Consider the following 227069-nt stretch of genomic DNA (forward strand, 5'->3'; position numbering starts at 1 on the left):
CAGCAAATACGTAGAGCCGGGTCACTCTCTTTCACAGCATGTATAACCCGTGTTATACATGGATTACAGTGTGTTCTTCCTAATGATCACGGGGGTGTATTCTAACCGCTCTGTACACTGGTGCACGAGACCAAAAATGTTTCCTACTCGCTCGGTGTGAATGCCTGTTAGTTGACCCCGAAGGCATCGTTAGTTTGACGAGGAAGACACGTTTCTGTTTGAGAATGTGTGGACCTAAGGGCGGTTGATCAATGTGGCCTATGTTTTGTTAGATCCCCCCTCCCATAATTATTTCCTATTCGTATTTTCTCAGAATGAATACATTGGCATTGAGGCAGGTGGATGATTGTTTTCACAGGTTGTCTGTGTTCAATTTGCAAATCTTGACAATTCCTTGAATGTCCGATTTCAAATTACAGGTAACTGCCAAAATAAAGGAACCATCAAGTGTCTTAATAGTGAGTTTGAGCCAGCACGGGTCACCAGAACCGCTTCAATGCTTAACGTAGCCAGGTGGGGGGGGGGGGGAAGCCTGAAACTAAATCCCCTGAAAACCAGAGGCTAGCATAGATTCTACAAGTATCTGGAACTCTATTGAGGGGATGCGACACTATTCTTCCACGAGAAATTCCATAATTGTGTGTTTTATTGATGATGGGGAAAACTGTCTCAGGTGCCGCCCCGGAATCTCCCATAAGTGTTGAATTGGGTTGAGATCTGGGGACTGACACACTTTAAACCCCCTATGTTCCTTTGAGACCCCTCTTCCTAAGTCACAAATGTTTATTGTAGTCATGGTAACCAAAATAATGGGCAACTGAATTTTAATCTGAATTTTGTGCAAAAAAAAAATTGTCAGGCACATTTGTTTTTAAAACACACTATTTCAAGTATGTATTTACAAAAGATACATTTGAGTAAAACATCTCTCTGACAGACCTCTTAATAAATTAAGTAGAAAGTGACAAACCCCAGCTGCTGTGAGACCATCAATATCTGGGTTGTGGAGACATCTGTAGCATTGGATGCATTCGTTTTAGCTCGCCCAGTGCCCCAGGTGGGTGGACATTTTCACTTTAGGAAGGAATAGTTTAAAATGTGTAAATTCAACTCACCTGGTGTCCTGGACTAGCTTAAATGAATGTACCCATTTGTGACCCGTTGTGCGCACAGGGCAATTCATCTTCAACAGCTTAGTATTTAGTGATGCAAAACATTCTGAACATTTCAGATAGAAATGGAATAAATACAGCTGACATAATTCACTATCTGACAATCATATCTGTTCTACACAATATCTGAATGTTCTGTAAAGCTACATCCTCCTGAACAGTACCCAGGTGTAACACAACTCTAAACAGCCATACAAAAATTCCAGAAACTCTTCATCAAGGTAACCAAAACACTTCTCTGACTGTACAGACAACATTCTAGAAGAAAGACTGCTGTAACAGATTCAAGACTTCTCCTCCATAGCGATGTCCAATCCCGTGGTTGGTTCAGTCACGTCAATCATCATAATCAGTCGATCAAGAACGGGTAGTGACACAAAAAGGGCCCAATTCATCCATTGGGCCTTGAAATAAAGTAGTCCCTTAGTAACAATTGTCCATTGATGGCAACCAGGTTATGAGACCATTTCCGTCAAAGGAAACTTCACGATACCAGTTGTATTCATATGCCTGCCCAAAGAAACATTGTTTTCCTTTGAACAGAAAGAGGTTTCTGATTCACAGCTTTGACCTTTAACAAGGGGGTGGTCTTGGCTAGGAGTTGACCAGTAGAGAAAAGTCACCAATATAAACTATTATAAATAGAGTAAAGCCATTTCATATCCTCCAATCCAAAGATGTTCACTGTTATACCATATTGTTGCTCTCGCCGACTTTGTCCACAAACTGAAAAAAAGATACAAATGTATTATCAGAAAACCACAATCTTTGTCATTTAAGGGTGGTTCGCCGGACACAGATTAAGCCTAGTCCTGGACTAAAAAGCAAGCTCAATTAATACTCTTAATTGAAAGTGTTTTTTGTTGTTGTTCAGGACTAGGCTTAATTTGTGTGTAGAAAACTTGCCCCTGGAGACAAATGGCAATGGTGCAAGGCGCAAAGAGATGGAAACAGCTGACTTTGGCAATTCTATGAACTTTATCACATTACACATGGTATTACACATGGAACTTGAGATACTTACTCCACTAATCCCTGGGAGGTTCAGTATGGACCCGAGGACAGGCAACCTCCTGATGAAGCCTACTGCCACTGGGAAGAAGCCCCTGGGAAAGAGAAGAATGACATTTGGGGTGAATCTCAAAAGTATTTATTGATTTTTCAAATCCTGTTCCCTCACCTACTTCACAAAATGTTAGAGGGAAGCAGGAGAGCATTGGAGAAGATCTGAGGTTCCTTCTCCTCCAATGTTCTCCTTGCTTCTCTGAGGTTTTGAGAGAGGAAACAGGGAATCAAGAAAAAAACATGGCCAAAAAACAAGTTGGTTCAAATGTTTGGCTAACTGTCCATTTCAGACCCAACTGACCTGAATAAGAGGAAGAATCCATAGATCTCCAGAACCACTCCAATGATAGGCCAGCCAATCAGAACCACCAGCACCCCTCCCAGGAAGAAACTTGTGGCTTTAAATTTGTGTCTCTGGAAGAAGAATTTGAAGGTACGCTCCAAACCGATGACAAAGGACAGGCCTGCTACAAACAATATCTGACACACAAACACAGGGGTGAGAAATAAAGGTTAGAGGATTTTTAGAATCCCATGACAGTATGCTGCACTACTAGCCTGGCGGCATCCAAATTGATTTAGCTTCATCTCACTGCCGTTTTACTTCAACGGTGAAACGTAGTAGTGAAAGCATTTTGGATGCAAGGCTAGTGCAGTACAGTATGTCATTTCACTTAATTTAGCTATGTAAACGACTGGAGGACACGTACCATCTAGTCAAGTCCTAAAACAGGGGTCTGTTCAGAGACACTGATAGTACTAGTACTGTAGCTTAGTAGGCAGTGCAATACAACAGATAATCATCAAAGCCCTCCACAACCAGGGCCTAAAATTAACAGATTTTGTCATTGGCAGGTAGAAAATCTAATTCACCAGCCACATTGGCAGGTGGTCACACTAAGGGATCTATAGTGTGAGCATTTCATAAGAATATTCAAAAGTCAAATATGAGCACATGCGAGTTGTGATTTATACTGTAGAAAAATAAATGCTGCAGTAGCTGTTTTCAAAGTATTTTTGCCATTTTGTTTTATTATATTGTATTTGCACAAAGAACTATGAATCGTAACGTTATATCTCACCTCGCACAGCAACAATGCCTGGCTGAGGGGCCGTGCGCACTGTGAGTGAAGTGCTGAAAGATTTGTTTTTAGAAGAAATGCGCACAGGCATAAAATGGGTCTAATTTACTCAAAAGCTTACTAAAGTGAGACTTTGTCCTCTTGTTTCTTGGCTCTTTACATTTTCTTTACATACTAGTTTTTTTAAATGTTTGAGTTTGCTTCTAGTGCTAGCGAAGAAGAAACGTCCTCGGCTACTAGTCAGATTCTCGGGAAACGCTCATTTCACGCCACTTTTTCATAGTAGATTAGGAGAATTTATGTAGCAGATTAGGAGACTGAGGTTAAGGTTAGGGAAAATGCTCTCCTAACTGGCTATGAAAATCCCTTTGAAATCAAAGTGGCGTGAAAAGAGTGTGGGCTCATTTGAGTGGTAAGGCGAAAGCAAACCCACTGTAGACGAAAGTCAAGGAGTGAAGTCAGGAAAGGTGCATCTGCCACAGCCGAAAGTCGGACAATGTAGTGGTTTTCCAACAGCTAGGCTCAGATCAACATGGCAATGTCAACACAGCTGCTATTGTTTATCAATGTCTGTCTGTATAAATGTCAAAATAAACTTTTCTATACCCTGGAAATATACTGGAATCATAGCGTGTGTATAATTCATTGGTTAGACTAGAAAGGTCTCAAATATCACTTTTCATTTGTATCACCTGTAGCTTTAAGATATGACAAAGTTGGTTCCTGTTTTAGTCATGTATTTTGCCACACTCACGTGAGTCAAACAAAAGCACCATAATGACTGGTTGGCACATTGTGCTCCACACAATGAGAAGCAACTTCATGACCTTTGATCACATGATTTTTGTAAAGTTTTGGAGTCGCAAGCCGGACAGTTTTTATAACCATAATGCAACACACTTTGAAAGGTGGTGACCAACGATGGTCAATTACTTGACCAAAGTGATCCACTTTAACTTGCCCCGTCCCTCAGATTCTCACAGGCACTACACGTGATGACTGGAATGGCCCCGTTACCACAGTAACCTTAAAGGGGCAGCTAAAAATGTCTCATCTGTGATATTTTGGTTAAAAGACTCGTGACAAAATATTTAAATTACATTGCGCAACATTCCAAATGTCTTACAAGTAATACAGTTCTTGTTTTACAAACATTACTATAAATGCACATCAGTTTTTCCCATCTGTGTGTAAATAGGGCTGTGACGATACCATCGCAATATTCTTTCCATGGCAAAAATTAAAAAACACAAAGCAGAGCAATCTCTTGCTGTACGTACAATATCGTGTGCTATAACTTGGAAAATAAATACATGTAACTTGGGATGACAACATAATGATGTTTGTTTCCAACAAGATCTGTTTCGTGTTTCCTTTTAGTTTACCTTTTATTTAACTAGGCAAGTCAGTTGAGATCACATTCTTATTTTCAATGACGGCCTAGTGGATTAACTGCCTGTTCAGGGGCAGAATGACAGGTTTGTACCTTGTCAGCTCGGGGATATGAACTTGCAACCTTTCGGTTTCAAGTCCAACGATCTAACCACTAGGATACCCTGCTGCCCCTTGTCCCGTGTATATATCGTATTCTTTGTATATAATTTGTACATGAACATACTCTCCTGCAACCCGCCTCACCCAATGTGGTATGGATCTGCTATTTTTCATACTTTTGAACCATAACCCACTTCAGAAGCTAGCCAGCTAACTAGCTACTAGCTAGTAGTCAGTTAACCACTGCTAGCGGTCATCACCGTTAACTCGGACATCAGCCAGCCTCAGCCTGGCCAATTCCTACCAGTCTGCACAGCGCGATATCAACCCAGAGCATATCGGACTGCTATCCCTAATGTCAATATGCCTTGTCTATTGCTGTTTTGGTTAGTGATTTTTGTCTTATTTCACTGTAGAGCCTCTAGCCCTGCTGAATATGCCTTAGCTGGCCATTTTGTTCCACCCCCCACACATGCGGTTACCTCACCTGGCTTAAATGGTCCCTCTAGAGACAAAACCTCTCTCATCGCAACTCAATGCCTAGGTTTACCTCCACTGTACTCACATCCTACCATACCCTTGTCTGTACATTATGCCTTGAATCTATTCTTCCGTGCCAAGAAATCTGCTCCTTTTACTCTCTGTTCCGAACGCACTAGACGACCAGTTCTTTTAGCCTTCAGCTGTACTCTTATCCTACTCCTCCTTTGTTCCTCTGGTGATATAGAGGTTAGCCCAGGCCCTGCAGCTCCCAGGATCACTCCCATTCCCCAGGCGCTCTTATTTGCTGACTTCTGTAACCGTAAAAGCCTTTGGTTTCATGCATGTTAACATTAGAAGCCTCCTCACTAAGTTAGCTTTATTCACTGCTTTAGCACACTCTGCCAACCCGGATGTCCTAGCCATGTCTGAATCCTAGCTTAGGAAGGCCACCAAAAATCCAGAAATGTCCATCCCTAACTATAACATTTTCCGTCAAGATAGAACCGCCAAAAGGGGGGGAGTTGCAATCTACTGCAGAGATAGCATGCTGTGTTCTGTCATACTATCCAGGTCTGTGCACAAACAATTCAAACTTCTACTTTTAAAAATCCACCTTTCCATGAACAAGTCTCTCACCGTTGCCGCTTGTTATAGACCCCCTTCAGCCCCCAGCTGTGCCCGGGACACCAAATGTGAATTGATCGCCCCCTATCTATCTTAAGAGTTCGTACTGTTAGGTGACCTAAACTGGAACATGCTTAACACCCCGGCCGTCCTACAATCTAAGCTAGTTGCCCTCAATCTCACACAAATTATCAAGGAACCTACCAGGTACAACCCTACATCCGTAACCATGGGCACCCTCTTAGATATCATCCTGACCAACATGCCCTCTAAATACACCTCTGCTGTCTTCAACCAGGATCTCAGCGATCACTGCCTCATTGCCTGAATGCGTAATGGGTCTACGGTCAAACGACCACCCCTCATCACTGTCAAACGCTCCCTTAAACACTTCAGCGAGCAGGCCTTTATAATCGACCTGACCCGGGTATCCTGGAAGGATATTGACCTCATCGCGTCAGTCGAGGATGCCTGGTCGTTCTTTAAAAGTAATTTCCTCACCATCTTAAATAAGCATGCCCCTTTCAAAAAATGTAGAACTAAGAACAGATATAGCCCTTGGTTCACCCCAGACTTGACTGCCCTTGACCAGCACAAACACATCCTGTGACATTCTGCATTAGCATCGAAAAGCACCCTTGATATACAACTTTATGCAACAAAGTCAGGAACCAATATAATCAGTCAGTTAGGAAAGCTAAGCTAAGGCTAGCTTTTTCAAACATAAAATTGCTTCCTGTAGCACTAATTCCAAAAAGTTTTGGGACACTGTAAAGTCCATGGAGAATAAGAGCACCTCCTCCCAGCTGCCCACTGCATTGAGGATAGGAAACACTGTCACCACCGATAAATCTACGATAATCGCTAATTTCAATAAGAATTTTTCTACGGCTGGCCATGCTTTCCACCTGGTTACCCCTACTCCAGCCAACATCTCAGCACCCCCTGTAGCAAGTTGCAGCACCCCCCACCCCACTTCTCCTTCACCCAAAAAGCTGATGTTCTGAAAGAGCTGCAAAATCTGGATCCCTACAAATCAGCTGGGCTAGACAATCTGGACCCTCTCTTTCTAAAATGATCGCTATCCCTATTACTAGCCTATTCAACCTCTCTTTCATATTGTCTGAGATACCCCTCTTCAAAGGGGGAGACACTCTAGACCCAAACTGTTATAAACCTATATCCATCCTGCCCTGCCTTTCTAAAATCTTCGAAAGCCAAGTTAACAAACATATCACCAACCATTTCGAATCCCACCATACCTTCTCTGCTATGCAATCTGGTTTCCGAGCTGGTCATGGGTGCACCTCAGCCACGCTCAAGGTCCCTAATGATATCATCGATAAAAGACAGTACTGTGCAGCCGTTTTCATCGACCTGGCCGAGGCTTTCGACTCTGTCAATCATTGCATTCTTACCGGCAGACTCAATAGCATTGGCTTCTCAAATGACTGCCTCGCCTGGTTCACCAACTACTTCTCAGATAGAGTTCAGTGTGTCAAATCGGAGGGCCTGTTGTCCGGACCTCTGGCAGTCTCTATGGGGCTGCCACAGGGTTCAATTCTCAGGCCGACTATTTTCTCTGTATATATCAATGATGTTGCTCTTGCTGCAGGTGAGTCTCTGATCCACCTCTACGCAGACGACACCATTCTGCATACATCTGGCCCTTCTTTGGACACTGCTAACAAACCTCCAAACAAGCTTCAACGCCATACAACACTCCTTCCGTGGCCTCCAACTGATTTGAATTGCTAGTAAAACTAAGTGCATGCTCTTCAACCGATTGCTGCCTGCACCCTCCCGCCTGACTAGCATCACTACTCTGGACGGTTCTGACCGAGAACATGTGGACAACTACAAATACCTAGGTGTCTGGTTAGACTGTAAACTCTCCTTCCAGACTTACATTAAGCATCTCCAATCCAAAATTAAATCTAGAATAGGCTTCTTCCTATTTCGCAACAAAGCCTCCTTCACTCATGCTGCCAAACATACCCTTGTAAAACTGACTGTCCTACCAATCCTTGACTTCGGCGATGTCATTTACAAAATAGCCCCCAACACTCTACTCAGCAAATTGGATGTAGTCTATCACAGTGCCATACGTTTTGTCACCAAAGCCCCATATACTACCCACCACTGCGACCTGTATGCTCTTGTTGGCCGACCCACACTACATATTCATTGCCAAACTCACTGGCTCCAGGTCATCTATAAGTCATTGTTAGGTAAAGCCCCACCTTATCTCAGCTCCCTGGTCACCATAGCAAAACCACCCGTACCACACGCTCCAGCAGGTATATTTCACTGGTCACCCCCAAAGCCAACACTTACTTTGGCCGCTTTTCCTTCCAGTTCTCTGCTGCCAATGACTGGAACGAATGGCAAAAATCACTGAAGCTGGAGTCTTAAATCTCCCTCTCTAACTTTAAGCATCAATTGTCAGAGCAACTTACTGATCACTGTACCTGTACACAGTCAATCTGTAAATAGCACACCCAACTACCTCATCCCCATATTATTACTTACCCTTTTACTCTTTTGTACCCCAGTATCTCTACTTGCACATCATCATCTGCACATATATCACTCCAGTACTAATGCTAAATTGAAATTATTTAGTCTCTATGGCCTATTTATTTCCTACCTCCCTACTCTTCTACATTTACACACGCTGTGTCTCCTAGGTGGCACAGTGGTCTAGGGCTGTGCCACCAGAGATTCTGGGTTCGCGCCCAGGTTCTGTCGTAACCGGCCGCGACCGGGAGGTCCGTGGGGCGACACACAATTGGCCTAGCGTCATCCGGGTTAGGGAGGGCTTGGCCGGTATGGATATGTTTGTCTCATCACGCGCCCGGCCCTCCTGTGACGGGCCGGGCGCAGTGCGCGCTAACTAAGGTTGCCAGGTGCAAGGTGTTTTCTCCGACACATTGGTGCGGCTGGCTTCCGGGTTGGATGCTCACTGTGTTAAGAAGCAGTGCGGCTTGGTTGGGTTGTGTATCGGAGGACGCATGACTTTTAACCTTGGTCTCTCCCGAGCCCGTACGGGAGTTGTAGCGATGAGACAAGATAGTAACTACTAAAACAATTGGATACCACGAAATTGGGGAGAAAAAGGGGGCAAAAAAAAACAAAACAACTATGCATAAGTCACTTGAATAACTCTACCTACATGTACATATTACCTCGACACCAGTGCCCCCGCTCATTGACTCTGTCCCGGTACCCCCTGTATATAGCCACGCTATTGCTATTTACTGCTGCTCTTTAATTATTTGTTATTCTTATGTCTTACAAAAAAAAAGTATTTTCTTAAAACTGCATTGTTGGTTAAGGGCATGTAAGTAAGCATTTAACTCTATTTGGCACATGTGACAAATAAAATTTGATTTGAGTGGCGCAGCACTCTAAGGCACTGCATCTCAGTGCTAGAGGCGTCACTACAGACCCTGGTTCGATTCCAGTCTATCACAACCGGACGTGATTGGTCCCATAGGGTGGCGCACAATTGGCCCAGCGTCATTAGGGTTTGGCTGCTTGTATAGTGTAAACGCCAGTCCCGTAGAGCATGGCGCTTGCAATGCCAGGGTTGTGGGTTCGATTCCCACGGAGGACCAGTATGAGGGGGGGAAAAAATATGAAAAAGTATGCAGCCACTACTGTAAATCGTTCTGGAGAAGGGCGTCTGCTAAATGAGTAAAACGTAAACAGCCGATAAGGGGTACATTTGGGATCATTCTCGTGAAAAAAGGTGCACATACATGTAGCAGGGCATCTATCGCAAACATTATGATTATGCAGTAGGCTATAACTCACATTTCCAATGGCAAGAAGAGCTTTGTCAAAAAACAGGATCATCCCAAAGAAGAGGAAGAACACGCCAAAGCCTGTCAACCCCATCCCGATTTCTGTGGAGCCAAAATTAGAAGTCAATACATTTTTATTTATTATGGATCCCCATTAGCTGCTGCCAAAGCAGCAGCTACTCTTCCTTGCGGTCCAGCTAAATTGAGGCAGTTTATACAATTTTAAAACATTACAATACATTCACAGATTTCACAACACACTGTGTGCCCTCAGGCCCCTACACCACTACCACAAATCTACAGTACTAAATCTATGTGTATGTATAGTGCGCATGTTATCGTATGTGTGTGTATGCATGTCTCTGTGCCAATGTTTGTGTTGCTTCACAGTCCCCGCTGTTCAACAAGGTGTTTTTTAAATCTAATTTTACTGCTTGTGTCAGTTACTTGATGTGGAAAAGTGTTCCACGTAGTCATGGCTCTATGTAGTACTGTGTGCCTCCCATAGTCTGTTCTGGACTTGGGGACTGTGAAGAGACCTCTTGTGGCATGTCTTGTGGGGTATGCATGGGTGTTTGAGCTGTGTGCCAGTAGTTTAGACAGACAGCTTGGTGCATTCAACAAGGCAATACCTCTCATAAATAAAAGTAGTGATGATGTCAATCTCTCCTCCACTTTCAGCCAGGAGAGATTGACATGCGTATTATTAATATTAGCTCTCTGTGTACATCCAAGGGCCAGCCGTGCTGCCCTGTTCTGAGCCAATTGCAATATTCCTAAGTCCTTTTTTGTGGCACCTGACCACACGACTGAACAGTACGTGCGACAAAACTAGGCCCTGTAGGACCTGCCTTGTTGATAGTGTTGTTAAGAAGGCAGCGCATCACTTTATTATAGACAGACTTCTCCCTATCTTAGCTACTACTGTATCAATATGTTTTGACCATGACAGATTACAATCTAGTGTTACTCCAAGCAGTTTAGTCATCTCAACGTGCTCAATTTCCACATGATTTATTACAAGATTTAGTTGAGATTTAGGGTTTAGTGAGTGTTTTGTTCCAAATACAATGCTTTTAGTTGTAGAAATATTTAGGGCTAACTTATTCCTTGCCACCCACTCTGAAACTAACTGCAGCTCTTTGTTGAGTGTTGCCATCATTTCAGTCGCAGTAGTAGCTGACGTGTATAGTGTTGAGTCATCTGCATACATAGGCACTCGGGCTTTACTCAAAGTCAGTGACATGTCATTAGTAGAAATTGAAAAAAAGCAAGGGTCCTAAACAGCTGCCCTTGGGAATTCCTGATTCTAACTGGATTATATTTGATAGGCTTCCATTAAAGAACACCCTCTGTGTTCTGTTGGACAAGTAATGTTTTATCCACATTATAGCAAGGGATGTAAAGCCACAACACATACGTTTTTCCAGCAGCAGGGTATGATCAATAGTGTCAAAAGCTGCACTGAAGTCTATAACAAGACAGCCCCCACAATCTATTTATCATACATTTCTCTCAGCCAATCATCAGTAATTTGTGTAAGTGCTGTGCTTGTTGAGTATCCTTCCCTATAAGCATGCTGAAATTCTGTTGTCAAACTATTTTTCCCAGAAGTTTACTAAATGCTGGCAACAGGCTGATTTGTCGGCTATTTGAGCAAGTAAAGGGGGCTTTACTATTCTTGGGTAGCGGAATGACTTTAGCTTCCCTCCAGGCCTGAGGGCACACGCTCTCTAGTAGGATTAAATTGAATATGTGGCAAATAGGAGCGACAATATCATCTGCTATTATCCTCAGTAATTTTCCATCTAGATTGTCAGACCCTGGTGGCTTGTCATTGTTGATAAACAACAATCATTTTTTCACCTCTTCCACACTGACTTCACGGAATTCAAAAGTACAATTCTTGTCTTTCATAATTTGGTCCGATATACTTGGATGTGTAGTGTCAGCGTTTGTTGCTGGCATGTCATCCCTAAATGTTATTATCTTGCCAATGATAAAGTCATTAAAGTAGTTTGCAATATCAGTGGGCTTTGTGATGAATGAACTATCTGATTCAATAAATGAAGGAGTCGAGTTGGCTTTTTTCCCCATAATGTAATTTAAGGTGCCCCAAAGCTTTTGCTATCATTCTTTATATCATTTATCTTTGTTTCATAGTATAGTTTATTTTTATTTAGTTTAGTCACATGATTTCTTAATATGCAGTACGTTTGCCAATCAGTTGGGCTGCCAGACTTAATTGCCATACCTTTGCCTCATCCATCTCAACCATACAATTTTTCAATTCCTCATCAATCCAAGGTGATTTAACAGTCATTTTCTTAATGGGTGCGTGCTTATTAGTATCTGGAATAAGTAGTTTCATAAATGTGTCAAGTGCAGCATCTGGTTGCTCCTCATTACACACCACAGACCAGCAAATATTCTTTACATCATCAACATATGAATCACTACAAAACTTCTTGTATGACCTCTTATACACTATATTAGGCCCAGCCTTTGAAACTTTGGTTTTCCTAGATATGGCTATTATATTGTGGTCACTACATCCTATGGATTTGGATACTGCTTTAAAGCAAATATCTGTAGCGGTAGTAAAAATGTGACCAATACATGTTGATGATTTAATTCCTGTGCTGTTTGTAACTACCCTGGTAGTTTGACTGACAACCTGATCCTGGTTGCAGGCACAGGTTACAGTTCAAAGTTTTTTCCTGTGTGGGCAGCTTGATGAAAGCCAGTCAATATTTTAATCGGACAGAAAATATACCTCTCTGTTGATATCACATACATTATCAAGCAATTCACACATATTATCCAGATACTGACTGTTAGCACTTGGTGGTCTATAGCAGCTTCCCGCCAGAATGGGCTTTAGGTGATGCAGATGAACCTGTAGCCATATTACTTCAACATTATTTAACATTAGATCATCTCTAAGCTTTACAGGAATGTGCTTCTGAATATAGACTGCAACACTGCCTCCGTTGGCATTTCTGTCTTTTCGGTAGATGTTATAACCATGTATTGCTACCACTGTATCAAAGGTATTACCTAAGTGAGTTTCAGAGATAGTCAGAATATGAATGTCATCTGCAAGTTATTGCCTTCATGGACCTTGTTTCTTAGGCTACATATGTTAATATGGGCACATTTTAGCACTTTTCTAGGTTGCTTGATTGTTTTTTATGCTTAACTGGGAAGCTTATCAGAGGTAGACTTAATCATGTTATTTACATGTTATACATTAAAGTCTAACTAGCTACATTGTTTCCATTGACATTGATTGTCACCTAAAGCATCCATCCATATACTCTTTCTTGTCTGCACATCCGTTACTTTATGAGCAGGAGTAGGTAGGTAACTAGCTATCGCCCATGATTTAACTAGCAGTGAAATAAGTTCATAATAGGTCGTTCATAAAACAGGGCGATGGGCCCAACTGATCCCATTCATTCAACCTGGCTAGCTAGAAGGACTGCTCACAAAGAGAAGATACAACAACGCTTTAAACATGTCATTTATAAATTCAAAGGTCTTACTCTGTGAATCTGTTAGAGAAATCATTTTTGTCGGGAAGGGTAGCGATTGGAAAATCACTTGTGCTCATTCAATAATCGTTAGATAGCGGTAGCTTGTTGAAGCAGAGGAAAAGCTGACGCCACGTCTTCTTCGTGATTCATGCATTCACGCACGCTCAAATGACACGTTCACGGGAAACAGTTCTGCGCGGTGCTGCGTAGAGATTTAGTTGTGATTAAAAAGTCAAGATATGGGGGGATGTGTGTGTGTGTTGCTATTTGTGAACAGAGATCTGTATATAATGACGAGATGCCCATGTCTCCGCCCTAACAATTGGAGTCGTTGTCCCAAAGATGGGAAGGCAGGCGACAAGGTCCCAGATAAGCCCATATAAACACATTAGGTTTATTTTGGACAAATCTTGTCGAGAGTGAACCCTCTCGCTTCGCCTCTTCCTCTCTGTTGTGGATATGTATTTTGCTACTATGTATCCTTAACCCCAACACAATTCTGCCTGGACTCAATATAACTGTGATTTCTTTTAACGTTACATCGCCATCTTTATGGGAAATGTGGTTCTCTGCTTGAAAAATATAGCTACTACAACATCCATGCGTAGGCAATCCGGAAGAGTGCAGCCGGTGACGTATTCAAGAAAATACTCGATTCGTTTAAAAAATATACATAATTAGAGCAGAAAACCTCCGTGTTTACACAATGTCCTCGTTAGGAATACTCGTAGGCTATTTTCTCCCAATAACTGCAAACATGAGTACCATTTTTGCAGTACTTCTTGTTTTTGTTGGGTGCTGCAGCAATGTTGTGTTTCTGGAAACGCTTGTAAGGTCAGTGATCAACTCTGAACTCCACAACAACTATTGACAACTAGGCTACTAGCTTGGTTGAATGAGGTTAGTTACATCTTTAGAAATGTTATGCATTCTGTAAAGAACAAGTTTATATAGGCCTAGCTAAGATGCTGCAATGCTTCATATCCAATAATCTAATATTTAGGCTAGCATATTTCCTAATAATTAATGATATTCATATTCACACTTTTATATATTTTTCCTACTCCCAGAGAGTTCCCAGGATGTGGCAACATTGTGACCTTCGCTCAATTTGCCTTCATTGCATTGGAGGGGTTCATCTTCGAGACGAACTTTGGAAGAAAGAAACCAGCCATCCCTATGAGGTAGGTAGCCTAATGCAGTGGTTCCCAAACTGTGGGGGACACCTAGTTAGTTCTACAACTAAATGCTTTCAACTGAAATGTGTCTTCCGCATTAATCCAACCCCTCTGAATCAGAGAGGTGTGGGGGGCTGCCTTGATCAACATCTACGTCTCCGGCGCCCGGTGAACAGTGGCTTGACTGCCTTGCTCAGGGGCAGAATGACAGATTTTTACCTTGTCAGCTCTGGGATTCGATCCAGCAACCTTTCGGTTACTGGCCCCACACTCCTACCCGCCAGGCTACCTGGGGTCAGCGGTCCCCCTCCTTTTTAAAGGAACTCAGTCCGGCATTAAATTTATTCTTGAAAGTTGTAATAGTAAAATGGACAAGGTGCAATTTCTTAATACATCATCAGTTCCTCTTGTCATGTTAGTCTTTGCATACCTTGGAGAACTTTTCTCTCGACCTGTGTGCACCTTCTTCGTAAACTTTCATTCATAAGCTAGTGTAACAGTATAGCTTCCGTCCCTCTCCTTGCCCCTACCTGGGCTCGAACCAGGGACCCTCTGCACACATAGACAACAGCCACGCTCGAAACATCGTTACCTATCGCTCCACAAAAGCCGTGGCCCTTGCAGAGCAAGGGGAACAACTACTTCAAGGTCTCAGAGCGAATGACGTCATCGATTGAAACGCTATTAGCGCGCACCCCGCTAACTAGTTAGCCATTTCACATCGGTTACACTCGTTGTAGCAAACTCATGATGGGAATAGGGAAAATTTGAGTAACATGTAGTAGCCTAAACCTATTGATGTTACGTTGAACTGGGTGAATGGAATATGAATGACAGTCATCCAACATGCTGTAATAGAAATAATGGCATGCTCATGAAAATAAAAATCGGCCTACCTCATAATAAATGGCACTGACCACCACTGTTGGAGAGCTATTTATAAATCAGAAATGTCCAAATCAACTAGCCCATGTCAGCTAATGTTTTTTTATAGAGGTTTTTTAGCCCATAGATATTGTTGTAATTTTTTAGTCACTCGAATATCACATGAATACACATTAGACATGGAAAAATGTGTAGAATTGCAAGAACATTTGCTTTAAAACTGCACAATTGTCCGTGACAAAATGTTACCCGTGACAAAATGTGTAGAATTGCAGGAAATAAGCTTAAACCTGCAAAAGAGGGGTGTGAACAGTTTGTGTCATGAACAGTGCTTGTGCCTATAGAAATAGGCGTGAGCATGGGGGTGGGGGGAGGCACAGGATATTCCCCAATGCTGAACATTTTTGGGAACACCTGGCCTAATGTATGAAAATGTAGCTACAATGATGGAATTATTGAGCTGTCTGCCTGCCTGCCTGCCTGCCTGTCTGTCTGTCTGTCTGTCTGTCTGTCTGTCTGTCTGTCTGTCTGTCCGTCTTTCTCCCTGTCCTGTCAGGGATGAGAAGCACAGTTTTCATTTCAACCTTTGTGTTTATTTCTTCTTAATAGCAACTATGTAATCATGGTGACCATGTTCTTCACAGTCAGTGTGATCAACAACTATGCTCTCAACTTCAACATCGCTATGCCTCTGCACATGATCTTCAGATCTGTAAGTATACCGTTACAAATGTTCTGATGGCTCCTAACTCAACATCTGATGCTTTTAGTACCACTTATTACCAACATCTAATAATATCCCTTCTTGATTGACAAATGCCTTGTGTTGTGCTTATATCTTCACAGGGATCGTTAATAGCTAATATGATCCTGGGTATAATAATTCTGAAGAAAAGGTATCCCCCACATAACTTCTCTTTACTTGGCTGTCTTACAAACCCTTACCATGTTAACATGTTACTGTTACTCTAGAGATGTTACTAATTTGTTAGCCAAATGAATAGGCTACCTTTGCCTTTCTGCAGCATGAGCTATAGCATCAGAGGAATGTATTGCTGCCTTTGTCACTATTTTGCATGATCATGATGGCCGCTGTTGAAATGCCTAAAATGTCTGGCCTGGTCTGGTTATAAGGAGGTTCTGAAACTATGTACAGTATCTTTTCCCTGCAGGTATTCAATGAGTAAATATCTCTCCGTAGCGATGGTGTCTCTGGGCATCTTCATATGCACCATCATGTCCGCCAAACAAGTGGTGAGCTCTTCATAATATTAACATGTTTCTATTCAACCACACACTTTGTTTCCATATGCAGCTGCAATGTCTAGTAGCTCAGTTGTTACAGCTACTACAATCTGTTATACATATACAGTAGTCAGTACATATTTGTTCATATTGTACAGGGAAATATTCAGTAAGTTTTTGTGCTGTTACATTTCCTGCTATTTAGTGACCTCTGTTTTCCACTTTTCAGAATGTAGGTACTAAGGGTTCAGATGATCAAGGTGTATATGCCTTCCTGCACTGGCTGATAGGTAAGTCTTACATTAACTTTTACATGGAGTCTTCTCAGCCAGATTTCTTTGTTCCAGAATGACTTGCATTTTTTTATAACAAGATCTTTACCTTGCCTCGACTAGTTGGGACTACCTTTATCTGACAACTGGACACGGATTGTTACTGTTGTTGACAAAAGGGTGGACAATGGATTGAAATAAGAGCACACAACTCTGACTATCACACAAACCCTGCATACATATTTATAGGAAATTACGGGACTTGCAAGTCCTTAGTGCATAATCTACCCCATTCCCATTTTAACCTGGCAATGATTAATGCAATCATTAATACAAGCTTAAGGCACGGACACACCGGTAGGATTCTAGTGTCTGCCAGCCGAGAGTACTTAGCACCTCTGAACAGAGGGCTGGCAGTCATTTTGCAAACCGATTCTACATGTAGAAATGGGTGAAAAAGACTGCAGTCAGCAAACAAACAAACGGCCCCCTACTGTACAAACCGACAACTGTCTCCCTCTCCCCGTATGGTTAAAGTATCCGTTTCTCAATCATGATATAACTGATCTTCTGGGTTTGTTGTTGTTCTTCTAGGTATCGCCATGTTGACCTTTGCACTGCTCATGTCTGCGAGAATGGGTATTTTCCAGGAGACCCTATACAAGCAGTATGGCAAACACTCCAAGGAGGCTCTCTTCTATAATGTACGTGTCAGCCCCAAAACTCCTGTATGCATTCCAAACCTGTCAGATGTTGTACACTTGAAAGGCAAAGTAACTCACAAAAGTAATTGTAATTTATCCCCTGACAATGGGGATATTTAAGCTTTGTTTTTCTCAAACGTAATGCGCCACCCTACAATTGTTGATCTATATTTGGTGCAAACCAAGTGTCTGCATTTTCAGTGTTGTGTGCATTGATAATAGGGTGTTTTATATGTATACCTTACTCTATATATGTATCTTCTCTGCAGTTGTAATGTGTGTCATTGCTCTCTTAGCACTGCTTGCCTCTGCCTGGGTTCCTGCTTCTGTCCTCAGACATCTACAACCACGGTGTCCTCTTCAGTCAAAGCAGTGAGTTAAATACAGTCTTGTATGAAAACATGTCAAAGTATCCTCCTCATTGAGTAGAGTTGCAAAGTTTCCAGGTTTTTCAGAAATCCCAGTTGAAGGATGGGAAATTACTTCACTAACCTCAATAATTTATAGTTATGTCTGTTGGTGTCTTTGCTTAACCTGGTTCCAGATCTGTTTAGGCTGTCATGTCAAGACAGGAGTTAGCAAGGAGTTAGCAAGACAGCCCAAACAGATCTGGGACCAGGTGTTAAGGTTTTCTTCCAGTGAAGGAGAGGCAGACCAAAATGCAGCGTGGTTATTTCGATACATGTTTAATAAAAGAAAAACACGAACAATACAAAACAATAAACGTAACTTGAAAACCTAAACAGCCTATTCTGGTGCAAACTAACACAGAGACAGGAACAATCACCCACGAAACACTCAAAGAATATGGCTGCCTAAATATGGTTCCCAATCAGAGACAACGATAAACACCTGCCTCTGATTGAGAACCACTCCAGGCAGCCATAGACTATTCTAGACAACCCCACTAACCACAATCCCATGACCTACAAAAAAACCCAAGACAAAACACACCACATAAATAACCCATGTCACACCCTGGCCTGACCAAAATAATAAAGAAAACACAAAATACTAAGACCAGGGCGTGACAGAACCCCCCCCCCCCACCAAGGTGCGGACTCCCGGCCGCACACCTAAACCCATAGGGGAGGGTACGGGTGGGCGTCTGTCCACGGTGGCGGCTCGCGGGACGTGGACCCCACTTCAACAAAGTCTTAGTCCGCTTTATACGCGTCCTTAGATATGCGACCCTCGCCGCCGACCTTGGCCTAGTAACCCTCACCAAGGGCCCCACTGGACTGAGGGGTAGCTCGGGACTGAGGGGTAGCTCAGGCAGGTTGATGGCCCTGGCAGATCCTGGCTGGCTGGTGGTTCTGGCAGATCCTGGCTGACTGGCGGTTCCGGCAGATCCTGGCTGACTGGCGGTTCCGGCAGATCCTGGCTGACTGGCGGATCCTGGCTGATTGGCGGATCCTGGCTGACTCTGGCGGATCCTGGCAGACTGGCGGCTCTGGCTGCTCCATGCTGACTGGCGGCTCTGGCGGCTCTTTGCAGACTAGCAGCTCTGGCAGCGCTGAACAGGCGAGAGACTCCGGCAGCGCTGAACAGGCGAGAGACTCCGGCAGCGCTGAACAGGCGAGAGACTCCGGCAGCGCTGAACAGGCGAGAGACTCCGGCAGCGCTGAACAGGCGAGAGACTCCGGCAGCGCTGAACAGGCGAGAGACTCCGGCAGCGTTGAACAGGCGAGAGACTCCGGCAGCGTTGAACAGGCGAGAGACTCCGGCAGCGCTGTAGAGGAGGAAGGCTCTGGCAGCGCTGAACAGGCTGGAGACTCCAGCAGCGCTGGAGAGGAGGAAGGCTCTGGCAGCGCTGGACAGGCGAAGCGCACTATAGGCCTGGTGCGTGGTGCTGGCACTGGTGGTACTGGGCCGAGGACACGCACAGGAAGCCTGGTGCGGGGAGGTGGTACTGGATAGACCGGACCATGCAGGCGCACTGGAGCTCTTGAGCACCGAGCCTGCCCAACCTTATCTGGTTGAATGCTCCCGGTCGCCCTGCCAGTGCGGCGAGGTGGAATAGCCCGCACTGGGCTATGCAGGCGAACCGGGGACACCGTGCGCAAGGCTAGTGCCATGTAAGCCGGCCCAAGGAGACGCACTGGAGACCAGATGCGTAGAGCCGGCTTCATGACACTTGGCTCGATGCTTACTCTAGCCCGGCCGATACAAGGAGCTTGTATGTACCGCACCGGGCTATGCACCCGCACTGGAGACACCGTGCGCTCTACAGCATAACACAGTGCCTGCCCGGTCTCTCTAGCCCCCCGGTAAGCACAGGAAGTTGGCGCAGGTCTCCTACCTGGCTTCGCCATACTCCCTGTGTGCCCCCCCCCCCGATACATTTTTTAGGCTGACTCTCGGGTTTCCATCCGCGTCGCCGTGTTCGTCTCACCAACTCCATTCTCCTATAACCTTCCTCGCACTGCTCCAGCGAATCCCAGGCGGGCTCCGGCACTCTCCCTGGGTCGACCGCCCACCTGTCTATTTCCTCCCAAGTCGTATATTCCATACTTCGCTGCTTCTGCTGCCTGTCACTACGCCGCTTGGTCCTGTTGTGGTGGGTGATTCTGTTAAGGTTTTCTTCCGGTGAAGGAGAGGCAGACCAAAATGCAGCGTGGTTATTTCAATACATGTTTTAATAAAAGATCAACACAAACAAAACAATAAACGTAAAAACCTAAACAGCCTATTTTGGTGCAAACTAACACAGAGACAGGAACAATCACCCACGAAACACTCAAAGAATATGGCTGCCTAAATATGGTTCCCAATCAGAGACGACGACAAACACCTGCCTCTGATTGAGAACCACTCCAGGCAGCCATAGACTATTCTAGACAACCCCACTAACCACAATCCCATGACCTACAAAAAAAACCAAGACAAAACACACCACATAAATAACCCATGTCACACCCTGGCCTGACAAAAATAATAAAGAAAACACAAAATACTAAGACCAGGGCGTGACACCAGGCTAGTCTTTGCTCACTGATGTTATGAATGTTATGTTGAATTCACATTGTCCAGAGTTGGGCTTGTAGCCATATTTACATTTGTCTTCCAGCTCCTGTAGAGGTTCCTGTGATTGGCCAGGCTGTGCCGGTGTTGTGGCTGTACCTACTGCTGAACGTCATTACACAGTATCCTTTACAATACTTTCACAGTGAATACTGTATTTGTGTGTAGTCACTACACACAAATAAAACATTTCAATCATGTTTTATTGTCACATACACAGGATAGATGCAGAGAAATGTGTTGTTTTACAGGGTCAGCCATAGTAGTACGGCACCCCTGGAGCAAAGTAGGGTTAATTGCCTTGCTTAAGGGCACATCGACCGATTTTTCACCTTGTAGGCTCGGGTATTCGAACCAGGGACTACCTGCCTGCCGCCACGGTAAGGATTGGAAGTTGTTTTTCTTTCAGCTCCTGTAAAATCTCACTTCAAATCAAATCAAATGTTATTTGTCACATACACATGGTTAGCAGATGTTAATGCGAGTGTAGCGAAATGCTTGTGCTTCTAGTTCCGACAATGCAGTAATAACCAACAAGTAATCTAGCTAACAATTCCAAAACTACTACCTTATAGACACGTGTAAGGGGATAAAGAATATGTACATAAAGATATATGAATGAGTGATGGTACAGAGCGGCATAGGCAAGATACAGTAGATGGTATTGAGTGCAGTATATACATATGAGATGAGTATGTAAACAAAGTGGCATAGTTAAAGTGGCTAGTGATACATGTATTACATAAGGATGCAGTAGATGATATAGAGTACAGTATATACGTATACATATGAGATGAATAATGTAGGGTATGTAAACATTATATTAGGTAGCATTGTTTAAAGTGGCTAGTGATATATTTTACATCATTTCCCATCAATTCCCATTATTAAAGTGGCTGGAGTTGAGTCAGTGTGTTGGCAGCAGCCACTCAATGTTAGTGGTGGCTGTTTAACAGTCTGATGGCCTTGAGATAGAAGCTGTTTTTCAGTCTCTCTGTCCCAGCTTTGATGCACCTGTACTGACCTCGCCTTCTGGATGATAGCGGGGTGAACAGGCAGTGGCTCGGGTGGTTGTTGTCCTTGATGATCTTTATGGCCTTCCTGTGACATCGGGTGATGTAGGTGTCCTGGAGGGCAGGTAGTTTGTCCCCGGTGATGCGTTGTGCAGACCTCACTACCCTCTGGAGAGCCTTACGGTTGTGGGCGGAACAGTTGCCGTACCAGGCGGTGATACAGCCCGACAGGATGCTCTCGATTGTGCATCTGTAGAAGTTTGTGAGTGCTTTTGGTGACAAGCCGAATTTCTTCAGCCTCCTGAGGTTGAAGAGGCGCTGCTGCGCCTTCTTCACGATGCTGTCTGTGTGGGTGGACCAATTCAGTTTGTCTGTGATGTGTACGCCGAGGAACTTAAAACTTACTACCCTCTCCACTACTGTTCCATCGATGTCGATAGGGGGGTGTTCCCTCTGCTGTTTCCTGAAGTCCACAATCATCTCCTTAGTTTTGTTGACGTTGAGTGTGAGGTTATTTTCCTGACACCACACTCCGAGGGCCCTCACCTCCTCCCTGTAGGCCGTCTCGTCGTTGTTGGTAATCAAGCCTACCACTGTTGTGTCGTTGCCACTCAGTCTTGGGTGAACAGGGAGTACAGAGGAGAGGGCTCAGAACGCACCCTTGTGGGGCCCCATTGTTGAGGATCAGCGGGGTGGAGATGTTGTTGCCTACCCTCACCAATTGGGGGCGGCCCGTCAAGAAGTCCAGTACCCAGTTGCACAGGGCGGGGTCGAGACCCAGGGTCTCGAGCTTGATGACGAGCTTGGAGGGCACTATGGTGTTAAATGCCGAGCTGTAGTCGATGAACAGCATTCTCACATAGGTATTCCTCTTGTCCAGATGGGTTAGGGCAGTGTGCAGTGTGGTTGAGATTGCATCGTCTATGGACCTATTTGGGCGGTAAGCAAATTGGAGTGGGTCTAGGGTGTCAGGTAGGGTGGAGGTGATATGGTCCTTGACTAGTCTCTCAAAGCACTTCATGATGACGGAAGTGAGTGCTACGGGGCGGTAGTCGTTTAGCTCAGTTACCTTAGCTTTCTTGGGAACATGAACAATGGTGGCCCTCTTGAAGCATGTGGGAACAACAGACTGGGATAGGGATTGATTGAATATGTCCGTAAAAACACCAGCCAGCTGGTCTGCGCATGCTCTGAGGGCGCGGCTGGGGATGCCGTCTGGGCCTGCAGCCTTGCGAGGGTTGACACGTTTAAATGTTTTCCTCACGTCGGCTGCAGTGAATGAGAGTCCGCATGTTTTAGTTGCGGGCCGTGTCAGTGGCACTGTATTGTCCTCAAAGCGGGCAATACAGTAAACACTGTATGAGTAGTCATTGAACACAAATTGGCATGCTTGGAGGGGAATTCATCCCATTGGAAACAAATTAGACTAATCCAGAGTTTTTTTTACAACGCTGCTAACAAACACACTGTTACTGACGTCTCTGTATACTAGAAGACAATGCACATTCACCTTACAAATTGCAATGCAAAACACTCTCTCTCTCACTCACATACACACACACATTTTAGACCAGTTTTTATGAAACATATACCATCATCCTCTACCAGTCCTTCACCCTCCTCAGATACGTGTGCATCCGCGGTGTCTTCATCCTGACCACAGAGTGTGCCTCTCTCACCGTAACCCTGGTGGTGACTCTGAGGAAGTTCATCAGCCTAATCATCTCCATCCTCTTCTTCAAGAATCCCTTCACCGCCTGGCACTGGGTGGGCACTGGAGTCGTCTTCCTGGGTACCCTGATCTACACGGAGGTCTGGACTAGCATCTGCACGGCGTTAAGAGGAAGTGAAAAGCTGAAGAAGAAAAAGACGTAGTAAAGAAGGCGGAGTGATACGCAGCACTTTCGTCAATTCCTTGCATCCTCTCTCTTTGCCTCAAAAATAATTGAAGAAGAGGATCCACGGGGGGGGGGGGAGACCTTCTTCTCCAATATGGTTGAGAAGGAGTAGAAGTGAGAGGATGCAGGAAATCACAGAAAGACAAATTGAGATAGAGCCAACGTCACAAGAGAGTGCCTTTGACTGCACTGTTGTGTGTGTGTATATGGGACTAGATTTGTTGTGGGTGTGATTGCACACTCTGGAGCCTGTTTCCCCCCTCGCTCTCTACTGCAGTTGCAGTAGGAGCAGGTTGGTTTTTAATAGAATCATCATAAAAAATGTATTGTTTTCATTGCTTGAACAATTACCTTTGAAAAAAAGCCTTCCCACTAGGTTTCTCACTTAACCCATTTTAAGGACATAACCTTAACAAAAACTACCTTGTTGACTGAATAAGTCAAGGCAAGATTTTTGCAAAACTGATTGTATGGAGATAACCTACTGTTTTGTTAGTTTTGTTTGTTTGGTGAGCTGTATTTCTTTAGGTGTTTTGCTAAATATGAGTTTTGCTGAGCTGTGACTCAAAAGTATGTGTCTGTCAACATGTAATTGAACACCAGAAAAATTATTATACCGGTATATGGACAAAACATATTACTGTACTCTGATTAGCATAATTTTGAAATACTAAATGACAAAAAGTGAGTTCACCACCTCAATGTTATACAAACTGATGTTAGTGAAACACAAAAGTTACAAGTATTATTTTCATGTATTCTGAATATGATACTTGCTCAGATTTTATTGTAGGAATATTTCCTCAGGAGGATTTTTGTCCTTTCAAAATAGTACTTGGCAGGTCCAGCAACTTTGTCTTGAAAAAAAACCAAAACCATGAAAATGCATTTTCCTACACTCCAGAATCACTGCACCATTAATTCTCAACCTACTGAAATAAAAAGTTCTACCCTATACCTTTGCATTGTATTGCATAATATTTCTGTATGTATATTTCCATACAATGACCCACTTACAATTAAAAGGAAAATATTGTACTTACGTAATAGTTTCAGTGAAATGCACTTAATGTACCCTGGTCAAAAGGAAAATGTGCATAGTAGACTCAGCCTGGTCTCATAAACTAGACATAGTATAGCAAATGTAAATCCGGGACACTCAAATGAGCATGATATGTTACGTTTGATGTGGTTACATAAAACAGATGGTTATTTAAGGCAAGTAGTGCAGTTGGTTGGGGTGGATGTGTGGGCGTATAAGGTGTACTTCTAGCAACCCAAAGGTTGCAAGTTTGAATCTCATTAGGGACTTTAGCAACTTTTCAACTATTTATTTGCTGCTTTCTAACTACTTAGCATGTTAGCTAACCCTTTCCCCTAATTCCTCGATCACACCGACAGCGTTATTGCATTTTGGTACACCAAACTATGTTAATTCCCCAATGGAGCGCTGTGTTTGCCTTGCAGCATTGCATTGCAAAGGCAGTTGCAGTGCGTTCTCTGTGGTGCATACATTAGATTTATTGTACACATCAAATTGTATGCGTGACTGCTTGACAGAAATGGTAGCAGAAGGTGAATGTTGAACTTTTGTTGCACACATATCCACCTGATGCTGCGTGCCATTTTGCTCAATGACGCTGTCCGTGTGATCAAGGCATAACCCTAACCTTAACCCTTTTTATAACGCAAACGTCTAGCAACCTTTGCGAGTTTGAATCTCAACACAGACCGTAGCATTTTAGCTAATGAGCAACGTTTCAACTACTTACTACTTCTTTGCTGCTTTGTAACTACTTAGTATGTTAGCTAACCCTGACCTTTAACCTAACTCCTAAATATAACCCTAACCTCTAACCTAGCTAACGTTAGCCAGCTAGCTAACATTCATCACCTAGCTAGATTTAGTAACATACATTTTGTAAATTTGTGAGATATGGTACATTTAGCATATTTGCAACATATTGCACGTTTGCTAAGTAGTTACTACTCAGTGTCAGAAACCCAAAGGTTGTGAGTTCGAATCTCATCACAAACAACTAGCATTTTATGGAATTAGCAACTTTCAACTACCTACAACATTTTTGTTGCTTTGTAACAAATTACCATATTAGCTAACCCTTCCCCGAACCTTAACCCTTTTAGCTAATCCTTCCTCTAACCTTAACCATTTTAGCTAAACCTTCCCCTAACATTAAACCTATACTTAACCCTTTAACCAAAATCCTAAACTTAACCCTAACCCCTAGGTTAGCTAACGTTAGCCACCTAACTAGACTCGTAACATATCATAGGTTTTGCAAATTTGTAACATATACTTTGGTTTGCAAACTCGTAACATATTGTACGTTTTTTAAATTAGTAACATATAATACGAATTGTAATTCATAACATAACAAATGAAATGGGTGATGGACATCAACAAATGAATGCATAGCCTACCATATGAAACGTAACATACACTACATGACCAGAAGTATGTGGACACCTGCTAGTCGAACATCTCAATCCAAAATCATAGGCATTAATATGGAGATGGTCCCTCCTTTTCTGCTATATCAGCCTCCACTCTTTTAGGAAGGCTTTCCACTAGATGAGCATTAGTGAGGTTGGGCAATTTGGCGATTAGGCCTGGCTCACAGTCAGTGTTCCAATTCATCCCAATGGGGTTGAGTTCAGGGCTCTGTGCAGGCCAGTCAAGTTCTTAGATACCGATCTCGACAAACCATTTCTGTATGGAACTTGCTTTGTGCAAGGGGGCATTGTCATACTGAAACAGGAAGGGCATTCCCCAAACTGTTGCCACAAATTTGGAAGCACAGAACCATCTATAATGTCATATTATGCTGTAGCATTAATATTTCCCTTCACTGGAACTAAGGGGCCTAGCCCTAATCATGAAAAACAGCCACAGACCAGTATTCCTCCTCCACCAAACTTTACAGTTAGCACTAGGGCAGGTAACGTTCTCCTGGCATCCGCCAAACCCAGATTCGTCAACCGGACTGCCAGATGGTAAATACCGGAGGAAAGTGGAGTGCTCGCCTTGAGCTTTGTGGGTTGTGCGTTACACCATGCCCAAACTGGACGTGCGTGCGCCACTGTGCGCAAATGGATTTAAACATTTTATTTAGAAGTTGCTTCTATTTGTGACGCCGAGCGTGATGCAAGTCCTGCCTCCCATCTCCTCATTGACTTTAAGAAGCATATACCCACTTGCCATCTCCTCATTGGTTATACCCACGTGGGTGATTGAAAGATGAACTGAGGTTGGTCGGTTGCGGTAATACACCCTATTATGAATCGCCATATAAATTCCAAAGAAGAAAAAGCTTGAAAGGAGGAGAGATAATTAGAAACGATTCGGTTGACCATTTTATGTGTGGATTAATTGTCGAGTAGAGGACCTTGTGCATTTCAGGTAAAATAACAACTCAACATTTTATATCCCAGGACAAATTTGCTAGCAACAGCAAGCTAGCTAAATAGGACAAATTAACTAGCAGCTGCAAGCTATCTAGCTAAAATGCCATAAATGTTTAATGCTTTTCAACCTGTCCCCAAAATAATATAATTGGTTCAGAGTTTGTTTTGATATTTCAACCTGCCTGTCATGATCATGTTTGCTGTGTGGAGACAAAATCCATTTGCGCACGATGGCGCACGCGCACCGCGCGACCTGCAATTTTAGTGGATCTGATTGGTCAAGACACGCAAAGCGCCTGCAGCAGCACTCTGACGTGAAGGACAGAGAAATTGTGGGCGAGTTGACAAATCATAAAAAGAATGGTATAAAAAAACAGCACTTTGCCCGTTAAATTAAGTCATAAAGCATCGCAATAACGTTTTCCGACGGCCCTGCAGTAGACTACCTATCTGTTGCATTTCTACTCTGCCACTTGGAAGGTCGCTTTAAGTTTTCAAAAAAGAAGACGCAAGTTTTCACGATGGGCACAATGACAGAAAAAATACGATAAAGCGAAGTGTCTGTCTATGCTCGCGCCTCATCCGCCTGCGGGGAGACCAGACACCTGCACCCAAGCGTCGCACTTTGCTTTCGTTCTCGTTTGAAAGGAACATTATGCAAGTTTGACTTCTCTTATTTGAACCCGATGGCGGAATCTTGGTGATGTAAGTCAAATTATTACAGTTATCCAGTTGGTTTATTATTTGATGCTGAAGTGCGGCGCATGTTTTATTATAAGCACGTTGAAAGTAGGCTAATATGTTGTATTTTATTGTAGCTTCAACATCGGTGTTCCAACGATATGTTTGTTTGTTTGTTTTATTAAATTATCTATAAGAAAATTGTTCTAGACTATAGTGTGACTCGTGGAATTGACGCTGCGCCATGTTTTTCTTGCCAAGGGAGGGTGTTTTCATCCCTTGCCACACGGCTCTGACACTTGGGCATTGCCCAACGTCCGCATTCCCCATCATGTTGCGCAGATACAATTCCAGGGCTGAAGTACTCCGAATACCCGGGTGAACGTTTTTATCTACACTATATACAAAAGTATGTGGACACCACTTCAAATTAGTGGATTCGGTTGTTGACAGGTGTATAAAATCGAGCACACCGCCATGCAATCTCCACAGAGACAAACAATGGCAGTAGAATGGCCTTACTGAAGAGCTCAGTGACTTTCAATGTGGTAACGTCAAAAGATGCCACCTCTCCAACAAGTAAGTCTGTCCAATTTCTGCCCAGCTAGAACTGCCCAGGTCAACTGTAAGTGCTGTTATTGTGAAGTTGAAACATCTGGGAGCAACCACGCTCAGCCGCGAAGTAGTAGGCCACACAAGCTCACAGAAAGGGACTGCCAATTGCTGAAGCGTGTAAAACTCTGTCTTCGGTTGCAACACTTACTACCAAGTTCCAGACGGCCTCTGGAAGCAACATAAGCGCAAGAACTGTTCGTCCGGTGCTTCATGAAATGGGTTTCCATGGCCAAGCAGCCGCACACAATCCTAAGATCACCATGCGCAATGCCAAGCGTCGGCTGGAGTGGTGTAAGGCACACCTCCATTGGACTGTGGAGCACTCAAAATGCATTCTCTGGATTGATGAATCGCACTTCACCATCTGGCAGTCCAACAAACAAATCTGGGTTTGGCAGATGCCAGGAGAACACTACTTGCCCCGATGGGTTTGAGGTCAGTGCCCTGACCTCAACCCCATCGAACATATTTGGGAAGAATTAGAACGCCGACTGCGAGCCAGGCCTAATCACCCAACATCAGTGCCCGACCTCACTAATGCTCTTGTGGCTGAATGGAAGCACGTCCCCGCAGCAATGTTCCAACATCTAGTGGAAAGCCTTCCCAGAAGAGTGGATGCTGTTATAGCAGCAAAGGGGTGACCAACTCCATATTAAAGCTCATGATTTTGGAATGCGATGTATGACGAGCAGGTGTCCACATACTTTTGATCATGTTGTGTATAAATAAAAGAAAGAGGTGTGATTTTAAAGTGTAAATAACTTTATTTCACACCATCCATTCAGTTGCGTCATATTATTCATAGGCCTACCTGTTTCATGATTTAATAATGATGCTGAACTGTTGCAATTGCTCATTGTTGTGTTGTGCCACATCGTTGTCATATCAGCTTTTTGGGATGTCTTTGTTAGCTGCGCACTTTGGAAACTTGTGCGCTGGCTGTTAACTAATTTGATTTGGCAATATGGTAATATAGCATTTGTTGTAGACATGTACAGAGGTTTCAAATTGGTTGTTAAGTGTGAGTGAGAGAGAGAGGGTGGGTGGGAGAGTTTGTTTATCTTGTGCCTTCATTGGTTTTATGACTCACTAGGCTTCTGTGTTTATATCACTAGAAAAGGGCAAGGACTGACACACATATAGACATACACACACAGTGGATGTAAGGTCAAAGCATACAGTGGGGCAAAAAAGTATTTAGTCAGCCACCAATTGTGCCAGTTCTCCCACTTAAAAAGATGAGAGAGGCCTGTAATTTTCATCATAGGTACACTTCAACTATGACAGACCAAATTAGAAGAAAAAAACCCAGAAAATCACATTGGAGGATTTTTTTATGAATTTATTAGCAAATTATGGTGGAAAATAAGTATTTGGTCAATAACAAAAGTTTATCTCAATACTTTGTTATATACCCTTTGTTGGCAATGACAGAGGTCAAACGTTTTCTGTAAGTCTTCACAATGTTTTCACACACTGTTGCTGGTATTTTGGCCTATTCCTCCATGGAGATCTCCTCTAGAGCAGTGATGTTTTGGGGCTGTTGCTGGGCAACACGGACTTTCAACTCCCTCCAAAGATTTTCTATGGGGTTGAGATCTGGAGACTGGCTAGGCCACTCCAGGGCCTTGAAATGCTTCTTACGAAGCCACTCCTTCGTTGCCCGGGCAGTGTGTTTGGGATCATTGTCATGCTGAAAGACCCAGCCACTTTCATCTTCAATGCCCTTGCTGATGGAAGGAGGTTTTCACTCAAAATCTCACGATACATGGCCTCATTCATTCTTTCCTTTACATGGATAAGTCGTCCTGGTCCCTTTGCAGAAAAACAGCCCCAAAGCATGATGTTTCCACCCCCATCGCTTCACAGTAGGTATGGTGTTCTTTGGATGCAACTCAGCATTCTTTGTCCTCCAAACACGACGAGTTGAGTTTTTACCAAAAAATTATATTTTGGTTTCATCTGACCATATGACATTCTCCCAATCTTCTTCTGGATCATCCAAAAGCTCTCTAGCAAACTTCTGACGGGCCTGGACATGTACTGGCTTAAGCAGGGGGACACGTCTGGCACTGCAGGATTTGAGTCCCTGGTGGCGTAGTGTGTTACTGATGGGTAGGCTTTGTTACTTTGGTCCCAGCTCTCTGCAGGTCATTCACTAGGTCCCCCCGTGTGGTTCTGGGATTTTTGCTCACCGTTCTTGTGATCATTTTGACACCACGGGGTGAGATCTTGCGTGGAGCCCCAGATCGAGGGAGATTATCAGTGGTCTTGTATGTCTTCCATTTCCTAATAATTGCTCCCACAGTTGATTTCTTCAAACCAAGCTGCTTACCTATTGCAGATTCAGTCTTCCCAGCCTGGTGCAGGTCTACAATTTTGTTTCTGGTGTCCTTTGACAGCTCTTTGGTCTTGGCCATAGTGGAGTTTGGAGTGTGACTGAGGTTGTGGACAGGTGTCTTTTATACTGATAACAAGTTCAAACAGGTGCCATTAATACAGGTAACGAGTGGAGGACAGAGGAGCCTCTTAAAGAAGTAGAAGAAGAGAGCCAGAAATCTTGCTTGTTTGTAGGTGACCAAATACTTATTTTCCACAATCTGCAAATAAATTCATTAAAAATCCTACAATGTGATTTTCTGGGTTTTTTCCCCTCATTTTGTCTGTCATAGTTGAAGTGTACCTATGATGAAAATTACAGGCCTCATCTTTTTAAGTGGGAGAACTTGCACAATTGGTGGCTGACTAAATACTTTTTTGCCCCACTGTATGTGGAGAGGGATAAAGAGAATATAATGTACCCTATCAGTATGCATGTATACAGGAAGTTAATTCCTTCATAGATATGATCTTTTGAGAAGTTGAAATGTTTTCTCTTGTTTTGCTTACATGAATGAAAACTGCAGTTATTATTGCATAAATGGTTTTCAAATATGAATAGGAACACCACCCTTGACTCTCCTTTATGTACAATACCGTTCAAAAGTTTGGGGTCAGTTAGACTTTTCCTTGTTTTTGAAAGAAAAGCTCATTTTTGTCCATTAAAATAACATAATATTGACCAGAAATACAGTGTAGACATTGTTAATGTTGTAAATGACAATTGTAGCTGGAAACGGCAGATTTAAAAATGAAAAATAACGAAATATCTACATAGGCGTACAGAGGCCCATTATCAGCAACCATCACTCCTGTGTTCCAATGGCACGTTGTTAGCTAATCCAAGTTGATCATTGGAAAATCCTTTTGCAATTATGTTAGCACAGCTGAAAACAGTTGTTCTGATTTAAAGAAGCAATAAAACTGGCATTCTTTAGACTAGTTGAGTATCTGGAGCATCAGCATTTGTGGGTTCGATAACAGGCTCAAAATGTCCAGAAACAAAGAACTTTGTTCTGAAACTCGTCAGTCTATTCTTGTACTGAGAAATGAAGGATATTCCATGTGACAAATTGCCAAGAAACGGAAGGTCTCGTACAACGCTGTGTTTCGTACAGCGCCCTTCACAGAACAGCGCAAGCTGGCTCTAACCAGAATAGAAAGAGGAGTGGGAGGCCCCGGTGCACAACTGAGCAAGAGGACAAGTACATTAGTGTCTAGTTTGAGAAGCAGATGCCTCAAGTCCTCAACTGGCAGCTTCATTAAATAGTACCCACAAAACACCTGTCTCAACAGTGAAGAGGTGACTACGGGATGCTGGCCTTCTAGGCAGAGTTGCAAAGAAAAAGCCATATCTCAGAATGGCCAATAAAAATAAAATATTAAGATGAGCAAAAGAACAGACACTGAACAGAGGAACTCTGCCTAGAAGGCCAGCATCCCGGGGTCGCCTCTTCGCTGTTGACGTTGAGATTGGCATTTTGCGGGTAGGTACGATTTAATGAAGCTGATAGAGTTGAGGACTTGTGAGGCGTCTGTTTCTCAAACTAGACACTGTAATGTACTTGTCCTCTTGCTCAGTTGTGCACATGGGGCCTCCCACTCCTCTTTCTATTCTGGTTAGCGCCAGTTTGAACTGTTCTGTGAAGGGAGTTTGAAGTTCACTGCTCAACTGAAGGACCTTACAATTATCTGTATGTGTGGTGCACAGAGATATGAGGAAGTCATTGAAAAATAACAAACACTATTATTACACACAGAGTGAGTCCATGCAACTTATGTGATTTCAGCTTTTCATTTTTTATTAAATTGTAAAATGTTTGTAAACCATAAATCCATTTTTGACGTTATGTGGTATTGAGTGTAGGCCAGTGACCAAAGAAATCTAAATTTAATCCATTTTAAATGCAGGGTGTAACACAACAAAATGTGGAAAAAGTCAAAGGGTTGGAATGCTTTCTGTGGCACTGTACAACTGAGCATAGTGACTTTGAAGGGCTGGTAGATGTATTCGATGTCAACCTGTTTCTAAAGAGTTTCTCAAAATGTCTTCTGATACTTAACTGCACTATGCTCTTTCACCAGTAGAGGGCACTCTTAGACCCTTTTCACAATAGTGAGCCGAACCAAGCCAAGCTGCACTGTGCTGGCCTCAGTAGCCTGGTCACATATCCACCACTAAAATACTGAGTCAGGTCGACTCATCTCTCAACCATCACTAGTTCACTTCTCCAGTTGCATTAAACTCACTTATATTGGCAATCATTGAATGAAGCTTTGCCATGCCTCCTACAGAGAGTGAGATATCAGGGCATGTCTGTCTTGTCAGTATGCTTATGGGAGAGTGTATCTGTGTATATGTATGCCATCAAGTCTGTGTCATAGGTCTACGTTTTTAAAGATCTGTGTGTTTGTGAGTTGGACTGGTGGTGGTATTCAATGCCTCATCAAAGAGGGTGTGTGTGTGTGTGTGTGTGTGTGTGATGGAAGGAAATAGACATAGAAGATGGGACAAGTGAGATGTACAGCAGCCTAGTAGAGGTAGTGAGAGCAGCACAGGAGGAAGGGGAAAGTACACTACAGATTTAGAGCAAAACACTAAACCAGAGTGTGGTCTGTAAATCTAAAACCAAACCAGACTTGACGTCAGTCTACTCCTCCTCTGAGAGGAAGCTGTGGTCAGAATTACCAGTGTTTCTCTGTTGCTTTGTTGTGTTTGTACAAAGGGATTCTGACTGGTGCATGTTTGAAGTAACTGTGTGTGTGTGTATATATAGTGTTTATGTGTGCGAGAGAGTGAACAGTACATTATCTTTGTGTGAATTGTTTATAAAGGCCAGTGGAGAACCTGCTGTTACTCAAGTTGTATGGGAGATCGGAAATCCCCTCATACATGCTGACCTGATTGCTCACTCAGATGTAAGGTTTCAGGAATGTAAGATGTATGCAGTAGCTAGATTTCAAACCTACTCCTAGAATTACATCAGTATAACAGAAACTGGGTAATGTTAAATCTTCATATAACATTTTTGGTAAAAACATTAAATTCATTATTGTCATTATCTTCTTCTGTCGTATGTGTTCACACACCAGAGCTCATTTTGAATGTATACATGAGTAGTGTCTTGGCCCTTCCCACTGGGCACAAACTGGTTGTGTCAACATTGTTTCGACGTCATCTATCAATGTATTGTGACGTGGAATCTGTACAGAAAATATAAAAAAGGAATCAACTTGTTTTGAGGCTGGAATTTAAAGCACAGGAATATGTCATCATTGTAACCAATTTTCAACATAGACAAACCTTATAAAATATGTTGAATTTGTACCTTTTGAAACGTCATATCTTCAACATTATATCCACTATCAGAAGAAAAAAAACCAATAGATTAGACAGCACCTCCTACTGGAGAGTTGATCTATCCACCGCTATTAAGTTGGTCTCCCATCCAGGGTTTTATCCAAGCCCTGCTTAGCTTTGATATGTTACTGACTACTACCAATGTGCTATTGAGAGATCTCTTGATAACTAAATACAGAGTACAAAACATTAGGAATATTGAGTTCCATTCCCTTTTGCCCTCAGAACAGCCTCAATTCGTCATGGCATGGACTCTACAAGGTGTCGTAAGCGTTCCACAGGGATGCTGGCCCATGTTGACTCCAACGCTTCCCACAGTTGTGTCAAGTTGGCTGAATGTTCTTTAGGTGGTGGACCATTCTTGATACATACAGGAAACTGTTGAGTGTGAAAAATCCAGCAGCGTTGTTGTAGTTGGCCGTTGCAGGAAAAAAAAAACTATATACTGCTATACAAATTTGACAATCACAAGATGGGACTTAGGACTCTCATGTCAAGGGAACTGTAGCCTACTGTTCAGATGAGTTAAATGGAAACTGAAACCTGGACACCGACTGTAGGTTTAACTTCTCACAGCCTAATTATTAACTCCTTCAGAATTAAGCATTTCTTTTAGTAAAATGATACACCAAATGTAAACATTTTGACTCGAGTGGAGAAAAAAATATTTAATTCAGCCTCGAGTGAATTGGAATGCTCAGATACCTTCTGTAGAGGTGCTGTCTGTATCAGCATCATAAAAGCTGATAGTATTTCAACCACATAAAATGTGCATCCATGCCGAACTGAAATCTTATAAGAAACATTTTGGGTCGTTTTCACAGCTTTCTATTTCTTTAAAACCTTTCAGACTGTTGTCATTTAGATATTTTGCATAGAAATTCTTTCCAGTTTTTTGTTATTGCATTTTCTCCCCGGTCCCTAAACGTCTTTGCTCCGCGAAAGAATAACTTTACTGTTAACACCTAGATTGAAACATTCATTCTAAGAATTTGACATTATTCTGGTGAGCAAGGGTTTACTTAATCTTCTAGGGCAACATATGTGCATGTATCAAGAGAATGTACATGTATCTAATTATAGACAAGTTGGCTGACAAATAGCCTACCAAAAATGTCAGAAATTTTAAGCAGAAACATATCTAAATCAGGCAACAAAAAAACTCTTGCACCCCCTGTCAAAAAATCATCTAGTTTATAATAGCAATAAGGCACTTCGGGGGTTTGTGATATATGGCCAATATACCACAGCTAAGGGTAGGCTGGACAATAGAATGAGTCAAAATTCACCCAAGGCTGAAAAATGGCAAAAGAATGTTGGATGAACTGGAACACTAGCACGAGGCCACAGAAAATGAATTGAATCGAACATTCGCAGAGCCTCTTCTGACTGGAGTGATGCTAAGAATTCCATTTAGCCTAAATGGCACAAAACAAATGTATCCCTTTTTATTTTACCACTACACACTGTTCTTAGGATGAAACTTTAAAAGTAAACATCCGCACCTCAATGATGCCAAATGTGCTTATGTCTGCATAACGAGGAAGTAGGAAAAAATATACACATTACAAGATATTTGGCGAAATAGACAGATATACCTATATTTCCCCCTATAGGAAACAATGGGACGGGCTCAGAGTTCAATGAGAAAGTTATTGTTGATGTTTTAACTACCAGCAATTGGTTCAACATGGGCAGGTCTCATTGCCAACAATAGCGACGCAGGCATTGTGACATAGAACAATGGGCTGGGAAAAGAACGTTAGGAAGGCGAGTTGGTGCCACGGTGAACTAATAGGAGCTGGCAGGGTGAAAAATGCCCTAAATGAAGGCCTGTTTTTTTTGTGATTACTTCAAAACTATGGCAAGTAGCTGGGACATATGGTAATATTATGAAACTGGGCTGCAATGAACTTGTTTTTATTTTAAAAAAGCATTGTCAAAAATGTCATGTGTTCAGGCAACTAAGGGCTGTCTCCAGGCACTCGGCATTGCATCCTGCATAAGCACAGCCCTTAAGCGGTGGTATATTGGCCATATACCACACCTCTGGCCTTATAAGTGATCATGCTTGAGAAGGCAGTGTTAGGAGGATATATTTGCATGGGTGTTTTTAGGCCCGATATGAAGTAAAGGGTAGGCAAACCGTGCCAATATATCCTCCAAACACCGGCTTCGAGGGCATTATCACTTTAATACAACGGGTTACCAACTTGTTCAAATAATGACTGACATTTTTTAATTAAAAACGTTTTTTTAAATGAATTCCTTCATACTATTTTATCCTTCCACAAGATATAGTCCCGAAACAAATTTATGGTTACTATCCAAGCCGGCTAGCCGTTTGTATTATTGGTTTGGTTGCCAGAGATGCAACCCAGTCGTTAAGTCTTTTTGTTCTGTATCTATGGACGCGACCCAGTCGTTCGTTCTAAATGTTCTATTGCCATACTGACTGGCAACGTTCTTGTCCCTTGCTTGCTAGTTTGCCAACTACAGCTAACTTACAGTCAAGTCAAACAGTGCAGACAGAATGACAACAGTAGCTGTATTTGTTTAAGCTGTTTTCTAGAGACATTTATTTGGATACATCCATAACAATGCGCTAATGAGGTGCGATTTCACCATAGCATAGAAAATGTGCTCTCTCGTTAGGACACTTGTTCAGAGGAGCTAGCCAACAACATAACTACACAATAACTTCAAACGGAAGCTGGAAAGACCGCAAACTAGGTGCACTTCGTTTCGTTTTACCTTTTTCCAATAGACATTTTGTTTTGTATGTATCCATAAAAATGATGCCAGCTGATTCATGATTTCATCTGGCTGTGAAACGCTGCCTGCCTCTCTGTAGTCCCGACTCCCGACCCCTACATGTTCATTACTATGGGACAGTTGGAAATCGAATTTGAATATTGAAACAATGTTGCAAATGTCTGAGAGACAGACCGCAAGGTTTATGCAAATCTCCGCTGTTGAAAACTAAATGTTAGTCTAAAAGAAGTGTGAGATGGTGTCTAGATGGAGATCAAGTTTTAAACTTGATGAGACAGTGGATTGCGCAGTCAGATGGAACAGAGTAAATTGGCATTTTAACGTCATAGACTTGTGGAATAGACACCGGCTGGAATGTGCTATTGTATGTTCAATGATATTTGAGTGATTTGGACCGATTTAATGAACATGCATTTTGAACAGATCACAAGTGGGTGTCAAGACGGACAGGGAAATGTCAATGCAATCTAAGTAACACTGTGTGCGTGTGTAATAGAGAGAGAATTGAACGTTCCCCTTCCTAGGTGCCAGATAGTGCAGCTGGTTTGTATTTTGGACAGAGGGAGGGATGGTCGGGTAACGGGTTTGGGTGGGGCATGTTTTGACTGTTTTTGGTACACCAGCCACCCAAAGCCACACACAGAGGGAGAGAGAGGAGGGGGGTGTACACAGACAATGGAACTCTCCCACTGGAGGCTGATGGGTTGTCACTGATGATTGACAGATAGATCGTGGGCTGCTAAACTTAATGAAACAATTTCTCACCTCCAGGGAACATGCTTCCGGGATAAGGCTTGATCTGTGTCCAGGAAACCAGGTCTTAAATCTGATTCTGACACTTGGTAGTGGTGTGAAGGGGATGAGGTGTGGTGCCATGATGGATGGTAGTAGTGTGTGGATGAATGAATGATGGTGATGGAGGCCAATCTGGGTGAGGGGTTATTACGGGTAGCTCTGACTCAGCCCACACATCCTTGGCTCCAGCACGGCAGAGATGGAGAGATGAAAGGAGGAGAGGAAGGGAGAGGGAAGCGACTCATCGTGTGGTCAGCTGACTCAGACCACAGGAACGGTGGGAAGCATGTACATTTGGAAGTGTGTGTGCGTGCAGTGTGGGTGTGTGTTACCATGCCTTTGGTCTGACAGCCAGGGCTGCCATTAGTTATATTTCCTGTCACATGATTGGAATGTTGGAGCAGGATTCCGGTCCTGTTAGTCTCTCCCACTCACCTGCTAACTTTCACCACATGGATCCCATTACTTCCTCTTACGTCTTCCCAGGAATTTCCCCTTCTGTGTGGTTTCAACATGATGAAAGTCACTGGGGCTGTAGTGTAAGTAGTGGTGGGTGTATATAATTCAACAAGTGTCCCTCATTGATAATTCCTATAAATATCTGAACACCTACTCGTCGAAAATCATGGGCATTAATATGGATTTGGTCCCCCATTGCTGCTATAAAAGCCTCCACTCTTCTGGGAAGGCTTTCCACTAGATGTTGCAACATTGCTGTGGGGACTTGCTTCCATTCAGCCAGAAGAGCATTACTTAGGTCGGGCACTGATGTTGGACGATTAGGCCTGGCTCACAGTCTGTGTTCTAATTCATCCCAAAGTTGTTTGATGGGGTTGAGGTCAGAGCTCTGTGCAGGCCAGTGAAGTTCTTCCACACTGATCTCGACTAACCATTTCTGTATGGACCTCGCTTTGTGCAAGGGGGCATTGTCATGCTGAAACAGGAAGGGCCTTCCCCAAACTGTTGCCACAATGTGGGAAGCACATAATCATCTAGAATGTCATTGTATGCTGTAGCGTTAAGATTTCCCTTTACTGGAACTAAGGGACCTAGCCCGAACCATGAAAAACAGCCCCAGAACATTATTCCTCTACTATCAAACTTTACATTTGCCACTATGTATTGGGGAAGGTAGAGTTCTCCTGGCATCCGCCAAACCCAGATTTGTCCGTCGGACTGCCAGATGGTGAAGCTGGATTCATTACTCCAGAGAACACGTTTCCACTGCTCCAGAGTCCAATGGCGGCAAGCTTTACACCACACCAGCCGACGCTTGCATTGCGCATGGTAATCTTAGGCTTGTGTGCAGCTGTTCGGCCATGGAAACCCATTTCATGAAGCCCCCGACGAACAGTACTTGTGATGTCGTTTCTTCCAGAGACAGTTTGGAACTCGGTGGTGAGTGTTGCAACCGAGGACAGATGATTTTTACGCGTTACATGCTACGCGCTTCAGCACTCGGCGGTCCCATTCTGTGAGCTTGTGTGGTCTACCACTTTGTGGCTGAGCTGTTGTTGCTCCTAGACTTTTCCACTTCACAATAACAGCAATTGCAGTTGACTGGGGAAGCTCTAGCAGGGCAGAAATTTGACGAACTGACTTGTTGGGAATGTGGCATCCTATGACATTGCCATGTTGAAAGTCACTGAGCTCTTCAGTGAGGCCATTCTAATGCTAATGTTTGTCTTTCAAGATTGCATGGCTGTGTATTCGATTTTCTACACCTGTCAACAACGGGTGTGGCTGAAACAGCCGAATCCACAAATTTAAGGTGTGTCCAGACTTTTGGCCAAGTAGTGTATATAAATCTCTTTCACCAAAACCATGTTTGTTTGCTCATATTTTGATTGACAACAATTCCACCATGTGATGAATTGCACTGCGTTGTGAGAGTTTCAGACTCTGTTTCAGGTGTACCGGCAGTGATTCTAAAAGTATGTGTGTGACAAAGTGAGTATGTATTTCCTTTGTTTGTTTATGAGATAGAGGATAAGATAGTGTGTGTGAAAGAGAGAGAGAGTGTGTAAGAGAGGGAGAGAGACTGATAAAAGAGAGCGAGAGAGTGGTTTGTGTGTGTGAAAGAGAGAGAGAGTGTGTAAGAGGGAGAGAGACTGATAAAAGAGAGCTAGAGAGTGTGTGTGTGTGTGTGTGTGAAAGAGAGAGTGTGTAAGAGAGGGAGAGAGACTGATAAAAGAGAGCTAGAGTGTGTGTGTGTGTGTGAAAGAGAGAGAGTGTGTAAGAGAGGGAGAGAGACTGATAAAAGAGAGCTAGAGAGTGTGTGTGTGTGAAAGAGAGAGAGTGCGTAAGAGAGGGAGAGAGACTGATAAAAGAGAGCTAGAGAGTGTGTGTGTGTGTGTGTGTGTGAAAGAGAGAGAGTGTGTAAGAGAGGGAGAGAGACTGATAAAAGAGAGCTAGAGAGTGTGTGTGTGTGTGTGAAAGAGAGAGTGCGTAAGAGAGGGAGAGAGACTGATAAAAGAGAGCGAGAGAGTGTGCGGCAAAGCCTGTTGAGTCGGTGTAAGAATGACCGCGTGAGTACTGGATGAACAGATCACACCCTCACACTTACACTGACGAGGAAAAGGCGGAGAGGAAGGCAGACCGAACGAGGAGAAAGAAGACTGGGAGAAAGGAGAGAGGAAGGCAAAGAAGAAAGATCGAGAGGAAGAGACAGGCTAGCAGTACAGTCTCTCTGGTAGCTACGGCTCAAGGCATCTATTCCCTACTCTTTCTGTGGGCTTGTATAGAGACAGACATGAGGACTCTGGGTGCTACAGTATAGTATATCTTCATGGATAGGCTGGGTGGCTGGGCTCCTCTCCTTATAACCGGACAGCACAGCAACACAGGCAGCATGGAGATGGTGCCTGAGGGACACCATATGGCTCACCGTTAAACAGGTATAGATAAATGCAACTGAAATGCACCGTCATAACAAGTATGTTAAGTTCAATTACGTTGTTATATTGTGTCATCTAAAAGTAGCTTGTGTTTTCAGTAAGATTCAGCATCTATAGTTAATCAATTTATAATAACTGTTTGTCTGTTTTTTTTATTTTTATAGACGTAGTAACTCAAATCAAATCAAAATCTAATCCAGTTTTAGTTGTGACATACACATGGTTAGCAGATGTTAATGCGAGTGTAGCGAAATGCTTGTGGTTCTAGTTCCGACAATGCAGTAATAACCAACGAGTAATCTAACCTAACAATTCCACAACAACTACCTTGTACACACAAGTGTAAAGGGATGAAGAATATGTACATAAAAATACATGAATGAGTGATGGTACAGAACGGCATAGGCAAGATGCAGTAGATGGTATAGAGTATAGTATATACATATGAGATGAGTAATGTAGGGTATGTAAACATTATATTAAGTGGCATTGTTTAAAGTGGCTAGTGATACATTTTTACATCAATTTTTCCATTATAAAAGTGGCTGTAGTTGAGTCGGTATGTTGGCAGCAGCCACTCCATGTTAGTGGTGGTTGTTTAACAGTCTGGCCTTGAGATAGAAGCTGTTTTTCAGTCTCTTGGTCCCTGCTTTGATGCACCTGTACTGGCCTCGCCTTCTGGATGATAGCGGGGTGAACAGGCAGTGGCTCGGGTGGTTGTTGTCCTTGATGATCTTTATGGCCTTCCTGTGACATCGGGTGGTGTAGGTGTCCTGGAGGGCAGGTAGTTTGCCCCCGGTGATGCGTTGTGCAGACCTCACTACCCTCTGGAGAGCCTTATGGTTGTGGGCGGAGCAGTTGCCGTACCAGGCGGTGATATAGCCCGACAGGATGCTCTCGATTGTGCATCTGTAAAAGTTTGAGTGCTTTTGGTGACAAACCAAATTTCTTCAGCCTCCTGCTCATATAATAGTGGTAGAATAAAGTGTGTTTGTGTAGTTAAGTAGATCTTTGAAACACGTAGTGCATCCAGAAGTCAAGCCACAAGACTGTAAATAAATCTCATGTTCTCTGTGCATGCTCTGACAAGCACGCTAACTAACTGGGCATCTGTCATGCACTGTACTGTAGACACCAGAGAGTGTGTGTGTGTGTGTGTGTGTGTGTGTGTGTGTAAGCAGTGTTTGTGTGTGTCTGTTTCACTTTCAGTATTTCGCTCTCACTCTCGCGCTCTGTGCGTCACTTTCAGACTCTGGTTTCACTGTGCATTGTGTGTGTGTGTGTGACGTGTGTAAGTTTCACTTTGACTCTCTGTTTCTCTGTCTCTTTCTCTTGTATCCACGTAGCTAATGGAAGTGCTAGGTGACCACACATCTGGATCTTGTACTACATTGGCTGTGCATATTTATAGCTATTTTTCTTCCTCAGAGTGGCGAGCTTCCTTCTGTCAGTTCTATCCTGTATGTGGAGTGGGTCCCTCTGTCTGTATCGTCACTGATCTGTAGTGCGGGTAACTACAAACTGGCTTTTCTCTCAGTGTGTAGCTTAACTCCGAGACAGTATAGTTATAAACGACTCCCATCCATACATTACTGTCCTCACATTTAGTGTCCGTACCTACTGTACAGCTGAGGACTCTTGGCTGGCCCATACATCAAATCCTAGGAAATGCCCTTGGGCATTTTCACCATTTATTTGATAGGTATTTTGCATGTTTTCTGCGTCTCGTAATGTCATGAATTCTATATGTAGATGATTAATATCATTACATATGGGCTTTACAATCTGCTTTACATGGTCACAGACCGGGTTTGCTCTGTCCATTGAAGTTAAAAACAGAGTGAGAATTCCATGTTGTTATATTGACTGATCCAGCCCAATGATAGCCCCGTGATTGCTTTCTCTGTCAGTAGAATGGAGTGAATTATTTCCATTACATGGTGCGGCCGCCGCTTTGACATCTCAGTTGAAGTGTTAACATTGATAGGAGAAAGCAACACGGAGCTGGTAGGTTTGCTCTAAAATGTCTGTAGATATCACAGAATGGGCCTGGATCCACCGAGACAGGCCCATTTGACAGAAAACGCACCCCCTGAAGTCTCTCTCTCTGTGAGTGTGTATTCCTGAGGGAAGCAAGGCTGGGAAATGATGCTGTACATACAGTAGTTCTGATGATTATGTTGAAATTCGATTAATGTAACAACCTGTTAGTCAGGTTAAATCAATGTATTTAAGTTGAAGTTTTACCCTAATTTCAATGTTTACAATGCTGGTTGAAATTAGATGAAATTACTTTTTTCAAATCCAATGTATTTTCCATGTTGATTCCATGTCATAATACGTTGACAAATTACTTTTAAACAACATTTGTTGGTACTTGCAAAGAGCATTTGTTGGTACTTGCAAAGAGCTCACGATTGACTCAAACAATGGCAATGATAAGATAGACAGGTACCTGAGTGGACAAGGTTGTACGTAGATCTTCAACAACCCCATACTCATCTCACATCGGAGGTAGTTGGGAACACATTATAGGAGTCACAAGGCGAATTACTAACCACCTTCATGGCAGAGATTACTGTCAAATTCAACTCGAGACCTATAGTTCCCGTTTCCACAGACCCTGACTATCCCCCCCCATTCTGACACCACCAAATCTCCTGACTCAAAAAAACGACACTACCTCCTGCACCCCTTGGTGAACTTCGTGTCAATGTTCCCATGAAACATATCTAGAACATTAATATCTTTAAGTTCTGAGAACATGGTAACCACGTTCTGGGTAGGTTTCATTTGACATTAAGGGAATGGTCTCTTGCACATCACGGGAACATTCCTATGAAAACGTTAGTTTTGAGACTCTTAAGATGTGGGAACATGTTGTTTGTTGGGATGCGAGCGCAACATGACTCAAAGTCATAGAAATATCACTTTCAGAAAGAGAAGACAGTGCCCACGCTCTCAACACAACCCTCATCCGCATGCTTGCATTAAGGCTAATAGACTCTCACTATAACACACAACTCCTCTCTTTCTTTCAAACTCACTCTCTTTTCTATTCCCTCTTACTCCTCGCAGGCGGAGACCTCCCAAACACCCCAAGAGCTTCCTGCCCTGCTTTGCTGATGCTGCAACGGTACTGTGCTGGACCTCTCTCCTCTTCAGGGAAGCTGTACTCTTGTATGGATGTATAAAATACTGCCAACTGTATTGCTAAAGTGCAAACTTTCAAAATATCTACGTACTGCTTCTCCCTCCTGTTGGAAGTCAACTGTAGCCTGTTCTTGTGTGTATGTAGGAAATACTACCCACTGTAACTGTATTGCTAGAGTGCAAGCTTGCGGAATTTCTCCAAGACCCCATCCTCCTTGTTTCCCTGTTCATGTTGTTGTTTTTTATCACTAATGATTTGGTTTCTGAATTCTATATTCGACCAGACCACAACCTCTGCTGTTAATTTTTTTGAATGTGACAGACATGCATGCACAAGTAAAATGAGATAAAGGACAGTTTCTTTCTCTCTCCAACCCGTGACCTAGGTAGTAACCTGTGACTTCCCTACATCCTACTTTCGTAACAGGCTGATCTCACGCCAGGCCATCGCATTGCTCTTCAAACCACAAATAGCCTACAACACCTATGTGCAGACAGTGACCTCTTCTGGTAGAATGAAGACAAGTTGAATGACCTCATACACACTGAACAAAACACTAAATTGCTCCCCCCAGAAGCTGGTTTCCTATGGTGGTTTAGATGTGTGTTCGCTGTTCTAGCACCATATGAAATCAGTGTTCTGGAAGGTAGAATAGCAGCTCATGGAAACGGAACAAGCCATAGTTAAGAAAGTGAGAAATTGACAGTGTGTTGTTGCATGTGTTTGTCTGTGTATACGGTAGGTACAATGACAAGTGTTCTTTGAGTGGTTTTCTAATAATGTTCTTACTGTTTGGAGATACATTCTGTATTGACTTCTAATTTGTTAGTACACCAAATATAATTATGCTTCCATCAGTATGTATGACTCCATTATTTACAGAGACTGATTAATTCAGGGGATTACCGGGGCTGAAGACCTTGGGCCTTAGAGGCAGGAAAAAAAAATCGAATAATGAAATAATAAATATATACAGTACCAGTCAAAAGTTTGGACACGCCTACTCATTTCAGGGTTTTTCTTTATTTTTACTATTTTCTACATTGTAGAATAATAGTGAGACATCGAATCTATGAAATACCACATATGGAATCAAGTAGTAACCAAAAAACTGCTACACAAATCAAAATATGTATTATATTTGAGATTCTTCAAAGTAACCACCCTTCGCCTTGATGACAGCTTTGCACAATCTTGGCATTCTATGAACCAGCTTCATGAGGTAGTCACCTGGAATGGATATCAATTAACAGCCATGCCTTGTTAATTTGTGGAATTTCTTTCCTTTTTAATGCGTTTGAGCCAATCAGATGTGCTGTGACAAGGTAGGGGTGGTATACAGAAAACAGCCCTATTTAGTAAAATACCTAGTCCATGTTATGGCAAGAACAGCTTAAATAAGTAAAGAGAAACATCAGTCCATTACTTTAAGACATGAAGGTCAGTCAATCCGGAAATGTCAAGAACCTTGAAAGTTTCTTCATGTGCAGTCGCAAAAACCATCAAGCGCTATGATGAAACTGGCTCTCATGTGGACCGCCACAGGAAAGGAAGACCCAGAGTTACTTCTTCTGTAGAGGATAAGTTCATAGGAAAAATAGTAAGTAAAAATGAAGAAAAACCCTTGAATGAGTAGGTGTGTCCAAACGTTTGACTTACTGTATGTGTTGCCACCCTAGGGACACGCAATACTCATGAAGCACATTTTTTACTTTTATTATTCAAAAACACAAAATACCATCAAAAGCCTCCATACCACCAACATTTTTTAAAATACTGTGGTACGATATTTTGTCCATATCGCCCAGCCCTCCACCGGGCTTGAGGGCACACACTTTGCTGTTGGCTTAGATTGAAGAGATGGCAAATAGAAGTGGCAATATCGTACACTATCACCCTCAGTCATCTTCCATCCAAGTTTTCAGATCCAGGTGGCTTGTAATTGTTGACAGACAACAGTACTTTTTTTTTTTTTTACCTCTTCCACACTCACTTCACGGAATTCAAAATTATATATCAGTGGGTTTTGTGATGAATGAGCCATCTGATTCAATGAAGGAGTTCGACTTTTTGCCCATAATGTCATTTAAGGTGCTCCAAAGCTTTTTGCCCATAATGTAATTTAAGGTGCTCCAAAGCTTTTTGCCCATAATGTAACTTAAGGTGCTCCAAAGCTTTTTGCCCATAATGTAATTTAAGGTGCTCCAAAGCTTTTTGCCCATAATGTAATTTAAGGTGCTCCAAAGCTTTTTGCCCATAATGTAATTTAAGGTGCTCCAAAGCTTTTTGCCCATAATGTAATTTAAGGTGCTCCAAAGCTTTTTGCCCATAATGTAATTTAAGGTGCTCCAAAGCTTTTTGCCCATAATGTAATTTAAGGTGCTCCAAAGCTTTTTGCCCATAATGTAATTTAAGGTGCTCCAAAGCTTTTTGCCCATAATGTAATTTAAGGTGCTCCAAAGCTTTTTGCCCATAATGTAATTTAAGGTGCTCCAAAGCTTTTTGCCCATAATGTAATTTAAGGTGCTCCAAAGCTTTTTGCCCATAATGTAATTTAAGGTGCTCCAAAGCTTTTTGCTAAGCTTCTTTATATTATTTATCTTTGTTTCATATCACAGTTTCATCTTTTTGTTTTGTTTAGTCACATGATTTCTCAGTTTTAAAGTACAAACAGCTGTTCAGCCAGACTTATTTGCCATTCCTTTTGCCTTGTCCCTCTCAACCATACACAATTTTTAAATTCCTCATCAATCCACAGGGATTTAACAGTTTTTACAGACATTTTCTTAATGGATGAATTCTTATTAGTAACTGGAATAAGCGGTTTCATAAATATGTCAAGTGCAGTGTCTCGTTGCTCCTCAATTCCGATCGCTGCAGCTGTACATAGTCTATTGGTAAATAGCCCACCCTTTTCACCTACCTCATCCCCGTACTGTTTTTATTTATTTACTTTTCTGCTCTTCTGCACACCAATATCTCTACCTGTACATGACCATCTGATCTTTTATCACTCCAGTGTTAATCTGCAAAATTGTAATTATTTGCCTACCTCCTCATGCCTTTTGCACACATTGTATATAGACCCCCCCTTCGTTTTCTACTGTGTTATTGACTTGTTAATTGTTTACTCCATGTGTAACTCTTTGTTGTATGCTCACACTGCTATGCTTTATCTTGGCCAGGTCGCAGTTGCAAATGAGAACTTGTTCTCAACTAGCCTACCTGGTTAAATAAAGGTGAAATAAAAATAAATAAAAAAATTCACACAACATACCAGCCAATATTAATTTATCTTCAACATATGAATCAGTACAAAACCTCTTGTATGATCTCTTATACACTATATTAGGCCCAACCTTTGGAACTTTGGTTTTCCTAGATATGGCTACCATATTAGGATCACTACATCAGATAAATGTGGATACTGCTTTAGAGCAGATTTCTGCAGCATTAGTAAAGATGTGATCAATATATTTGGATGATTTCATTCCTGTGCTGTTTGTATCGTGGTATATGATATCCCGAACCTGGTTTCAGGGACTGGTTACAGTTTGAAGCTTGAAAGCCGGTCAATATTTTGGTCACCCTGAACAAATACCTCTCTGTTGATATCACATACATTATCAAACATTTCACACATATTATCCAGATACTGACTGTTAGCACTTGTTGGTCTATAGCAATTTCCCACAATAATAGGCTTTAGGTGAGGCAGGTGAACAGCTGTGAGTCTTTCTGGATACGTCTCTAAGAGCTTTGCACACCTAGATTCTTTTCAAAATTCTTCAAGCTCTTTTTTAATTGGTCGTTGATCATTGCAAGACAATCATTTGAAGTCTTGCCATAGATTTTCAAGCAGGTTTAAGTCAAAACTGTAACTCGGCCACTCAGGAACATTCACTGTCTTCTTGGTAAGCAATTCCAGTGTAGACTTGGTCTTGTGTTTCAGGTTATTGTCCTGCTGAACGGTGAATTAATCTCCCAGTGTCTGGTGGAAACCTGAGTGAACCAGATTTTCCTCTAGGATTTGGCCTGAGCTTAGCTTCATTCCAATTATTTTTTATACTGAAAAACAGTCCTTAAAGATTATACTATAAGCATACCCATAACATGATGCAGCCACCACTATGCTTGATATGGAGAATGATACTCCGTAATATGTTGTATTGGATTTGCCGCGAACATAAAATGTTGTATACAGGACAAAAAGTGAATTTCTTTGCAACATTTTTTGCAGCATTCATTTAGTGCCTTATTGCAAACAGGATGTATGTTTTGAATATTTGTATTCTGTACAGGCTTCCTTCTTTTTACTCTGTCAATTAGGTTAGTATTGTAGAGTAACTACAATGTTGTTAAAACAATCAGTTTTCTCCCATCACAGCCATTCAACTCTGTAATTGCTTTAAAGTCACCATTGGCTTCATGGTGAAATCCGTGAGCAGTTTCCTTCTTCTCCGGCAACTGAGTTAGGAAGGACGCCTGTCTCTTTGTAGTGACTGGATGTATTGATACACCGCACAAAATGTAATTAATTACTTCACCATGCTCAAAGGGCTATTGTCAGATGTTTTCCCCCATCTACAAATAGCTGCCCTTCTTTGTGAGGCACTGGAAAACATCCCTGGTCTTTGTGGTTGAATCTGTGTTTGAAATTCACTGCTAGACTGAGGGACCTTACAGATAATTGTATGTGTGGGGTACAGAGATGAGGTAGCCATTCAAAAATCATCATTAAACACTATATTGCACACAGAATGAGACCATGCAACTTATTATGTGACTTGTTTAGTAAATGTTTACTCCTGAACTTAGGCTTGCCATAACAAAAGGGGTTTACTACTTATTCACTCAAGACATCTCAGCTTTTCATTTTTTATTATTTTGTAAATATTTTGATAAACATAATTCCAATTTAACACTATGGGTTATGGTGTGTAAGTGTTAAGGGAATTTTTAGCAATAATGACTATGTATACATTTCAATCAGGACTGACTAATCAGAATACTATTATTTTACTGTATATGTACCAATCAGAATACTATTATGTTACTGTATATGTATGCATTTTCTTTCTTAATCCTAGTACTGAATATAATGTGTGTAAATATAATCAAGGATTAGAACAATGACTGTCTGTTCCTTGGTAGAAATGAATGAACTATATCTTCAGACTGGCTAGAATGCTTATCTACACCGGAAGACCTTGGCTCAGTCATAAATTATATTAAGTTGGTAGGGAGACAATGTGGGAAGGCTTGAGATACTGCCTTTGTACCAGGGTGGGAGAAGAGACAGGACAGTTCGAATACTAATGACGTCATTTTCAGTTTATAACCTGTGGTAAACTGTTTCGTGTTCAGTACTCTCGTGATAAAGGCTGCTGTTTGACTATAAGACTGGGCTCTGTCCATTTTTATACTAATAAGGGTTATACATATCCTTATGAATTGACAGTGTTTAATTTTAATTGGGTGTTAAAACAGAGGAATTTAATTCCTGCAACAGTAAGCCAGTGACACAAAATATGAATATAATCAATTTTAAATTCAGGCTGTAACACAACAAAATGTGGGAAAAAGCCATAGGTCTGAATACTTTCTGAAGGCACTGTATGCTAATGTAACCTCAGCAAAAAAAGAACGTCCTCTCACTGTCAACTGCGTTTTATTATCAGCAAACATAACATGTGTAAATATTTTTAGAAACATTAGATTCAACAACTGAGACAACCTTGTGACAGAAATGGAATAATGTTTCCCTGAACAAAGGGGGGATGGGGTCAAAATCAAAAGTAACAGTCAGTATCTGGTGTTAAGTACTGCAGTGCATCTCCTCCTCATGGACTGCACCAGATACACCAGTTCTTGCTGTGAGATGTTACCCCACCTATATGGAGGAGGTCTGACCTCCTCCCTATAGGCTGTCTCGACGTTGTCGGTGATCAGGCACTGTTGTGTCGACACTGTGTCATCTTCAAACTTAATGATGGTGTTGGACTCGTGCCTGGCCATGCAGTTGTGGGTGTACAGGGAGTACAGGAGGGGGCTCCAGTGTTGAGAATTAGTGTGGCAGATGTGTTGCTACCTACCCTCACCACTTGGGGGTGACCCATCAGGAAGTCCAAGATCCAGTTGCAGAGGGAGGTGTTTAGTCCCAGGTTCCTTAGCTTAGTGATGAGCTTTGAGGGTACTATGGTGTTGAACGCTGAGCTGTAGTCAATGAATAGCATTCTCACATAGGTGTTCCTTTTGTCCAGGTGGGAAAGGGCAGTGTGGAGTGCAATAGAGATTGCATCATCTGTGGACCTGTTTGGGCGGTACACCTGCTCCTGATGACGATAGAGTGTGTGTGTGAGGTAGAGAGAGGTGTGGGGGCGCGGCTCTGTTGCGACCTGCAGTGTGTGTGACGTTTGGTGTGGCGTTATTTTCTATTTTTAATTTGTACACTTAGCTTACAAACTATTTGCCAACCATGGATTTACAGTGGTGGGGTGTTGGACTGATCTTGTTGATGGTGTACATACCTGCTACGAACGGACTAAGTTATGAAAACGCTGCTGGCAGCAGAATCCAATAGAGCAGGGAGTTCTTACTACAATGCAACTCAAACACAAATGCGATGGATATCCCAATGGCCTATCTAATACCTGATTGTCTGCGAGTGGATTACAAACCCAAATGCAAACATGGAAAACGCGGGGGAATCAGACAAAGACTTAAAAAATTAAGAACAAAATTCCCTTACCCACCACCTTGCTGATTAATGCCCAGTCACTGAGGGGGAAAGCAGATGAGTTGTCAGCTTATCTGCGCTTCCAACACGAATATTGGGAGGCCTGTTTGCTGGCATTTACTGAGACTTGGCTGGATGGCAGAGTCCCGGACAGAGAAGTGGAGCCAGCTGGCTTCACACTGGTCAGAGCGGACCGTGATCTGACAGTCACAGGGAAACTTCACGGCGGGGTCGTCTGCCTGCTTGTCAGGGACCAGTGGTGTAAATGGATCCTGGTAAGAGAGAGACTCTGTACCCCCGACATTGAACTGCTTTCTGTGTCACTGCGACCTTACTATCTGTCACGTGAGTTCCCCCAATTGTTTGTTACTGTTGTGTACATTCAACCTAAAGCTAATATAATAAAGTGGGGCAAAAAAGTATTTAGTCAGCCACCAATCGTGCAAGTTCTCCCACTTAAAAAGATGAGAGGCCTGTAATTTTCATAATAGGTACACTTCAACTATGACAGACAAAATGAGAGAGAAAAAATCCAGAAAATCACATTGTAGGATTTTTTATGAATTTATTTGCAAATTATGGTGGAAAATAAGTATTTGGTCACCTACAAACAAGCAAGATTTCCGGCTCTCACAGACCTGTAACTTATTATTTAAGAGGCTCCTCTGTCCTCCACTCGTTACCCGTATTAATGGCATCTGTCAAAATGATCACAAGAACGGTGAGCAAAAATCCCAGAACCACACGGGAGGACCTAGTGAATGACCTGCAGAGAGCTGGGACCAAAGTAACAAAGCCTACCATCAGTAACACACTACGCCGCCAAGGACTGAAATCCTGCAGTGCCAGACGTGTCCAGGCCCGTCTGAAGTTTGCTAGAGAGCATTTGGATGATCCAGAAGAAGATTGGGAGAAAGTCATATGGTCAGATGAAACCAAATTATCACTTTTTGGTAAAAATTCAACTCGTCGTGTTTGGAGGACAAAGAATGCTGAGTTGCATCCAAAGAACATCATACCTAGTGTGAAGCGATGGGGGTGGAAACATCATGCTTTGGGGCTGTTTTTCTGCAAAGGGACCAGGACGACTGATCCGTGTAAAGGAAAGAATGAATGGGGCCATGTATCGTGAGATTTTGAGTTAAAACCTCCTTCCATCAGCAAGGGCATTGAAGATGAAACGTGGCTGGGTCTTTCAGCATGACAATGATTCCAAACACAACGCCCGGGCAACGAAGGAGTGGCTTCGTAAGAAACATTTCAAGGTCCTGGAGTGGCCTAGCCAGTCTCCAGATCTCAACCCCATAGAAAATCTTTGGAGGGAGTTGAAAGTCTGTGTTGCCTAGCAACAGCCCCAAAACATCACTGCTCTAGAGGAGAGCTGCATGGAGGAATGGGCCAAAATACCAGCAACAGTGTGTGAAAACCTTGTGAAGACTTACAGAAAACGTTTGACCTCTGTCATTGCCAACAAAGGGTATATAACAAAGTATTGAGAAACTTTTGTTATTGACCAAATACTTATTTTCCACCATAATTTGCAAATAAATTCATAAAAAATGTGATGTGATTTTCTGGATTTTTTTTCTCATTTTGTCTGTCATAGTTAAAGTGTACCTACGATGAAAATTACAGGCCTCTCTCATCTTTTTAAGTGGGAAAACTTGCACAATTGGTGGCTGACTAAATACTTTTGCCCCACTGTAAAGGCATCAGAGATGCCTTATAATCTGTCACAGAAACTGGAATCCATTTCTCCTGTGACGCACCCACATTTATTTTAGGGGATTTTAACAACTGTACCTTGCACAAAGTCCTGCGCACATACCATCAGTATGTGAAATGTCACACCGGGAAAAATAGGACTCTTGATTTGTGCTATGGGACAATACCAAAGGCGTTCTCTGCCACCACCAGACCTCCTCTGGGGACATCAGACCACAATGTGGTCTACATCAGGCCAACCTACTGTCGGCTCCTGGAGAGGGAGAAACTCACAGTTAAAACTGTCCAGATCTGGAATGACAACTGTATCACTTGTCTCCAGGGGTGATTTGAATGTACTATGGGGAGGTATTTGGTCTCCAGGGGTGTTTTGACTACTATGTGGGAGGTATTTGGTCTCCAGGGGTGTTTTGACTGTACTATGTGGGAGGTATTTGGTCTCCAGGGGTGTTTTGACTGTACTATGTGGGAGGTATTTGGTCTCCAGGGGTGTTTTGACTGTACTATGTGGAAGGTATTTGGGCTCCAGGGGTGTTTTGACTACTATGTGGGAGGTATTTGGTCTCCAGGGGTGTTTTGACTGTACTATGTGGGAGGTATTTGGTCTCCAGGGGTGTTTTGACTGTACTATGTGAGAGGTATCTGGTCTCCAGGGGTGTTTTGACTGTACTATGTGGGAGGTATCTGGTCTCCAGGGGTGTTTTGACTGTACTATGTGGGAGGTATCTGGTCTCCAGGGGTGTTTTGACTGTACTATGTGGGAGGTATTTGAGGACAGCAGCTCTGATCTTGAAGAACTCACAGATGTTATTTCGGACTATATAAACTTCTGTGTTGAGTCAGGTTGTGCCTACTAAGCCCTGTAAAATCTTCCCTAACAACAAGCCTTGGGTATCAAAACATCTAAAATCACTACTTGATAGGAAGAAGACCAGTTTATGCTGGGGGTGATAGACAGGCTTTAAGAGATGTACAACGTGAGATAAAAATACAGATACTGGTAGACAAGGAGGCATACAAGCAAAGGGTGGAGAGGACCCTCTCCTCAGGAAACGCAAGGGTGGCCTGGCAAGGGATTAAATCCATGGCTATAGTGTCCCCCACATAGGCAGGGTAAAAACCAGTGCTGACCTTGGGGGATATGAGGGCCAGCACATGGCTAATGAACTGAATGTTTTCTTCTCAAGATTTGAATCAGACAATTTCGTGGCGGAGGTAAAACAAATGGACGCATCATTACAAATGTTTGAGTTGTTGTTAAACAATCTGATGTTTAAAAGTTGTTTAGGGGATATAAAGCATACAAAAGCCCAGGCAAAATAAGTGGACATGTGTTAAAGCACTGTGCTGAAAACCTGGCTGGCGTTTTTACAGACATTTTCCAATCCTCACTCAACCAGCAACACGTTCCAGTATTGTGGAAAAAATCAATAATTATACCAATTCCTAAAGCATCTAATCCCTCTGTGCTGAATGACTACCGCCCTGTCGCCTTGACATTCTTAGTAATGAAATGCCTTGAGAAAATTGTGAAAAGTCATATTCTCAGTGTCACCCAGAAGCTCCTCGACCCATTTCAGTTTGCCTATCAGCCTAGCAGAGGAGTTGATGATGCCATTCTTACCCTCCTTAACATGGTCTATAGACATCTAGAGGGTGCCAAATCCCATGTCAGGGTTCTGTTTGTTGACTTTTCTTCTGCCTTCAACACAATCCAGCCTTACATTCTGGCACAGAGACTCATTTGGGACTTCTCCTTAGATGGGGGGCTGGTTTTGTGGCTGTTGGACTTCCTGAGCCAACGCTCACAGCGAATCAAAATATGTCCCCACGTGTCGGATATACGCAATACCAACACAGGCTCTCCTCAGGGAGGTGTTTTATCCCCACTTCTGTACATCTTGTACACTAATAGTTGTACTAGTTCCCATACTGACAGACGCCTTTTAATGTAGACTGTACTATATTGACTCTGTTTTACAAATCTTTTATTGAGAGTATTTTAACTTTTTGTATTGTTTGTTGGTTTGGCAATGCCACTGTCAGCCAGAGAAATATGCTGAGAATGATTATTTCCACAGCAAGCAAGGTACTTGGAGTCAAACAGACAGGCCTGGATGAGATCTTTAAGGTCAGGGCCGTCAGTAAGGCTCACAAAATCATTTTAGACCCAAGCCACCCCCTGTACCTGGACTTTGAACTACTCCCCTCTGGGCGCAGGTATAAGGCACACCTCTGGAGGAAAAACAGAACGAGACAATCATTTGTGCCAGGTGTGATATCCCTCCTAAATAGCTTGGGCGAATGTTCCCATCGACTCCGTAAGGCCAGCAGCCTAGTCTTTTCTTTTTTTAAAATGTTTTATTTCTTCTTCTTCTTTTTTTTTGGTACGTAACTGTTATGAAAGTTGTATTGTCTATTTTGTTTGGTATTTAAATGCCACTTTAAATGTGTACATGACACTGCAACAACATTTCCCTATGGGGACAATAAAGTAAGTAAGTAAGTACGCAAATTGGAGTGGGTCTAGGGTTTCTGGGATAATGGTGTTGGTGTGAGCCATTACCAGCCTTTCAAAGCACTTTATGGCTACAGACGTGAGTGCTACGGGTCTGTAGTCATTTAGGCAGGTTGCCTTTGTGTTCTTGGGCACAGGGACTATGGTGGTCTGCTTGAAGCATGTTGGTATTACAGACTCAATCAGGGACATGTTGAAAATGTCAGTGAATGCACCTGCCAGTTGGTCAGCACATGCCCGGAGCACACGTCCTGGTAATCAGTCTGGCCCCGCAGCCTTGTGTATGTTGACCTGTTTAAACGACTTACTCACGTCGGCCATGGAGAGCGTGATCACACAGTCGTCCGGAAAAAGCTGATGCTCTCATCATGCATGCCTCAGTGAAGCTTGCCTCGAAGCGAGCATAGAAATTATTTAGCTCATCTGGTAGGCTCGCGTCACTGGGCAGCTCACGGCTGTGCTTCCCTTTGTAGTCTATAATAGTTTGCAAGCCCTGCCACATCCGACGAGAGTCGGAGCCGGTGTAGTATGATTCAATCTTAGCCCTGTATTGACGCTTTGCCTGTTTGATGGTTCGTCAGAGGGCATAGCGGGATTTCTTGTAAGCTTCCGGGTTAGAGTCCCGCACCTTGAAAGCGGCACCTCTACCCTTTAGCTCAGTACGAATGTTGCCTGTAATCCATGGCTTCTGGTTGGGGTATGTACGTACAGTCACTGTGGGGACGACGTCCTCAATGCACTTATTGATAAAGCCAGTGACTGATGTGGTGTATTCCTCAATGTCATCAGAAGAATCCCTGAACATGTTCCAGTCTGTGATAGCAAAACAGTCCAGTAGTTTAGCATCTGCTTCATCTGACCATTTTTTTTATAGACACTGGTGCCTCCTGCTTTAATTTTTGCTTGTAAGCCGGAATCAGGAGGATAGAGTTGTGGTCGGATTTACCAAATGGAGGGTGAGGGAGAGCTTTGTACACGTCTCTGTGTGTGGAGTACAGGTGATCTAGAATTTTTTTCCCTCTGGTTGCACATTTAACATGTTGATAGAGATTTGGTAGAACTGATTCAAGTTTCCCTGCATTAAAGTCTCCGGCCACTAGGAGCACCGCCTCTGGGTGAGTGGTTTCCTGTTTGCTTATTTCCTTATTCAGCTGACTGAGTGCAGTCTTAGTGCCCACATCTGATTGTGGTTGTAAGTAAACAGCCACAAAAGTATAGCTGAGAACTCTCTAGGCAAGTAGTGTGGCCTGCAATTTATCACAATATACTCTACTTCAGGCGAGCAAAATCTAGAGACTTCCTTAGATTTTGTGCACCAGCTGTTGTTTACAAATATGCACAGATTGCCCTCGTCTTACCGGAGTGTGCTGTTCTATCTTGCCGGTGCAGCGTATATCCCGCTAGCTGAATATCCATGTCGTCATTCAGCCACGATTCCGTGAAACATAGGATATTACAGTTTTTGATGTCCCGTTGGTAGGATATTCGTGATCGACCTCGTCTAGTTTATTGTCCAATGATTGCACATTGGCGAGTAATATTGACGGTAACGGCAGCTTTCCTACTCGCCTTCTGCGGATCCGGATGAGGCATCTGGCTCTACTTCCTCTGCGTCGCTTCCTTATGCGAATAATTGGGATGTCTGCCCTGCGGGGTGTTTGGAGAATATCGTGTGAGTCCTGTTGTTGTTGTAGTTGTTGTTGAAAAATAGTCATCTAATCCGAGGTGAGTGATCGCTGTCCTGATATCCAGAAGCTCTTTTCTGCCGTAAGATATGATTGCAGAAACATTATGTACAAAATAATTTACAAATATAAACAAAAAAAAACACATAGTTGCACAATTGGTTAGGAGACCGTAAAATGGCGACCATCTCCTCCGGAGCCATTTTTTATAATCGATCCAGCTCCAGAGCACAGGCATCGGTGTAACGCTAATTCCTTCGATGATAAATGCGAATCTGACCATCACCCCTGGTGAGACAAATCGCGTCTCGTCAGTGAAGAGCACCTTTTGCCAGTTCTGTCTGGTCCAGCGACGGTGGGTTTGTGCCCATAGGCGACGTTGTTGCCGGTGATGTCTGATGAGGACTTGCCTACAACAGGCCTTCAAGCCCTCAGTCCAGCCTCTCTCAGCCTATTGCGGACAGTCTGAGCACTGATGGAGGGATTCTGCGTTTCTGGTGTAACACGGGCAGTTGTTGTTGTTGCCATCCTGTACCTGTCCCGCTAGTGTGATGTTCGGATGTTCCGATCATGTGCAGGTGTTGTTACACGTGGTCTGCCACTGCGAGGACGACCAGCTGTCCTTCCTGTCTCCCTGTAGTGCTGTCTTAGGCGTCTCACAGTACAGACATTACAATTTATTGCCTTGGCCACATCTGCAGTCCTCATGCCTCCTTGCAGCATGCCTAAGTCACATTCACGCAGATGAGCAGGGACCTTGGGCATCTTTCTTATGGTGTTTTTCAGAGTCAGTAGAAAGGCCTCTTTAGTGTCCTAGGTTTTCATAACTGTGACCTTAATTGCCTAAGCTGTTAGCCTAAGCTGTAAGCTGTTAGTGTCTTAACGACTGTTCCACAGGTGCATGTTCATTAATTGTTTATGGTTCATTGAACAAGCATGGGAAACAGTGTTTAAACCCTTTACAATGAAGATCTGTGAAGTTATTTGGATTTTTACGAATTATCTTTGAAAGACAGGGTCCTGAAAAAGGGACGTTTCTTTTTCTGCAGAGTTTATTTTTTATTTTTTTTATTTTTACTGGGAGGCTTATCAGAGGTAGACATGGCAGTGATATTTATGTTTGAGCTGATAGTGCAGGGTGAAATGCACACAGTGTGCTTCCTACTAGAGCAAACCAACTCAGTGCTCACAGTATAACTCATGTTCATAGGCAGGCACATGATTACTGCTGAGGGTAACTGTTGGATTGACAGAGACATTCAGGTGAGTTAGAGGAACATAAATTAGGTTACTTACATTGTGATTTCCAACACCCCTGGGACAATGTACATTTGCAGCAGCACTATGACAACTCAGCGACACAATACGCTGAATAACAGAAATCCAAAACAGAATGACTGCAATTAAACTGGATAAAATGGGAAATTATAGTAGTCACAAAGCATCTGTGGATCAGTTGGGGCAGTATGCGATTTGGGGTGGGTCTAGGGTTTCCGGCATGATGGTGTTGATGTGAGCCATGACCAGCCTTTCAAAGCATTTAATGGCTTCAGACGTGAGTGCTACGGGTTGGTAATCATTTAGGCAGGTTACTTTTGCTTTCTTGTAAACAAGGACTATGGTGGTTTGTTTGAAACATGTAGGTATTACAGACTCAGTCAGGGAGAGGTTGAAAACGTCAGTGAAGACACTTGCCAGTCAGAGTACATGTTCTGGTAATCCGTCCAGACCCGCAGCTTTGTGAATGTTGACCTGTTTATTTAAGGTCTTGCTCACATCGGCTACGGAGAGCGTGATCACACAGTCGACTGGAACAGCTGGTGCTCTCATGCGTGCTTCAGTGTTGCTTGCCTCGAAGCGAGCATAAAAAGGCATTTAGCTCGTCTGGTAGGCTCGCGTCACTGGGCGTCAATGAAGCATTCAATACATTGGTCACTACAGTAGTGGCCAAAGGTTTTGAGAATGACACAAATATTAATTTCCACAAAGATTGCTGCTTCAGTGTCTTCAGATATTTTTGTCAGATGTTACTATGGAATACTGAAATATAATTACAAGCATTTCATAAGTGTCAAAGGCTTTTATTGACACTTACATGAAGTTGATGCAAAGAGTCAATAATTGCAGTGTTGACCCTTCTTTTTCCGCTCTGGCATGCTGTCAGTTAACTTCTGGGCCACATCTTGACTGATGGCAGCCCATTCTTGCATAATCAATGCTTGGAGTTTTTCAGAATTTGTGGGTTTTGTTTGTCCACCCGCCTCTTGAGGATAGACCACAAATTCTCAATGGGATTAAGGTCTGGGGGGTTTCCTGGCCATGGACCCCAAATATCAATGTTTTGTTCCCTGAGCCACTTAGTTATCACTTTTGCCTTATGGCAAGGTGCTCCATCATACTGGAAAAGGCATTGTTCATCACCAAACTGTTCCTGGATGGTTGGGAGAAGTTGATCTCGGAGGATGTGTTGGTACCGTTCTTTATTCATGGCTGTGTTCTTAGGCAAAATTGTGAGTGAGCCCACTCCCTTGGCTGAGAAGCAACCCCCTACATGAATGGTCTCAGGATGCTTTACTGTTGGCATGACACAGGACTGATGGTAGCGCTCACCTTGTCTTATCCGGACAAGCTTTTTTCCAGATACCCCAAACAATCAGAAAGGGGATTCATCAGAGAAAACGATTTTACCCCAGTCCTCAGCAGTCCAATCGCTGTACATTTTGCAGAATATCAGTCTGTCCCTGATATTTTTCCTGGAGAGAAGTGGCTTCTTTGCTGCCCTTCTTGACACCAGGCCATCCTCCAAAAGTCTTCGCCTCACTGTGCATGCAGATGCACTCACACCTGCCTGCTGCCATTCCTGAGCAAGCTCTGTACTGGTGGTGCCCCGATCCCACAGCTGAATCAACTTTTGGAGACGGTCCTGGCGCTTGCTGGACTTTTTTGGGCGCCCTGAAGCCTTCTTCACAACAATTGAACCGCTCTCCTTAAAGTTCTTGATGATCCGATAAATAGTTGATTTAGGTGCAATCTTACTGGCAGCAATATCCTTGCCTGTGAAGCCCTTTTTGTGCAAAGTAATGATGACGGCACGTGTTTCCTTGCAGGTAACCATGTTTGACAGAGGAAGAACAATGATTCCAAGCACCACCCTGCTTTTGAAGCTTCCAGTCTGTTATTCGAACTCAATCAGCATGACAGAGTGATTTCCAGCCTTGTCCTCATCAACACTCACACCTGTGTTAACGAGAGAATCACTGACATGATGTCAGCTGGTCCTTTTGTGACAGGGCTGAAATGCAGTGGAAAGTTTTTTGGGGATTCAGTTCATTTGCATGGCAAAGAGGGACTTTGCAATTAATTGCAATTCATCTGATCACTCTTCATAACATTCTGGAGAATATGCAAATTGCCATCATACAAACTGAGGCAGCAGACTTACATACAAGACAACAAAGACTCTCCTGTTTCTCCGGCCACAATGTGAGACTCTGCCAAAGCCACACTAAGAGGTCATCTAATTGCATATACTTTATCTAAGAAAAAAGCAATGGAAGCACACAGGTTAGATCTTGAGAGGGAGCTGGTACGCTGCGAAAAAGTACATAAACAATCCCCAGACAGCGCCTCCTGAAGTCAACTTAAAGCAGCCAAAGCCAAACTAAACCTGGACTATACTCGGGAGATAAAAAAAAGTTATCTTTACTAAACAGAAATACCTTGAGTATAACAGTAGGCCTAGCAGATTGCTTGTATACCAATTAAAAAAGAGCAGTCAAGAGCGTACAATCATGGCCATCCGAACAGCACATGACGAGGTCACATATGAACCAAATAAGATAAATGTAACATTTCATGATTTTTACTCCAAATTATATACTTATGAGAGAAAACATACAGATGCAGAACTCCATTCCTTACTAGAGGGAATCTTGCTACCAAAATTATCAGAGACTGACCAAGAAGATCTCAACTCCCCCTTCACTCCTGAATAGGTCCTAGAGGCAACTATCTGTATGCCACTTAACAAGTCCCCTGGCCCAAATGGATTTCCTAGAGAGTTCTACAAAGCTTTTTGGCCCCAGTTTAGCCCTATTTTTGCAAAAACTGAGCTCTCCCAGACTATGTACACAGCCCGCATTACAGTGTTTCTCAACAAAAAAAGGACCCTCTATCCTGCTTCTCCTCCTGAAGCTTGTTGTATTTCGACTATAAAATAATTACAGAATCACTCGCCAAAAGACGAAACACTCTTCTTCCCAAAATAATAAAAGTGGACAAAACCGGATGTATTAGAGATAGGTACTCTTCTGATAACATTTGCCAACTTTTTTATATTATAGATCAAGTAAACACACAAAAGACCCCTGTCCTGCTGGCTTCACTGGATGTCGAGAAGGCGTTCAACAGGATGGAGAGGTGCTTTCCGTTCTCAGTCTCAGTCAATATGGGCCCTCAGTCAATATGGGCCCATGAACTTTATTAAATGGATGAAGTCCCTATATTCTCATCCAAATTCCATGGTGACTACTAACAGTCTCAATTCTGACAGATTCCCTTTGGGACGTGGCACAAGACAAGGATGCTCGCGTCCCGCCCCCTGCTCTATTTGTTGAGGGCGGAGTCTTTGGCAGAGTTGATAAGGAGCAAGACAAGGATGCTCGCTTTACCCCCCTGCTCTACTTGTTGAGGGCGGAGTCTTTGGCAGAGTTGATAAGGAACAATCCAAGTATTATGGGTGTTTCTGCAGGCGACCTTCACCACAGGATTTCCATTTACACGGATGATGTCTTGCTCTACATATCCAAACCTGAGAAATTCCTCCCATTTTAGACACATTTGCTCAGTACGGCATGATTCCAGGATATAAGATACATTTGAACAAATCCATTGTGAGCCCTCTCAATCTTACACTCACCAGCTCTATGAAGACACTGCCCGTTCCAATGGAAGACACAGGGGTTTCAATACCTTGGGATCTTTGTAACACCAGATCTGAATGGTCCTTTTCAAGGAAAAATCTCTCCCATTCCTTGATCGAATCAAGAAAGATCTCTGAACCTGGATGTCTCTCCCAATTAGCTTAGTCAGAAGAATCAATGTTCTGTATGAACATCCTCCCTAGATTGAACTATTTATTCCAGATGCTCCCATGCAATCTCCCAGTTATTTTCTTCTAAACAACCAACCAAAGCATCACCAAATGTATATGGGCAATAAAAAACCTACGATCAAGTTCTCCACTCTATTGAAACCTGAATCTAAGGGGGGTCTTCCCTGCCTTCAATTGTACTACTGGTCTGTCCAAATCCACAACATGCTAACATGGATCACAAACAGACAAGACTCAATATGGATTTAGATAGAGGCCCAATCCTGTGGTTAATTGCCCCTAAGCTCAATTATATTCATTAATAACTTTTTTGAAGTGGGCAACATACCCAAAACCGTTGTGATTTACAGCACCCTACTAGCATGGAAGGACTGTAATAAATACCTTGGCATTTCTTCCCAGATATGCTCTCACTCGCCTATGGTATGCAATCGAGACTTGCCAAAAGCCCTGAGTAATACCTGCTTTATTCTTTGGCATACTCTAAGGATCAGGACCTTTTCAGACCTGTTTCATCAGAACACAACTACACTGAAATCCTTTCAAGACCCCTGCAGGGAATTCAATGTGCCAAGATACATTTATTTATTTTTTTATCTTGAAATTAGACACGCAATTTCCTCATTCACTTCCAAGGGGAGGTTTAGAGCACAGCTGAACGAAACAAGAGACCCTTCATGCTACAGCACAATCCATCACAGGCAAAATCTACAAAATCCTGTATTCCTTTGAAAATATTTTGGGAAAAGGATCTTTGTCTGACTATCAGTGATGAGTTATTGCCGAATGTTTGCGTCAGGGTATACTGCTCCTCTACTAATGTAAACATTTAATGTTATTATACCCCAGTGAGACTGGGGTATAATAAGTAACACTCCATAGAATGAATACATATAATGAATACATGCATTGTCAACTGTGGGACCTTATATAGACAGGTGTGTTTCTTTACAATTCATGTCCAATCAATTGAATTTACAACAATCAAGTTGTAGAAACATCTCAAGGATGATCAATGGAAACAGGATGCACCTGAGCTCAAAATTGCTACCAATGATGTCCTCAAACACTACAGCTTGAGAGGGAGGAGGGAGAAGCAGTCCTTCTAAGACCTGGTGAAATGCTGGTTAATAACCAGTAGGTTCAATACAAATCTTCACTGGGTGTAAAAAACATTTAAGAACACCTTCCTAATGTTGAGTTGTACTTAATTGTCTCAAGGTTTAAAAATCCTTCTATAACCTGTCTCCTCACCTTCATCTACACTGATTGAAGTGGATTTAAGTGGATTTAACAAGTGGGATCATAGATTTCACCTGGATTCACCTGGTCAGTCTATGTCATGGAAAGAGCAGGTGTTCATAATGTTTTGTCCAGGGTTGCAACATTTCGGTTTTCCTTAAATCCCGGTTGGAGGATTCCCAGAATCAGAAGGGAAATCTGGAATTCTCCGATCAGGATTTCTGGAAAACCAGGGAATTTATTTAACGTTTTTTGCAACCCTGTGTCTCTTTAGTACCCGTTTTTTGTAACTTTGACCACATCACAGCTATGCTAGAATCCATATAACCCACATTTGGAGTTTTAGTACCCCTTTAGGTATCAAAAGAAATATATACAAATTTGTTTTTGATCAAATATATTTTGCCCTGAACTACTAAAGTCCATAGAAACACATTGAATAACATATTCCTAAATGGCAAGAAGGACAGTCAAAATAACTAATAGAAAACAAGGTTTTGACATGTTTGTCCTAAATCTAGGCTACATTAAAAAAAACTCAGGAAACATATATTTTTAACACATATTTAAGTAGGCAAAAAACATAATTTGTTTTTTGTAACAGGTACCGGTTACCTTCAGACGAGTCCCGTGACACTTGTGGGGGTTGTAGAGCAAAACAGAACACTATCGTGTTCGTGATATACATCCTATGCAAATAAAACAGGCATCTCTAGCTTACTTAAACTGACCAATTTTTGATGGGGATTTTTTTGTTATGTAACTGGTGCATCAATCGACTCAATCGACTTATCCTGCTGGTCTAGCAAATGGTTTAACTTGTTTAAGATATAAATTAAGCAGCCAGCGAGACACCTGTCGACAACTTCCGGTGACATTGAAGGGCGCGCAATTCAAATAAATAATCATAAAATTATGGATATTAAACATTTAGGTTCATAGAAGTGTCTTATATGGGTTAAAAGCTTAAATTCTTGTTAATCTATGTGCACTGTCCAATTTACAATAGGCTTTACAGCGAAAGCATGCCATGCGATTGTTTGAGGAATGCGCCGCACATCAACATATTTTTTCACCGGCACAGGCTGCATAAAATCACAAATAGCGATTAAATATTCACTTACTTTTTGAAAATCTTCCTCTGATTTGCAATCGAAAGGGTCCCAGCTACAACATGTAGTGTCGTTTTGTTAGATAAAATCCTTCCTCATATCCCAAAAAGTCTGTTTAATTGACGCCATCGATTTGAGTAATCCACTCGTTCAACATGCAGAGAAAGGAATCCAAAAAGCTACCGCTAAACTTTGTTAAAACAAGTCAAAATACATTTCTATGTAATCCTCAGGTACCCTAAAATGTAATTAAACTATTATATTTCATACTGAAAGAAGTATGTTCAATAGGAAAATGATATTAGCAGGTGAGTGTCCTCTTCGTTGCGCGCGCACAGACTGATTTCCAAGTCTTAGTCCCAGTACTAAAACCCATAATTCTTCCTCATTTTGGAAGAAACAAGCCTGAAACCTTGAACAAGGACTGTTGACATATAGTGGAAGCCATAGGAATTGCAATCTGGAAGCTGGATTTGGATATGCCTATACTTTCCATTGCAAGAGCATGGGCTCTCAAAAATAATAATGTCCGGTTTGTATTTCTTTGGGTTTTCTCCTACCATATCCATTGTGTGATAGTCTCATACATTATTACAAACTTCAAAGTGTTTTCTATCCAATGGTACCAATTATATGCATATCCTGGCTTCTGGGCCTGAGTAACAGGCAGTTTACTTTGGGCAAGTCAGTCAGACGGGAAGAAGAGAAAAATAGACCCAAGCATGAAGGAAAGGACCAGCACTCACTTGATATGATTTGCAGTTTGTGTTTATTTTCTTAAATTCATAGTAACAAAATGTCTTAATACACTGCACAGATATATTTCAGCTTGTGCTGAAGTTTAAAAAACACCTTAGCCAAATACATTTAAGGTCAGTTTTTCACAATTCCTGACATTTAATCCTAGTTAAAAATTCCCTGTCTTAGGTCAGTTAGGTCACCACTTTATTGTAATAATGTGAAATGTCAGAATAATAGTAGAGAGAATGATTTATTTCAGTTTTATTTCTTTCATCACGTTCCCAGTGGATCAGAAGTTTACATACACTTAATTAGTATTTGGTAGCATTGCCTTTAATTGTTTAACTTAACAAACATTTCAGGTAGCCTTCCACAAGCTTCCCACCATAAGTTGGGTGAATTTGGGCCCATTCCTCCTGACAGAGCTGGTGTAACTGAGTTGGGTTTGTAGGCCTCCTTGCTCGCACATGCTTTTTCAGTTCTACCTACAAATTTTCTATAGGATTGAGGTCAGGGCTTTGTGATGGCCACTCCAATACTTTGACTTTGTTGTCCTTATGCCAATTTGCCACAACTTTGGAAGTTATCTTGGGGTCATTGTCCATTTGGAAGACCCATTTGCGACCACGCTTTAGATCTAGTTGGTCTGTCATAATATAATAGAGACTGTAGATCTAGCTGGTCGGTCATATTATAACTTCCTGACTGATGTCTTGGGATGTTGCTTCAATATTTCCACATAATTTTCCTACCTCATGATGCCATCTATTTTGTGAAGTGCACCAGTCCCTCCTGCAGCAAAGCACCCCCACAAGCTGCCACCCCCGTGCTTCACGGTTGGGATGGTGTTCTTCGTCTTGCAACATAACAATGGTCATTATGGCCAAACAGTTCAATTTTTAGTTTCATCAGACCAGAGGACATTTCTCCAAAAAGAACAATCTTTGTCCCCATGTGCAGTTGCAAACTGTAGTCTGGCTTTTTTTATGACGGTTTTGGAGCAGTGGTTTCTTCCTTGCTGAGCGGCCTTTCAGGTTCTGTCGATATGGGACTCGTTTTACTGTGGATATAGGTACTTTGTACCGGTTTCCTCCAGCATCTTCACAAGGTCCTTTGCTGTTGTTCTGGGATTGATTTGCACTTTTCGTACCAAGTACATTCATCTCTAGGAGACAGAACGCGTCTCCTTCCTGAGCGGTATGACGGCTGTGTGGTCCCATGGCGTTTATACTTGCGCACTATTGTTTGTACAGATGAACGTGGTACCTTCAGGCATTTGGAAATTGCTCCCAAGGATGAACCAGACTTGTGGAGGTCTACAATTGCTTTTCTGAGGTCTTGGCGGCTGATTTCTTTTGATTTTCCCATGATGTCAAGCAAAGAGGCACTGTGTTTGAAGGTAAGCCTTGAAATACATCCACAGGTACACCTCCAATTGACTCAAATGATGTGAATTATCCTATCAGAAGCTTCTAAAGCCATGACATCATTTTCTGGAATTTTCCAAGCTGTTTAGAGGCACAGTCAACTTATAGTGTATGTAAACTTCTGACCCACTGGAATTGTGATACAGTGAATTATAAGTGAAATAATCTGTCTGTAAACAATTGTTGGAAGAATTACTTGTGTCATGCACAAAGTAGATGTCCTAACCGACTTGCCAAAACTATAGTTTGTTAACAAGAAATTCGTGGAGTTGTTGAAAAGCGAGTTTTAATGACTCCAACATAAGTGTATGTAAACTTCCGACTTCAACTGTATCTGTATGTGAGACATTTTGTATGGTATGTATTCATTTGTGGATGATACGTAACAAATTACAATTCGTATTATATGCTCCGAATTTGCAAGACGTACATTATGTTACGAATTTGCAAAACGTATGATATGTTACAAATTCTAGTTAGGTGGCTAACGTTAGCTAGCTGGCTAATGTTTGCTAGGCTAGGGGTTAAGGTTAGGGTTAAGTTTAGGAGTTAGGTTAAAGGATTAAGGGCAGAGTTAGCTAAAAAGAGTTAAGATTAGGGGAAGGATTAGCTAAAGGGATTTGGGGAAGGGTTAGCATGTTAACTAAGTAGTTGCAAAGTAGCTAAAAAGTAGTAAGTAGATGAAAAGTTACTAAAATGCTAAAGTTGTCCATGATGAGATTCGAACTCGAAAACCATTGGTTGCTAGAAGTGTGCGTTATAGGCTCAATCAACCACCCTACAAGTAACCATCTGTCTTAAAGTAACCATACCAAACGTAACATATCACAAATACAAACGCAACATGCAACAATTTCAAAGATTTTACTGAGTTACAGATCATATGAGGAAATCAGTCAATTTAAAGAATGAGGCCCTAATCTGTCACATGACTGGGAATACAGATATGCATCTGTTGGTCACAGATACCTTTTTAAAAATGGCCCTCATGTAACAGTATAACTTTAGACCGTCCCCTCGCCCATACCCGGGTGCGAACCAGGGACCCTCTGCACACATCAACAGTCACCCTCGAAGCATCGTTACCCATCGCTCCACAAAAGCCGTGGCCCTTGCAGAGCAAGGGGAACTACTACTTCAAGGTCTCAGAGCAAGTGACGTCACCGATATAAACGCTATTTAGCGCGAACACCGCTAACTAGCTAGCCATTTCACATCCGTTACACTCACAATGGGTCTCCGGATCTTGTCACGTTATTTCTGTGCATTCAAAATGCCATCGATAAAACGCAAATGTGTTCGTTGCCTATAGCTTATGCCTGCCCATACCATAACCCCTCCGCCACCATGGGGGCACTCTGTTCACAATGTTGAAACCAGCAGTCTGCGGTTGTGAGGCCAGTTGGATGTATTACGAAATTCTCTAAAATGACATTGGAGGTGGCTTATTGTAGAGCAGTGGTTCCCAAACGTTTTATAGTTCCGTACCCCTTCAAACATTCAACCTCCAGCTGCGTACCCCCTCTAGCACCAGGGTCAGCGCACTCTCAAATGTTGTTTTTTGAGAGCGTCTCAGTCTTAAATAATTTTCCACACAGTCTGTGCCTGTATTTAATTTTCATGCTATTCAGGGCCAAGAATCCACTCTCACATAGGTACGTGGTTAACATATAATTATCTGGCAACATCTCTGGTGGACATTCCTTCAGTCAGCATACCAAATGCACACTCCTTCAAAACTTGAGACATCTGTGGCATTGAGTTGTGTGACAAAACTGCACATTTTAGAGTGGCATTTTATTGTCTCCAGCACAAGGTGCACCTGTGTAATGATCAAAGTGTTTAATCAGCTTCTTAATCCATCCACATGACAGGTGTGGCATATCATCTTGGAGACATGCTCACTAACAGGGATGTAAACAAATTTGTGCACAAACTTTGAGAGAAATAAGCTTTTTGTGCGTATTAAAAATGTCTGGAATCTTTTATTACAGCTCATGAAACGTGGGACCAACACTTTGCATGTTCCGTTTATGTTTTTGTTCCGTATACATGATTCCTGACAAAAATGAACTATGGAATTATGTAAGTTTAAAATAAATAATTTGAATACACAGAACCTGACTAGCCTTCAGACCTGTCAATTGCCTCTCTCAATTCCAACCAATCAGCCTCAGAAATTGCAGTCCAAATAAATGCTTCACAGCGGTCAAGTAACAGACACATCTCAACATCAACTGTTCAGAGGAGACTGCATGAATCACGGATTCATGGTCAAATTGCTGCAAAGAAACCACTACTAAGGACACCAATAAGAAGAAGAGACTTGCTTGGGCCAAAAAACACGAGCAATGGACATTAGACTGGTGGAAATCTGTCCTTTGGTCTGATGAGTCCAAATGTGAGATGTTTGGTTCCAACCGCTGTGTCTTTGTTAGATGCAGAGTAGGTGAACGGATGATCTCCACATGTGTGGTTCCCACCGTGAAGCATGGAGGAGGTGTGATGGTGCTTTGCTGGTGCTTTGCTGGTGACACTGTCAGTGATTTATTTCAAATTCAAGGCACACTTAACCAGCATGGCTACCACAGAATTCTGCAGTGATATGCGATCCCATCTGGTTTGCGTTATTATTGGGACTATCATTTGTTTTTCAACGGGACAATGACCCAACACACCTCCAGGCTGTGTAAGGGCTAGTTGACCAATAAGGAGAGTGATGGAGTGCTGCATCAGATGACCTGGCATGCACAATCACCCGACCTCAACCCAATTGAGATGGTTTGGGATGAGTTGGACCGCAGAGTGAAGGAAAAGCAGCCAACAAGTGCTCAGCATATGTGGGAACTCCTCTAAGACTGTTGGAAAAGCATTCCAGATGAATCTGGTTGAGAGAATGCGAAGAGTGTGCAAAGTTGTCATCAAAGCAAAGGTTGCCTACTTTGAAGAATCTAAAATGTATTTTGATGTGTTTTTTTGGTTACTACCTGATTTCATGTGTGTTATTTCAAAAAGTACTGAATATGGCACTTTTTCTTTTCCAACATATTATTTAAAATGTAACTTCAGTAAAGCAAAAAAATTGAAGGGTAAAAAGTATTAACATGATTGAATATGATAACCTGCAGATATTCATTGAAGGGGTGTACTTGCAGAGACCATGCAAAAGAAGACAATTTCACACTTATAAACTTAATAGTCTTGCATTTGGCCACATACATATACAGTATTAATGGAATTCAGCATGAAATATCTTTTATTTTTATTTTTTACACACACATTTATTTTACTATGTCAATATATTTGGGACAAAGTGGCAGTCATGGGCCTCCATCAGAGCTCCTACATCTATCATGAGCTGAACACACTCAGAGTTACCTGTAAACACACACAAAAACGCCAGTCATAGTTTAAAACACTTAAGGGGAGTAAACTACAAATCATCCCAGTGTGTGTGTCTTTATACTGTGTGTGGTGCCCAACGCAGGCATCGGGATGGGTGAGAAGATAAACAGTGGAGGGTTGACCATAGCCCCATGCTGTATGAGCAGTTTCACACACTCCAGGCTGACCGTTGCACATGCGCGATGCATGAGTATACATTTGCAGGGCAAGGGGCGAGGAACATTGACGGTAGTGCCCCTGTATGCGATATACAGGGGCACTACCGTCAATGTTCCTCGCCCCTTGCCCTGCAAATGTATACTCATGCATCGCGCATGTGCAACGGTGCGCTATACAGGGGCACTACCGTCAATGTTCCTCGCCCCTTGCCCTGCAAATGTATACTCGTCAGACGTCATCAGACGTGTTCAATACATTTGAGGGCTGAGGGGATAAGGTGTGTCTTTTAAGGGTTTGGAATGCAACCAGCCTTCCAAAGATTGAACGGAAGTTTCCACTTTCAATCATCCACTCTCCTCCCCTTATTAGCATTCGTCACGTCCGGTTCTCGTTGCATTAGCAGTTCGAGTCTTCTAATAATCACTCTATTGCGGCATTGCCTTTTCAGTTGTTCATTTAATGTTACGTTTTACAATCGAGGTGTAGACACGTATAACGCCACATAGAGGAGATATATTCAGTGAAGAAGTGGAACTTTTCTAACTAATTTTCCTATTTGTAAAATGTCGGTATAAAATGTAGGCCTTACTGTAAATGACAGTCTGCTCTAAATGCATATGTTTGCCACACCTAAAATATTTTAATGGACATAAAGTATTCCATTCATGGGCAGTTTTCAGTTTGTGCTTGATGTTTAAAAGCTCAATCATCTACTCAACTGCGTCTACTAGCGGAGTGGAGACAAGAAAGCAAATCAGTCTCAAAATGGATGCGGGGTGACATAAGTTTCTGTTTCTTTTTTGGAAGCACTACTTTACGTTGAGTTAATATTGCATTACTCGGTGAATATATATATATATATATGCTATTTGTGACATATCTGAGTATAGTGTCAGAAAAATTCACAAAATATCGAAGTGTGTTCTAATCGCGACGTTTTTTCTTTTTCGTACTTCTTCCTGGTTGCAACGTATGTGGAAACTTGCCTTTGGCACAAAGACTTCGCCAAATAATTCATATGGATTGGCTACATTTTTCTCGGAATAGACGAATTAAAAGTATCGGAATGTCAATGGAAGACGGAGGTGGTCTGCGAATGTCAAGAGGAGAAAAAGGCACAAACTGATTTCATACGTTTTTTTCAACCATGGAAATCGAGAATGGTGCCGCAAGAGGTGACGAATAGAGTTTTTGGTCAACCATAATTCGTTATCACTCTTATAACACTTTTATATGATAGCTATTCATAATTTACATTTGCCTATTTCGAGAATTGGTTGTAGTCATACATCATTGGTTTTAGGTCTATTTATGAGTGTTACAGTGTTTACAGTATTTTGTCACGTGTGCATAGGTTACTGGTCTAACTTCACTGTCGTTAGAATTCGTAAGCACTCCAGATAATGCAGTTGCATAGGTAAAACACTAATTTTGGCATAAATACACTACATGAGCAAAGGTATGTGGACACCCTGCGCGTCGAACATCTCATTCCAAAATCATGGGCATTAATATGGGGTTAGTACCCCCTTAGCTGCTATAACAACCTCCACTCTTCTGGGAAGGCTTTCCACTAGATGTTGCAACATTGCTGTGGGGACTCGCTTCCATTCAGCCACAAGAGCATTAGTGAGGTCGGGCACTGATGTTAGGCGATTAGGCCTCGCTCACACTCTGCATTCCAATTCATCCCAAAGTTCGATGGGGTTGAGGTCAGGGCTCTGTGCAGGCCAGTCAAATTCTTCCACAATGATCTCAACAAACCATTTCTGTATAGACCTCGCTTTGTGCACTGGGGCATGGTGATCTTAGGCTTGTGTGCAGCTGCTAGGCCATGGAAACCCATTTCATGGAGCTCCCGACGAACAGTTAATGTGCTGACGTTGCATCCAGAGGCAGTTTGGAACTCTGTATATGCTACACGCTTCAGCAATTGCCAGACCCATTCTGTGAGCTCGTGTGGTCTACCACTTCGCGGCTGAGCCGTTGTTACTCCTAGATGTTTCCACTTCACTATAACAGCACTTACATTTGACTGGTGCAGCTCTAGCTGGGCAGAAATGTTACGAACTGACTTGTTGGAAAGGTGGCATCCAATGAAGGTGCCACGTTGAAAGTCACTGAGCTCTTCAGTAAGGCCAATGTACTGCCAATGTTTGTCTATGGAGATTGCATGGCGGTGTGCTCGATTTTATACACCTGTCAGCAACGGGTTTAGCTGAAATAGCCAAATCCACTCCTTTGAAGGGATGTCCACATACTTTTATATTGTTCTTTTAACAACATGCTCACCGGTATTTACGCCTAACTCAAAATAGAATATATAAAATAGAATGAAAATGCTTGTGACAAATGCAAGACATCTAGAATAGAATTGAAGACGGAATATAATCAATATGGTTGTTACAAATGCATGATACACCTAGAATATAATTGAAAATGGAATAGAATCAGTATGGTTATTACAGATGCATGACACCTAGAATAGAATTGAAAACGGAATAGAATCAATATGGTTATTACAGATGCGTGACACCTAGAATAGAATTGAAAACAGAATAGAATCAGTATGCTTGTTACAAATGTGTGACACCTAGAATATAATGTAATAGAAAATACTATCATACATATGGTAGTTACCAATGCAAGGCACCTAGTATAGAATAGCCTAGAATATAATCAAAACAATTATATAATATATCAACATGGGTAGTTACAAATGCATGGCAACTGTTGGTACAAAACATAACAATTTACAACCCTGCAGTAAAGTCACTATTTAATCTTCATCCTGTTCCAACCACCAGGTGTTTTGTTACCTGTACTACCAGGTTCTGAGCCCTTCGACAACAGTATTCTGCCTCCACTGCAGAACATGTACATGTATGAGGAGTCCAAGCAGTCTTTCAGATACAACTCGGCTTTCTTGATAAAGAATACCACCCTGCAAGAGCGGGTCAGTATATTTGACGACCTGGTAACTTTTTAATCCACCTGCTTACCCCTCAGTGCGCCGCCCCCCTCTGACCAGAGAGTTCAGTTATTACATGATAATATCTTTGTAATACTTGATAATACATGATCGTACTTGTACTTCTACATGATAGTAAATGTGTTATATTTGATAGAACATACTATGTGTAATACTTTGTATTTATTGTGCTGTTCAGTCAGTTGTTAAGTACATGTTTACATAAAATCTCTTGACTTTTGCTAGCAAGATGTTGGTCGCATACGACATAAAGAATGACCTCTTTCTTGTTGTTGGACAGTATGAGGCCTTCCGAACTGAAAGGAGAGGCATGGGATACTCAGAGGAAGAACTGGAGGAGTCCTATGGGTTCTTACTGTTTGACGACAAAAATAAGGTGAAAATAATAAATAAGGAAGAATATCAATGAACACCAGAGTAATATCACTCTAAACACAATTATAACCATATCTACATTAATATTTATGATAAAAAAGGAAAGAAAGTCACACACTGATTCCCTTTTTGTATGGAGAAACCCATATCTGTAATTTCTTGTCATAGAAAACTACCTCAAAACATCCCAAGCGAAGTTACTGATCACTACTAATCACTATTTTTCTATTTTAAAGGCAAATAAACTGGGAGAAACTGGTGTAATCCCTGGTCACAGTACATGCTCAACGCTTGGAGATCCTTCAAAGGGTAAATGAGCTCCGCTATGTTGTTTTATAACTCCTCCGCCATAGAAAACGAGATATCATCCACTGGGCACACCACATAATTTCAACGTGGAAATTTGGGTAATATTTGTTTGAGACGTTGATCAATGTCATTTAAACCTTTATTCACCCACTGAATTCGCAATATTTTATCACGATGCTTTCAACCATTTTAAAAGTACAACCAAATTCCAATGGAAAAACAATGTAATCTAAATGTGTTATCACTGTGCTTTCAACCATTTAAAAGCAACAACGTTTAAATAGGAATAGAATGTCAGACATTTTGTATTTATACAACAACTTAATGTATTATTACTGTGCTTCATCTAGTAGCACAAGCAAATGACCTGGATTGCAGTTGAGATTATATTAAAAGTGCAAGTGATCAATGCTTTTTGAGAGTCTGCGCAGATTATTATAGCAGTTGTGAAGATTTTCACAGACCTGCGTCCTTTGCATGCTATGTTGAACATGCACAATGTCTATGATTACATAAGATGACATTATAGTAAATGTAACCTCAATATGTGGCCATGGATGTGTTACATTAAGGTTGAATAAATATTTGTAAGACAATCTTAACTTTTGGCTATTTACAGTATTACAAAAGTAATATTGAATTGTGTTTGGTTAACAACACAACCAAATATCAACATTTAAATGATATTTATCTAATGCTTGGATAGTTTCATCTGAGCCACTGGCTAAATCCTATTCTTTAACTTTTATTTTGGGTTTATTTGTAGAAGTGAATCCAACATATAATTTGACAACTTGAAAGTTGTTAGGCTATTTACTGTATTGCAAAAGTGATATTGAATTGTGTTTAGTTGTCAACGCAACCAAATATCAACATTTGAAGGAGATTTATCTTTTGTGTCACTGACTTAGTCTGGCTTTATTTCCAGTTTGTCTACAAATAAAACATGTATACGTTGGATTCATATCTCCATCACAACCAAAAATCTAAGTTAAAGAATAGGACTAAATCCTATTTAAAAAGTGCATTTAAAGTTTGATTTGATTTAGGCATATTCTTTAACTTCGAGTTTTGGTTGAGATGGAGACGTGAATTCAACATGTCACTTATTTATTTGTAGACAAACTGGAATTAAAGCCAGACGAAGTCAGTGGCACAAATAGAACTATCCAAGCAGAAGATACATCTCCTTCAAATTATATTTGGTTGCATTGACAACCAACCACAATTCAATATCCAGTTTGTCTATAAATTAATAATTGATATGTCGGAATCACCTCTTCATCTCCACCAAAAATCAAAGGTAAGGAATAGGACTAAGTCAAATAAATGTTTTATTTAAAATGCCCTTAAAGTTTGATTTGATTTATTCCTATTATTTAACTTACATTTTTGGTTGAGATGGAGACGTGAATCCAACATATTAATTATTAACTTGAAGATTACATTTTAACCAAAGTTTACAACCCTAGGCCTATATACAGTTGAATTTGGAAGTCTACATACACCTTAGCCAAATACATTTAAACTCAGTTTTTCACAATTCCTGACATTTAATCCTAGTAAATTATTATTATTATTTATTTCATCTTTTACTTCTTTCATCACATTCCCAGTGGGTCGGAATTTTACATACGCTCAAATAGTATTTGGTAGCATTGCCTATAAATTGTTTAACTTGGGTCAAATGTTTCGGGTAGCCTTCCACAAGCTTCCCACCATAAGTTGGGTGAATTTTGGCCCATTCCTCTTGACAGAGCTGGTGTAACTAAGTCAGGTTTGTAGGTCTCCTTGCTCACACACACTTTTTCAGTTCTGCCCACAAATTTTCTATGGGATTGAGGTCAGGGCTTTGTGATGGCCACTCCAATACTTTGGAAGTATACTTGGGGTCATTGTCCATTTGGAAGACCCATTTGCAACCAAGCTTCAACTTCCTGATTGATATCTTGAGATGTTGCCTCAATATATCCACATAATTTTTACCTCATGATGCCATCTATTTTGTGAAGTGCAGCAGTCCCTCCTGCAGCAAAGCACCCCCACAACATGATGCTGCCACCCCCGTGCTTCACGTTTGGGATGGTGTTCTTCGGCTTGCAAGCCTCACCCTTTTTCCTCCAAACAGAACAATGGTCATTATGGCCATACAGTTCTATTTTTGTTTCATCAGACCAGAGGACATTTCTCCAAAAAGTACGATCTTTGTCCCCATGTGCAGTTGCAAACCGTAGTCTGGCTTTTTTTATGGCGGTTTTGGAGCAGTGGCTTCTTCCTTGCTGAGCAGCCTTTCAGGTTCTGTCGATATAGGACTCGTTTTACTGTGGATATAGATACTTTGTACCTGTTTCCTCCAGCATCTTCACAAGGTTCCTTTGCTGTTGTTCTGGGATTGATGTTAATCTCTAGAAGACAGAACGCGTCTCCTTCCTGAGCAGTATGATGGCTGCGTGGTTCCATGGTGTTTATACTTGCGTACTATTGTTTGTACAGATGAACGTGGTACCTTCAGGCATTTGGAAATTGCTCCCAAGAATGAACCAGACTTGTGGAGGTATACCATTTTTTTTATGAGGTCTTGGATGATTTCTTTTGATTTTCCCATGATGTCAAGCAAAGAGGCACTGAGTTTGAAGGTAGGCCTTGAAATACATCTACAGGTACATCTCCAATTGACTCAAATTATGTCAATTAGCCTATCAGAACCTTATAAAGCCATGACATCATTTTCTGGATTTTTCCAAGCTGTTTAAAGGCACAGTCAACTTGGTGTATGTACACTTCTGACCCACTGGAATTGTGATACAGTGAATTATAAGTGAAATAATCTGTCTATAAACAATTGTTGGAAAAATTACTTGTGTCATGCACAAAGTAGATATCCTAACCGAATTGCCAAAACTATAGTTTGTTAACAAGAAATTTGTGGAGTGGTTGAAAAACGAGTTTTAATGACTCCAACCTAAGTGTAATGTAAACTTCCGACTTCAACTGTATGTATTGTCTATTTTTAAATTAAATTAAAATGCTCACAAGAGCTTAAATTCATATTTTTTTAGCTGAAAGATGATGCCCATAGCTTACACATGATGTTGCACAACGCTTTAAGTCAATAAGTCATCGTTTTAGTCAAGGTATGATATATTTGGGCTTAAAGTGGGAAAACCAAAGTTGTAACTTCAGATATTTTCCGTGTCAATGCCATGTGTTTCCCTTATGGGATGACTTGCTAATAATTTTAAGTCTACGTTTCTTTTCGGGTCTGGGTTTTATGTGAATGTTACCACGCATCAGCATGGCATTGTTTATTAATCAGAAACACCTGCAAAGTTCTTCCTCGTGACTGAGCCAAACAACTTTTCGCCATAGCCTACACTTGGCTGCCTGAGCTCCACTTTTTTACCAGCAAATTATCATAATCCTTTAGATAATTTGTCAAGTTTCACTTATTATTTAGCTAGTCTGTATTAAAAAAAAGACAATTTTATAAATGATTAAATATTGTGTGATATGACTGTATTTTGGAATGGTTTTGACCATGCTGCTTTGATTGGTGTCTATCCTATGTTGAAAAGGTACCCGCAAAAGAAAATTACACAAACTTGTTGGTCTATTTTGTTGTTGTTTTCACATTTGTATTGATGTGTTCAATGCGCTCAGGATGTTGTTACATACACACTATATATACAAAAGTATATGGACACCCCTTCAAATGAGTGGATTTGGCTATTTCAGCCATAACCGTTTCTAACAGGCGTATCAAATCAAGCACACCGCCATGCAATCTCCATAGACAAACATTTGCAGTAGATTGGCCTTACTGAAGAGCTCAGTGACTTTCAACGTGGCACTGTCATAGGATGCCACCTTTCCAACAAGCCCTGCTAGAGCTGCCCCGGTCAACTGTAAGTGCTGTTATTGTGAAGTGGCAATGTCTAGGAGCAACAATGGCTCAGCCGCGAAGTGGTAGGCCACACAAGCTCACAGAACGGGACCGCCGAGTGCTGAAGCCCATAGCACGTTAAAATCTTCTGTCCTCGGTTGCAACACTCACTACCGAGTTCCAAACTGCCTCTGGAAGCAACATCAGCACAAGAACTGTTCATCAGGAGCTTCATGAAATGAATCTTCAGCCTCACACAAGCCTAAGATCACCATGTGCGATGTCAAGCGTCGGCTGCAGTGTTGTAGAGCTTGCTGCCATTGGAATCTCGAGCATTGGAAATGCATTGTCTGGAGTAATGAATCACGCTTCACCATTTGGCAGTCCGACAGATGAATCTGGGTTTGGCGAATGCCAGTAGAACACTACCTGCCCCAATGCATAATGCCAACTGTAAAGTTTGGTGGAGGAGGAATAATGGTCTGGAGATGTTTTTTATTGTTCGGGCTAGGCCCCTTAGTTCCAGTGAAGGGAAATCTTAACGCTACAGCATACAATGGCATTCTAGACTCTTCTGTTCTTCCAATTTTATGGCAACAGTTTGTTACAATACCCCCGTGCACAAGTGAGGTCCATACAGAAATGGTTTGTCGAGATCAGTGTGAAAGAACTTGACTGGCCTGCACAGCCCTGACCTCAACCGCATCGAACACCTTTGGGATGAATTGGAACGCCGACTGCAAGCCAGGCATAATCGCACAACATCAGTGCCTGACCTCAATGATGCTCTTGTGGCTGAATGGAAGCAAGTCTCCTCAGCAAAGCCTTCCCAGAAGAGTGGGGGCTGTTGTGGCAGCAAAAGGGGGACCAACTCCATTCTGATTTTGGAATCATATGTTCGACCAGCAGGCGTCCACATACTTTTGGGGATGTAGTGTATCATTTGTGGTGTGCATCATGAGCAAGGTCATTGTAGTCTATCATTTCACTTCTTCTAGCTTTGTGAACCATGGCATGAGCATGGCCTGACTTGACTTTGCTGTACTGCAGATGAATAGCCTGCCAGTAGCATACCAAATGTTGCACCATGTCCATTTCAATGTAGAAAAACTAAACTGGTCGAAACCGTTCAATTGTTTGGCAATCGATGATACCGGAGATTAATCTTATTCTTTGTATTTCTATGGCGGATTCGTGGGATGCAAGTTATAGAAGATGACAAAACTTTGGAAATAACAATACATGGCAAATTCAGAGATACTGGCTTCCCCTATCCATCTGTGGCAAAGCTTTCCCTAAATGCTTGTTATGACAAATCCAGAACCAGCCATAGCCTAGCCAGCTGGCTAATCTTTTAAATAGGGTATAGTAAAAAACAACAACAGCAACAACCAGATAATATTAGCTAGCTAGATAAGGATAGCATTCTAGCTAGCTACGCTGACCGCTGTCTGTGCCTCTACTTGTTGTTATTTTTCCGCTCCACGTGGAAATCACAAACAACGTTCCCACCCCTAATTCACGAATATGTATTAGCAGCCTTTGTCATTCTTCAGAGGTGGAACCTAAATGAGAATTTACGCTCTGGGACAGGAATTACATTGATTACAGGGGAGGCATTGCCCTCTGGCGGGGGCCTTTAAAACAATAGATGTTGATGATTTCGCAAATGCTATATAGGCCTAAATAGTATTGTTGATGATATTTTTTATTTTACTAGGCTAGTCAGTTAACAAATTCTTATTTTCAATACCGGCCTAGGAACAGTTCTGCCCCTGAACTGCCTTGTTTTTTACCTTGTCAGCTCGGGGATTCAATCTTGCATCCTTTCGGTTACTAATCCAACACTCTAACCACTAGGCTATATGACTTATAAAGTATGGGTACATTTAATTTGCTCTGTTAAACCTATGTTTTGGAATGACTTTGATAACAACAGTGAATCTATATAGTTATTAAGAGATCTCAATAACAATTCTCATGATAGCATATTGGTAGTAGTCAGTAACAAATATCAAAGCTAAGCAGTGCTGGGCATCATTAAAACCTTGGATGGGAGACTAAATGGATAACTGTAGATTGATTGATTCTCCAGTAGGAGGTGCTGCTCATCCTAGTGTTTTTTTTATGATAGTGGATATAACGTTGGATATCTGACGTTATTTCAACAGGTGTGTATATGTTTTGTTTTTTAAAACCATGATCACGTAATCCTGTGTTTGAAATGTCACCCACAAAACAACAATTTACTTTGTGATTTTTTTCATCCGATGTATTTTCCATGTAGTTTCCACGTCACAATACGTTGACAAATTATGTTGAAAGAACGTTGATTCAACCAGTTTGTGCCCAATGGGCAGACAAGACGCTAAACCCAAACCCATTTCCTGGCTTTGTGTTGGCAAAGTACCAAGTGGAAATGACTAAATGGTTTGCAGCACGGAAGTTAAATACACTAGGTCAACAACAACCTGTTTTAAGGGGATAAGAGAAAAATGTGTAATTTGACTATTAATGAAAACTGTTCATGCTGTCAGCCACAAGGCCTCAACTAAACAAAGGAACAGTTCTAAGCTTGTATAATGGACATGCTCTGTTTGGCTAGCTAGGCCTATAGAGAGGCAACTTGCTCGCACACTAAATGACATGCAATTGTCTAAGTTGTGACCATAATCTATACTATGCTATCCGTGAGTGTGCAGTATATGGCTAAATACACTTCATAACATAAGTAATGAGATTGAAAGCAGTTTTCTTACCAAGCTGCTGGTGGACTTTTCAGTGCATGTTTGCTCCCTCTGCTTTGGAAAGTGAAACTGTGTTTTACAGACATATGATATGAATGCTTTGATTGGAAAGAGAAAGTGGAAGTAGAGTGGAAAAGAGGGGAGAGACCAGTGAAACTTAACTCTAGTAATGTCTTCTGAGGCAGGGAGTAGCGTTAGTCTATACTTAGGCATACTGAAAAAAATGTAGAAATTAGATATGATTTTAACTCATTGGAATGATTCTACTTTTACCAGCAGAATGTTAGTAATGTTATGAGAGTTTATCTTCAAACATACAGTACATATCTAACTTTGTTTGGAGTTTCATAAATGCATTCCTGAATAGAATTCAAGGTGCGGAGGCAGTCCCTAGCAGTTCGAAAAGGGGGAGGGTGATGTAAGATTATCTATGTTAGGACAAAGTCTGCTCGTTGTATATCTACTAGGACCAGATTGAGATAACTGCCGTAGTTACGGAGGAAGGAAACAGTGGTCGGAGTCCTTGTGTAGTGTGTTGTTTTGCACTTTCAAAAGTTAACAATTCTAAATGTGTACGACATCGCCATGTAAAAAAAATAAAAATAACTAGAGACAACTGTTTAGAGATCTTAGGAAGCTTTTTACAAAACGAGTTGAAGCCTATTTTTTTCAGTACTAGTACAATAGGTCTTTTGTCAGCCCTTTTCATTCCTGTATGGTTTCGTCACTCACTGCTTGATTGTGCTTAATCTAGTTTTTCCTTTTTCTCCCCTTGTGAACCTCCTCCCTTCACTATAGAGAAATTGACATGGCACAGCCTTCTCTGCTCACACTAAGGAAAATATCTAACCACATATTCATAGCATGTACCTGTGTGCTGCAGGACTGTGTTAGCCTACTGAGAAAAAGCCTGAGCATTAGCTTAGGGGGCCAACACAAGAACAACCAATTTTTACCTTGTCAGCTCAGCTCAGGGATTTGATCTAGCAAACTTTATGGTTACTAGCTCAATGCTCTATGCTCTAACCACTAGGCTACCTGCCGTCCCAGTTAACCTGAAAACCAGTGTGGAGTTTCACAGCCTCTTCCAAAGTCCTCACTTCATTGTTTTAGAAAGGGAACACAGGCTGTTGGCACCAAAGTATAGAAAGTTTTCCCACGCATTGAAAATATCTTTGACATGTCTCCGGGCAACTCGCTGAAAGGCTTTGGAACATAGTCACTGGAGGATATTGCTAATTGTTTTGGGTAAGGCTTGACTGGGTGTGCCTTGGTACTGTGATACTAGGGGCGTTTTACAACATGGCTCCCATGTCCTTGACTTTAATGTCAGATCAGGTGTATAAAAAAAACATATTTTAGGGTGTGGCTTTGGTTCCCTGGGCTGTCATGATTGGCCATTGGGAAAATGAGCACAAATAACATATTCACACTTAGAAATAAACCAAAACCCATTGACTGTGTGATGCGTTTATTCAATAACATTTTTTATAGTATCTATATTTCCACTTCTCAAATTAAATATTTCAATGTAATTAAACCTACATATATTTGTATTCCTTGTATTACAAATATTTAGTTCAGCTAACATCTTTCAAGATCCTCACGCCTTATTCTGCACTGAATATGGTTGTTTTGTTTTATCAGAGAGGAGGATGCTGGCACACTCACTGCCCCATGTTCTTGCTGTGGGAACAGACTTGTCAATGATGTGAATTTTCTTGTTAACTCAGGTGTGTACGTGTCCAAGTACTCTGACTGCCTGGACCTAAACCGCTGGTACCACGGGAAGTCTGGATACATCGCCATCATCAGACTCACCAAGGTATTTACATAGTTCCGAGCCACAGAGGCGTTGCTATGTGTAACTTCACTGTTGAATGTTCCTCTAGGTTTTTCCTTCTAAGGAGTTTTTTCCTTGCCCCCGTGCTTCTGCTTGCTCTTTGGGTTTTAGGTTGAGTTACTGCAAAGCTCTTTGTGACAACTGCAGATGTAAAAAGGGCTTTGTAAATACATTTGATTGATTTGTTTGTTGAAAGGGCTTGTCATTCAATTCTCTCTCTTTTTGTGTTGTTTTACAGGGCAGAGTGAGAGATGTGACAGAGAACTACACAGTAAACTACACCCCTCCCTCTAATGGGTTTGACTGTCATGTATCAGAGCAGCTCAGTGCTGTGTCAGCCAACACCAGCTCCTTCCTGGCCTTTGAGAGAACACAGGTGAGATTCCTCCATCCATCTAACGTTCATCCATCCATGTCACACTGTGTACTTTTCCAGTAGGAAAAAACAGTTGTAATGACGTCATTTCAACCAGCCTGGCCTGCTGGGTTTCGGGTTCTGTTGCCTTCAATTGTCAAATGTGCACTCTGTGTGTCAAAGCAATAAAACAGAAATGAATTTAGTAAGCTACCTCTAATGAAAAAAGTTATAATTTATTCGTGTTTTTGCTCCAGGCATTTAGAAAAGTTGATTAAATAGACCTGTAGATACAGTAGTGATAAATACAATACAATAGCAAAGCTGAAGATATTTGTGTTGGTCTTTGCAGTACTACATGTATGAGCTGCCTCGTGGAGGGGCTGACTCGACAGTCCAGCCTCCTAGCCATGCCTGCCCATTCGCTATAGTGGCTTTTTCCTATTGGGATACCAAGACACCTGCAGCAGAGGACGAAGAGAAGAGGTACATTTCCCTCTCTCTCATGGGTTTTTCATTTTTCCAGATTCATAGAAAATATTTGATGAAAAGGAACATCTTCTAAAACTTACAAAATTATTGATTTGTTTTTTTCTTCTCTTTTGCAGTGAGGAAGAAAAAACAGGTGAGTAATGAATCAAACTGTTACAAAGGTCATTTTGGATAATGTTATGGTACCGTTCAATGGCATATCATTACTACTACAGTACAGTGCATTCCTGCTTTGACTGAATGCATTAAGTTGCTCTGGATAACATTGTCTGCTAAAATGTAAATATTATTACAGTGTTTCACTACTACCCCTGGAGGGGTCAGCTCCAAATCAGCTCCCAGGTCTACCATGTGGGTCTGAAGTCTAGCACTGGACCCCTGATTCCAGCTAAACTGTAAGTTCAATGCAACCCTAGTGTGAAGGTGCACTCTCTCTCCCTATGCTATGACTTATAAATACAGTATCCTATAAATATCTCTCCAATTTACTTGATGTGGGTCGTGTCTAGTAGGGCACGCCATAGCAAGACAGTAGGCAACAAAACAAAAAATAAGTTTAACTCCCTGTTTTCATGTGGTAACATAACTTGAGAAAGTAATTTTGTTTGATTTCAGTCCAACAGTAATGGCAGTTGACGGAGCCATTAAAATGTCAGATCTAAGGCAGAAATTACCAAAAGCTATGTTTGAAACCTGCTTCATCGGTGAAGGTACGTTTACATATGTTACATATGTTCACAAATGTAAATGTAGGCTACTCAAAAGTGGTTTCATTCTGATAGCATTTAGCTTCAGCAGTGTCATCACAAACAAACTTTCCCAGGACTAGGGTTGCAAAGGGAGGGTATATTACTGAAAACGACCAAAATGTTCAATTCTTTCAAAGCTTTTATCTTATTTATCACAAGACATCAAGTGGCTCTTTTGGATACTTCAGATTATCACAGGTGTTTGTAATTTAGCCCTCTGTGTGGCCTTATCACATGTAAAATATATGAAATAATTAAATAAGATGATAAAAATAAGTAGAATGACAATGCTGTAAATCATTATCCTAAATATACTGAACAAAAATATAAACGCAACATGCAATGATTTCAAAGATGTTACTGAATGTTACTGAGTTCATATAAGGAAATCAGTCAATTTAAATAAATTCATTAGGCCCTAATCTATGGATTTCACATTACTGGGAATACAGATATGCATCTGTTGGTCACATATATCTTTAAAAAAGGTAGGGGCGTGGTTCAGAACACCAGTCAGTGTCTGGTATGTGACCACCATTTGCCTCATGCAGCGTGACACATTTCCTATCACATAGAGTTGATCAGGCTGTTGATTGTGGCTTGTGGAATGTTGTCCCACACCTCTTTTATGGCTGTGCGAAATTGCTGGATATTGGCGGGAACTGAAACATGCAGAAAAAGAAACGTCCACTCACTGTCAACTGCGTTTATTTTCAGCAAACTTAACATGTGTAAATATTTGTATGAACATAACAAGATTCAACAACTGAGACATAAACTGAACAAGTCCCACAGACATGTGACTAACGTAAATGGAATAGTGTGTCCCTGAACAAAGGGGGGGTCAAAATCAAAAGTAACAGTCTGTATCTGGTGTGACCACCAGCAGCATTAATTACTGCAGTGCATCTCCGCCTCATGGACTGCACCAGATTTGCCAGTTCTTGCTGTGAGATGTTACCCCATTCTTCCACCAAGACACCTGCAAGTTCCCAGACATTTCTGGGTGGAATGGCACTAGCCCTCACTCTCCGATCCAACAGGTCCCAGATGTGCTTAATGGGATTGAGATCCAGGCTCTTGACTGACCATGGCAAAACACTGACATTCCTGTCTTGCAGGAAATCACGCACAGAATTTTTTAAATTTTTATTTCACCTTTATTTAACCAGGTAGGCTAGTTGAGAACAAGTTCTCATTTGCAACTGCGACCTGGCCAAGATAAAGCATAGCAGTGTGAACAGACAACACAGAGTTACACATGGAGTAAACAATTAACAAGTCAATAACACAGTAGAAAAAAAGGGGAGTCTATATACATTGTGTGCAAAAGGCATGAGGAGGTAGGCGAATAATTACAATTTTGCAGATTAACACTGGAGTGATAAATGATCAGATGGTCATGTACAGGTAGAGATATTGGTGTGCAAAAGAGCAGAAAAGTAAATAAATAAAAACAGTATGGGGATGAGGTAGGTAAAAATGGGTGGGCTATTTACTGATAGACTATGTACAGCTGCAGCGATCGGTTAGCTGCTCAGATAGCAGATGTTTGAAGTTGGTGAGGGAGATAAAAGTCTCCAACTTCAGCGATTTTTGCAATTCGTTCCAGTCACAGGCAGCAGAGAACTGGAACGAAAGGCGGCCAAATGAGGTGTTGGCTTTAGGGATGATCAGTGAGATACACCTGCTAGAGCGCGTGCTACGGGTGGGTGTTGCCATCGTGACCAGTGAACTGAGATAAGGCGGAGCTTTACCTAGCATGGACTTGTAGATGACCTGGAGCCAGTGGGTCTGGCGACAATATGTAGCGAGGGCCAGCCAACTAGAGCATACAGGTCGCAGTGGTGGGTGGTATAAGGTGCTTTAGTGACAAAACGGATGGCACTGTGATAAACTGCATCCAGTTTGCTGAGTAGAGTGTTGGAAGCAATTTTGTAGATGACATCGCCGAAGTCGAGGATCGGTAGGATAGTCAGTTTTACTAGGGTAAGTTTGGCGGCGTGAGTGAAGAAGGCTTTGTTGCGGAATAGAAAGCCGATTCTAGATTTGGTTTTCGATTGGAGATGTTTGATATGAGTCTGGAAGGAGAGTTTAGAGTCTAGCCAGACACCTAGGTACTTACAGATGTCCACATATTCAAGGTCGGAACCATCCAGGGTGGTGATGCTGGTCAGGCGTGCGGGTGCAGGCAGCGAACGGTTGAAAAGCATGCATTTGGTTTTCCTAGCGTTTAAGAGCTGTTGGAGGCCACGGAAGGAGTGTTGTATGGCATTGAAGCTCGTTTGGAGGTTAGATAGCACAGTGTCCAAGGATGGGCCGGAAGTATATAGAATGGTGTCGTCTGCGTAGAGGTGGATCAGGGAATCACCCGCAGCAAGAGCAACATCATTGATATATACAGAGAAAAGAGCCGGCCCGAGGATTGAACCCTGTGGCACCCCCATAGAGACTGCCAGAGGACCGGACAGCATGCCCTCCGATTTGACACACTGAACTCTGTCTGCAAAGTAGTTGGTGAACCAGGCAAGGCAGTCATCTGAAAAACCGAGGCTACTGAGTCTGACGATAAGAATATGGTGATTGACAGAGTCGAAAGCCTTGGCAAGGTCGATGAAGACTGCTGCACAGTACTGTCTTTTATCGATGGCGGTTATGATATAGTTTAGTACCTTGAGCGTGGCTGAGGTGCACCCATGACCGGCTCGGAAACCAGATTGCACAGCGGAGAAGGTACGGTGGGATTCGAGATGGTCAGTGATCTGTTTGTTGACTTGGCTTTCGAAGACCTTAGATAGGCAGGGCAGGATGGATATAGGTCTGTAGCAGTTTGTGTCCAGGGTGTCTCCCCCTTTGAAGAGGGGGATGACTGCGGCAGCTTTCCAATCCTTGGGGATCTCAGACGATATGAAAGAGAGGTTGAACAGGCTGGTAATAGGGGTTGCGACAATGGTGGCGGATAGTTTCAGAAATAGAGGGTCCAGATTGTCAAGCCTAGCTGATTTGTACGGGTCCAGGTTTTGCAGCTCTTTCAGAACAGCTGCTCTCTGGATTTGGGTAAAGGAGAACCTGGAGATGCTTGGGCGAGTAGCTGCGGGGGGGGGGGGGGCGGAGCTGTTGGCCGAGGTTGGAGTAGCCAGGCGGAAGGCATGGCCAGCCGTTGAGAAATGCTTGTTGAAGTTTTCGATAATCATGGATTTATCGGTGGTGACCGTGTTACCTAGCCTCAGTGCAGTGAGCAGCTGGGAGAAGGTGCTCTTGTTCTCCATGGACTTCACAGTGTCCCAGAACTTTTCGGAGTTGGAGCTACAGGATGCAAATTTCTGCCTGAAGAAGCTGGCCTTAGCTTTCCTGACTGACTGCGTGTATTGGTTCCTGACATCCCTGAACAGGTGCATATAGCGGGGACTATTCGATGCTATTGCAGTCCGCCACAGGATGTTTTTGTGCTGGTCGAGGGCAGTCAGGTCTGGAGTGAACCAAGGGCTATATCTGTTCTTAGTTCTGCATTTTTTGAACGGAGGATGCTTATCTAAAATGGTGAGGAAGTTACTTTTAAAGAATGACCAGGCATCCTCAACTGACGGGATGAGGTCAATGTCCTTCCAGGATACCCGGGCCAGGTCGATTAGAAAGGCCTGCTCACAGAAGTGTTTTAGGGAGCGTTTGACAGTGATGAGGGGTGGTCGTTTGACTGCGGCTCCGTAGCGGATACAGGCAATGAGGCAGTGATCGCTGAGATCCTGGTTGAAGACAGCGGAGGTGTATTTGGAGGGCCAGTTGGTCAGGATGACGTCTATGAGGGTGCCCTTGTTTACAGATTTAGGGTTGTACCTGGTGGGTTCCTTGATGATTTGTGTGAGATTGAGGGCATCTAGCTTAGATTGTAGGACTGCCGGGGTGTTAAGCATATCCCAGTTTAGGTCACCTAACAGAACAAACTCTGAAGCTAGGGGGCGATCAATTCACAAATGGTGTCCAGGGCACAGCTGGGAGCTGAGGGGGGTCGGTAGCAGGCGGCAACAGCGAGAGACTTATTTCTGGAGAGAGTCATTTTCAAAATTAGTAGTTCGAACTGTTTGGGTATGGACCTGGAAAGTATGACATTACTTTGGAGGCTATCTCTGCAGTAGACTGCAACTCCTCCCCCTTTGGCAGTTCTATCTTGACGGAAAATGTTATAGTTGGGTATGGAAATCTCAGAATTTTTGGTGGCCTTCCTGAGCCAGGATTCAGACACGGCAAGGACATCAGGGTTAGCAGAGTGTGCTAAAGCAGTGAGTAAAACAAACTTAGGGAGGAGGCTTCTGATGTTGACATCCATGAAACCAAGGCTTTTTCGATCACAGAAGTCAACAAATGAGGGTGCCTGGGGACATGCAGGGCCTGGGTTTACCTCCACATCACCCGCGGAACAGAGGAGGAGTAGTATGAGGGTGCGGCTAAAGGCTATCAAAACTGGTCGCCTAGAGCGTTGGGGACAGAGAATAAAAGGAGCAGATTTCTGGGCATGGTAGAATATATTCAGGGCATAATGCGCAGACAGGGGTATGGTACTAGGTGATGATGAGAGAGGTTTTATCTCTGGACATGCTGGTTGTAATGGGTGAGGTCACCGCATGTGTGGGAGGTGGGACAAAGGAGGTATCGGGGTGTGAAGAGTGGAACTAGGGGCTCCATTGTAAACTAAAACAATGATAACTAACCTGAACAACAGTATACAAGGCATATTGACATTTGAGAGAGACATACAGCAAGGCATACAGTAATCACAGGTGTTGAATTGGGAGAGCTAGCTAAAACAGTAGCTAAAACAGTAGGTGAGACAACAACAGCTAATCAGCTAGCACAACAACAGCAGGTAAAATGGCGTTGACTAGGCAGGGAGGGTCGGATTAACTACACACAGAGCCTGAGTGCGGCTGGGGCCGACAGATAAACATAAACAAGCAGAATGGAGTACCGTGATTAATGGACAGTCCAACATGCATCAGCTATGTAGCCAAGTGATCAGTGTCCAGGGGGCAGCGGTGGATGGGGCAGGGAAGCTAGACTGGCGAGTATTATACAGGTTAAAAAAACTGTCTGGCTGTGCAGAAGGTAAAAGGTAAAAGCCGCTAGCAGTGGCTAACAATGACTAAATAGCTTGTATCTAGTTAGCTGGTTAGCTTCTGGAGGTTCTTGAGTGTGTTCAAAATTTTTTAAATAATAGCGATTCCGTATCATATTGGGTGAGGCAGGTTACCGGAAGGTATAAACGAATAAAAAATCGAAAAGAGATTGAAAGTAAATATGGGTCCAGTGAGTGGTTGGGACGCGGCGATTCAGACGGTTAGCAGGCCTGTGCTAACAGTTAGTAGGCCGGGCTAAACAAGGTAGCAGTTAGCAGACCGGGGCTAAACAAGCTAGCAGTTAGCAGGCCAAATTAGCAAGCAAGGAGATAGCAAGGGCTAGAAAGTTAGCCTTTGGGGGACGTCGCGATGGGGTGAGTCTGTTTATGCCTCTTGATGCGGTGACATCGATAGACCGGTCGTGGGTCCGGATATTGTAGCCCAGGAGTATGCTTCGGTGGTAGCACAGGAGCTCTGGCCGGGCTAGCTTCAAGCTAAGTGGGTGGAAACGCTAGCCAGGTGTAATCATCCGGGGTTGCGGTTAGCTAGTTCGCTAGTTGTGAAGATCCAGCTGAAAATGTTCCGTTTGCGGTGGGAATCCGGTGGGAATCCGGGGATAAAAAAATAGGTCCGTTATGCTCTGGTTAGAGTCGCGTTGTTCGAACTGGCGAGAGCTTTCCGAGCTAAAGGTTAGCTGATGACCGGTTAGCTGAAGACCGCTAGCAATGGTTTCCTGACTGATAGCTAGTAGTTAGCTGGCTAGCTTCAGTTGAGGGGTTCCGGATCCGAAGTAAATATAAATACTTTAGAAAAAAAAGCAGATCCGCGCTACATTGGGTGAGGCGGGTGGCAGGAGAGTATTTAGAATTTGAGGTTTATCAAAATGTTTTAAAAGATATGCAAAGAAAAATATGTTAAAAAAACGATATATACAAGGGACACGACACGACAAGACGTCTGACTGCTACGCCATCTTGGATTACAGTATGGCTGGTGGCATTGTCATGCTGGAGGGTCATGTCAGTATGAGCCTGCAGGAAGGGTACCACATGAGGGAGGAGGATGTCTTCCCTGTAACACCCAGCGTTGAGATTACCTGCAATGACAACAAGCTCAGTCCGATGATGCTGTGACACACCGCCCCAGACCTCCACCTCCAAATCGATCCCGCTCCAGAGCACAGGCCTCGGTGTAATGCTCATTCCTTCGATGATAAACGCAAATCCGACCATCACCCCTGGTGAGACAAAACCGCGACATTGTTGCCAGTGATGTCTGGTTAGGACCTGCCTTACAACAGGCCTACAAGCCCTCAGTCCAGCCTCTCTCAGACTATTGCGGACTGTCTGAGCACTGATGGAGGGATTCTGCGTTCCTGGTGTAACTCGGGCAGTTGTTGTTGTTGCCATCCTGTACCTGTCCTGCAGATGTGATGTTCAGATGTACCGATGCTGTGCAGGTGTTGTTACACGTGGTCTCCCACTGCGAGGACGATCAGCTGTCCGTCCTGTCTCCATGTAGCATTGTCTTAGGTGTCTCAAGTACGGACATTGCAATTTATGCCACATCTGCAGTCCTCATGCCTCCTTGCAGCATGCCTAAGGCACGTTCACACAGATGAGCAGGGACCCTGGGCATCTTTCTTTTGGTGTTTTTCAGAGTCAGTAGAAAGGCCTCTTTAGTGTCCTAAGTTTTCATAACTGTGACCTTAATTGCCTACCGTCTGTAAGCTGTTAGTGTCTTAATGTCCGTTCCACAGGTGTATGTTCATTAATTGTTTATGGTTCATTGAACAAGCATGAGAAACAGTGTTTAAACCCTTTACAATGAAGATCTGTGAAGTTATTTGGATTTTTACGAATGATCTTTTAAAGACAGGGTCCTGAAAAAGGGATGTTTCTTTTTTTGCTGAGTTTAGATCGAAAGCATTTCAAACATGTTCAATGGGTGATATGTCTGAGTATACATGCCATGGAAGAACTGGGACATATTCAGCTTCCAGGAATTGTGTACAAATCCTTGCAACTTGGGGCTGTGCATTATCATGCTGAAACGAGGTGATATCGTCACGGTATCTCTGTGCATTCAAATTACCATCAATAAAATGTAATTGTGTTTGTTGTCCGTAGCTTATGCCTGCCCATACCATAACCCCACCGCCACCATGGGGCATTCTTTTCACAACGTTAACATCAGCAAACCGCTCGCTGACATGAGGCCATACACGTGGTGGGGCTGCGGTTGTGAGGCCGGTTGGACGTACTGCCAAATTCTCAAAAACGACATACTAGAGAAATGAACATTCAATTCTCTCGCAACAGCTGTGGTGGACATTCCTGCAGTCAGCATGTCAATTGTACTCTCCCTCAACTTGAGACATCTGTGGCATTGTGTTGTGTGACAAAACTGCACATTTTAAAGCGGCTTTTTATTGTCCCTAGCACAAGGTGCACCTGTGTAATGATCATGCTGTTTAATCAGCTTCTTGATATGCCACACCTGTCAGGTGGATGGATTGTCTTGGCAAATGAGAAATGCTTGCTACAGGGATGTAAACACATTTTTGCACCACATTTGAAATAAATAAGCTTTTTGTGTGCATGGAACATTTCTGGGATCTTTTATTTCAGTTCATGAAACAAACACTTTACTTGTTGCGTTGATATTTTTGTTCAGTGTATAAACCATCAACTTAGTGAATACCATTGATGTTTAATTTGAAGGTTTCAGCATGAAATATCCTTTCTAATTTGTTTTATACACTTTTATTTATTTAACTATGTCAATATGTATGTTATAAATGTTTTGTCATTAATCTTCAACTTTAAACCAGCAACATATTACCCTGCATCCCACTGCTTGCTTACCTCTGAAGCTAAGCAGGATTGCTCCTGGTTGATCCCTGGATGGGACCAGATGCTGCTGGAAGTGGTGTCGGAGGGCGAAAAGGAGGCACTCTTTCCTCTGGTCAAAAAAATAAATAATATCTCAGTCAGTGCCGCTCATGATGATAATTTTTCTGATAGGTTTAGGCTACTACAAGATACTCTAATTTTCCCTATAACCATCATGAGGTGCTACAGCCTATAAATAAAAGTTTACAATGTAGGTGTACACAGGTTCTAGAGAAAATTTTGAGATGACAGACAGTGAGTGGCACATGGACATACATTGACACATTCAATACCACCTTGCACATTCTTGCCTGCATCTAGCTTATCTAGGGTGTAATCATTAGTCCAACAGTTGCAAACAAGCATTTCTATTGGACAAATTCTGCTATTTTTATACCTGTTTTGTTTGCTTTCGTTGAAGAAACGTTTTTCAGCAGAGTCGGCAGAATGAATACACCCCAGATCACGCATAAACACAGTTCACTTTCATACCTAGCAGTCACATTGTATTCATTCTAGCCTCTATGCACTCTCCTCCTCTCACCTTTTACCTTCTTTTGTGGACTTCAATGAACAACACATCAGCTGTGTGACCAGTTGAAAAAACCTGAACAAACCAAACCACATCATATCAACCGCTACACACAGCCTACATCGTTGTCTCCATATTAGCTAAAGTAACGTCCTAGTCAACATAGCTAATAGAACTAATGCGTTAGTAAACCCGCTACAATCATACAGTAACGTTAGTCTTTCCCCCCCCCCAAGATGGCATAGCAGTCAGACGTCCTTTGTCCTCGTCTTGTCGTGTCCCGTGTATATATATATTTACATCTTTTCGTCGCATATCTTTTTTATAATTAAAAAAACCCATCTCAACTTCAAAACACTCTCCTTCAACCCACCTCACCAATTTAAAAAAAGTATTATTCACCTCAATTCTGAAATCCACAATAGAAGTTAGCCAGAAGCTAGCCAGTTTACTGGCTAACGTTAGTATTCAGCTAACCACTGTTGGTGGTCATCAGCTATCCTTTAGCTCGAAAAGCTATCGCCAGTTTTGTACAACGTGACTCAGACCAGAGCATACAGGACCTATTTTCTCTCCATATCCCCAGATTTCTACCGCAAGCTCTGGACATTTACAACTGGATCTTGCAGCTAGCTAGCTGCTATTCGAGTGACTATAGGCTTACGTCGGTCCCGGAGCAAACATAAATTATTCCGGAGCTAGCCAGCTGAAGAGTTCCATTAGCCACTCCTGGGCTACAATCACCTATCCGGACCCGTTTTACTACCGATGCGGAGCCCCACTGGAGCCCCACACTGCAACGTTATCTCCCCGAGGGAGTTATCCAACTGGCCCCTCCGTCGCGACGTTACCTGAACGCCCATCTGCGGCCCGCTAATCGTTAGCTGTCTTATCGGCTGCTATCAGAATTTTCTTGGGTCACTATAACTATATCTATTTTGCCAATTGGATTGATCCCCTCTACCACATGGAACCCCACTAATCTAACGACGGAAACGCACGAGGTGGCTAAAAACAAACCTTCATCCTCTGCCAGCTTGCTACCGATGGCCCGGCTAGCTGTCTGAATCGCCGTGACCACAACCAACCTCACTACTCACTGGACCCTTATGAACACTCGACTAAGCATGCCTCTCCTTAATGTCAATATGCCTTGTCCATTGCTGTTCTGGTTAGTGTTTATTGACTTATTTCACTGTAGAGCCTCTAGCCCTGCTCATTATACCTTATCCAACCTTTCAGTTCCACCACCCACACATGTGATGACATCACCTGGTTTCAATGATGTTTCTAGAGATAATATCTCTCTCATCATCACTCAATACCTAGGTTTACCTCCACTGTATTCACATCCTACCATAACTTTGTCTGAACATTATACCTTGATGCTATTTTAGCGCCCCCAGAAACCTCCTTTTACTCTCTGTTCTGGACGTCCTAGACAACCAATTCTCATAGCTTTTAGCCGTACCCTTATCCTACTCCTCCTCTGTTCCTCTGGTGATGTAGAGGTGAATACAGGCCCTGCAGTGCCTAGCTCCACTCCTATTCCCCAGGCGCTCTCTTTTGATGACTTCTGTAACCGTAATAGCCTTGGTTTCATGCATGTTAACATTATAAGCCTCCTCCCTAAGTTTGTTTTATTCACTGCTTTAGCACACTCTGTCAACCCGGATGTCCTAGCCGTGTCTGAATCCTGGCTTAGGAAGACCACCAAAAACTCTGAAATCTCCATCCCTAACTACAACATTTTCAGACAAGCTAGAACGGCCAAAGGGGGCGGTGTTGCAATCTACTGCAGAGATAGCCTGCAGAGTTCTGTCCTACTTTCCAGGTCTGTACCCAAACTATTTGAACTTCTACTTTTAAAAATCCACCATTGTCTCTCACCGTTGTCGCCTGCTATAGACCACCCTCTGCCCCCAGCTGTACTCTGGACACCATATTTGAACTGATTGCCCCCCATCTATCTTCAGAGCTCGTGCTGCTAGGTGACCTAAACTGGAACATGCTTAACACCCCAGCCATCCTACAATCTAAGATTGATGCCCTCAATCTCACACAAATGATCAATGAACCTACCAGGTACCACCCCAAAGCCGTAAACACGGGCACCCTCATACGGGCACCCTCATCCTAACCAACTTGCCCTATAAATACACCTCTGCTGTTTTCAACCAAGATCTCAGAAGTCACTGCCTCATTGCCTGCATCCGTAATGGGTCAGTGGTCAGGTGACCTCCACTCATCACTGTCAAACGCTCCCTGAAACACTTCAGCGAGCAGGCCTTTCTAATTGACCTGGCCCGGGTATCCTGAAAGGATATTGACCTCATCCCGTCAGTAGAGGATGCCTGGTTATTTAAAAAAATGCCTTCCTCACCTCACCTTAAATAAGCCTTAAATAAGCATGCCTCATTCAAGAAATTTAGAAACAGGAGGAGATATAGCCCCTGGTTCTCTCCAGACCTGACTGCTCTTAACCAATAGAAAAACATCCTATTGCGTTCTGCATTAGCTTCGAACAGCCCCAGTCATATGCAACTTTTCAGGGAAGCTAGAAACCAATATACATAGGCAGTTAGAAAAGCCAAGGCTAGCTTTTTCAAGCAGAAATTCGCTTCCTGCAACACAAACACCAAAAAGTTATGGGACACCGTAAAGTCCATGGAGAATAAGAACACCTCCCCCAGCTGCCCACTGCACTGAGGATAGGAAACTCTGTCACCACCGATAAATCCACTATAATTGAGCATTTCAATAAGCATTTTTCTACGGCTGGCCATGCTTTCCACCTGGCTACCCCTACCCCGGTCAACAGCACTGTACCACCCACAGTAACTCGCCCAAGCCTTCCCCATTTGGGGCGGCAGGGTAGCCTAGTGGTTAGAGTGTTGGACTAGTAACCCGAAAGGTTGCAAGTTCAAATCCATGAGCTGACAAGGTACAAATCTGTCGTTCTGCCCCTGAACAGACAGCTAACCCACTGAATTTGTTCTTAATTGACTTACCTAGTAAAATAAATACAAATGAATAAATTTCTCCTTCTCCCAAATCCAGTCAGCTGATGTTCTGAAAGAGCTGCAAAATTTGGACCCCTACAAATCAGCCGGGCTAGGCAATCTGGACCCTTTCTTTCTAAAATTATCTGCCGAAATTGTTGCAACCCCTATTACTAGCCTGTTCAACCTCTCTTTCGTGTCATCTGAGATTTCCCAAAGATTGGAAAGCAGCTGCGGTCATCCCCCTCTTCAAAGGGGGAACACTCTTTACCCAAACTGCTATAGACCTATATCTATCCTACCCTGCCTTTCTAAGGTCTTCAAAAGCCAAGTCAACAAACAGATTACCGACCATTTCGAATCCCACCATACTTTCTCCACTATGCAATCTGGTTTCAGAGCTGGTCATGGGTGCACCTCAGCTACGCTCAAGATCCTAAACGATATCTTAACCGCCATCGATAAGAAACAATACTGTGCAGCCGTATTCATTGACCTGGCCAAGGCTTTCGACTCTGTCAATCACCACATCCTCATCGGCAGACTCGATAGCCTTGGTTTCTCAAATGATTGCCTCGCCTGGTTCACCAACTACTTTTCTGATAGAGTTCAGTGTGTCAAATCAGAGGGCCTGTTGTCCGGTTCAATTCTTGGGCCGACTCTCTTCTCTGTATACATCCATGATGTCGCTCTTGCTGCTGGTGAGTCTCTGATCCACCTCTACGCAGACGACACCATTCATTACCATACCACCCTGCATACCACTGCTGGCTTGCTTCTGAAGCTAAGCAGGGTTGGTCCTGGTCAGTCCCTGGATGGGAGACCAGATGCTGCTGGAAGTGTTGTTGGAGGGCCAGTAGGAGGCACTCTTTCCTCTGGTCTAAAAATATCCCAAGCCCCAGGGCAGTGATTGGGGACACTGCCCTGTGTAGGGTGTCGTCTTTCGGATGGGACGTTAAACGGGTGTCCTGACTCTCCGAGGTCATTAAAGATCCCATGGCACTTATCGTAGGAGTAGGGGTGTTAACCCCGGTGTCCGGGCTAAATTCCCAATCTGGCCCTCAAACCATCACGGTCACCTAATAATCCCCAGTTTACAATTGGCTCATTTATCCCCTGTAACTATTCCCCAGGTGGTTGCTGTAAATGAGAACGTGTTCTCAGTCAACTTACCAGGTAAAATAACGGATAAACAAATAAAATTCTGTATACTTCTGGCCCTTTGGACACTGTGTTAACAACCCTCCAGACGAGCTTCAATGCCATACAACTCTCCTTCCGTGGCCTTCAACTGCTCGTAAATACAAGTAAAACCAAATGCATGCTCTCCAACCGATCGCTGCCTGCACCTGCCCGCCCATCCAGCATCACTACTCTGGACGGTTCTGACTTAGAATATGTGGACAACTACAAATACCTAGGTGTCTGGTTAGACTGTAAACTCTCCTTCCAGACTCACATCAAACATCTCCAATCCAAAGTTAAATCTAGAATTGGCTTCCTATTTCGCAACAAAGCATCCTTCACTCATGCTGCCAAACACACCCTCGTAAAACTGACCCATCTTACCGATCCTGACGATGACGATGTCATTTACAAAATAGCCTCCAATACCCTACTCAATAAATTGCATGCAGTCTATCACAGTGCCATCTGTTTTGTCACCAAAGCCCCATATACTACCCACCACTGCGACCTGTACGCTCTCGTTGGCTGGCCCTCGCTTCATACTCGTCGCCAAACCCACTGGCTGCAGGTCATCTACAAGACCCTGCTAGGTAAAGTCCCCCCTTATCTCAGCTTGCTGGTCACGATAGCAGCACCCACCTGTAGCACGCACTCCAGCAGGTATATCAGGTCTCCCCCAAAACCAATTCTTCCTTTGGCCGCCTCTCCTTCCAGTTCTCTGCTGCCAATGACTGGAACGAACTACAAAAATCTCTGAAACTGGAAACACATCTCCCTCACTAGCTTTAAGCACCAGCTGTCAGAGCAGCTCACATATTACTGCACCTGTACATAGCCCATCTATAATTTATCCCAAACAACTACCTCTTCCCCTACTGTATTTATTTATTTTGCTCCTTTGCACCCCATTATTTTTATTTCTACTTTGCACATTCTTCCACTGCAAGTCTACTATTCCAGTGTTTTACTTCCTATATTGTATTTACTTCGCCACCATGGCCTTTTTTTGCATTTACCTCCCTTATCTCACCTCATTTGCTCACATCGTATATATACTTATTCTTCTACTGTATTATTGACTGTATGTTTGTTTTACTCCATGCGTAACTCTGTGTTGTTGTATGTGTTGAACTGCTTTGCTTTATCTTGGCCAGGTCGCAATTGTAAATGAGAACTTTTTCTCAACTTGCCTACTTGGTTAAATAAAGGTGAAATAAATAAATATAAATAAATAGTCAGTAAGCAGTTAGACCGACGGACCCCGGTGGCAATAAAATAATAAAACCAAAAGCTTACCTTGACTTGGAAGAGTTCCAGTGTTGTGTTGGTTAGTCATAGCCAGCTAGCTAACATAGCATCCCTCTATTTGAGCCGGGTGTTTAATGAACTAAACTAGCCAGCTGCATTTGCTAGACAATGCTTGCTTCTCCTTCATTTTTTAATAAATTAATTTGTTGTAAACTGTTCAACTATTGTTTTTCTCTCTCTTGGAGTCAACTACTCACCACATGTTATGCACTGCAGTGCTAGCTAGCTGTAGTTTATGCTTTCAGTACTAGATTCAATCTCTGATCCTTTTGATTGGGTGGACAACATGAGGCTACTGTAGACCTTCATTGCAAAACAGTATGTTTTAATAACTTATTTGGTGACATATGAATATATTTAGTATAGATTTATCTAAAAAGGATAACTTTTTCAATGTTTTACAATTTTTACTGAGGAGGATGGTCCTCTCTTTCCTCCTCTGAGGAGCCTCCACTGATCCCAATGCCTCAGGGTATTGTTTGGGGACATTGTCCTGTGCACAGTGCCGTCTTTCAGATGGAACGTTAAAACGGGTAACCTGGCTCTCTATAGTCACTAAAGATCCCATGGCACTTATTGTAAGAGTAGTTGTGTTAACCCCGATATCCTGGCTAAATTCCAAATCTGGCCACCTAATTATCCCCAGCTTCCAATTGGCTCATTCATCCCCCCCTCTGTATCTGTTCCACAGGTCGTTGCTGTAAATGAGAATGTGTTCTCAGTCAACTTACCTGGTAAAATAAGGGTAAAATAAAAATGTTTAACTGGTGGCAGTTGTGAAAAAAGTTCACCGCAACGTGGCTAAACGACGACACAGATCATATAGAGCTGGCTGGCTTCTCCGTGCATCAGCAGCACAGAGCAGCTATGTCTGGTAAGACGAGGGGCGGGGGTGTGTGTCTATTTGTCAATAACTTCCAGTGCGCGATGTCTAATATTAAAGAAGTCTCAAGGTATTGCTTGCCTCTGGTAGAATACCTCATGATAAACTGTAGACCACACTATCTACCAAGAAAGTTCTCATCTATATTATTCGTAGCTGTCGATTTTCCACCCCAAACCGATGCTGGTACTAAGACCACACTCAACAAGCTGTATAAGGCTATAAGCAAACAAGAAAATGCTCATCCAGAAGTAGCACTCCTAGTGGCCAGGAACTTTAATGCAGACAAACTTAAATCTGTTTTGCCTCATTTCTACCAGCATGTCACATGTGCAACCAGAGGAAAAAAACTAGAGACCACCTTTACAGACAGACGCATACAAAGCTCTCCCTCGCCCTCTATTTTGGCAAATCTGACCATAATTATATACTCCTGATTTCAGCTTACAAGCAAAAACTAAAGCAGGAAGTACCAGTGACTCACCCAATACGGAATTGGTCAGATGACACGGATGTTACGCTACAGGACTGTTTTGCTAGCACAGACTGGAATATGTTCCGAGATTCATCCAATGGTATTGAGGAGTATACCAACTCAGTCATCGTCTTCATCAATAAGTGCATCGACACAGTGACTGTACGTATCCTAACCAAAAGCCATGGATGACAGGCAACATCCGCACCGAGCTAAAGGCTAGCGCTGCCGCTTTCAAGGAGCGGGACACTAATCCAGATGCTTATAAGAAATACTGCTATACCCTCAGACAAACCAAAAAACAGGCAAAGCGTGAATACAGGACTAAGATTGAATCCTACTACACCGGCTCTGACGCTAGTCAGATGTGGCAGGGCTTGAAAACTATTATGGACTACAAAGCGAAACCCAGCAGCGAGCTGCCCAGTGACGCGAGCCTACCAGATGAGCTAAATGCCTTTTATGCTCGCTTCGAGGCAAGCAACACTGAAGCATGCATGTGAGCACCAGCTGTTCCATACGACTGTGTGATCACGCTCTCCCGTAGCCCATGTGAGCAAGACCTTTAAAAAAGTCAAGATTCACAAAGCCGCGGGGCCAGACGGATTATCAGGAAGTGTACTCAAAGCATGCTCGGACCAACTGGCAAGTGTCTTCACTGACATTTTCAACCTTTCCCTGACCAAGTCTGTAATAACTACATTTTTCAAACAGACCACCATAGTCCCTGTGCCCAAGAAAACGAAGGTATACTGCCAAAATTATTACTGCCTGGTAGCACATCGGTAGCCATGAAGTGCTTTGAAAGGCGGGTCATGGCTCACATCAACACCATCATGCCGGAAACCCTAGACCCATTCCTATTCTCATACCGCCCCAAGAGATCCACAGATGACGCAATCTCAATCGCACTCCACACTGCCCTTTCCCACCTGGACAAAAGGAACACCGATGTGAGAATGCTGTTCATTGTTTCAGCTCAGCGTTCAACACCATAGTACCCACAAAGCTCATCACTAAGCTTAGGATCCTGGGACTGAACACCTCCCTCTGCAACTGGATCCTGGACCTCCTGACGGGCCACACCCAGGTGGTAAGGGTAGGCAACAACATATCAACCACTCTGATCTTCAACACTGGGGCCCCTCAGGGGTGCGTGCTTAGTCCCCTCCTGTACTCCCTGTTCACCCACGACTGCGTGGCCAAGCACGACTCCAACATCATTGTTACATTTGCTGATGCCACAACAGTGGTAGGCCTGATCACCGACAACGATGAGACAGCCTATAGGGAGGAGGTCAGAAACCAGGCAGGGTGGTGCCAGGACAACGACCGGTTCCTCAATGTGAGCAAGACAAAGGAACTGATCGTGGACTATAGGAAAAATGAGGGCCGAACAGGCCCCCATTAACATCGACAGGGCTGAAGTGGAGCGGGTCGAGAGTTTCAAGTTCCTTGGTGCCCACATCACCAACTAACTATCATGGTCCAAACACATCAAGACAGTTGTGAAGAGGGCACGACAACACCTTTTCCCCCTCAGGAGACTGAAAAGATTTGGCATGGGTCCACAGATCCACACAAAGTTCTATAGCTGCACCATCGAGAGCATCCTGACCGGTTGCATCACTGCCTGGTATGGCAACTACTTGGCATCTGACCGTAAGGCGCTACAGAGGGTAGTGCGTACGACCCAGTACATCACTGGAACCAAGGTTCCTGACATCCAGGACCTATATACTAGGTGGTGTCAGAGGAAGTCCCAAAAAGATGTCAAAGACTCTAGTCACCCAAGTCATAGACTGTTCTCTCTGCTACCTCACGGCAAGCAGTACCGGAGCGCCAAGTCTAGGACCAAAAGGCTCCTTTACAGTTTCTACCCCCAAGCCATAAGACTGCTGAACAATTAATCAAATGGCAACCAAGACTATTTACATTGACACCACCCCCATGCCCCCATATGTTTTTACATTGCTGTAACTTGCTGTTTATTATCTATTATTATGCATAGTCACTTTACAAATTACCTCGACTAACCTGTACCCCCGCACATTGACTCTGTACCAGTACCCCCTTTATATAGCCTCATTATTGTTAATTAATATTGTTGTTACATTTTGATTCATTTAAAAAAAAAAAAAAATCCCCCATAAACTATCAAAATTAAGAAAGTCGCACACCCCATGTATAATCTCCCAGCAATTTAATGGGTATTTACCAATGTTTAGGCACAGTGATACCGGAACGTTTAGGCACAGTGATTCCCGAAACGTTGGTAAATACCCATTAAATTGCTGGGAGATTATACATGGAATGTGCGACTTTCTTATTTTGATAGTTTACAGTTTATTCGCCAATTGGTCAGCATCTCCACACAAACTACTATTCTGGGTGTGCGCCAGCTCATGTTTTTATTTTTTTCCCAGCCTGTTGTGTCGACTTTATTGAATTTTTTACTTTAGTTTATTTAGTAAATATTTTCTTAACCAACAATGCAGTTCAAGAAATAGAGTTAAGGCCTTTAAGAATTTCACGGTAAGGTTCTACTTGTTGTATTCGGCGCATGTGACAAATAACATTTGATTTGATTAGATGCTTTTTTCATTAATTAGGCTATTTTCTCTTGAACCATATGGTCGATCTAATATATGGACACAGATCTAAAAAAAATATACACCATCTACGGATATATATATTTTTAAGTTATTCAACTATAAATCACCAAAGTTACAATAGATTACCATAGATCTTCAGTTAATTATGAAAATTACAGAAGATTCCTGTAACTTTGATAAATTACCAGTAGCTTTGCAACCCTTCCCAAGGATATTTTTATGAGTTGCTTATCTGAATATTTATCCAGCTGTGAGAGCTTTACAGAGCTTTATTTTATTAGATTTTTTTACCATTTAATGATATTGAATTGTATGGTTTTTCAGTTTCTCTGGAAGGAATGGGTTGGAGTCTGTATGAGCTGGCACCCAGTGAGGCTGAGGACACCTCTCTCTCTCAGCTCACACATGAGCTCAAGGAGAAAGACCTGGTGAGCGTTCATTGTTCTTAAAGTCGGCTGACAGGTTATTGGAAGACCGGAATGGAAAGGGGGATACCTAGTCAGTTGTACAATGCATTCATCTGAAAAGTGTCTTCCGCATTTAACCCAACCCCTCTGAATGCAGTTCATTGTTGTGTTGTCAGACCTTATTTTTCTTACCAACAGGCCCTCGTAATACAACTGAATGATAGTGGTTTCCTTATACTGTTACATTCATCTCACTTCCTCACATATGAAGGTAAGACAAAACCTGTATACGCAACATATTGCATTTAAATATATTATAGATAGAAGCTAAATATCTAACTTTACATTATAATTGTACATTTCAGATGCTGGGTCCAATAAGCCAGAGGTATTGCAGGGGATGTTTGTGTTTCCGGATTCCAGAGCTATACAACGAGGTGTGTATATGTATGTATGTATGTATATGTGTGTGTGTGTGTGTGTGTGTGTGTGTGTGTGTGTGTGTGTGTGTGTGTGTGTGTGTGTGTGTGTGTGTGTGTGTGTGTGTGTGTGTGTGTGGCCAACACCTATGCCCTTGTATACAGTAAGGTTTTTGTCTATTATTTTATCATTTATCCTTATGTAATGTCATTTTGTTTTACCACAGACACCAAGATCTGCTCGAAGAAGCCCTCCCTCTCACCAGAGGGCCTCCAGGTGGTGCCTGCACTGAACTACGCAGAGACAGAGGTGGAAAAGTGCCTCCCTGAACAGAGTGGGGAGCTACGTGGTTTACTAGAGCAGCATATCCAGAGCTACGCTGCCCTCATCCACCCTGGGCTTACTATCAGTCCATCCAGGGAAGCCAGCATCTTCCCAGATCAGTTTGATGTTCCTGACGCCCTCAAATATCTCTACTCCACCCCAAAGTGGACTGAAATGGGATGGAAATGTCTCAAGTCTTACTTCCACCAGCCGGGCTCCTTCGAGCTCTCTGTATCCAGGGCCACGGAGCTCCTGGCGGCTGGACGAGAGGAGCGAGGGGATGAGCCAGATGATGACGTCTACTACTGTCTGTCATCTCCAGAAGGCCCCCCCATGACTCCTGCTAGTCTGGGTGGCCCAGAGGAGGAGCAGTCAGGGGGACAGTCACCAGGAGACACAGCTGACACAGCCACATACATAAGTAATGCACTGGCAGTATCTACAGAGGACTTTGAGAAACCTGGTATGACCAAGGCAGACAGTAATGCACCAAATAAAAGAGTAGAGGAAGAGAAGACCTTGTCTTCAAAGGAGGTGCAAGACAAGGTGCAACATGTGCAACCCAAGGAGGTGCAGGAGGAAGTGCCCTGTGATCTTACCAAGCCTGCCGTCCCAGCAGGGGACTTTGCGAAACCTGTCTTGAAGAAGGCTGACAGTAATGCACCAGGGACATCTTTGATTCCAAAAGAGGTGCAGAAGGAGCTTCCCTATGATCTTTCCCAGCCTGTTGTGTTGGCAGATGTTTCTGGGAAGCCTGGGAAGAACAAGGCCGTACCAGGGGTAGGAGTAGAGGATGAAGGGACACATTTGAACGCAGAGGAAGTCCAAGTGGATAGGCAAAAGGAGGTGAAAGAGGATATGCTTTCTGATCTTTCACAGCCTGCAGAAAACTTGAGGAAAGCTGGCCGTGCAGTGTTGGGTAAGGCAGACTGTAAAGCACCAGAGGTAGGAGTAGCGAATGAAGGGACAAACTTGCACCTGAAAGAGGTGCAAAAGGATATGCCCTCTGGTCTTTCACAGCCTGCAGTCTCTCAAGAGGAATTGAAGAAACCTGGGCCGGCCCTGGCAACCAAGCCCAACATTAAAGCAGTAGAGACAGGAGTAGAGGATAAAGGGGGGGATTTGCCTAAGAAGGAGGTGCAGGAGGAGGTTCCGTGTGATCTTTCCCAGTTTGCAGTGTCGGCAAATGTTTTTGCAATAGCTGGTATGACAGTGATGACCAAGGCCACAGAGGTGACAGAGGTTTCAACCTCACCTGCATCAGGTGACCTCCCAACAGTGCTAGTCATCACTGCCACTGAAGGAACTGCAACCGTTGTACCTCATAATGAGAACTTTGGCTTGATCAATACAGAGTCGAACACAAAGAACTCCTCCAGTTTGCCACCAGCCAAAGTACAGGAGAGAGGTGGAAGTGCTCTCAATGGGCAACGTGGCAAGGCCAATGAGGTCAATAATTTATCTACATCAGATTGGAGGAAACGGCCAAGGAAACGGCGTAGATTTAGCGGGTTGGGTAAACGGGTCTTGAGGTCTTCGGCAGCTGACTTTGAAGAGGAAGAAACTGAGAAGGGATGTTTGGATTCAAGTAAAGTCTACTCATTGAAAAAGAGGAAGGAAATGACAGATTTAGTTCAACTTAACCCATGGAAAAAGAAGGAAAGGATGGATGTAACCCAGGTTCGTCCATTGAAAATGCAGAGGGAACTAATGAATTTGATCCAAGATCTGCCTTTAAAAAAGAAGAAGGAAAGCAAGGATTCAATTAACTTTTACCCATTCAAAAGAAAGGAAAGTGTGGATCTAATTCACGACGGCCACCCATTGAAAAAGAAGACAGATCGGTGGGACTTGAAGGCAATCATCTCTGAATGCGGTAGAATCTTTGTCCCTCATGGTTCCGCAGTTATCGCCAAGGATATAGAATCTTTGAAAGTTATGGGGAAAGTGATAGATCACAAACAATGTGCTGATGAGATGATGGTTGAAGCTTGTATCAAAGTACCCCAACCCATAGAAACAGGAGATGAACCTGGCCTAGAGTTGATAAAGTCAGATGAAAACAAAGATCCGCACATATGGAGTTCAGACAGTAAAGACCATCCACCAGAGGTCAAAATGGCTGATGTAGACAAGATGGCCTCTCAGAAATCCTCAGATCTGGTCCAGAACAAAGACATGGATTTTCCTTCCTTAGAAAAACACAAAAAGAATAGTCAATTTGTTGCAATATCCCTCAGTAAACTAAAGACAGTTTTTTCAAGAAGGGGAAAGAAGAAAACACCTCTCAAACCTGTTTCAGAAGATCAAATGTTACCATTGGACAAAAAAAGCAAGGCCGATGCTGGCATGAAAAGTGTTAATTTCAGTCATTCCTGCAAAGATACCCCGGACAGAACCACAGGTGCTGCTGAAGTTGCAAAGGAACAGACATTTGGCCTAGACCCAAAGTTTGCACTAGCATTAGGCTTGACTCCTAGGGAGTTGCATAATAATGCACCCAAATCTCCAGAAAAAAGTGATATTCCACTGAAGCAAGACATTCAGAGCAGACTGGACCTGGCTACACCTCAAGCCACATCTGACCAAATGTCTGAGGCTTTGCCTAGCTCCCCTTCAGCAACAATAACCTTAACGGATCGGGGGAGCCCATTAAAAATGAAATGCAAGCCTGCAGACTCCATAAGGAAAAAATGTAAGTTCTTCTTGGGAAGTCATGTAGTTGTTGTCAACCTCACACCATGCAAATAACAAAACATGCAGATTGTATTTGATTTTGTTCTCCTAAACCACACACTTAATTAGATATTGATATTTGTCATCTTGATAATTGAGTTGTGATTGCAGTTAATATGTGCTGAATTTTGAAATATGCCAAAATGTTAAAATAATCTCTTTGTCTTGAATTCCTGATGATTCTGTTTCTATATATCTATTTTTCTATCTGAACTGCAAAGCAACACTGTGAAGTTAAATGTTAATAGCTTCTTGCTATTCTGGTCCCAGGTCTGTTTGTGCTGTAGTTGACAAGACAGCACAAACTGATCTTGGACCAGGCTAGCCTCTTGCCACCTCCGTTGCCTCTGCTTTGTCTTGCTGTGTGTCGTGCTACTGTCCCCCATTTCAATCTAATACAAATCATAAAACAATTTGGTTCAATTTTGGCGAGGAGATTTGCATGCAGGCGACTGACTGCCTTACGACAATTTAATTTCAAAGTATTCATTATCACTATACGCTACTTTGTGTTTTTTGTTTTCATACTGTTTCTTCTGTCTCTTTTCTCTGTTCTCTTTTGTTTCTACAGGGTGGTTGCACTATCACACACCAACTTCTTTTGAAAAAGAGAAAGTAGCACAACCTATATCCTCCCAACTACTGACACTTAACCCTGATGTCAGGCGTGTTGTCAGTAGGGGTAGGCCTCGCACAGTGAAGAAAGATACCAGTGATGCATCATGCCCACCAGCAGATGCTCTGACCCTATTGGCCGATTTGGCCCTTAGTACCAGTAACGACAAAGTACTTGAACAGCAGCCAGACCACCTGGCACTTCAGCAACAAGAATGCTGTCCAAGTTTGCTTATAAGTGACAACAGTGTCAAAGATGGCGGCTCTCTTCATGAGTCAGATGGTGAACCAGAGTCTGTCCTTCATGCACTGCTGAAGCACCCTTCTGTTGCTAGGCTTAAACTTCCCCCTCAGTCTCCGTCACCCAAGGGGCTGGTGGTGGGGAGTGGGGAGCGGGTTGTGTTAGTCTCACAAGAGCATTCTTACTCACTACCGCCATCCTCCTCTCTACTATTGGGTTTGTCAGGTTCAACCCTCCAAGTCCCCATTTCGGAGGGACTTCAGCCGCATCGCAAGGATATGGTCTATGGTGACGGAACTCAAGCACTACGGGCCTTCCTGTGTCAGGAGCAGGACCAGAACAGGAAGGAACTCGGGAAGGAATCCGGGGTGGCTCCAGAATCCATGAGAAAAGGAATTGGGCGCAGGCAGAAGTTCCGTCGGTTACGGCGGTTCATCGAAAAAGACCGCTCAGTTCAAGTGACAAGGCTGTGGAAGGAAAACTATGACTTTAATTCAGACAGCAAGTTTACCAACGACCCTATGGATAAAACAGTTATTAGAGCCCTACATGGGTATGTACTTAGAATTTGTAATTTACACTGAACAAAAATATAAACACAACATGCAACAATTTCAAAGAGTTACAATTCATATAATGAAATCAATCAATTTAAATAAATAAATTGGGCCCTAATCTATGGATTTCACATGACTGGGAATACAGATATGAATCTGTTGGTCACAGATACCTTAAAAAAGGTAGGGGCATGGATCAGAACACCATTCAGTATCTGGTATGACCACTATTTGCCTCGTGCAGCGCGACATCTCCTTCACATAGAGTTAATCAGGCCTGTGGAATGTTGTCCCACTCCTCTTCAATGGCTGTGCGAAATTGCTGGATATTGGCGGGAACTGAAACATGCTGTCATACACGTCGATCCAGAGCATCCCAAACATGCTCAATGGGTGACATGTCTGTTGAGTATGCAGGCCATGGAAAAACAGGGTCCTTTTCAACTTCCAAGAATTGTGTACAGATCCTTGCATCATGGGACTGTGCATTATCATGCTGAAACATGAGGTGATGGAGGCAGGTGAATGACACAACAATGGGCTCAGGATCTCGTCACGGTATCTCTATGCATTCAAATTGCCATCGATAAAATTCAATTGTATTCATTGTCCGTAGCTTATGCCTGCCCATACCATAACCCCACCACCACCATGGGGCACTGTGTTCACACATCAGGAAACAGATCACCCACACGACACCGTACATGTGATCTGCCATCTATTCCTCCGTGAAGTTCACACTTCTCCAGCGTGCCAGTGGCCATCGGAGGTGAGCATTTGCCCACTGAAGTCGGTTATGATGCCGAACTGCAGTCAGGAAGACCCTGGTGAGGCCGATGAGCACGCAGATGAGCTTCCCTGAGATGGTTTCTGACAGTGGTCCGCGGTTGTGAGGCTGGTTGAACATACTACTAAATTCTCTAAAATGACATTGGAGGCGGTTTATGGTAGAGAAATTAACATGAAATGATCTGGCAACAGTTCTGGTGAACATTCCTCCAGTCAGCATGCCAATCTTTTATTTCAGCTCATGAAACATGGGACCAACACTACATGTTGCATTTATAATTTTGCTCAGTGTAAATAAAAATGTCTTTAGTTTTTTTGTTATAATTTTCTTTTAACTAATAGATGCATAAGTGAAGAGCTTGCTAGAGACAGAAAGCTTATTCTATATATTACTCCACAGACTAATTGTTTGACTGGATTTTGATTTCTCTGTGTCCCTTTCCTTCACCCCTATGCACCCTCTCTCTGTACAGCCCATGGGATTTCAACATTGAGGACACAAACGAACAGGTTCAGCTCATCATCCACATGTGGATAGGTCTTTTCTACAGCAGGTCCACTGCTAGGTTCTTCCAGGCAGACCCAAGTCTTCTATGTATGGAGGAAAAAGATTCTACAGAAGTGGATCATGGAATGGTACAAGCCCAGGTTACATCTGAGACCAAGACAAGTTCCCCTGCTTATATTGCCCTTTCCAGGATCCCAGAACCTGAAGTTTTGGACCGTAGTAATGTGGGTAAAAAAGAATCACAACCATTAAGCTTGGAACCTGAGGCATTGGACCTTTCAGTGAAAACAACCTCGCCTGTGTTAGATTTCACTGTAGACACAAAGGATTCCCCTGAGTCCAAGCAAAGAATAGATTTAAAAAGTCCTTCAGTATACCAACCAGAAAGTGGACTCCACAAGGAAATCATCTCTTTTCACAAACAAAGTTCTGGCCTTGAGTTAAAGGTTAGAAAATAAATGTATTTATATATGTAAAGCACAAATGTTTTCCAATAAATATTTTGTTGACATAATACACATAATTGTTTATTTTGCTTGTCTCTTTTCTCTACAGGTTTACAGAGACCGTGAGGACAGCATGACGTCAGACAAAACGAGTGAACTGGATGATGATGAAACTAACACCCATGACAATGACAGCAATGGTACCCTCCAAAATGATGTGTTCCCTAAAATAAGAAATTTGGAAAGTGATGGATCGTACATTCTCTTGTGTGAACAGGCAGCAAGTGTGTACATTAATCAAGAAAAGGTCCTGGAGACTCAAAGAATTGACCGGGGTTTGGAGGGCAAAGCCAAAAAGGAAATCCAAAAGGAAGAGAGGAGCCATGATGGAGAACAAAACACAGCACGTCTTAAAACCATGGAATCTAAAGATGTTGATGAGGCGCAACAAGTTCAAGATAACGATTCAGTCAAAACAATGTCATGCACAGAGGTGCTGGGGGATGGTGACCTTACCAATATGGCTGACAGAGTTGAGCGTAATGCAAGTGAACCCAGAGATGGGTCTTACGTTGCCATCTGTGATGGCAGTGAGTCAAAAATGCACAAAGCATATCCTAGCGTGGAGGATTCTGTTGAAGCAGCAAAACCAGAAGCAGTGCATGTTGGGAAAGACACCACAAACAAGGAAATCAATGCACAACCTGCTGGGAATGATTCCATTGGTAAGGCACTCAAAGCAATGCATGATGAAAAGATTCCCAAAGATGTGTCACGGGATGATGGGAACTCCAAAAATGAGGTGCAAACTGCATTGCAGGAAGGGAATGATAATGGTGATGAGGCACAAACGGCATTGCAGGAAGGGAATGATCATGGTGATGAGGCACAAACGGCATTGCAGGAAGGGAATGATAATGGTGATGAGGCACAAACGGCATTGCAGGAAGGAAATGATAATGGTGATGAGGCACAAACGTCATTGCAGGAAGGGAATGATAATGGTGATGAGGCGCAAACGGCATTGCAGGAAGGGAATGATAATGGTGATGAGGCGCAAACGGCATTGCAGGAAGGGAATGATAATGGTGATGAGGTGCAAACGGCATTGCATGAAGGGAATGATAATGGTGATGAGGCGCAAACGGCATTGCAGGAAGGGAATGATAATGGTGATGAGGCGCAAACGGCATTGCAGGAAGGGAATGATAATGGTGAGGCGCAAACGGCATTGCAGGAAGGGAATGATAATGGTGATGAGGCTCAAACGGCATTGCAGGAAGGGAATGATAATGGTGATGAGGCACAAACGGCATTGCAGGAAGGGAATGATAATGGTGAGGCGCAAACGGCATTGCAGGAAGGGAATGATAATGGTGATGAGGCACAAACGGCATTGCAGGAAGGGAATGATAATGGTGATGAGGCACAAACGGCATTGCAGGAAGGGAATGATAATGGTGATGAGGCACTACCAACGGTGAATTATGAAAAAGAGTCAGGAGATAAAGCAGCACCTGCAGTATGTGGTGGGAATAATTATGTGGCTGAAACACCACCAGAGATATCACATAATGAAAATGATTCCCAAAAAGAGACACCGTCAGTGGTGCATGGTGGGAATGATTCGACACTACCTGTGGAATTGTATAGCAAGCTGTATATAGACGAAGAACCCACTGATGAGGTACAACCGATGGAACTGGTTGGGAATGTTTCTGTTGGCACCACTCGAGTACTGCTAGAGATGCAGGTTGAGATTAAATCTAACGATGAGGTACTGACCACGAGAGTATTTCCACTGTGTGATGGGAACATGCCTTTTGTAGGTGAGTTCAACACACCCATTCAGTCCAAGGATGTTTCAGCAGAAGCTAAAACAACAGCAGTTGAGACCGATTTCAATGGGATTAGGGAGTCTAAAGATCAGAAACGGATATCAGTGCCGGGTCAGAGTAAATCTGATATTGGCACACAAGGGCCCCGACATTCTCAAGACGAGACATCAGAGGTACTGACAGGCCAGGTAGAAATACCACTGATTGGAGCAGGAATTCCCAGGGAAGATATCTCACACACAGATGTTCTACATTCACACAGTCAGACATCAGAGACAGTGCGTGCTCAGATAGAAATACCATTTATTGGAGTAGAATTACCATTCATTGGAGTAGAGACGGATAGCAAGGATATCATGCACACAGAGGTGCACGACACTCACTTGTGTCAGAAAGACACACCAATATCTTCAGTGTGTCATAGTGATAATTTGTTTTCAGGTGAAATGTTTAGAATAGTTTCAAAGGCAACTGAATCTGTCAGTAGATGCCCAACCCCTATCGTGGACGATGGTTACATCCCGATTCCTGACATCGACAGTGGCTGCTTGGTTAACTGCGATGCCAGTGGGGTAGGCAAACCCCTCAGCAGATGCCCAACACCTACACAAGATGAGCCACCTTTCGTTACAGAATTGTCTTATGACCATCACACACCGAAGACAGTTTTTTTGCCCGATTTGAAAGACAGTGGTTTTGCTCTTATTGAAAATGAAAAGGCTTATTGTGAACCACATGAACCAAGTCTTGGTAGCAGCCCTAGCTCTGTAGAGAATATGTTGCATGAGTTGCGTAAATCCAGCAACAACAATAGCAAACCAAATCATTTGGAAGCCATTGGTAATCAGTTCTCTCAATTATGGACTGAACCCCGCAAGAAGCCAATCGCCACTAGCACACCTCTCAACACCCCCTATACTTCTTCAAAGGAAAAAAACGATTACAGTCCTTATTCAAATATGGGACTTACCCCTGCTGAACAAGACCTGTATGCTCTTTCAAGTCACAATTCACTGGATAGGTTCCCTGCCTCCTATCCCAAAACCCATAGCACTGTAACACAGAAAGCAGCATTCTCTGTGCCATCAACCTACCTTGAAGTCCTGCCCAATGACACAACAGAAAGAATATTAACTCGGGACTTGAGTGAAATCGCTTTGGAGGGAGACACTAACTTGTGTCCTGCGTCAACAGAGATTATCATACAGTCCATCCGTCAGAATATCCCAGGAGTAAGTGGACCTACAGCAGCTTCTCAGAACCTTTCAGGGCCCTATTTTACTGAGCCCCATCCATACAGCCAACAACTTGCCATGGCTGTGAATCTCTCCAAGAGTGAAGGCAGCAGAGGAGAGTACAGCTGGAAAGAAGGACAAATGAATATTGACCCTATGTCTTCAGATGTTGTCAAAAGCAAACAAACCGCTGCCCCTGTCCACTCAAACACTAATCCTCACCCGTATAACACACCATATGTCACCGAAATGAGGAGGCAGATTGCAAGTTTGCAAGATTATGTTATGGATGAAAGTGAGGAGCCTGCCGTAGAGCAAGACAACATTGAATCTAGTCTAGAGACAAATTGGATATCAGATGACCAACACGCAAGTAATACATCCCAGTTGAATAAAACAAAACTTGACTTCATCAACTCTTTACGCGAGTATCAGCAATGGGATAAAAGGGAATTTGATGATGTTTTGGACTTCAGCAAGCAAGGCAATTCCTCTTCAGTCACCTTCCAGTCTGAAGAATCAGACAAAATATTTACCCGTATGGAAGAGAACAAACAGGACTGGTTAAAATATTGTAGGTCAGAGAGGAGTGGGAACACCTCCAAAAGCCAAATCGATTTGGACAATGAGCACGAGGAAGTTTCCTCATTTGCAAAGCCATGCCTAGTTACAGTTTTGGATCACAAAGGAAACAGAATCACCTATGAAAACTATCCCGTTCTGAAACCTTCAACAAGCACGCACACATGGACAGCTCCGAACTCAAACAGACAGGGCTCCAGCAGTTTTCTGGAGTTCTCCAAGAGGTGGGATGATACACATAACACTGATGAATCTGACCTCACTCAGTCTTCTGTGGATCTGGAGACCCTCATCTTCTCAGAGAGAATGAACCAGATGCTAAAACGTAAAAGGAAGAATAACAGCAGCAGGTACAACCGATCAAAACACCACAGGTCAACTGTAGAAGAAAGAGCTTCCTCCTGTAGCCCGGCTGTGACAGTGCACTTTTCCAGCCTGCAGGAACAGGAAAGCTCGGAAGAACACTGGGAGGGACTACCTTCACTCGCAGGGCAGAAGTTAAAAATAGATATGCCTGAAAGGAAGGGTATGCCTGAAGAAACAGACAGAGATATGCCACAGCATCTTCAAAAACTCTCCTATACAAAGGGCAGTGAGATGACGCATGTCAACGTTTCAGATCTGGTTGCGGAAAGTTTCAAGGCGTACCATGCCATGATGACTGAGGTCTGTGCAGGCAGAAAGTACCCACACAGAACTGAGAGACTCAAGAGAGAAGAAGCAAAGAGAAACAGTTTGCCAAAGTCTCGAACCCCAAGCAAAGACAAAGACTTCTGTGGTCAGATGAAGAAGGACATGTATGACAGCCTGCATGATAATCTGAACTCTGTTGTGAAACAGTCATGTAAGAACAAGTTCAGGTTCTACATACTGGTGACATCAGATGACCCATTCTTCAACGAGACAAAGGTAAGATGAACATAAGTGTTAGACAGGTCCTAGATCAGTTTGTGCTGTCTTGCCAACTTCTATGGTCAGTGTCAAATGACCATAGCCTATGCAGCGCAAACAGATCTGGGACCAGGGTACGAAACCGTATCATAAGCTGTACAACAATGAAAGCCAAAGTTCATTCTTGCACCATGTTCAAAAACAAGCTTGTTATTTTTGTAGGAGCTGTTAGAAGCAGAGGGACACATAACAGTAGAACAGTCTCAATTCTGCCTTGGAAAGGATAGTCCCTCATCCCCTCTATACATTATCTTGAGGAACGAAGATATTGCTGAACACATTTGTGAGGTAAGACTGTTGTAGACTTATAAAAGTATCTCAAACTCCTGGAAAATAATAAGTAATCCAGGTTCGAAATCCAGCCTTTTGAATCGGTTTCCGTTGTATTACATTGTCGTCATTTTGAGATTTCTGTTTCCCCCTCAGGTCCCTCACTTGCTTGAATTGAAGAAGTCTCAGAATGTGTTGTTTGCTGGTATTGACCGTCCTGATGACATTGTGAACCTGACCCACCAAGAACTCTTCAGCAAAGGCGGTTTTGTGGTGTTTGAGGGAGCAGCACTGGACACACTCAGCCTCAGTATGGACACTTCACTAATTTGCAAGAGACCAAAGTGCATTTGTTACATTTCATTATGTTTCCACAACTGTCAATCTCTATAAGCAACTATGATGTCCCTAGCCTGGTCCCAGATCAGTTTGTGTCATCTTGCCAACTGCTATGGCCGATGTTTGGCATAAAACAAATCTGGGGCCAGGCTATGATGTCCCCTCTCACATTGCATTGTATGTGAGTTACTCAATGTCTCTTTATTTCTCTCAGGCAACATTAAGAAAATGTCTGGTTTCCTTGAGGGGCTAAGTAAAAAGGGGAAGTGGAAATGGCTCTTGCATTACAAAGACAGCCGGAAGTTGAAAGAGAGCGCACGGTAAGCTTATTCTTGCGCTTGTAAATGTTCATCTCAATGCAGATAATCAAACACACTGTGTTTATTTGAATCCAGGCTAGAGTCATTTTTGTAATTCAAGGAAACTAAGATTCAAACTTAACTGCCAGAACTGATCATTCCTCCCTCTACAGGTCTAGTGCTGAGGCACAGGGTAAAAAGAGCTTCATGGACAACTGCCAGGAGGCTGGAATGGTGGAGGTCTTACCCTACCATGAATGTGACGTCATTTCAAGGACACGACCCAACTACCTCCACTGTCTAGTCCGCCTGCAGGTCCAGAACATATCAGCTCGTCTACCTGTATTTATAACTGGTGAGAGATCAGACTTTTCCCCTATACTGCATTCGTTAAGATTAGCTAAATGTATAGTATTTTGGGGTTGATTGGGGGTAATTAGTAGGACCTTTAACATTGAAATCATTTCAATTTTTGTAATATAGGGATTCTTAGTCGCAAGAATGCTAGTTTGACAATTATTTATTTATTTTGCAGACACAACGGCAGACAAAGCGTTTGCAAAACATGGGATATTCACAATGAATATTAACTCCTTCTTGCTGATTTCTCAGAGTGACACTTGCACTATTTCTTAAACTGACGGGGAAGCCTGACAGAAGTCTTCAGTACAGTCAATCAAATTTGATTTATAAAGCCCTTTTTATACTGAACAAAAACATAAAATGTAACATGCAACAATTTCAAAGATTTTACTCGGTTAGAGTTCATGTAAGGAAATAAATTGGGCCCTAATCTGGATTTCACATGACTGGGCAGGGGTGCAGCCATGGGTGGGCATAGGCCCAGCCGCTTGGAAGCCAGGCCCATCCACTTGGCAGTCAGGCCCACCTACTGGGGAGCCAGGCCCAGCCAATGAGAATTTGTTTTTCCCCACAAAAAGGATTTATTACAGACAGAAATTCAGTGTACATTATCAACAGCTGTCACAAAGTGATTTAAATGAACCTGACCCAGACTCCAACGAGCAAGCAGAAGAACCGTGGCAAGGGAAACGTTGTAACCTCGCGAAGAACCAGACTCAGAAGAGGATGCCCCTTCACTCCAAAATCTGCTTTTAGGGGGTCATTGGGAGTTAGACACACTGATCTAAATCATTGTGGTGTAAGAATAAAATAATTCTCAGTAAGTTATGTTTATAGCAAGGCTTTGTGTATTGCTGTTTGTCTTTTTTTTTTGGTTCCTTAGTGTAAATCAAATTGTGTAGATTTATTTATTCTTAATTTTCTATGACAGGTAGATTCTGTATGGATTAACGATGACATCTGCTTCAATGCAGAGCTCTGTGTTAGTGTATTTATTTGTACGTTTGTAAATACATTTATTGCACATTTGCGATAAAGAAATTGACTAAATGTTCCCCATCATTTTTTACATACACACACAGAAAAAGAGTGACCATGGTTCGTTTCTCTATTACAGATCAAATATTTATTTATTTCACTTTAACACAGAATATTACCTTATGTAAAAATACAATTTATATCACAATTATAGACTACATATAAACCCCTGAATAAAACTCTTTGGCGACATTCACATGTCAGAATTTGAAGAAACCTTCATGATGGTACACAATGTGATCATTGCATGTTCTTAACCAACTGTCAAATTCATTATAAAACGCAGCCACCCTCAATTGTCCGCATGCCAGTAAACACTTTTCTTTATTTTTTTTTCTACAAACATATTTCCATTGTTTTAAAGGGTCATAGATACAGCTTCCAACAATGCATTTGGATTATAAACCAGTTTGTTAAGATTTGGAGCTGTCTGGACACTAACATGATGCTGACACTATCACTGATCACCTGCGTCTCCAAAGATGTCATTCTTCGTGCGCTCCATCTCTGCAAAGTCAAACTCCGTGCCCATCACACGCTTGTAAATGTCCTTGATGTCATCACAGGTGGTCTCGAAGTGGGTTGTTGCATCATACGTACGGGAGATAAATATCTGCAGATATCCCAGATGCATAGAAGGGAAAGAGGGGAAAAATAAAAGAAGTCTAAACCAATGATGTATACAAATCATGTCTACAGGCCTATGACTGAATAGGCTATAGCTAGGTTTCCATCCAATTGGCGACAGATTTTCATGCGAATATTCAAAATATACATAGAAAATATCAGAATTTTCCCACCAGTGCTATGTTTTCACCAAATGGACGTGTAGCCGATAAAAATCAGTGCACACAATGTATTTTTTCACTTAAAATGTTCATGTAGCAAATACAAATCTAAAGTTCAATGCGTTTCCATCACATTTTCAACTCTACCTAAAAGAAATGTGCGTTATAAAGCAAAATGTGCCTACTCCTGGTCTTGGCACCTGCGCTCGAGCCAATATCTTGCAGATACTGTAATGCGGGTAGGCTGTGTGGGTTTGCTAGTCTACATTATTTGATTATTATGGATAAGAGTGAGAACATTTTTATTTGTCGAACAGCAGTCAAGCATCAATCATAATGTCACCAGAATAAGACCCTTGATTTTTATTGGAAAGCAGCATCAAACTTATCACCCCGCACTTTCACCACCCTGGGAAATTCATCATCATTTATAACTGCATGGTTTCCCAAGTCGTAGTGGGAGGACCACACACCATATCGAGGTAAATTTGGTGATATGCTGGTTTTTATATCAATATTTTCGCATAAAGTCAATACCACCGCCATTTCAGGCACAAAAAGATCCCACCATGTCGAACGAACAAATTATCTGTCGGCATTTATAAAATTACACCAAAAATTCCTGTTTCCATTACAGCTATTATTATAATATTTTTTTTTTAAATATGACTTTACTAGTATAAAAACTGGATGGAAACATGGTTAGTGTTCAGAAAATGTTTGCGCCTCCTGTTGATTTCAAAGTGCAGCACAACAAGAGGATTAGGAAATATACACTCACCTGGCTGTCTTTTCCCATGTCAGTTGGTGCATACTGATCGCTGATGCTCACAAACCTGAGGAGAGAAGTTTTCAACAGGGTAAGGAAACATGAATTTGGAACCAACCAAGTGCATTACACCTCAGTCACGTGAAAATAATATTACAGTATTGAATTCCAGTGATGTGAGCCCTAACATACCACAGTGCATTTGTAAATTATTCAGACCACCTTGACTTATTCCACATTTTGTTATGTTACAGCCTTATTCTAAAATTCATGAAAACAGTTTTTCCCCCCTTCATCTACACACAATACCCCATACTGACATGGGCATTTTTGCTAATGTATACAAAATTGACTTATATTTTAAAAAAAATCATAACAATTCAGACCCTTTACGCAGTACTTTGGCAGTGATTACAGCCTCAAGTCTTCTTGGGTATGACGTTACAAGCATGGCACACTTGTATTTGGGGAGTTTCTACCATTCTTCTTTGCAGATCCTCAAGCTCTGTCAGGTTGGATGGGGAGCATCACTGCACAGCTATTTTAGGGTCTCTCAAGAGATGTTCGATCGGGTTCAAGACCGGGTTCTGGCTGGGCCACTCAAGGACATTCAGAGACTTGTCCCGAAGCCACTCCTGCGCTGTCTTGGCTGTGTGCTTAGGGTTGTTGTCCTGTTGGAAAGTGGGGTTGTTGTCCTGTTGGAAACATTAGCCCCAATCTGAGGTCCTGAGTGCCCTGGAACAGGTTTTCATCAAGGATCTCTGTACTTTGCTCCGTTCATCTTTCCCTCGACCCCGACTAGTCTCCCAGTCCCTGCTACTGAAGAACATCCCCACAGCATGATACTGCCACCACCATGCTTCACCGTAGGGATGATATCAGCTTTCCTCCAGACCAAAAAGTTCAATCTTGGTTTCATCAGAACAGAGAATCTTGTTTCTCATGGTCTGGAAGTCCTTTAGGTGCCTTTTGGCAAACTCCAAGCAGGCTGTCATGTACATTTTACTGAGGAGTGGCTTCCCTTTGGCCACTCTATCATAAAGGCCTGATTGGTGGAGTGCTGCAGAGATGGGAGAACCTTCCAGAAGAACAACCATCTCCACAGAGGAACTCTGGAGCTCTGTCAAAGTGACCATCGGGTTCTTGGTCACCTCCCTGACCAAGGCCCTTCTCCCCCGATTGCTCAGTTTGGCCGTGCGGCCACTTTAGGAAGAGTCTTGGTGGTTCCAAACTTCTTCCATTTAAGAATGGAGGCCACGGTGTTCCTGGGGACCTTCAATGCTGTACCTTTTTTGGTACCCTTCCCCAGATCGGTCTCGGAGCTCTACGACAATTCCCTCCACCTCATGGCTTGGTTTTTGCTCTGACATGCACTGTCAACTGTGGGACCTTAAATAGAAAAGGTGCGTGCCTTTCCAAATCATGTCCAATCAATTGAATTTACCACAGGTGGACTCCAATCAAGTTGTAGAAACATCTCAAGGATGAGCTCAATTTCAAGTTTCATAGCAAAGGGTCTGAATACTTAAGTAAATAAGGTACTTCGGTTTTTTATTTTGAATAAACATCTGAACCTGTTTTCGCTTTGTCATTATGGGGTAGTGTGTGTAGATTAACGAGGAAATGTTATTTATTCAATTTTAGAATAAGGCTGTAACGTAACAAAATGTGGAAAAGGGGAAGGGGTCTGAAAACTTTCCGAATGCTCTGTATAGTATCATAGAATCAAAGGCCTACTTCTGTTCAATGGGCTCCAATAGATCCAGGGCCGGTTTGAGCTCCTTCTCTGGGTCATTGGTCTCCACTACGCTGCTGGCGATGGCAATGTACTTGCCCTGCGCTGCCACGTTGTGGGCCGAGGAGATCATACAAACGTAGATGTCTAAAATGAAAACACAACATATCAGTGACATATCATTCACTAAGCTCTACTAGGTGGTGTTTCAGTAGGATATAAAAACTAGCAAAATGTTTTGAAACTGAAAATTAGCTTTTTTTCCAGGTCCCTCCCCATTTTTTAAATTCTATTTGGTGCCTAATGAACACAGTCATTACCATTCAAAAAGTCACAACATATTTCAGTGACAACTTAATTTCAACAAGGATTTATGAAACGCTTATCTACTGCTTATGAATGTGGTATGTACGGTTACGAATGTATTATTACGTATTTATGTAGGCTAGGTATCCAGGAGTCTCACCATGTTTCCTGTTGACCTGGATCTGAGGGATGATGATCTGGCAGGAGTTGACATCGCCGGTGTTCTTGATGGGGTGGCTCATGACACAGATGATACGGACCACTTGGCCGACCTTGCTGACTCTGTCCATGATGTAGCTGGGGTCACAGATCAGCTGCTTACAGCGGGCTATCTAGAGAGGGAAGGAGAGATGGTAGTGGTTAGGGTTATAGTTAAGGTTAGGATGGGTTAGAGTAAGGGTGAAGTTTACATTTTGGGTAAGGCATAGGGTTAGCCAACTTCCACTTGGAAACATTCAAAATCTGTTGGTTGTATACACCACCCTAATTAAATCGCCATTAAGAACTAATATCAAACAATATTTTATATATATATATACACATTTGACAAAATCTCACCTCTCCCTCTGACTTGACCCCCACTACCTTTCCATTCTCCATAACAATCTCCTCTATGGGCTTGTTCAGCATGTAGGTCCCACCATAGATAGCACTCAACCTAGAGGAAGAGAGATCAATTCAAAGACACTGGTGAATAGCGGAGCATGGGATGGGTTCATATGATTACTATTAGTGCCGCTGAGCAGATGCTTTTAGAGTCATGGTGCAGTGAGTGTAGAACATTTTCGGTGCGAGTATGTGATCCCTGCAGGAATTAAACCTTGGGTTCATCAACCAAAAGGCTTAAGACGGACAAATGATAATGGCAGGGAGGAGGTAAAGTGAATCTTACCTAGCAAAACCTTGTGGAAGCTCCCCCAGGCCGTAGAGAGGGTAGAGGTAAGGACTCTTGCCGTATCTGGCCAGAGACTCACTGTATAGCTTAATCCTGTTGATGGTGTCGATGCAGGGCTGGTCCAGGTAGCTGAGATCAAACAAAGAGATAACACTTCGTTATAAGTTGATCATCTGTGTCTGAAAAGGCAACCCTATTCAGTGCACTACTTTTTACCAGACCCCTATGGGCCCTGGTAAAACATTTGTGCCCTATATATTGTGAATAGGGTGCCATTTCAGATACAGCCACTTACTCGTCTGTCCTGTAGAGCGCGAGGGCGTGGCCAGTGAAGTCCATCACATCCTGGCCCAGGCTGAACTTCTTGTACAGGTCACGCATTGTCGCCTTGTTGGGGTCGAAACCCTCCATGGTTTTGGGATCGTTCACATCATAGTTGGCAACGAAGATCAAAAAGTTCCTGAAACGTCTCTTCTCGAAAATCCCCATCAAACCTGAGCGGGTGCAAAAAAGTCAATGAGACAGAAAATGAAAAACATTTTGAAATAAGACTAAGAATGTGGTCCTGTGTGGCTCAGTTGAAAGGTTGTGGGTTCATTTGTGGCTTAAATTCCTGCACTCACTCACCTTAAGTCACTTTGGATAAAAGCTTCTGCTAAGTGGTATACACAGTGTAAAAAACAATAAGGACACCTTCCGAATATTGAATTGCACCCCCCACTTTTGCCCTCAGAACAGTCTCAATTTGTCGGGGAATGGACTCTACAAGGTGTCGAAAGCATTCCACAGTGATGCTGGCCCATTTTGACTCCAATGCTTCCCACAGTTGTGTCAAGTTGGCTGGATGTCCTTTGGGTGGTGGAGCACACTTGATACACACAGGAAAATGTTCAGCGTGAAAAACCCAGCAGCATTGCAGTTCGACATACTCAAACCGGTGTGCCTGGCACTTAATATCATACCCTGTTCAAAAGGCACTTAAATATTTGTATGTTTTGTACACTCTGTATAGCATAAGTTAATAGAATACTTGATTTACCTGCCGGTCTCACAGTAATTGACCGTTAATTAACATACACATCTAGCATGTCCTGTCTTCCACGCAAAGCCTACAAACCACTGATGCAGACCTTTGGAACATCTACATTTTAAAAAGTCTGATAAATCCATGTAATATAGCCTACACCATCACAATAAATCCATTATTTAATTTTAGACAGGTCTAAAGAAAATGTAGTGTATTTCAGAAGAACAGAATAGCATACTGAGTTGTCCTCATGTTAGGCCCTGATCTGGCTATGCCATATGGCTGTGGGCTACTAGTTCATTTACCAGGCAAGATTTTCTTCGAATTCCATATAATTATTTTATAGTATGAAGAATACAATTGAACATTGCTGAATAAAATAGAAAGGATATTTTCTCCAAACAATGAGGGAGTGCGCCCATGCGGCTATTCTGTGTTTAACGGTTAACAAAGAAACAGTTCATTTCATATGCTTAATTTAGAGTTATTTATGTAACTTAAGTTGCGATACAAATGTTGGGCTATAAGTTCTGATTTTTAATACATTCTAAAGCTGCATAATGCGACTCTAATGATGATTTGGAAAAAGTTGCATGAAAGGCATGAGCTCTGCTTTGTTTTATGCAGCCAGTGGCCATTACGCCCTTGGGCTGAATATAATAATTATAATTCCCTTCTCCCCACAACGTGCCGAAACACCTCTCACTCACATGGCTCTCAGTCACGTGATCGGGTCTTTCTCACAGGCTACAAGTGAAGACCGACACATTGAGGACTAAACTGCATGCGTCCTTATCCAATTCCGTGGCACATATTGAAGAGATTGGATGAATTGTCCAGATTTATTTTTCATCAGCCAACAAGATGAGTTGGCCTAACGAACAGCAAAAGCACTAGCCTACGTCAATATACTATCCACCATAGTACAAAAAAGTTCACCTATTCTATTGTGCGAGAAATAAATATTCCAAACATAGTCTGGGATAGTTGTGGGATGCGATAGACCCAAAATGAATACAACCACTAACATAAAAAAAAAAAACTTGTAAGCAATGAGCTTGAAGCAAAAGATACCGTTTAGCTTAATGTTGATAAACTATTATCATGACGTGCCCTCAGGGGATTCTGACATGCAGAATTAAGGGGGAGAGTCTACCAGAACAAAGAGCTTCTCTTAGTTCAAAACCCCTAATCCACAAAATGGGAGAACTAAACAATATTTCTACTTTTGAGAATGTGGGAATGATCCGTGGACACCTAAGGGACAGTCATGTCGAGTGTGTTTCATTTGGTGATCTCATGAAGGACAGGAAACACACAACTGTATCTCTTAAAGCAGTGATTCGCAACTTGGGGGGAGATATTGGTTATCTAAATTCGCTCACTGTGACAAAGCAAGGGATGGGGCACAATTGATTTGAACAGAGGGACAAAGTGGATGCCTTCAAGATGAAGCTTACCTTTTGGGCAAATATTTCTAACGGGAGGATTGACATGTTTCCCAATGATGATTTCAAGATTCAGAATATGCTCAACAAAGCACACAGCAACACACTGAAAAAAAACTGTTAAACAGCATCTTGTCAAGCTGAAGGGAAAGTTTTGTGACTACTTCCTGGATGAGAACAGGAGACAAGACACCTTTTGAGTGGAGATGGGAAGCGTCATGTTACTAAGCAAAGAAGAGGATCAGCTGGTGGAGCGGTCATTTGATCGTGGACTGAGCATGCACATTCCGGAAATGACACTGCCACAGTTCTGGTGCAGCGTAGTGGGAGAGTATGCTGCTCTCGTCTGTCACGCAATCAGAATCATGTTACTGTTTAGCACTACCCATCTCTGAAAGTGGCTTCTCTGCTATGGCAGTTGAAAACTAAAAGCAGAAACAAACTGGACAGCCAGCATGACCTCCGAGATGCCCTGTCAAACATCAGCCCAGACATGAATAAACTTATCAAACTGAAGAATCACCCCCAGTTTTCCCACTGATGGGCCACACACACACTAAATAAACAGGTAAATTAGTTATTGTTCAGTACGTTCATTATTATTGTTAATTCATTCTAACATTCATATATACATTTCATTGAACTGGTTAAAAATGTATACCCTTTCAAGGTTGTGAAGCTATTCAGATGGTAATTGCTGATTACGAAATCCTAATGATTGTCGTTTTATATTTTAAAACACTGGTATGCGTTACTGTTCATTAACATTATTGAACTGGTTTCGATGGCATGTTCTGAATCTAATAATTTATCACACCCACTCCTGAACTGGTTGCCTTAAATGGCTTATTCTCTTGAATTGATAATAAATGTTTTCTCAGTTAATATGGCTGTGTATGACCGAATACAAACAGTGTAGCTATTCCCTCCGCAAGGCAATCAAACAAGCTAAGCGTCAGTATAGAGACAAAGTAGAATCTCAATTCAACGGCTCAGACACAAGAGGTATGTGGCAGGGTCTACAGTCAATCACGGATTACAAAAAGAAAACCAGCCCCGTCACGGACCAGGATGTCTTGCTCCCAGGCAGACTAAATAACTTTTTTGCCCACTTTGAGGACAATACAGTGCCACTGACACGGCCTGCAACCAAAACATGCGGCCTCTCCTTCACTGCAGCCGAGGTGAGTAAAACATTTAAACGTGTTAACCCTCGCAAGGCTGCAGGCCCAGACGGCATCCCCAGCCGCGCCATCAGAGCATGCGCAGACCAGCTGGCTGGTGTGTTTACGGACATATTCAATCAATCCCTATCCCAGTCTGTTGTTCCCACATGCTTCAAGAGGGCCACCATTGTTCCGGTTCCCAAGAAAGCTAAGGTAACTGAGCTAAACGACTACCGCCCCGTAGCACTCACTTCCGTCATCATGAAGTGCTTTGAGAGACTAGTCAAGGACCATATCACCTCCACCCTACCTGACACCCTAGACCCACTCCAATTTGCTTACCGCCCAAATAGGTCCACAGACAATGCAATCTCAACCACACTGCACACTGCCCTAACCCATCTGGACAAGAGGAATACCTATGTGAGAATGCTGTTCATCGACTACAGCTCGGCATTTAACACCATAGTGCCCTCCAAGCTCGAGACCCTGGGTCTCGACCCTGCCCTGTGCAACTGGGTACTGGACTTCCTGACGGGCCGCCCCCAGGTGGTGAGGGTAGGCAACAACATCTCCACCCCACTGATCCTCAACACTGCGGCCCCACAAGGGTGCGTTCTGAGCCCTCTCCTGTACTCCCTGTTCACCCACGACTGCGTGGCCACGCACGCCTCCAACTCAATCATCAAGTTTGCGGACGACACAACAGTGGTAGGCTTGATTACCAACAACGACGAGACGGCCTACAGGGAGGAGGTGAGGGCCCTCGAAGTGTGGTGTCAGGAAAATAACCTCACACTCAACGTCAACAAAACTAAGGAGATGATTGTGGACTTCAGGAAACAGAAGAGGGAACACCCCCCTATCCACATCGATGGAACAGTAGTGGAGAGGGTAGTAAGTTTTAAGTTCCTCGGCGTACACATCACAGACAAACTGAATTGGTCCACCCACACAGACAGCATCGTGAAGAAGGCGCAGCAGCGCCTCTTCAACCTCAGGAGGCTGAAGAAATTCGGCTTGTCACCAAAAGCACTCACAAACTTCTACAGATGCACAATCGAGAGCATCCTGTTGGGCTGTATCACCGCCTGGTACGGCAACTGCTCCGCCCACAACCGTAAGGCTCTCCAGAGGGTAGTGAGGTCTGCACAACGCATCACCGGGGGCAAACTACCTGCCCTCCAGGACACCTACACCACCCGATGTCACAGGAAGGCCATAAAGATCATCAAGGACAACAGCCACCCGAGCCACTTGCCTGTAGTTAAGAAGTCAGAAAACGCCAGGACGTCGTCCCCAAGTTGGAATGGCTACAATTCTATAGGCCACGGAGACCATACAGCTGTAGTTTTGCTACACGGCTGGAAATGGTTAAACGAGACTATTGATCACTACAGAATAAAAGCAAAATCTTAAGACACATAATTACTATTCTGCAGCTAGAAATGACATAAATCCAGATTGAGAATACCGACAACCGACGAAGCATTTATTCTATGAGAACATTACCCAATGGTAGTCTGAAGTATCCATTCTAACCACCGACAACCATGAAAGACATTGTTATTTCTGGGAAAGTTAAGCAGAGACTCTGATGAACTCTACTGGACGATTGAGTGTTTTCAACTGAGAGACATCAACGACATATGGGAGTAAATATATACATTGCAATTATTCTCGAATGAGCGGCCGTTCATGTGCAAAGGATTAGCATTTCAATGATTAGAATTATTCATCTAGTGTGCCCTGGCCACATCTGCAGTCCTCATGCCTCCTTGCAGCATGCCTAAGGCACGTTCACGCAGAGGAGCAGGGACCCTGGGCATCTTTCTTATGGTGTTTTTCAGAGTCAGTAGAAAGGCCTCTTTAGTGTCCTAAGATTTCATAACTGTGACCTTAATTGCCTACCGTCTGTAAGCTGTTAGTGTCTTAACGACCGTTCCACAGGTGCATGTTCATTAATTGTTTATGGTTCATTGAACAAGCCTTGTGTTTAAGCCCTTTACAATAAAGATCTGTGAAGTTATTTGGATTTTTACAAATGATCTTTTAAAGACATGGTCCTGAAAAAGGGACATTTCTTTTTTTGCTGAGTTTATTAGGAAAGTTGATAAACAAATATAGAAAGCTGATCCTCTTTTTAATAGGGGCTAATTGCATATCCTGTATCGCATAGCCTGTCAAAAGTATTGTGCAACATGAGCTCATGGGCTTTCATTAAGTGTTTGATTAGATTTGCATTGATGTCAGAGTGATTAGAGGGACAGAGTGCTGAGTAGCCTAATTGGAGAAGCCAAATTACCATGACTAAACAGTCACATGGAATTTGACTGACTTCGTGATCTTCGACTGCCGGTTTGGCGATAATACTGCACCTCAACGGCCCTAGGAGTGACACAAATCTTTTTTTCTTAACTTGACAAAAAAAATTATGCACTCACTGTACTGTAAGTCACTTTGGATAAAAGCATCTGGCATAGCCTATATTATAGAAATAGGCAAATGAAAATCCCATCGATATACTCACTGGAGGCCAGTGCCTCGGTCTCAGTAACCGGCACTTTATAGATCGCTCCCTTCTTGTAGACATAGCTGCCCTCGATTACCTTGAAGTCCAGGTAACGGGTCACCTGAGTGATCAGCAACATTCGCACAAGCTGACCTGGGTATAGAAGGAAAAAAATAGGTAACGTTTGTTAAGGGATGCAATGGAAAACATGTCAAAACAATCCTGATGTATACCAAGACGAAAGAAGCTGCTGAGGGAGAGGCCTTTGATAACATTCATAAAAAGTAGTTTACGTGGGTTGTATTCATTAGGGCATGCGGCGGAAATCCTTTTATAACATTTTGCAAAAGAAAATGAAAACGTCTTCTTGGACAAGTCCAAGTAGTCCCTTTCTGTACAGTCCCCTTTCTTCTGTGTCGTGGCTAACCATCAATGAGGATTATATCTGGAATACCATGGGTGTATTCATTAGACGATAACCGTAGCAAACAGTTACAAAACATTTTGCAACAGAAGTCCTTTACTCCAAATGTAAAATGTTTTGCAACAAAAAACATTTCTATTGGACAAATGCACGTTGGTTCCTCACAGTTTCATTCCGTTTGGGATCCTAGTGAATTGAATAGACCCGACATTGCTTTCCTACCATTGGCCATCAGAAACTTTGGGATGAGGTCCACGCTCCAGTCCCGACCTCTTCCCATGGACTCTGGAGGTTTGCCTGGAAGACTGAAGCGCTTGTACAACTGGAGGGGGACAAGAAGAAGACAAACAGAAATGATTAAACTTTGTATTATTACTTCATCAATTTCATTAATGACTTATTTTATTTAACAATAAAACATAAAGCTGTCAGATTTTGAGTATATGAAACTCAGGACGTGCCACAAAGTATTAATATAACACCGAGATGTGAGTGATAGCATACATAATATAACATATTACTATCTGTGTGATAGCACCACACAGTGGGGGCTGTGGAACCTAAGGTTAATCATCTAAAACCCTTTTGACACTACTGAGCCAAGTTAAACCAATTACTGGGCTGGCCTAGTTAAGGATCCACCATAGTTGCCGGAAGGGAATATGTGTAAAGAAAATATCCCAGTGAGCTAAGTATGGTTCGGCATTATAGTATGAAAAGGGTCATATTCATCTTGTGTGTCTTTGCTTACATCTTCCAGTGGCGTGATGGACGCACTCTCTGCTCCATAGTAAGAGTTCCTGTCCATATGAAGCACCTTCTTCCCCTTCACTGACATAATGCCAGACAGAATGCATTCCTATGGAAGAAAAAGATAAGTCAGATAGCTCGGTAGCTACACAAAAAGATATGTAAAAATGGTCATTTATGTTTTAAATGTGTAAACAATTTAAACAACAGAGTAAAGACAAATTTAAGCCCAGCGAGCTAACAACACAACTAGCGAACTGATACAGTAACTACTTAGCATAGCTAATTAGCTCCATTTTACTATAGGGAAAATAAATGGAAATACTGTTGTATGGGAGTTGTCCCTTGTTGCTGAGCGGGGAAAGTATCACCACACTCGGATAACACTAATGAGAATCACAGTAGACACCGATTTCCTGAGAAACAAAATCTGAAATTTGAGATCTAACAAACGAGCAAGCAAGCTAATTTAGCACTAACGTGAGTTAGCGGCTTGTTGGCCATGACATTAGCCTAAAGATTAGCCTACACATCTAGGTTAGTAGCTGTGACCATTGTTGGACGGTTGTACTATATTGCTTTTGTCAGTTCTCACCGTTAGGCCGGTCCCGAGAACAATAACATCGTATTCTTCATCCATACTGAGTGTCCTTCTGTACTTTATCCCTAAATATATAATTTTTGTTAGTGGAAATGGAACGGCTGTTTGATAGTTTAAGAAGTTGTTCGGCTGCACAGCGCAGGTAATGATACCCGTGAACGTACCCTTCCCTGTGGGTTGGCGGATGTTTTTGCGCATGTCTAATCGACGTTTTCTGGGATGGGTTTTTTATCGGTGGAAACAAGATGGCGGCTCTGGCAAGAGCGCCAACATATATACTCGAATAGATGTCAGAAGTATCCCTCATCGAGCGTTTTGTTCACAACCTGCACGTCTTTCATGCATCATGAAGACCAGGAGCATGTTTTATAGCCGGGATTGAATAAACTAGGACCGTTATTAAAGTCAGCAAGATGTGCGAGAGCTATGCTCGCTCGCTGCTGCGTGTGTCGGTGGCGCAGATCTGCCAAGCGCTGGGCTGGGATGCAGTGCAGCTCACAGCCTGCGACCTGCTCTCCGATGTTCTTCACAGATATATCCAGCAGTTAGCCAGGGGTTGTCATCGATACTCGGAGCTATGTAAGTACTGTGTTTCAGACATGTCCACTGTAAATTAAATTCATCTGTCTAGGTATTGGGTCGCGTTGTTTATTCCACGCTCTGTGACTAGCGCCCCCTCCAATCAAGGCCTAGCGCTAATGTCAGAGACATGTACAGTAAAGTTAGCCTAACTCTTAGTCATGTAAACAATGACTAGGTTGGTTTGCAAAAGTAATTTCTCAAGCATTACATGTATTTAATGTTTAGCTAACTACAGTCATGATATACATTTAGTCGCTTATGACCATGTTTGTTTCTCAATTTGAAACGGGTCATACTGTGGTGTGTGTGCTAACTAGCTAGCTCAGATGTCAACATGGGGGAGTGTTCTAACATACTGTAGTTCCAATGAAAACAGTGTGGCATCTTGTTTAGAAATGGGCTTAAAAAAAGACTAGGTAACGTTAGCTGTAAATGCCACTGTCTTTCCCGGGTTGAATTTAATCAATTGTTTGCTGAAGGCATAATTTATGGTCTAAAAAATAACTTCTGTCTGATTTTTGAAAATCTCTTACGTCATACAATGGTGTAAAAGACTTCACTCAGTTAGTTTGTTGTAGTGTGTATACTGAAGACGGGTTGGTTGTTTAGCAACAACCGACTCATGCACAACTATGGGGCAAAACAGACCGTGTTGGCTTAGATTGTTGACAACATGTCAACTTGATTTCGTCTCCAATGTTTATGTAAATTTACATAATGTCATGAGCACTTGTCTTTCAAATATGTACTTACAGCTGTTGGTTTTCTAGCTTGCTAATTTGAGCTATATTGCATAGGCGTGACACCTCAAAACAAAACATGGTATCAAGAACAAGATAAAACTAACTGAAACAAGCCACCTACGATCCCCCACATAGAAGCTTCTAGTCATTGTTGCCAACTATTTGGCCATCCAGAACCAAAATAACACAGACTTCTGCCCCATTGATGTGTGCGTATCGTTTTTTACGCTATCAGCTAACCCATCTATAGTACATGTATCATATATGCATTCATAGAAGGGGAAGGAAACATAAAGGTTTGATCACGTCTCATGCATGCACTTTTCCTCTCGTCCTAGATGGGCGAACAGACCCAGTACTGGAGGACGTGGGCCAGGCCTTCAGACTGCTGGGTGTGAGCCTGTCTGAGCTGGAGGACTATGTCCATAACCTGGAGCCTGTGGGGTTCTCCCAGCAGACGCCTCTCTTCCCCCTCAGCAAAAATAACATGCTGCAGTTCCCTCAGCCTGGAGTGGGGGTACGGGGGGATGCCGAGGAGAGGAGGGAATACATTCCAGATTATATGCCACCCTTGGTCTCTTTGCAAGAAGGTGAGGACTTTAACTATATTAATTGTGTCTGAGGGAACTGTGTGTGTGAGACTAGGGCTGTGGCGGTCATGAAACTTCCTCAGCCGGTTATTGTCATGTAAATGACTGTCGGCCTCGCGGTAATTGAGCGTCAATTAACATAAGACCATTAACATCTCCAGGCCTCCACACATACAAGCCGCTGATGCTCGCCTTTGGAACATCTACATTTAAAGTCTAGTCATTCATTTAATATGCATCATCACAATAAATACATTATTTATTTTAGGCAGGTCTAAAGAATCATGATATTAAGAAAATGTATTTCAGAAGAACAGAATGTAAGTTATATGCTTAGCCTATTTCACTACACGTATCAACCACTGTTTGAGGAGCATGCAGCCTCTTGCTGTGCGACAGGTTATATTTCGCCTGCTACCCAGTGCTTAATTTGGGAAACCAAGTGAAATCTGTTCTGGAACGTTGATAGCAGTGTTTTCACAATGAAACATATTGCATTAAACTGTTGACAGCCCCTCTCTCTGTGCACGCTTGAGAAACAAATGAAGGAGAGAGAGGCGGAGATGGAAACGTACAGTGGTGAGGTATTCTATTGCCAAAGGTAATGTCAGCCTATTAATTATGAAAATATAAAAAATGCCTTTATTACTAGGCTATTCAAAATCAAATACAAATGCACTATAATTGTAGGCTAACTCGAAGCTGCCCTGCACAATCAATGAGCCAACAGCATCACCTAGACCTATATGTTCTCTCCCAGTCTCATGGATAGAAAGTTTGGAGCGTAGCATAAGGTAACCAGCCCATCCAGTATTTATAATACAGTCCATTACTATAATTAGTTTAATTTTGGAGTATAGGCTAGACCAATTATGTATCAAAGACCTCTTAAATTGTTTACATTTTTATATATATATATATATATACATATATATATATATATATATACATATACATACATGCGTGTGTGTGTTTTTCTGCCATGCGTATTAGGCTATAAAGGCATAATCATTATTTTAATTATTTTTTTCTGGCTTGGGCTCATATAGGCCTATGCATAAGCTCTAATACAGTGCCTTCAGAAAGTATTCACACACTTTTTCCACATTTTGTTTGTAAAAATAATTTTTAAAATAATAATAAATGGATTAAATTGACTTTTGTTTCCCACTGGCCTACACACAATACCCCATAATGTCAAAGTGGAATTATGTTTTTCTGAATGTTTATAAATGTTTAAAAGCCACCCTGACAAATCCATCTACATTAATCTACATCTACATTTGGGGCAGCAGTTCGCCTAGTGGTTAGAGCATTGGACTAGTAACCGAAAGGTTGCAAGATTGAATCCCCGAACTGACAAGGTAAAAATATGTCGTTCTGCCCCTGAACAAGAAAGTTAAAAAGTCACATAAGTTGCATGGACTCAATCGGTGTGCAATAATAGTGTTTAACATGATTTTTGAATGACTACCTCATCTCTGTACCCCACACATACAATTTTCTGTAAGGTCAGTCCGTCTAGCAGTGAATTTCAAACACAGATTCAACCACAAAGACCAGGGGAAAAGAAAAGAAGGGCACCTATTGGTAGATCGGTTAAAAAAAAAACGGAATATCCCTTTGAACATGGTGGAGTTATTAATTACACTTTGGATGGTTTATCAAAACACCCAGTCACTACAAAGATACAGGCGTCCTTCCTAACTCAGTTACCACTCAGGGATTTCACAATGTGGCCAATGGTGACTTTAAACAGTTTCAGAGTTTATTGAATGTGATAGGAGAAAACTGAGGATGGATCAACAACATTGTCGTAACACCTTAATACTAACCTAATTGACAGAGTGAAAAGAAGGAAGTACAGAATAGTAATATTCCATTTGACAGAGCTTGAAGAATTTTGAAAAGAATAATGGGCACATATTGTTCAATCCAATTGTGCAAAGCCCATAGAGACTTGCCCAGAAAGACTCGCAACTGTAATCACTGCCAAAGGTGATTCCTTAACGTATTGACTCAGGGGTATTTCAGTATTCATTTTGAATACATTTACAAAAGTTTCTGAAAACAGGTTTTCACTTTGTCATTATGGGGTATAGTGTGTAAATTCAGGCTGTAACACAACACAATTTGGAATGTCAAGGGGTATGAATACTTTCTGAAGGCACTGTATGCTTATAGTGTTTTGATTTAATCTTAGAAAGCATTGCCCATTTAGTTGTGTTAGGCTTTGAAACAACATCCACAATGACCATGTTTTCCACTCAGTTTCAACCTGTTGTTTAACTTCTTTCTTCAAATTGATCATCACAGTGAGGTCAGTTTTAAAAGCATGATACTGTTATGATGAGTGTTTGATGGGATTTTCGATTGCATTTGCTTTGATGTCGGAGTGGTCAGAGGGACAATAGAGCGCTGAGTACCAGGCCATTAGCACCTGTCAGTTGTTAACGAGTTGGGTACTGAATGCATGTCCAGAGTGCCTAAGAGGAGATTACCGTGACCGTTTGACGGCGGTTATGACTCATGACTATTGGAGTAGCGGTAATATGTTCACCGCAACAGCCCTACGTGAGACACGTGTGCGTGCATTTGTGTGTTAATGGGTTACGATGGACAGATAATCCATGCTTTTTTTATTTTCTTTGTCCTTTAATACAATACTAATCAGAGGGTGAGATTGATTGAATGACAGTGATGAACCTTTGACTTTCTCTCTCACTCTCCCTCTGCTTCTCTTTGCTGTGTCTCATCCTCTCTCCCTCTCTCTCTTCTCCCATCTATAGAAGAGGAGGAGGAAGAAGCCCTGGCTGACATGGGCACCTCTGCCGAGGCCATGCAGGTCCCGCTGGACGATACAGACGAGGACATGGATGACGACGAGGTGGTGAACGATGAGAACCACCCTGTGAAGAGACACCTGGACAGCCCCGACGCCGCCATGGGTATGATGCCCACCTCCAAGAGGCCTCGCATGCACCCCGGCTTCAGCCCCGACTGGAGCATGGAGCCCAGGGAGCCCCTCACCTCCCTCAACCCTCAGCGTGTCCCTCCAGGCATGATGGCCTCCCATTCCCATGACAGCATGGGTTCAATGTCTCTGTCCCCAGAGACACCTGGGCCTCCGACATTGTTCAGACCCCAGCCGGTGACCCCAGGGAGACACTCTGATCATAAGTCTCATGGTGGTCAAGGCCGCAAAGGGCTCAAAGGCTCATCCCCTGGTAGGCCACGGACTAAGTCCCCAAAGGGGGTCAATGCTGGTGGGGCTATGTCAGGCAGCCCCATCCGCTCTCCCAAATCTTCCAAGGAGCGGAAAAAGTCCCCGGGTCGGACCAAGAGCCCTAAAAGTCCCAAAAGCCCCAAGATGGGTTCTGGAGTCAAGTCTGGTTCTCACTCCCAGGGAAAAGCAGATGCTCAGGCCCTGGCCCTACAGAGACTTCCCTTGTCGGCCCTCAGCGAGAGGATGGGGAAGGAAAACATCCACGTGCGGCAAAGCCTGGAGGAATGCGAGCTGGCGGGTTTTGTCTCTGATAAACTCTGCGAACCTGGCGGCGACAACGCTGATATTGACGATTCTATCGACGCTGTGATTGCCAGGGCATGCGCTGAGCGAGAGCCTGATCCGTTTGCCTTCTCATCAGGCTCAGAGTCGGAGAGTGATGGCTTCTCCTCTCCACGGAGGCTTACTATCATGGAGCCAGGCGGAACGCCTAAGCTCTCACTGGGTGCCAACAGCCTGGGTAAAGACACTTCTACGCCGCTTCAACTCAATGCAGACGGTGGCCCCGGGAACTGGACCATGGACGACTCCATCAATGAGGTCCTACGTAAAGTAAACCAGGGAGGTCCCAATGCGGGACACCCCCAAGGCGAATCATACCTGTCCTCAGCATCCGCCTCGCCCCCGACCCCTGAGCCCCTCCTGAAGATGTACGAGGAGAAGAACAAGCTTGTCTCCTCGGCTGACATCAAGAAGAAACTCAAGAAGGAGCTGAAGACAAAGATGAAGAAGAAGGAGAAAGGAGAGAAGCCAAAAGATAAAGAGAGGGATAAGGACAAGGGGAAGATGAAAGAGAAGAACAAGGATAAGAACAGGGATAAGAGCAAAGATTCTTTCTCCAAGGAGGCCAAGATGCCGTGGAAGGACTTCGGTAACAAGGACGATGACCTCAGGGAACACTTCCTGGGTCAGAGGCCAGGGTTCGGCGGACCAGAGGGCTCCATGATCAAGATCAAGTCGCGAGATGGAGGGGATGGCAGTGGTAAGAAGGAGAAGGACAAACACAAAGACAAAAAAAAGGACAAGGAGAAGAGCAAGAAAGGCAAAGACAAGCGGGACAAGGGTAAGGACCGGCAGAAGATATCCTCCCTCACCCCGTTCGGTTTGGGTGACATCCCTGCCCTGTTCAGCCCATCGACGTGTCTCCGCATCCCCTCCATGCTGCCGCCTCTTCCGCCTATCCTCCAGGAAAAGGATGTGAAGAGCAAGGAGAAGGACAAGAAGAAAGACAAGAAGGAGAAGAAGAAGAAGAAAGATAAAGACAAGGAGAAGGAAAAGGAGAGGGAAAAGTCCAAGGAGAAGGAGAGGGAGAAAGAGGAGAAGAGGAAAGAGAAGGAGAAAGACAAGGAAAAACGGGAGAAGGAGAAAGAGAAGGAAAAAGAGAGGATTAGGCTGGAAAAGGTAAGCTGTGTTTTTCCAGTAATTGATTTATAGTGTAGCGTTTGTAACAGTGACTAACTGGTTGCTCTCCTTTCTTCTGTCACAGGTGAGGGTGGAGACTCCAGTTGCTGTCCCATCACCAGTCATCCCCAGGCTGACCCTAAGGGTTGGGGCTGGCCAGGACAAAATGTATGTTTCTCAATTCAATTAAACTTTCTGTCCATATATATGTCCCTTCATTTAACTTACAGAGCATTCGGAAAGTTTTCAGACCCCTTCACCTTTTCCACATTTTGTTACATTACATCCTTATTCTAAAATTGATTAAATAAGAGATACCTTATTTACGTAAGTATTCAGACCCTTTTGCTATGAGACCTGAAATTGAGTTCAGGTGCATCCTGTTTCCATTGATCATCCTTGAGATGTTTCTACAAGTTGGAGTCGAGCTGTGGTAAATTCAATTAATTGGACATGATTTGTAAAGGCTCACTCACACCTGTCTATATAAGGTCCCAATGCTGACCGTGCATGTCGGAGCAAAAACCAAGCCATGAGATCGATTAAATTGTCTGTAGAGCTCCGAGACAGGATTGTGTCGAGGCACAGATCTGGGGAAGGGTACCAAAAAATGTTGGCAGCATTGAAGCTCTCCAAGAACACAGTGGCCTCCATCAGCCTTAATTGGAAGAAGTTTGGAACCACCAAGACTCTTCCTAGAGCCAGCCAAACTGAGCAATCGGGGGAGAAGGGCCTTGGTCAGGGAGGTGACCAAAAACCCGATGGTCACTTTGACAGAGCTCCAGAGTTCCTCTGTGGTGATGGGAGAAACTTTGCAGAAGGACAACCATCTCTGCAGCACTCTACCAATCAGGCCTTTATGGTAGAGTGACCAGACTGAAGCCACTCCAAGATAAAAGGCACATGACAATCCGCTTGGAGTTTGCCAAAAGGCATCTAAAGGACTCTGACCCTGAGAAGCAAGATTCTCTGGTCTGAGGAAACCAAGATTGAAGTTGTTAGCCTGAATGCCAAGTGTCACGTCTAGAGGGAACCAGTCACCGCTCATCACCTGGCCAATACCATCCCTATGGTGCAGCATGGTGGTGGCAGCATCATGCTGTTGGGATGTTTTTCAGCAGCAGGGACACAGGGTGATTAGTCAGGTTCGAGGGAAAGATAAACAGAGCAAAGTACAGAGAGATCCTTGATGAAAACCTGCTCCAGAGCACTCAGGACCTCTGACTGGGGCGAAGGTTCACCTTCCAACAGGACACCGACCCTAAGCACACAGCCAAGACAATGCAGGAGTGACTTCAGGACAAGTCTCTGAATGTCCTTGAGTGGCCCAGCCAGAGCCAGAACTTGAACCCAATGGAAACTATGGAGAGATTTGAAAATAGCTGTGCAGCGATGCTCTCCATCCAACTTGACAGAACTTGAGAGAATCTGCAGAGAAGAATGGGAGAAACTCCCCAAATACAGGTGTGCCAAGTTTGTAGCTTAATACCCAAGAAGACTCAAGACTCTAATTGCTGCCAAAGGTGCTTCAACAAAGTACTGAGTAAAGGGTCTGAACACTTATGTAAATGTGATATTTGTTGTTGTTTTTTTTAAATACATTTGTTCTTTAAAAAAAACTGTTTTTGCTTTGTCTTTATGGGGTATTGTGTGCTGATTGATGAGGGGGGGGAAAACAATTTAATCAATTTTAGAATAAGGCTGGAATGTACATTCCGAATGCACTCTAATTTGTCCACATCATACAGTTACATCAAGCACATACAAAACACAGACGCATATGAAACCATACATAGAAATACTGTACCTGACAAATTTGGTTGGCTCTGTGCTGCAAGGCAGCTATATTGTTGATCTGCATGCAGTAATGTGTCATAGGCTCTGGTTTGATCCCCCCTCCCCCTCTGTTTCTCTTTATATCCATCTCCAGAGTTATCAGTAAGGTGGTTCCCAATTCCGAGCCACCGCTGCCGCCACCCAAGATGCCAGCACCCAAGATCACCGCCACTAAATCAGGACCTGGCAGTCGCCTTCAGCCCCCACCACCTCCACCACTATTGTCCCCAGTTGTACCCTCGTTGCTCTCCCCCGCCTCCATTCTGTCCTCCAGTAAACTGCCTGTACGCAGTGTGATCACTGAAACTGTCAGAACATACGTGGTGAGTCCCGGTCAGACCCTCTACCTCAACCATATACAAAATGATGTATCTGTCATGCCTATCCTCTATCTCAGGGGTTCTCAAACCTTTTGTGATAGCAAATTCATCAGGGAATAGCCTACAAGGAGTTTTACTATGATGTCTGCAGTGCATGGCTGGACTAGTGTTGTTACGACACCAGAATTTTGACTTCGATACCAGGTTTAGTATCACAATACTCGATACCAAGGCAAAAAAAAAGCAGGCATATTAGACAAAGTCACAGAATGGCCCTTGATCCAGACAGAGAAACTCAGCTATTGCTCTGTTCAGTTGCTGGGCATCTTTTGAGTTCAACATCATTACATTTAACATTTTTTAAGTCAAATTGTTCAGAGACGGACATGTATGCTTTAATGAATAATTTATACAATCAATGTGACTTTGGTAAAAACAATCTAACTACATAACAAAATAATGGCAATTTATTTGAATGGTAAATCTCTATTGATGAACTGGGTAAATCCAGATGTAGCTTCGGCTGAGTCACAATTCAGGTGAATACATATTCAATAGGAGTGTGTGTTGCATTGAGTTAATGAGCATGTTTTGGATGATATCATCGGGCTAAAGATTACAAACAAGCTGTTTCACTTCCAATCGGGACTTATATTATTGTACTGATCATCAACATTTGCATATTTGGACATTTACTTTAACCAGTAATGACTCATTCACAAGGCAAGAGGGGGGCGGGCGGTGGTCGGAGCCCTACTCACACACAATCAGTTCGCTGAGGCAATAGGTCATCTTTGGGAGAGACACGTGAGAGAGAACGATTTTAAGTGAATTAATAAACTAGTTGCAATCAGCTTTAAAATCAGTATATTTTTCGCATTATAGTTTGCATATTATCACAAACAAAGTACTAGAGTAGTGAATTGATGTTAGCTTCAGCTGTAAGCTAGCAAGGAAAGTTAGCCTACAAATCTGGAAGCTACCAGTATTTTCTTGCATTGTAAAGTGTTCAGGGGACATCGGCTACACTAATACAGACACATTTGACAGAATTACCAAAATATGTCTCTTTTTTTTTTACCAAACCGTTTTTCATGTTCTAACATTGAAAAAGTACCGAAGTTTCGGTATACCATGCAACACTAGGCTAGATGTGTGATGTACAGTTGAAGTCGGAAGTTTACATTACACTTAGGTTGGAGTAATTAAAACTAGTTTTTCAACCACTCCACAAATTTCTTGTTAACAAACCATAGTTTTGGCAAGACGGTTAGGACATCCACTTTGTGCAAGGGATTTTTCCAACAATTGTTTACAGACAGATTATTTCACTTATAATTTACTGTATCACAATTCCTGTGGGTCAGAGGTTTATGTACAAGTTGACTGTGCCTTTAAACAGCTTGGAAAATTCCAGAAAATTATGTCATGGCTTTAGAAGGTTCTGATAGGCTAATTGACATAATTTGAGTCAATTGGGGATGTACCTGTGGATGTATTTCAAGGTCTACCTTCAAACTCAGTGCCTCGTTGCTTGACATCATGGGAAAATCAAAAGAAATCAGCCAAGACTTCAGGAAACCTTCGCAAGTCTAGTTCATCCTTGGGATAAATTTCCAAATGCCTGAAGGTACCACGTTCATCTGTACAAACAATAGTATGCCAGTATAAACACCATGGGACCACGCAGCCGTCATACCGCTCAGGAAGGAGACTGGTTCTGTCTCCTAGTCATGAATGTACTTTGGTACGAAAAGTGCAAATCAATACCAGAACAACAGCAAAGGACCGTGTGAAGATGCTGGAGGAACAGGTACAAAAGTATATATATCCACAGTAAAACGAGTCCTATATCGACATAACCTGAAAGGCCGCTCAGCAAGGAAGAAGCCACTGCTCCGAAACCGCCATAAAAAAGCCAGACTACGGTTTGCAACTGCACATGGGGACAAAGATCGTACTTTTTGGAGAAATGTCCTCTGGTCTGATGGAACAAAAATATAACTTTTTGGCCATAATGACCATCATTATGTTTGGAAGAAAAGGGGGAAGGCTATCAAGCCGAAGAACACCATCTCAACCTTGTAGCACGGGGGTGGCAGCATCATGTTGTGGGGGTGCTTTGCTGCAGGAGGGACTGGTGCGTTTCACAAAATAGATGGCATCATGAGGAGGGGAAATGATGTGGATATATTAAAGCAACATCTCAAGATATCAGTCAGGAAGTTAAAGCTTGGTCGCAAATGGGTCTTCCATATGGACAATGACCCCAAGCATACATCCAAAGTTGTGGCAAAATGGCTTAAGGACAACAAAGTCAAAGTATTGGAGTGGCCATCACAAAGCCCTGACCTCAAATCCCATAGAAAATTTGTGGGCAGAACTGAAAGCGTGTGTGAGCAAGGAGGCCTACAAACCAGGAGGAATGGGCCAAGATTCACCCAACTTATTGTGGGAAGCTTGTGGAAGACCCAAGTTAAAAATTTATAGGCAATGCTACCAAATACTATTTGAGCGTATGTAAACTTCTGACCTACTGGGAATGTGAAATAAATCTGAAATAAATCATTCTCTCCACTATTATTTTGACATTTCACATTCTTAAAATAAAGTGGCGTTCCTAAGACAGGCAATGTTTACTAGGATTAAATATCTGGAATTGTGAAAAACCGAATTTAAATGTAGTTGGCTAAGGTGTATGTAAACTTCCAACTTCAACTGTATATTCTTATTTTAGTCCTGAGTCCCTTGTTGCTTACAATTTCTCTCCGTAGATTCGTGATGAGTTGGGGAACCAGATCTGGATCTGTCCTGGTTGCAACAAGCCTGATGACGGCAGTCCCATGATCGGCTGTGATGACTGCGATGACTGGTACCATTGGTAAGAAAGGCTTTGCTTCATTCATTAATTTATCTACTGTGGTTCAGTCCAGCTGATATGACTAGTTATTGCTGCAGAAGTGAGGAACATTTACTAGGATACTAGTTGTTGAACCTAAAAAATATACTTATGCTGCGCTGTGGAAAGCTGATATCCACTTTTACTATGTATATCCCTTTTATATCCCTCCAACTTCCCTCCTTTCTTCACTCACTCACCGATGTTTGTCCTTCTCTCCTCAGGCCATGTGTTGGGATGGTCTCGGCCCCTCCCGAGGACCAGCAGTGGTTCTGTGTGAAGTGTGCTGGCAAGAAGAAGGACAAAAAACACAAGAAGCGGAAACACAAAGTGCATTGAGACTTACGCAAAACAAAGCACACTTTGGACTTTTCATTAGCTGGACTGACTGCTTCTTCAAGCCATACTGGAACACTTTTGGCACTGCTGTAAAAAAAAAGAAAAGAAAGAAATTAAAAACATGACAGATAAGACATTCACACATCCTGATGATTTTAGTGAATGACATGAGCCTAACAGACTCTTTAACCAGCACATATCCAACCTCAGCTTTTAAGGCTATGTCCTAGTTCTGTACCCTTCTCCCAAAGTGTACAGTGGCTTGCACACTAAAAGCATTGGATTGATGTAAGCATTGGCTGGAGAGAGTTTCCACCATTGTTTAAATCGGGAGAATTAGGACGCAGTCTTTGTTGTGCGAGCCCTTGGCCCAGCGTTCTGTAGGTGTGATGTCGTCGCAGAGATCATGCCTTTCCATCATCGTGGTTCCAAACCGATCACTGTTGAGTTCAATGTTGTCAAAGATAGCATTGGCATGGTATAGAGAGAAATCTACATGCATCCATCTTCATATTTTTCTTGTTGTTTTGTTAGTATTTCCATAGCCTGGTCCGTTATCTGTTTGTGCGGTCTTGCCAACTCCTATGGCCTTTGGCTTTGAGTTGCAGATGGCAAGACAACACAAAAATATTTGGGAACAAGGCTAGTATTTCCACAAAAAGGTCAATAACATCAAACTGAATGACAGATTCAGATCCCCCCGGTTTTCTGCAGTATCATTTAAATATGTCATGTATATAAAGGTAACTGCATTTGTGTGTATTATAAAATGCGTAAATACCAACTTCCAACCAAGCCAAGTGCGTTCTGTTCTTAGGAGTCTTCTGACTTGTGAAATCCATTTCCAAATTATTGTTCTTTTTTTAAATGATTTTCTGTATATTTTTTTTAATAACTTTTTTTTTTTCCTTATGAATTGTCCCCCAATCAGTTATACTGTAGCTGTGCTCGTTGTACACGTATCTAATTTTGCTGATATTTACAATATTAAAGCCTAACAGTCTCATTGCCATCAATTTTTTTTCAAAAGAAGTCACTCATTTGTACCTAACTTTTCTGTACGCAACTTTACTTTGATATCATTTGAGGGCATACGCACTTCTATCTTCCTTCATGCATTTACATCGATTGTTCTGTGCAATTCTGAACCTTTCCCTATACATTTTTTTCCCTTTGTTTTGATGCATTTAATTCATGAAAATACAGTGGAAATATTTTAACAAAACAGTGAATTTGAATTTGTTAAATTAATCAGAAGATGTTTTGATGAAGAAGTAGTATGTCATTTTTGCCTTCTTTGGATTTCTGTCTGAGAAGCAGGGAGTCATACTGCTCAAAACATATCCGTGTCACCAGCTGGAGGTGAACCACTAGCCGTCTGAGCTGTAGCAACCAAGAAGAGCCTAGTGCAGAGTGTTCGAGTAAATGTTTCTGCTCCCTTGCCAACTCCTTATGCATTTCCAAATACCATAAGGAGTTGGCAAGAGAGCAGAAATGGACTGGCACCCAAAAGTCTAGTGTATAGTCTAATAGAATGTTCAAGTACTAAAACCTAGTGCTGAATGTTCGAGTAGGCCTAAAGCCTAGTGTAGAATGTTCGAGTAGGCCTAAAGCCTAGTGTAGAATGTTCGAGTAGGCCTAAAGCCTAGTGTAGAATGTTCGAGTAGACCTAAAGCCTAGTGTATAATGTTCGAGTAGGCCTAAAGCCTAGTGTAGAATGTTCGAGTAGGCCTAAAGCCTAGTGTAGAATGTTCGAGTAGGCCTAAAGCCTAGTGTAGAATGTTCGAGTAGGCCTAAAGCCTAGTGTAGAATGTTCGAGTAGGCCTAAAGCCTAGTGTAGAATGTTCGAGTAGGCCTAAAGCCTAGTGTAGAATGTTTGAGTAGGCCTAAAACCTAGTGTAGAATGTTCGAGTAGGCCTTAAACCTAGTGTAGAATGTTTGAGTAGGCCTAAAACCTAGTGTAGAATGTTCGAGTAGGCCTAAAACCTAGTGTAGAATGTTCGAGTAGGCCTTAAACCTAGTGTAGAATGTTTGAGTAGGCCTAAAACCTAGTGTAGAATGTTTGAGTAGGCCTAAAACCTAGTGTAGAATGTTTGAGTAGGCCTAAAACCTAGTGTAGAATGTTCGAGTAGGCCTTAAACCTAGTGTAGAATGTTTGAGTAGGCCTAAAACCTAGTGTAGAATGTTTGAGTAGGCCTAAAACCTAGTGTAGAGTGTTCGAGTAGGCCTAAAACCTAGTGTAGAATGTTTGAGTAGGCCTAAAACCTAGTGTAGAATGTTCGAGTAGGCCTTAAACCTAGTGTAGAATGTTTGAGTAGGCCTAAAACCTAGTGCAGAATGTTCGAGTAGGCCTTAAACCTAGTGTAGAATGTTTGAGTATACACTCCGGTAACATTTTACTTTACTTAAAGCAAACTGGTGTAATGCTTTATCTCTTGTTATAAACCTGTATGAACCTTTATAATTTCTTATTATAATGCTTAAAAAGCCTAAGGTAGGTAGGATGTTATAGTAAAGCTTAGTTCAGAATGTTTAAGTAGTAATGTCTTCCTGGTGTGGTAATACACAAAATGAAATAGAATTGAATTCATCACATGCGCCGAATACAACAGGGAAATGCTTAATGCTTACTTAGAAGCTCTTTCCCAATGATGCAGAGTTAAACAAGAAGGAAGTTATATACAGCAGTACCATACAGTATCAAGTTGCAGGGATACGTGGTAATTGAGGTATGTACATGTAGGCAGGGGAGAAGTGACTAGGCATCAGGATAGATAAGAGTAAAAAGTATAAGAGCAGGGTATATGATGGGTGTATGTGAACATTTTGCCCATTTCATGGTTTTCCTGTCAGGCAATATGCAGCACAGTTATGTACCGTTACACAGCAATTCTTTAGATTTTGCATTTCTCCATATGACCACATGGTGTCATTCTTAATGCAGGAACTAGCAGGTATCTTCACATGCCAAGAAGACATGAGAGAGAAGCTCTTATACAATGTTTTGGATTCTGGTGCATGACGAAGTGGAATTCATTTAGCTCACAGCATGCTCATCAAAAAGCATATACCCCCAAATACTGAATGTAGAAACTGGAAGGAATACCTCTCTGGTGTATAGTTTGGCCCATTTGGAGAACTCCATTTACTGCCTTTGAACTGTAATCATGACAGTCCACTTGCTTTTGAAGTGTCTGTCTTGTTCCCCCATGACCCAACAAACCACAGGTGCAATGGGATTGATAATAGACTAGTAAATTGATTTCTGATTGGTTTATAATGAGGCCTACATCATGCAGAGGAATATTTTGTTGCTTTTCTACCTGTAGGTAAAATGCTGAGCGCAATGTTTGATTGAACAGCAATAAAGAAAACCAAACACTTCCAGAGATCACAAAATAATTTGCTCACACCCAGGGATTGGTGTTATTAAAAACAGAATTTAGGTTTCTGTTTTGCAGTCTGTATAGGAAGAAAGCATGTTGCTGTTTGTTTTTGAGCTCCAGATCACTTATCACTCACTTATGTACAGTGTATAAGAGTATCTGTGCAAATAATAAGAATAGCAACAGCATGGGAACTCATCTCCATAGTAACAGGCAATATTTTAATTTTCTGTCACTCCATGAGTTGGGAGGCACTTAGTTTGTAACTTGCATCGTGATGGTATTTAAAGCTACAATCTGTACTCCAATGGGTATATAATATATCATTAATTTAAATAACCATTGAACAGCGGGAACTATCACTGATTGCACCTTCAAGAAGCTACAATATTAGTTTCTGCTGTCTGTTACATCTTGAAGGTATTTGAAGCCACAATCTGTATTCCAAATGGGCATACATTTCATTCATTATTAAAGGTGTAATCTGCAATAGTTACAGCTGTTCAATGAAATAACCATTGAACAGATAACTATTGCAGATTAATTTACACCTTTAAGGAGAAAACTCGCTACAGTATATGTTTCTGCTGCCTGTCACAGCTTGGTACATCTCACGCTGGGCGTTTCATCTTGGTCTATTTTAGACCAGTTGAGTCAGATGATGTGGGCTCTTCATCTTGATGAAATCTTCACAGTAAACTGACTATTTTGGCCAGGCCCGAAAGCAGAACTGATGCATTATACTGTCATGCTTGGGCTGTGTTGTGTTGTGTGGGTGGCTGGGTGGGTAGTGAAGGTGAGAGCTAATAATGGAATGCTGCACATAGGGCTTTAGAGAACATTATGAGATAGAGAAAGTGTGTGTGAGACACAGCTGGCCCTCAATGGAGAAGAGACACACGAGGTTGTCTGATGTGAAGAAATCAAGGAGGAAGTGAAAGGGGACTGGCCTTGGAAAAAGAGAAGTAAAAAGTGTCCTATTGCACATGCAAAATAAGCTCATTAATGACCTAAGGTGGCTTGTACAGATAAATAAAAATGTGCTTTCATGGCTCTCTGCTAGCTTTATCAGGTTATGCAACACAATGCATTCATTCAACATTACACAAATATTTCAATATGTAACAAAGTTTATACAACAGCCTTTGTAAGAAAGTGTGGTAGGCTCATACATACTCATAAAAGGCCATGCAGCATTATATGTACAGAGTTAAGTGCAAGCAAACATTTTGTGCACAAGTTTGGCATTTGAAATTAAACTGGACTTATACAAGCTCTTCCCTGCTAATGTAGTAATAATGTAGATGTCGTGCAAATCCTTTTTTACAAGCAAACTGTATCCTCTCTGGTGTGATATATGAGACAGTAGACCGGTACATGATCTCCTCCTCTCGTGATGACCATGACTGCCTAGTCCTGTTGATAATCTTAGCCAAATTTCTCTTATGGTGCTGGGTGGTTAAGATTTCTCCCACCCCCCCTCTCCTCTCTCTCTCTCTCCTCTTCAATCCCAGGAGGCTGAAGAAATTTGGCTTGGCTCTTAAAACCCTCACAAATTTCTACAGATGCACAATTGAGAGCATCCTACCGCCTGGTACGGCAACTGCACCGCCCGCAACCGCAGGGCTCTCCAGAGGGTGGTGCGGTCTGCCTAATGCATCACCGGGGGCAAACTATCTGCCCTCCAGGACACCTACAGCAGGACACCTATGTCTCAGGAAGGATCATCAAGGACATCAACCACCCGAGCAACAGCCTGTTCATCATGCTATCAACCAGATGGCGAGGTCAGTACAGGTGTATCAAAGCTGGGACCGAGAGACTGAAAAACAGCTTCTATCTTAAGGCCATCAGACTGGTAAATAGCCATAACTAGTCGGCTTCCACCCGGTTACCCAACCCTGCACCTTAGTCTGCTGCCCTATATAGATAGACTTGAAATCACTGGCCACTTTAATAATGGAACACTAGTCACTTTAAATATGTTTACAAACTACTTTACTCAACTCATATGTATATACTGTATTCTATTCTACTGTATTTTAGTCAATGCCACTCCGACATTGCTTGATCCAATATGCAAATATTTCTCATCAAATCAAATTTATATAACCCTTCTCACATCAGCTGATATATCAAAGTGCTGTACAGAAACCCAGCCTAAAACCCCAAACAGCAAGCAATGCAGGTGTAAAAGCATGGTGGCTAGGAAAAACAACCTAGAAAGGCCAAAACCTAGGAAGAAACCTAGAGAGGAACCAGGCTATGAGGGGTGGCCAATCCTCTTCTGGCTGTGCCGGGTGGAGATTATAACAGAACATGGCCAAGATGTTCAAATGTTCATAAATGACCAGCATGGTCAAATAATAATAATCACAGTAGTTGTCGAGGGTGCAACAAGTCAGCACCTCAGGAGTAAATGTCAGTTGGCTTTTCATAGCCGATCATTGAGAGTATCTCTACCACTCCTGCTGTCTCTAGAGAGTTGAAAACAGCAGGTCTGAGACAGGTAGCACGTCCGGTGAACAGGTCAGTGTTCCATAGCCGCAGGCAGAACAGTTGAAACTGGAGCAGCAGCACAGCCAGGTGGACTGGGGACAGCAAGGAGCCATCATGTCAGGTAGTCCTGAGGCATGGTCCTAGGACTCAGGTCCTCCGAGAAAGAAAGAGATTAGAGAATTAGAGAGAGCATACTTAAATTCACACAGGACACCGGATAGGACAGGAGAAATACTCCAGATATAACAGACTAACCCTAGCCCCCAACACAAACTACTGCAGCATAAATACTGGAGGCTGAGACAGGAGACACTGTGGCCCCATCCGATGATACCCCCGGACAGGGCCAAACAGGCAGGATATAATCCTGAGACAAGGCAGAGTATAGCCCACAAAGATCTCCGCCACGGCACAACCCAAGGGGGGGCGCCAACCCATTTCCATTCTTTTAGATGTGTGTGTATTGTGAATAATTTTTTGATTCTACTGCACTATTAGATACTACTGCACTGTTGGAGCTAGGAACACAAGCATTTCGCTACACCAGCAATAACATCTGCTAAATATGTTTATGTGACCAATGCAATTTGATTTGAGATTACACAATGAAAGCTATCAGACACCTCCAACACCCAGAACCAAAGCCTATGGATGGAGGTTTCATTTTCACAAAAGAATGCATGGAGGTTTCAACAAAACAAGACAGACAGACAGCAGTTTCACATTCTGACCGTAGAAAGATGCTGGTAGTTGTTTTCCGGTTTCATAAAAGTCTTTCTGCAGTGCTAGTGAACATTGAGTCACCAGACAAACCGACTGTCACTTTGGGTCATGGGCAGCACGTGAGTGAGAACGAAAGAGTGAGAGAGAGACTGACAGACAAGAGGTCTCAAACCCTTTCACGTGTCTTTCAGTAGCCTAGCACATGTGGTTGGTTTACAGATGTGTAGTCTTCCCTTTCAGATTCTATTCACCTTCTGGAAAGTGTTTTGTTTGAAATGGATGTTAGTTCCTGAATAATTTAACTTCAATGTTTCTGTAATAGATACAGCTTCACTTTCAAAATCAATTTTCGTCCATTAGAATCAAGCCTACTGTTGAATGTATCACTTGGATCAGAGGTATTTCAGGAGATACTGTAAGTTCACTTAGTGCAAGAACACAATAACTTTAGTTGCTCTCTGCTTTATATGGTGCAGCAACACATCACAAAGACTAGCTAGGGTTTCAACATCAGCGTTAAAATATTTATGTCAGCGGAAACTAAGTGTGCAAGAAAGAGCAAGGCTGAAACCAGAGGGATTTACGCTCAGATCAGAGGATCCCATTCACCATGTCAGTCTTATCCCCTATGATACCCGCTCGGCACACATGCAGCACACACACCCACATATACTGCACAGCATACATGACCCTGTTTCAAATGACTTTCCTACTTAAAGTCAGAGAGAGAGAATGAGAAAGAGAGAGAGAGCAAGAGAGAACGCCTATGGGGGTCGGAGGCCTAGATTTATTTTCTCCTGGGCTCTCAGAGTCCGAGAAGGGTATTACAGAGCAAATCTCATCTTAAAGTTGTAAGACTGAAACACTAGGTTGTTTCTTTATGTACCTGGAATAAAAAGAGGAACTATACGCATCAACAGGAAGTCATATGGCAGCATGCCATAGTGAAATATTTTCTAGTTTATTTCCTCTGCCTACTGTACTCCTGCCATACTCTTCACTTTGACAGCACTGTGGTGTAGTTTGGATGGACTATGATGAGTTGCCATGCAAATTATGGTACTAAAGCAGTAGTTTTAAACTACATAAAGTTATAAACAGGAAATTATCTCACTGCATGCCATACTTTTAATTTTGGTAACTCTATTGTAGGTGTATAAGCTATGCAAATTAGGGCAGTAATTTGAAACGACATAAGGGTATGCCTCTTCATGTTTTGGTTCCTGTTGTCAGTTGATGGTGGCCAATGGCTCCAGGGTCTGTGACAACACTTTATGTAAAACTGCCCTTCAAGTGTGTGTGTGTGTGTGTGTCTTATGTGAAGTAGTTGAGAATGCATTTGACTGGCCTAGTTACCAGAACTGTTTGTGCTATAGCCAACGTCTCTACCGTGTGTTGTCATGCCAAACAAGACAATAGACGCACGTTAGAAGAACCGTTGGCTATACTACAAACAGATATGACAACTGACCACACTAGTATTTGACATGGTCAAACAACTAATATGCTACACTGCCATGGGATATGATAATGAGTTTATCCCAAATGGCACCCTATTCCATTTCTAGTGCACTACTTTTGACCAGGGCCTATAGGGCTCTGATCAAAAGTAGTGCACTATATGGGAAGAGGGTGCCATTTGGAACGTAAAATGGGGCTATATTTCATATAGCAAAGTGTTGCAGAGAGATTTCTGTTCATGTTAGGCTCAACATGCAAACAAAATGCCATCAGAGAGGAGACTAGCGTAATCCTTCCTTTATTAAAAGATAGCCATGCTTACCAGAATTTCTTCTTACTGACTAAACATACAGCAAGCTATGCTATCCACCTCTGCACCAGTGTAATAATGACAACATACTGTACTGTAGTTGGAGGGAGGGTACAGAGGTAGACAGGGTTGGCTCTGTCTCCCCCTCTCACAAAGGTCTCCATCACCCCCTCTCTGTGTCTCTCCTCTGTCGCTCCCTGTACCCCTCTCCCCTCCCTCTTCTCATCCTCTGGTTTATCATCAGTCAGTCCAGGGAATGTGAAGAATGTGACATATGCGCATCCTCCTGTCCAAAAGAAGATTATTCAGAAAGTGATGGTATGACTGGACTGGATAAGGGTTTTGGATAAAAGCCGTGCCCCAATAAATGTTTCCTAGTGTTAAATATTTGGCGTTTTCAGGGATGAAATCTCGACCAAAAGATCTGCATGTAACTGCAGAGTTAGTAGATGGAGTTGTTAGAACATTTAAATAATTTCAACATTTGAAATTTGACACTTCAGAATCCAGTTTTTTACATACAAATTCATGCATCTGTTCTAAAAAGGGCGTGGTGCTTTGCTTGTTGGATTGATTCCCCTGCTTGACACAGACTTTGGTTGGAACACACTATGATTCCTGCCACAAGTGCAGTACCTGAGGTTTAGCCTGTATGTACAGTATTTCCTTTGTAACAACAACACCTGGTATCGACCTACATTTGGCCTGTATTTCTCCTGTATCCAAGCATTCAAATACATGCAAAACATTGAAACAGGGATCATACCACAACCCACTCAATCCCAGGACCTGAGAAAGAAACAGATCCAGAGATCCACTGGCAAACTTTGCAGACGTTTCCCCATGCATCCCAGTCTGCCCAGTCTGACAGTAGGAATAAATCACCCGTGTCCAATTTCCTGGACTCTTCCTAATATGGGTGTCAATTAGAGGAAGAGTACTACTGTGGCCGCAGCTTTGCAGCCTGCGAACCGGTCTGCCGCGGGCTGCACAATGCATTAGCCCACGATGAGCTGTCAAAAAGGATTATTTCAGCTACGCCAGTCAGCAAAAGGGGTGTGTGCCGCTCGACTGCACTAAATCTGAGGAGAGAAAGAGAGGGGCGGGAGTAAAAAACAGAGAGAACTAGAGAGAGAGAAATAGAGAGAGAGAAAAAAGCTACCCAGATAGAGAGGCGAGAGGGAGAAATAGTGAGAAGAAGAGAAGTGTCCATTTAACACACATAAGAAGGTGGATTTTTCTGGAAGAGTACCGTGCGATGTTGGAACACTCGTCGGAGCTAGCCCTGGTGCAGAGCATATACGTCAACGGCATGCGCTGTCCCCCCTCTGCCTCCGCCGCCGGTGTCCCCGTCAGGAATGAGGACCTAGGATCTCTGAGGTACATTGTCCTTGATGTTGGGTTGGCCCCTCATTCAGAATGAATGAGTCAGATCTAGCCTGGCTGGCTTTTGTTGTGGTTGGGGTTGGGGCTTTAGCCAGTGTTTATAATGATTATTTGTCCCTGTGGTGGTGAATAACGGATATTGTTATAGGACCAATTCATTGTTTTCAGTTGAACTATTCATTCTCATGCCATGGTGGGTTAGAGTAGATTTGTGATGTGTATGTTTTTCACTGAAAGGAAAAGAGATACAAGCTATCTTGTGATCTGGGGGAAAATCTCCCCCTGCCCAAAATCCACCCCCTTCAGTCATCTTCAAAAACTTGCATATTGATCCTGTTGATTGAAGTTATCATCAAATCAAATGTGAATAAATACATTTACATTCTTATATTACATGACTCAAAACCAATGTATTGTGAATACACAATACTGATGTATTGGTCCACAGGGATCGGGAAAGTTGCATCTCCCTGAAATGAAAAGAAGTTGAAGAAATACATTTAAAATAGGCGTGACCTTCCCTCACAATTAAAAGATGAAGAAATGGGTCTCTGTCAGTCTGTCAGTCAGTGATGCAGGGACAGGGATCTACCACTGTATGAAAGAGAGGCCACTGAAGAGGACAGTGGTGCGAACAAGTCTATCCATCCAGGCCTTGCCCTAACACCTTCAGACAAAACCAATATAAACTGCAAATCTACTGCAGGGCACAGAAACATTTACATCATCCAATTAGACATTTGCATAAACCAGTATTACCAGCACCAAAAACCTAACTCAAACTAATCTGATAAGGTTAGTGTTAACCAACATAGCAGCCAGCCGAGCTATAATAAAAAATCTGCATTTATTTTCAGATTAGAACATTGAGTCATACACAGATCTTCTCCCACTCCATCTCCATTTTGAGAGCACCAGCTTCAGTTGGTCGCCATTCTGCAAGTGCTTTCAGAGCTGGGAGAAATGATGTCAGCCAGGCAGATAGGCAGGCAGCAAGTTCATGACGATACATATACAAACATAGATGATGTAACCCATTTGGGTTGCTCTGTACAGTTGGCCTATTTTTACTTGACCCGCTTCACCATTGGTTAAGAAGGGGTGCAAGTCAAATGCTAGATGAATTGATTTAAAGGGGGCAGGGATCGTCCAGATAGTCCCACGTTGCAAAAGAATACCACAGAACAGGAAGATGTAAACAAAAGAAGGCATGGTACGTGTAGAGATTACCATAGGATTACGATAGTAATAATCTGAGGTTAAACATGTGAGGCTAACGTCATGAGGCGGCAACCAATAACTAACTATACAATCCATTCCAAGAAACATGGTTCCATTGCAACAATAAAATAGTATTTATTTTTTAATATTCCAGCACAATATGTTTTATACTTTCTTCCATAAATAGATGGGTCATTTAGTGTACAATGGGGAACTGTGATGTACTGTAGGCTACCCAACTAATCTCATATGCCAGACTAGATGTAATATTCAGAGACTTACTTGTCTGGTTCCACAAGACTAATAACCACCACAAGACAAGGGGGCTGTCATTTAAAATGGCCAGACAAGGGGGCTGTCATGTCCCTCTTGCAATGTATCTTCTTAGAGAGATTTTCAGAGATCTAAAATGATTAAACACAATTATAGCCTAGTCTAAAGCTCACACATACTTTGATGTTGTGTGAGATAGTAATATCAGATTAGAGTCCAAATGCGTAACATTCCAACATAATATCTGAACCAAGAGATGCTTTGATAAGATGCTTTTTATAGCAGCCCAGCCCCTAAATCCTAATGGGTGTTCATAATAGACTATGTGCCTGTCTGAATGTAGCCTATATGGTAAAATAGGTCACAGTCATATTGTATGTATGTCGGCTACGCATAGGGTATAACACTTTGAAACACTAAAATCAACACAATCTGCACTGTAGACTGCCTTGAAAATTGCTTTGGATACAAGGATTAACCGGGATTTCACAAATAGGATATTTCTTATCAGTGAGTCTGCAGAAGGAACCTGCAAGTAATAATTTTGTTGGACGACGTATACCATGTGTATCCCGTATGACTAATAAAACTTGAAATTTGAAACTTGGTGAGACACTCCCAATAATTTTTTAGGGGGTTATGAATGTGCAGCTGCTGTGAGTGCTAGAATGAACCATTCCAGTCCAGTTTATTAGGCCATCAACCCCTCTCTGCTACGGGTTGTATTCATTAGGACACAACGTAGCAAAATGTTTTGCAACGGAAAGCTAAAACAAGCATTTCTTATTAAACAATTCAGCTAGTCCTTCCCTCTCTGTTTCAGTCTGTTTACTTCCATTTGGTGCCTGTTCTGCTCTGCTGTGGTACAAACAGTACTTGACAATTGTGATCTGTCCCCCCCCTCAATGGGGGTTTGTATAGGGAAACCTCGCCCAGCAAGTCGAGTTCAACAAAGAAAGACAGCCCCCTCCCCAAGAAAACAACAGCAATACCACAAAAGGGGAACATGACCTGTGACCCGTATAGAAGCATGGGTTATGTCCCAAATGGCAAGCTGGACTCTGGCCAAAAGAAGTGCACTACATAGGGAATAGGGTGCCATTTGGGACACATACAAAACTCAGGATGACTGGAGGGAAAAAAAACAGTATTTGAATGATCTTTTCTTCTTGGCCAACATTCACAAAGAGTCTCGGTGTAGTAGCAGTAGATACAAATTAATATAATTTGGACAGAGGCGACCTGATCCTAGACCAGCACTCCAACTCTGACAAGCTTTTTGAATACTGGCCCAGACACTAATAGGGTGGGACTCGGATTTGAGTGCCGTAACAAAACATTTGGAGTATTTCATTTGAATTATTGGAGAGAGGTATTATAGAAAGGGGATTTCCTATTACTACTTGACTGGTTCAATAATAGCCAAGTGCTTGAGCTAAGGACTCGTGGAATGGGGTTGCCATAGCCTATCATTTTCCTTTCTCTGATAATCTCTTACCTCTCTAGCAAATGGTATTGGCCTATTGGGTCTGTAGTCAAGGTTCAAGAAATGGGGTTGGGTAAGGCTCGCTATATAATTTTCCTTTCTCTGATAATCTCTTACCTCTCACAAAATGTCCATCTCTTGCCCCCCCCCCTTTTTTGTTAACCCAGCCACCCTCTTCAGGGTACAAAAATAGCTGTTTTTGTTTTGACAGCTTTTTTGTTACATATAAACATCCATCTCTTTCTGTTTTTGTCTGTCTTGGTTCTGTTGTAGTCTTGCCAGGGGATTATTGGGATCTCATTTTCCTTCCATCAACACCTGCCATATTTCACAAGCATATCGTTTAGGTCAGATTGAGCCATGGGTGGTTAAAGTACCAATCAATACACTTGTGTAAACTGCTGCCTACTTCAAATAGACTGACAATAAATAGTCAAATAAAGTATGGATTATATGGACGTGGAAACAAAAATAACTGGAACCCCAGCCTAGTCAAAAATGTTTTTACATACTTGACAGGGAACAGAAGTAGTCACGCCTCTCTCTCTTGCTCACCCTGCAGTTGACAGCTCGCCTGTAGTTTCTTTTTCAATTTGGCGATTGGAGGAGAAATTAGCTGGGGGATGCAGAAGACGAATGTCAATCGCTTCTGATGACTTAGTACTCGCATTCTGCTGCTTAGAGTAGAAGGCCCCCCCTCTCCCTGGCTCCGTTTTGTGGTCGCGCAGCAGTTGAATCTCAAAGCCGTTACTTTCATTGTTGAAAGACGACGGCGTGTTGGCTTGTACCGTAGCTCGTTAACATGACTTCGGCATACAGTGGTCTGGATTTTCTTCCGGATAGGACGGTCGAAAGCCGGTTGATGATGAGCTCGGAAGACACAAAGTAAGTAGCAAATACCTGGTTTTAAAGACTAATCATAACCGACAAGTATTTGTCAACATTTTTTATGAATCTGCAGATAAAATGTATAACGCCCCGCACACGAAGTCGCGTCCAACGCGCCACACATATCGACACGGTTTTGAGTTAGAAGGCAAAAAAAAGGGGGGGGGGGGATTATAAGCTCGCTAACGTTATACGGTAGTTCACTGAGATGTGTTTACGGTTTAACTAAGGAAATGCTAGTCAAGTGACATTTGCTTCCGGAGTTAAGACGTTGCAGACATTATCGGGCTCGTCATTGTAAAGTTTATACAAGCTGGGGTTGCTTGTGTGTTTACTGTGCGAGCGGGAGAAACGTGCACACGAGGCAGCCGCCCTTTGTTTTTTTAAATGCTGCTTGCTTGAGCAGAACAGCAACGGAGTCTTCGGTTCGGGTAGGTCATGACATAAAATTACTTCCAACTAACAATGTTACTACCCGTTGCCACGCTTTCGATGGCAAGCGTTGCACATCAGTCGCTATGTAATGTAAAACGTTTTTTTTTTTCTCGGGGGGGGGGGGGGTGGGCGAGGTATTTCTTGCGTTTGTACTCGGCGTGTTTTACGACGAGACAGTTTGCTACGTCTTTGTAGCTAGTTTCCCCGTTAACAAATCGATTTCCCGTAATGGAGGTTCGTGTAGGGTGGCTTGCAGGAACACGTGGTACATTTTTTTGTTGTTGAGCAATTTTAATGAAAATCGTGTGACCGCCACATAGATTTGTTAGCAAAGGAAGCCAGTCAACACAGGCGTGTTGTTTTCAGAAATGCCCCCTACGCTAATTCGGCTTACCATGAGTGGATTTCAACTCACACCCATAGATAGGGTATGAAGCTCAATGCTCTACGTTGCTAGTCACAGTTAACTCTGAAATCCCCCTAGTTATATCTAGATATGGGCTTGGCTCTGTAGTTAAGTTCCCGAAACATACGGGGCCATAGGCTACAAACGTAAACCTTTTACAACAAATCCTTTGCCCAGATAGTGATTATAAAATGGGCTGATCAATGGATTTGCATTAAAACACGGTGACTGACAAATAATATGCTTTCCTACTAAATAAGGACAGACGGGAAGCATTCTCACCAGTTTCCCTTTTCCATGCAAGACGGAATACATTTTTTTTGTAGTGGCAACAAATACGTTTGTCATAATGCTCATGGGAAATCTTTCGACCCCTGACCTGTCCAACTCGCAGCTGTTGTTGGATGATGGATTTATGCATGTTCATGTGAGAGGAAGAGGTGAAGCGAGAGGTTTTACTCCGCCCCAGGTCTGTCCACGAAAATGTATGTATGAAGGTCAACGAGCTTGTCGAATACGGTCAACAAAATTGCTACATGAAGCTTCTTTGATCGAATATTAGTTTATTAATGGTTAAGTTGTTACGAATGGATTTATATACGTGGACGCACGTGGCATTAAATTCGTTTTGGGGTAAATTGCTTTATTTCATAGTTGTGCCTGTTGTCATAGAGATAGCTAGAGGGCTCATCATTGATATACCTGTTTTAGCATGAACATTGCCATTGAGGGATCCACCATTTTAAACTTGTCAACTGTGTGGGGATTCCTGAGTTGGACCAATCAGTGAATGAAGAAGTTAAGAAAAACCCTTAACTGAAAACAATGTTTTTTTTGTGTCTCCACAAATTTAAAATCACCGTACAGTTATCACAAAACATATTATTTTCCTTGTTATAGCCTAACTAGCCGTCATGCTATAAAGGCCTGGGGAAAGTTGTGTAATTGTAAATAAAACCAGAGAGGAAGAGGCAAACTTTAGGCTACTTGAGTGAATTTGCGAGGCATGCAAGAACAAGCAAGTGTTTAAACCCTTTACAAGAAGATCTGTGAAGTTATTTGGATTTTTCAAATTATCTTTGAAAGACGGGGTCCTGAAAAAGGGATGTTTCTTTTTTTGCTGAGTTTACATATAAATGTATAGATGAGCAATGACAGAGCGGCAGTAGATGGTATAAAATACAGTATATACATATGAGATGAGTATGATATGTAAGTTATTAAAGTAAACATTCTTCAAGTGGCATTATTAAAGTGACTAGTGATTTGTGTCTATGTTGGCAGCAGCCTCTCTATGTTAGTGATGGCTGTTTAACAGTCTGATGGCCTTGAGATAGAAGCTGTTTTTCCAGTCTCTCGGTTCCAGCTTTGATGCACCTGTTCTGACTTTGCCTTCTGGATGGTAGAGGGGTGAACAGGCAGTGTTTTGGGTGGTTGTCGTCCTTGATGATCTTTTTGGCCTTCCTGTGCCATCGGGTGCTGTACGTGTCCTGGAGGGCAGGTAGTTTGCCCCCGGTGACGCGTTGTGCATACCGCACTGCACCACCCTCTGGAGAGCCTTGCGGTTGTGGGCGGTGCAGTTGCTGTACCAGGCCGTGATACAGCCTGACAGGGTGCTCTTAATTGTGCATCTGTGAAAGTTTTAGGTGACAATCCTAAAATAATTCAGTCTCTTGAGGTTGAAGAGCCGCTTTAGCGTTTTCTTCACCACACTGTCTGTGTGGGTGGACCACCATTTCAGTCTGTCCGTGATGTGTACGCAAGGAACTTAAAATGTCCCACCTTGTCCACTGCTGTTCCGTCTATGGATAGGGGGGTGCTCCCTCTGCTGTTTCCTGGAGTCCATGATCATCTCCTTTGTCTTGTTGATATTGAGTGAGAGGTTGTTTTCCTGGCAACACACCACGAGTGCCCTCACCTCCTCCCAGTAGGCTGTCACGTCGTTGTTGGTAATCAAGCGTACCACTGTTGTGTCGTCTGCAAACTTGATGATTGAGTTGGAGGCGTGCATTGCCACGCAGTCATGGGTGAACAGGGAGTATGGTAGTAGGGGCCTGAGCACGTGCCCTTGTAGGCCCCCAGTGTTGAGGATCTGCGAAGTGGAGATGTTGTTTCCTACCGTCACCACCTGGGGGTGACCCATCCAGGAAGGCCAGGGCCTAATTTCACAGGGTGGGGTAGAGACCCAAGGCCTCAAGATTAATGATGAGCTTGGAGGGTACTATGGTAGTGAATTTTGAACTGTAGTCAATGAACAGCATTCTTCCATACCCCTCTTGTCCAGATGGGATAGGGCACTGTGCAGTGCGATGGTGATTACATTGTCTGTGGATCTATTGGGGCGGTAAGCAAATTGAAATGGGTCTAGGGTGTAAGGTCATATGATCCTTGACTAGTCTCTCAAAGCACTTCATGATGACAGAAGTGAGTGCTGCAGGGCGATGGTCATTTAGGTCAGTTACCTTTGCCTTCTTGGGTACAGGAATAATGGAACAATACATAAAAAAAACTAAATACTGCATAGTTTCTTAGGGTAAGCCCTCTCTGTTGGCGTCATTTTGCCAGATGCAAGTGTTTTGTGTTCTCGGGAGTTCGGAGTTGATTCCTAGCAGAATCAAATCTTGAAAATAGGAAATGGAAGTTGACACCAGGGGAATCAAGGCATAAATGATTGGAGTCGAGAATTTATATTTTGAGTAGACTCCACCACTATGTCATCGTCTTAAACAGTTGGAAAAATGGCATAGAAAGGCAAGCGACAGCAGCAAAGTCCTTTATGGCAATACTTTGAGAAGTTAAATGAGAAGGAAATGCAAACTTTCTAAGGTGGAATTGTTGTACAGTAATAGTAGTACATGTGCAATGCTTAACCATCTGAAAGGGATGGTGCTGCTGCAGGCAGCTGCATTGTGAATTCGCATGGAATTTTGTCATTTTCTAATTTGAATGGAACACCGATCATATATATATATATATTAAAAAGTATAAATAAATTGCCGTTTAAATGGGCAATTTCTCACATCTGTACTTTAAAATTGAGATGGCCTAAATGTTGCTGCCCATGCTGTCACAGACGCTATAATGGCACATATACAAAGATGAGTCCTCTACCTATCTCTATGGCCTGTTGTTCACATGCGTATCTGCCCTCTCACTGGCTAGAATGGCCCCACCAATGGTCCCTCCTCCATCCTGCCTTCCAGGCATTTATATTTCCATTGTTAGAGCGGTCACTTGAATATCTTGTAAATATAATAAACAATCTTTTTGTTAATGTGATTCCAGCATTTCAATTCAATTGACTTTATTGACATATCACTCACCACTCATCTTAGTTGAGTTCAACAGCAAGTATCCTGTAGCAGCTTCATCCATTTGATATGCATTTCCCACCATCACGTACACATATTGAAAAGCCAACAGTGAACTTACTGGTAATATCAACAAGGGCTAATATCAACAAGAGATGATTGACCGAGGGAAAATGTGATCATGGCTGTCTGGAAATTGAATTGTGATTAGTCTAAAGCAAGGGTGTCAAGCTCATCTTGACCTAGTGGCAGCATTTGGTCTTCAACGAGGTCCGGAGGGCCACACTGAAAACTGGTTATATTTTCTCGCCGTCAAAATTTGCAAAAGATCATTGCAAAAATGATGGATGGGGAACTTACTCCCTGACCGTCTAGCTTTAATTTAGGTGATTTTTGGCAAGGTGGGCACAATCAAGAAACTGTTTTAATGCAGCTCCATTATTTTCCATGGACCATATTTGACACTCCTGGTCTAAAGGCTTGGGGTGGTTTGGGACTGGAAGGATTCCTTGCATTCATCATATCTTTTGGCTTTGGACGCGCATGCACACAAAGGTGACAATTTCTACCTAACTAGTGTGTGTGTGTGTGTGTGTGTGTGTGTGTGTGTGTGTGTGTTCTGTGATTGATTGAGCCTCTGATAGAAGATAGTGAATATCTGGGCTTAAGTTTGATCCTTTGGCAACGAACACTGAGATGAGGAGTCTCCCAAATGGCACCCTAGTGCACTACTTTTGCCCGGGTACTACTTTTGCTCAGCACTTCTTCTTTTACCCTATGGGCACTGGCCAAAAGTAGTGCACTATATAGGGAACAGGGTGCTATTTGAAACGCACACATGGTGTTATCTGGGCTACGCTGTGATGATGATGTGTTCCTTTTGTTGTGGACACTGACAGGGGTCGGGTGGCTGTCTGATCTGGGCAAAGTGTGGCCTCTGCACTGACTCTTGGGGCTGAGAGAGGGCCAGCTGTTCGCATAGTGTGTGGGGATCAAACCCATTTTTTTTGTCACATGTGCCGAATACAACAGGTGTTGCTTACTTACGAGCCCCTAACCAACATTGCAGTAAAAAAAAATGTATGAACAAGTAATTAAAGAGCAGCAGTAAAATATCAACAGCGAGACCCGAGACTATATACAGGGGGGTACCGGTACAAAGTGCGGGGGCACCGCTTAGTCGAGATAATTGAGGTAATATGTAGGTAGAGTTATTAAAGTGATTATGCATAGATGACAACAACAGAGTGTAGCAGTGGTGTAGAAGCCTATTGGACCTAGACTTGGCTCTCCGGTACCCCTTGCCGTGCGGTAGCAGAGAGAACAGTCTGACTAGGGTGGCTGGAGTCTTTAACAATTTTTAGGGCCTTACACCCTAGACCCATTTCAATTTGCTTACCGCCCCAATAGATCCACAGATCCACAGGCCTGACAACACCTGGTATAGAGGTCCTTGATGACAGGAAGCTTTGCCCCAGTGATATACTGGGCCGTACGTGCTACCCTCTGTAGTGCCTTGCGGTCGGAGGCTGATTAGTTGCCATACCAGGCAGTGAGGCAACCAGTCAGGAGGATGCTCTCGATGGTGCAGCTGTACAACCTTTTGAGGATCTTAGAGCCCATGCCAAATCTTTTCAGTCTCCCGAGGGGGAATCGTTTTTATAATGCTCTCTTCACGACAGTCTTGTTGTGCTTGGACTGTGTTAGTTTGTTGGTGATGTGGACACCAAGGAACTTTAAGCTCTCAAAGTTGCTCCACTACAGCCCTGTCGATGAGAAGGGGAATGTGTTCGGTCCTCTTTTTCCTGTAGTCCACAATCATCTCCTGCGTGAGCCATGTAGACTGATGTTGAAGACTGGGAGGGGTTTGTCACCTGTTCTACCACTTCCTGCTGCTGGTGTGGCAATGCGCCATGGAACTATGTTTAATTAAATAAGAATCTGTTCCCCTCCCTTCAGACACTGTCTAGTATGGTGGCCTGGCATTCACAGGGCATACAGCACTGTGGCTCTCTCATCCTTGACCTTTTGACTTGTAAGAGAGCTGACAATTTGTCCAACACATGCAAAGGATTTAAAATAAGAAACTTGGGTCTGAACTACATGGGCCTAGGTCTACATCTTCACTCCTCTCCTTTCCTCCTACTCTACCAAGTTTGTCCAAGTGTGGTTTGAGGTTTCTACAAAATAATAGGCTCATGTCTACGTCTTTCTTCACACCGTCTCCTTTCTTCCTAGTTCCCCAAGTTTGGTTTGAGTAGAGGTCGCAACAAACTACATAGGCCTAATGTACATATCCACCGCTCTCTCATTTGTGCTCCCCAAGTTGTGTGGTGTGGTTTGAGGCAAACTACATGGGCATTCATCTTCTTCAACCCTCTTTCTCACAGTTTTTTTCCTCTTCCAAAGCCGCCTCCAAGTTTTGTTTGTGTGGTTAGAGGTCGCAACAAAGTATTCAGTAATTGTAGTCGACTTTCACGCTCAGCTGGCCTCATGGCGTGTTTATTTAGCAAAGATCAGATGCATTCGCCGGGGTGTTTCTGTAATTGACACAGTGGGATAGCTAGTTATTTACCCATATCCAGCACGCCTGGTTGGCTGGTATACTACAGAGCACAGGATATACAGTGTAATATCAATGTGCATGACTTTAGGCTATATTTTGAGGGCTGAAAGTTTGAAAAATGTAAACCACCACGACTGAAACTTCGAGTATGAAGGCAGTGGCACATGCTATAGGCCTTGCTAATAAAATGTTGAAGATTGAATGCATATGCTCTACAACACACGGGATGAGTTAGAAGGGTATACTGGCCAAGTTAAGTGGAATCAGCTTGGTATTGTTGCAATACAATCTTTTTTTTAATTTTATTTTTTTACTTCGATACCATCACGATACTCGATACCAAAGTGAAAAAGAAGGCGTATTAGCCAAAGTCACAGAATGGCAGTTGATCCAGACAGATCTTTTGAGTTCAATATCATTACATTTTTTTTTTTTTTGATAAATCAATTATCCAATCAATTTGACTTTGGTATAAAAAAAAAAAATATATATATCTAACGACCTTAACACAATGTCATCATTTATTTTGTATGTTAAATCTCTAGTCTATTGATAAACTGTTTATATCAAGATGTAGCCCGGGCCTATTTACAATACAGGTGAATGAATATTCAATTGGATTGTGTGCAGGCATTGAGTTTGGTTTTCATCTATAGCCCCATGAATTCAGCCAGAAAATGCTAATCTGTTCCCCTTTCATTTGGACTTATTGTACTGATTAACAATATTTGCATTGAAGAAGAAATCTCTTTTATAAAAGTGCACGTGGTCTCTCTTTAAGACCCATGATGTCATTCACACACACACAGTTCGAGGCTCGAGCAAAGATTATCTAGAATAGGAGTGAACAATAAGTTTCAACATTTCCACATGCCGTGTTGAATTATTCAATTGTGTTAACTTCTGTGTAGCATAAGTGGTGACGCGGCCCAGACTGAGTGCAGTTGTTCCTCAGGACATGCTAGAGCTCGCAAGGAGTAAGTGCAGCAGGCACGGTCGGTGCTCTCGCACTATAAGGGGACATCGGCTGCGCTGATACAGATCCTCAATCAGTAGACAACGTGACACACATTTGACAGAAGTACTGAAAGTAATACATTCTAGTACCGAACTGTTTTTCATGTTCTAGTATCCAAAAAGTACCAAAGTTTTGGTATACCGTGCAACACTAAATCAGCGGCCAGTCCAGGGTTGTGTTACTGATTAGGGCACGCAACGGAAAATGAAATCCTGCTACTAGTGAGTTCCGGCCGCCCAACGACCTGCCTGCTCAATCCCATCCCCTCCTCCCTTCGCCATACAATCTCTGGAAACATTCTTCACTCAACTGAGACTGATTTCCTCTGTGGCACTGCACTGCCAAAGCGGACTCTCTGTCCTTTGCTCTCATCCATCAGATCGTCCTCTCAGAGCTGGGTGTCTCAGGCTCTGAACAATCTTGGATTGCATCCTACCTGGCAGGTGATGTGGAGCGGATCTGTGTCTGCACTACGTACTCACTACTGTTGTCCCTCAGGGCTCAGTTCTAGGCCCTCTTCTCTCTATACACCGTCACTCGACTCATCATATCCTCACATGGTCTCTCCTATCATTGATATGCGGATGACACTCAACTACTTTTCTCCTTCTCACCTTCTAAGACCCAGATGGCGACATGCATCTCTGCATGCCTGACAGATATGTTGACCCACCACCTCAAGCTCTGTCTTGTTGATGTGGAGCTTATCTTCCTTTCTGGGAAGGCCTGATTGCTCCAAGACCTCTCCATCCATCACAGTTGACAACTCCACGGTGCCCCCCTCCCAGAGAGCAAAGACACTTGGCATAACTCCGGACAACACCCTGTCATTCTCTGCAAACATCAAAGTAGTGACTCGCTTGGGTAGGTTCATGCTCTACAACATCCGTAGAGTATGACCCTACCTCACTCAGGAAGCGGCATAGTTCCTAATCCGGGCACTTGTCATCTCCCATCTGGACTACTGCAACACGCTGTTGGCTGGGCTCCCTGCTTGTGCCTTTGAACCCTTTTAACTTATCCAGAACACTGCAGCCCGCCTGGTGTTCAACCTTCCCAAGTTCTCCCATGTCACCCTGCGACTCGACTGGCTTCCAGTTGAAGCTCGCATTCACTACAAGACCATGATACTTGCCTATGGAGAAGCAAGAGGAACTGCCCCTCCCTACGTTCAGGCTGCGATCAAACCCTACATCCCAACCTGAGAACATAGTTCTGCCACCTCTGGTCACCCCTACAGGAGGGCAGCTCCCGCTCAGCCCAGTCAAAGCCCTTCTCTGTCCTGGCACCCCAATGGTGGAATCAGCTTCCCGCTGAAGTTGGACAGCAGAGTCCCTGCCCATCTTCTGAAAACATCTGAAACTCTACCTCTTCAAAGAGTACCCCCCCCCCCCCCCAAAAAAAAGTTTTTAAAAGTAATTTGTGTGCTCGCACTTGACACTATCCCCCTTTTACTAGCACTGACTTTCCCGATAGCTACTTTATTGAGGAAAAATGTACTTACTATGACTGAGATGTGGTTGTCCTACCTGGCTATTTTAAGATTAATGCACTACGGGATGCACTATGTAAGTCGTTCTGGAGTGTCTGCTAAATGACTAAAATATAAAACATTTTGCAATGGAAAGTTACAATTAGCATTTATTATTGGACAAGTTGAGGTAGTCCCAGTCCATCCCTGTTTCAGTTTTTTTTTCTTCTGTTGGTGCCTTATGAGCAGGACACTACACGTGCACACTACAGGGTCAATTACACATTATTGGGACTCAGAACCAGTATACAAGCAGTAACATTCAGGTGGCCATGTATGTATTAGATGTAAGTAGAAGCACATTGATTGTTGTCCATTTATTTTAATCCATTTATGGTAGGATTAGGGTAAAAAAATATACAGACATTTTTGTGTGTGTGTATATGGGGGGAGATTGGAAATTGATAGACAATTACAGTTGAAGTCGGGAGGTTTTAAAACTAGTTTTTCAACCACTCCACAAATTTCTTGTTAACAAACTATAGTTTTGGCAAGATGGTTAGGACGTCTACTTTGTGCGTTTCCAACAATTGTTTACAGACAGATTATTTCACTTATAATTCACTGTATCAAAATTCCAGTAGTTCAGAAGTTTACATACACGAAGTTGACTGTGCCTTTTAAACAGCTTGGAAAATTCCAGAAAATGGGGCTTTAGAAGCTTCTGATAGGCTAATTTACATAATTTGAGTCAATTGGGGTGTACCTGTGGATGTATTTCAAGGCCCACCTTCAAACTCAGTGTCTCTTTGCTTGTCATCATGGGAAAAGGAAATGAAATCAGCCAAGACCCCAGAAAAAAAACACTGTAGACCTTCAAGTCTGGTTCATCCTTAGGAGCAATTTCTAAATGCCTGAAGGTACCACGTTCATCTGTGCAAACAATAGTACGCAAGTATACACACAATGGGACCATGCAGCCATCATACCGCTCAGGAAAGAGACGTTCTGTCTCCTAGAGATGAATGTACTTCGGTGCGAAAAGTCCAAATCAATCCCAGAACAACAGCAAAGGACCATGTGAAGATGCTGGAGGAACAGGTACAAAACTATATATATATATATCCACAGTAAAACAAGTCCTATAATCGACATAACCTGAAAGGCCGCTCAGCAAGGAAGAAGCCAATGCTCCAAAACTGCCATTTTAAAAAATCCAGACAGTGGTTGCAACTGCACATGGGGACAAAGATCGTACTTTTTGGAGAAATGTCCTCTGGTCTGATGAAACAAACAAAAATAGAACTGTTTGGACATAATGACCATCATCGTTATGTTTGGAGGAAAAAGGGGGAGGCTTGCAAGCTGAAGAACACCATCCCAACCGTGAAGCACGGGGGTGGCAGCATCATGTTGTGGGGGTGCTTTGCTGCAGTTGTGTACTTCACAAAATAGATGGCATCACGAGGAGGGAAATTATGTGGATATATTGAAGCAACTACAGACATCAGTCAGGAAGCTAAAGCTTTGTCGCAAATGGGTCTTCCAAATGGACATGGACCCCAAGCATACTTCCAAAGTTGTGGCAAAATGGTTTAAGGACAACAAAGTCAAGGTATTGGAGTGTCCATCACAAAGCCCTGATCTCAATCCTATAGAAAATGTGTGGGCAGAACTGAAAGTGTGTGTGAGCAAGGAGGCCTCCAAACCTGACTCAGTTACACCAGCTCTGTCAGGAGGAAGGGGCCAAAATTCACCCAACGTATTGTGGGAAGCTTGTGGAAGACCACCCAAAACTTTTGACCCAAGTTAAACAATTTAAAGGCAATGCTACCAAATACTATTGAGTGTATGTAAACCTCTGACCGACTAGGAATGTGAAGAAAGAAATAAAAGCTGAAATAAATAATTCTCTCTATTATTCTGACATTTAACATTCTTGAAATAAAGTGGTGATCCTAACTGGCCTAAAACAGGGCATTTTTACCAGGATTAAATGTCTGGAATTGTGAAACTGATTTTAAATGTATTTGCCTAAGGTGTATGTAAACTTCTGACTTCAATTGTACATTGATACTACCCACACTCTATCTGCAATATTAAAACTGATTGAACCCTAAAATAAAATAACATCAGAAAAAACATCCAGGCCAGGTCAGAGAATGTGGGCAGCAGCTTTGGATGGGCAGCAGGAGCCAGGAGGGCATGTGGGTTGGGTAACCTTTCCCTCTTGGACAGAGGCCTAAGTCGAGCAGAAATCGGCTCGCCAGTTGTTGACTGACCGTCTTAAGACGCATTGGAGTGACGCCATCTAAGCAGAAGACTGTAAACAAAAATAACTGGACTTGAGTGGGGTTCTGTGACGTTGCTTATTTTTAATTTTAGAAGACTTATTTGTTAAGGGCCCTTTTCAAACAGCAGTTTACTCTGGTTTTAACAACTACCGTAGTAGCTTATTTTCTTTATTTGGAGGGCTTTTCTAAGCCATAAATACACCAGACTAGGAACCTTTTTTGTTTTATCTGGGTCTGCCTTCAGTGTTTCTTGGTCTTTAGTAGCTGGTTGTAGTCTAGTCTTTCTATATCCCTGCAACAGTCTTCTTCACCTGATGCTAGATTTGCATTCTACCTCCAGCCAGACCAGAGTTGACTTGCTTCAGCCTAAACCAGGTTCCTATTTGCCTATCTTCATTAATCCATTCACTAGAGTGTCCAATCAAAGACGCATCTTTTGACCAATACGTAAGATAAATGGTCTATTATCCTCTAAGAAACCCATCGGTTCAAACCTCGCGTCTCCTATCATAATCCGTTCTTAAGTTACTTTTGTTTTTTTGTTGCCTTTTTGTAGGATGGCCAATATTTAGGTGACTAAGTCAATGGAGGCCAGAGGAAAAAAATGGAAAAGCTGTGCAAGAATTAAGGCTAACTGACAGGCTCACCGTTGAACTTGTTATCTCTATCTATATTATGTGATATTTTCATATTCATGAAGAATTCCTGTTCTTTTAAAAAAAGTTTCTCACAAAAACAAGTATAACTCTGTGAAATGTCATCAGAGCACTGAGCGTATGGCAAGCTTTTTTTTATTTTCACAGCTTTTAACATTTTAACAACTTTTTGCGACTTGAAGAAAACTACTTTGTAGACCACCACAACATGCAAAATCCTTAAGATGCTTACTCGATGCGGCACCGCTCTGTCAACAGAGCTCGGATGTGTTTGGTTACGAAATCCGACTGTTTTTTTTAAAGATGCTGAATGTTAATGATATGTTTAGAGAAAGACCCCACTGAACGATTCAAAACATGAAGAAATTATATTTGTCTTGGTAAAATGTGTTTTATAACATAAGGAAGTGAAATTTCATTACCAAAAACGTGTTTTCATCCACTCTGGGCCGAGTGGGTGGGCACGCTACGTTCACACCCTGACTCAGCCTAATTTGCATCCCTCCTCATCCATAACCACCGTCACCAGGGACACTCCATATGATTATGGAGCTAATGGGGCGGGTCTTGTCATCAGGCCCTGGCTGCCTCTTGTCCACATGGAGCCCTATTCACAGCATGATTGGACACGTCTGTCTTCATCAGGGGAAATGCAACAATGAAAATTAGGCCATATTGAGGCAGAATTGGAGTTCATGCTGGGATGGAAACATCTTAATGGGGCCTTCATCAGAGCACTGATGTACTGATTATAGACAACTGTGATGGTCCTCCAGCAGGCAGCAGCACCTTGTATGGAAATTAGATGAGATATCACAGAGCTGTGTGTGTGCTCGTAGCCGGAGTGACTCGAGGTGCAGCCTGCCCTGCCTATGGAAATTGGTCAGATATCACAGAACATAGGCCAGACAGACATGCAGACATCACACCAGAAACCGACATGGCTATTTCCTTGGTGCCTGTTGTCAGGTCCTTTTCTGGAGTGAGAGTGATGTAGAGACTGCTATGCCTGTGATCTGACTGCCTCTGCTCCGAGGCTAGAATACACAGCCCTGTGGCTTCTGCATCTCTGGTTGAGTGGTATTTCTATTCTGAGATGGTAATTATTCATCCACTCTGACAACCAATACCTGGCTGGGTCCTTCCCGTCTGACTTGTCAGGTTGGAAAGAGAATCAGAAGCGAGATGGAGACCCTTTATACACTTGACAGCGGTCTGATGTTAGGGGGGGATAAAGAAGAGCTTTTCTCTGTGTTTGAGAGTGACAAGGCTACATTGCAGTTGGACTGGGCAGAATCACTGATCTACAAATCATCTTGCATCCCAAATCTAACTACTCATGGATCAAGATAAGTGATTTCTGTGCCTTGCCCTGCTCAAACTGATCCCTTCCAACATGTTTTTTTCTCTTGGTCATGTCGAAGCAGCACTCAGTGGAATTTTAAATTACTATGGCTTTCTTGAAGAACAAGTAACACTATTCAGGATAGTCTGGGTATTCTCAAAATGTCTGTTTCGCTTTTTCGTCTGCCCTTCCTCAGAAATGTTAAGCGCTCGTCCACGACTCCACAATGTAAACTGCGACTTTTCATCCCCAAATAAAACGAGAGCGCAAGAGCCCTCCTGGGGAAAGGAGCATGAACTATAACTAAGTTTGGCTGGTATCCAGATAGTCATACCTGCTAGGTAAAGCCCCGCCTTATCTCAGCTCACTGGTCACCATCGCAGCACACGCTACAGCAGGTATATCTCACTGGTCACACCCAAACCCAATTCTTCCTTTGGCGGCCTTTCCTTCCAGTTCTCTGCTGCCAATGACTGGAACGAACTGCAAAAATCACTGAAGCTGGAGCCTCATATCTCCCTCACTAGCTTTAAGCACCAGCTGTCAGAGCAGCTCACAGATCACTGGACCTGTACATAGCCCATCTGTAAATAGCCCAACCAACTACCTCATCCCCATAATTTTATTTATTTTGCTCCTTTGCACCCCAGTATCTCTACATGCACACTCATCTTCTGCACATCTATCACTCCAGTGTTTAATTGCTATACTGTAATTATTTTGCTACTATGGCCTATTTATTGCCTTACCTCCCTTATCCTACTTCATTTGCATACACTGTATATAGACTTTTTCTATTGTTTTATTGACTGTATGTTTGTTTATTCCATGTGTAACTCTGCATTGTTGTTTGTCGCACTGATTTGCTTTATCTTGGCCAGGTCGCAGTTGTAAATAAGAACTTGTTCTCCACTAGCCTTTACCTTAAATAAAGATAAAAAAATACTGTTCCTATACCATAGGGGATTGATTGTCTCTGCTGTAACGAAGCTTTCTCTTGCAACCTAGCCATTTAGCTAGCAGGTTAGCAAACAAAATGCATAGCTGGCACCTTGAGCTGGAGATAATTTATTTGGCACGTCTTACATAGTCTATGCCACTGCTTAGAACTAATTGAACTATTATTTTCAATACCAAAAAATGTATATTTTAAACTCCCCGGTATATGGGAGGTACGGGATACCTCCCAAGCCTAATTATTACCCAAAGATGGAGAGCCTTTCCTGACTAACATTGGTAATCTTTCTTTACCACAACCTATGAATTGAACCAACACATAAAGCAGCACTGGATTTTATCACATGGTGTGGGCCTATGAATGTTGACATTTTTTTAATAGGTAGAGCGTCGAGTGATTCCTGAAATGATCCCAATCAAGCTAAGTAAAAGCCATATATTCCAAGTCGAAGGTGTTCACTGGCCGTTAATTTAGGATGCATACAGAATCCAACAAACGTGTGACGCTTTGAGAAGGTGGCTGACGACATGTATACTCGTATATGATATCGATGGCTCAGTGCTGCCTCAGTGACAGTCTCTATAATGGGAGCAACTAGGAAAAGTGTAGCAGTGCAGCTGACATGCTTCTGCTCTCAGACGACAGCAAATCTCCAGGCATATGGTCCCGGTAAATCATGTTATTTTGTGGGAAGAGCAACAGCAGTTATGCTAATGTCAACTTGAACCTGTCAGCTGCTCCAGGACCTGTCAGCTGCTCCGAGGTGTCTTGGAGCCAGGTCACTCGCCATATCACAGCGACAGGCCCTCCTGGCCTAACTGACTTTCTCTGGTCTGGGTCATAATTATTGGGGCACACTAGCAAAAACAGTTGCAACTTGAAAACGAGTGTTTCTTATTGGACAAACAGGAGCCAGTTTAATTTGAAATAATCCCCACTGGAGTGAGCTCCCCAGTGACGGTTTATGGCTTAAACATGTGGGACCCCTTTCCAACCAAGGGGAGTAAAGAAAGGAAGAAGTTTGAGTCATTTGGATTGGAACTTGCATTTGGTGTGGTGGCTGGGCAAATGACCACTGGCACTGACTGTTTGATTCTCGGGACCACCCATACGTCTAGCTTGGGTAGTGTTGAAGTGTTTATTCAGCATTGGGATCACTATATTTCAGCAATTCACACCACATGCATCTAGTTAAAGAGAATTGTATTATGTATTGGGCTGACGCCAATTATTTGACTGGGCGACTTTTTTGTTCTTGTCGAGCAGTAGCAGATATCTGTATTTTGTTATGGCACACGAGACACCTGTCTTATTTGCGCCCATCCCGGTGAACTAATCCATTGCGGAGGCTACGGGGATGGCACAGTCCAAGAAGGAGAGTGCGGCTGCACAATGCACGTCTCGCTCCAGAATGCGCGCTCTCCCGCAAATCTGTGCACATTAATTGTTAAATAACTTCATTGTGTGAATTGTTTGCGTTTTGATTAGAGGTCGACCGATTTAATCAGCATGGCCAATTAATTGGGGCTGATTTCAAGTTTTTATAACAATCGGTAATTGCCATTTTTGGACGCCGATTATGGCCGATTACATTGCACTCCACGAGGAGACTGTGTGGCTGGCTGACTACCTGCTCCGCGAGTGCAGCAAGGAGTCAAGGTAAGTTGCTAGCTAGCATTAAACTTATCTTAGAAAAAACAATCTTAACATAATCACTAGTTAACTACACATGGTTGATGATATTGCTAGTTTATATAGCTTGTCCTGCGTTGCATATAATCAATGCGGGGCTTGTTAATTTATCATCGAATCACAGCTTACTTCGCCAAACGGGTGATGATTTAACAAGCACATTTGTGAAAAAAGCACTGTCGTTGCACCAATGTGTCCCTAACCATGAACATCAATGCCTCTTAAAATCAATACACATGTATATTTTTTTTTAAACCTGCATATTTAGTTACTATTGCCTGCTAACATGAATTTCTTTTAACTAGGGAAATTGTCACTTCTCTTGCGTTCTGTGCTAGCAGAGTCGGGGTATATGCAGCAGTTTGGTCCGCCTGGCTCATTGCGAACTGTGTGAAGACCATTTCTTCCTAGCAAAAACCGTAATTAATTTGCCAGAATTGTACATAATTATGGCTTAACATTTTAAGGTTGTGCAATGTAACATCAATATTAGACTTAGAGATTAGACGCCGATACTGATTATTGGAGGACCAAAAAGAGCTGATGCAGATTTTTTAAATATTTGTATTTATTTGTAATAATGACAATTGCAACAATACTGAATGTACACTTATTTTAACTTAATACATCAATAAAATCAATTTAGACTCAAATAAATAATGAAACATGTTCAATTTGGTTTAAATAATGCAAAAGCAAAGTGTTGGAGAAGAAAGTAAAAGTGCAATATGTGCCATGTAAAAAAGCTAACGTTTCTAAGTTCCTTTCTCAGAACATGAGAACATGAAAGATGGTGGTTCAATATTCCCAGGTAATAAGTTTTAGGTTGTAGTTAATATAGGAATTATAGGACTATTTCTATCTATACCATTTGCATTTCATATACCTTTGACTATTGGATGTTCTTATAGGCACTTTAGTATTGCCAGTGTAACAGTATAGCTTCTGTCCCTCTCCTCGCCCCTACCTGGGCTCAAACCAGGAACACCTCGACAACAGCCACCCTCGAAGCATCGTTACCCATTGCCCCACAAAAGCCGCGGGGAACAAGGGGAACAACTACTCCAAGTCTCAAGAGAGAATGACGTCACTGATTTGAAACGCTATTAGCGCGCACCCTGCTAACTAGCTAGCCATTTCACATCGGTTACACCATTCTAATCTCGGGAGTTGATAGGCTTGAAGTCATAAACAGCTCAATGCTTGAAGCATTGCGAAGAGCTGCTGGCAAAACGCACGAAAGTGCTGTTTGAATTAATACGTACGAGCCTGGCATGCGAGCCTGGCACATCAAGGCATGTTGTGTAAATCAATTCACCCTCCCAATTCCAGGTTGAAAGGCAACAAAATAGGAAAAATGCCAAGGGGGATGAACATTTTCACAAGCCCCTGTACATGTCCCATTCATGTTTAATCTTCAATGTTTGTTTGGTTACTGTAATGTCTGTTAATGCATTCAATATATCATTATTCCAGTCTTTTTACCATTCTCAATGTAGGAGTGAGTGGACACATTGTGCAGCTTAGTTTGAGCGCACAAACTAAGCTACACTTGTGGGAATTTTTGTTTTTATTTATTTAATTCCATTTACGAGATTTGTCTATTTTTTCATTGTCATTTGTTTGGAGAGCTCCTGTCGATGTTGAGTAAGGACGTGCACCTGATTATGCATAGAAGCAGGCCTATAGCCTAATCTGGCCTGCTTGCAAGTTAAGGTATATAAACCTGCCCATTTGGGGATCTAATAGTATTTCTGATTGGCTTAATGTACCACCACTAATGAGCTGTGAAGCTTCTCAGAGTAATGTTTTCTTCAAAATAAACAGCAAGCAGCGTGTTTTTACATCTATTGAGAATGACAATTCCAATTTATTTGAGAAATCTTTCCAGCTCTCTCCCTTTCATAACCACTCAGCGTGAAAGGGAAAAATATATCATGCTCTGATCCAGTGGAAACATCATAAAATAGGCCTACCTGATTACTTCATATCCCCTGTGCAAATAGCCTACAGCTGTAGCGGGAAACGGAGGGCTCAGAATATTTTATATCCCCAAATGGGCAATGTTGCAAGGAGCTTCAGGCAGGACCCAAGTTAATTGTTGATCAAATGTTTCAAGTTGGTTGCAGACAGGCCATGCGTAGCCAATGTGATTTATAGGATATATATTTTCATCTGGATATTTTTTTACCTGCAGGCTGTAATGTTTTTATTTGTTTGCTATTTTTACATAGATGGCAATAGAAGTTACTTTTTAGGTTTTTCATTTTAGATTTGGATAGCATTTTGATTAACTACATGACAATGATTTTGAGATATGGAGAAGTTATTCTAAATTAAATGAAACTGTTCCACAAAAATAAATTGGCATTCCACATGAAAGTTGGCTGACTCCTTGTGTAGCCTATTACAAGGCAACTTCAGGAGCGTAACGGCAGAAACTATGAAAGCCAGTAGGAGCTCTCTCACTCACTCACTCACTCACTCACTCACTCACACACATGTATAAATAATATGGAAAAATACTAGTTTTAAAATTTCAACCAATCGGTTGGTAAAAAGAACAGACTACTTTCGGTCAACCACGTTTTGTTTTGTTTTAGTCAGGGACAGACCTAATTATGTGACAGGCAGCTGTGTCTGAGATTTTAGATGTATGAGAAGGCAGGCAAAGCACTCAGCAAAATGGCGTCAGAGAAAGGCTGCCTGGATCTGGCAACTAGATAAATGGTGTCACACACCACAATTCCCGTTGCGGTGGTTTAGTGAGACGTAGCATTGGATGGGAGGATTACAAAGTGTCCCTCTGACTCACCACAGGCCCATTGTTACTGTATAGGGGATCTATCGGTGAATAGTGTTCTCTCCAGCATCCGAACAATATGCAATTGTTTCCGCTGTTGCTGCGCTCAGGATAGCATAGAGAGAATTCATAGATTGGGCACCATCACAGTAGGATTACTGTATAAAGGGGTTAGCCTATTCTAGTGATTGTATTTCTAAGTGCTGATGGTGGAAGCTGGTAGGTTACTCCCTGTTCCATCGCCAAGCTAGACCAGCGCCTGAGGAGGGTGATGGGCTACAATCCTCTCTCTGCCAACTCCCAGCGTTTTAGAGCGGTGTTAAGAGGGTAAAACATTTTGCAACAACAATAGAAAGGGAGCTTTTCTTATTGGACAATTTCAGATAGTACAGTACCTCCCTGCTTCACTGTGTTTAGGATTGCTATCTTCTGGTTAGTGCTGACTGACCACTACACTGCTGTGCCGAGGCCTTGCTGCTGAGTGGATCCTGTACAGATATCTGTCGGGGTTGTTGGTGAGGGGCAGTGAAGTCGCCCCATGGCTTTGTGAGCTTTAAATTGTCGTTTTGGAAGTATTGGCTCCAGTAGTAAAGTTTTTTTTTTTTTTCTTCCATTTTTCCCCCCGAAGAGTTATTTGTGAAGTGTGTAGGATCTGGGTCTTTTTAAGAGTTGGCTTTCGAGAGGACCGACAGTGAGGAGTCAGAATGTCGTTTAGGTCGTCACTTGGTGTCTCGGCCGAGCGTTTGGGCTCTATGTGTAAGAGATGGATGGCTCGTGTCCAAAGGTCTGTATACTTGTAACGCTCTCTGTCCCTTTATTTAACCTAGTCACTCTTTCCCTGTTTTTGTCTCCCTCAGTCCCTCTGCTTACTATCCCATTAACTAATCACCAGGTCTGTGTGCCAGTTGCCAGCTTTCTCACACCAGGAGTCCCTTGGGTCCTCAATTGGATGTACACACACACACTAGAGCTGGCCGGTATACCTTATTTTACTATATACCGGTATTGATGCACGGACCGGACCGGGTTGGGTTTTTATTTTACCTTCTATAATGTTATTTTTCTGTTTGGTTTGTTAAATGTGATATGCCGTGTGTAAAGTACTAGAGGTCGACCGAATTTATGAATTATGATAACGCCGATAACGACTATTGGATGACCAAAAAAAGCCGATACCGATTAATCGGACGACAAAAAAAACATATATATATATATTTGTAATAATGACAATTACAACATTACTGAATGAACACTTTTTTATTTTTAACTTAATATAATTCATCAATAAAATCTAACACATCAATAAAGTCTCAAATACATAATGAAACATGTTCAACTTGGTTTAAATAATGCAAAAACAAAGGGTTGGAGAAGAAAGTAAAAGTGCCAAATGTGCCATGTAAAAAAGGTAACGTTTAAGTTCCTTGCTCAGAACATGAGAACGTATGACAGCTGGTGGTTCCTTTTTAACATGAGTCTTCAATATTCCCAAGTAAGGAGTTTTAGGTTGTAGGAATTATAGGACTATTTCTCTCTATACCATTTGTATTTCATATACCTTTGACTATTGGATGTTCTTATAGGCACTATAGTACTGCCAGCCTAATCTCGGGAGTTGATAGGCTTGAAGTCATAAACAGCTCAATGCTTGAAGCACAGCGAAGAGCTGCTGGCAAATGCAGGAAAGTGATGTTTGAATGAATGCTTACGAGCCTGCTGCTGCCTACCACCACCCAGTCAGACTGCTCTATCAAATATCAAATCATAGTCTTAATTATAATATAATAACACATAGAAGTACGATGATAGTTTACGGATTTGCCCTATCATTTTGAAAACAAAACGTTTATTCTTTCAGTGAAATACGGAACCGTTCCATATTTTACCTAATGGGTGGCATCCCTAAGTCTAAATATTGCTGTTACATTGCACAACCTTCAATGTTTTGTCATATTTATGTACAATTCTGGCAAATGAATTACTGTCTTTGTTAGGAAGAAATGGTCTTCACACAGTTCGCAACGAGCCAGGAGGATCAAACTACTGCATATACCCTGACTCTGCTTGCAGAGAACGCAATAGAAGTGACACAATTTCCCTAGTTAAAATAAATTCATGTTAGCAGGCAATATTAACTAAATATGCAGGTTTAAAAATATATACTTGTGTATTTTTTTAAAGAAAGGCGTTGATGTTTATGGTTAGGTACACATTGGTGCAACGACAGTGTTTTTTCCCCCGCGAATACGCTTGTTAAATCACCCGTTTGGCGAAGTAGGCTGTGATTCGATGTTAAATTAACAGGCGCCGCATCGATTATATGCAACGCAGGACAAGCTAGATAAACTGGTAATATCATCAACCATGTGTAGTTAACTAGTGATTATGTTAAGATAGTTTTTTCTAAGATAAGTTTAATGCTAGCTAGCAACTTACTCCTTGCTGCACTCACGTAACAGGTAGGCAGCCTTCCACGCAGTCTCCTCGTGGAATGCAATGTAGTTGGCCATAATCGGTATCCAAAAATGCAGATTACCGATTGTTATGAGAACTTGAAATTGGCCCCAATTAATCGGTCGAACTCTAACGTACATTTACATAGTTTTCTCCACTACTTCAGTCATCTCTCTCCATGCCACTTTCCAGACAGACCTAGCCACGCCCCCTGTCACTCAAGGATCGTGTTTGTTGTTGCTCGACCACGATACACTTGCGTTCAGTCTACATGATCATGCAAAAATGTTGACGACGACAATGCTTTTTCCCGCTTTGCTTCTTAACCTCTAGCATCGAGCAATCCCGTATCCGGGAGCGTAATTATAGCCTCAAGCTCATTACCATAACGCAACGTTAACTATTCATGAAAATCGCAAATGAAATGAAAGAAATATATTCACTCACAAGCTTAGCCTTTTGTTAACAACACTGTCATCTCAGATTTTCAAAATATGCTTTTCAACCATAGCTACACAAGCATTTGTGTAAGAGTATTGATAGCTAGCATAGCATTAAGCCTAGCATTCAGCAGGCAACATTTTCACAAAAACAAGAAAAGCATTCAAATAAAATAATTTACCTTTGGAGAACTTCAGATGTTTTCAATGAGGAGATTCTCAGTTAGATAGCAAATGTTCATTTTTTTCCAAAAATATTATTTGTGTTGAAGAAATCGCTCCGTTTTGTTCATCACGTTTGACTAAGAAAAAAATCAGAAAATGCAGTCTCTACAACGCCAAACTTTTTACCAAATTAACTCCATAATATCGACAGAAACATGGCAAACGTTGTTTAGAATCAATCCTCAAGGTGTTTTTCACATATCTATTCGATGATAAATCATTCGTGGCAGCTGTGTTTCTCCTCGAAGCAAACGAAAAATACACGCAGCTGGAGATTACGCAATAATTGCAACGGAGGACACCAACTGGCCACCTGGTAGATGTAGTCTCTTAAGGTCAATCTTCCAATGATTTGCCTACAAATACGTCACAATGCTGTCGACACCTTGGGGAAACGACAGAAAGTCTAAGCTCATTCGTGACCCATACACAGCCATATAGGGAGACATTGGAACACAGTGCATTCAAAATCTGGGGCACTTCCTGTATGAAATTTCATCTTGGTTTCGCCTGTAGCATTAGTTCTGTGGCACTCACAGACTAGCTTTGCAGTTTTGGAAACGTCAGTGTTTTCTTTCCAAAGCTGTCAATTATATGCATAGTCAAGCATCTTTTCGTGACCAAATATCTTGTTTAAAACGGGAACGTTTTTTATCCATAAATTAAAAGAGCGCCCCCTATATCCAAGAAGTTAATATAAATCCACAAGTGTTCTATTATTACACTTTGTTTTTCTTATCTGCAACCTGCTAGTTTGTCTTTTCTTAGCAAGTTGTGGCTAAATCGTGTTAGCTGCTAATGCTAATCGCTAGCTAGCTAATAAATGTACCTAGTCGGAGCAAACGTAGCTAGCTATACAGCCTCATACCAATTATGGTGTAGACCTAAATCAGCATGCTGTTTGTGCAACAGTATATTCTAAATCAAAGAGGAATAGATGAAGCATGAGTATGTTGGCTACATGAAGTACCTAAAGAGAAAACATTTAATGTAGCCAAAGATTATAGGGTACCCTGGAAACACTGACCAACACTTTGGGGTGGCAGGTAGCTTAGTGGGTAGAGCGTTGGGCCAGTAGAAGTTGCTGGATCGAATCCCTGAGCTGACAAGGTAAAAAATATGTTGTTCTGCCCCTGAGCAAGGCAGTTAACCCACTGTTCCCCAGGCACCGATGACGTGGATGTCGATTTTAAGGCAGCCCTCCTCCGCACCTCTCTGATTCAGTTGAATGCATTCAGTTGTACAACTGACTAGGTATTCCCCTTTTTCCTACCCTGTCAAAATAACTCCTCCGTGGCATTTACATTCGTTGTCAAACAACACTGTATTCAAAGTGCCCACTCTTATATAGAATTTGAATAATCATTGTATTTCCATGATTCCAACAGTTTATCCAAATGTTTTGCTCTAAATCACAATTGCAACATTTGGTTAAAAAATATGGCCTAGATTTGTTTTTGCCCATATCGTGCAGCCGTACTTGACAGTGTATAAAGGATCTCAAATGAGTGCAGGAAATGCAGAGATTTATGAAAGTGTAGACATTTTTTGGTGGGGTTGAAGTTTGAACAGTATAGAACAATTAATCAGAATGGAGAAAGACTCATTGAAATCACTTATGTATGGGGGGGGGGGGGGTGTGTGTGTATGTATGGTCAGCGCTTGTAAGAGGCTGCCCCTTCAGCCTCAGTGTGGACATGTGCTGACAGAGGCTTCTAGTGTGTAGTGGTCTAGGCAGTGGGCACAGTGTGATACTTACGCTATGCTGCCTGCCTGGTCTGGCCTGCTGCATATTTGCTTTTCTGGCTCAGTGGGCGTCTGAGAGAGGCTTCTGATGGTCTGTGTGGTAGACTTTGTGGTACGTTGCCTGGCCTCAGTGGTCTGGCCTGCGGACACTCCATCAGTCCCTTTTTAAGGCTGGCCCTAACTTAATCACCCTGAGAATGCTGATCCCCTCTCAGAGCCTGGCCATGCAGCATGGCGCTGACCCACTGAGGGGTAGAGAGAGAGCTGTATGTGTGGCTCTTGTGTTACTGTCTCTCTAAATTGTTTGTTTTAAAACAGCGGTAGTCAAAGTACTATTGCATTGTTTGTTGGCTGGTGAATGAAATACAAAAAAAAGACTCATCAGGCACAAAACAAATCCCCTGAAAGGCTAAAACATGGATTAAACGTACACAACCAGGGCTTATTCTGGATCAAAAATGGGCTTGGGTGGTGGGCGTGGCAATGAGCACTGTCGGCTTGTTTGAGAATTTTATTGGACCCCATATTGGCGGTGACTTTAAAATATATATATATATCGTTTTTTACGCTGTTTGTACTTTGGGGGACCCGAAGAGAAAAAAATTCGGCAGCCTGCCCAAGGATCACAATTGGAAAAAATCCCTGACTACTGTTGAAACAATACAAACGCATCTCATCCTTGTCTAACTAGCCACTGCCTCTCTCCCACTCACATTAATACACCTGGTACTAATCAACTCCAATTTTTGTGAGGAGCCAATGACCTAACTCAATTCACACTGACTGAAAACGGGACACTTTTACAAACACTAGCACATTTAGCCTTGATTCAATTATATAAATGGGGGTTGGGCGGTATCCAGAGTTTCATATCGTCATACCATCCTTCTCGCATGCTGGGATTTATGGTAATACTAGCTTAGTACACGAGGGCTCCAAAAAAAATCAAAAAAGCCCATTGGTCATCTATTACCAGACCAGACTGCTAACAAAATTAGCACAAGTAATAGTGAATTTTCATGGAGGCTGCTAGCTAAATATGCTAACAAGTGCAAACAAAATATACAAATTGCAAAGACAGGCGACACAGCTCATAAAGTTATACATGTAAAGGTATGAGCAACCGAATAACATTTTTGGTGTGTTTTTCACACATTAAAAAAAGATAAAGCACTTAAGAAATATCTTGCTGCGTTTTGTAAACGCAGATCTAAAATGTTTCTTAATATTTCTGCTCGGCATCAGACTAATTTTGTGCTTCTGTTACACTTCTCCACTCTGAAAAATCACAAGTGGGCATTCTATCATCAGACAGCGCAAGATGTTCTTCGAAGCAAAACATAAGGAATGTAGCTGGCTATATTCTTTCTATGATAAACATTAGAAATATGATGGCCATGCATCGTTTTTGCCAAGAAGGCTTTGCTCTTTCATTGTACGCTCGTTTACTTGTGTTGCTGCCAGCCAAATAGCTTTGCTCATCTGTTGTCATCTGATGAAAATGAAACTGTTTTCTGTCGAATGTGTTGCATTAATGTATTTTCGGCGAAGGAAAACTAGTTGCATGTCCCTGATCACTCTATTGAAGCAAAAAAACACTTGACTTTTAAATCTAAAACGTGACCCTGACAATACACTGCTGGACTCACCTGCTCCCACTTTCTCCCGTTGTGCTATTTACAAACACACACGTGACTGGCTACACTGTTCCTGGGAACTATCGTAAGCTTCATAATGTGAAAAACGCTATCTGCTTTATCTCCGAAAGTATTGTACAAGTTGACTGCAGATATTTATTTAAAAAGTAACTACAAATATGAAAAATGTATTTAAAAATGTAAAATAATTTCAACAGTATTGGAAAAACCATCCCGCGGCTATTTCCAAATACCCCGGTATACGGTATATACCAGTGGCAGTTGGTGCCATTTTAAGATTAGGGAGGACCATTTTTCTTTCTTTATTTTAAAGCATATTGGATAAGGTATTCAAATTCAATTCACCCAGCTGTTCTAAATTCATTCTCAGATTTCTTTTGGATTGGGTGGACAACACGTTAGTTCATGCTGCAAGATCTCTGATAAGTTCGACGACATCCTCTGGAAGTTGTCATAATTACTGTAAGTCTATGGAAGGGTTTGAGAACCATGAGCCTAGGTTTTGTATTGAAGTCAATGTACCCAGAGGAGAATGAAAACTATAGCTGTCCTTGGGCTACACCATGGTATTACCCTAGAGAGAGCTGTTGAGGCTTCATTGCAGAACAGTGTGTCATCCGTCAGCCAAGATTGGCTACAGTTGTGTTCTATGGTAGTTCTATGGTACAGGTTTTTGTGAAAAACTAGCCCATCGCTAGGAGATGTTAGTGCCATGTTGCAAATGCTTTGCAGAACATTTTCTACCAATACCACGGTGCAACCAGAGTTTTGTTTTTTTGTACGTGTAACTGCCAACACGCTGCTGCTCAACAGTATAGCTTCCTTGCTCACCTGCTCGCACTGAAACTGTTTCTTGCGTCCTCTGTCTTGCAAACACACGTGACCGCCCTCTTGAAACACCTTAGCCAGCTGCGCCACCAAAAAGCTAGCAATAAGATGGTAGGCCCTGGTACTAAATTATCCTAAACAAAATATTGTACTAAATCCTTCTTCCCTCTCCACCTCTCCCCCACAGCAACGGCAGCAACAGCAGCAGGATGAATGGTTCTATGGAGAACCTGGATACCCCTGACCATGACTCCATCAAGATGTTCGTTGGCCAGATCCCCCGCTCCTGGACGGAAACCGAGCTCAAGGAGCTGTTTGAGCCCTACGGGGCCGTGCACCAGATCAACATCCTCCGAGATCGCACTGCCACACCCCCCCAAAGCAAAGGTAAATCAATTTTAAATGTCTTTAATAAAACCCTTTCTATAGCAGCAGAAATAACATTACAATAGCCTAGGCCCTAGAAGCCAAAGAGAAGATGGAAACAGAGGTGTAGGGGCTGTCATAACTCACACGCTCATGCAAACTCACTTTGCTTTATGACAGCAATAAAGAATAGCCAAGAGGTCACTTCAATACAACACACAGCATGTGGCTCACCACACACACACACACACACACACACACACACACACACACACACACACACACAGTGCTGTCACTCAATGTCGGTGTTAACAGGCGTAGCAGGCTGTTTGTGTGTGCGCGCTATATTCCTGAGTCTATTACTTTGAACATAAAATACATTTCTGTAATGTTTTCAGGGTTATACCAAATAGCAACCCTTCTTACTCCTGTCCATTATGAAAAACATATTTGATTTCCTCGGATGGTTAAGAGATGTGTAAAGAAGTGAGTGAGCAAGGGAAAGACGGGAGGAAGGAGTTTTATTTGCCTGCAATTTTCCATTAAGACGTCCATCGACACACTCCCCTTCGAGTGCTCGAGTCGAGCGGTTCTGTTTAGGCTCGCAATTAGCCGAGACGGCCAAGTAGAAGCCTGCAGTTCTGAAAGCTTCTGCGACTGTGTGGGGTGCGTGTGCATGCCACTGAAAGTGCCCAGCCCTCTGGAATTAACCACATGTAAATATGGTCTTTGTGAAGTGAAAATATGTTTTATGGCGGCCAGGCGTATTCCCATTATTTAATTCACTGTCTCAAACCAGATGTGAGGGATTCAATAAGGTTTGAAAGCCTTAATCCTCCAACTGGTGGTTTTGATGTGGATTGTGGAACCCTCTCTTTGATGTTGGTACTTTGTGTCTGGTCTATCTGTTACTGCCAGTGCTCAGAGCTGGGAGGGAGGGAGGAAGGGATGAATGGAGGGGGGAGCTAGGCCTAATCTCACAGTTGCAGGCTGGAGAGTTGTCATTGGAATTTGCTCAGGTATGTTCCCAACTTTGTACCTCTGAGCTGTGGTGATATTACACTGCACTGTTCTAAGCAAGAGACTGCATTGAAATTGAACCTCCCCCTACCCCCCATTGAAATGAGAATTCATCTGCTTATTAGACCACTGTATAAACTTGTAAGTACATGTATACCCAGGCGTCTGTCAAAAACAGTCTTCTGTGTACTTAGACCAGTGTCTCCTGAGTGCTGTTTAATATAGAGTAGGGTTGAGGCGGTATCCACATTTTCATATCACCATACTGTCCTTCTCTCATACGGGATATACCGTACTACCGGCTTAGTACACAAGGCAATGCCAAAAACCTAAAAAACAAGCCAATTGTGTAGTGTCTACCTGAATGATAACAAAATTAGCACAAGTGATAGCTAATTTCAATGTAGGCTGCTAGCTAAGTATGCTAACAAGCGCCAATGAAAATAAATGAATTTTAAAGACAGGCAATCCAGCTCATAAAGGTGTAGGTGCTACCGAATGTAATTTTTGGTGAGTTTGGACATTTACAAGCAAATTTGAATGAGAGACATTGTGTAAATGAACAAAGTTTTGACGCATGCTTCTCTGAAGGAAGAACAGTACTGGCTCTCGGATATTATCTACCCGCATGCTACGGCATCCACACTTAAACCGCTGGATGCTACTTATCATTGCGCACTTAGGTTTATTACGGGTGCTAGCTACATAACTCACCACTGTTTTTATATCAACATGTGGGTTGGACTTTGCTGTCCATGAGACAAGAACAACATGCTCTCGTGTTTGTCTACAAAGCATGTCTGAATAATCTACCTTATTTATCATCACTCATCAACATTAGAATTAGAATTCCTAAAACCAGGTCTCAAGCATGGATTACACCTGAGGCCCATGCGATCTCCAGAGAGTTGGGTATGGCTGCCTTTTCCTGTTACGCTCGTTGCTTATGGAATGTCGTCTGGAACAGCTGGTTCTTTCATGCACGTTTCAGTGTTACTTGCCTCAAAGCAAGCATAGAAATAATTTAGCTCGTGGTGTCACTGGGCAGCTCTCGGCTGTGCTTCCCTTTGTAGTCTGTAATAGTTTGCAAGTCTTGACACATCATACGAGCGTCGGAGCTGGTGTAGTACGTTTCAATCTTAGTCCTGTATTGACGGTTTGCCTGTTTGATGGTTTGTCGGAGGGCATAGCAGGATTTCTTATAAGCTTCCGGGTTCGTGTCCTGCTCCTTAATTAAAAGTGGCGGCTCTACCCTTTTATCTCTGTGCGGATGTTGCCTGTAAACCATGGCTTCTGATTGGGGTATGTACTAGAGGTCGACCGATTTATGATTTTTCAACACCAATACAGATTAGTGGAGGACCCAAAAAGCCAATGCCGATAAAAAAAAAAAAAGTGTTTTATTTATTTTAATTTTATTTTTTTATACATTTATTTGTAATAATGACAATTACAACAATACTGAATGAACACTTATTTTAACTTAATATAATACATCAATAAAATCAATGTAGCCTCAAGTAAATAATGAAACATGTTCAATTTGGTTTAAATAATGCAAAAACAAAGTATTGGAGAAGAAAGTAAAAGTGCAATATGTGCTATGTAAGAAATCTAACGTTTCAGTTCCTTGCTCAGAACATGAGAACATATGAAAGCTTGAGTCTTCAATATTCCCAGGTAAAAAGTTATTATAGGAATTATAGGACTATTTCCCTCTATGCCATTTGTATTTCATTAACCTTTGACTATTGGATGTTCTTATAGGCACTTTAGTATTGCCAGTGTAACAGTATAGCTTCCGTCCCTCTCCTCGCTCCTCCCTGGGCTCGAACCAGCAACACAACGACAACAGCCACCATCGAAGCAGCATTTCCCATGCAGAGCAAGGGGAACAACTACTAGAAGGCTCAGAGCAAGTGTTGAAAAGCTATTAGCGCTCGCTAACTAGCTAGCCATTTCACTTCGGTTACACCAGCCTAATCTCGGGAGTTGATAGGCTTGAAGTCATAAACAGCGCAATGCTTGACGCACAACGAAAAGCTGCTGGCAAAACGCACGAAAGTGCCTACCACCGCTCAGTCAGATACTTAGATACTTGTATGCTTGTATGCTCATTCAGATTATATGCAACGCAGGACACGCTAGATAATATCTAGTAATATCATCAACCATGTGTAGTTAACTAGTGATTATGATTGATAGTTTTTTGTAAGATAAGTTTAATGCTAGCTAGCAACTTACCTTGGCTTACTGCTTTCGCGTAACAGGCAGTCTCCTGGAGTGCAACGAGAGAGGCAGGTCGTTATTGCGTTGGACTAGTTAACTGTAAGGTTGCAAGATTGGATCCCCCGAGCTGACAAGGTGAAAATCTGTCGTTCTGCCCCTGAACGATGCAGTTAACCCACTGTTCCTAGGCCGTCATTGAAAATAAGAATGTGTTCTGAACTGACTTGCCTAGTTAAATAAAGGTATACACTTATTTCTTTTTTAATCGGTGCCCAAAAATACAGATTTCCGATTGTTATGAAAACTTGAAAATCGGCCATTCCGATTTAATCGGTCGACCTCTAGTATGTACGTACGGTCACTGTGGGGATGGCGTCATCGATGCACTTATTGATGAAGCCAGTGACTGGTATGGTGTACTCCTCAATGGCATTGGAAGAATCCCAGAACATATTCCAGTCTGTGCTAGCAAAACAGTCCTGTCGTTTAGCATCTGCTTCATCTGACTACTTTTTTTATTGATCTAGTCACTGGTGCGAGGATAGAATTATGGCCATATTTGCCAAATGGAGGGCGAGGGAGAGAGAGCTTTGTACGTGTCTATGTGTGTGAAGTAAAGGTAGTCTACAGTTGTTGTTTTTTCCCCCCTCTGGTTGCACATTTACCATGCTGGAAGAAATTTGGTAAAACTGATTTTAATTTCCCTTCATTAAAGTCCCTGGCCACTAGGAGCGCCGCCTCTGGATGAGCGTTTCCCTGTTTGCTTATGGTGATATACAGCTCATTGAGTGTAGTCTTAGTGCCGGCATCAATATGTATGTAGATATGTTATGTAGACAGCTACGAAAAATACAGAAATTCTCTAGGTAGATAGTGTGGTCTACAGCTTGTCATGAGATTCTCTACCTCAGGCAAGCAAAACCTTCGAGACTTCCTTAGATATCGTGCACCAGCTGTTTACAAATACACATAGACATCCCCTTGTCTTACCAGAAGCTGCTGTTCTATCCTGCCGATACAGTGTATAACCCAATAGTACCGATGGCAACGGCAGATTAGCCACTCGTCGGCGGATCCTCACAAGGCACCCCGATCTCCTTCTGCGATATCCCTGTCATTCGCAGGAGAAAGAGAATGAAAAGATGAGGGCCTGTTCGGCTGTCAGGAGTAAATCCCTCTAGTCCCACTCATTAAAGATAAATTCTTCGTCCAGGTGAGTAATCGCTGTTCTGATTTCCAGACGCTAATTTCGGTCATAAGAGATGGTAGCAGCAACATTATGTGCAAAATAAGTAACAAACAAAGTGAAAAAACTAACTAAATAGAAAGGTTGGTTAAGAGCACATAAAATGATGTGTAACTACTTTTCTCGCTGTAGCCAGCCAAAGCAAAACATAAGGAAATGTAGCCAGCTACATTTTTTTCTATGATAAACATTAGAAATATGATGGCCATGCATTGTTTTTGCCAAGAAGGCTTTGCTCTTTCATTGTACGCTCATTAACTTGTGTTGCTGCCAGCCAAATAGCTTTGCTCTTTCATTGTACGCTCGTTTACTTGTGTTGCTGCCAGCCAAATAGCTTTGCTCTTCTGTTGTCATCTAATGAAAATGAAGCTATTTTCTGCCGAATGTGTTTCATTAATGTATTTTCTGTGAAGGAAAACTAGTTGCATGTCCCTGATCACTCTATTGAAGCAAAAAAACACTTGAATCTAAAACGTGACCCTGACAATACACTGCTGGACTCACCTGCTCCCACTTTCTCCCGTTGTGCTATTTACAAACAAACACATTACTGGCTACACTGTTCTGGGGAACTACGGTAAGCTTCATAATGTAAAATAATGTGACAGGAGAAAATTAAGAACGCAATCTTTATCCCCTTACGTTTTTCACAAGTTGACTGCAGGTATTTACTTAAAAAGTAACTAACTACCAATATGAAAATGTATTGAAAAACCACCCTGTGGCTATTTCCAAATATCCCGGTATACGGTATATACGATATACTGCTTAAGCCTAATATACAGCACCGTGTGTAAGTCGATAATACACCCCTCAATACCGTTTCCCCCTCCTCTTTGTGTCATCCATCTTGCTTTTGTATGAGTCCTCCTGATTCTGTTGGAATCAATCCATTTTAAATCCCCACTTCAATTTGGGTCTGTTTGTTCTCGCCCCTATCTATTTTGAGAATGGTCAAATTTGTAGCGTTGTTTTTTTAGGTCATGATGATGCCAGGGTATCTGACTGCAGGGTATAAATACACGATAACCATCATGCTTAGCTCTTAGCCCTATGGATTATTTAGCCTCTATGCAGCAGGGAGGGGAAGCACAGTGAGAGAGCGGAGGGAAGACTGTGAAAGAGCGAGAAAGATTCATGGTTTATTTAGCGTCAGCAGAGTGCTAGAGGGTAGCACTGAACAGCGGAGAGGGAGAGAGAGCGACACAGAGAGGAAAGGTGGTGCAACTCTGCAGTGGTGGCAAAGTTAGCGTGGGGGGGTGGCCCATGACAAAATGTAGCTGAAATTCTACACATTTTGCCATGTATTTTGCCATCTCAGTGACTCAACCATGATAACGAAATCAATGGGAGCCCCATGCCATTTAATTTATGGAATTTTTTATTCTCCCTGTCTAGTTTTTAATTTGGGCAATTGTTAGTTCTCAACGTGCCATTGGAACACAGGAGTGATGTTTGCTGATAATGGGCCTCTGTACGCCTATGTAGATATTCCGTTAAAAATCAGCCGTTTCCAGCTAAAATAGTCATTCACAACATTAACAATGTCTACACTGTATCAATTTGATGTTAATGAACAAAAATGTCCCTTTTTCTTTCAAAAACAAGGAAATGTCTAACTGACCCTAAACTTTTGAATGGTAGTGTATATACAGGCACACACTCACACACTACCGGTCAAAAGTTTTAGAGCACCTACTCGTTTCAGGGTTTTTCTTTATTTTTTACTATTTTCTACAATGTAGAATAATAGTGGACATCAACTATGAAATAACACATATGGAATCATGCAGTAACCAAATGGTGTTAAACAAATCAAAAATATTTTATATTTGAGATTCTTCAAATAGTCACCCTTTGCCTTGACAGCTTTGCACACTCTACCGGTCTAATGTCAATTGGCCATGTTTCTTGGCCCTTCTTATTGGTGTCCTTTTAGTAGTGGTTTCTTTGCAGCAATTTGACCATGAAGGCCTGATTCACACAGTCTCCTCTGAACAGTTGATGTTGAAGTGTCTGTTACTTGAACTCTGTGAAGCATTTATTTGGGCTGCAATTTCTGTGGCTGGTAACTTTAATGAACTTCCAGTGCAGGTAACTCTGGGTCTTCCAGAGGCGGTCCTCATGAGAGCCAGTTTCATCATAGCGCTTGATGCATTTCTTGAAATTGTCTGTGTTGACTGACCTTCATATCTTAAAGTAATGATGGACTGTCCTTTCTCTTTGCTTATTTGAGCTGTTCTTGCCATAATATGGACTCGGTCTTTTACCAAATAGGACTATCTTCTGTATACCAATCCTAACATGTCACAACACAACTTACTGGCTCAAATGCATTAAGAAGGAAAGACATTCCACAAATTAACTTTTAACAAGGAACACCTGTTAATTGAAATCCATTCCATGTGACTACCTCATGAAGCTGGTTGAGAGAATTGCAAGAGTGTGCAAAGCTGTCATCAAGGCAAAGGGTGGTTACTTTGAAGAATCTCAAATATAATACATATTTTGATTTGTGTAGCAGTTTGTTGGTTACTACATGATTCCATATATGTGGTATTTCATAGATTCGATGTCTCACTATTATTCTACAATGTAGTAAAAATCAAGAAAAATCCTGGAATGAGTAGGTGTCCAGACTTTTGACTGGTACTGTATATAAAACGTATCTTCATATGCCACCGCTGCTAAATAAATATAGGGGAAACACTGAAGCAGCCTCTTAGAGATGAGAACGGAGCAGCTCGATGCATATTTCCATATCGCAGCTCCCACTTGAGGCTTGAGAGAGAGGGGGAGCTCCACTCCCCTCCACAGTAGCATTATAACTCACGCGCACGGCACGGCACAGCCTGAGAGGGAGTTCTACAGTAAGCAGCAGCAATACAACACTATGTAGGTCAGAGACGCTGCAGTACTCTACTTCCGTGTGTGTGTGTGTGTGTGTGTGTGTGTGTGTGTGTGTGTGTGTGTGTGTGTGTGTGTGTGTGTGTGTGTGTGTGTGTGTGCGCTCTCCACTTCTGTGTGTGTTTTGTGTTCTCTGCCAGCCTAGAGAAACTGACAGGCTGGAACGCCACTGGCGGTCTGCTGGGACTGAAGGATGAGAGTATTTTTTTCTTATTTTTTTTGTCTCCTCTCTTACCCCTCCACATCGCCCTCTCTTGTTCTATTGCTTGCTTGCTCTCTCCTTCCCTCTCCCATTCTTATCGTGTCTGTGGATGTATTGCCTATGTGTGTATGCACACTTATGTAACAGAGAACCATTCAATAGTTTTGTCAGTACAGTGGCTGCCTGCTACTCAGCCTTACTGTAGCCTTTCTCTGCCACACCTCAGTGACCCTGACAGACAGATAGCCTCTTGGTCTCCTGCTCTGCTCTCTGTGGCAGTACTGTACAGTCATGAGTGTCAACTATGACCCTGATCCATCAGCCCATCTCCTTATCTTGCCCATAGCCTACTCTCACTGCAAATGCTGTGCGTGTGCTGTATAGGCACCTAGCATGCTGTGCAGTATGTGTACTGTATGTACAACAGTTAATAGTGATTCCATTCCTTGTCTTGAAACAGCACTTGTGTTTAATGTTGCGTTATTCTGATTGTTCTGTTATTAAATTCAAAACATTTTCCCCCCCCTTCTCTCTCTGCAGGATGCTGTTTTGTAACGTTTTATACCAGAAAAGCCGCCCTGGAGGCCCAGAATGCATTGCACAACATAAAGACCTTAACAGGGGTGAGTAAGCAGGAAGTGTGTGTGTTTGTGTGCGTGCCGCCTTTAGCCCCTCATTGCTCCCCTGTGTTGCTGCTGTGGACTGCACTTGGATGGATGTAACCTAATGAGCTCACTATAGCCACAGCCCACACACACCGTATAGGCACTGCCATGCCATTCCCATCCACAAGAACTGACCTGAACCTTGCTCCCTCTTCTGATGAAGTAATAACCACACAGTTGTGTGCACACCAAGACCCAAACACGGAAAGTCAGGTAAAGGGTGCTTTGCACGAGGGGAGCCCAGCTAGCCAACTCACTGAATCACACACACAGCTACCCAGTCATAAAGTGGAACAAATTATTCATTGTACTTGTCCTCGTGAATCATAGATGCAAAACTACATTTAATATTTAAAAAGGAATACAAAAGGAAAGTGTTTGAAGAATATTGCTCCTAACAATGGAATCTGCTGAGAGCGATGGAGGGAGTGTGAGAAGGAAAGAGAAAACAGGGCGACAGCTGTATAGAGAAACAGAGGGAGTCTTAATTCTAACCTGATTTATCTGATAAAGATTAAAGCTCAGTCAACTGGAACAAGTGCAATTGCTTGTTAAAGCTTCGTAAATCTGCCTCCCCTGTCCCCTATGTTATTTTATCTGCTTCCAATCAATTAAATCAATACTAAACTACCTCAGTCTTCAATTAAATCAATACTAAACTACCTCAGTCTTCAATTAAATCAATTCTAAACTACCTCAGTCTTCAATTAAATCAATAACTCCACTCGGCTGACTTTTTCAGTTTCCAATAATGAGGAGAAAGTGTTGAAGAATTTTGTACCTGTGTGATAAGCAAAGGGAGACCTGTACTAATTATACCATTCAGGGTTGGGGTGAATTCCATTTGAGTCCTGAATTGAAAAATAATTGACCCCCAACCCTGAAATTGTCAGTAGCGTGATGATCGAAGTGCGACTAGAGAACACATACTGTACAAACCTAGAGTATAAATAGCACTGTATTTGGTGTCATTAATCAGTTAACGCATTTTCAAATCAAGTGCATGTATTTTGACAGCTGCTCCCGAACCCTACCACAGCCAGTCATGCTGCTCCTGGCATTGACTGAAGTCCGACGGCTCGTTGGTGGAAAAGCTTGCGTCCCTTTCGGTCGCCAAACATGGGTTCAAATACTATTTGAAATCATTTCAAATACTTGATCTCTGCATGGTTGAGTTTGCCTATTGCAGTGGAACCAATAGAAAAGTCACAAGTGCACACCCCGGAGCCCCGCCTATCTGGCCCTCCAGGCAGGCTAAATCCAATACAATAAGTATTTGAATTATTTTTTTAAATAGTATTTGAACCCAGGTAGGTCTGTCGCACGGACTCCCTCCTCCTGTGCCTTCCTCTCCTTGGCAAGTGACGCCAGTCCCCATACCGAGAGGGCCATCTGTCTATTTCTTTTAGTTCCCTACTCTCTGAAAAACAACACATTTCATAACTGCCTCTCCTGTTTTTGTTTTTATCGTGAGCACTCAAATGAGGGAGCAAGATTTCCCATGTTATCATGTCATCATAACACCTGGTAAATAAACTTGAAGCCAAGCAACTTCCATGATATCTTTATTTCACCTGTCTATTTCTCTTGGTCCCCTTCTCTTGAATAATAACAACATTACATACAGCCAGCCTCCCCAGTTTTTGTTTTTATAGAAATGGCAAGAAGTGAGTAAAATATCTAGTCTTTACACATGACAAATAAATTTAACTTGAAATCTTGCCCTCTGCTCATATCCTAATTCCCCTTGCTTAAAATCTAGCCACTTCACTCCATATTTGTCTTATTCCCTTTCTGGCTTCTTTGTGTCAATATGGCAGGTGTAGATATCTAATCCAAAAGATTAGCTCTTCAGATCCACTTCTTCCTCAGCGTATTAAGGGATCTAGTGGAAGAGCCAGGGGAAATAAATCGCAGGTGGAAATATGTCATTTGCAGATGGACTGGATTCTCTGCCAACTTCTTGTTGAAGCTCAAGCTGTTGCTCAGATATGGCCCCTCATTTCTGGAACATGTTAGCAATGCTGGACGGTATGGCTAGCATTCCATTCCTAAGTGAAAAATGACAACTTTAAAGACCAGTGGACATTGTTTGCCCCCCAGATGGCACCCTATTCCCTATATAGTGCACTACTTTTGGCCCTGTTAAGAACTCTTTTTATTTATTTAAATATTTTTTATATATATTGACTTTCAATGTTAATATCGTGCTACCAAAACGTCATGGCACCAACATTATTAGAATACCATAGTACCGTTCCGTATGATACTACCAACTTTTTTGGCCCTACCAATCTAAAGCACCCGCAGGTGACTTCATAAACAGTAAATGTTTAGAAAGTCAGTTGCTTATGCAACTGCAATTAGTCTCTTGTATGCTATGCGCCGGTCCAATGTCCACTTCACTTTCATGCGCATATCACGTGTGTCCTCACTCACCTGCTTCTCTCCGTCCGCTCTTCCTGCACATCTATTCCTCCATCGGTTAAAAAAAAAAGTAATTTAGCTGTGATGGCGAGTGGGGATAGAGACCCTGATCAGTCTTCTGTTACATTTGCTAAATTGGAGCAGCACGAAGAGCGAGTAAAGCTGATACATTGTATGTAATTTCATCATTGATAAACCAAGGGCACAGGCCAGTCTGACTATAGGCATTTGCAAGTTTGTTGTCACGCAGCAGTGCCAGAGAGGAAAACAGCGCCGCGACAGGCAACAAAGACACCGTTTTGTCTCTAGCTCAAACGGGATAAAGAATACGCCTCTTATAACCGGCACTACCTCTTTTCTTTCTGCGCGATTTTAAACTAATCCCGGCCCGCTAATTATTGGTTTGATAACTGAACTAGAGGTTGACCGATTATGATTTTTCAACGCCGATACCGATTATTGGAAGACCAAAAAAGCCGGTACCGATTTAATCGGCCGATTTAAAATAAAAAATAAAACTGTTTTTATTTATTTATATATTTATTTATATATTTATTTTTAAATGTATTTGTAATAATGACAATTACAACAATACTGAATGAACACTTATTTTAACTTTAATATAATACATCAATAAAATAAGTTTAGCCTCAAGTAAATAATGAAACATGTTCAATTTGGTTTAAATAATGCAAAAACAAAGTGTTGGAGAAGAAAGTAAAAGTGAAATATGTGCTAACATTTCAGTTCCTTGCTCAGAACATGAGAACATATGAAAGCTGGTGGTTCCTTTTAACATGAGTCTTCAATATTCCCAGGTAAGAAGTTTTAGGTTGTAGTTATTATAGGACTATCTCCCTCTATACCATTTGTATTTCATTAACCTTTGACTATTGGATGTTCTTATAGGCACTTTAGTATTGCCAGTGTAACAGTATAGCTTCCGTCCCTCTCCTCGCTCCTCCCTGGGATCGAACCAGCAACACAACGACAACAGCCACCACATCGAAGCAGCGTTACCCATGCAGAGCAAGGGGAACAACCACCCCAAGGCTCAGAGCGAGTGACGTTTGAAACGCTATTAGCGCGCGCTAACTAGCTAGCCATTTCACTTCGGTTACACCAGCCTAATCTCGGGAGTTGATAGGCTTGAAGTCATAAACAGCTCAATGCTCAGTCAGATTATATGCAACGCAGGGCACGCTATATAATATCTAGTAATATCATCAACCATGTGGAGTTAACTAGTGATTATGATTGATTGTTTTTTATAAGATAAGTTTAATGCTAGCTAGCAACTTACCTTGGCTTACTGCATTCGCGTAACAGGCAGTCTCTTTGTGGAGTGCAACGAGAGAGAGGCAGGTCGTTATTGCGTTGGACAAGTTAACTGTAAGGTTGCAAGATTGGATCCCCCAAGCTGACAAGGTGAAAATCTGTCGTTCAGTTAACCCACCGGTATTAAAATAATAAATCAAATTAAAATCGGCAAATCGGCGCCCGGGGTGTATGTGGGAGTATTGGGGTTAGTGTGGGGGTGTGTGTGGGGGAGAGAGTATGTGAGGTAGTGAGAGAGAGAGAGAGTGAGTGTGTGGGAGAGTGAGTGTGAAATTTAATGTGTGTGCAATTCAGTTCAATAAGTGTGAATATGGGTGCCTGTTTTTTGTGTGTAGCATAGGCGCATAACGTTTAGAAAACGGGAACAAGTGTCCTGGAGATGGGTGAACAGTACGCTATGCCACTGAATTTTTCCTTCCTTGTTATCTCGATACTAGGCCTGGTTATTGTATCATTAGTAAAACGTTGGTATTGTGAAAACACTAATATAGGTGCCACTTGGGATGCAGCCATTAAGAAGCAGGCCAGAAGAGAGCAGCACTGTTCGATTTGATTAGGATCCCCATTAGCCGACGCCAATGGTGACAGCTAGTCTTATTGGGGTCCGACACAACGAAAAAGACATTACATGCAAAATACTTTACAATTCACATACATTAACATGTAGGGGGTGTGGGTGGTGGCTGTGTGTGTGCATCTATCAGCTAGACAGAAATGTCAATTTGCACACAAAAAGTAGGTCACACGGAGAGAGAGGTGTTGCTTTATTTAATTTTTTTCACCCGGGTTTGCTGTTCATTTGCACTATATGAGATGGAAGGGAGTTCCATGCAACCATGGCTCTGTATAGTACTGTGTGTTTTAGGGCTCTCCCTGACCCCCCAAAATCAAGTCCTATGTGTTTTTAATCAAATCAACTATATGCACTGAGCTTGTCTGATGCTTTAAGCTAACTGTTTGATTAAATAATTAAGACATACAAATGACTAGAGGGAGTCCGACCGCAATTGATTTGATTGTGGCCCCTGGCTCAGACTTGCTGAATTGTAAAAAAATATATATATATTATACAAAAGTCACTTAGTGACTGTTTGACTAGCACCCATTGTGTGTCTCTCCTCCCTGCTGCAGGGACCATCACACATCAACAATGTGTATAGCGCTGTCAGTGTTGCTGAAGCTGCAACATAATTACAGCCATTTCTGACTGAAAAGTTATGTTGGCGAAATCCCTCATTTGTTTAGGAAAATCATTCCCTATTCCATCAACGCTTGCTCTCTATACGTGACACATGTATGCTTCGCATGCAAGTGACCAATAGGGCCTGACCTACAGCACATCAATAAATTGGTTATAACAAACTCTGAACACCGTAACACATGACAACAAAATGGATGCAGAGGACGTGACAAATCAATTCAAACCGGGGGAATGTTTACTGGGTGCGCGGGAGGTAAAGGGGAAGTCGGATGTGTGGAATAATTTTGACTAGTTGTAGAAAATACTGTAAATAAAAGTATGGAGTAAGCGATGTGTGCATGTTCTAGGTGCCAAACAGGTGCTGTTAGATTACATTGTTCCAGACGGTCAGAAATGCATTGTAAACAACACTAAATCAATTACAAGCGTACCAGAGTGTAACGTTGTTTTTTTGTAAAGCTTTTATTACAGCAAAGACTAAAAACGGTCTCATGGAGTCGTGAATGCAATATCCGAAATGGAACGGTTTATGCTAATTATTCAATGGTCGCTTTATTTTATTTTAAAACTAAAATGCTTGATTGCATTTCACATCATGAATGATTTTTGTATTCTGTGTAATGACATGAACAAATAAATGATTGATACCGTAGCCTATTTCAATGCTCATACAAGCTACTGTAAGTAATTACAGTATTTAGGATGTGCTCTTAGGCCTACAGCTCGATGGTGGTTATACAAGGCTGCTATACTAACCCTATTAATGATTATAATAACGGCAATATTAACAATGAGATCAAGGAAAAAGGAGGGTCATTGTTGTTATTGTTATTATTATTATAAATATCATAAAGTAAGGCCTTTATTACACCATAGCAAATATTAAAAAGCTGCCGAATTTGTGATATTGTTGCGTGAGGCTTGGCGCTCACGGAATCAGTAGGCTGTTAAACACTCAAACAGGCAACAGAAGCAGGATCTGTCTTATTTCTGTAGATGTAAATGGATGATTTATAAAGCCAGGCACATTTAACAGTTAGGCTATTGATTAGACGTAATTAAGTTGGTTTCCAACCTCACTTTTCTTAGACAATTAAGCCAAGGGCTGTTTTCTCGTCTCCTAAATCTGCTGTTGCCTTCACCTCATTGTTCTCAACACCAATATGCGGGTTAACTTTGCTCTATTATGCACATAGCAGCATGGTCTAGGAAAAGGCACCAATTCAACAGCGCACTGATGCGTTTCAGAACCGTGGACAGCGACCAATATCCAGCGCGGGAGAAAGCTCATTTGTTAATAAAAAATATATAATTTATTTGTTGCAACATTGTTCTTACATAATATAATCATGTACAATTTCAGTAGCACATGTCTTAGACTGATGGACTGTGCCATCCCCACAGCCTCCACAATGGATCAGTCCACTGGGGGGGGGGGGGACTTAAATAGATCCTGAAAGGATGATGATGGGGAGAATCAATAACTGCGATCATATGACTACTGCTCTGGCCCAACCCAAAGAAAGGGGAGAGAATTTGAGCCCAAATACTAGTGGACATATCCTTTTCTATAGCTCACTATAGTGTGAGGGATAATCGAATCTGAGAGGGGGCGAGCGAATGAGAAAGATGCTGACAGAGGGGGATGAGGTGGAGGAAGAAGTGTAATAACGAGCAAGAGAGCAATTCTAGTCTAAAAATCCATCCTCACCTCCTTTCCTTCATCTGCACTGATTGGAAAAGGTAACTTGACAGGTGAGACTTGACAGGTGAAAACAATATGAGTTGAGCTCATTACTAGGGTGGCTTTCACCTTGTCAGTTTTTTCAGATCAGTCAAAGAGAGGAGGCTAGGAGTGAAGGAAATGTTTAAACCATTACTAAAGGGCAAGAGAACCAAAAAACAGCCAAGCACCTGGCCTGTTCATCGTCGCGGTAACTAACGTGACAATGAACAGGCCAGGTGATGACAGGCCTGATGATAGGTTGATGTTTAACATGTTTCTTCCGTGTTCTCCTCCTTCCAGATGCATCATCCCATCCAGATGAAACCCGCTGACAGTGAGAAAACAAACGGTGAGTGACATCATTGCAGATACGATGTGACACAGGCTAAAATGTGTATAAACAAAACATAGCGGCTGGCCGGTTACAGGGAAGGGTTGCGTCCCAAATGGCACCTTATATCGTGCACGAATTCTGACCAGGGCTGTAGTCAAAAGTAGTGTGCTAGATAGGGTGCCATTTGGGTCACAACCTGAGAACAGAACACCGCTACCATGAAGTCCCTGAGGACGTGAGGAAATTGCACCAAGAAGAATCAAGATTGAGAAAGGAAATAAAAAGGAGACTGTCTCTATATTTTAGTTCCCACACGGTGGCCCAAATGGACTCGTCTGTATGTAGTGCCAAGGCATGACAACGACCATAGAAAATGGCTGTTATGGAACAAACAGATCTGGGACGAGACTGCCGAAACGGTGCTCTGTGCTGTAAATTCAGTATTTCTTGGGAGTATTTCAGGGGTTACTAGGATTTAAAGGAGCTTTATGAAGGGGGGGGGGGTGAGAGGAGCGAGAGGAAGGCGGGTACAGAGGGATCTGGTGGGAGGATAAGGGGAAGATAAAGCAGTCATCCGTCTGAAGAAAAAGATTGGGGAGGAGGGAGAGATGAAGCAGTAAGATAGAGATTTAGAGAATGAAAAAGAGTGAGCTGACACATTGAGTGAGAGGGTTGCAAGGAGAGACTGAACTAGCAAAAAGAGAGGTGGAAGGTTGCATAGCCCATTTTGCTTTCGCTGTTTTGCTGTCACTCATTCTTTCCTCTCTTTCTCCATTTCAGCGGTGGAAGACCGAAAGCTCTTCATTGGAATGGTGACAAAGAAATACGGCGAGAACGAGGTCCGAATGATGTTCTCTGCTTTTGGACAGATAGAGGAATGCCGAATTCTCAGAGGGCCTGACGGTCTGAGCAGAGGTGGGTTGTGGGTAACGCCGTGTCACTCCGCTCCACGCTCCCGTTATACTAAGTGGTCCTGTGTTAGTGGATCGGTTTGTAAGGGCGTGGCACTAGGAACCAAAGCAAAGGTCTTGGGTTCAATTCCTACAGGGATCATAATGCACATACCAGAAATGTATGTCAAATGTACTGAAAGTCATTTTTAGATAAAACGCACCCTAGGCCATCCTGTATATATGATGAGATTTGTTAGATATATATTTTTAGTATTTTAACCTCTTCATCTCCCCAATTTTGATCTTGTGTCATTGCTGTAACGGGCTCGGGAGGCGACGGTCGACTCACGACCGGGCAAACAACATGACCGGGCAAACCGCGCTCCTTAACACCCACCCGCTTAACCCGGAAGCCAGCCGCACCAATGTGTCGGAGGAAACACTGAGCCTGCAGACACCCAGCCCGTCACAAGGAGTCGCTTGAGCACGATAAGCCAAGTAAAGCCCCCATGGCCAAAACCCTCCCCTAACCCGGATGATGCTGGGCCAATTGTGCGCCGCGCCATAGACTGCTGCGCCACTCGGGAGGCCCAGATATATGGTATTTATGGTAGTGGCTTCCTCTTTAAATGTCACTATATTGCTTCCACCTATCCAATCTTCTCAGACCACAGTAGTGGGTAGGGAATAGGAGCTCGCTTTTGATTTGAAATTCACCAGTAGAGTAGTCCTCAACTACACCCGCCGACAAAAGAACACAGACTTGCCTAGTGCCTCCCTTACTACACTGCTCCCAAACCTTTTTATTTCCACCCTTCCCACCCTGCCCCGATAGTCATATCCTATTCACCCAAAGTTCACCCCATCTTCGCTCTCTCTTGCCCCCCCCCAATCCACCCGATATGACTCTCCCCGTGACACACTCACCACCTCCTACATCTCTACAGCAGAGGGAGGGGGTGCATCAACACTCGCAGCTCTCAACTCCGCCTGTAACAATAGTCCCAGCCATCGCCATGGCAACCCTTATGGCTGCTGGTGTTCTAGGCCGGCCTCAGCTGGCAGGCAACACAGGACACGCACAATCAGTACTGCACCGCCCCCACCGTGCTCCACAAAGGATGGAATTATTCCACTGCTCCACCTCTGCCTGCATCAACTTCTATCTGTGCCGCATAAGACGCCATAAAAGCAAGTGAGACCGACAAATGCAATAATAGTATGGGCGGGCATAAGTTATCGAGTACGAAGCTCGATCTTTAACCAGAGGGGGAAAAAAATACTGTAAAACTATTTGGTGGATGTGCTTTGTAGCAGCTCGTACAAGTGAAATTTTGTCCCAATTTTTTTATTTTTTATGTTGTCTTAAAGACTACGTTAATTTGCTTTGACTCAAAGTGTTCCATTTTGAACTTGTGCATTTGCGGGGCACAACAAAAAAGAAACCAAGCCTTAAGGATCACACAGTTCTTCTCCCTAAATGTCCTTTCCCCCTGTGTCTCATTCATTCAGTTGCGTTCCAACCGCTCCCTACACATACGCATGCTGAGCGCGCTCACAAGTTCCTGTTAGGCCTACAGAAGTAAATGCCTATAAAAACGGATCTAACTGATGGGATACAAAAGCTACATTTGGACAAATGGACTGGTAGATTGAAGTAGGAAAATGTGTTCCAACAACCGTTGCTGCAGTTTAGGAAAAATTGTGTCCTGTCTATTTTCCGCTTAGGCTACTTTGCGAACTGCTTGTGCCATAGAATTGGTTAGCCTAGGCCTCTCAAACTCCACACTGGATCTCGATTCCACTGCCAGGTTCCACTGTTTTTTTTTCATTGTTCCCTTCTAATCAGGGACGGATTTTTAGACCTGTAACACCAGGTGGGTGCAATTTAATTCAGGTAGAACAGAACCAGCGTGCTCCAGACCTCGTAGGGTAAGCGTTGAATAACCCTGGCCCAGGCTATAACCCCTCTAAACATAGACAGGTTCCACACTGTAAATACACAAAAGGCATTAGTTTGATAAAGACAGAGAGCATATTTTCATCAGAATCATTCAGGCTCTGCCTTCTCACCAAACCGATGTCATGGCCGTAATTCATCACCATGCAGTGTTCAACGTGGAATTGTTAATCCATTTAGACATTTCCAAAGAACAGGCAGATAAACTAAATTGAAGATCTGTATATCGAAAAGAAGACCATTTTTGTTTTGTAACCCTGAAAAAAATTGTCTTTCAACTCGCCAAATTGAGCCCCATTTCAAATAGTCACTATTACAACTTTTTCCATTTGGAAAAAAATGTTTTTAGTCTGTTATTTTTTTTACTATAAAATACCAATTGACTGTGGTAAGGGCTCTGGAAATAAGAGCGTCTTGTCTGCTAAATGAACAAAGCAAGGCTATGCCATTACACAGCCACAAGCTTCTACAAGCTCGCACCACTGCTAAGGTTACTGCCTTTTTGGAGATTGTGTTATATCTAACCAGTTGATATTATGATTTCAATAAATTTGCCTGAAATGTCACTTGCTTTTTTAATGACTGAATATACACTACATGATCAAAGGTATGTGGACACCTGCTCGTCAAACATCTCATTCTAAATTATGGGCATTAATATGGAGTGGGTACCCCCTTTGCTGCTATAACATCCTCCACTCTTCTGGGAAGGCTTTCCACTAGATGTTGGAACATTTTCTGCGGGGACTTCCATTCAGCCACAAGAGCATTAGTGAGGTCGGGCAATGATGTTGGGTGAATAGGCCTAGTTTGCAATCTGCGTTCCAATTCATCCCAAAGGTGTTCGATGGGGTTGAGGTCAGGGCTCTGTGCAGGCCAGTCAAGTTCTTCCATACTGATCTCGACAAATCATTTCTGTTGGGAAACGGCCTTCCCCAAACTGTTGCCTCAAAGTTGGAAGCACAGAATTGTCTAGAATGTCATTGTATGCTGGCGTTAAGATTTCCCTTCACTGGTACTAAGGGGCATAGCTCAAACCATGAAAATCAACCCCAGACCATTATTCCTCCTCCACCCAACTTTACAGTTGGCACTATGCATTGGGGCAGGTAGCGTTCTCCTGGCACCTGCCAAACCCAGATTTGTCTGTCGGACTGCCAGATGGTGAAGCGTGATTCATCACTCCAGTGAACGCATTCCCCTGCTCCAGAGTCCAATGGCGGCAAGCTTTAAACCTCTCCAACCGACGCTTGGCATTGCACATGGGGATTTTAGGCTTGTGTGCGGCTGGTTGGCCATGGAAACCCATTTCATGAAGCTCCCGACGAACAGCTGAAGTTGCTTTCAGAAGCAGTTTGGAACTCGTGGTGGGTGTTGCAACCGAGGTCAGATTTTTACACGCTAAGCATTTCAGCACTCGGAATTCCCATTCTGTGAGCTTGTGTGGCCTACCACTTTGCGGCTGAACCACTGTTGCTCCTAGACATTTCCACTTCACAATAACAGCACTTACAGTTGACCGGGCCAGCTCTAGCAGGGTAAAACGTTTAACAAACTGACTTGTTGGAAAGGTGGCATCCTATGACCGTGACATGTTGAAAGTCACTGAGCTATTCAGTAAGGCCATACTACGGCCAATGTTTGTCTATGGAGATTGCATGGCTGTGTGCTCGATTTTCTACAACTTTCAGCAACGGGTGGCTGAAATAGCTGAATCAACTCATTTGAAGGGGTGTCCACATACTTTCCATATATAGTGTATTTATAAGGGACAATTATGGTTTGTTCTCTGTAATGGTTATAAATTAGGCATTGTCACACACTTTTTACATAAGCTTATAGATAAATGCTCTCATTTCTTTCCAGCGTTAAAAAATATATATATTAGTGTACTCCAGTACAGAAAGAAATCATGCGTGTACTCGAACAGTCAAAATGCCCATCCCTAAGTAATAGAAGAATATGCAGAGCTCAACTGACAGTGCAGCGGTTCACCCTGTAGTCTCTGTCATCATAGTTGTAGCATGTGTTGCTATGTCATTTTAAAATGAATATTTCTCTTTTTACTAGAAAATTTGCATAATAGCCATTTAGTGTTTGTGTTGTGTGAGAGGTGTGTGTTTTCTGTAGTTATCTCAATTACTGTCTCATCCACCCAGTAATCACATCCCCAACTAGCCCAATCCATCCACAGCTTCTCTTGAATGTGGTACAATACGTCAATCAATGTTATGTTACTGTGCTCATGTGGTTGTTGTTGTGACTGTATTGTTATGTTACTTCCATGTGCTAACCAGTGAGAGCGGTTGTTCTTCTGTGTGCTTGGAGTGCCGTTCATTCTATGTTACTGTAATGTGTTATTTGGGATTTCATAACGACGTGTCCCAAAACCTTTTGTCTTGTTTTGTTTCTTCTTTGTCCCTCCCTCCTACCCTCCCTCCTCTTGTCTGTCCCTCCCTTCCTCCTCCTCTTGTTCCCTCTCCCCTCCCTTACAGGCTGTGCGTTTATCACATTTTCTACCAGGGCTCAGGCCGCGAATGCAATCAAAACCATGCATCACTCTCAGACTATGGAGGTACTGTACCCCTTAGCACCTATTTCTCATCTCTCCCCTCTCCCTCTATGCAGGCTGCTGCCTCCTTGTGGTTTAAGTGCGAATTGAGAATTGTATCTCACAAGGAAACACATGTTGGTTGATTTTATAGGTTGTCCCAAATCACACTTTATTCCCTTTATAGTGCACTACATTGGACTTTGGACTATAAAAAGAATAAGGTGCCATTTGGGAAGCAGACGTCATATCACAGAACATTAGTCATACACCAACGCAAAGCATACTTGGCCGATATTACTAGGGTGTTGGAAGACAAAATTAAACTGTAGTTCTGGTGTTATACTTTGTATTCCATGTTATAGAGAAGCATCTGATTTTATAAGGATAGGACTGCAATGCAAATTAGGCACTACGGAAAACATAATTACAGTAATTTCAGCCCAATAATTTAAAGTAGGCTGGTCCTATTATTAACACATTTTTATGCTTAATGCCTAACTGGGAGTTTGTAACAATTTATGAAATTAGAATAAACTTGTTATACTACTTTATGCAAATTATATACTTCATATGCTAATTAGTCTGTACGGAAGGGAAAATAATACAGCATGTTAAGCCCATTAATTTACATATCTGTATAAAAAAAACTATAAAGCCATGCGTTAATTAATTAATAAATGTTCACGCTGTTGGTGGTAGGTGCACTTGATTCGGGCTGCCCTGGCACCGGGAAGGCAAAGTGTTTCCATTTTGAACCATTTCATATGTCTGAAAGTAGAACTCCGCCTACCCGGCAGGTCTACAGAGCAAATCAAGTGCATTTATAGGCCTACCGCTGGCCAATCAGATCAGCTCACCGTGTCTACACAGTTTGCGCCAGTTTCCTCGAGCCATTGCCGTAAAACGAAGCCTCAGGTAGGTTTTATTTATTTTTAATTGTACTTTTACCCCTTTTTCCCCCCAATTGGTAGTTAGTCTTGTCCCATTGATGCAACTCCTGTACGGACTCGGGAGAGGCGAAGGTCGAGAGCCATGCGTCCTCCGAAACACAACCCTGCCAAGCCGCACTTCTTCTTGACACATTGCTTGCTTAACCCAGAAGCCAGCCGCACCAATGTGTCGGAGGAAACGCCTTAAAACTGGCAACAGATATCAGCTTGCAGGCGCCCAGCCCGCCACAAGGAGTCGCTAGAGCGCGATGGGACAAGGACATCCCGGCAGGCCAAACCCTCCCCTTACCCAGATAGCGCTGGGCCAATTGTGCGCTGCCTCATGGGTCTTCCGGTCACGGCCAGCTGTGACACATCCTAGGAATTGAACCCGGGCTGTAGTGACGCCTCAAGCTCTGCGATGCAGTGACTAGAGACTCAACAAATACTCAAAAACAGCAGTTATTTTCTGTAAGTTCATGTTTAAGTTGTTATTCAGCACTGTCAACACTTTGTTCAACAGTTTTATAAGCTATAAAATGTGCGTTCTCCCTACTTTCACTCACGCTACAACCTGTACTGCAACTGCAATGAAGGAGTTTGGCAAAGTGTTCCGATAAGCTTGCAATGTTATTATTAGCAGCTTGTCTTTTTTTAAATAGAGGAATATGACACTTTCTCTGGTCACAGGAGTAACAACATGAATTGGTGCTTAAGGCAGAAATAATACAGTGCGACTTAAAAAACATATCTCCCCTTTTCTCAGCGGAGGGAAGAAGAGAGGAAGGGACTGTGAGTCTGAGAGGTAGCCTCACTGCTGTTAACTCCCTCCCCGCAGACTGACCGCCAGATGCAGGCCATCAGTCCAGTATAAAATATAAGCAAATTGTTACGCTCACTTGGCTGTGCCTCACAAGTCATATAACAAATCATCTATTTCCAGTATGGTCATATACCTAACATTGTGAAATGTAAATTCTAAATGGTCTGAGAAGAACAACATTGGCAGGGCAATTCAAGCATAGCCAATATGCATTGATAAGGTATTGCGCCTATAGCCTACTGCACAAACCTCATTGCTACAGAACTGTTTTTAATAGGTTAATGTTGCATAAACGTATGTTTTTTTAAGCCGTGTTTTAATATATATATATTCAGCAAAAAACTAAACGTCTCTCACTGTCAAATGTGTTTATTTTCAGCAAACTTAACATGTGTAAATATTTGTATAAACATAAGATTCAACAACTGAGACATAAACTGAACAAGTTCCACAGACATGTGACTAACAGACCTGGAATAATGTGTCCCTGAAAAAAATCTAAAGTAACAGTCAGTGTCTGGTGTGGCCACCAGCTGCATTAAGTATTGCAGTGCATCTCCTCTTCATGCACTGCACCAGATTTACCAGTTCTTGCTGTGAGATGTTAAGCCACTCTTCCACCAAGGCACCTGCAAGTTCCCGGACATTTCTGGGGGGAATGGCCCTAGCCCTCACCCTCCGATCCAACAGGTCCCAGACGTGCTCAATGGGATTGAGATCCGGGATCTTCGCTGGCCATGGCAGAACACTGACATTCCTGTCTTGCAGGAAGTCACGCACAGAACGAGAACGATTTTCCCACCTGAGATGTGTTTTCATCTCATTATGTTGTTGAGATAAAAGGCAGTGCATGATGACTTAGTGCACATAAAAATAGATTTTGCAGTTAAATTCCCATGAACCGAATAAAAAATGTACTTAATAAATTGGTTTCCAGCACATTTTTAACTCTACCGATGGTTTTCTCACAAAATAATTATCGTTATATAGCAGTATGCCCATTCTGTTATTGGCAAGTGCGCTCAAGCCAGCTCGCGGGTATAGCCTACATGATGAGATTATTATGGCCAAAAGAGCAAGATTTATTTTACATTTGTTAAACGACAGCCAAGCATCTATCATCATGTCGCCAGTGTAAGACCCTCAATATTTATTGGAGAGGAGCATCAAGCTAATCCCATTGCACTTTCGCCAGCCTGTGAAGTTCAGCATGACTTATTTTTTCTGTAGCCTAATAAACTGCATGCTTTCCCAACGAGTCCTAGAGGAAGGACCACACAACGTGTCATCGCGTGACTCCCAAGTTTACTTTTGTATGGTGGTTGTTATATAAATATTTGTAATGGGAAGCATAGAATTAGCTCACATACAACAGATATTCCCGCTTCTAAGACTTGCTTTCAATGATTGACATATCTAGAACTCACATTTCTATGTGAATTTAGTCGGGTCGCCCAAGAAGTTACATATTGGAGCTTTAAGAGGGCACACATGGAGAGAAACATATTTTTGAATCTATATTTTAGCAGAAGCCGAAGGAATCAATAATATCCCACTAATTTATTTACACCATTTTATTTATTTGTGACGTGCCAGTTGCAAAGCGGCAACGCGCCCGGCAATGTGTTAAACCTTGCATTACAAAGTATTTACCCATATTGTTTAGCCTACATAGTAAAGCATAGAGACCACTATATTCAATATACATTAACTGAGATATAGTCCTATATTAGAGCAACTGTATAACCTCTTGCATTACAAAGTGTTTATTTACCCATGCTTAACCTGCATAGTAAATCATTATGCTGCTCATTATACTGAATGGACTTTAACTAAACAGAGATAAAGGCTACAGTATTAGAGCAACTGTCTTAGTGGGTCCTTTCAAAACGTTGTAGATCAGGGAACCTAGGTTCTCCACTATCGTTTAGGCGTCAACTGAGATGCACTGTAGGCATGCGTGTACTGTATTAGAGTAACTGTCCCACTAAGCCCCTTCAAAACTGGGCTGGTATTCCCGTTGAATCAGTTCAGTGCTCAGGAACTGGAGCAAGAGTGATGTGACTGCTAACAGGTCAGAGGCTCCCTAGGGAAGCAGCCAACCGATCCCTAATTAGGAAGCACAGAATAAAACTAGCTCAGCGCTGGGCCTCGGAATTTAGAACTAGGTCCCAGTAGTGATGGCACCATTTTAGGGTTGCAATTGGAGACATTTCCAGAAATCCCTGTTGGAGTATTCCTTTTCTGATGGCGATTTCTGGAGATTTGGGGAAAGTTTCTGGGAATTTTGCAACCCTACTACACCCTTTACAGTCAGTACTGTATCCCCCTGATGCTATGGGAGGTGCTACTATTGTATTAGTCTTTACTGTATCCCCCTGATGCTATGGGAGGTGCTACTATTGTATTAGTCTTTACTGTATCCCCCTGATGCTATGGGAGGTGCTACTAGTGTATTAGTCTTTACTGTATCCCCCTGATGCTATGGGAGGTGTTACTAGTGTATTAGTCTTTACTGTATCCCCCTGATGCTATGGGAGGTGCTACTAGTGTATCAGTCTTTATTGTATCCCCCTGATGCTATGGGAGGTGCTACTAGTGTATTGGTCTTTACTGTATCCTCCTGATGCTATGGGAGGTGCTACTAGTGTAGAAAGTAATTCCCTGTCAAGCCTGGTCCCTTTGTCTGGCTCTCTAATTCACAACATTGATACCACATGTCTATGTCTGGTCTGTCCAGTGATATGTCAATATCTGGCTTGTCTGTTTGTTACAGCGCTATCCTATGTATGTGTTTTGTAGCTAAATGTCTTATCTCGTTATGTCTTGACTTGGCATACATGTCCTTCCTTGTTTGAATGTCTCTGTTTATATGTTTCTGTTATGTCCCTCCCATCTGTCTTTGTGTGTGTGTGTGTGTGTGTGTGTGTATTTTGCGTTGACTCTCCTCAGCCTCAGTCCCTCCCAACTGACCCCGCCCCAATCCTCCTTTTGAGCCATACCCTCCAGTGTTATAAAGTGTAACTGGCTGTCTTGTTTCTGTCTAAACATGATCCCTTCCTGGTTCTGTCTGTGGAATGTAGCCTGGCTTAGTTGTGCATGACAATGTTCTAATTGTTTATTTCCTATTTTGAATGCAACACTTAAAGAAATACATTCCCCAGATTACCACAGGGCATAGTATACCCTCCACGATAGTTCTTCCTGAAAAATGGCCCTGCAGATTTGACTGTTGCGATAGTGTCTGTGTTTCTGATAGTGTGTGTGTGTGTGTGTGTGTGTGTGTGAACTTGACTGGGTGAAATCTAACTCTCGCTCCTCCCCCTCCCCCACTACAGGGCTGCTCCTCTCCCATGGTGTGTAAGTTTGCGGACACTCAGAGGGACAAAGAGCAGCGGCGCCTGCAGCAGCAGATGGCCCAACAGATGCAGCAGCTCAACAGCGCCTCCACCTGGGGAAACCTGGCAGGGCTGGGAGGCCTCACCCCACAGTACTTGGCAGTAAGTACACCTTCATACACCATAGTACGCCACAGTAACCTGGCAGGGCTGGGAGGCCTCACAGTACAGTACCTGGCAGTAAATTGAAACCATTGACATACATATTCATAAATATAGGCTACATGCATGTTTATCATTGTTGGGAAAGCATGACATTCTGAGAAGTAGTACTCTTTCTCAATTAGTTTTCCTCAGGTCCTTGTCACCTCCTCCCTTTTTCTCAAACCGCATTTGAGAAGGGCCCTACCCGCGGACCTGCAATGAGTTTTGAAAAAGACGAGGAGAGAGGACGTGGGGAATCAAGGAAAGACAAAAATTATTGGGAAAGAGCACAAGTCTACTTTACTCTGTTCTAGAACTCTCTCTTTCTTTTACAGTTGCTCCAACAGGCGACATCTACCGGTAACCAGAGTAATTTTGGTGGCATGCAGAGGCTAGGAGGTGAGTCACTCATTTTTTCTCCTGTCCCTGTTCCCGTCCTCCACAACTCAAACCCACTCTGATAAACATACAACTGTTCATGTAAATAACCTTCTGTCACGATGCTTTACTCCCACATAGTTTCACAACCACTAAAATCGCATTACCGTTGAATAAGATTGGAACATTAATCAGAGTAGCTATTCTAGGAGATACAAGTCTGCTGGGGACAAATTTATAGGGGTGAAAATCAAGAACCGGTGCAGTGCCTCAAGGCAGGGTGCCAGGGCCACTTCTTTTCCTGTTATATGTCAATGCTATGAAGTCTTCTTGTTTTTCCCATTTCTTTCTGTATGCGGATGATTCTGCTCTTCTGGTCTCCCATAAGAACAGCTAATGCAGCTCCATTTCCCCCTCTTGGTTGTCATTGCAAATAAGCATCTGCTCTTAATTGACATACTTGAATAAATAAAGTTGAAATAAAACAACCTCTCTCTCTCACCTCTTCCAGGTGTGAACCAGCTGCAGCTGCAGAACCTGGCCACGTTAGCTGCTGCTGCCTCTGCAGCCCAGAACTCAGGCGGCGGCTCCAACGCCCTGTCAGCCAACGGAGCTCTAGGTAATCTCTATAACTCAGGTAACTATAGCCCAGTTTCTCTCTATAGTCCAGGTAATCTAGCAGTCTGAGGCCAATGTTAGTTTCTCCCTTCATTTTTCGCTCTATAAAAAATGTACTGCTCACAAAAAAATCTACGGCGCTTAATCTTACGACACAGGTTTAACATAGTCCTGAACTAAAAACTTTTTGATGGAGATTCCCCATTGAACTTGCTTTTTAGTCCAGGATTAAGATTCTGTGTCCCCCAAAAAAGACACCTACGAGTGCACCTGCTTCGTATTCAATTGCTTGGCCTGCTCTATCTACTCCACTAATACCACATCTTTGCTAGGCTTAAACGACACCTAATAGTAACCTCTGACCCCTCTCCTCCCCAGCAGCAGGCCAGACGGCAGGCTCCAGCGCTGGTGCAGCCATGAACACCCTGGCCTCTCTGGGCCTGACCCAGGGCCTCGGCGGGGGCCTGACGGGGACCTCCATGGGTCTCAACAACCTCAACGCCCTCACTGGGGGTGTCAGCGGTGAGTTCTCCAACCGTGAGTACTGCACTAAAAACAATGACTTCACTACCTTTTTCTTCAACCTTTTTTGTTTTTGTCCACACAAATCATACCTTAATTGTGTTGATGAAGCCGCTGTGTTCTGTTGATGTTCAGGCTTCTTTACCTGTATGGTAGTCCACGTTCATGATTGTCAAATGTTGGAATAAGGGCTGGTTTTACGGACACATTGCCTGGTTTGGACTGAAATGAATGCTTGGGAGAATATCCATTGAAATAGCTATTTCGTATAGGACTAGACTAGTGTCATTGTAATCCCAAGTGTATGCCAGTCTGTATGGTAGAGAGAACTTTAGGTGTTGAGGCCTTTCTTCTGGCTGTTGTATCCAGTTGCATGGATGTAATCGGTATTTTTGAATTGTCAAAATAAATTATATCTTTACGTCTACTGTGTTAGGAATGGCGGCTATGAACGGAGGACTGGGGGCCTCGATGGCGAACGGCTCGGGGGCGAGTTCCATGGACGCACTGACTCAGGCCTACTCAGGGATGCAGCAGTACACGGCCTCCGCCCTGCCTTCCCTCTACAGCCAGTCCCTACTGCAGGGAGCAGCCGGCGGGAGCCAGAAGGAGGGTGAGTTAGGCCAGTTAGGCTGCAAATGTTGTCTTGTTAACTTACATTGATTGTGATATATAGTTGCCTTACCTAGCTACCTTAAGTGGAATGCATTGACTATAAATCTGCTAAATTACCAAAAATGTCATGCAAATATCAATGTTTTGGCCATGTGTGTCTCAACTAGTTTCTTGTAAGCCCAAATGGGCTTTGCAAGTAAACGATGTATGACATTGAAAGAAAATAATCGACTAACCATAGGGCGCAGTGTCATATGTTTACTTAGTACCAGTATCTCTCTTTCTCAAAAAACAAATCTAAAACTCCATCCTCTCCTCTCCTTCATTGCTCCTTCAGCTGGGAGCCAGAGGGAGGGTGAGTCTCAGTCCACACACTAACCACAATGTGTGGTCAGGTAGTATTGGTTTTCTTTCAAATACTTTGAGCATTTGCTTGAGCTTGCCACTAGAGTGGGAATAAGATGAGTTGCCCCGGCCAGGAAGCTGATCTTGGGTCAGTTTCGCAGTGGTTAGGATTGTGGGAGGGGAGAAGCTGATCCTAGATCTGCACCTAAGGGGAACTTCAGGGCCCTCAAGTGCCAGATTGGCAGGCTTTGGTGCTCTTGGGACTATTCCATTGGTTCCAGGTGAGCTCAATCAAGCACAGATTGAGTATTGGAAAGATTTCAAATACAATTTTGAACCCAGGTCAGTCTGCTGGCCACAGCTGTGCGTCATGCCACATGATTATGTTTCTTGATCTGTTGATCTGTCTCTCTGTCTCCTCTCTACCTCTCCTTTTCTCCTCTCCACCCCTCTCAGGTCCTGAGGGAGCCAACCTGTTCATTTACCACCTGCCCCAGGAGTTTGGAGACCAGGATGTCCTGCAGATGTTCATGCCTTTTGGAAGTGTCGTCTCTGCCAAAGTCTTCATCGACAAACAGACCAATCTGAGCAAGTGCTTCGGTATGTAGTCTGCTGCCTCCAAACATGAGAAATAACTGGCTCAATGGCCGCTGGGGTAGAAAGCAGGATCATTAACCAGCTATAGTGCATTCGGAAAGTATTCAGACCCCTTGACTTTTTGCACATTTTGTTACATTACAGCCTTATTCTAAAATTTATTAAAGTGTTTTTTCCCCTCATCAATCTACACACAATATCTCATAATGACAAAGCAAAACTGGTTTTTAGACATTTTTGCTCATTTGTAATTAAATTAAATTAAAAATTAAAAAATTAAATTACATTTATGTAGGTATTCAGAACTTTTTCTCAGTACTTTTTTGAAGGACGTTTGGCAGTGGCATTTTTTTGTACATCCTCAAGTCTTCTTGGGTATGCCGCTACAAGCTTGGCACACCTGTATTTGGGGAGTTTCTCCCGTTCTTCTCTGCAGATCCTCTCAAGCTCTGTCATGTTGGATCGGGAGTGTCCCTGCACAGCTATTTTCAGGTCTCTCCAGAGATGTTAGATCGGGCTCTGTCTGGGCCACTCAAGGACATTCAAAGTCCCGGAGCCACTCCTGTGTTGACTTGGCTGTGTGCTTAGGGTCTTTGTCCTGTTGGAATGTGAACCTTTGCCACAGTCTGAGGTCCTGAGCACTCTGGAGCAGGAGAGTTCCATCTTGGTTTCATCAGACCAGAGAATCTTGTTTCTCATGTTCAGAGTTTTTAGGTGCCTTTTGGCAAACTCCAAGTGGACTGTCATGTGCCTTTTACTGAGTTGTGGCTTCAGTCTGGCCACTCTACCATATAAGCCTGATTGGTGGAGTGCTGCAGAGATGGTTGTCCTTCTGGAAGGTTCTCACATCCCCACAGAGGACCTCTGGAGCTCTGTCAGAGTGACCATCGGGTTCTTGGTCACCTCCCTGACCAAGGCCCTTCTCCCCTGATTGCTCAGTTTGGCCGGGTGGCCAACTCTAGGAAGAGTCTTGGTGGTTCCAATCTTGTTCCATTTAAGAATGATAGAGGCCACTTGTGTTCTTGGAGACATTCAATGCTGCAGATTTTTTTGGGGTACCCTTCCCCAAATCTGTGCCTTGACACAATCCTGTCTCGGAGCTCTACGGACAATTATTTCGACCTCATGGCTTGGTAGAAACATCTCAAGGAAGATCAATGGAAACAGGATGCATCGGAGCTCCATTTCGAGTCTCATAGCAAAGGGTCTGAATACTTATGTAAATAAGGTATTTTTTTTATACATTTGCAAACATTTCTAAACCTGTTTTTCGCTTTGTTATTATGGGGTATTGATGAGGAAAAAATACTATTTAATCGATTTTAGAATAAGGGTTAGCTTAACAAAATGTGGAAAGGGCAAGGGGTCTGAATACTTTCTGGATGCACTGTACATTTTGATAAACAGTCATCGCTTGATTTTCTTTATTGAATATTGTCCAACAATTGTTGGTTGTCAAACCAATTATACCATTCCGATTTGAAGTCTGTATTTCTGGAAAAGATTAGGGTTATTTAGGACTGTTATCTGTCGAACTCATTGATCACAGCCCCCTGGTATGTCATGGAAATCTCTGAAGACTTGTTTTTTTTGCCTCATTGGTTTGAGTTTGGTATGTCACTAGCCCTAACTTCCTTCCTCCATTCCTCAGGGTTTGTCAGCTACGACAATCCGGTGTCGGCACAGGCCGCCATCCAGGCCATGAACGGCTTCCAGATCGGCATGAAGAGGCTCAAGGTGCAGCTGAAGCGCTCTAAGAACGACAGCAAACCCTACTGATCTTACCCAGGGCAGGGGTCATTTTCCCCAGGCTCTATGTTAGCATTACACGGGTAAGTCTAAGTCTACCCAACCCACGACTAAAGCCAAGGCCATCTGATCACCACAGCAAAGACTTAATTAATAGGGTGGCAGGTAGCCTAGAGGTTAGAGCGTTGGGCCAGTAATCGAAAGGTCGCTGGTTCGAATACCCAACCCGACAATGTCACAAATCTGCCGATGTGCCCTTGAGCAAGGCGCTTAACCCTAATTGGCCCCAGGGGCGCCGTACTACTATCGTAGGTGTCATTCAGACTCACTCCACTGGGGTCTTGTTATCTTAAACCGGTTATGTTCTTTACATGTCTATTATTACTGCATCCATTCCTTTTACAGTTTCATCATGTAATTTTCAAGAGTGGTATAAAGTGTGTTAATTTATATGATTATTTATAGCTATCACTAGAGCCAGTGGTCAAAAGGGTATTTTGTGTTGTGATATTTAAGAGGGAACACCAGATTTTATTATTTCTGTACCATTTCATTATATCTACTTACTAGGTTTAAAATAGACGGGTTGACTAAGGATCAGACACACGCCTCATCCTGTCAGACTATCAGAGCTCTTGGGCTTCAGTCTGTTGCATTGATCTGTTACCACTTAATATGTGAAGCTCTTTCACTTTTTCTCTCTGCTTCCATCTCTCATTCTTTTTCTTTCTTAAAACCAAGCAATGTCAAGCTGCTGGGGCTACCTCAGCTCACTTCTTTTCATAATTAACTTCTTCCAATCATTCCATCCATCCATGTCTCTCCTGAAGGGACTGACTGGTTAGAGATGGATCACTTTGAGTGCCACGTGTATGTGCATGTCTGACTGTCTAACATACGTCTAGTGATGTCATTTCCTAATCTGATGATGTCATTTCCTGTATCAAACTGTATTGTTTTGTGTGTGTGTGTGGGGAAACATCCCCAATTGTCATTATGTTATATGTGGTGGTTGGCATTGTTTGTCGTTGTTGTTGGTGCCTCATGTTTGAAAGGTTATTGTGCTGTGGCTAACTTCTTTCTCCCTCTCTGTCTCTCTCTCTCTCTCTCGCTCTCTCTACCTCTCTCCTTTCGTGTTTTTTCTTCCCTTTTTTAGAAAAAATCTCCATGCCTGTTTGCTCATCGTTAGCCTAGCATGTCCTCATGGTGTTGAAAGCCAACCCAAAACTCCTCCTCTTCCTCCCGGCTACTCCTCATCATCCTCCCACCATTGTTGTCTCTGATGTCTCGCTAAAGCTCGCCTGACCAATAGGCTACCTGACCACACCCCCCCCCACTGACCTTTGACATATGAAATTTGACCATAGCTCAACCTGATTGGTTGTATCCAAAATGGCACCCTGTATAGTGCACTACTTCTGACCAAAGCCTTTTTGATCAGTGCTAGGTGCTGCACTATATAGGGAATAGGCTGCCATTTTGGATAAGTCCAATTTCTTTCGCATGTAACTTCATTTTTCTCTAGTTTTTCTGTATAAATGTAATGGGAGGAAGGGAGGGAGGACAAGCAAAATCAATGTGAAATCTTACCTGCGCTTATTTCATTTAAGAGACTATTTAGCAAATGCAGAAAAAAAACATTGTTTTAAAAGCCTGTGGGATAGTTTATTCTTTATTTTTTAATTTTGTAATTTGCTTGTTTTTATGTTGTTTCTTTTAACCTCTTCTCTCGGTCTAAAGTTCACTTGAAAGTTTTAATACAGGGACTAGCACGGCACAGTGCTACTTTGTGCCATTTAGCAATATGCTGGCTTCTGAAACAACATACTATAAGGTTCTGTCTGAAATGACATCCTATTCCCTATTTAGTGCACAGATTTTTATTTGCCGCCAGGGCTCTAGTCAAAAGTGTAGTGCACTATGTAGGGAATAGGGTGCCATTTCGGCTGCACACTAAGACCACTCGACTAGCAAAACCATTTTCAAAACAAGTCTGATTATCAACCAGAATTCCCCTCAGTGCGTTGTTATGGCTTTTCACATTTAATATTCAAGAAGGCATTGTAAAGATTTTCAATTTTCTCGCTAAGGCTGTTGGTGACTTGGTTTTCATTAATGAAAATATAAGTTTATTTACCTATTTAGCTTTATTCTTTATTCCAAAAAATATTTACGGCACAATTAAAAGGTAGATTTGCTATGACTACCTACATGAACTTTTTAGAACCGATTCACAAATAGACAATCTGTGGTTTAAATGCACACTTAGATTACCTATATTTTATACCATTGAATCTATAGAAGTTTAGGTTAACTTTGGGGTTATTTTGTAGATTATGTTGTAATGTCATCTGCTAGGGTCTAAGTGTTTCAAGTTTTTAAAGAGGATTAAAAAAACAACTGTTTGCTCGATCAACACAACCTTTCGAAAAAATAAATGTCATTACGTGGTGGTGATGTAATTCCTACTTATTTACATGTACAGTGCCTTCAGAAAGTTCTCATACCCCTTGACTTATTCCACATTCTGTTAGTCTGAATTCACATTGGATGACTAGATTTTTTCCCCTCACTCATCTACACACAATGTCCCATAAGATGACTGTGAAAAACATGGTTTCAGAAATGTTGACACAAATTATTGACAAATTAAATACAGAAATGTATCATTTAAGTAAGTATTCACACCCGATTCAATACTTTGTAGAAGCACCTTTGGTAGCGATTACAGCTGTGAGTCTTTCTGGGTAAATGTGTCCGCGTGCTTCCCAGCTGAAACAGTTCGGTGGAGTTTGAATATATAATGACAAAATTTTGTGACGTTTTTGTTCGTTTGGACTTCTGTGCTGTTTTTTTTGGTGATTGGTCAACATTAGGGATTCTTTAATAAAGTCTTTGTCATGCAACAAGAGACGACTCGTTTTCATGCAAATGTTTTAATTGACAAATCCTGCACGAAACAACTTAATGTAAAATTGCCCCGACTAAGATAAATCTTCATCAAAATGAATGACAGATTTCTTGAGTTAGATTCATTCTTACTGAGGAAGTGTATACTGGCTACGGCGTCTCAAAATGGACCAACCGTACTATTTCCTCTTCTTTCTCGTTTTTCAAAGGAAGGTCATTTAACCAGGCTAGCTAAGTTTGGCTAGGTGCCAGCCTAACTGAAGCATGCAAATTTGACCATTTGTTCTTTTAAAAATTCTTCACGCTCTGTCAAATTGGTTGTTGATCATTGCTAGACAACCATTTTCAGGTCTTACCATAGATTTTCAAGTAGATTTAAGTCAAAACTGCAACTCGGCCACTCTGAAACATTCACTCTCTTCTTGGTAAGCAACTCCAGTGTAGATTTGGCCTTGTGTGTAGGAATTCATCGGCCAGTGTCTGGTGGAAAGCAGACTGAACCAGGATATCCTCTAGGATTTAGCCTGTGTTTAGCACCATTCTGTCTGTTTTTTTTTTATCCTGAAAAACTCCTCAGTCCTTAACGATTTGCTTTGCCAATTTTTTTAAGTATTCATTTAGTGCCTTGTTGCAAACATTATGCATGTTTTGGAATATTATTTTTCTGTACAGGCTTCCTTTTCACTCTTTCAATTAGTATTTTTGCGTAACTACAGTTTTCTCCTATCACAACCATTAAAATGTAACTGTTTTAAAGTCACCATTGGCCTCATGGGGAAATCCCTGAGCGGTTTCCTTCCTCTCCGGCAACTGAGTTGTGGTGTCTGGGTGTATTGATATACCATACAATGTGTAATTAATAACTTCACCATGCTCAAAGAGATATTCAATGTCTTTTTTTGTTTTGCCCCATCTACCAATAGGTGCCCTTCTTTGCAAGGCATTGGAAAATCTCCCTGGTCTGAATCTGTGTTTGCACTTCACTGCTCAATTGAGGGACCTTACAATTATCTGTATGTGTGGGGTACAGAGAGAGTCATTCAAAATTCATGTTAAACACTTTTGCACACTGAGTGTCCATTCAACTTATTTTATGAACTTATTTATGCTTGCCATAACAAAAGGGTTGAATACTCAGATTTCTATATTCTTTTATTAATTTGTCAATTTTGAAAAACGTCCGCGTCCACTTTGACATTATGGGTTATTGTGGATAGGCCATGGACCAAGAGAATCTATATTTAATCAATTTTGAAATTCAAGCTGTAACAAAACAAAATGTGGGAAAAGTCTAGGGGTGTGAATACTTTCTGAAGTCACTGTATTGTCAGAATTCCTTTATGGATTATTAGCTTTTTTTGGACACATCAGATAATAGATTGTCATTGTGTCATCTTGGGGAGTATATAGACTGAATTTGTTTTTTCCTACTTTAAAAAAAGAGAACGATTTAAACTTAGTATTAAATTCTTACTTAAGGTACTTGAGAATTTTTGGTGAATTTCTTCTTGATGAGAATTTATTTGATAAATGGATGTTTGAGTTTTTGTTTAGTGTAGATGCCTTGTATTGAAAGATAATGTCTCTTAACACAGAAGACAGATGATGCTTTTTTGTTTTTAAAGTGCCCATGTGTCAAACTCACACACACAGTATTTTAACTTCTTACAATATGTGACGGTGCCCATTTTCTCACACACACACACACACTTTGTTTTGTGACAGTAAAAACACTCGGAGCCCCTGAATGTGAGCGAGAATTTTTATTTGGTCCCTCACACACACACACTGAATTTCTTTGTTGGTGATAAGATATTATTTTATCACACATTTAAAAAAACTTTTCTATTCAAAACTTACGCACAGTATCTATGTGTTAACACTGCTCAACTCACCCCCACCAAAACAGTGTTGGTTTACAAAAGCATTCCATGTTTCAGCATAAAAGTTTACTACTCCAAACAGAAGTGTGTCTTTTATAGGGGTGATAATGGACTAGCCTACTTTCTGTCAGTTGAACTGCGAAGCTGATGGGTCAGCTCAAATAATTTACATCCAGCCCCCCAAAGAAAGGTTCCCCAAAAATAAAAAGGTGTACCGGGGTCGTATTCACTAGGCACAAAACAGAATCAAGCATGGGAGACGATCTGAACTTGCCCAATAAGATCTGCTTGTTTTCATTTTCCGGTTTGCTACGGTGTGCCCTATTGACTACGACCCAAATGGTTCTAAACAAGGGTTGTCAACTCAGGGTCCTTTGTGTTTGAGATTCAGCTCTGTGTGGAAGATGCAAGCACTGCGTAAGGTGTCTTTCGCAACAGATTTGGGATTAACAAGACACAAAATGCACAATTGTTGCCATTTTTAAACACTTTAATTTTTTTTTTTAAATCACCACAGATGGCATCAGTTTTAGCTTGGGAGTTCTAGCAGCACTTGTTGAGAGGAGTTTGGAGTTTTGCTTGTTGAATGGGAGTGGTTTGTGTCAGTTATTAGCAGAAATATTAGGGGAAATGTTCACTTTTTTGCTAATCTTTTTGTCTTTGAAGCATGGGTTGGTGGCACTTCCCAGAACTACCAAGGTACTACTACTAAAAAAATATTTTGTGTTCAATATGATGGAGCATGTGCTTTTTGCAGTGTGTTTTTATATCCAAATGCAATACAATAATCAAAGTGCCATATTATATGTCTAGAAACTGCCTACACAGATACTATTAGGCCTTGGTTGTTATTATTAGAGATTGTTGAAGTTAGGTAACGCTCTTTTATTTTTTATTTTGGCATGCATGTTATTATATTGATACCAGTGTGTCATTAAGGCTAAATCGCCCTCTGTTTTTTCCCCCACTTTGTGTCAAGTTATTTGTTCTAATGTGATGTGTGAATTTGAACACATTGGCAAGTAATTTTTTTAAATTAATATACAAGAAACAACCCTAAACTTTTGAAGACAAATCCCCTTGTTGGTGAGTGACAGAGTTGAGTACTTTACGGTACAGTCACAGACGATGTATATTAATGAATGCTTGTTATTTGGCAAAATGGTAGTGGTTGTATATTGATTTATTGATTATAATAGAAATATCATTTTTTGCATCAACCAAAACCTGGGAAGTGTGCCATATTATAAACATTGATTTGTCTTTATGACAGTTTTCGAAAAAATAATTTAGTATGTAGGCTACAACAAACTGATAACCAATGTTAGTTAATATTGAATTGATTATAACAGGTAGTTAGTTCTAAAACTATTGTAAAAAGAAGTGTTACTGAAAATGTTGAAATATAAGCACAATATAAAATCACACATGGGTCAGGGTAAAGGAACTTGAGACTCACTTCGGGGGCTTCCGTCACAACCACCATTTTTGGGAGTGCGTTCCAAATTGCACCCTACTCCCTACATAGTGCACTAATTTTGACCAGGGCAGATAGGGAATAGGGTGCCATATTGGATGTAGTCTCAGTATTTCTGTCACTGCTCTCTCATACTCTGAAGTGCTATTTGACAAAGGTATGTGGTAGCTTTGCGTCCCTTAGATATTGTCTTGGTCAACAATCTATCTGTCCTCGTTCTGTACCATTTTTATTGTCTGATTAATAATTGATATGAATTCTTTGTTCATGTTCTTCTCCACATAAATGATTTGATAGATGTTTGTGTTGTCTTGAGAAAAACCAAAGTCGCGGTGCATCTTGATGTTATCTGATCTGTAAAGCATTATTACAGTAGTGATTTTCTGTTTTAATTAACAAACTTTTTTAAAACTTGGGTGGGATTTGAAAATAACAAAATTACAAAAACAGGCTCTTTCCAATTTCTACAATACTGGTTGTTCATATGTATTTTCTACCAGTGAAGCTTTTTTATATTGGAAATAATTAAAGAAAAAAATCTATATTGGAAAAAAATGTCTGGCCTCTCTATAAGGCCTCGCCTTGAATGTGGGTCCTGAGTTAGGCTTCTTGGTGGTTGTCAATGAGAACAGTTTTGGTAGTATGTTTTATTTCTTAAAATAACCTTAATTTTGATTGATCATCAACTTGCTCTCTACATGTTCCTCACTTTGTTATTCACTTTTTTGGGGTGGGGGGTCTAAAATTGTGGTAAGTTTCATGTTAGTAGTATTGTGCTCTGTCCACATGGTTATTATAAATGACCATCCGGATTGATTATAGGCAACTTGTGTGGATGGATAAATAAATGTATTAGTTTAATAGAAAGTTAATTATTTGTTGTTTTAGTTCTGGGCTTTTTGCTTTTTACCTGTGTCGTTAGATTTTTCTGTTTTTACCATAGAATGCGTGGTGTGTAGTTGGAAAGCCAAGTCGATGTTTTATTTGGTAAATGTTTGTTCATGTGTGGTGTTTCTTTGCCTCTGTCTCCAAAATTAAACCATTTTCCCCTAATATTGAATGTGTCTTTGTCTGTTGTGTAGTCCCAGTACCTGTCCAGTGTTGTGAAGACATTTACAAACTCCCCAGTGTCTGTCTCCCTAACTTGTTTCTCTCCATTGTCGTTCTCTTCGCTTATTTATTTTCTTTCAAGCAATCAATAGCTGATATAATTTGAGGTTATTGGTATATTGATTTTCTAATATACAATAGCCTAATTGCATACCATGGATTTGGGGGTTGTAATGAAAGAAGCTGCTGTAGTTTATGGATGAAAGGTTTACTAGTATATTAATTGTCTAATATACAGAAGCCTGTATACACATTAGTGTTTTGCAGGTTATGAGTGTGTGTGATTATTTTTGTGTTTTGATTTTGATCAAAAGAAGCACCACCGGTAGCATAAGTACTCTGTCTGAAAAGGAACATTGCAGGTTCAGATTTGGGACCGGTTCTGAGGATGCCACCAAATTTCTTGGTGTCAAGATGTTTACTAACTGAACTGCAAGAACATCAGTGTAAGTACTACTGATGGCCAGGAACAGCTGAAGTCCCCTTTGCCACACTATTGAAAAAGGTTATTGTGTTTATACATCACTGGGCTCTGCTTAGAAAGACTGAGGCAAAATAAGCTGCAGTGGCACCATCTAGTGCTCACTAGTGTAACTACATTTCATTTACAGTTATTCATTGATGCAAGAATCATAACGACATGCTACTGAATAAGAGGGACAGTTGATCTGTTATCACGTAGAAAACCCAGACACTCATTGTTTTTCATAATTATAAAAGTAGCGTTTCTAATTACTTGACGTATCAATGCGTTTTTAGTGCATTTTTGAGGGGGTAGGCCTATAATTATCGTCAGGCTTTTAGAACAGAGCCATCACATGCAAAACTGAAACTACCTCAAACCTGAGTAATTTGAGGTAGTTTCAAAGCATTTTCGTTCTGGTTAAATGTATAACCAATACACTTTTCCCATACATTTCAATCATAAAAAGGGAATTACTGGCCAAATAGCTGTGTTTCTACTGTGGTCCTATTACTGCAATATGTGCTTGCGTCTAAGCGCATGTCAGTGACTGCTTGTGAAAGTGGCCTTTGGGCAAAATGGAAGGGTTTAGAAGACGTGCATGACGGAGAAGACACATGTTGCGCATAATCTAGGTGGTAAATCATAAGTGATCAGCAAGAAGGTGAAAGTTATACACTACACTACACTCTACAGACTACAAATGCCCCATGATATATTCAACATGAAGCTATCGAGCCACATGTGGGATTCGATTAATGCCATGGGGCTATACCCCAGTTGAACCTGGTTAGCGTTGATTGCATTCGTTTTGAAACGGCAGCCTCCGGGTATGGTAACCACATTTAAAATACCCAAATGCAGGACAACGGCAGTAGTGTAAAAAGCCCTCAATTGTCATACTTGATCCCGTTAAATAACGGGATGATATGACAACAGCCAGTGAAAGTGCAGGGCGCCCAAATTCAAAACAACAGAAATCTCATAATAAAAATTCCTCAAACATACATGTATTTTATACCGTTTTAAAGGTAATCTTGTTGTTAATCCCACCACAGTGTCCGATTTCAAATAGGCTTTACAGCGAAAGCACCACAAACGATTATGATAGGTGACCACCAACTCACAGAAAAACCCAGCCATTTTTCCAGCCAAAGAGAGGGAAAAAAAAGAACAAATTGAGATCAAATTAATCACTAACCTTTGATGATCTTCATCAGATGACACTCATAGGACTTCATGTTACACAATACATGTATGTTTTGTTTGATAAAGTTCATATTTATATTAAAAAAATCTGAGTTTACATTGGCGCGTACGTTCACTAGTTCCAAAAACATCCAGTGATTTTGCATAGCCACATCAATTCAACAGAAATTCTCATCATAAATGTAGATGAAAATACAAGTTATACACATGGAATTATAGATATACCTCTCCTTAATGCAACCGCTGTGTCATATTTCCCAAAAACTTTACAGAAAAAGCAAACCATGCAATAATCTGAGACGGCGCTCAGAAAATAAATAAAATTATCCGCCATGTTGGAGTCAACACAAATCAGAAATCACATTATAAATTATACCTTTGATGATCTTCATTGGAATTCACTCCCAGGAATACTAGTTCCACAATAAATGCTTGATTTGTTCGATAATGTCCATTATTTATGCCCAAGTAGCTACTTTTGTTAGCGCGTTTAGTACACAACTCCAAATGCTCGTGCAGGTCCATCCGAATGTCGGACGAAAACTTCAAAAAGTTATATTACAGGTCGAGGAAACTTGTCAAACTAAGTATAGAATCAATCTTTAGGGTGTTATCATAAATCTTCAATAAAGTTCCAACCGGAGAATTCCTTTGTGTGTAGAGAAGCCATGGAATGCAGATCGCTATCATGTGAATTGCGTGTGACCAGCCCTTGGCACTCTGCCAGACACCTGGCTCATTCAGCTCCCATTCAGCCCCACAACACAGTAGAAGCCTCATTCAAGTTTCTAAAGATGGTTGACATCTAGTGGAAGCCCTAGGAAGTGCAACTTCATCTATATCCCACTGTGAATTCAATAGGGGCTGGGTTGAAAATCGACCAACCTCAGATTTCTCACTTCCTGTTTGGATTTCTTCTCAGGTTTTTGCCTGCCATATGAGTTCTGTTATACTCAGACATCATTCAAACAGTTTTAGAAACTTAAGAGTTTTTTCTATCCAATACTAATAATAATATGCATATATTAGCAACTGGGACTGGGGAGCAGGGCGTTGACTCTGGGCACCTCTGGGTACCTTTCATCCAAGCTACTCAATACTGCCCCTGCAGCAATAAGAAGTTTTAAACTGAAAATGACTCAAGTGAAAGTTACCAAGTAAAATACTACTTGAGTAAAACTCAAAGTATTTGGTTTTAAATATACTTAAGTATCAAAAGTAAACGTAAAAGTATAAATAATTTAAAATTGGGATAGGGGGCAGTATTTTCACGTCCGGATGAAAAGCGTGCCCAAAGTTAACTACCTGTCACTCATTTTCTTGTTTGTTTTTATTGACAGATAGCCAGGGGCATGCTCCAACACTGACATAATTTACAAACAAAGTGTTTGTGTTTAGTGAGTGCCAGATCCGAGGCCGTAGGGGATTGGACAATTTTCCTGTCAAAATGTAATGAGTACTTTTGGGTGTCAGCGAAATGTATGGAGTAAGATGTACATTATTTTCTTTAGGAATGTAGTAAAGTAAAAGTAAAAGTTAACAAAAATATATATAGTGAAGTACAGATACCCCCAAAAACTACTTAAATAATATACTTTAAAGTACTACTTAAGTACTTTACACCACTGGACAATGGGAAGATTTTGAGGGACATTCGAAGTATAGTGTAGCCAACACATGAATATTGAAACACACGTAACCTACTCTTTTTATGCCTCCCGCAAAATTTGGGCTAGAAACGAGAGACCACTTGTGTGGCTGTTTTATGAACATCTGGGAATATGTGGCCCATGAAACATTTCTGGTTGGTCTAGAGAATGTTATGGAGATCTCTTCATTAGACGTACACATTTTGAAATTACTGGTAGTTAACTGTCCTCTCCAAGTTTAGCTGGAATTGAGCCTAAAAGGATTTGACAAATGTGATTGGTATGACATTGGCCTACGTTTCTTGAGCTGCACCGAATATGAGATCTCAACAATGATTGGAGAAATGATTAACATCACCAGCGTCACATCCTTATATAATATATTGTCATAAATGTAACGTGACTGCAAAATATAGGTTGGAATGTCAATTCTCATCAAATGAATAGGAAGTCTGAATAAAGTACTGAACAAAATCAACCTTTTTTCCAAATGAGTTGTGTTTTAATTTATTGATAAAATGTGGGACATAATTGTTATGTTGAGGGACAAAGCGCCAAAATGCTTTACTGTCCCGCACAATCCGGGCCATGTGGTCACCCTAAATCTGGGGGAATTAGCTGGGTATACAGGGTTGCCAGGTCAAGAAAAAGTATAGCCCAATGACCACTCAACCTGCATAAAAGGCCTGAAAACAAACCCAATTCTTATTTCACAGCAAGAGAGTTGTCATATTTAGTGGTGACCCGTCATTCAGGGGGGTGACGGGTTGCCACTGTTTTGAGACTCACATGTTATTCTGGCATTAATACATGTTTGCAAACAATGTAAAAAAATATATATATAATTGAGTTAATAAAGTTGCATACAAACATGGTCTCTTTTTTGTTTTCTTGAGTAATGCAGCTCCAAAATGCTGGTGTTTCAGCCTAGCTCAGTGCTTTCTGTGGTGGTGGGGCAAGCAAACAGAAAATGCAGAGTCTTGTGCTGTGATTGGCTCAGTGTTCTGTCACTCATGGGGACCCTACATCACCACCAAGTCTAAGGGTAGAGCTAGAAAATTATATCCCCTTGGGTGCTGCCATAGAGTTACATTAGAAGTACCCATCCAGGAAGGCTCAAGGTCATTGGCCACAAATACAATTACATCAAATCACATTATATGTACAGTAGCTTTGATTGGACTGATCATGTCAACATCATACTTTCAAAATCTTAGCTAGAAGTCATCATCATGAATCAAGTCGACAATCTACTGGCAAATCGTTTCTTATCCTTGTCATATGAAGATAAATAATGGAGAAATTATAGATGAAACGTATCAGTGCTCATCAGCCATTGGACATAAACATTACACAACAAGTTGGAAATCACAAATTCAACAATGAGTGGTTTGGAAGGAATCAGCAACAGCAGCTAACTGCAAGCATTGCAAAGCAATCACTAGCCTGCTATTCAGTGGAGTGGCTGTGTGGTCCCAAATCTTGGATTAAGTGGCTCTTTTCCAAATTTAAAATTCTAAACATTCAAATTGCTGCCAATGAAGCATGATTTGTGCTGTGCTCAAAACAACTGTTAACTCGAAACCGGTGAAAACTTGACTTCAGTGAGTTCAAGACAACTGGGAAGTTGGGAATAAATGAGCTCTGACTGTGAAAATACTCCAACTCAGAATTGTAAATCCGGCCTCTTTCTAGAGCTAAGACCTGAAGATCAATGACATCATCATGATTCAATCTTGTTTTTTTCAGAGTTCCCATTTGTTTTGAAGCACCATAAATCCATTGAATGCCAGACTTTAATGACAAAATTTGCCCATGAAGGACCGCAGCACCACCTTCCTGTTCAAGTGAGCAGAGCACAACAAGGTGAGTCCATAAATGTATTGTATGCTGCTGCATAAATTATGTAATATGCCAGGGAGATACAGTGATACAATCTTGCTTGTTTGTAGGTGACCAAATACTTATTATCCACCATAATTTGCAAATAAATTCATAAAAAATCCTACAATGTGATTTTCTGGATTTTTCTTCTCATTTTGTCTGTCATAGTTGAAGTGTACCTATGATGAAAATTGCAGGCCTCTCCCATCTTTTTAAGTGGGAGAACTTGCACAATTGGTGTCTGACTAAATACTTTTTTTGCCCCACTGTATGTACAGTATACTGTAGCTAAGAAAGTAATACTAAGTGTATGTTGTGTAGTAAGATGTTAGTAGCCTATGTGTCTCACCCTAATAATTTGGTCTAATTACCCCTCTTAACTTCGCCTACAAGTCTGACTTGGTGGTGCACATGTAGCCTACAACCTCTTTTAGAGAAATGTAATCATCTAATATTGTAAGAGCTTTCATTGTCTGCTTATATGCCCCCTTTATTTATCCTACGGTTCTGACTTGGTATACAGGGAGAACACTGTCAGAGCGGCCCATGTTCTGAATTCTGTCGATGTACATTTCAAAAGTGCTAAAAAAATTGTTATATTGACTACGTCCGTCCTAGCTCGCTCATTAATGTCTTAATCAAAATTACGGATTGCCTCTTATCCACTTGTCGTCCCCTTATGCCATAGTTTGTACATCTCAATTGTCATTAGAAACCATATTTGTTTAAGCAGAGTCAGCCATATTAGCTATGTTTTTTAAGGCTGAATGAACTGTTTCGCTGCCAGACAAGGCTCCGCTGATAGCCAGGTGTATCAGTGGTAAGATGTTGGGACTGCTGTTGGGACAGCTTTAAGTAGGCCCTAACAGCTTGTGGGCACCGTTTGTCACAGTTATAGTGCAATTCATGTATTGTTTAGTGTTGCGTTGTGGCTTTGCTGGCATGCATCCCACTTTTTAATTTCCCCCCCACCACCAAGATTTACATGCTAAAATTTCCACTGGTCATATCTATACAATAAACCCATTTCCATAACCTTATCAAGCCAAGTAATAAGGGATATCATAGTAACTTGTTATGAAGTTAGAAGCTAAATTTGGGTTTCCTCAAAATAATAATTATTGCAAGCTATGACATGGTGTAATAAAGGAATTTGAATATGTGCCAAGAGAAAATATTATTCCCCTTATTAAACTCACCAGATAATTTTCCATCAATGGATGTCAATTTAACAATGATTAAGCAATAAGGCACCGTATGGTATATGGCCAATATACCACGGAAAAAGGCTGTTCTTAAGCTCGACGCAACGTGGAGTGCCTGGATACAGCCGTTAGTCACGGTATGTTGGCCATATACCATAAACCCCCTGGGTGCCTTATTGCTATTATAAACTGGTTACCAACGTAATTAGAACAGCAAAAAGTCATGTTTTGTCATACCTGTAGTATATCAGGTTTGATTTACCACGGATTTCAGCCAATCAGCATTCAGGGCTCGAACCAGGTTTGATTGTAAATAAATCCCCTGTGCGCATATTCATAACTATAGATAAATCTGACAGGAGAGTTTGAGTGATGGATCTCGAAATCTCTGAGCAAGAAACACTTGGATGAACATAAAAAAAACGAATATTTTCTTGCAATTGTGCTGTTATTATGTGCCAGATGTTAAGACTACAAACCATTATAAATGGCCCGTTTGCGATTTATCATTTCAATAAGCATAGGCTACAAACTCAAATCTGGGTTTATGATTCAAATCAAATTTGGGCATAGCATGCTTATATAAAGACAGGTAGCCTATAGCCCTGAATAGGCTTTCATCTAATTTCAGATAGTCTACAGTAGCCTAGAAAATATGTCGGCAAGATGTAAACTGAACGATTTAGCAACTTGCTTAGTTCAAATTAACAGACTCATTTAAGAAGTGCTTCTGTTTCCCAATAGCCTGCTGGAATAGGCTACTGAGGATGGGGTTGTAATTTCAATCACTGAATTAAATAATAATATATATATATATACAGTGGCGTAAAGTATTTAAGTAAAAATACTTTAAAGAACTACTTAAGTAGTTTTTTTGGGGTATCTGTACCTTACTTTACTATTTATTTTTTCGACAACCTTTACTACATTCCTATAGAAAATAATGCACTTTTTACTCCATACATTTTCCCTGTCACCCAAAAGTACTTAAGTTAGTTAAGTATATTTAAAACCAAAAACATTTACTCAAGTAGTATTTTACTGGGTGACTTTCACTTTTAATTGAAACATTTTCTATTAAGGTTTCTTTACTTTTACTTAAGTATGACAATTGGGTACGCTCTAGTGCGCACATAGTTGTTTTCCATTGTTTGTTTTTTACGTGCACCAGTTCCAGCGATTTAATATGTTTTATGAAAAAAGGTTGGACATAGGCGTCTCCTTAATGTCAATCTAAATAACCTTCCTACAACTGGTAAAAAGTTATATTTTTATTCTCACTCGCTTACTCCTCAACATCTTTCCTCACTGGCTGACAGATAGCTGCAGGTCACAGTGAAATATATATATTTTAATATAAATGCCATGGCGAACGCAGTGCAATTTAGAAATAGCCTAAAAACCCGCAACCAATGCATGTTCACCCGCGACGTCGTTTCCAAAGAAGCCCAATTTTACATGAAAATCGCGAAAATAGCTAAACTGCGGGTATTGGCATCGCATGCTTCCCAGAAGAAAGAGTTCGTTCACATGTCGACATTTTGTGACATTATTGTTCGTTTTGTACTTTTTTCGGCCATTCGGGCACACGACATTTTTCCTCTCGAGGCAAGCAGAACTGGCCGAAGTCTACGCCCTTTCTTCGGTGATTGGGCAACAGTAGGGATTCTTAAATAAAGTATTTGTTGTCATTAAACGAGAGGACTCGTTTTCATGCACATTTTTTTATTGAGAAAGCTACTGAGAACCAAACATCTTAGATTTAAAATTGCGTGACTAATATCTCCTCGGCAAAAACGTTAAAAATCATTGACCGATTTCTTGAGTTATCTTAGTTTAGCTTGTCAATTTCTTTTCAAGCGAAGGTATTTTAAGTGAGTATGCAACACTCGTTTGGGTAGCAACCCCAGTCAAAGCCGACGGTGAATGTCGTGTTCATGCTAGTTGAAAATGGCAGAGTTCACAAGTTCCGAATAGCACGTGAATGTTGCATAAATGGCAGAAAACAAGTGTCAAGCACGTGGAGTAGCCTAATGAATTTAGGATTGAAGTGTTTTCACGTGTAAAAGTGTTTGCTTTTTTAATTATTATTATAAAAACGCATATAGCCTTTCGCTTTACCTGCCTTCCCAATGAAAACTACTTTGAAACATTGTAACATAATATATTATAGCTTATAGAAAATACATGCTTTTTGGGTTTCTGAAAGATTCATCACACTGTTTTGTTGACCAAATGCTCGATTTGAGCCAGGTGACGTGCCGGGCCATATGACACATTCTTGTGCTAGTCAGAACTATGTCATTGAAATGTCCGACTGGCTAACTGGTAACGCGGGACGTGTATAATCACAACCAGATAGCAACTCGGAAATGTCCGTTTCGTAGTTCCGATTATCACTTGAACATGGCAATAGACCTGTTTATCCCAGTCCATTCTAATCGAACTCCCTTCATGTACTTTGTACGGATAATGCCATCCGTTTGCTGCACGACCACGCCACAGTTTCTATACTACACTGTAGGCCAAATCATCAGTCCAAACAGTTTCGTTTTGCAACGAAAATGAGAGCTCCTATTGGACACATTCG

At 42.2% G+C, this 227069-nt stretch overlaps 6 protein-coding genes and 2 long non-coding RNA genes across 42 annotated transcripts; 5 read left to right on the plus strand and 3 right to left on the minus strand.

Annotated features, from left to right (window-relative positions):
- Positions 1-628: 628 nt before the first annotated feature.
- LOC109889666 (vesicle transport protein GOT1B) lies at positions 629-13502 on the minus strand. Its single transcript, XM_020481255.2, has 5 exons — positions 13278-13502; positions 9740-9831; positions 2539-2717; positions 2197-2278; positions 629-1898 (listed from the first exon to the last, which is right to left on the minus strand). The coding sequence occupies exons 1-5, from the start codon at positions 13300-13302 to the stop codon at positions 1860-1862; spliced, it is 417 nt and encodes a 138-aa protein (XP_020336844.1). The 5' UTR covers positions 13303-13502; the 3' UTR covers positions 629-1859.
- Positions 13503-13624: 122 nt separating this feature from the next.
- On the plus strand, positions 13625-24444 carry LOC109889667 (UDP-xylose and UDP-N-acetylglucosamine transporter). Of its 3 annotated transcripts, none has more exons than XR_004209763.1 (10): positions 13625-14102; positions 14339-14452; positions 15941-16043; positions 16178-16227; positions 16504-16585; positions 16806-16866; positions 17443-17552; positions 17849-17924; positions 20623-20956; positions 23333-24444. XR_004209763.1 is itself a non-coding variant. In XM_020481256.2 (10 exons), the coding sequence occupies exons 1-10, from the start codon at positions 13975-13977 to the stop codon at positions 23462-23464; spliced, it is 1050 nt and encodes a 349-aa protein (XP_020336845.1). In that variant the 5' UTR covers positions 13633-13974; the 3' UTR covers positions 23465-24444. The 3 variants fall into 3 exon arrangements, 2 of the variants coding, with proteins under 2 accessions (XP_020336845.1, XP_020336846.1); XM_020481256.2 differs by having other exon boundaries at positions 13633-14102; positions 20623-20698; positions 23215-24444; XM_020481257.2 differs by having other exon boundaries at positions 13635-14168; positions 20623-20698; positions 23215-24444.
- A 2798-nt stretch (positions 24445-27242) lies between these two features.
- Positions 27243-44430, plus strand: LOC109888730 (uncharacterized). The gene is made up of 2 exons (XR_002255191.2): positions 27243-27618; positions 43495-44430. It is a non-coding gene; the product is annotated as an uncharacterized LOC109888730 (long non-coding RNA).
- A 25442-nt stretch (positions 44431-69872) lies between these two features.
- Positions 69873-115154, plus strand: LOC109889668 (uncharacterized). 3 transcript variants are annotated; one of them, XM_031823193.1, is made up of 23 exons: positions 69873-70611; positions 72244-72392; positions 72709-72804; positions 73040-73112; positions 81476-81567; positions 81824-81961; positions 82293-82426; positions 82549-82565; positions 82728-82827; positions 83048-83142; positions 101514-101617; positions 101795-101867; positions 101962-102033; positions 102243-105035; positions 105648-106485; positions 107752-108232; positions 108342-109658; positions 109701-112796; positions 113001-113126; positions 113265-113418; positions 113662-113767; positions 113920-114101; positions 114282-114999. In XM_031823193.1, the coding sequence occupies exons 1-23, from the start codon at positions 70584-70586 to the stop codon at positions 114380-114382; spliced, it is 10365 nt and encodes a 3454-aa protein (XP_031679053.1). In that variant the 5' UTR covers positions 69873-70583; the 3' UTR covers positions 114383-114999. The 3 variants fall into 3 exon arrangements, with proteins under 3 accessions (XP_031679053.1, XP_031679052.1, XP_031679054.1); XM_031823192.1 differs by having other exon boundaries at positions 108342-112796; positions 114282-115154; XM_031823194.1 differs by having other exon boundaries at positions 69876-70611; positions 106158-106485; positions 108342-112796.
- A 54-nt stretch (positions 115155-115208) lies between these two features.
- LOC109889670 (rab GDP dissociation inhibitor beta-like) lies at positions 115209-127766 on the minus strand. The gene is made up of 11 exons (XM_020481264.2): positions 127563-127766; positions 126969-127076; positions 126440-126539; positions 125812-125946; positions 119936-120134; positions 119638-119769; positions 119304-119403; positions 118906-119077; positions 118442-118586; positions 116717-116771; positions 115209-115760 (listed from the first exon to the last, which is right to left on the minus strand). Exons 1-11 carry the CDS (start codon positions 127764-127766, stop codon positions 115605-115607), a joined length of 1506 nt encoding a protein of 501 aa, XP_020336853.2. The 3' UTR covers positions 115209-115604.
- LOC109889669 (transcription initiation factor TFIID subunit 3) lies at positions 127713-142947 on the plus strand. Its single transcript, XM_020481263.2, has 7 exons — positions 127713-128147; positions 129232-129483; positions 132273-134170; positions 134256-134338; positions 136101-136329; positions 139101-139207; positions 139450-142947. Exons 1-7 carry the CDS (start codon positions 127982-127984, stop codon positions 139562-139564), a joined length of 2850 nt encoding a protein of 949 aa, XP_020336852.1. The 5' UTR covers positions 127713-127981; the 3' UTR covers positions 139565-142947.
- Positions 142948-143994: 1047 nt separating this feature from the next.
- Positions 143995-153374, minus strand: LOC116374007 (uncharacterized). 2 transcript variants are annotated; one of them, XR_004209784.1, is made up of 2 exons: positions 152822-153374; positions 143995-149799 (listed from the first exon to the last, which is right to left on the minus strand). It is a non-coding gene; the product is annotated as an uncharacterized LOC116374007 (long non-coding RNA). The 2 variants fall into 2 exon arrangements; XR_004209785.1 differs by having other exon boundaries at positions 152865-152974.
- LOC109889671 (CUGBP Elav-like family member 2) lies at positions 148925-218014 on the plus strand. 30 transcript variants are annotated; one of them, XR_004209764.1, is made up of 15 exons: positions 148926-149323; positions 179691-179890; positions 188014-188096; positions 195131-195179; positions 195945-196079; positions 200513-200592; positions 205662-205823; positions 206201-206264; positions 206755-206880; positions 207240-207398; positions 207820-207996; positions 208336-208353; positions 208800-208943; positions 210592-210772; positions 211846-218014. XR_004209764.1 is itself a non-coding variant. In XM_031823195.1 (14 exons), the coding sequence occupies exons 1-14, from the start codon at positions 149202-149204 to the stop codon at positions 210717-210719; spliced, it is 1647 nt and encodes a 548-aa protein (XP_031679055.1). In that variant the 5' UTR covers positions 148925-149201; the 3' UTR covers positions 210720-218014. The 30 variants fall into 30 exon arrangements, 12 of the variants coding, with proteins under 12 accessions (XP_031679055.1, XP_031679056.1, XP_031679058.1 ...); XR_004209769.1 differs by having other exon boundaries at positions 206755-206862; XR_004209770.1 differs by having other exon boundaries at positions 148927-149323; positions 206755-206862; positions 207243-207398.
- Positions 218015-227069: the final 9055 nt, after the last annotated feature.

Source organism: Oncorhynchus kisutch, linkage group LG4, assembly GCF_002021735.2.
Source record: "Oncorhynchus kisutch isolate 150728-3 linkage group LG4, Okis_V2, whole genome shotgun sequence".
Classification (NCBI taxonomy): Eukaryota; Metazoa; Chordata; class Actinopteri; order Salmoniformes; family Salmonidae; genus Oncorhynchus; species Oncorhynchus kisutch.

Bases quoted from the DNA above. Each gene is read 5' to 3' on its own strand.
- LOC109889666 (XM_020481255.2), bottom strand. From the start codon at position 13,302: ATGATTTCTCTAACAGATTCACAGA. The intron at 9,832-13,277 runs GTAAGACCTTTG...TTGGCTCCACAG, and splicing joins TTCTCTAACAGATTCACAGA to AAATCGGGATGGGGTTGACA. The intron at 2,279-2,538 runs GTCAGTTGGGTC...TCTCTTTCCCAG, and splicing joins GGATTCTTCCTCTTATTCAG to GGGCTTCTTCCCAGTGGCAG.
- LOC109889667 (XM_020481256.2), top strand. From the start codon at position 13,975: ATGTCCTCGTTAGGAATACTCGTAGGCTATTTTCTCCCAATAACTGCA. The intron at 17,553-17,848 runs GTACGTGTCAGC...TTGCTCTCTTAG, and splicing joins AGGAGGCTCTCTTCTATAAT to CACTGCTTGCCTCTGCCTGG. The intron at 20,699-23,214 runs GTATCCTTTACA...CACCCTCCTCAG, and splicing joins CTGCTGAACGTCATTACACA to ATACGTGTGCATCCGCGGTG.
- LOC109889668 (XM_031823192.1), top strand. From the start codon at position 70,584: ATGGAAATCGAGAATGGTGCCGCAAGAG. The intron at 70,612-72,243 runs GTGACGAATAGA...TCCAACCACCAG, and splicing joins CGAGAATGGTGCCGCAAGAG to GTGTTTTGTTACCTGTACTA. The intron at 105,036-105,647 runs GTAAGTTCTTCT...TTGTTTCTACAG, and splicing joins AGACTCCATAAGGAAAAAAT to GGTGGTTGCACTATCACACA.
- LOC109889670 (XM_020481264.2), bottom strand. From the start codon at position 127,766: ATGCGCAAAAACATCCGCCAACCCACAGGGAAGGGTACGTTCACGGGT. The intron at 126,540-126,968 runs GTAAGCAAAGAC...GTCCCCCTCCAG, and splicing joins CCATCACGCCACTGGAAGAT to TTGTACAAGCGCTTCAGTCT. The intron at 119,404-119,637 runs GTAAGATTCACT...CTCTTCCTCTAG, and splicing joins CTTCCACAAGGTTTTGCTAG to GTTGAGTGCTATCTATGGTG.
- LOC109889669 (XM_020481263.2), top strand. From the start codon at position 127,982: ATGTGCGAGAGCTATGCTCGCTCGCTGCTGCGTGTGTCGGTGGCGCAG. The intron at 134,171-134,255 runs GTAAGCTGTGTT...CTTCTGTCACAG, and splicing joins AGAGGATTAGGCTGGAAAAG to GTGAGGGTGGAGACTCCAGT. The intron at 139,208-139,449 runs GTAAGAAAGGCT...TTCTCTCCTCAG, and splicing joins TGCGATGACTGGTACCATTG to GCCATGTGTTGGGATGGTCT.
- LOC109889671 (XM_031823195.1), top strand. From the start codon at position 149,202: ATGTTGGAACACTCGTCGGAGCTAGCCCTGGTGCAGAGCATATACGTC. The intron at 179,891-188,013 runs GTAAATCAATTT...CTCTCTCTGCAG, and splicing joins CACACCCCCCCAAAGCAAAG to GATGCTGTTTTGTAACGTTT. The intron at 200,593-205,661 runs GTACTGTACCCC...CCCCCACTACAG, and splicing joins ATCACTCTCAGACTATGGAG to GGCTGCTCCTCTCCCATGGT.